Source organism: Leiobunum rupestre, chromosome 6, assembly GCF_980474605.1.
Source record: "Leiobunum rupestre chromosome 6, qqLeiRupe1.1.hap1, whole genome shotgun sequence".
NCBI classification, from domain to species: Eukaryota; Metazoa; Arthropoda; class Arachnida; order Opiliones; family Sclerosomatidae; genus Leiobunum; species Leiobunum rupestre.
In genome coordinates, this window is record NC_143389.1 from 32171920 (window position 1) to 32460277 (window position 288358).

At 35.6% G+C, this 288358-nt stretch overlaps 1 protein-coding gene and 1 long non-coding RNA gene across 2 annotated transcripts; both read left to right on the top strand.

The window, feature by feature from the left end:
- The first annotated feature begins 21397 nt into the window (after positions 1-21397).
- On the top strand, positions 21398-234037 carry LOC149940631 (lachesin-like). The gene is made up of 9 exons (XM_090177388.1): positions 21398-21543; positions 147145-147260; positions 178427-178634; positions 192493-192648; positions 226982-227110; positions 227809-228096; positions 228846-228923; positions 228989-229096; positions 232731-234037. Exons 1-9 carry the CDS (start codon positions 21474-21476, stop codon positions 232820-232822), a joined length of 1245 nt encoding a protein of 414 aa, XP_090033514.1. The 5' UTR covers positions 21398-21473; the 3' UTR covers positions 232823-234037.
- Positions 234038-234942: 905 nt separating this feature from the next.
- LOC149940632 (uncharacterized) lies at positions 234943-235406 on the top strand. The gene is made up of 3 exons (XR_016481352.1): positions 234943-234967; positions 235041-235082; positions 235159-235406. It is a non-coding gene; the product is annotated as an uncharacterized LOC149940632 (long non-coding RNA).
- Positions 235407-288358: the final 52952 nt, after the last annotated feature.

Below are 288358 nucleotides of genomic sequence, written 5' to 3' on the forward strand. Positions count from 1 at the left end.
TTGCAATTTTTCGCGACCGAAAACTATCGCTACAAGGTTCTCAGGGACCTAAAAACGTTCTTCGTATAACGTTATTTTCCAAATTAAAACGATTGTTTGTCCCAATGTTATCGTGGGACTAAAACCAAATTAAATTGAATTTTTTTGAAAGTTGAAAGTGTATTTTGATGCGATATTTACATTCGCTAAGCCTTAAGTTAACTTCTTTGGATTCGTACTTTAATTCTAATATTCAAAAATATACGTATAATTTAAATTTTAATGCCGTAATTGCAATGAGGCAATACGACCCATGTACATACAAAATTCTTTGCGTGGTGCTTCACACTATTCGGTTCGAATTGACCTTACGTACTTTTTAAATGTACTGACTGAAAATTATACATACATACATTTGGCCACGATGATTACCATAGAATTTTAGTAGTAGTAAGTTAACTCTTCACCGATTTGAGATTAAGCATTGATTCGAATACAATATTTAATTAATTTCAATCATATATATACGTGAATTTATACATATATAGAACCATTTCTAAAAGAACACAGAAATATTTTAAAGTTTTGTTACTATTACGTTTTTTTCCGTGTGAACGTCGTCCATTTCTTAGCGACAGCCTCTTGTCAGTCAATTTCAAAATCCGTGTTAAATCTTATATTTAATGTCCATCCTCTTCCCTAGGTGGCAATGAAACCTTAGACTTTCCTAGTGTAGATATTTAAAATTTCCTGGTTTTAACGTATTAAAGTGAACCCCCAGGGACATAAAAGATTATGAAGTTAAAATTTATGGTAAATTGCCTAATTTCACAGTTCTTCCGTTATATTTATTTAGAACTAGGGTTGCTAGTTACGTTACATACAAGTCTTAGCTCGAGTTAGCTGACAATTTTTCAAATTATAAAGGGAGTCTGAAAAAGTGCTCTACGAATTGTATTTAACGTAACTAGCGCCAATCACCTATAGCTTCTGCTAAACCTGGTGGCATAAATGTGAAATTGATCTACTATAAATATAATAAATAAATAATCAGCTAGGCTAACACCTAAAGGGCCACCTTAAGTCAAATTCAGCCAGCGAATTTTAATGCCTTTAATTCAGATGGCCAGGTTATTTTGCGTGGGAGGGAGGTGGCAAGTCCATTATGCCACGCCAATCAAAAACTATTACAGTGAACTTGAAGTTTTTATATTTCCTTTAAGAAAATGAATTTGTGCGAAACTAGCAAAAACCAATACTCGTTAATTAAAATTATCTTAAATTCTTTGAAGGATTTGAGGATTGTTCGATTTATACCATGAAAATGTTATAAATTTTTATTCTAAAATTATCTCCCTTCGCAATTCCGTGGAAATAATTCGAACTCATTTCATCGGAATAATTCTACAGCAGATTTAATGACAGCTCTTTTACGATTAACTATAGTTCCCGCTTCTCACATTTTAGGGGGTAGACAACGGGGAAGTGAACCGGATAAGCCAGTTCCCGAGCTAATCCGGATGTTCGTTCCCCACCCACATTTATTATTCGATCAAAAATAATTACGGTATTTTGTTTTTTACTTTTCCATTTTAGTTTGCGCGTCGGATTCCTAAGTAGAAGGGAAATCGAAACTGTAGCTTCCATGAACTCTTTAAAACAAACTCGAGGTTTGAAAGCTATTGCGATAGAATTATTGTACGATTTTCTATGTACTCTGATAACCAGAAAATGAAAATATTTATTTAACTAATTAAATAAATTTCTAATTATAATTATTTGATTAAACGACATGAAACTGAAATACATTCAAAACCGTTAAATAATTACCGCTTTTAAAATGGAAAATAATATTGAGCGTAGATAAATTAATTAGAAAAGAGTTCATACAACCGCTGAGTAAACGATGTGCAGCGTCAAGTCCAATTTCAGGCTGATGAAAACGAATTAAACGAAAACAAATAATTAATTAAAAATAACCTTTACATACATCCTTTCGATTGAAAGAAAATAAGTTTAAATATTAATATCACTGGAAGAAGAAAGCTATGTTTACTTTTGTGGGTTGACGGAAAATCCGCATGCATTGAATCTAGTTTAGAAGCTGCGTAAGTACATTTCACTTTTATGGATACTCCGTAAGAGCTTAAGAAATTATATAGTACTTGAAAAACGGATGTTTATACATTACTTTTGAAAATTAACGCTACATTACTCCAAATAGGTTGAAATTTTAGCAATGAGACGATGGATATACCTTGATTTTGTTGTTAATATTTTTGTGTAATTTTGTCACATTCATTTTGAGAAACTGAAATAAAATGCTTATGCGTAGATTGGCACCTCAAAAATACTTTGTTTTGTACGAAATAGATGACGTCTTATTAAACATTAGTTTTGAAATGGAATTATTAGCCTTTTGGATAAGATCAAAATGTAATTATGAAACGTATCTTATCATACCATTCTACCATTAATATTTGATCGATTTATACAATTCGCAGTTCATTTCAGTCCACCTTTTTCATTTTATATAGAGAAAGAGATAGGTAAAGGTTGGCTAATTTAATGGTGGAAAACTGTTTCGCGGGTGGAATGTGTTGTAATTCAATTTTTGGTGTTTCGCTTTTCGAGAGGGCAGTAGCCGGTAATTTAGTTTATTTCTCTTGAGAAACCAAAAAAGCAACCGAAAAACTTCAGTCTCGCAACGCCGTCAACAGCAAATCTAATATCTTGAGGTTCGAAGAAATATTTTCACCTATACTGTATATTCTACTTTTACAGAGCGCGAACAGAAATATACTTAAAGGAAAGATCATCTATAAGGTTGGAATTTTGTTATAAAGATAGAGTTAGAACCCATTTCGAAATGTTTTACTTCCAATTCCATCCATACATTTAGTGCAAATTACTAGCACTAATATAGGGCTAATCTACGCTCCTCTCGTGTTACACCTCGCTCCTCTACTCCTACACCACGCTCCTCTCGTGTTACACCTCGCTCCTCTACTGCTACACCTCACTCCTCTACTGCTACATCTCGCTCCTCTCGCGTTACACTTCGCTCCTCTACTGCTATACCACACTCCTCTCGTGTTGCACCTCACTCCTCTACTGCTAAACTTCGCTCCTCTTGTTATACACCTCGCTCCTCTACTGCTACACCTCGCTCCTCTCGTGTTACACCTCGCTTTTCTACTGCTATACCACGCTCCACTCGTGTTACACCTAACTCCTCTACTGCTACATCTCGCTCCTCTACTGCTATGCCACGCTCCTCTCGTTATACACCTCGCTCCTCTACTGCTACACCTTGCTCCTCTCGTGTTACACCGCACTCCTCTACTGCTAAACGTCGCTCCTCTAGTGTTAGACCTCGCTCCTCTACTGCTACACCTCGCTCCTCTCGTTATACATCTCACTCCTCTACTGCTACACCTTGCTCCTCTCGTGTTACACCGCACTCCTCTACTGCTAAACGTCGCTCCTCTAGTGTTAGACATCGCTCCTTTACTGCTACATCTTGCTCCTCTAGTGTTAGACCTCGCTCCTTTACTGCTACATCTTGCTCCTATCGTGTTACATCTCACTCCTCTACTGCTAAACGTCGCTCCTCTAGTGTTAGACCTCGCTCCTTTACTGCTACATCTCGCTCCTCTCGTGTTACACCTCGCTCCTCTACTGCTACACCACGCTCCTCTCGTGGTACACCTCACTCCTCTTTTGCTAAACCTCGCTCCTCTTGTTATACACCTCGTTCCTCTAGTGTTAGACCTCGCTCCTCTCGTTATACACCTCGCTCCTCTATTGCTACAACTAGCTCTTCTACTGCTAAACCTCACTCCTCTAGTGTTAGACCTCGCTCCTCTACTGCTACACCTCGCTCCTCTCGTTACACACCTCGCTCCTCTACTGCTACACCTCGCTCCTCTCGTGTTACACCGCACTCCTCTACTGCTAAACGTCGCTCCTCTAGTGTTAGACCTCGCTCCTTTACTGCTACATCTTGATCCTCTCGTGTTACATCTCACTCCTCTACTGCTAAACGTCGCTCCTCTAGTGTTAGACCTCGCTCCTCTACTGCTACACCTCGCTCCTCTCGTGTTACACCTCGCTCCTCTATTGCTACAACTAGCTCCTCTACTGCTAAACCTCGCTCCTCTAGTGTTAGACCTCGCTCCTCTACTGCTACACCTCGCTCCTCTCGTTATACACCTCGCTCCTCTACTGCTACACCTTGCTCCTCTCGTGTTACACCGCACTCCTCTACTGCTAAACGTCGCTCCTCTAGTGTTAGACCTCGCTCCTCTACTGCTACACCTCGCTCCTCTCGTTATACATCTCACTCCTCTACTGCTACACCTTGCTCCTCTCGTGTTACACCGCACTCCTCTACTGCTAAACGTCGCTCCTCTAGTGTTAGACATCGCTCCTTTACTGCTACATCTTGCTCCTCTAGTGTTAGACCTCGCTCCTTTACTGCTACATCTTGCTCCTATCGTGTTACATCTCACTCCTCTACTGCTAAACGTCGCTCCTCTAGTGTTAGACCTCGCTCCTTTACTGCTACATCTCGCTCCTCTCGTGTTACACCTCGCTCCTCTACTGCTACACCACGCTCCTCTCGTGGTACACCTCACTCCTCTTTTGCTAAACCTCGCTCCTCTTGTTATACACCTCGTTCCTCTAGTGTTAGACCTCGCTCCTCTCGTTATACACCTCGCTCCTCTAGTGTTAGACCTTGCTTCTCTAGTGTTACACTGCTCTCCTCAAGTACTACGCCTCGCTCCTCTAGTGCTACGCCTGACTCCTTTAGTGTAGCGATTGACTCCTCTAGTGTTACGCCTAGCTCCTCTATTGCTACACTGCTCTCCTCCAGTAGTACGCCTCTCTTCTCTAGTGCTACGCCTCACTCCTCTAGTGTTACGCTTGGCCCATCTAGTGCTACGCCTGGCTCGTTTAGAGTTACGCCAGGCTCCTTTAGTGTTACCCTTGGCTCATCTAGTGCTACACTTGGCTACTTAAGAGTTACGCCTGACTCCTCTAGTGTTACGCTTGGCACCTTTAGCGTTACGCATCACTCCTTTAGTGCTAAACCGCACTCCTCTAGTGTTATACTTCACTTATCTAGTGCAACACTTTCAGTTAGTGGTGTCATAAGGAAAACCAGCTTTAACGGAGAATCAACGCTTAACTGGATGGCGCTTTTGCCCTGGTGAAAATCCGCCATTACAGGCGATTTTTCAAAATAATGGTCGCAATAACTTGCGCCCAGCTTTAACGTGCTAAGCTACACTCGGGGCGTAGTCGACATTACGCCTGGTCTCGAATACGTTATTGTACGCGGAACTAGACTATTTTCATGCAGAATGTGACAAATTCTCCAAGATCTTTATTGTGAAAACTAATCGGGTTATATTCATTTTTAGATGAGTCTATTTTCAGAGAGAGTGTTCTTCATTTTCTTCCCGTGGCGTGGGTTTCTTAGTGACGCCAACAAGCCAATGAATTAAAAAAAAACGTACTACGTACGTCTTCCTTCGACGTAGTTTAATCCCTGCCTGTTTCTCGAGCCGCTTTCGCAGCATGGTGCAAATGGATCTGCAGACATTCCAAGTGTACACTGATATAGTTTCGTTATTATACTTGTTATTTCACCATAGACAGTTTATATTTCTAAGGATAGGAAGAAACCAGATCTTCCATCACAGAAACTTTGCGGGACAACACCCATACTCTGGGAACTCTCAAGGTCATTGAAAGGTCCCACCCTTTCAAGTTCAATGCTTAATAAAACCTACAATCACCTTAGTTACCGAAACGTTTCAATGAGCACTACTTTTTAAACTAGCTATGTTAGTTAATGCCGTGGGGCAGGTCACTAAACCCTAGGGTGTCCCAATAAACATGATTAAATGACTAAAAATTTAATCACGATTTAATCTTTTCAATCACGATTTAATCATTTCAATCACGATTTAATCATTTCAATCACGATTTAATCATTTCAATCACGATTTAATCATTTTAATCACGATTTAATCATTTCAATCACGATTTAATCATTTCAATCACGATTTAATCATTTTAATCACGATTTAATCATTTCAATCACGATTTAATCATTTCAATCACATTTAATCATTTCAATCCCGATTTAATCATTTCAATCCCGATTTAATCTTTTCAATCTCGATTTAATCATTTCAATCACGATTTAATCATTTCAATCACAATTTAATCTTTTCAATCTCGATTAATCATTTCAATCACCATTTAATCATTTCAATCACCATTTAATCATTTCAATCACCATTTAATCAACGCAACTTCTATCGTTGCCAAATCTTTTCATCATCGCTTAGTTCCTCCACATTAGACTTACCCGACTGCTTTCTCTTTCCCCTTCCATTTCTCGAGTTAATGCTGAGATCATTTTGCAAAGGATTTGACATTCCTTTCATATTATTTCGGAATCGAACCGTTCGGAATATGATACATACAAGAAGCAGCCGAAGAATCCGCACGGAAAACTCCAAACATAGAAAAGTAAAATTTTTACATACTTGTTAGTCAGATTATATTCAGATAGTTTACTTTTTTTCCGATAAACAAGAGTACAAGACGAATCCAAAAGTGGCTTGGCTGTACTGCAACAACTGTAATTAAGGAAGACTCGATCGGTGGAAATCTTTGCTGCAGGCAAAAGAATCTATAAAGCATTTCTGTGATCAGCCTCCCACTTCGTTTTGGGTGAAAATTTTTAGAGTAGAGGATGGAAACGGGACTTAAAATTGGGAATATTCATGTGTGGGATTTTGGTTTTACCATATTCATCCGCCTGTGTGGAACGAGTTTTCCGTCAAGTCAATCAAGTGAAGGGCTCACAAACAAACAAATTACACACTGAAGCAGTCACTAGTCGACTATTGGCAAAATAGGCCATTTCAGTAACCGGAAAACAAGGTCATTCTTGGGACCCGTCAAAGAACCTGATTAAGATTGAATTTCAGGTGACTGACCAAACCACAATAACGCTTCAAAGTTTAAATGAAGAATACGATGCTGTTTATTACAAAAAAAACCTTTTTTGGAAATCTAAGTCCGCGCATTGCCGCGATACCTGCCACTTGCAACGAAAAATAAAATATATGAATATATTTTTAATAAATAATTGTTACTGAATTTGAGCCCATTGCTTTCTATCTAATACACGGCGACCTTTTTAAACAACATTTCCGCGCTTAATTTTGGCCTCTGCTATAAAATTTCGCGCTTTGCATTTTCCTGGCCAATTTGGGTCTTCCTTGGAATTTTTTCGAGCTCGATCTTGGCATTTTGTAAATCACAGAGTGCCAAAACTGATCTTTAGAAAAACAAGTTGTTTTTAAGGCTCGTGTGAACTACTCTGGGAAAACTAGCGTCGAAACCATTTTTAAAGTGGAACACCAACGTTTGCAGCTCTGGCCACTCTTGCCTTTGTCTTTAGAAATGTTTGGCGCCACAGTGCAGGGTAATTTGAAAAATTGAAGGGGTCTTCCGTAAAGGTTGCTTTGCGAGTTATTTTCCCTTTAATAGCTAGTTTTAAACACAGAATTAAATCGATTTAGTCGATCGTGTGACCGTGGTTTTACACTGGCGGACGGACCATACCTCTATTTGGAATGCTTATCGCGGCAGATTTTCGTCTCGATGTGGCTGAGGGGTTTTTTGACGTCACTTTGATAACTTAACAAACAACTACGTGAGAGGGGAGCGCGTGCAAATGGGACCAAAGCCAGAGTGATCTTACTATACGGGATACGGCAGGATAAGCATTCCAAGTAGAGGTATGGATTCAGTGGCGTAACTAGGAACTCCGGGGGCCCCCCGCGAAAAACAACTCGGGGCCCTTTTAAATAGCACCGATTTTAATCATAAACGTTTGGGGGCCCCTAGTTCTCTGCCCCCCCCCGCGCCGCAGAGTCTGCGGGGGCGCTATTTACGCCACTGTATAATGGATTCCTGTCACGGTTTACTGCTTGGGGAAACTAATCAAGGCAAAAGTGACATACGGGACACGGTGAGGGGAAATCAAGTAAGCTATTTGCATTTATTCATAAAAGAAATACTAGAAATTTTCGTATTTCAGATGAAAATAATAACGCCCCCCCCTCCCTCAACTTCTCTTGTGCTTCTATATTGGATGTTATATTTAGATATTATATTAAGATATTTTAATAAGATTAGAATTCTCATTTTAATAAAAGTGAAAATAATAATTTACACTAATTTTTATAGTGGGGTGGCGGAGTGGTTAGCACTTTCGCCTCGCAGCAAGAAGAGCCGGGTTCGATCCCAGCTTGTGGCCCTGGGTGAAAACTCGGAACAACTCCTTCTGCGTTGAGTTTGCAAGTTCTCTCCCCACTGGTTTAAGGGATTTTCCCCCGAGATCTTCGGTTTCCCCTTCCATAAAAACTTGTTGAGGTTAACGGTAATAGTTAGTGTAGGGAGCTGTTAGCTCGTTCGTGTGGCACGCAGGGCTTGCCACCACCCTCCTACGCATTGTAACCCGGCCACCTGAATTAAAAAGGCTTTAAAAGTCGCTCGATGACTTAGGCCTAAGGTGGTGTCCTGGGTATTAGCCTAGCTTATTATTATTATTATTTAATCATTTCCATCACTATTCAATCATTTAAATCAGGATTTAATCATTTAAATCAGGATTTAATCATTTAAATCAGGATTTAATCATTTAAATCAGGATTTAATCATTTAAATCAGGATTTAATCATTTAAATCAGGATTTAATCATTTAAATCAGGATTTAATCATTTAAATCAGGATTTAATCATTTAAATCAGGATTTAATCATTTAAATCAGGATTTAATCATTTAAATCAGGATTTAATCATTTAAATCAGGATTTAATCATTTAAATCAGGATTTAATCATTTAAATCAGGATTTAATCATTTAAATCAGGATTTAATCATTTAAATCAGGATTTAATCATTTAAATCAGGATTTAATCATTTAAATCAGGATTTAATCATTTAAATCAGGATTTAATCATTTAAATCAGGATTTAATCATTTAAATCAGGATTTAATCATTTAAATCAGGATTTAATCATTTAAATCAGGATTTAATCATTTAAATCAGGATTTAATCATTTAAATCAGGATTTAATCATTTAAATCAGGATTTAATCATTTAAATCAGGATTTAATCATTTAAATCAGGATTTAATCATTTAAATCAGGATTTAATCATTTAAATCAGGATTTAATCATTTAAATCAGGATTTAATCATTTAAATCAGGATTTAATCATTTAAATCAGGATTTAATCATTTAAATCAGGATTTAATCATTTAAATCAGGATTTAATCATTTAAATCAGGATTTAATCATTTAAATCAGGATTTAATCATTTAAATCAGGATTTAATCATTTAAATCAGGATTTAATCATTTAAATCAGGATTTAATCATTTAAATCAGGATTTAATCATTTAAATCAGGATTTAATCATTTAAATCAGGATTTAATCATTTAAATCAGGATTTAATCATTTAAATCAGGATTTAATCATTTAAATCAGGATTTAATCATTTAAATCAGGATTTAATCATTTAAATCAGGATTTAATCATTTAAATCAGGATTTAATCATTTAAATCAGGATTTAATCATTTAAATCAGGATTTAATCATTTAAATCAGGATTTAATCATTTAAATCAGGATTTAATCATTTAAATCAGGATTTAATCATTTAAATCAGGATTTAATCATTTAAATCAGGATTTAATCATTTAAATCAGGATTTAATCATTTAAATCAGGATTTAATCATTTAAATCAGGATTTAATCATTTAAATCAGGATTTAATCATTTAAATCAGGATTTAATCATTTAAATCAGGATTTAATCATTTAAATCAGGATTTAATCATTTAAATCAGGATTTAATCATTTAAATCAGGATTTAATCATTTAAATCAGGATTTAATCATTTAAATCAGGATTTAATCATTTAAATCAGGATTTAATCATTTAAATCAGGATTTAATCATTTAAATCAGGATTTAATCATTTAAATCAGGATTTAATCATTTAAATCAGGATTTAATCATTTAAATCAGGATTTAATCATTTAAATCAGGATTTAATCATTTAAATCAGGATTTAATCATTTAAATCAGGATTTAATCATTTAAATCAGGATTTAATCATTTAAATCAGGATTTAATCATTTAAATCAGGATTTAATCATTTAAATCAGGATTTAATCATTTAATCTATTTAATCTTGATTGAACCATTTTAACCATGATGTAATCTATTTAATCTTGATTGAACCATTTTATCATGATTTAATCTATTTAACCTTGATTGAATCATTTTATTCATGATTTAATCTATTTAACCTTGATTTAATCACTTTGATCACGATTTAGTCTATTTAATCGGGATTTTGTCATTTTAATCATGATTTAACCTATTTAATCTTGATTTAATCATTTTAATCATGATTTAATCGGATTAAATTTTTTGAGGGTGTCATATTAATCATGATAGTGACCCTCCCCTCGGTTAATGCCAAAGTGGGTAACAAGCACCTTAATGATATGATCTTTGACCCCCAAAATAGGTATAATTTAAACGCGATTCTTTAGCTTCTATTTAATTTATCAGCTCACGTTTTATTATAACTTCAAAAAGGTAAAATGTTTACCTCCCGCGAAACACTTTTTTTTGTAAAACTCCCCTAGCTGAAATATTGCCTGGTTGTTGAACCACAAAACCTATTTGTCGGAAACTAAATATTTAAATGAATGATAACGGATCAAACCGGAAGGGCCGCGAATAACAGTTTCTTTTAAATTATATATTATTAAACTTATTATTTAATATAAAAGGTTCTATGCAATATTTTTTATGATTTTAAATAGATAAACAAAATAATGAAAAGGTTTTAGCAAAAGAGAAGTTTAGATTGAATCTGGTAAAAATATATTATGGAGAAAAATGTAATTATGCACATTTTTTAAAATAAATATAAGGTATTTTAGAAAAGTGTTATCCAAAAGAAAAATATCTGAGATTATAGCTTGGGTAATTCAATAAAAATTAAATATATCATCATTTTATATAATATAATATAATATAATATAATATAATATAATATAATATAATATAATATAATATAATATAATATAATATAATATAATATAATATAATATAATATAATATAATATAATATAATATAATATAATATAATATAATATAATATAATATAATATAATATAATATAATATAATATAATATAATATAATATAATATAATATAATATAATATAATATAATATAATATAATATAATATAATATAATATATTATTATATTTTTATATTACTATTATTATTTATTTATTTATTTATTATCATTAATTTAAAAATATATAACGTTTTTGTTGACATTTAATGTTTAATCATAAAATCATGAATCTATTTAACCAATGAATATTCCACTCTATCATTAGCCACAGTACACTCCGAGAGAGTGTGAGACGAAGCCTATTTTCCCGCCTCACGAGTGATTAACTTCATTATGCCAATAAAAACGAATTCGGAAATTATGTCATTTTAGGGCACGATAAATTACGAAGGTTTACAGTTATATATATATCTAGAATAAAAATTCAAATATCACTCGGATCTTTTGAAAGCGATTCTATAGAGTGGTCTCGATGAGGTTTTTAGAGGCCTAGGTTTTCTTCTGCCTGTCCCCCTTTAAATTAGGCCAACATGTTCAGCGGTTGGCCTACCACCAGGGTATTTGTGCTCCACTAAGTTAATTTAAAGGGGGACAGGCAGAAGAAAACCTAGGCCTTTAACAATTTAAACATCAAAACTATCTCTGAAAGGCTAATCCTCGGTTATACTTTGGAAGAAAACCGGAGTCAGTGTTGGCCATATTATTATTACTAAATGATAAATGTTCTGTTATAATTTTATTATAATAATAACTATTCTAACCATAATTTTAAATACTGCAAAAAGGAAACCTAACCATATTTTAGGAACTAACGCTTCGACTGCTTATAAAAAACAGCTGAGTTCTACTTTCACTACGTCACTATAAATTAGCTCCGCCCCACGTCTAAACAGATTAATGATAAAATGTATTAATTATTTTGACGGAAAACTCTGGATAATTAATGTTTTAACTGCAAAATGAAAAATTCCGTCTAAAACTTCTCGACTGGGAATAATGTAAAATATTGTATTAAAAATAATATAAACGTAAAAATATTTATATCTGACCGACCAGCGTTTAAGATACCACTATACTTTCGTATCCAAGTAAATATATTTGGTGAGCATTTCTATAAACCTCGCTATTCAATCGATAGCCCCAATTACATAATTTGAATGTAAATGCGCTCTCTAAAATAAGAGAGAGCTTCTTGCGCGATTATTATTTTGGGCGCGTATCAACCGCGGCCAGCGTCATAAATCATTTGCCTCTCAGAACACCGAAAAAAATATTGGCCCAATTTTTAGATTTTTAAGATTTTCATTGTACCGCTGAGAGACTTTTGGTCCAAAAACGTGAGGTAGTCAGAGAGATAAATGAAGAACAAAAATAAATAATTTAAATTTTCGATAACACCAGAAGTTTGATATAAGGATCTATCTTTTCCATAAAAATTGTACCTGTACCTTTAGAGCCTTGAAGCACTTTTTCAAGGAAGGGGAATTTACGGTTAAACCGCGGAAGAATACAACTGCATTATGGCTGAAAATGTATCACGTATTACTCCGCCCAATGATTAAACCTGTAAAAATTCCATTGATTAAGGATATTTACTTTATATTTATGAATCATATTTTCCTCTGTAATAGTTTCAGTAAATAAGTGATTATTTGGCCAAGCACTAATTTGAAAAATGCTTGTTTCAAGCGAATAACAATTGCAAATCGAAACTTTATGTAATGGACCACTAATCGATTTTGTATTTAATCGAACCTAAAAATAATCGAACCTCAAATTATCGAGCCAACAAATAATCGAACCAACAAATAATCTAATTAACCAATAATTGAACCTTCAGATAGTAAAATCTACATCTAATCGAACGTGCAACTAATCGACCCTTCAGTTAACGAACCTTTCAGCTAATCAACTTACCGTTAGTCGAACCTGCAGCTAATCAACTTACAGTTAGTCGAACCTGCAGCTAATCAACTTACAGTTAGTCGAACCTGCAGCTAATCAACTTACAGTTAGTCGAACCTGCAGCTAATCAACTTACAGTTAGTCGAACCTGAAGCTAATCAACTTACAGTTAGTTGAACCTGAAGCTAATCAACTTACAGTTAGTTGAACCTGAAGCTAATCAACTTACACTTAGTTGAACCTGAAGCTAATCAACTTACACTTAGTTGAACCTTCAGCTAACCGAACTTTTATCTTATTGAACTCTGCAGCTAATCGAACTTTTAGCTTATTGAACTCTGCATTTAATTGAACTTACAAATAATTCAGATTACAAAACTCGAACCCTGCATTTAATTGAACTAACAAATAATTGAGCTTACAAACAATCGAACATACATATAACTGAATTTACAAATAATCGAACATGCAAATAAATGAATTAACAAATAATCGAACATCCAAATAATTGTATTTAAAAATAATTGAACCTTCGGCTAATGAAATCTAGCACTAATCGAACGTGCAGTGAATTGATTCTTCAACTAATCGAACCCGCATTTAATCGAACCTACACATATTTGAACCGTCAGCTATTAAAATCGAACATGCAGCTAGTCGGACCTTTAGCTTATCGAATGTGCAGCATGTCGAAACTTTAGTTTATCGAATGAGTATCTAATCGAACCTTAAACCAATTGGACCTTCAGCTAAGCTAATGCTTAGCTATACTTAACATACTGGCCTTCAATGGGTTAGAGTGTGCAATAACTGGTGGCTTTACCGGGGAGTCTGAGTCCAGCTCTTGTAACCCATAAGGGCGGTGGCGCACTGGTAGATGTTAGCTCTGATCAAATGGTCCTATCTCCACCTCCGACTTTGGTCAGGTTTGGGCTGGATACTGAGCTTCGGCTCAGGTTAACAGAGAGGGTCCGTGCAAACTGACCGCCTCGGCGGATTGGGTAGCCTGCTGTGGGACGGTGGGCCTCCGTATGAGGGCACGGCGGTCCTGTTTTCCGGCCTCTTAGTGTCACACCGGGATCTCCGGTGCCAGCTGTGCCGGGTTACTTGGACTGCTGTGTGCTCGTCGTTCCCCTTTCGGAGCTCTCTCCAAAGGGTTTGACTCTTTACCTACGTAGGTAGGGTGTCGGCTGGAGTTGCTACAGCATCCACTCTTACTCCCACTGCTGTGTGCGAAGTGGGGATTGGTCCACCCATTGCTGCACCTTTTGCTGTGTTGAGTGGCTTGCGTCAAAGGTGCGACCGTCAGTAGTAGGGTACTACTACCCATGCTGGATTTTTCACCTGTCCGGGCTAGGTGGACGCAGGCGTAGAGCACTATGATGATAGGCCTCCGGTGGTATGATCTCTGTTACTAGGTACACTGGGCTATAAATTCTGACGCACTACCTTAACATACTTGTAATCTCAAAAACAGATCGAAACAACTGATAACATAAAAACAGGTGTCTTTTCGTTTTCGTATTCGTTTTTATAATTTTGTGGGCTGGGCTTAATGGATAAAAAGGTCTGTGGGTCAATAATACTACTACATTTACAGTCGTAAGAATTATATTTATAATAATTAAATATATTAAACATTTTAACTATGAAATTATTTAATATAAATAATTAAATATATCAATATTTTAAATTATAAAAGTACAGCCCAATGTTAAATAGGCGTGGTTTGAGTAAAAAGTAGTATAACACGTCACCACTCACCAATGCTTAGTTTTTTATTATCTGTGGTTTCGATCCGTTGTTGTCGTAATACTCTTGAAAATAAAAAGTATTTTCCTCTCTTAGTTGACATTACGGTAAAGGTGGTAAATAATCGGTTACGTATTGGAATAAAAATGTCAGCTAGATAAGAGTACAGGACTTGCAGCGTAGCGTGTTTATAAACAATTTTTTTCGTTCGTCATATTAAGCAATTTCTCACTGCCTATTTGACGAGACTAGGGCAACCTCGACTGTTGCGCTACGTAATCCATAGCAGACGGTCAGTCGACGACGGCAAAATGCGAGGTCTTTAAAATCGTTCTCTCTTTCAATCAGCCCCGGACTCAATCTGAAGCTTCTCTCTGACGCTGCCAAGGTCTTTGTTTTCGTTCAGAATCCAGGCTCTGCCTCGAAAGTGCCGGATCAATGGGTTCTCTTTGATTTAGAATGGCCTTTGAAAAACTCCACGCGGGGCTTTTCCATGACTGTTTCGCCGAGTCCTCCTTAGGTAGAGGACAATTCGGAAAAATGTAGGTTGCTGATCACTTACGATTGTTAGCGTAATCGGTGTACACGATTCTCGTAATAAGAACGCAAGCAAAATAAACGTAACCTTGACGTAATCCGTGTACTTTTTTTTACTACATGTTTTCTCTATATACTCTGGGTACTCCTCGCTAAATCTCGTCGTATTCTGCGTACTCCTCGTATTATTCACGTAATCCTCCTCGTATTATTCACGTAATCCTCCTTGTATTATTCACGTAATCTTGACGAACTCGTCGTAATCGTCGGCTAATTTGGGAGTACTCCGCGTACTCTTCGCGTATTCCGCGTAACCTCAGTGTACTCTGAATATTCGTCACGTAACCTCAGTGTACTCTGAATACTCGTCATGTAACCTCAGTGTTCTCTGAATACTCGTCATGTAACCTCAGTGTTCTCTGAATACTCGTCACGTAATCTCAGTGTACTCTTCGTACTCATCACGTAATATCGGCGTACTCTGCGTACTCCGTGTAATGGTCGCGTAGTTCAAGTAGTCCCTGCGTACTCCGCGTAATGGTTGCGTAGTCCAAGTAGTCCCTGCGTACTCCGCGTAATGGTCGCGTAGTCCAAGCAGTCCCGGTGTACTCCGCGTAATGGTCGCGTAGTCCAAGTAGTCCCTGCGTACTCCACGTAATCTTCGTGTAATCTCTGCTCGTCATACTCTTCGGGTAATTTTGGCGTAATCCTCGTAATCCTAGAGTACTCCGCGTATCCCTAGAGTATTCTTGGTGCGTATTGTTTTGATAATCGGAGGTCAATGACCCTATGTATTTTGATTTATACCAAGAGAATATCCCGACGGAAGTGTTACCATACTTACCCAAGTGTTTTCCGTAATTATTTAAGTATAAGCGGTAGAGACAGATGATATCTCTAAGTGGTTTGAGAGGATCCAATCCATTTGTCTAGACGGCCTATATTACGAATTTGTAGAGCTAGCCGACATGTTATATTTCATAAGGGATTTAAAACCTTTGATATTCGAATACTATGGACCTATATTTTAACCTAAATTTGTTGGTAGCCGTCTTATAAACATTTCATAAAAAAGCCACTCTTCATAGCTTCAAAATATGGACAAAAAATTGTTAGTGTGGCCAACGAATCAAAACAGGAAGGCCAATGTTACTTTATAAAAAGGTCTATTCGGAGCAAGCGTTAGCAAACGATTTTTCGATTTAGTTTCTACTTAGACCACTTACATCCAACGGGACTCGTTATAGCATAAATAATTTATCTTCATAAAAACGCGGGTAGTTTTTTTCAGTTTTTATAACCTTTGAAACAAATTAATATTTTGTTAAAATATTGAATATTTTACAAATGATTAAAAATAAGAGCTTTGAAGGTTCTTATTTAATTGGAGCTGTTCATTTTTCGGTAAAATGAAATGTGGGAAAATTTCCTGAAAATTTTACGGAAATCGGAAAATAAAAATTAAACGTATATTAGTTTTAAGGTTTTTTATTCTTGGTTTAGTTTTACTTTTGGATTCGACAAAAGTTTAAATTTGCGAACAATATTAGTCTAATCATGGAATGAAAACCTTTATCGTCTTTTTTTCGGAATAATACGGAACATTTTCTGACTAATTAATATTTAGTTCAGACAAATAGCTATTTAAATAAATTTACAAAATTGATACGAACATTTAGAGGGTATGTTATAAGCTTACAACCAAACTTTAACCACGGTCTAATGGTGACAAATAAATTTAGTGTTACGAGTCCCGTTACAGATTAGTGGTCTGAGTTTTCTACTCCCTTTAAAGTACAACTATGACGTCATAGCTTGGAATCCAACTATTAAGGCTCCATGCGAGTTTAAACTTTAACTACAACGTCGATGGATCGAAAAATTGTAGAGGGTTTTTCCGAGAATCAACTCGCGTTGGTTACCCGCAAACAAACCGCCTATTGGATTAATTTTCCTAAGAACGTATTAAGGTCACTAAGAACCTCGTACCAAAATTCCTGAAAAATAATAATTTTTTTCGTGTTTCTTTTATGCTGAAGTTGAACATTTGCTTAAAATTTTTACATAAACGTCGCTTTATTTCAATAAATAAATAAATAAATAAATAAAATTAATTAGTAGTGTGCATTTATTTCCTTCCGGCAAAAAGTTTAAAATTGGCGCCATCTATATAACTAAAATCATTAAAATCAAACCTAAACAAGTATTTTGTGGATAAATCTATTATTTTAATTGACCCATTAACCGTGGTTTTGAATTGCAATGTAAAGATTTTGTTCAATAACACCTTTTAAAACATATTAAATTTATTGTAAAATGTGAATAAATTCATTTCAAAACATAAAATATTTTTAAAAGAGTTATATTAAAGTTTTGGGTTAAAAGAACGTTATTTAGCGTTCATTACTGAAAACATAACGCTTTTAAAAAATATTTAAATTAAATTAAAAAAAATTTGAACCGGGGTAAATTAATAACCTAAAATACCAGTTTTTAAACATACGGCTTTTATGCAGATTATGAAACGTATAAGCGTATATGTCAGCTGAAAAGAATATTAGCGTTCAAGGTTCTTAGAGACTTAAGAGCGTTCTTGATATTCCTGTATCCCTTTATCAAGAGCCTATATCTTATCAACAAACTGTTGGAATCATGTTTTTTCGATTCGTATAATTTCTTCATACGCTAGAAGAACGTTTTCTGAATGAACTAAATCCATATTTTTTTGCAAACCTCTTTGCAGCTCTATTATATGTGCTATTCAATAATCATAAAAATGGTCGTTTTTCTCCTAACCTAAAGGTTGATAATCTTTATTCCCAACGTGAGAAATACGCAATGTGTCACTGCGCGCGAATCGCTCACTCATGTTTTTATCTTCGCCCCATATGGATGTACAAGACAAAGATACTGCTATTTTCGATGCTGCTGTTGGCGCTGTTGTTACTCCGAATGGATGCCGAGAAACGTCGATTTATCCTCAATGACTCTGAATACGAATTTAATTGAGACGTCATTCGATCGGTACTAGTTGTCTCTATCTAATCATGCCAGCAGGGCCTCCAAATGTGGACCCGGGCCCCAGTAAAATATAGGTTTCCGGGCCCCAAGAGATATCTATACATTTTTGGAGTGAAACCCGAGAGAAGTATACCTGGTTTGCTCAAACACGGGCCCCTAGGCTGCACAAGCCCCTAAGCTGCACGGGCCCCTAGGCTGCACGGGCCCCTAAGCTGCACGGGCCCTGGTAAATTGTACCAGCTTCCCCATCTTTGGTCGAGCCGGATAATTTGGAAAAACGACTTTTTTTCGACGTAACTAGCGCCAATAACCGCAAGTTTCTGTTAAACCTGGTGCAAAAAATTTTAAATTGGGTGATCCATATAAATAAATAAGTTCATACCTTCATTACGTTTTTCGTGACAATTGACTCTACAACCGGGGGTTTCAAATTTAACGATGGATCCAATAGGTACTGAGTAAACTATTATGGTATGAGTCATCTTGTTTATATTATATTCATTCCTTTTTTGGGCGTTCATTTATATGTCGGAGTCCAAAGAAGACGTCTCAATACAGGCTTGTAATCAAAACAGACTAACGCGCGGAAATCGTATCGAAGGAAAGTAATACCCTATACCTTTAAACTACGAAACCTTCATTATATTGAATGAAGATTTCAAGGTATATCTAATATTTATCAATAGAAAAAATTATTTAAATGGACTTATATTAATAACGCGTTAATACCATTAAAAGTAGCGTAACTTATATAAACAATAAGTAGTTATCTTTTTACTTTATAATTTCCTCACAGTGTAGAGAGAAAATATCAATAAAGCCTCTGCTCACTTGTTTTGCATTTGAGGCCAAGGCTTAGCGAAATTAAGATCGCCTTTAAAAATGAAAACTAAATTTTACTTAACCAAAAAAATGTTGATTTATTGAATTGGAATATAAAGTTGAATATTAAAAAGGCGCGATATTTTAAGAATTTGAGGAGCAAACCCGTTTTTAGGTATGAATATTTTTTGATTATTATTGGATTGGTTGAATTTGAATTTAGGTCTTTAAAAAGAAAAAAAATCGCTTATTATGTATTTTCAAATCCGAACTAATTTATCATGCAGTGAATTATGATGAAAGTTAGTATTTTAAAAAGCACGAATAAGTGTCATTTACAAGACTCGAAATATTTGGTTTGTGTTTGGTTTGGATTGGATAACGAACGCTAGCTTTTCTCAAAAAAGGTTGAAATGTTGCCATTAAATAAAACCAATATTTCGTGTTGTACAAAATAAATGACTTCTTAAAAAATTTAATTCTTGTAATTGCACAAGAAGCTTCGTCATCAAAATCAAAGTGTGGCATCAGGGTTCGTTCAAAATTTCCGGAATTAAATTCCCTGATATTTCCTGGTTTTCCTTGACCAAATTGTCAAATATTCCCTGACCATTTTTGTAGAATAAATTAATGTTTTGAGTTAAAAATCTTGAAAAATACTTTCTTTCAAAAATTTATTTGCCTGAATGTTTTGGGATCATTTTGAAATTCCTTTACTTTATGGGACCATATTCAAATTCCTTGACTTTTCCCTGACACTTGGGGATCATTTTCAAATTCCCTGACTTTTCCCTGACATTTTGGAATCATTTTCAAATTCCCTGATTTTTCCCTGACATTTTGGAATCATTTTCAAATTCCCTGACTTTTCCCTGGCATTTAGGGAACATTTTCAAATTCCTTGACTTTTCCCTGACATTTTGGGATCATTTTCAAATTCCTTGACTTTTCCCTGACATTTTGGGATTATTTTCAAATTCCCTGACCTTTTACATATATTTTCAAATTCCCTGACTTTTTCCAAGTTTTCCAGGTTTTCTAGGTCGTGTACGAACCCGGAGTATCTTTTCGCATCAGTAGCATTGCTGGATGAACTAAATACTAATCGTAAATAAGGCGTTTACAGATGGAGCTACTGAAGTACACGATTAGCTATAGATTGAGCGGCGAAGAAAGGAAGCTAATAGGATTAACTAAATGAATTTAAACTCTTTTGGAAATGGAATAAAGGGTGAATGAAGAGATACGGTAAGAAAGGAAGTATTATTGTATCGGCTGGAAAGAGGCGAATAAAATAGGGGGGAGGGGGATGAAGGAGGGGGGGGGGCGGACTCTTTTTCCCGCAATGACTCCGAAGCGGCCACATGTACGTTAGCCAACACACGGCGATCGGGGAGCGCGCGCGCGAGGAAAAATAAATGGAAAGCTCGGAAGAGAGGGGGGGGGGGATCGCGCGGTATAAAGAGGGGGGAAGAGAAGAGGCTCTTTGTAGGTTTTAGCTCGCGCCCGGAGGTGGAGTAGGGGTAGGGAAAGAGGGGGCTCGGCAATTGTCTACCCCCGCTTTCTCCTACAAGTCTGAACTGGCTCGTATCGGGCGCGCGGTCTTTGGATCTTTGGAAGCGTGAGTCGTAGGAGCCAGAGATAGGCTCGCGCGGAACGAACGCGGAGACTACCTCCCCATGAAACCCGGAGAAGAAAAGTCTAGTGTGGTTCGGCGAGTGTTGGCAATCGGCGTGTATGGCTCGGACGGGTTGCCAGCAGCTTTTGACGGGCTCCGAGCTCCGACGCGACGCCAGTTACAACGCTACGCCGACACGGGGATCCGAGCGCTACTACTTACGCTACTTTTTAGAATCGTCTATTTAATATAAAGACTATCTCTCTACAGTCGTAAATTAATAAAATAGAGAGGGAAAAAACATTGAATATCGACGGATAAATATTAAATTTATGTACGATTGTAATAGAAATTTGATTGCCAGCGGTGATACAAACTTTTCAAACAATCTTCGTCATTTTTCGTAATCTTTATTTCGTTAACGTGGCTATAACATTTAGTAGCTTTTCTTAATAATATTTATTTTGCCTCGGTATATTTGGAACTAATCGGGCGAGTGTTATAAGCTTCGAATCGTATTTAAATATAAACGAAATTTGTTTCCCAGTTTCGTGGAACTTTTGTCGACAAAACTGAATCTTAGGATGAAGTGGTCTTTTAGACTTAGTCGAGTTGTCTGGAAGATTTTGAGTCTGCTATCTTGGATGTTTCAAGGTTTGTACCATTTTTATTTTCCCGCTTATTTCACAATCGAAGTGCCCAATTTGAATTTTTACTCATCCCAGTCGACGTGTACCTAAAGTATATAATATATCTCTTACGAGAAGTTAAAATGAAACGTTAATTTCGCAGGCAGTGTTCAATAGGCGGTAATTTCCCGCCCAATTTCATCACGGTTCGTAATTTACGATGTAAAATGTAGAAATTATAACGCTTATTTTTTTATTTTAAAATCATATTTTTCTAATTAAATGGTTAAGAAAATATACAGGGTGGAAGCTTCAGCCATGGTCCAGGCTCGGTACTTCTCCTAGTACACCAGAGTGCTGCGGGTCGAACACTTCTACAGGCACTGGTATTCCACAAATAGACCAATGGCATAATTAGAAGCGCATCTTTGTCCAATTGCCCGAAAAAGCATTTGGAGAATGCGTTTCTAATTATAGTTTTAGACTAGGAAAAGTACCGAGCCTGGACCACGACTGAGGCATCCAATTCTCCCATTGGTCTATTTTTGGTCTACCAGCGCCTGTAGAAGAGTTCCACCCGCAGCACTCTGGTGTACTAGGAGAAGTACCGAGGCGGGACCACGGCTGAGGCTTCCATCCTGTAGATATATAAATGAATACATCTCTCGTAAAAGAGTTATTATTTACTTCTGGTAAATCCTTCTCTTAGAGTAATTATAATCGGCTATACATAATGCGTCGGAATGCGAGAGGGGAAAAACTGTAATAGTTAATAGAAGGTTGAGGGGGCAAGGTTCGTTATTTTACTATTCAGATTCTATTTGCGTAAAAGTTGCGCCTAATATAACTGTTGTGGTTGTTAGTGTCCACGTTCCGCGCTCCTTATACACTCGTAAGTGACTTTTACCCTAATGAATCTATCTTGAATTACGTAGTCGGATCACCCTCTCGTATACTCTACGGGCTTGATTACTGGACCGCGTCTTTAAAAGCTTCAACTAGGGTGCAGTCGACGCCGCTGTTAATGGCGCGAGCTGCGACTTAACAGTTGGTTTAGTCCACGCGACTGGATATAACTAGGTGTGCGTAGGTTCATATTTTTTTCCTTTGACGTAACCCCCCTTTAGCGGCGCGACCCCCCTATTCGGTAGCGCGCGCTCTCTCCAACTCGCTCCTCAACGTATAACCTTTATCGGACAAACGCCGTTCGCATACGAAGTTCTCTTCCAGGGTTGATTTCGATAATTCTTAGCTTCTCTCATTACGCCTATGTCCCCTCCCTTTCGGATGATCGCAGTGACGTGACCACCACCTCAAAACGAAGTCGCCGCTGACCGCAGTAACCAGCACCACCAACGGGACCTTTTTCTGGTCCCGCTGGAAATAACTTTTCGTGGAAACGGAGATATTTTTTTCTCCGCTTTCTTCGCCCGTTCTGTTTCGATTGAATTTGTCACTCTTTCTGATATTTGAGGTGGGTTGGCTTTTTCACCGACTATTACACCTTAATAGTACCTCGCTATAATTCCGTAATTTAGTCCCGTTTTGGACGCCGACGCGCCAGTTTGATAAGCTAGCCGGGATGATTAGCCTTCGGCCTAGGAATGGATATACCATTATTTACGTTTTATTAAAGTCGCCGCTAGGATTATGGGGGTTTAGCCGCATTACGTATAATTAGAACGCCTATACAATAGTCCCTTCTAATAGTCGTTAAAGAGTCCATATTTTTTGGAATCTTTAACGTCGAAGATCACGTATTTTCTAGCGAGAACTCCGCCAATGCACGCCGCCGTGTGTAGATTCCTTTGATGGAGAAATTGCTCGTATTTTGTTTGGCAATTAGAACGGAACCGAATTGTTCGAAATTGGGGATAGGTTTCTCTTACGCGATTTTGATAGAAATGGAATAGCAACTAGGTAAATTCCTTTTTTAAATATTTATGGTACCCTGCGCTAAAGCTAGATTTTTTATTTCTTTTTTGTATTTTCTACCAGGGTTGGAAAAAAAGCCGAATTTTTAATTGGATATAAACGTTTTTTTTCGGTTAAAGCCGGCTAAAATGTAAACAGCCTGTTTAACTTATGTCACTCGTTTTCTAAGTAGGAAATTGTCTGCTGTTATGGTTTTAAATTAGAAACTAAACAAAGTAAGCAAAATTATTAAATAATTAGATTATTTTGATTTCCCCCTAGTTTTTGTCACCGAAGCGAGGCAGCGAGCTTTTGAACTTTAAAACTACCCTGTCCCCCTCAATTAGAGGAGAATTTGATCTCACCCCAATTTATACAAATATGAAACAAAAGCTAAACTAAATAAAAGCTATTATTTTAGTAAAATATTGTAATTTTTTTGTATTTAAAAAAAATAATAAACATTCAGAGTGCCCTAATGTTTATTAGTTTTACTGATATCGGCAGATTTCCGAGGATATCCAAGTTCCTACACAGTACTGATGACCCCCAAAAGGGCGGAACCGGTCTACTGTTGGAATCTCTGGCCTAAATTTTGACTTTTGATATTTAAAAAAAGGCAAAATATCCTATAACCGGTTTTAACCAAGTGGTTTCATCGAGTTGGTTTTGACCCCGATTATTGACCTTAATGCGGTTCAATATTTCAAAAATTGCTTTAAGTACAATGGTACTTAATCAAATTGAAAATTTTAAATGCGTGTAGGCCAAGATAATCTATACCTACTTACCCTAGATTGGATATTTGGATATCTCCCGAATTTCCAAGGGGGGGGGGGGGGCAATGAAATGGGGTGGAGTTAAAAAGTCCGAAAAATTCAGTTCAGTTCAGCTTATAAAACTCGTTTTCGAAACTAATCTTCTTAGAATTGTGAGAAAAAAAACCGTCTGAACTGGAAGACAACGATTTGGAAAGGCCATCTCAAATATAATCTAAATCTTTAACTGGAACGGTGAATTTACATTACTTTCCAAGTCAGCATTTTGCTTTCCAAAAATATTTCTCTAAAGACAAATGTTACGTTATACATTTACCTGAAATAATATTAAATTAAGGTTGTTGTAAGTCGGAAAATGTAAATTCCATGATTAGTCTAATATTGTTTAAATAAAGCGGCATTTTCGCATAATTTTTTCGAATCTAAAAGTAAAACTAAATCTCTATACTACCTTTAAACTGATTAACAATGTAACGCTATTAATGTTTTGTAGTATGTTTCCTGATATTAGACATTTTATTTCGACAAAAAGTTAAAAAAATTAAAAACCCTTTAAAAGTAATATATGCTTAAATTTTGTAATTTTCCGATTTGCGGAAAAATTTCAATGCTTCCTCCTCCAGCCTCCCACCAATTTTCTACACCGTGGTGTAGCGTAATCAGTCTGTTACCATTAAAGCTAAGCCTGCCAATTTTACCCGTTCTTGTTACTCGTTTTCTAGTGCATGGGGCTATTGTAGGAGCTTTATCGAGGAACCCTTTTTACACTAATTTTAACCTTTACAGTACATTCTCCTGTGATATTAAAATAGTATAGTTCATTTGAAATTCAGTAATTAAAGCAATTCTAGTGTAGAACGTGGATGTCGTTTCCGGCAGTACTTCCAACCTATCGAATTAGGTTCGGTTGGTTGAGATTTCCAAAGCTTACGAACTGAGACTTAATAATTGCAGTATATTTGCAACGGGGCACGCGGCGTAGCTATTCAAGTCCTAGTCTCCCGAATTTAACACGTTCACCGTCTTATGACCGATGCTTAGATACAAATGCGATGCAACAAGAATAAGTTTATGTTTATCATCAGAAATTGCAGAAGATTAAGAAATCACCTTGTGAAGAAAGTGTTTTCCCGCCATGTAGCTACGATAGGGGGCGATCGTTTTGGTGTAATACGGAAAAGCATACAAAGGGTTTTCTTCAGGGCCGTTGCTTGGTTAAACTATAATTATGAAGTATTACCGTAGAATCCAAGGTTTAGCAAAAAAATATCATTAGGATCTTATAATTTTAACCAAAAATATATTAATATATCCTTAGAGAAATATTAATCTACCTAAATACGGTTGATTTTTAAAATACTTTGTGGACGAAAAAATAGTTTCGGGGCTAACTACGTTGTTTTCGTAAATTTTTAAAACTATTTATTCGGAAAACTATGATTTATAAGTCAATATCCGTAGGCAATGTAATGTTTACATCTCACACCGTTAGGTCTAAGCCGGCGGTCAAATAGCGCCCTTTGAAACGTACCTCTATTGCCTGCTAAGGAACATGTTTAATTTTAACGTGCTTGATGAATATTTATTTCATAAGATTTGATATACTTCTGTTATAACTAATTAATTGAGAATCTGAAATACAAGAGTATTGTTATTTGACGTGTATATAGGAAAATTTTTTTGGATGTACAATTTTCATGACTAAATTAAGTACTTTCGAACACATAATTAAGAGCTTATGTTGAAAAAGTAGTCCCTATTGATCCTAGACTAAATTCTATTTCACAAAATAAAAAAACCCCAACCTTCTATCTCAGACCGGTCTCTCACAAAGTTGTCCATCAAATTGACAAATATGCCCTTTTTGAGTACTTCGGCCATTTCTTGAGATTTTTAAACACAATCTTCACAACACAATAAATAAAACAAAAGTTAACGAAAAATCATCTGCTTTGAAATCTAAAGTGCCTATTGTAGATCGCTTTCCAAAAAACGAAGTTATAATCCATTCTATAAAATACTACTTATGTGGTTATTTACTTTTGTTTATAGAGAGACAGAAGGTTTGTCCCGATTTTTCATGAACCTGGGATGCTCAAAATAGGATTATCCGGCAAACCTGCCAACTAAGTTCTCTGGATAAATATTGGATTTTTGATCAAAATCCTACTCATTTAACGGTTATAGTTTTATACAAACCATTATAAATAGTTGATTAACTTTATATCATTGGTGTTGTAAATAGTTACGTTATGGACTTACTATATTTTGAAATACACGATCTTCACTTAGGCTACTATAGCTACATTTTGAAAATCGACTTTATGGGTGACGCTTCAGAAAATAGCAATCAAATAGGAATGAGCAATAGCAGAAATTCTATATAAAACCAAAGAATAAATAAGTTTGCAAGTCCTACTGAAGTAGGGCTATGTTGTCTTTGTTAAAGTGTTTGGCATGTTTATAGCTAGGAATTTATAGACAGGTCTATTCTATTTAAACAATGATATTAATTTTTTCATTAATATATATGTAAATATACATTTAAAGCGCAGGAATTAATACAAATATAGACGTTTCTAAAACTAAGAAATACTAAGTGAGTTAGAAAAATCATTGGGTTCGCTTGTTTGACGGGTTACATTTGATCCCGTTGTTGACCATGTCGTAGCATTTCAAAGTCAACTCTAATTATAACAGGTCCTTTATAGCCTGTAGTCGTAACAATGAGATTCAAAAGCCTATATAATGGATTGTAAAATATCATAAAACGCCATTTTCACAGCTTCTAACCTTAAAAACTTCAATCCAGCGAGAATAATATTTAGTGTTAACTGAAATTAGCGTATTCGTTATATCATAAGTAACATAATAACAATAAGTATGACACTTCCTATTGCTTTAATGCTAATTTTCTAACCGAACTTTTTTCGGCACTGATACTCTCTTCAAGCTGTGACTTGGACTCGCGACTTACCGGTTTTGGATGACTACCTTTTGATAAAAATTTAAGCCTAATATCGGAGAGCACGTTCTGGAGTCGCGAGCGGCTTTGGCTTTGTTTTGAAGCCCGCGTGCGAATCACGCGTGATAAAAAACATGAGCTCTTGCCGCCGAGAAAAACTTTTTTAATTTTTATCATTTTAGCCTAATATTCCACCTATCTATCGGAAACCAGATATTTCGACTTAGCGGAAATCTCGCGTATTTTAGACACTAGAGGGCTCTGTGCTGAGAAAACATCTTGATTACGCATTAGCTATTGAAATCAGTTTTTTTTGGAAATCTCGTTAATTGTCATACTTATTGTTATTATGTTACTTATCGTTATATATATTTGGAATAGAGTACGAGCGATTGATGCGCAGCGCCTCTAGGGGCGAGCTCGCGCGTAACTTGGTTAAAAATAAACTACAATTCCCGTTGACGCTAATGTAAATGTAGCGATGATCTAAAGTAAATTAACAATCTGTTTTTAGAATAAATATTTGATTAAAATTTTTCCATAATAAATGAATTTAAAAGAAACCCAAAAAAAGCCTTTAAGATATATTTTATCGTTTTATTTTATAAATAGGCGGGCTCAAAGTTTATGCTTATGCCTAGATATACATCTAGGGGAAGAGCGGTGATTCCAGATGAATTTTAAATACTTCTATCGTTTACAAACTAGAGTAATATTTTATAGAAATTATATGACGATTAAAATTAAATTACTTTAATTAATTGTTATATCGAAGACCTTTTTAGTCACCGACGTCTCTCGTATGCATTGGCCTTGAACTACTGAGCTGTCTTCGTTCACTGTTTCCCTAACGTTCAATATACGATTGCCTACCAAACGAGCTTGACCTTTTCTATTCGTAGATTCTCTCAAATATTTTCTAAGTCCATTTAACGGCAAAAATCCCACGTATTTCGTTATTTGTTTCGTATTACATTTAGCGTTCACCATCATTTAACGATAGTACATGTACTCGGGTTTTTCCGTTTCAAAATACACGGTAGATTAAACCGAGACTTAAATTTTCGTCTACTTAAAAAATACATTGTGAACGAACCAATGGATACAAAGTTATGAAACTAGCTTTAAATAAACCTTAAAATTTATTTCAAGTCATATTTATAATTCACTGATGACAAAATTCGTGAAAAGTATTAATATTGTTCCGAATTATAACCTACTTTCTGAAATCTCATTTTGCTTTCTAATACGCGCGTTGACAACGCAAACTTTACCCCGACGAGGAGCTGTTCGATAATCTACATAGCGCTTTAAAAATATTATTTTTGAATGTTTTAAAGCTATAAACGATTTTTCAAGACGAGTTTATATTACATTTAAGTTCATGTAAACGGGAAAAATTGTCAGTGGAATAGTTCTTATATAATTTGGTAGGTTAATTAACGTTTAACTATCGCCATCTTAACATTAATTTCAATGGGGGCTGGGAAAAATCTTTAATCCAAATTACGCGTGATCTCGCCACGAGAGGCGCTGCGTGTCATTTTAGTTAGAAACCGACAAAGCCTATAGAAGCGTAGTGCGACCTTCCAACGCTGTATTCGCAAATAGGCGCATTGATCTGCCTGTGAAGCTAGCGCGGGTCTGGAAACATTCCCCGATTTCCCCCATCTCCCCCCCCCTAATTACAACGCTCGCCTATATTGGTAATGCGCATCGCTTCGATGTTGTATCGTGTCTTGATTAGGTTTGCTTTTCAATACAGCCAATCTGCGAGCGTGTATTACAATTCCGTTGCAAAACCAGCTCAAATACGAACGTTTAATTTCGTAATTTCGTAATTTACGATAAACAAGCTTTCAATAAGCGAGTTTCAATCTCGCAGCTCGTCTTTGCGTTGCCTCCAGTTCAGGAGATAGTTTTCTTGTTTTAATAAAATAATGCGTTGGCTCGGGAAATTATATGTAAATACACTTCGAATGTCACAGTGCCACGGAGAAAGGGGCTCGGCTGAAGCTACGTCAAATGCGAGACGTAAAATCATTGACTGGGTGCTTACCTGTCACAATGGACTTACTAGAAAAATGAAGGTCTTTGAGAGGGGTTTCACTTAAAATCATGTACAGGGTTCGTACTCGACCTGGAAAACCTGGAAAAGTCAGGGAATTTGAAAATGATTATAAGAGGTCAGGAAAAAGCCAGGGAATTTTAAAATTATTCCAAATGGTCGGGGAATAGTCAGGGAATTTGAAAATGTGTCTAAAAGGTCAGGGAAAAGCCAGGGAATTTGAAAATGTTTCTAAAAGGTCAGGGAAAATCCAAAGAATTTGATAATGATTCCAAATGGTCGGAGAATAGTCAGGGAATTTGAAAATGTTTCTAAAAGATCCGGGAAAATCCAGGGAATTTGAAAATGTTTCTAAAAGGTCAGGGAAAAGTCAGGGAAAAGCCAGGGAATGTTAAATGGTCCATAAAATAAGATAATTTTAAAATGGTCCATAAAAATAAGAGAATTTTAAAATGGTCCATAAAATAAGATAATTTTAAAATGGTCCATTAAAATAAGAGAATTTTAAAATGGTCCATAAAATAAGAGAATTTTAAAATGGTCCATAAAAATAAGATAATTTTAAAATGGTCCATAAAAATAAGAGAATTTTAAAATGGTCCATAAAAATAAGATAATTTTAAAATGGTCCATAAAAATAGGAGAATTTTAAAATGGTCCATAAAAATAATAATTTTAAAATGTATTAATAAATATTTTTAAAACATTTTCCTCCAAACATTCATTTATTCTGCAAAAATGGTCAGGGAAAATTTGGCAATTTGGTCAGGGAAAACCGGGAAATGTCAGGGAATTTAATTCCTGAAATTTTGTAATTTACTAATATGTTCATCAAAAGAGAAAATGAGCTTTTGGGCACTGTATATATCGCTCATTTTAACATAACACGGCGCGAGGGAAAATATCGGATATTACAGTAATTAAGTAGCATTCCTATATAATGGTAATCAAAGATACTTTATTGGACTTCATAAATTTAACTATATATAAATTTAGCTATACAAATTTAAGCGCTTTATTTTCGTCTGCTAAAGTAGTGTTAGCGACCTTAGCAGTCGACGATTTATCAACTTCGAGCTTCTCACGAGGGACACTAGCCGGTTGTATGGTCTCTGTTTTTATATCTAATCATTTTTTTAACAGAAAAAGGTTTTTTTATAGAAAAGTTGAAAAAGGTGAAATGTTCTCGAATCGAAAACTGTATCATCGCAAATATGTTTTCTTCCCCGTCAGCCTCACTCCTTCCTCAAATTTGTTTTTCAGTATAAAATATTGCGGTTTTTCTCGATTGAAAAGCTTCGAGGTCAACTGGGGAATATCGCGAAATTTTCACGTATTTATTTCGGATCCCTTTTAGGGGGGAAATTTATATATTCTGGGAAACTAAGCTAGCAAACGCGCAAAAATGGAAACCCTCTTATACCTTTTTTTTTGGCCGGGGTTTATTTAAATGTGGGCGAATTGCTCGTAAAGACGAAAGGAAGGTCGAGTAGAAGGAATTGAAATTGTTTCTATTTTTTATCGCATCTTCTTCAGAGTCGATTTTTATTCCAAATCTCGTACGGTTTGAAAAAATATATATATTCCACCTTTTACCAGACGTTCTTTGCGAGTATGTAACGCGTATTCGTGGCTGCAGTTTTTAACCGAGTTCAGTATGCGTTTTTGGGAATTTTTCCATTTTATTTCTTGCCATATTTTTTTGTTTGCATAGTCTAAATCTTTCCATTTTTCGTCGAAATAATACCTGGTTTATATTTTATGCAAATGATACGTGTAGAGTAAATTAATAATAATACATTCGTAATAATATCATAAGTATATAATGTGGCTTACATGATAAGTATCTATCTAAAGCTTAAGAAATTAAATATTGTTTTTACACTTTGAAAATTATTTTTCTTAAGGGCAGTTGTAGAGTTTGATGATATCAAGTGTAACCAGAAGTGAATAATTTATCTCTTAAGAGATAAGTACCCATCTATAGTATGAAACGTGTAAATTCGCCATTTGTTCCGCCAAATCGCTAAACGATGTAAAATATAAATAAATACAACAGATTTTTTCTTCGTCAAAATGATGTTTTTAAAAAGCAGCGGGATCTGCGAAGGTAGTTACTTCGAACGAATAACATTATCAGTTTAGGGAACGATATCTTATAAGCTTCTGAGATTATTTAAATTCAGCTACTCCACCTTCTTCAGGTTAGTTTTCTCAAACGTTGATTGTTAAATAAATATTGAGCTTTTTACCGTTATTTCTTCGATTCTTTATTAAATTTCGACATCACACTGGGCTTCACTGATGGTTACAATTGCTTGAAACCTTATAATTTAACTGGAGCTCAAGGTATAGTTTATCGACTGCGACAAAAAAGGGGTAAAACAACTTTTTGAAGCGATAAAAATATACGCAACAAATACAATTTGCTCTTAGTAATTTTTTTAAAAGTGGAAGATAGTGTAAACTTCTTATTTACGGGAAACTTAATTATTCTGATACGCATAGTAAAAATTGGTCCAAAATTTGAACTAGCTAAGTAATACCTAGGTTGTGAAGAAACCGGAATTTTGAAATTCGATTTGTGACCTTAAATATCTGAGGTCAATCGATTTGATTGATATTTAAGCGTATGAAATTAAGAAACCAACAGATACTAGAACTAACCAAAAATGTTAGGTTTAAAATTTAATCAGTGACTACAGACTTGAGATAGAAGTTCGTCATATTAAATTCATGTTAAAACTACCACAGGATGCGTTTGAAGTCATAGACGTACTAAAAAAACCCGATAAACCACTTCGTGAAAGTGTTACCGCTCGCGTGTCAAAGGTACCTTATTCCAACCCTTTCATTGGTCAGTTTGTAAAAACCGGAGATGGTATAGTTTCTAATTGGCTGAGCCGTAAATGTTTTATTTTTACCTAAAAGTTAAAAAGTTTCGGGAAAACTTTAATTTGGGAAAAGTTTCCAGCGTTAAGCCAAATGGCTTAAGTCCGAAGGCGTAAATTCAAGCTTCCTTTAATCTAAGCCGCGAAAAATGGGCCAATGATGAAAGGGAATTTTTAAATGGGGTACGTAGCTTTCAGTTTATAGAAGGGAATTAGAGATGGTAGTCTTAAAAGCCTACTCTCTTTATTTTTTCAAACCTCTATATTCTCTTTAATCTCGCGGGCTTTGGAACTACTTTTTTTGGCGGAAGGAGATTTCGGGAAAAAAATCAGTCCGCAGCCCCGTGAGCCATCCACGCCTGTCGCCGACCTTGCCAGCTTGGACTAATGAATATTTATTCGTCTTAGATTGAGCCTCCGCTTCCGGAACGTGTTTCGTCTACTTGTTTTTACAGCGATGCGACATCCGCCGGGTATCAAGAGGCTAATTTCACTTTATTTGATTAAATTTCGCAATTAGAACTTTAATTTTATCTCGTCTTATTAGGTCTGGACCTATCCCCCTCCCCTTAACTTCAGTCCGAAAAACCGAAACTAATGTCCTCTCACTGGCCCATTACCCACGAATTAAAAACGAAAAAACTTTTCCTATTTTAGCTGTTTTGCCCCAGGTGGGTTTCTTCAAACAGAACACCTCTGTGCTGTAAGCTGAACACTTCTACAGGCGTTTGTAGATCAAGAATAGGCATATTGTCTTAGTTTGAATAGAATTTCAGTTACCTAATTTCCTCTTTATTAAACCACCTTAATACGTTAATAAATGCGTAATTTGGAATCGGCGGTTTCGTCAATACATTTTCTAGTAAGTCTATTTTCGGGGTCTATTTAACTTAAAATCAATTTCGCGTTTTACACCTGGTGGATTGCTTGTAAGCGGAACACTTTTACAGGCGCTAGTTGATTAAAAATATACATATAGTTTTATCACCGATATATATTATTTATTGGCGTCTACAAATGTTTTTGTTCCTTAGGAGACGTTACGCATTATCCCCATCTTAAATACCAGCTCCTGGAGCTGTTAAAATAATTCCAAGTTGGAAGAAACTCGTCAAAGTCAATAACTTACTAGGTAGAGTAAGAGCTTCCAATAAGGCTCTTCGAAAAGGTTTTAGAAAAAAGGGGCCTTTATACGACGCTGTAGAACCAAATTGGAATTTACTGTTACATTCGAGGTAGCTTAAGCCACATCAATTCTGATAAAATTAATGCTTTTTTAGTTTAACTAGGGTAAATTAAATTTGTTACCAACTTCTGTCACTGGGTGAAAACTATGAACAGCTCCTTCCGCTGAAAGTTCTCTCCCAACGGGTTAAAGCGTTGTGAAGTTTCGCGCACGGCATGAAGGGCTTACCACTAACCTCCTACGCTATATCACCCGGCCACCTGGAATAATCGCTAGTGGTTGTGCCTTGGGTATTATTAATAACTAAAGTTCATTAATTAGTTAACTACGTTAGGACCATTGAGTGGTGAATATAGTACGCCACAATTTGTATCCGCTGTGGCTGGAGTCTTGATGAACACTTCACACAGAAAATTATTATTGTAAATTTTACAGTAAGCTGCGGTAAGCATAGATGCCAGCAGAATGCTGTTAATTTCACAACCAACTCTGACTGTTTTTTTTATTGTCATGCTTCCTGTTAAATTTACTGGACACTCTGCTGTTTAAAAATACAGCAAGATAAGGTTATATTTAATAATTAGTTGTTTTATATACTAGCGCTTGCCGTTTATAACAGAAAAAACAGCAACGTGTGGTAAATTTTACGCACTTTTGAAGAAAACGTCAACCACGGTTTCATATTGTTAATTTTAATATAACTGTCATTTTAAAAACAGTACGAATATGAACTTTTACAGTCACTACTGTTTTCTTCAAAATACAGCAGAAAGTTGTAAATTTTACGACAAACTGCTGTTAACCCACTTCAACTGCACCTTGATGTAAATTATAAACCGTATTTGCTGTTTTTTCAACAGTACGTTTTGAGTGTGTTTCTTAAAATCATGTAAGAACCGAAACCGTTATCATTAGTCGGTGGCGGCATCTATCTTTCAAAGAAAAAATACTTGATTTAAATGTCGTCTGCTTATACTCGTTTCACGCTAGTGGTAGATAGCGCCACTGGTTTAAATTATTATCAGCGCTAGCTTACGGTAGATGACGCCACCGACTAATGATAACTGTTTTAGTGCATGGTTTAAAAAAGTGCCGCCAAGTCTATGGTTAGGACGAGACTGGAGACGAACATTGACCTATGAACTGGAGAAGCATTAAAAAAGCCTTTTTCTATCCAGAACCCAAATTGAAACCCAGCCAACGTTTACGTTACGTCTGTTACGAATTTTGTCTCAGATGTTGAGAGCAAGAAAATTTAAATGCCAAAGGAACGCGTTAAAAATGTATATATTCAATTTTTAAGTTATTTTTTAACGTTTAATATTTTGTCGAACTATCAATTATTTTCCTTTTAATAGAGAAGTAAGGATTGCGCGTAGTTCCTTCGAATTTAAAATGTCTTCTGCATAATATTATCCTTGACTAGAGCGCGAAACGAAAAATTTCTCGCTTCACGGATGAGCTCTGAAAACGTGTTTTAAAATTAAATGAACTTTCGGAGTTTTCGATTTTGGGAGGCGCCACCATTCAAAATTCATTCAGTCTCGGAATCTTTTATGCGGAATGAATTTTCTATGGGTATTCTTTTCCTTATTAACATGTCGTATCTGATTAATTTAGCGATATTGATTTCCTTAATTTTTACTGTTTCTACCGTCTCTGTTGATAAAATATATTATATAAAGTAATATAAAATTAAGTAATATAAAGAAATATAAAATAATATAAAGAAATGTAAAGAAATATAAAGAAATATAAAGAAATATAAAGTAATATAAAGTAATATAAAGAAATAAAAAGAAATATAAAGTAATATAAAGAAGTATAATGTAATGTAATGTAATTTAATCAGGGTTGGCAAGAACTAGCCAGACCGGCTTTAACCACCTTATTTTACGCGGACTTATTTTATGATCTTTTATTTCGAATGGAATATGAATAACAATGCGAACCCTAAATGTAATGCGAATTACGCGATGCAATGTTTATTTCAACACGGCCATGTAGAGATGAAGAAATGTACAAAGGGACATGCTACGGTACAAATTCAAGTTTGAAGTTTATTGTTATTTCATGGTAAATTTTCAATATGTGGTTACGGGCCAAGTCATGAGTGACTTATAAATTCCAAGGTAGTTTGTCAATGACTGGGCTTATTTCCGACAAAGACAACTTCTATACCATATAGTCCAAATATAATCAGCTAAGCTAATAATACCCAAGGCACCACCTTACGCCTAAGTCATCAAGCGACTTTCAAAGCCATTAGTTTGGGGGGCCAGGTTACAATGCGTAGGAGTGTGGTGACAAGCCCTTAATTTACGCCACGCGAGCCAACAGCTCCCTACACTAACTATTACCGTTCACCTCCACAAGTTTCTATCAAAGAGGAAACCGAAGATCTTGGTTGAAAACCCCTTAAACTAGTGTGGAGAGAACTTGCAAACTCAACGCAGAAGGAGTTGTTCCGAGTTTTCACCCAGTGCTACAAGCCGGGATCGAACCCGGCTCTTCTTGTTCCGAGGCGAAAGTGCTAACCACTCCGCCAGCCCACATGTTAAGGCTCCGTGGCACCTTTTTAACCGCGGCTTAACATGGAAACCTAGAAGGATTTCTTATAATTATAATTACTTGATTAACTTATTCTATTTCTAAGAAGTAGTTACTTTCCGAGTGATCAAATTAATTTCGATGATAAAATTTTTTATTTAATTTTTGGCCTATATTTTCAGCCCGAAATTTAAAAATAAAACTTTATAACAAAACATTTTCCAATATGTCGACTAAATTGGGCACTCTTCACCTGGAAAAGAAATTGTAACGACGCCTTAAGTTATTATATTCGAAAATTGATTTATTTATTTAGCTTTATATATATTATTTAATTATATTTTATCCGCTCTGTTGATGAAGTACATTCGTTAAAAACTAGACGTAGCGCCAGTTAGCAGACGATCTTTCGATTTAAGTCCCACTTCCTTTAAGGAAAACACTTGCTTTTATAAAAATAAATGTCGTACTTACATTACGAAAATGGTGGATCAAATTTGATTCCAAAATAATATCAAAATTAGATCCAAATTCGAAATGTGTCATATTTTATCCAATTAAAATGTATGAAATTCAACTTTTATTCCGATTTGATCGAGACTATTTGGTTCGAACAGAATTGAATTCAAACTGTATGTGTTCTGATTCAAATTGATCAAAAGTTAAACATTGGATCAAGTCATTATCGTAAGGGTATGGCTTGAGAATGGATGAAAGTTATCTTCTTTAGCAAGCTCTAATCCGGTAACCGACCAACGCGTCGTGAAATGTTTTAACCAATTTGCCAACAAAGGAGCCAAGCTAAAAGAGAGTTGGTGTTATCGAAGCTTCTATTGATACTTCGAGGTATAACTTTATGAGCTGTAACGTCTAAAGTAACTTGAAAGCGCCCACGAAGCCTTGTACTCTTAACATCTTAAATGAGTCTCGGTGCGTTTCCTCTTCCAACGATACAGAGCGCCTCGATGTGAGTAAAACGGTCCCTTCGGAAAAATTTTCTCTAAGGCGTTCGTTTCTTCGAGAGATCTATGTAGAGATTGGCGTCTAGGAAACCTAGTCGGGCCCAACCAATAATAAGAACAATAATACAGAGACAGGTGGCGCCGTCTCGTTTCGGGGGGCGGCTTCGATAAATATCGTAGCGGCAAATAGCTCCAATCATCATTAATAATATCCGACGCGTTATCTTGGCGCGTCTGCCTTAGGGCAGCGCAAGCGACGGACAGATCGAGTATAGAGAGCGTGAGGGGAAGAATTTATTGCTTTTCAATTGTTGAAGATGTCCGCCATTATGTCACTATGTACTCTACCACCTTCCTCCAATCGACACCCCGCAGGCTTAAGCAAAAAAGAGAAATAGAGAAAAAAATGCCCTCGCTGTACGGAAAAGACAGTTACTTGTACCGGAAAGGAAATTGGTACTATCATAAGTAATGTAATATACCCGTAAGTGTGACCATAGAGCTTTTCTCTTTAAAGGATTATTACGTTAAGTAAGTCACTTATAACTTCGAGACGAAAAACTCGTCATCAATTTTATGGATAATAATAATCAATAATAATAATCAGCTAGGCTAATACCCAATGCACCACCTTAGACCTAAGTCATCAAGCGACTTTTAAAGCCATTAATTCCGGTGGCCGGGTAATAATGCGTAGGAGGGTGGTGGCAAGCCCTGCATGCCACGCTAGCCAACAGCTCCCTACACTAACTATTATCGTTATACTCAACAAGTTTTTATGGATAGAAAAATGAAGTTAGGGAAAATGCGCGGAATTCTGGAATGACTTTGGCTCGCGCATCGTGATCGCCAGATTTGGTTTCCATGATAACCTTTTCAATAGCAGAAGGAATATCAGAATTTTTCGTTAACTAATTGTTTCTTCCGTGTGATCATTGAATTATTCTTCATGTTATACAAAGGCATATTTATAAATGGTTATTTTTACTGTTTAAAGCAGGAATCCATACCTCTACTTGGAATGCTTATCGCGGCAGATTTTCGTCTCGATGTGGCTGACGGTTTTTTATAACGTAACCAGGTTAATTTAACAAACAACAACGTGACAGGGGAGCGCGCGCAGAGGGGATTTTTTTCTCTCGTAGGCGGGGCCAAAGCCGTCAGAGGAATCTTACCATACGCGAAACGGCAGGATAAGCATTCCAAGTAGAGGTATGGATTCTTGTTTAAAGTGATTCAGTTTATGATAAACTTTGACTGATCCTTCAAATAGTATGTAATAAAATTTCATTACAAAATTATAATGTATGTAATTCAACTTTTATAACGATTTGATCAAAACTATGTAATCCAAACAGAATTCAATTCAAACTGTGTATATCTTGATTTTAGTTGGTTCCAAATTTGGACTATGATTAAAAATTTATCGTCGGCTGAATAAAAAGTGTCATACTTATTTTTATTATGTTACTTATAACACTATACTTTCCCGATTTTCTGATGGCGAATCAAATGGTCGTCGCTTGCCGATAAAGCGCCAGTTCTCGGTCGCCTCCATTTGCTTTCTCTTTTTATCATTTTTTCTTCTCTCTCTTTTGGGTCCGCCGCGTCATAGATGCCGCCGGAATTATACTCCGATTAAGCGACAAATTTCATTTCGGATATCTGTAAACACGCTGGATGCTTTTCACTTCGTTTCGTCGTTGTCTGTTCTAGGAATATCTAGGTCTATATCTAGTGGAGCTGGATGTTATTCTAAAATTAGTATTAAGAATTAAATTATTATTAAATTAAATAAAAATTAAATTAAATTAAAAATAATAATATAAAAAATAAAGTAATATTAATAATTATTTAATTTTAAGAATTATTTAATTTTAAGAATTATTTAATATTAAGAGTTATTTAATATTAAGAATTATTTAATATTAAGAATTATTTAATATTAAGAATTGTTTAATTTTAAGAATTATTTATTATAAAGAATTAAATAATTGGTAAGATCTTATTATTAATAAGAACTAAATTATTAAATTATTATTAAGAACTAAATTATTAAATTATTATTAAGAACTAAATTATTAAATTATTATTATAACTAAATTATTAAATTATTATTAAGAACTAAATTATTAAATTATTATTAAGAACTAAATTATTAAATTATTATTAAGAACTAAATTATTATTAAGAACTAAATTATTATTAAGAACTAAATTATTATTAAGAACTAAATTATTATTAAGAACTAAATTATTATTAAGAACTAAATAATTATTAAGAACTAAATTATTATTAAGAACTAAATTATTAAATTATTATTAAGAACTAAATTATTAAATTATTATTAAGAACTAAATTATTACATTATTATTAAGAACTAAATTATTAAATTATTATTAAGAACTAAATTATTACATTATTATTAAGAACTAAATTATTACATTATTATTATTAAGAACTAAATTATTAAATTATTATTAAGAACTAAATTATTAAATTATTATTAAGAACTAAATTATTAAATTATTATTAAGAACTAAATTATTAAATTATTATTAAGAACTAAATTATTAAATTATTATTAAGAACTAAATTATTAAATTATTATTAAGAACTAAATTATTAAATTATTATTAAGAACTAAATTATTAAATTATTATTAAGAACTAAATTATTAAATTATTATTAAGAACTAAATTATTAAATTATTATTAAGAACTAAATTATTAAATTATTATTAAGAACTAAATTATTAAATTATTATTAAGAACTAAATTATTAAATTATTATTAAGAACTAAATTATTAAATTATTATTAAGAACTAAATAATTATTAAGAACTAAATTATTATTAAGAACTAAATTATTATTAAGAACTATATTATTATTAAGAACTAAATTATTATTAAGAACTAAATTATTATTAAGAACTAAATTATTATTAAGAACTAAATTATTATTAAGAACTAAATTATTATTAAGAACTAAATTATTATTAAGAACTAAATTATTATTAAGAACTAAATTATTATTAAGAACTAAATTATTATTAAGAACTAAATTATTATTAAGAACTAAATTATTATTAAGAACTAAATTATTATTAAGAACTAAATTATTATTAAGAACTAAATTATTATTAAGAACTAAATTATTATTAAGAAGTAAATTATTATTAAGATATAAATTATTATTAAGAACTAAATTATTATTAAGAACTAAATTATTATTAAGATCTAAATTATTATTAAGAACTAAATTATTATTCAGAACTAAATTATTATTAAGAACTAAATTATTATTAAGAACTAAATTATTATTAAGAACTAAATTATTATTAAGAACTAAATTATTATTAAGAACTAAATTATTATTAAGAACTAAATTATTATTAAGAACTAAATTATTATTAATTTAATATTTATATTATAATATTATAACTGCACTTTTCTCGCGAAATGTAGATGGCAACTTTATCTCCGGACTACATTCTGGGTTTTGTCAACTTGTTAGGATCGTTCCAAAGACTTAGCAAACCTTTTCCGCTTCCTCCGAGGAGCGATACTTTATTCGGCGCTCCTCCTTTCAACTCCTTCTCGCTGTTGTGTGTGTTTATAGTCTCGGGCTGCTGTGTCGTGGATACCCCTGTCACGCTTAATTTCATATGGATTTGCTACGTTGTTTTTTTCTCTCTCTTTCGGGGATAACTGTAACAGGCGGTGATTTTGGTACCGTCAATAAAACCACAAGTTTATAAGATATCTTTCGACCGAAGTATCCATCTTTAAGTTAAATTACGCGAAAAGGTAGAAAAGTCCGTAATGAATAGGAGAAAAAATGCTAAACACTATCAAATTTATAAATTTGTTAGTGTTTAGCTTTTTGACATTTTTGGCCGTGCTTAGTGGCTTGTTGCGAATGTCACGCTTAAAATTGTTAATATCTTCTGTTAAGAAATTCATGGATTTTATATTACCTTTAAAAACGGCTTTTTATTTTATATATATTCTATAGAAAATATTTCTATATTTCATGGGAAAATACAGAAAAGATTTATATAGATTTCATAGAAATTTTATTACTTTATTATAGAGTTACGATAACATTTCTGTGGAAAGTTCATGGAATATTTTATATATTTGTTTAATGAGAATGTGACTGATCGTAACCCTAATTCCCACGCTCAAATGGGGTACCTGGATAGCCTTGAAATAAAACGTTAACATTCAATACTAGTCAATAATAAGATCGTATAAATTTCGATTGAACGTGTGTTTCTGCCCTGCTGGCCCGCTAACATGATCTACTGCCTAAGTACTACTTTGCTTTCTGCAAACGGTTTTGGTTTTCCACAAACGGTAGTATTTCTTTAATTTCAACAAATGGTTCTTGTTTTCTACAAACGGTAGTATACGTTTTTGGTTTCTACAAAACGGTAGTACTTCTTTGGTTTCTATAAACGGCAGTATAGCTTTGTTTTCTACAAACGGTTTTTGTTTTCTACAAACGGTAGTGGTTTTGTACAGAGGGTAGTGGTTTTGTACAGACGGTAGTGATTCTTTGTTTTCTACAAACGGTAGTGATTCTTTGTTTTCTACAAACGGTTTTTGTTTTCTACAAATGGTTTTTGTTTTCTACAAACGGTTTTGTTTTCTACAAACGGTAGTGGTTTTGTACAAATGGTAGTACTTCTTTGGTTTCTACAAACGGTAGTGGTTCTTTGTTTTCTACAAACGGTTTTGGTTTTCTACAAATGGTTTTTTTACAAACGGTTTTTGTTTTCTACAAACGGTAGTGGTTTTGTACAAATGGTAGTACTTCTTTATTTTCCACAAATGGTTTTGGTTTTCTACAAATGGTAGTATACTTCTTTGGTTTTTACAAACGGTAGTACTTCTTTGGTTTCTACAAACGGTAGTATTGCGTTGCTTACCACAAATGGTTCTTGTTTTCTACAAACGGTAGTACTTATTTGGTTTCTATAAAAGGTAATATTCTTTGGTTTCCTTAAACGGTAGTACTTTTTTGGTTTCTACAAATGGTTCAACTCAAACGTTCTCAGATAACTTAATACGTTCCGGATAATAATTATCGAATTCCTATTGCGCGAGTAAATAGAAGACAAATAAGCCTGCCTCACGAAATGCACTCAATTGTCCCGGTTTATTTAACCTTACCAATTGGTGGAAACCTCGACTTTGCTCGATTACTGTTTAAGATAAATAGAAACGATGATCAACTATCATTTTTTTATTCGCGTTATTTCTCTGGCGAAATGAAAGCGGAGCAGCTTTTGGCGCACGCCGGCCAACTGAACGCGCAACGTCGAATAACTTAGAAGGATTATCGGGTGCGGTTCTGCCCGCAATTCTTTTATTGATTATCGTATTTTCCACTTTGTTTTGCCGCTTCTAACGCCGGGTGGATCGCAACTCTACCAGTTGACTTTCAATATTTCGTTACCTGAGTTTAAAAAAGTCGTAACTCTGTTCAGAACATTTTCTTGTGTCAGAATAAGTGATCTTTCTCGTAATTCGCTATATTTTATCTATTTCGCGATAATAAGTAATTAAGAATATAGCAACTTGTTTTCAGAAACTATTTCGATTTAAAAATAACGTAACTCTAAATAGTTTTGAGAAAATCCACATTGCAGGTTCCAAGAGAAAATCATAATTGGAATTTTGGGAAAATCAACCTTGAATTTTTGTGTAATTTTTGTTTTCGAAAAAGTAGTTTTACCTTCAAGATTCGATATTTTTAATAAGAATTTCCAAGCTTTAGCTTGATTTTTAGATTTTTCAAGTAAATTATCTTTTTAAAAATGTAAAACGTTTATGCTATAAATTTATTGGGTATTACTCATTTGAAAAAACTTCAAAGTTTATTTTCTGAAATCTTCAAGGTCTATTTTCTGAAACTTTCAACGTTTATTTTTTTCAAAACTAAGGTTTATTTTCTGAAACCTTCTAGGTTTATTTTCTGAAATATTCAAGCTTAATTTTCTGAAACTTTCAAGGTTTATTTTCTGAAACCCTCAAGGTTAACTCTCTGAAATCTTCAAGGTCTATTTTCTGAAATCTTCAAGGTTTATTTTCTGAAATCTTCAAGGTTTATTTTCTGAAACCTTCAAGCTTTGTTTTCGGAAACCTTCGTTGTTTATTTTCTGAAACCTTCAAGCTTTATTTTCTGAAACCTTCAATGTTTATTTTCTGAAATATTCAAGGTTTATTTTCTGAAACCTTCAATGTTTATTTTCTGAAACCTTCAATGTTTATTTTCTGAAACCTTCAAGGTTTATTTTCTGAAATCTTCAAGCTTTGTTTTCGTAAACCTTCGTTGTTTATTTTCTGAAACCTTCAAGCTTTGTTTTTGGAAACCTTCGTGGTTTATTTTCTGAAACCTCCAAGCTTTATTTTCGGAAACCTTCGTTGTTTATTTTCTGAAACTTTCAAGCTTTATTTTCGGAAACCTTTGTGGTTTATTTTCTGAAATCGTCAAGTTTTATTTTCCCAAAACTTGATTGTTCAAGTTACGACGTTTTTAAACTCAGACAACGAGATCCTGAAACTGAATGACGCGTGAGTGAGTGCTCGGCCTGTTGAAAATTTATCGTCCGAAACCCGCTTATCGAATTTATATAGTATATAGCGTTGTTGGTCTTTTATTGTCGGTGGTCGTTCTCGCTAATTTATGCAACTATGTCACGACGTTTAGCGGACTTTAACCAATGGTTATTTGCCCTCACGTACGTAATTGCCTCTGTAATGGAAAAACTGGCTACTTGGCCTTACATTTCCCAGAACGGAAGAGAGTCTGGTTGGTCGTTGTGAATGGGAAATTGACCGAACAGTTTACGCGGATGATGGTAGTTGGGCTAACTTTTGTCTTCTAGTCGTTGTGTACGTACTTCATTGGACCTTTTTATAAGTGCTTGGCGAAATTACTGTTGATTGGAAATTATTTTATTTATATGGTGGGTCATTGACATTCACATTTCTGACGCTAGATTTGACGGAAGTTATAAATAATTGGGGTTAATTTTAATTTTAAAAACAGGTTGATTTTGAGATTTAAGAATTTAAAAAATTTTAGAATTAGGATGAAGAACTGTCCGACCTAATTGAATCCGAAAAATTGGAATGAAAGTTTCTAAAGAATAAATGTAATAGAAAAGTAGATATATAACACGTTGTTCTTACGACACAAGATAGCTTTTTTAGAATATTTAGTCTAACACACGCGCTGAAAAATATAAAAATTCTATGGTGGCTTGTACATTCCATTGTTGGTATATTAACTCTGACATCTATTAGCAAAAATAGTCATTAAATGCTTCCTGACCCGGGTAACATGATCTACTACCTAAGCTCCTCCTCTACGAAACGGAAACCTTCCATATTTTCCCAATTATACAACGCCATCTGGTATTGCTCGTAAGGACTTTAACTTATCCTTTGATAAAACGAGTAAAATTAGTTTCGGGAAAGATCGATTTCACTTTAATAACAGCTGAATTTACCAATTGAATTTAATTAATAAAAATATATTTAGCCAAATAGTTGGTAGATTATCAATTTATTGCGTGAAAATAAAATTTGATAAATCCAGTCCCCAACAAATAAATTACGTTATTTTTATTTCCAACCTAAAAATTCTTCTTTATAATTCTTTATTTAATTTCCGAAATCATTTTTGGTAAAAATGACCGAGGTTTTGCAATTGTACTTATATATTAAAATCCTAATAATTGAAACATAATATGGAAAATGACCAGCGGATAGTACGCCTTTGAGAAAATGATCAAACCCGAGTAATAATTCGAATGTTTTCTGTACGGGAGTGTTGGCAAATTCTTAACCCCCTAAATTCGTTATATCTTCCGAGTACCCAGCACCTAACCCATCATCACGTATTTATCACGTTTTCTACAACACCCCGGCATATAAAAAACATCGGCAAGGGAAAAAAATCTACATACGAGATACTTTTTACAACTCAAACTCGCTGCGATGGAATGAAGAGAAGTAAAAAGAAACTTTTTTTCGCCGCAGCATCGCATCTATTTTGCAGTTTCTAGTACGGGGCTAGGACCTCCCCTCGTAAAGATTTGGAATTCTTACCGACGAGCAGTCTAGGCTGGGGCAGGCTCCGCTGTCGTGACCCCCGGCATCCGGCCCCTTTCAATTGTTATGTTCAATTTCACCGAATTTCCTTTCCCTTACTACGTCTTCCTCCATCTCATCCTCCTCCTAGAATAAACATTCCGCTCCAGAGATTCGAAAAAATATGTTTTGCTATTCTGGCCCCCTCTTTCGGATCATCTTCTCTCTTTCTGTAATCTATTACGTCTCCGAATAAAGGGGGAAAGACGGAGGAGGTCGGCGCCGAACCGGATCATCCTCGGAGAAGCTGAAGAGAGATGCTACTGAAAATTTTATAACGTGGGGAATGGATGGAAGCGGAGGAGCACAGAGAGAGTCTGCAAGAAATAGCTTTTCCACTCTCTCCTCTCTCAGGCTATCTTCTGTTATTTCGTCCGCGCGGGGGATATAGTTGGTAGCTCGTTTAAAGTGGCCGATGAGGTAAGGTGTACGTTGACTTTGACCTCGTCTCGCTTCTTGACTAAATTGACTTCTCTCCCTCCCTCTCGATACGCTAGTGGAATGGATGGGGAGTTCTCTTGTTCTCCGGTTGTAGAACCAAAAACAAACGGGCGTTGTGTATTTGTATATGCGTGGGTATGTTCCCATCACGCTCTGTTTAATAAGTTTTTTTATCCTTTTACCCATTCTTGAAATAGTCTACCTCCGGTCTTATCGATATTGACAAGAACCTATTAAGGTTTACTGAGAACCTTAGCATTGCTTAAGCTCCTCCTCTCTCAGACGTAACCCCGCCTTTTTTCCCAAATTGTAATTCCTCATTTTCTTTTGACCAAACGTCTATAATTAGTTAAGGTAAGGTGATTGACCAGAACGTATTTAGGTTTAATAAGAACGTTCATAATACTTAAGCTCCTCCTCTCTCAGACGTAAGCCCGCCTTTTCCCCAAAATTGTAATCCCACAACTAGTATCGGTCGTAAGAACATTTTCTTTTGACAAAACGTCTATAATTAGTTAAGGAAAGATGTTTGACAAGAACGTATTCATGTTTACTGAGAACGTACGCTACTTACTTCCAGGCCCGCTTACATGATCTACTACGTAAGCTCCTCCTCTCTCAAAAGGAAAACCGTAAATTTTCATAGTTGTATAGCACTATCTTGTAACATAACAACGTTTTCTTTCATCTTTCGACAAAATGTCTGTATTTATCTTCGAATAGGTGAAATTTTAGCTCTTAACTTAGTTCGTGCAACTTATATTTAAAACTGAATTTAACTATTTTATTAATTTACTTTATTATAAATAGCAAACCAGTTGGTAGAATCTCTTTTATTGTACCAAGAAAACTATTTTAAAATTCTGAATTTAGTTTAGTGCATTTTTAATAAAAACTTAATTTAACGATTTATTTAACTTAAATTAATCATAAATATAAAAATTGCTAGTAGATTTTAGACTACTGTGTTAAAGAAGAGTAATTTTAAGACTATGTCCCCGGCAGATGTCGTTGAATTGCGATTTTTCGTCTGACTTAGGTAGTGCTTTCGTCAACGGATCCACTGGTAGGTTCTCAGTAACTTAAATAGGTTCTTGATTTCGATAAGCATGGGTAACAGAAAAAAGAGTAGACTGTCTGGTTTTTTGTTTGATTTTTTAATATTTTTTCTATTCTCGAAAAAGTGTTTTACTGATCTTGCCTTCTTAATGGGTTGCGTTACAAAGCGTTGTATATTTAATGTATATTTTAATCGAACTAGGTTTATATTAAATTTAAATCTATATTTTATTAAAAACAAACAACTATTTCACGAAGTCAGTTATATTGAGCGTTTGTTATTTTGTACTTACGGGCCTAGTTACGAATTCAGTTTGTTCAATAAAATTGTATAGATTTGTACAACAGCTGCGTGTTAAGCTTTAACACAAATAATGAAAATTCAAGGAGTCGTCTGAAATTTCTTCCCCCATATTTATATAAAAAATATTTTAACAGATGGCATTATATTTACCACCGTCGAAGCCTGTTCGCGATTTTCGAGCTAACCAAAAGTTTTTTTTTACATATCACTAACTTACCCGAGGTGTTACACACCGATTTTGTTCAAACTCGGGGGATTGGTAGACCTTCATGTAAATTGAAAAATCCTAAAGGGATTTTACTCAATGGGCAACGGGTTTGCCATGGAAACGGAAAATGTTTTTGACAACATAAAATAACATGGGATTTTGACCGATTTTCCTGTGAAAAATGTGACCAATTTTGATTTTTTTCGTCAATTTTTATCAATTTTATTATAATTTTGGCATTTTATTTTTTTTCAATTTTGTAAAATATTGGAATCGGTCAAAATCCCATGTTATTTTCAATGAGAAAATTTCTATTTTAAGTTGTCAAAAACATTTTTCGTTGCCATGGCAAAATCGTTGCCTATTGAATAAAATCCCTTTAGGATTTTTCAAGTTACATGAAGGTCTACCAATCCCCCGATTTTGAACAAAATCGGTGTGTAACACCTCGGGTAGTCTCCTTGTTAGTGTAGGGAGCTGTTGGCTCGCGTGGCATGAAGGGCTTACCACCACCCTGTGGCACCCTCCTACGCATTGTAACCCGGCCACCTGAATTAATGGCTTTAAAATTCGCTGGATGACTTAGGATTAAGGTGGTGTCCTGGGAGTTAGCCTAGCTGATTATTATGATTAGAACATCCTCATATATTTAAATCTTGTAACGTTAATTAATATTTGGCATCTCCCCTAAAATATGGCTACCTTTTAAATTTATGAACGTCCCCTTTTCAATTTGGCGACATGGCTCTACCCCTCTGGTTTTACCCAATATCCGTTTTCGGCTCTCTGGAATTGCGCAACTCGTGCCGATAGCTACCGCAGTGCGCGAAGTAATTTCCCTCCATGGAAGCACGTTTTAAAACCCCGTAGACAGTTCCTCTCGACCATTGTCCAGAAGGATTAAAAAGCCGGAGTAGAGACTCCGTATCCTGATGAGAGCACCCGTTCCAGCGATGAAGCTGAAACCTGCGACGACAAAGTAAACCGGGGGTTCCGACGACCCTCTTTCTTTGAACCGGTCAAGAACCTTGTTTTAACCGCGAACTAAAATTATGTTCCGCGCAGTACGTGGTGTCACCCTGTGCACAAACTTATTCGGCCAAGTCGTCGCGCGAAGCAAGACTTCTTCAAATCTTCGTTGAACCCCGGACAGTATCCAGATCTTCAGGAAGCTTAAGTATAAAAACTTTATTACGTTGGGTAACCAGAGAGCCAAATCAAACCCCTTGTTTTATTATATAATGTTTTTGTGCGCCATAAACCTTGTTCTTAAAATAAACTTATTTGATCGATTTTAATCCGCTGTGATTATTTTATTAAATATTATTAATTCTAATGTTGACACTTTTAATCTTAATTACTAAATAATCCCCTAGACATAACGAACCAAGTACCTTAATTAACCATCTCATTTAAAAAGTGTCACAATCTGATTAAAATAAAATGTTGCTTTTGCTGTATAAAAATTAAAATAACGATTAAATTTTTAATCTCGATTATTAGCACACCCTGCGATCTCACACTTATTATAATCGTTTAAATCAGCACGTTTATTATGGAAAAAGGAAACGGATGAACTTACTTCCAATGCGAACAGTCCTCGACGGGTAATGTTTATTTGAGCCGGCAAAAGAGCTTCGAAATTGGGTGGAGGGGACTGTATGTAGCTCGTGTTATCCAAATGTATCGAAACCGCGGAATTATTTTGTGTTTAACGATCCATTAATTCTTGGCATTCTTCACATTCCGGCCAAGCGAGATGGAAAGGGAGAGAGATGGAGAGTACCAGGAGCAGGAAACGAAAGCGCCCCTCTCTCTTTCATTCCGAATCTCTTTCTCGGAGAGAACCAAGAGTTTGGTTCCTTCCTCACTCCTACCGTCGAAAAGAAAGAATTCTCCTCCTACAGCGATTCCGTCTCTATCTCCGGTTCGTGGTGCCGTCCCGTGATCAGAGATTTCTCTGGTTGGCAGTAAGCCCCCTCCCCATCTTGTCTTAATAGTTCCGCTTCCAGGGATGGAGGGGGACGGAGGGGCGGGCGCCTAATGCGTGCCTAGACACCGAAGACTCTCGTGTCGTCTCTAATTGGTCCTCTTCTTTTCGTATCGCCAGACTGATTCCGACTCTCGTTCTCAAGCTGCTCCTCCAATTAAGCCTATTAAAGAGATAAAGAAGCGGATGGTATATTTAACTCTCCTTTTCTCGGCCTTAATTTCATACCCGTCTCGTTTCTCCGCGGGGTTTGATATTGTGGCCTTCTGCGGGTGAAAGGGTCAAACCCTTTCTCAGCTCTTCAGCTACATACGCGCCCTTGCCGGAAACACGCCGAAATACCATTTTAATCCGATTTGATAAATTTATTTACGTTTTTCTTAAGAGTATGCGGAAGATTTTAAAACTGCGGAGTAGGTAATTTTATTGGTTGGGCCAATTTTCATATTAAAATATTCGATAGGAACTCTACGACACGCAAGTTCAATAGAAATGACACGCAAGCTCTATCGAAATGACACGCAAGTTCTATAGAAATGACACGCAAGTTCTATAGAAATGACACGCAAGTTCTATAGAAAAGACACGCAAGTTCTATAGAAAAGACACGCAAGTTCTATAGAAAAGACACGCAAGTTCTATAGAAATGACACGCAAGATCTATAGAAATGACTCGAAATGGCTATAGAAATGACACGCAAGTTCTATAGAAATGACACGCAAGATCTATAGAAATGACACGCAAGGTCTATAGAAATGACCCAAATGATAGACCCAAATGTCTATAGAAATTCTTTAGAAAAGATTCAAATGTCTATAGAAATTCTTTAGAAAAGACAAATGTCTACAGAATTTCTTTAGAAAAGACCCATATGTCTATAGAAATTCATTATAAATGACCCAAATGTCTATAGAAATACTTCTAAACATTTATAAATATCTAACCCTAAAAAAATCTATAGAAATGTACACCCATAGAAAAATTACCCAAAATTCGTATAGAATCTATAGATATGTGGTTAATTTTTTTACATCGATATATTCAATAGACATATTTATAAAGTACTCTACAGGATATAGAAAACTTCAAACTTTCGGTAGACGTCTATAAGATTCTATAGAAAGTATCCTTATACTGATATTTGTTATTTGCAGGTTCCGGTCGCTACCTGTCTACTCAAACTAAACTAAGAGATAAATCCCCAACAAAAATGCAAATTAAAACATTATATCCAAAATAAAGCAGCTCCAAATTAGACTTTGATCGAAATTTAAATCCAGAAATGTGTGATATTTGATCAAATTATAAAAATATAAAATTTTAAAATTCAACTTTATCAAAATTATTTGATCACAACAGAATTGGATGTGTCTTGATTCTTTTGGATCAAAATTTGGACGTTGGACCATGTTTTTTTCGTAAGGGATTTGCAAGTGATCAGAGCCGATCACTGACGCGAGAGTAGATATATTTCAAACCTCTGGCACCAATGGGTGCTCGACGCCTTACCATTTAGAAACGCGTCTTTCAAATAGGCGAAACTATTAGGTAAATTTGGTCTTAACCAACTTGTTAAAATGGGAAAACAAAATCACGTGACTACCTTTTCACAGCCATCTTCGATTCGGTAACTCGTGTTCATAGTTGGCTGTGCGATGGTAATGAAAAAAAATATTCCTTCCAGATACTGCAGACAGCTAATTAACTTACACCTTTCTATTACAAAATGTTTCAATGAATAATAATAATTAGATAATTTATATGAATCGATCAAAATTTAAACCGCCATTAGCAAAATAAAATAAATAATAGATCTTATTTCTTAGAATAGATGGCGCTGCAGTCCTCCACAAAGTCACGTGACTACCATCTTTTCAGCCCCCTGGACTTTATAGTTTCGCCTATTAGGTGTGCCGTCCCTTATTTGTCGATGTAAGATGTCGGTAGCTGTTGTTTCGTCTGTATGCCAAGATGGGTTTTCCACCACCCTGCAACGCATTATAATCCGGCCACCTGAATATCTGGCATTTCAAGTTGACCTGTTGATATGGTATTAGATTACCTAATTATAATTATAATTATTATAATTTATCAGAGACTTGTGTTGGAAAAGTTTTTATGATTCTAATATTAAAATAATTTTCATACACAATTAAATGATAATATCACGATAATGTTAATAACAAAAGAAATATTAATGTAAATTAACATATTTGACGAATTAAGAGTAATTTCCTTTATCGATTCAAGTGAAAAATCTCGACAACCGCGTTTTCCAAACTAGACTAGGAAACAGAGCTCACAACCAAAGTTGAGTAAAAAATTTTTCTCTTGTGAATAGACCTTTTTCTGTGTTTATTTTTTACTTTCTGTTCATCGCTACTTCGTAACTTTAAGAAGTCTGCCTTTGTGAGACTGTCGCACTTGTTAATAAGTTTCTTCGGGATAGTTGTTTCTCAGCGTACTGGAAACGGATAGAGAAAAAAATCGACATAAAAGCGTGAGGTAGGCAAACTGCTCCTTGGGGATCTGCGTGTGCGGTGTCTGTGTGTATTCGCATATTCCACCAACTTATAAAAATAAAAAAATGCGTATAAATGACATAAGGCGGCTAGCCTTTGCTATTTTTACTAGAGGGTAAATTTACAAATTCTAGACGAGATATTTTAGACGCTTTCATTCCAACGTCTTGGCTTTTAGCAAAAATAACACCATTCTTATGTATGTCTCGAAATTCCCTTTAAGTATTTAAATTATGCATTTCATTATAGAGATTTTTATTGGAATTCATTAATATCTAAATAATTTAGTGTAAGCATAAGTAACGTAACAAGATGAAGTATGTAGATCCTTTCTCCGGTATTTTACCAAATAATTACAAGTATTAGAAAATTAACAAGTTTGCTGATACGTGAGGTTTATTTTTTCGATTTGGGTACATTTGTTCGAATTTCATTCGTCCGAACGGTGGTACAAATGTCCGAATGATCATTTGTCCGAATGCCGGAAAACAGTATCGTATGTCCGAAAAATTTATCACAACTTTTGTTGGTGATTTAGACGTTCAATTTATGTTAACTTTACTGGCGAATTTTATTTGTTCGAATAATCGTTTGTCCGTTTTTTCGAACATTAGGAATTGGTTGTTTTTTTTTTAATATTGTTAATATAAGAAAATAGTAACATTAAAGGGAATATAACCTCAGGTATTTGGTGTGGAACACCAACGTTTGCAAATCTGTCCGCTCTTGCCTTTGGCTTTAAAAATGTTTGGCGCCAGTGTACAGGGTAATTTGAAAAATTGAAGGGATCTTCCATAAAGATTGCTTTGTAGGTTATATTCCCTTTAACGTGAACCTAACCTAACGTAACCTAACCTAACCTAAAATATCCACAACATTCAACGCAATTCCCACAAAAAACAGCAATAAGAAATACTAATTTAGCGACAGAATTCGGACAAGTGATGCTACCGATTCGGACGAATGAAACAAACAAGTTGTCCAATTCGAACAATTGAAACATTTGTTATTTCGGCAGTTCGGACGAATGAAATTCGAACATTTGTTCCACCGTTCGGACAATTGAAATTCGAACAAATGTGCCTACCCAATTTTTTCCTATAGGTTTAGAAAGATAAGGTTGATATTATTAAATTGAACACAAACCGTTGTAAATTTCTAATTCGAAACATATAACATAGACCCGAAGCTATTTTTTTTTATAAATTTTACCTTCAGATTCAATAATGCACCTTTATTTTGTCAAAGCGTCATTTTGTCAAGCTTTTTAATATTTCGTAAGCCGTTGCTGAAATATAAACAAAAAATAAACCTATTTGGTATTTTTTGGCGTCAATGTCCAGAAATAATGTGGTAAATAATGAACCTAAAGTGTGGACAAGAACGTATCTATGTTACTGTGAACGTACGAGTCTACCGGCTATCGTCATTAATCGCGAACATGTTTTAAATTATGTTTCTTGACACTATACCAACTAATTTGCTTGGTGATTAATTAAATCCTTAAATTCAGCTTCAATTAACGTTTCCCATAGCAAAATATTAATAAAATAGATTCCAAGCGATACAAGATGGCGCTTTATAATTAAGCGTTTCCGTTAGCGGGCCTGAAAGGTACACTCGCGCGTTCTCAATAAGCTTAAATACGTTCTCGTTTTTTTTTTACTTTCCATATGTCGTAACGCATTATTTATTCAAACAATGATCAACTGTCTTGTAAGAATGTTAAGTCGAGTTATCTCGCTATAGATAATACTTGGCTCATTTTTCCCGTTGCCTTAATATATGTAAATATCGCCACGAATGCACGCGCTGCAAACGCTGTTTTTAATAGTCGATAATCGTGAAAGGAAAATCGATTCCCACCCACCCCGCTGTTAATGTATAATTTTCAATGTCCTTTTTAACACGCGCCGCTTCTGTCGCCATTGTTGCCCGTTAAGCCTAGGCCGTTTTTGCTCGTTATCCTCCTTTATAAATGAAGACGACGCTACGTGGGTGTAATTTTTCTACTTCGTCTTCCGTTGTGTTTTCGCCGCTATTAGGAAGTCACAAAAGGTCATTTGCTTAAGCTTCGTCTTGAGACTCATTACCGTGACTTTATTCGTCCCGGGATAAGCCTTATCAGCCCCACCAATCTTGCCCCTCGCTGTCTTTATTTGCCACCCCCTTTTTGTTAATATTATGGTCTCTAAACACGTTTTTTATTTTAGACTTTTATATTTAGGGTCAGCTTTTATACCCTTTTCCTTAGGATATATCGACTTTCATATTTTTAACGTTATAGCCGACAACTTACATTGCCGAGTTTATATTGCTAAATAAACCCTTCACTGTTATGGCAGTTTGACGATAAATCATTTCATTTATTGCAAGATTGGGCTATTTTTTGGTAAACTCTTCCGACGAGTTAGTCGATTTAAAAATGTGTGCGCGCCAGATTACTTATTGCTCAGTATTTTCATACGATGGTTACTATTTGACATCTACTGATTACGATGATTATCAATTGACATCTACTGATTACGATGATTATCAATTGACATCTACTGATTACGATGATTATCAATTGACATCTACTGATTACGATGATTATCATTTGACATCTACTGATTACGATGATTATCATTTGACATCTACTGATTACGATGATTATCATTTGACATCTACTGATTACGATGATTATCATTTGATCTACTGATTACGATGATTATCATTTGACATCTACTGATTACGATGATTACCATTATTTCTGATTTATCATTTATTAAAAGATTTTCCATAGTAATCTTAAAATTTATCTCTACTACCGAGAAATAATTTATCTAAATGACTAAATTTATATTTAATTATCTGTTATTCCTCTACAATACGTATATGATTATCTTTGGTTCCATGTGATTTCTTTAGAATACCGATGATAATCTTTGATTCTATGTGATTTCTTTAGAATACCGATGATAATCTAGGATTCCATGTGATTTCTCTAGAATGACTATGATAATATTTGATTCCATGTGTTTTCTTTAGAATACCTATGATAATATTTGATTCCATTTTATTTCTCTAGAATACCTATGATAATCTTTGATGCCATGTTTTTTCTCTAGAATTCCGATGATTATATTTTTATTATCTGTAATTTCTCTTGAATACAGATAATTCCCTTTTGATTATCTATAGTTTCTCTTGAATACTGATGTTTACCTTGCGACAGATGGCGCTGCGAATTTCATTTCGAAAAGCTATTTAGAAGCTCTCCAAGGCTTCCGTCTATATTCAATAGAGTGATTAAGAGTGATAACTGTGTTGTTTTCCGCGTTTATACTTATATTTATAACTTTAAGACGATGCCATATTTAAGTTCAGCTTATGCTAAACGTTGTCTAATATTTATAGTGATTAAATTAAAATACTGAATAAACAAATCAAGCATGCATGATTAAATATCGTAAACACAGCTTTAAATTGAAACGGGCCTACGTTTTGCATAATTAAGGCGAATTCGGTATACGAGGAGATACATTTTCGGTAAATCAGGCTACGCTTTTGAGTATTGTTCAAACGGTTTTTTAGCCATCGTCGTGAACCCTGCTTTTCGGTTAATCAGGTTAAGCGTAGACAAAAAATTGGGTTAAGACAATACTCACAGCCGCATATAAGTCAGGTTTTAGCAATGTTCAAACTTTTTTTACCATCGTCGTGTGCCCTGCTTTTCGGTTAATCAGGTTACGCGAAGACACAAAATTGGGCTTAGACAATACTCACAGCCGTATATAAATCGTGTTTTAACAATGTTCAAAAATGGTATTTACCATCGTCGTGTACCCTGCTTTTCAGTTAATCAGGTTACGCGAAGACACAAAATTGGGTTCAGACAATACTCACAGTCACGTTTTAGTAATCTCCAAACATGTTTTTTACCATCGTCATGTACCCTGCTTTTCGGAAAACCAGGTTACGCGAAGACACAAAATTGGGTTTAGACAATACTCACAGCCGTGCATAAGTCGCGTTTTAGCAATGTTCAAACTGTTTTTCATCATCGTCCTGTATCGTCCTGTAGAGAAAAAGTCCAAAATGTGTTAAGCTGCTATTAAAATCGTTCAAACCTTTATTTAATCTCTAAAATAGTGTTGATTGGGCTTCGTTTCTAGAAACGGTGATAAGTGGGATCGACGTATTAAAGAAGCGAGGTCAAAATGGCGATATAGGCTCGACCTTTCATCCTATAAAACCGCGAACGGCCGTGCAGAAAATCCCCTTCAGATTTATAAAAAGATCCGCCGTGTCCGAGAAAGTACTTAAAGAGATATTCCTTCTTACAGTCAGCTCTCTCTGGGCGGAGCGCGGCTAGAAGCTATCAATAGGAGGTGTATCACGCGAGAGTGAAAAGAAGTAATGTTAAACGCCACTTCTTAACTCGGGTAAAATCTCCGCCGTTCGCCACCATTTCGTAAACGTGGGGAACTCGTAACCGCGGGGAGACGGGAGACTGGGGAAGAGCGCGATTCGGAGTTGCGCGAATCGAGAAAGACTTTAAATCCGTCCATCAGACGAAGAAGGGATACTTGGAAGCTCTCATCCGTCTTTCAGAAGGTCCTTTCTACGCTCTCGTCGGTCTGATCGTTCCGTAAGAGCCCTTTGATTTTTGCCCGTGCCTCCTGTATCAGTTCTATCGAATTTTCCATTAGACCGTTGCTCACTGCTTTGTATACCAGAAGCTTTAATGAAATTTAAATATTTAAACATTTTCCTATTTACCCTAGATTATCCGTTAGACGCACCCCGATTTAAACGTATAACGTTATCCTTGGATTTCGATTTCTAGCGTTTCCCGTTAAAGCTATTATTCTTTTATGAAAAATGTAGTCGTTATATTAGTTGGGCGTACTGTGTTAAGCGCAAAATAATATCATTTGCTAATTAGACCTATACTCTAATCAAAATTTATACGTTGTTTCTAAACTTATTCTCTATTTTAAAATGAATATATAGATAAGGAGATTTTCTCGTGTAAGGGAAAATAAAACTTAATTTAGTATGGTAAATAATTGAGGAGTAACCCATTTGTAGCTCGGTCTTTTGATGTAGCAGAAAGAAAAACTTTCTTACGAAGATTGGCGGGATTTATAATTTGCGGAAGGAAGATAATTTTACGTTATTTATAATTTAAATTAAATAGCCTGAGACGAAACGAACTTAGCACGCTTTACGGGAAGAAAATGGCATTTAGGTTCGTTCTTTGTATATTGGTTCGCCATTTTAGGGGAAGGGAAACGGGATTTCGGTGTCTGTTTTATGGGCAGAATGGGATCTAAGCTCGCCGTTTTATGAGGAAGAAAACGGGATTTCAATTCACCGTTTTATAGGGAAGAAAACGGGATTTCGGTTCACCGTTTTATAAGAAGTTAATGGGATTTCGGTTAGCCGTTTTATGGGGAAGAAAACGGGATCTTATTTCGCTGTTTTATTGGAAAGTAAATGGGATTTCGGTTCGCCGTTTCATGGGAAGTTAACGGGATTTCAGTTGGCCGTTTTATGAGAAGTTAATGGGATTTCGGTTGGCCGTTTTATGAGAAGTTAATGGGATTTTGGTTGGCCGTTTTATGGGGAAGAAAACGGGATTTTGGTTCGCCGTTTTATGGGGAAGAAATGAGATTTCGGTTGGCCGTTTTATGGGGAAGAAAACGGGATTCTGGTTCGCCGTTTCATGAGGAAGAAAACAGGATCTAATTGGTTCGTGGATTTACGTGATGCAAAATATATCTTTGTTGTGTTAAAACTGAATAAACGTTTATTGTTACAAGATTTCAGTAAGGTGAAATCCCACTTTTTAAGCAACTTTTCGTTTCCGCCCTTGGAAGTCCAGGTCACTTCCCCGTTCTAGGCCCCTATATATATTTTACGGGTGGGGAATTCTCACCTTTCGCGAATATCTTTGTGTGTGTCGCTCCATTATTCATGAATATGATTAAAACGCGGTTTGCGCCGTAAGGGCTAAGCGGTAAATTATACGCGGGGACGCTAGATGGCGCCAAAACGAAAGAGAGAAGATGAGGAAGAAAAAAATTGTCAACTTTTAGGGAGGCGGGGAAGTGAACTAAATTTAATAGCACTGCCATTTGCCACCTTTTATTCCCTGCCCCTGTTGTTCGCCCGACATTATGTATGCCGGCTCGGTGCATTTTTCACCAGGGAATTTCTATATAAACAGGAATATAAAATGATAATGTCTTTGCTCCTCTTTTAACCCACATTTGGAACATTGGCGTCACCGTGTTCTATAATGGTCAGACGAAATCCGTATATGCCAATAGGTCTTTCAAAATCCCGCCATTTTATTACACGCGGCCTGTCATGGCCGTTGAAAATGTACGGCCGGTCCGTAATGGCAACGTCTAGAAGGCGGCCGATGGAAAGGTCTATTATCCGAAGTGTCCACGGTTTTCTTTTTCGGAAGAGCCCTTATATTGGAAATCTGAACAGGGTCTCTGCACTGGTTTTGTTCCGTCTGTTTTCCTATATTACGACTGGGGCCTATAGGCAAAGGCCTCTCATCTTTTCCGCTCCATTTTCATGATACGTGTCTAGGGGGCGCCACCGTCGCTTTTCGTGATACCTATAACTGAGCTAAGAGACCCTTTCTTCCCCCCTTCCACTCGGCCCAAAAGAGATTAGGTTTTGTTTTTTATTCTATATACTCCTGTATACAATCTTGTATCCGTTACGCATGCATATACTCCAAATTCATGTAGTATTTTATTTGTAAGAAAAATACTTTCAGTTAAATCACAAACGTAGAAATTTTAAAGATTTTGGTTCTTGAATATATTTTTTTTATGTCTTAAAATAATTTAACTTAAAATCGGCGTATGTAATAATTCAATTGGTCGAATTGTTTAGAAGTTTAAAAATATCTCTTTTATCTGGAAATTTATTTTATATGATATAATGTTGATAATTAATTTACGCGAATAAGTAGAAAAGTCCATAATGAAAAAGGATAAAAAAGCTAAACCCTAAACAAATTTGAAGAAATTTAAAAACTTACAAAGAGCTCGTACCAATAGGTCTTCGAGAGAACATAAAATCGCGAATCTCGGACCAAATAGATCTTCGAGTGAAAAACTAAATAAAATAAAATAAAATGAAATAAAATAAAAGAATGACTTAATTTAGCTGAGTAATTATGAAAAAATGTATAGTTATATTTTCGGTATCTCTAGCATTTTCGACGGTTTGTTGGAAATTATATTTAACTTAACGTATTCTGTAAGTTAAGTTGTATATTTATATTTTTTTAATAAAATTGAACTGCTCCTTACGTATTTGGTAATAGATATAAACTATAAAAAAACTACTTTAGTTACTTGATAAAATAACTTTATTTAAAAAATTAAAATGAACGTAAAACTAATCGTCATTTTAATTTTCTTAATTAAAGTCATTTTATTACGTAACTGAAGTGGCTATTAATTGTTTTTATTTATTATTTCTATTTTTATGAACTTTTCCGATCTGCGTAGTTTCAATAATTTTTTATAACTTTTAATAATAGTTTTAAAACATTCGCGCCTGAAAATTTAAAAAAAATTTGAACATGATAGTTTTAAAATATTTCTGCTCTAATAGCTTAAAGGGAATATAACCTCAGGTTTTTCTGGTAAGGAACACCAACACTTCGACCATTTCCCGCTTCCTCCTATGGCTTCAGATATTTTTAACGCTGGTTAGTGATTTCCCGCCTAAATTGTTAACATAAAAAACATAAAAAACCTTAAAAAAGACTTGAGGTTATATTCCCTTTAAGACTGATGGGTGTAAAATGCTGGAGCCTGTTAAATTTAGATTGATAGTTTTAAGCTTTTTAGTCTGACAATTTAAGTATATTTTGAGCATGTAGTTATAAAGGTTTTCGAGCCTGACAATTTTTAAACATTTTATGAGCCTGTTAGTTTAACAATTTTCAAGCGCTAGTAAAACTATTTAATTGAAATGGTACAGAGAAATGTATTCGGATGCTTATAGAAAAAAGGTTAAAATCGCTATAGAATCTATAGGAATTTGGATAATGTTTCTATAAATATTGAGAAAATTTAGAAATGTCGAGGTATTTTCGATAGGAATATTTAGAAGCATGATAGAGAAAAATTCAGACATTCTATAAATATCTTTAAGGTTATATAGAAAATTTATAGAAATGTTTTGTAAATGTCGAAATGATGCCCTAAGTTGTCCTTAGATATTTTAAAAACCTAAAAAGATCGAGATATTTCCTATTATATAAAAGCCTTGCACATTCTATAGAGCTCTATATAATTCTATAGAAACGTTAAATGATGCCGTAAAATATCCTTAGATATTGGAGAATAAACAGGAAATATTGGTATATTTTCCATGGACCCATCTACAGAATATAGTAAATCTTACCCTTTCTATAAGAATATTTAGAAAGTCTATAGAAGCGTTTTGCAAGTACGAAATGATGCCGTAAAATTTCCTTAGATATTTAAAAAAAACAATAAGTATTTAAATAGTTTCTATAGACTTATCTACAGTATATAGATTACCTTACCATTTCTATATACGCGTATAAGATTATATGGAAAGTCTACAGAAAAAAGTAGTGAAGGTTAAATGATGCCGAAAGTGCGGCTATGGCTGGTTTCCCGTTCTCTTTAATTTTTGACTCGTGAGACTCGCTGATTTATTTGTGCCAATAAACGGAAAATGACGCGGTAAAAACAAAAAGCTGTTAAGCGGTATCAAATGGTTCGGCGTTAACCATTCTTAATCGTGAATTATGTATCGTTTCTTATTTTCCGCTAGTTGCTCCTGGTGTTCCATTTTTAATTCATAGAAACCACGCGTGCAGTTTCGACGTTCTTTAAAATAATTTATAGCCAATATTTTATTTTATCACGGCTCCGTCGTTCGGCAGAAATAAGAAACGTCGATAACGCCGCGTAGCGTGATATACAGGATTAGCTACAAAGCGCCTTCGAGCGACAACTTAACTTGGAAGCCGTTTATTTATTAAGTTAATTGGCTAACCTTCTTCTGAAAAGAACTTTCAATTTAAGCTGTTTTCGTTTTTAACCCCTTTGTTTAGGGCTGAGAATGAATTAAAATGTCGATTGGCGTTAGTAACTTTTGTACGTTAATTTTTTATTAGATTTTAAGTGGACGCGATTCGAACTTGCTGTTAAATTAGTTTTCGGTCAACGTTGCATTTAGAACACCGGGAGGGTAACAAAAATTTAGGGTGGGTATTTCGGGTGCGTAAGGGTGAGTACCCATCATAACCCGATATTCTATTTTTCTGTGCTATACGAAGTTAGATGAGGTCAAGAAATCAGTTTCATCCATATATATATTTTATATATACTCTGCTCAAAAAAACAAAAAATTATAAATAACTGAAAAAATTTTCTTTTAAATTTAAAATTTCTATGGAACATTCCTCGTGTTAACTAGTGTAACATTGAATGACCTTGAACCATGTCTTCAAGGTCATTCAAAACCTATCTCGAGAACCGTTGGGTTTATGGATTTGTTTTCAATTAGAAAGTTTTTGCTCGCCATATTATTAGTTCAAATAACTTTGATTGGACCAAATTTGACCAATTAAAAGACGAGAAATAAGTAAAATTACAGAAATATCATTTTAAAAAAAAAAGGTTTAAAAGTTTTAAAAACACTTACCAAAAATCTCGTCAAATTCGAAACATTAAATGTCTGTTAACAACATCAAAATTTTAAATTTGTAAAACTTTTAAATAAACTTTTAACGTCTTGAGATTTCTATAATTTAACTTATTTATTTTTAATATTATTTTTATCACGACAGAAATTACTCTCTCATTTCGTCTCATTAAAAGATATATTGTTTATTGTCTGTAAAAGACGAATTCATGACGAAAGTATGTGGTTAAGAAACCTGAGTAACTTTTTAGTATGAGGGCTCCCAACTCTAGTTATAGAGCCAAGAACGTATTTAGGTTACTGAGCACGAATATAGCTTCCAGAACCGCTAGCACGATCTACTACTAAAACTCCACTCTCAAACTGAAATTTTTTCCAGAAAATGTTTTAAAAACAATTCACCGATATATGTCGTTGCTATTTCAAATTTGAAATGCGATTTTCAAACATCAGTATTACTGTTTTCTAGAAAAGGGGAGACTCGTACGTTCTTAGTATCTTAAATACGTTCTTGATTGAACAGTAGGGGGCGCTGTATACCGGTATACAGAGTCCTATTAAAGAGTGACCTTCGTTTTATAATTGGCCATCGCCTTCCAATGTCGTATTCGACTTCGCTACTGGGGGTTCGATACGGGAAAAAAGTCTTTAGTAACTTCTGCAACTTTTTTTTTAGACACCCCCCATTTTTACCGGCGGGAGTAGATACTTTATGTATTGTAGAAGCTGTTGGTGTTACTCTAGGGTTTGCGCCTTATACTATCAACGTCCGGAGAGTTACCATTTTTGGCAGTGGTCGCCATTGTGGTTTTTCTCTTTGAGAAAAAGTGACGTTACCTTCGACGCACTGTATATCTTAAAGATAAAAATACTCTAAAACCTGAAATATTTTAAATAATTTAGGGCTGTTGAAAAGAATTTGATGAAAAATACTCGTATAAAACAACTATAGTATACATTTAATAGGGTTATTTTTCTAAAGGTATTTGAAATTTTACACGATTTACATTCTGAAACTTTTTACGGCGTACTCTGTGAAGTTTTCTACAGGGTACACTGTGAAGCTTTGTACGGAATATACTGTTAAGCTTTGTACGGCGTACACTGTTAAGCTTTGTACGGCGTACACTGTGAAGCTTTGTACGGAATATACTGTTAAGCTTTGTATGGAATATACTGTTAAGCTTTGTACGGCGTACACTGTTAAGCTTTGTACGGCGTACACTGTGAAGCTTTGTACGGAATATACTGTTAAGCTTTGTACGGCGTACACTGTTAAGCTTTGTACGGCGTACACTGTGAAGCTTTGTACGGAATACACTGTGAATCTCTGTGCGGCGTACACTGTTAAGCTTTGCTGCACGGCGTACACTTTTAAACTTTGTACGGCGTAAACGTTTAAACTTTGTACGGGGTATACAAAGAAATTTTGTATGGCGTACACTGTAAAACTTTTTATGGCGAACACTTTTAAACTTTCTACGGCGTACACTGTGAATCTTCGTACGGGGTATACTATGAAGTTGTGTACGATGTACTCTGTGAATCTTTGTACGGGGTATACTATGAAATTTTGTAAGGTGTACGCTGTAAATCTTTGTACGGGTTATACTATGAAATTTTGTACGGTGTACTCTGTGAATCTTTGTACGGGGTATACTATGAAATTTTGTAAGGTGTACACTGTAAATCTTTGTACGGGTTATACTATGAAATTTTGTAAGGCGTACACTGTAAAACTTTGTACGTGATACACTGACAAACCCTCAGGGCCCTTGGCCGTCTTGTTTGTTGTTAAAGATCGGAATAAAAATGAAGGGCTCCGGAAGAAATATTTTTCAGCAGTTGTTACGTGTATGGAAACTCTGAAAGTATAGTAAGCAGGAGCGGCTTTACCCCGGGCCAACAGTTTTTTCGTTCCGCTTATACACTCCACTTCAAAAGATAACCCTCTGTGTGCTACCGCTCGCCTCCAAACTCTTCTATGGATAACGTGTGATTCGGATGGGCCTACGCCGCCCAGAATTGGACGAATGAGGGGGAATCTACATTTTAGATGAGTCGCTTGCTTTCCTCGCGTGCTACTCTCACATAGAAGCCACGCTTATATGCTCTTTTTTCCGCTCTCTTCTTCGGCGTACGTAGAGACTAAGTCTTAAAAAACTCCAAGTTTGGTTCGAAGCGGAGGTATTTATATAGACGTGCTTTATCATAGAATCCGACGCCGCCGACTTTACACGTCGGCGCGCCGCTAATGCGGATTATTTTTTTTCCGGTGGCGTCGGCGTTCAAAAATAGTCGGCCTTATAGCATAGTTTATGGAGATTGGAGATGACGTCGTTTTTTCAGAAAAGGCGGTGAATTTTTTTTAAATTGGAAACAGTTTTAAACAAATATCAAAAATGAAAAAAAAATATACAAATATTTCTACATATCACCAAAAAGTCCAAGACATTATCAAAACAATTTGGAAATTATCAAAAAGTCGAAGACATTATCAAAAAGTCGGAGACATTGTAAAAAATTTTAGGAAATTATAAAAAAATTATACAATTATAAAATAAATTAGGTAATTATCAAAAATTTTAGGAAATTATAAAATTTTTAGGAATTTATAAAACAAATTAGATAATTATAAAAATAAATTAGGAATTTATCGCAAATTTTAGGAAATTATAAAAGTTTTATGATTTTATCAAAAGTTTTAGGAAATTATACAAGTGTTTAGAAATTTATTGAAAATTTTTAGAAATTTGAAAAACAATTAGGAAATTAGCAAACATTTTAAGATATTCTTCTTAAAACAAGGGTAATTATTTTTCACAATATTTAAAACATAAAATCAACGTTTATAGTTTTATTTTATTTAGGCCATCATCAAGGTAAAGATTTTTATTCGTTATCATAATTATGCAAGTTGCCAAATATTACTTAGATATTTAATAAAAATTAGAAATGTTTCAGTATTATTTCACTCAAAGCTCTTTATTTCCAAAACATTTTTGATTTTTGGACATTTTAGAGTCTCCTACTTATTTTTCCGTAATTAAATTTAGCTGTTTAGACATTTTAAAATACAGTTTTCATTAACGCTCAATTTGAAATTGGGGAGAAAAACAACTTTATCGGCGTCGTGCAATTTTGGCTATGTAGTGTTTTCACACAAGCCCAAAGTGTTTACGTCCAATAGTTTCTGGCCAACGGAATATATCTCTATTTACTTCTACGAGTTCATGCCTTCAGCAGCAGCTTTCTATACATTTATTTATCCACTTAAGTCGATTTCCAGCTTTTTATCTTCCTCGTCTATTTCGTTTTTCTTACGCGGAAGTTGTATATTGTTCGAATAGTCTATTTTCAGTCTGGCACTTCATAGATGGCGCCAGAATTATACTCTGAAAATGTGACCAAATTTATAAATTACATTTTGTTTTCCACCATTACCAAAGGTAGGGCGGCCCGTTGGATATCTGCCAACTAGCTCCCTGGGTATAGATGTATGTGGAGAGCTACGTAGCTGCGTGTTCTAAGAATAGGGCACCCTCTATCTAGTGTGGATGGAGGTTAGTTTTAAAGTTGAATTTTAGAATTAAGTTAGTAATTACTTTAATATTAACATTAATTTAATTTTAATTCTAAAATTAAACTTTAAACTTTATGTAATAAATATTTAAGTATTATTATTGTACTTTTCGGTTCGCTTTCATGAAGCACCGGAATAATTTGGCCTTTGGCTACCTTGTTCTAATGCGGAAGTTCTGTATCGTTTGAAATATAATTTTTTGTATTTTATAACGCTGTTTTATTTAAGATCACCGCTTAGGCACAAGTTATTAAGAATACAGAGCACTGTAGTCTGATATTTTAAATCCAACTGATTTAACCATCATTTAAAGCTTATTTTGTTTAAATTAAAACGTTGTAATTAACGTTGGTAATCCAGGTTCACTAGCATGATCCGAGATCCTCTTCTTTTAAACGGGGACCCTCCTTTTGAATATCGCCATCTAGTATCCTTCGTAAGAAAGTTAATTTCATTATTCGAGAAAACCTCTATAATTATTGTTACGGATAATTTCAATTTAACTGATAATTTAGTTGGTGCTACTTTAATTTAAACTTAATTGAAATGTTTTATTTATAAAAAAAACCCGAATAGTTAATAAATTATCAGTAGGGCTGTGCAAGTAGTGGTTTTAGGAAATCGAGTCGGGTATCGAGTACGAACTTTTTTTCATCGAGTATTAGAGGTCGAGTCGAATAATTTAGGGAAAATATTATCTAATTCGAGTCAAATAATTCAGAAAAAACCTCGAGTAATATTTTTAACTAGTCGTGTTATCCAGTACTTGATTTTATTGAAGTACTTAGGAAATTAAATTTAAAATGAGTATAAACTAACTTTCAATGCTGAAAAATATTCCTTTAATTTAAATGAACTACAGTTTCCATAACTTTAGTAACCTTATAGTGACTAGTGGGATATAAAAGACTAGTATACTAGCCTACTAGCCTAATTATAGTAATTAATAGTAAAATAACAATACAATACACATTTTTTTAAATTATGAATGTACGGTCCCGGATATTTCTTCGTAGTTTTTTCGGTAATTTAGGATCTTAAAACACTGACAAAGCTATAAGATATGATATAAAGATCCTAAATTACCGAAAAAACTACGAAGAAATATCATAAAACACCGTCAACAACTCAAAATAGTCGAATACCAGGACGTCGGCCAATTCCTCGCGGCCAACTAAAACTGACTTAAATTTGAAATGAAATTCGATTCGGCTTAAAAAGCTCGATTTTTGGTTTTGGTTTTTCCTCAATATTATCGGAACCACTTGTCCGATTTTGAAACCGGAACGGTTTTGGAAAGGAAAAAATTCCGTGCGTCGATCGTTGTTTGTCACGTGCAAGAGTTTCACGAATTTATATTGGTTGAAAAGGCGATGTTTCGGTTTATTAGGTCTCGGTCGAATACTTATTGAATATTTAAAAATTTAAAATAGCGGAATGTTTATCCGTTTTTTAAACTTTCCAAAAAGGTATTAATCGACTTACTACTGTGAACGGTTTTTGAAATATATCAAAAACAAAGTGTCCAGAAACTTTCGTCCGGGACTGTACCATCTGTCCGTATGTTGCTCAGGAAGTAAGACTCCTTAGTCCTAACGCCGGCCGACATCCAAACTCGTGAAGTGACATCAAATGACGCCCCAAGCAAAAACCAAAACTTAATTATATTGTTTAAAGAAAAACTGCGCAGGAGCACTACTTATTAAAAACCATGATCCATCCCCAAGGTCATTCAAAGCATTTGTTGTTTGTACCACTTGTAGGTACCGTTTATTATTGCCACCCCAAAAAGTTGCAAATACGCCCTCCTTGAACTTACATTGTTAGATCAGCTTATTCGAGTAATCGAGTACCCGACTATGCAATTTTTTGGTATACTCGATAATCGAAGAGTATTTTCCTATTACTTATTCGAGGTCGAGTTCGAGTACTCGACCTCAAAAAATGCCAAGTAATCGATGATGTTCGAGTACTCGCACATCGTAATTACCAGTTATTAAAACTAGCCTCCAACAGATAACGTTACTGTTTCAATTTTAATTTCAAATTTTAGTTTGACGGGTAACTATTTTCCTTATTTCCATAAATGGATTGACTCTCAGTCAAACTGATTACGTTCTTGATATAAAATAATACTGCACCTCAAATAAATTACATATTTAACATCCCCAGGCGGAGTAATACTGGTGGCAGTGCCGTAGCCAGGATTTTGTTTCGGAGGGGGGGGGCACACCATTGAAAAAAGTAAAGAAATAAAAACATTTGTACGTACAACAATACATTCCTGTGCCCACCCCTGGCTACGCCACTGACTGGTGGTAAATATTTTGCGAAGATACATATTTCGTTTATATGTAATAGATATAACAGATATAATATTCAGGGTGGAAGCCTCAGCCGTGGTCCAGCCTCGATACTTCTCCTAGTACACCAGAGTGCTGTGGGTGGAACACTTCTACAGGCGCTGCCTCGGCTATTTAACCCGTTATTTAATTATCGGTTAACTAATTTTGGTAAGAGCAAAGTTACGCAATTGGTTTCCGCGATAGCAGACTGCGATTTAAAACTGAAAATGAAAATAAAGACATAGTAATATCCAGCTAGAAGTTGTAGAAATTCTAGATGGGTAATTAAATAACGGATTAAATAGGCGAGGCAGCGCCTGTAGAAGTGTTCCACCCGCAGCACTCTGGTGTACTAGGAGAAGTACCGAGGCTGGACCACGGCTGAGGCTTCCACCCTGTATATATTTTGAATGTTCTTCATATCAGAATCTATTCCGTTACGTTTTGCAAACCCAAATATAGTCTCTTTCAGAAATAATATTTGCGACGTAAATTTAGAATAACACTTATTTAAAAATTCAAAGTTTCTCCTTCTTCGTCCATATTTATTCGTCTCAATGTAAACAATGTGTAAATATTGTTTAAAATTTGTATTTGAGCGTTTCCAACGCGGCGTTGCTGTTAGATCATTTCGCTCGTTATCGCTAGCTTCGCTTCAAATAGGATACGTCAATTTGTTTTCTTGCTGTAACGAAATACTAAGGAAAACTAAAATAGGTTGAAGTTCGCACTATTTACGATTGCGTGAAAGCCATTCACGCTCCTTAAGCCTGAAAGACGCTAATCCGGAACCCCCGGAGAAAATCACGTCGGCTTTTGGATATTACGGAGAGTCCCGGAATTATTCAAGATCTTTTCCTAGAGAAGCTTTCCGCATTTAAGAGTCTTGGCGCGCATTGTCAATTATTCACGCGTGAAATCTCGGATAAAATCACGCCTTTAATTCTTGATTAAGAAGCTGAGGTCTTTAGCTCAAATGGAATTCCCACTTTACGATACGTAGTTTACAAGGATTGACATTAAATGCTAGTGTTGTAAGTCAGAAAATTTTCCGCGGAATATTTCCGGATCGGAAAATGACCGAGTCCTTTTTTCGGAATATTTTCCGTATTTTTCCGAAAAAAATATAAAAAGTTTTTATTCCATGATTAGTCTAATATATTGTTTGCAAATTTAAATAAAGCGGAATTTTCGCCTCATTTTTTCGAATCTAAAAGTAAAACTAAACGTCTAGACTAGTTCAAACTGATTAACAATTTAACACTATTAAAGTTTTGTAGTATGTTTACTGATAAAAGACATTTTATATCGATAAAAGATAAAAACATTAAAATGCCTTAAAAAGTCATTTATGTTGCAATTTTTTATTTTCCGATTTGCGGAAAATTTTCCGGAAAATGTTTTAAAAAAATAGAAATTTTTCCGCATTTTATTTTCCGGAAATTTAACAACACTATTAAATATTCGTAATGGTAAATAATAACTAGAATTAGAACCGAATTAGCTCGTAGAAATAAACGGGACTTGATCCAATGTCCAAATTTGGATCTAATTGGTATCAAGACACATGCAATTTGAATCCAATTCTGTTTGGATCAAATAACTTGGATGAAATCGGGGTGGCGGTAGTGGTTAGAATTTTCACCTCGCAGCAAGTGGAGCCGGTTTCGATCCTAGCTTGTGGCTTTTTTTGAAAACTCGGAGCTAGTCTTTCAGCGCTGAGTTTGTTAAAAGGGATTTCCCCACGGACATCTTCGGTTTCCCCTTTCCTTATAAACTTGTAGAGGTTAATGGTAATAGTAATTGTAGGGAGCGTTGGCTCGCGTGGCATGAAGGGCTTGCCACCACCCTCCTACGCAGTATAACACGGCCACCAAATGAAAGGCATTAAAAGTTGCTAGAACGCTTAGACCTAAGACGTTGCCTTGGGTATTAGCCTAGCTGATTATTATTATTCAAGTTAGATTTCACACATTTTATCTAATACACATTCTGGATTGTAATTTTCGATGAAAGTCAATTTTGAATCTGCCCAATTTTGTAATCCACCATTTTCATAAGGGATATTTCTAAGCAAAATAAAATAATTGTGACTTGTCAAAAAAAGTAAAGGAAGTGGCTGAAGGCTTTTTGTAAACAATTTGTGGACGCTACTATTCTCAATGGTCTATTCGCTTTGAGTAAACTCGTTAGACCGGCGAATTGTCAAGGGCTAAAATCAATTATTCAACTTCCGTTTTGGATACGTCATAAACAAATAACCAAGCTGTTCATTTAATCTGTTTCTATTATACTGATGGTAAATATTAGGCGAATTAACAATTTTTCACCCAAAGTCGGGGTAAACTTACCCAGATTATTTACTACCGAATATTGGGGATAAGTAGACAATGCACCGTTAAAAGAGTTTTGAAAAGCGAGGAGCATTTAACTTCGATTATTAAGTTTGCACCCTTGATCGATTAAATCCAATTAAATTGGGAATAAGATGATTAAATGGATTAAGTAACGATTAAATCGAGTTAGTAATTAAGCATGTTAAATCACGATTAAGCTGATTACATAGTGATTATAAAAATATATTCAAAAAATTAGATTGAGATTAAATCGATTTAATCGCGATTAAGTTGACTATATCGTGATTTAAAGATAAGATTTTGGATAAAAGATTAGATCTTGATTTAATAGATTAAATTGTGATTAAACCAAGGCTAAAATATTAAATCATGTTAATGGTGATTAAAACCGATTAAAAATTTAATCGCGATTAATATTATTTAATACATATAATCGTATTAAATCCGATTATGTATGCACTTGAAAGAAGAGAGATCTGTCGCTCGTTGAAAAGTAATAGTATTTTTGGGTGCTGGAATTTAATTTCACACAGTCAAATCTCACTATGGTATATTACGATAGAAATTTTCGCCCACGTTTTATCAGTGATTTTGTTTATCAGAATCATCCTAGCCACAAAGCTAATATGAACGCCTACGGAACTGGCGTAGGCGGCCGAAATTAAAACAAGGCGGTAGAAATAGAAAATCATACAGACTTTTCAGTCTAAAAGTACGTTCGAAGGCTCGAAGCAGTTTTCCGTCTGACCTACTATCCCGCCAAACCGCGTAAACAAACACCGCATTAAGATTCTTGTGTTACTCCGCCCGACGATATAAAGTGTAAAAATTATCATCCGTAAGGATATGTACTTATTTATTAACCATATTTTCCTATCGATGAAATGGTTTTAGAAAAAACAATGAATAATTTTACGTATTTTCGAAAATTAGTGGGGCCCTGCGAAGTTTTAGAGTGATTAACATTAGCAGTAAAAAGAAACGAACACACCCAAGGCACCACCCACAGCACCACCCACGTCATCTAGCGACTTATAATGCCTATAAACAAGTGGCCGAGTTACAATGCGTAGGAGGGTGGTGGCAAGCCCTTCATGCCGCGCGAGCCAACAGTGCCCTACACTCACTAGTACCGCTACAAGTTTGAATGGATAGGGGAAACCGAAGAACTATGAGGAAAACCCCTTTAACCAGTTTGGAGAGAACTTGCAAACTCAACGCGGAAGGAGTAGTTCCGAGTTCTCATTCAGTGCCACAAGCTGGGACCGAACCCGGCTCCTCTTGTTGCGAGGCGAAAGCGCTACCAACTCCGCCACCCCATCTTATATACTTGTGATTATATTAAATATTTTGAAGATAAAATCGGTATAACGATATCAATGATATCATCCGCGGGACAAATTCTCCTAAATAGATTAAAATGCCGATACTATCCGAGTCGCTTTCGAAGGCTTTTCGACTTTGTACAATGTCGATCGGGGGTCCCACTTTAATGAAGCAGCAAATTGAACAATGGCGCGTTTATATAGAAAGTGGGTCTATTATTATTCAAAATATCTAGAAACGTTCTCCGGTCTGGTGACCGTGGCCGAAGCGATAGAATGTACGATATAAAGGCGAGGCTGGCGTAAAATCTCCAATGATTTAACAGTCGGGCTCGAATTTGTATTCGAGACGAGCGTCGATTTCGGATCGGAAAATTTCCGATTAAATTGGGGCCCATTCAGCTAGTTCGGACAGCGGCGGAAAGGAGATAGAGCTCGAGGAATGAAACGAGGACGTGTTTCGCGGAGAAGACCGCGACCAGTTCCTCCTCAATCGATTTAAACTACCCTTAATATCTTTAATTATCTTTAATTCAATTGATTATTGTATAATTCCGCTCGTTTGCCTCGTGCCAATCGATCTATGCTCCATTTCCGGACGCGTGTGCTCGCGAAATTGCTCGTCGGTCTCTTTTGAAATTGTCAAATGAGCGAGCGAAGGCTACTAGCCGTAGCATAGACTAGAAATATATTTTGCGTGTTTATTTTTACCCAATAACTTAGAACTAACCTTATTTTTCTACAAAAACTAAAATTTAAGAAATAGAACGATTTACAAGGAAACAAAACGTTTAAAGCATTCGTAGCTCTAACGTCGTTAGAGGTTTAATTTTATTGCTTTTATTTACCCTATATGGCGCCAATTTTTAACGTGATGTTGGGAAAGTAAAAAATACCGATTTATTAATAAGAAAAACCACTTTTAACTATAGACCGATCCAAAAAAAATCTTACAAGGAAACAAAACATTTATAGCGCTCGAAGTCCTTCTAGGTTCGATATTAATGCTTTTATTTACCTTAGATGGCGCCAATCTGAACGTTTTTCTGGGAAGGTAATACTGATTTATTACAAAAAACCACTTTAGACAATTGATCGAATAAAAACAATTCTTACAAGGAAACCAAACATTTAGAGTGAAGCCTTTCTAGGTTCGATTTTAATGCTTTTATTTACCCTAGATGGCGCCAATCTAAACGTTTAGTTGGGAAAGTAATAAATACCGATTTATTACAAAAAATCGATTAAGAAAATTCTTACAAGGAAACAAAACATTTAGAGTGAAGCCCTTAGAGGTTTTATTTTAATGCTCGTATTTAAACTAGATGGCGCCTTTTTAAACTTTCTTCAAATTGAAGAAGGGAAGGGAATACATTCTGATTCATAACAAAATAAATTGCAGAATAGGCAGACTACGAAGAGTCTATCGATATGACACGGAGTTCGCTGATATGCATGGAGAGTAAATGGGAACGTAAAGATTATTCGGAATACGCTAAGATTACACGAATTACGCTAAGATTAGGCAGATTTATTGCGTCCACCGAAGACTACGTGTAGTACGTATAGAGTACGCAAACACGCCCACCCAAGATTTGATGAAGAGTACATTACTTGGAGTACACTAAGATCACGTGGAATACGCCGATATTACTTGGAGTACACTAAGATCACGCGGAATACGCCGATATTACTTGGAGTACACTAATATCACGCGGACTACGCCGATATTACTTGGAGTACACTAAGATCACGCGGAATACGCCAATATTACTTGGAGTACACTAAGATCACCCACAATACGCCGATATTACTTTTAGTACTCTAAGACCACGCGGAATACGCCGATATTACTTGGAGTATTCTAAGATTACTCGAAATACAGTGTGTCAGAATTTATAGCCCGGTGTACCTAGTAACAGAAACCATACCATCGGAGGCCTATTATCGAAATACACCGAGATTACTTGTATAGAATCTCTTGTATATTCGATTGAGATAATTATTTCATTCTTTGTCGATCTAAGGACTTTACATAAAATGACAACCTCGACGGTGACCAGGCGACGGGTCGAGCGGGAGTGTGTCCCCCCCCCCCGCGTTACGTAATGGGATTAGAGTTTCGAGGTAGGGGTAGGTGGCTTACGTTGGAGTGGGAAAGGGTGGGTCTTTCTTTTAAAGGCCCCAAACCGGGGTGGGGGTCTATAAATAATAAATGGGACTGCAGGGGGGGGGGGGGTCGCGAAGTCATGATTAAATTGATGGGCGAAAGAGGCGATCAAGTAGAACTTTTTCGGAAGCCAAACACGCTCCGTTCGCCGAGCTCAAGGTCTGAACTCGGCTATTCCTCCCCCCGCTGCCCCCCTCGCGCTGCCTTTCGCCGCGCTAAGAGGAGAGTAATCTCGACAGCCCCGAGTTATTTACGTACCTAGCGGCTAGCGCCTCTAACCTATCGTCTATCGTGGCTATTAAGCAAATGCGATTGTAAAGGTTTCGAGAGCCTTCGTCAGGGCCACTTAATGGTTGTATCGACGATACCTTTCGCCTTTCCTTCCTGACCATCTCGGACGCTGTCGCCCTTACCCGAGTATTATGAGTAATAAATGCCCCCTCCTACCTATAGCCGTCCATTCACGGCCAAATTCCCTGACCCCTTTAGGCGTCGTGTTTTACTTCCTCTACCACGCTGGACAGCGAGCTCGGTGTATTTTTAAATTCGTATTTTTTGACCTCAAAATCCCGCGTACCTACCTTGTTCTAACGACTGTTGTCTTTCGAATAAGTGGGAGGCGAAAACATGGTCGGATATTTTGGGAAATCTTTTGAAATATTTGTGGAATTTAGCCCGACTTTAAAAGTTACTCTCTACTCAATTTATTTTAACATTTCGCCCACTTTATTTTCAATTTTAAAAATTAACCCTAAATGAATAATTATTATCAATTTATTTTACTATAGCTAAGCAAGTGGTCTTAAATCTTTGGCCTACCTTGAGGTTCTGTTTTTAGACATATTCGCTAATGTGCTTTATTGTGTCTATGGAAAAACAAGCAAATTTTTAAATAACTTGAAAGGGGAATGGGAAATCTATACGTATTTTCAATTAACAAAAGATTTCGAAATTATTAAGTTGAAATACTGAATGTGGTCGTTTTTACACACAATTCCTAAAGGATTTGTGTGAATTTGGTCCACATAACTGATCAAGAACAAGGCTTAGAAGGGCTTGGGGTATCGTGATCTAAAGGAAATATCAAGCCCTCGGTAGCCCGCTATAAAATTTGGAGATCGTGGGCCCACAAGTTGGTCATTTGTCCATTTTAGTGCTATATGGCGATATTTGACTTTAAATCTACATTTAAATTAAGACCGACTTGGTTGAAAATAATATTTTTATTTAGTACTGATCATTTCTGAACTACAATTTCGGTTTAACTAAGAAATTTGAGTTTTAAGTGAGATTTCTTACCAATTCGCGGGACCCCTCAGCCCGCGTACGCATTATTGTGATATTTGAATTTCGTACCAATTGATACTCGTTCGCGTTTTGCTACCTTCTTTCCAAAACCAGGTAACTCGAAAAATTCGATTTATCTAAACATACAAATAAATTAATGTATTCGAGTTTCGCTACCTTATTTCGACGCGTATATCGCCTGAAAACATGTTTTTATATTGCCCAAATTTTTTTTACTACTTTCAAACACGTTCCAATTATTTTATTTTAGTTTGATTAAATCATGGCCGAATTTTCTCCCGTCACAAAAAGGGGGAAAGATTCATGTTATTCACGTGTGTTTCAATCGCGTGATGATTAAGGGCAGCAGGATACTGTTAGTGTGCGAGGTCGATCGGGTGAAGCTCTAAAAATATTATCAACCGAAAATATATATATTAATACAATTAATACGTTTGGCTGTCAGTGGTATACTAGTCAAATAACACGCAAAGAAAACAATTTGACGTGTATAGACGTGTCCGTAATTGTCACGGTAACTAATGATAATAGAGCTTTAACGATCGTTGTAAAAGGCGCCAGGAACTCGTGTCTTCCTATAGTCAATTCTTTGGTTAAATATTTTCCTAGGGCGCTGTTAATATGTTTACCCAAAAAATCGGGGGTTCTATACTCCAATCGAAATGTTGACTCTGCGTGTTTTAGGTCCCCTCCTTTACTCTTCTATTCCTCGATCCGTTCTTGTTAATATTAATGGCGTAATCATTTTTGTATGCAAAGTGTTTGCCAGTGAAAACAACCCTCTTTCTAGGAAACGGATTTAAATAAAGCTTTTTATTTTTTTTTCTTCCAAGACACCTCATTCGATCGATGTAACTTACAATTTTCTCATAATTTATTTTATCTATTTTATTATAATACTTGGATGACTGAAGCTAAATTTTGTTCATTAATAGAACTAAATTTTCTTTAAAACTACATAAAAGGAGCTGGCTTCCATTGCTACTTTCTACAAAGATACTTTTATTTTATTGACATTTTAATCGAGTTTTTTTCCGTAAATATAAACCTTAGCTATATGTTTTATCAGGCGTAACATAATACTATAAGTATGACACGCGGTAAAACTAGGATCTCACCGCCAAATCGCATTATAGTTCCACCATCCAGGGTTGGCTGATTTACATCAATTTTATTAATTAAAATCAAGATTTAAATCAACTGATTTTTTTTGAAAATATCATTGATTTAAATCAATTAATCATTTTAATGTAGAAATAAAAAATGTCAAAAATTGTTTCTGAGCAAACTAAAATACTAAATCGAAATTAAATTAAGATTTCATTTAATTCAAGATTATAGTTAACTCATAAAAGTAAAATATCCGTTAATTATACAGGAAAATAGCCATTAATTGTATTAAAATCAATAAATTCAACAAAATAAAAAAAATAAACAAAGTACTAACTCGGCCGCAATAGGAATTAGTTCAACAAATAGTACCATATAATCTACCCGAAATTACGGTAATAGTCTTTCGCCAAAGTCCATTTAAAACGTGGGTTTTGTTAAAAGTATTTAAAAAATCCAGGTAATGACGTTTGAGGAATCTAATTGTCTTATTTATTGAACGGTCAAGGCTTATCAAAAATTGAAATGCTTCAAAAATGTAAACTAAGGCTAATTTCTGTAAAATAACGATGACTAATAATATCACTATGGATCCGGCTCCAAATCGATTCGTTTAATTTTGAAAAATAGTGCTATTAAAATGCTATTCAATTTAGGTTGATCTACAAAACCAATACAATAAAATAATTTTTTTGGAAACCAAAGCTAAAAATTAGATTAAATAAATTAAGACTCATCAAGAATTTAAGAAAAGTTTGTGCAACAATGTAACTCTAAAAGTTTAGTGGAAGGTTGACTGGCTAGCATTTTCAAATAAACTTGGCAACCTTAGAATAATATTTAGTTGACTTTATTCAAACGGATTAAAATAAACAGAATTTACCTGGTTGAGTGCGAAATTCTCCATATTCTATTAACCAAAGTGATAAATAACTAGAAAGTACTGTTTCCTGTTTTAAAACTTCCGCTTACGTAATCGCTCTCCGGCAAGTTGACATTTTTTGACATATAAATTGGTTTTTTTTTTGTTTCTTTTTTTTAAATAGAGATAATATCCAAGGCACCACCTTCGACCACATAAGCAATGTTGCTTGTGCGTGATCAAGTAACAGGTGGCCGGGTTACAATGCGTAGGAGGGTGGTGGCAAGCCCTTCATGCCACGCGAGCCAACAGCTCCCTACACTAACTATTACCGTTAACCTCAGCAAGTTTTTATGGGAAGGGGAAACCGAAGATCTCGGTGGAAAACCCCTTTAACCAGTGGGGAGAGAACTTACAAACTCTACGCAGAAGGAGTGGTTCCGGATTTTCACCCAGTGCCACTAGCTGGGATCGAACCCGGCTCCTCTTGCTGCGAGGCTAAAGTGCTAACCACTCAGCCACCCCACCTTATGTTACTTATGATTCTACGAATATAACAATGCTTTATTGACATTTCAATCATGCCTTTTAAACCATCATTTTTTATTTATATAATAACCAACAACGTACACGTCTACCTTCCAGATCTAAGCTCGCTTCTCAAATGGAAACCAATTTCCTCGATTGTATAGCGCCATCTTGTATCTGTTTCTTTTATCTTTCAATAAAACGCTTAAAATTAGTAACTACTAATTTAGTTCCTACAACTTTAATTTAATTGAGTTTAACCATTTAATAACCTATGAATAGCAAAAAATAGTTGATTTATTAGTAATTATTGTATCTTTAAAATTATTTTAAAACATGCTCTAGACTTGAATTGTATTAATGTGCCAACTCATATACTTTCATACCGAAATAATTGCAATGCGTTAACGATTGCCTATATCAGCCTGCAGCATCGTATTGAAATAAGCTATTTAAGTTACGTAGAATGTACCTACCTAAGCTCCTCTCACAAACCAAAAATTTCCTATCTTTACTTATATGGCGCCATCTAGTATGGGACGTAAACACATTTTCTTTAAAATTTCCATAATTAATTCAGTATAATTACTAATTAATTTCGTTCAACTTTAAATAAATTGAATATAACTGTTTAATTTATTATAAATAGTAAGAAAGTTAAATAACCAAACATTTTAAACATTTTGAATTCACAAAATTTTAGTCAGATCTAGGTAGTACTTTTTAGCTGAACACGTTCTTGCGTATATGTAGAGTGAAGCGATTCGAACTTAAAAAGACAAAGTACTTGGCATTTGGTCCGTTATGAACCATAACTCAGACTCTGTCCTCTTTTTCGATTTTTGTTTCGGTCCGCGACGGAGAGCTTTTTACCTATTTTTAACACGTTTCTGAGCGCGGCTTATAGTTATGCCAAATTACGATCTTCTCTGTACAATACTTCGGCGTGGGTATGTCCCACCCCGAAAACGTTTTAGGTAAACAAAGAGGTAAATGATCGCTTATCCTCTACCGTTTTTTTCTCTTTTTTGCCCCGTCTCCGACTTACGATGACCTCTGCATGCGTGTTCAGGTAGACTATTTATTTCTATTTTTTAAGTTATTTTTAAACTTGGAAATTTCCATCGTGATTTTATTCAGCTTACTAAAACAGTTTCCAAAGCGAGCTATGGCTATACTAGTAGCCTTTTTATTGTATATTTGGTGACGCCATTAATAATTAACGCTTGATTTAAATTAATGATTTCAAATGAAATAATTTGTTTCGCATTAAATATTAAGCTTCTTAGTTTTTTGACTAAAATCAAAGTGTTTTATCTTTGCGTATCAGCTGTTAAATTTATCTAACCATTTACAATATTAAAATTGAATCGATCAATAGTACTGTTGTATCGTAGTTTTCGTTGATTTAACTAAATCCTAGTTATATTAAACATATTAAGGATTCTGAGGACAACTAACTAAACAACTCATTCAGTACAATAGTTGTATCATACATATACCTAATTCAAGTTAATTATTTAATTAGTATAATTATTATAATAGTACAAAAATCAAATTACAATTTTAGAGGGTGTGAATTTACCTAGTCTGGCCTAGGGCACAAAATGGTCTAGTGCTTAAAACAGTTAATTATTTATATTAGGAAGTTCATTCTAAGTGTATATTCGTATAATTTCCTGATTATAAAGTATGAGATGGATTCGCGCAAAACTATAGCCGCCAGTCATAGATCTAATTTTCATTGATCAAGAAAAAATAACCAAAACAATTTTAAGAACTAAAGGAATGTCCGAATTTTACAAAGAAAAAACGTTTTGGGGTGTCAAAAGACAATCCAAAAGGTGAACACTTTTAGTTTGCCCTATTGCACACCGGAATTATACCTCTACGAACGTTTTGTATCAGTGCCTGCCAAAATGCAACCTGAAGTTGACTGTGCACTGAGGAGGGCAGTCCAAAATTATTAGCCTAAAGTTTTCCTACTGTTATTAGAAAGCTCTTTTTGGAGGGTAACCTTTTTAAAGGAAATGAAGCCATCCATCATCTGGCTCTCTTTTAAAGAGAAGACACTAAAATTGCAAAGATTAAAATAAATTTAATCAGAAATTAATATGCTTCACTTTTGGTAATATTCAAATAAGTATATACACAACTGGAAGTATTTAGAAATTAAAACCGTTGTTGCGTGTGTAAATATCTAATGAAATATATATTTTGTGGAACAAATATTTAATTAAATATGTATTCCGTGGAACAAATATTTAATGAAATATGTATTCCGTGGAACAAATATTTAATGAAATATGTATTTCGTGGAACAAATATCTAATGAAATGTATATTTCGTGGATTAAATATCTAATGAAATATATATTTCGTGGAACAATTATTTAATGAAATATATATTTCGGGAACAATTATTTAATGAAATATATATTTCGTGGAACAAATATTTAATGAAATATATATTTCGTGGGACAAATATCTAATGAAACATATATTTCGCGGAACAAATATTTAATAAAATATTTTTTATGGAACAAATATTTAATAAAATATTTTATTTCATGGAAAAATATTTAATAAAATATTTTAGTTCATGGAAAAATATTTATTAAAATATTTTATCTCATGGAAAAAATATTTAATAAAATTGAATAATATACGTGCGTTTTTGCTTTGTGCATATTATACGTGGAAAAATTAGAAAATAAATTCGACTTTTACACAATAAAATCGTTTACTTTGACACATGTTTCGACGTGCCCCCACGTCGTCGTCAGGTGTTAGACTAAATCGATCGAGTTACAAATTTTTTTTAATTATTGTCCATGGTATCATGTGATAGGTTTTTTTGGTCCTATACATTTTAAACAGTATTTACAAAAAACAAGTTCGGCCCCTCTTCTTTGTTTGTTACTAGGTTGTGGTTTTAAATTTTTTCTATTTCTAGGGATTCTCGTATGTATAATAAGCCTTTCTATAAAGTCATAAGGCTTGTCGAACTTGTTTTAATGTATCGCTTTCGTCACGAGATACGTAGGAGCTCAGTTCAGTTTTGAAGGTTAGATCTTTATAAAAAGAGCGACTCGTCAAATTTTAATTCGTGTCTTGTTCAACTTGTTAAAATGTTCCACGTGGACTTTAATATTTTAGCGTTAAAGGCTCGCGCATTTTTTTTATTTCAGGGAGCACGCGCGAAATCGCTTTAGTCCCATTCGACCGAAATCCCATTCGACCGAAGGCGGTTTTTGAGGTGTCCCATTCGACCGAATTCCGCCGAAACGTGCGGTTTTTATGTGTCCCATTCGACCGAACGCTGCTATATAAATTGGCTTTTGCTATGTTTTCAATTTAGTTACTGAAGTCGTTTGCAATGGAGCGGATAGCTAATAAAGGAGGGTATACATCAATAATAATTATTTATTCCGTCTTAATAAAAAGAAAGATACAAATTGCTATTTTTCTTGCCGAAACGCGATGTGTAAAGTCAAGAAAAGTAACTGAACCAAAACTGAAATAGTAAACTTAACCAACTCTAACCTAACCTAACCTAACCTAACCTAACCTAACCTAACCTAAACATGGATCTTCGATAGTACATACCTTATAAATAAAATACCAAATCACCCCGCCAATTGGGCTACATTTTAAAATTCTTTCGGTCGAATGGGAATAAACGGCGAAATCGCTCAAGCCCATTTACGCTAACATATCAAGACGCGCGTGGAACTTTTTAACAAGTTGAATAAGACATAAATAGAGTTTATGCTAGCGTCTAATCGTAATTCCCCGGCCATGTTTGTGTATTCGAATAAATAGCCTTATGGCTTCTTTTTATAAGGCTCTGTGTTCTTTTACCATAAATTTCAAACTTATCTTTGTTTGTCCGACTTTAGACATTGACCAAGAATTACAGTTAATTTCATTCAAATTATTCAAAATTTATAAAACCAAAAAAAAAAACATATCACATGCATGATACCGTGGACACTAATTAATTTTTTTTGTGTAACTCGATCGAGATAAATTTAGTATATCACCTGACGACGACGTAAGGGCACGTCGAAACATGTTGCGTCAAAATAAAACATTTTACTGTGTAAAAGTCGAATAGTTGTTTTTATAAAATGTCTTTACGCTTGCCCAACTTGTTGAAATGTTGCCCTGGAATAGTTCAGCCAATGCCTAAGAATGAGTTCATAAGCTCTTTAGTGGGAGGGAAAACGGATCCACAGCTGAAGTGGGGAGGCAACATTTCAACAAGATGGCCAAGGTTATTTTATAAAAAGAACTATTGAGTTTCGAATTTTTCCACGTATTTAATAAAATATTTTATTTCGTGGAACAAATATTTAATAAATTATTAAAAAAAATTCCTATTTAACAATGGATTTTTATTTCTAATTACTTTAAATGTTAACTATGGAACCATGGATTATTATTATTATTATTATTATTAAATGTTTACCATGGAAAAATGGATTTTTATTTCTAATTACTTGAAATTTTCTTTAGTTCTAAAAGATTTATTTATTTATACTTTAACTCATGGTCCATACTTATCCAGGGTTGACAAAATCCAGACCGGTGGTTTTAATTGGCTATATCCGTTTTTTTTTCTGTTATAACCGGCTATAATATAAACAGTACCTTTTACTTATGTAAGTAGAAATTGTCTGCAGTTATTGTCGTAAATAAGAAACTAAACAAATAAAGCGAAATAACTATATAAAATAACTGAATTCGTTTGATTTCCTCGGGAAATTCCCCCTAGTTTTTGTGTATGACGCACCGACAGAAGCGAGGCAGGGAACTTTGGAACTTTAAACCTACCGAAAAACTGGTAAAAGTAAACCGGTTTAATATGAAACCAAAAATAAACTAAATTTCTAAATAAAAACTATTAATTTACTAAAATATTCATATTGTAATTTTTTTTTTTAAAAGCCACAAAAATCTGGATTTTTTCAAGTGGCTATAACCGGATTTAACCAGGTGGCTATAGCCGGTATGGCTGGTTCTATGCCAACCCTGTACTTATCAATACGCACATGGTGATAGCTATGTACTATCATCGACTAAAATATATTATAAAAATATTTGTAAGGCAAAAGGTAAAACCTTTTATTGCGTAACTATATTTGAACATCACAAATGACATCTTAGACTAAAACGCAAGCGGACCGAGTTTCCTGAAAAGTGAAAAGAAAGTGACAAAACAATCTGAAAGGTTCAGTAGAGCGCTCTAGAGTCCAAATGTTTGAATGACAACGTCGAGAATCACGTGATTATTTTTGATGGTTTTCTTGTCGCTTTTAAACGTTGGAGAGGAATATTTTAAGACGTTGTCATATTTATATCAAGCTAGCTTCTATCTCAGTTCGTATAAAATTAAGTGAATAAATTAAATTACAGAATATTACAGAAGGCTTTACAATCGAGCGATAATTAATTTAAGTTGTTGTTTATTTAGCTTTATCGTAAGTATGTAAATTGGCAAAAATTATCAACGAACGCATTTTTTGCGTAATTACAGAGACCTCTAGTATCTAATATTCCCAAGGACCACCAGGGCCTTCCTGACTAGACGCTAATTTCTTGACCGAACCAGTTTTCGACACTGTCATTCTCGTCAAACTCCTTGATTTAGCCTTAGGGATATTTAGACACTAGGGGGCTCAGTTCGGTGATAATTTTTCCTAAATGACATACTTATTGTTATTATGTTACTTATGCTATTACTTATATTGATATCTTAAAATATATATTACACACTTCTTTTCCCATCAAAAATCACTTTCTATGTACGATATTATCACTGTATTCCATATCTACATGTACTTATGATATTTGTGCCTATGAACCAAAATCACTGAGGGGGCAAAGGATAATTTTGGGAGAACTGAATTTTTATGTTTGGGTAGTTAGAGTCCGTTTAAGTTAATGTATTGTTTCGAGTTAAAACTGTCTTAACTTTTCTCCATGAACGTAGATGCAACTAAATGCTATAACATAGAGGTAAACTAGTAATAATTGCCCTATTCAGAAAAAATAATTAAATTATGTTATCTATGTAAAACATCGATACGATTTTGAATTGAAAAATTTAGCTCGTCAAATAAAACTAGATATAATTTCATCTAACACGGTGAAAAAATTCCGCAAGAGTCAACGGTGCTGCTATAAAATAAAATCCCTTCTTAAGGTCCACCCTACTTCGTTAATCGTCGGCGAATCTTTGCCGAAGCATACGCACACACGCGTACATAACGCTCACGGTGGCTGTAATGACGTCATTTATCACTTTGGCGTTTAACGGCTTTATGGGCTCATTAATAAAGCATCGAGACATTTTACGCGCGCCGCAGCCGCTAAAGAACTCAGCCGTTTCCGCCGTCATTTTTTGGAAGGGGTACTTCACGGCCCAGCCACCCCTTCCGTCCGGTAATAAGGAACTAGCTTAGGAACCGAAACGCCCCCCGTTGCGTCAGCCCTTACCCGAAATTCTCGCCTCTTTAATAAGAATTTAATGAAGAACTATTTTCTATAATTAACCTCCCTTTTTGGGGGTCCGAAATCGACGTCCTGGAGGCGGATACCCCTGGCCCCTCCCCGGACCCCTTTCCATTTTTATTACCCCGCTTATCGCCACACACTTTGTCTTATTTTATTTATTTATATTGTTAGAAAGGCTAAATGTGGACCTTATTGTTAACGTCGTTTTTTTAACATATCCAGTTATTTCGAAGTGGAGAGACGCTTCGAAAACAAAATGTCCACCAAATCTCTGATTTATAAATATTCGTTTTTCTCTATTTTTGGGATTTTCCGATATTTCCTGAGGTTTCTTCCATTATTTATCCACATTTCCCATATTTTAGATATTTCCCTTATCTATCAAATACTTTCTTATTATTTCAAATGTTTTCGATATTTCTCAAATGTTTTCGATATTTCTCAAATATTTCCGATGTTTCTCAAATATTTTCGATATTGCTCAAATGTTTCCGATATTTCTCAAATATTTTCGATATTTCTCAAATATTTTCGATATTTCTCAAATATTTTCGATATTTCTCAAATATTTTCGATATTTCTCAAATATTTTCGATATTTCTCAAATATTTTCGATATTTCTCAAATATTTTCGATATTTCTAAAAAATTTCAGATATTTTTGAAATATGTTCGAGTTTGGGTGCGCTAGATGGAACGGTGCGAACGCCTATAGCGAGAGAGACAAACAGACAAATAGACAGACAGACCGACATATAGAAATATATAGTAGATATGAGAAATATATAGTAGATATGAGAAATATATAGTAGATATGAGAAATATATAGTAGATATGAGAAATATATAGTAGATATGAGAAATATATAGTAAATATGAGAAATATATAGTAGATATGAGAAATATATAGTAGATATGAGAAATATCGAACATAATTAAGAAATATCGAACACATTTCAGAAATATCGAACACATTTCAGAGATATCGAACACATTTCAGAAATATGTTCGATATTTCTCATATCTACTATATTTTTCTGAATGTCGGTCTGTCTGTCTGTCTATTTGTCTGTCTATTTGTCTGTTTGTCTGTTTGTCTGTCTTGCTATAGGCGTCCGCACCGTTCCATCTAGCGCACCCAAACTTCACACCGTTTCAAAGGAAACGAATCGCACCATTTGCGCATGGGCATTCGTGGGGGTTCACCCCAGTCAACCTAGCACACCCAAACTTTTCGCATGTTTTATCATTGCGCACCCTGCTAATAGAATCCCCCTCCAGAACTTTGTTCTTATGAGCCGTATATGCTTTTGGTCCGCGGTCCGCCTAAGGCTATAGAGTAATGGCACTGTGACGTACGTAACCAATATACATAAAAAATTTGCGACCAAAATGGCGGCCATGGTTACTTTTTCAAAGGAAATGTTATCCACGTGATCAAAGCTCTTCTGCTGAGCGCAGTAGCATGGGCGCGTCAAAATTCTAAGAAGGAATTCTTCTATGGAGAAGAGTTCTTCGTGAGAATTTTTCTAAAAAGCGTCAAATGTAAAAATGTTCTTCTATAGATAGCGGCTTACGAGAATGCCACGAACGTTGTAAACTAAGCCTTTGACAATAAATATTATTTGTACACGATTTCACGGCAATATATGAGGGAATAAATTTTTTTATTTGTAATTGAAAAGGAAATATTTCATCGGAAATTAACTTAACATTCGGTTTTCTCTTAAATTCATTTTCGTCCACAAAAATATCATATTTTTTATTTTCTTCAGCATCAAGTAAACTGATTAGAATATTTACTTCCAGAATTTCGGTCACATTTCTACAGAATTCCGATTGCATTTCTATAGAATTACGGTGGCATTTCTATAGAATTTTGGTCACATTTCTACAGAATTCCGACTGCATTTCTATAGAATTACGGTGGCATTTCTATAGAATTTCGGTCACATTTCTACAGATTTTCGTTGGCCTTTCTATAGAATTTCAGTTACATTTCTATAGATTTTTTATCAAAGTAGAAATTGAAACATATCCTGTTTTGAAACTTCCGATGACGCAACCGCCGCTCCGTGACAGATCATCTATAACCGTGATCGTTCGGTGTGATACTTACAACTGTTACGTTACGTATGACAGAACCAATATATAAAGTTTGTTTAAAAAAGTGAACTATCGGGCCGTCTAGAGCTCACGGTTAAAAAACGAATCAGTCGTTTGCTTAGCCCAAGGTTTTATATCTACCGCCAAAAGGAATCGTATTACAAATCAATATCGCTGAGTGCGCTGGAAGACTAGCTAGTTTAAAGACGACAAAACAGCCACATATACCATCTCTTCGGATGGTAACCTTTTCGGGAATTGCATTGTGGAGCCGGGCTCCCTTCTCTTTCCCATTACGTTATTCCAATTTGTGTCGAAAATGAATCTCGATAAGATATTAATAGGTCTTTCACCGGCATTGAAAGAAAGCGACCTCGCTCGTTTTACTGCGGGATCGAATTGGACCTTTTTTTTGTCCTTTTCCTACGTTTCAATTCGACGAACGTTATGCAATCGACCACGCAGTTTTCCGTCTGCGAATAATAAATATAAATAGTGAGTGTAGGGAGCTGTTGTCTCACGTGGCACCCTATTATGCATTGTAACCCGGACACCTGATTTAATACCATTAGAAGTCGCTAGCTAGTTTGCGTATTAGCCTAGCTGATTATTATTATTATTATTATATAATCAGAAGTTTATTTTTTGACTTCATTTTAATTCAATTCCGTACTCGTGAAAAGTTCAGGTTGTTGTAACGTAGCCTCGGTGAACAGATTAAAATTACTAAAAACCACCTATCAGCACTATAATGCAGTTAAATTACACGAAAAGGTAGAAAAGTCCATAATAAAAAGGGGGCAAAAAATGCTAATCCCTAACAAATTTAAAGTAATGATAAAACTCACGAGTTAGTACTGCGCGGAGAATCTGGCTTGCGACTAACTGAACCGAAAAGAGAAGCTAACCCTAAACATTAAAAAAATCAAAATGCGGTACTGATGAGCTCCTAAAAGGGAGCTGGGAATTCTGGCTTTTCTAATTCTGTTTTAATTTGTTTTTGACTCGAAGATCTATTTAACAGGATTTAAGGTAAACAGTCTAAACTTTTAGATCCAGACCAAGCTATATCCAACGTATTCGAAATAATTTTGGAAATCCGAATAAATGTTAGATATCTCGGGATATCCACAATAAATATACGAAATTTGAGAAATCCAAAATATAGGAAATGTTTTACAAACACTGGAAGTATTGAAAATATTTGTGAAACACTGGAAATATCGGAAATATTTGAAAAACACTGGAAATATCAGAAATATTTTAGATTCATTATAAATATCGTAAATATTTTAAAATCGTAGGAAATATCGGAAATATTTGAAAATCATAGGAAATATCGAAAATATTTTAAAATCATAGGAAATATCCGAAATATTTTAAAATCGTAGGAAATATCGGAGATATTTTAAAAATCATAGGAAATATCGGAAATATGTTAAAATCTTAGGAAATATCGAAAATATTTGAAAATCATAGGAAATATCGGAAATATTTTAAAATCATAGGAAATATCGAAAATATTTGAAAATCATAGGAAATATCGGAAATAGTTTAAAATCATAGGAAATATCGGAAATAGTTTAAAATCATAGGAAATATCGGAATTATTTTAGAAGTGTTAGTTCATTAGTATTGAGAAATATCCTGTGTAATCTCAAGGAATATCTGTAAATCTAAAAATTCTGAAATACAATGAAAATATTAAAAATATTTAGAAATCAGAAATATGATGTGCATTTCTCCCGGTGCTTAGCCCGCCTTGTTGGCTTAAAAACGATCGTATATATCTGTGGTATTATATATGTATTTAAAAAGTAGTATTTTCGATCCTCGTAGGTGGCGCTTTTTATCGTTGGGAGAGGCTTATTTTCTTTTGGCCGCTTGGTCGGACGGAAACAGGATAAATGTTGAGGCAGCACAGAGGCGCGATAACAAATTGTTTTTCTCTTTTCGGTCGACTGTGACCGCTATTAGTCAACTGACGATAAGCTCGTTGGCCAAGAAATCCGGCACGAAGTCGAGGGCGCCTCTCTCCGGGTTAAGACCCGGCTATAATCATCACCATTCCGGATTTCAAGTCATATAGCGAGAACGTATTTATAGGTGATGAACTGACTCAGCTACAGTGGGGTGTCGTTTGGGTTTGAGATATTTATTTATATTTTATACTCCACAACTCCTTATAATAAATTTAGAAATTATTGGGAATAGAATGGGAATGGTAAAATCGGGAATGAAATGGTAAATGGAAAATCGGGAATGGAACGGGAGTAGAACGGTATTAGGAAAATCGGGAATGGTAAGTTCGGGGATGGAACGGGAATGGGAAAATCTGGAATGAAACGGTAATAGGAAAATCGGGAATGGTAAGTTCGGGGATGGAACGGGAATGAAACGGTAATAGGAAAATCGGGAATGGAACGGTAATAGGAAAATCGGGAATGGTAAGTTCGGGGATGGAACGGGAATGGGAAAATCGTGAATGAAACGGTAATAGGAAAATCGGGAATGGAACGGTAATAGGAAAATCGTTAAGGGAACGGTAATAGGAAAATCGGGAAGGGAACGGTAATAGGAAAATCGGGAATGGAATGGTAATAGGGAAATTGGGAATGGTAAGTTCGGGGATGGAACGGGAATGGGAAAATCGGGAATGGAATGGTAATAGGAAAATCGGGAAGGGAACGGTAATAGGAAAATTGGGAATGGAATGGTAATAGGAAAATCGGGAATGGAACGGTAATCGGAAAATCGGGAATGGAATGGTCATAGGAAAATCGGGAATGGTAAAAGCGGGAATCGAACGTTAATAGGAAAATCGGGAATGGAACAGTAATAGGAAAAACGAGAATGGAATGGTAATAGGGAAATCTGGAATGGTAAGTTCGGGGATGGAACGGGAATGGTAAGTTCGGGGATGGAACGGGAATGGGAAAATCGGTAATGGAATGGTAATAGGAAAATCGGGAAGGGAACGGTAATAGGAAAATTGGGAATGGAATGGTAATAGGAAAATCGGGAATGGAATGGTAATAGGGAAATCTGGAATGGTAAGTTCGGGGATGGAACGGGAATGGGAAAATCGGGAATGGAATGGTAATAGGAAAATCGGGAAGGGAACGGTAATAGGAAAATTGGGAATGGAATGGTAATAGGAAAATCGGGAATGGAACGGTAATAGGAAAATCGGGAATGGAATGGTCATAGGAAAATCGGGAATGGTAAAAGCGGGAATCGAACGTTAATAGGAAAATCGGGAATGGAACAGTAATAGGAAAAACGAGAATGATAAAATCGGGAATCGAACGCTAATAGGAAAATCGAGAGTGGAACGGTTATAGATAAATTGAGAATGGGAAAATAAGGAATTGAACGGGAATTTGAAAATCGGAATTGGAACTGGAATGTGGAAATTGGGAATGGTACGGTAATGGGCAAGAATGGGTTAACGTAAGCCAAATGGAATGGTAACTTGGTGGGTAACAAATTTTTTAACGGAAATGGAATAGGAATGGTTTTTTTTTCAAAGGCTGAATGTGGTTTTTAAAGCAGATTGAGCCGGTAGAATTTCTTTCCAATCTTACAGGAAACGCAAGATGTTTGACCAAATCGGCTGGCCTCATGTAGTACTTTCATATGGGGCAACTTAAACAGGTTCTTGGATATAGTCATTCGATACCAGTACGCTTTGGAACACTCCCCCCCAATTGGTTACCAACGAAAGTTAATTAATTTTTATACTGGAGAGGAAAGATTTTATGGTTTTTTGGGAAGGGTTTTTGTCTGATCTGTTGTGGTGTCGTATTTCGTCCTGGAATTCTCGTTACGATATTTTTATAATTAGGATTAGTTAAGAAATTGGAAAAATTTCTTAAGGTTACCATTATTAATACTTTCGATTTCGCTACTTTGTTAAATATTGGTAAATATCGTGGCGTTTGGGAGAGTTTCACGTTAGTTAAAGGGCAGGGAATTTTTTATTTTAAAATTTGTAAAACGTCCATAAGAAGTCAGAAAATTTTAATTTATCGTGAAATTTTAGGAATCAATTTTTAGGCACCAGCTTAGGCTTAAGTCATCTAGCGACTCTCGAAGCCATTAATTCAGGTGGCCTGGTTACAATGCGTAGGAGGGTGGTGGTAAGCCGTGCATGCCACGCGAGCCAACAGCTCCCTACACTAACTATTACCGTTAACCTCAACAAGATTTTTTGGAAGGGGAAACCGAAGAGCTCGGGGGAAAACGCCTTAAACCAGTCGGGAGAGAACTTGCAAACTCAACGTAGAAGGAGTTGTTCCGACTTTTCACCCAGTGCCACAGGCTGGGATCGAACGCGGCTACTCTTGCTGCGAGGCCACCCCACTTATAACGTTTGTCTAAACGTTTGTCAAATATAACCGGGAGAGTCACTTTTATATTAATAAACGGTGTTTAAAAAATTCATTTACTTCTGTTAGAAGTTAAATGTATAATTTTACTATATTTGGCGTTAAAATAGTCAGATAAATTTTAAAAAATGGTCAGGAAAAACAGGGAAATATCAAAAAATATATAGGCCTATATATATATCTGAAAATATTGTGGCAACTCTGAATAGGAAAGAAATACATATGACTGAGTGATAGTAAACATTTATTTGCCGCTTATATTATACGGTTTTTTACCTAATGTAACAGAATAACACTTTCGCGAACCATCGGCAGAGCATTTACGCTACACTCCGTACCCTCTTTGCGCTACACTAACACGGAGACATCCCGAGGTGTTTCTCCCCGAATTTTTTCAAACTCGGGGGTTAAGTAGACCTTCATGTACCTTGAAAGGTTCTAAAGGGAAAAGTTTCAATGGCCATTCGTTTTGCCATTGCATCCAAAAACGTTATTCACAACTCAAATTTAAACTTTATCAACGTAAAATAGCATGGGAAAATCACAGATTGTATTTAATTAATTTAACCCAATTTTATATATTTTATCGATTTTATCCTATCTTATCAATTTTATACAATTTTATCGATTTTACCCAATTGTTTTGTCTGATTTGTAAGTATATTTTCGGTGTAAAGACAGAACTGAACGACTGATCTCACTAACATTTTCGGAAGGCGGAAAACGTTCTACTCGCAACGCTCAGTTCCTAAATTTACCTCTATTACGGGAGAGAGTGGGTTCCAAGGCACCCTCCGAAATATCGTCAAGCGGATGAATAATTTAAGTCATTAATTTGGGCCACATATTTTGAGGGGGCTCGGTCGGGTCAGTTAATTAAATATACATGAATTATTTAGTCCTAACGATTTCGCCCCGGGCTCCTTACTATAGAAAAGAGACTAGACGGAGGAGGACGAGGGGGCATGGAAGGGATTTGGAAGTCCCCCCCCCCCGCCTTTTAATAACGAGAGGAACGCCCCCTGCTGGTTTGGTGCGTGCCTTGACACTAATCGGTCGGTCCTTACATTTGCTTGATTTCTTACGTTTTCCTTAATATAAATGGTGGGGTTATCTGATTTTGATCCCACCCCCAATGAGCCTAGGCTGGTAAAAAATTTAAAGGTTCAACCTATTGTAAATGCTTGTCATAGCAGACGAAAATTCGTATTTACAAGTCTCCAGATTCGTTGTTGGAGCACATTTTAGCAGACGACTGATTCAGATCGAAATTTTAGCAATACAGCAATTGTAATACCGTTCTTTGCTCTTTTAATATTTGTGTAATTTTTTATCTTACCCATAGAAATGCTTAAATAAAACATTTATGTGTAGATAGGCAACAAATAAATATTTTTTATCGATTATTAAAATTTAATCATCCCCTTTTTCGTTGTTTGATTAAGATCAAAGTTTAGTATCGGTTTAAAACTATCTCGGCACATTCATCATTAAATTTGGATGTAACTATGCCTATAGTACCGTAAACCTAACTAAATTTAATTTGAAATAACGTTGCACTAAATATTGAACACTTTTCTCTGTTTGACTAAAATCAAAGTGTAGTGTCATCTGGCATCAGCTGTTAAACACGTCCATCATTTAAATTAGATAACCACTCAGTCCAATCTTATGGTAGACCCGATTAAAGTCAATTTATAAGATATACGCCTAAGTTTAAAATCCCTTATATTTCAATAAATATAAGAGATTTTTGTCGTGTTTCTACGCGTTATTTTTCGATATGATATATTACTAACGACAGCTCTTAGAAAATAACTACAACTAACTCATTTTATAATCTCTTATAAGGTCGTTGTAAATAAATTTTCATCTCCAACGCGTAGCCTCCAAATAAAATTTCGTCGTGGTTCATTCATTTCGAAAGACCTTTTGAAATTTTAATTTATTAAAAGGTATTTGTCGACGGCGTTCAGCGTCTGAAATTTGAGCCCAGCGAGCGTTAATCCAAATTTTTACTTGTATAGGAGAACGGATTCGTTTGTTCGCACGCGTCGATGTTCCGAAAGAGACACGAGGCGCTGGCTTGCTACTTTTCAAAATTGATTAATACTTAAGGTAAAAGGGCATAAACTTTGAACAATCTCCGCACGCGAAAATATATCTTTTCCAGGTTTAAATTTTGGCGCTCCTCCACGTCGTAGCTAGCGATAAAATAATAAGGACGGACAAAATCCTCGACTATATCTAGTCCAATAAATTGAACGTCCCTTTCGCCGCTACCAATAACAATAATTAGCTCGGAAGCCCCGGGCGTCTTCGGGTTTCTTTTTAAAAATTTTCCTCTTTTATTTTTGATGGTAATCCCCGCTGCCGCCATTTTCTTCAGTCCTTACGAAAAGAAGTGCGCGAAGAGATCGTTGTTTTCACGCTATCCCTGTTTCACACCCCCCCTCTATCTTATCCCTTTTAGACCTACGCGTCATAGATAACGCCGAAATTATACTCTGATAAAGTGACCAAATTTCAATATTTAATTTTGGTTGACAGCATTGCGAAAGGTAGAGTGGCCCTTGAGTATCTGTAAAATTACTCACTGGTATTATAGAGGGCAGAGTATATGGAGAGCTTTTCGCTTCGCTTCGTCGCTGTCTGTTGTAGGAATATGAAGCAACTATTCTTAAAGGGCCATACCGGCGTTGGTATTTGAGCGGTTTAAGTTAAGTGCTCGAATTTCGATTAATTTTTATCCAGGAATAAAATAAGCTCGGCGATATTTAAATTATATTTATTTAAATAACCAATAGTTGAATAAAAATTGTAAAATGTTTATATAATCGAAGCCTATTATTTAAATAAATGCCACTTTTATTCAAATAAATGCTTGGTTGCGTAAAAAACGTAATTAAATAAGTTAAAATGATATTCTTTTTACCAACGTTTTTTAAATAAATCGGAAGATTTGTGGATAATGAATAAACAATTCCGAGCACTAGGTTTAACGCGCTAGTTTACAGAATAGGATTGGTCGTATTTGCTACCACGCCGGTGTGGCCCTTTAAAAGCGTAAATTTGAATGAAATTAGTATTAATTTCCAACTAGGAATGAAATTAGTATTAATATAAAATTAAGAATGGAAGTAGTATTAATTGAAAATTAAGAAATGAATGAGGATTAAATTCAATTTATGAATGGAATTAGTATGAATTAGAAATTAAATTAGTAATAATTATAAATTAAATTAGTATTAATTGAAAATTAAGAAATTAATTAGGATTAAAATGAAATTAAAAAATAAATTAGTATTAATTGAAAATTAAGAAATTAATTAGGATTAAATTCAAATTAAAAATTAAGTTATTATTGAATTAAAATTAAGAATTAAATTAGGATTAAATTCAAATTAAGAATTAAATTAGGATTAAATTCAAATTAAGAATTAAATTAGGATTAAATTCAAATTAAGAATTAAATTAGGATTAAATTCAAATTAAGAATTAAATTAGGATTAAATTCAAATTAAGAATTGAAATTAATAGTTAAAATTAGGATTAAATTCAAATTAAGAAATGAAATTAATAGTTAAAATTAGGATTAAATTCAAATTAAGAATTGAAATTAATAGTTAAAATTAGGATTAAATTCAAATTAAGAATTGAAATTAATAGTGAAAATTAGGATTAAATTAAAATTTAGAAATAAATTTTTGATAATTTAAAATTAAGAACTAAAATTAGGAACTAAAATTAGGATTAGATTAAAGTTAAGAATGAAAATTAGAATTAAATGAAAATTTTAATTAAATTAAAACAAATTCAAATTAAGAATAAAAATATTATGAAAAACCAATAAAAATAAAAATTTAGAAACTAAATTTCATTAATATTATTATTGTGCTTTACTCGACGTCGTTGAAACGCCGGACTATCTTTGACTTTGGGTAGCTTGTTCTCAATTGCCCCCTCTCTCCTCGACGTTCAGTTTGGAAAAGGGGGCATCCCCGGAGAACCCTATGGCCGTTATTCATCGCGAGAGAGGGGCGATTGTAGCTGCGCCGCCTGACTGTGAGGGGAAGGAAAAAGCTAACGCCGCCAAAGTAAAAGAAAGAGGGCGCGCTAGGCGTATTAATATTTGGTCCGCGCGTTACCCGCCATGCCCTAGGGTCGCATTTGTAAATTGAATAAGCTTGGATGATTTGATACCGAGTAAAGAAAAAAGGTGAGGGGGGGGGGGTGAGCGGGGATGTATGTTGGAAAAACCTAATTACCAAAATTTTTGTATATTGACACTGGTGATACGAGAGAGGGGGTACAATAGTATTTCTAGAGCAATTCTTTCGGAGGCCTCACGGGAAAATATCGTGTATATTTTTAGTCTTCGTTTCTAGTTTTTTCCTCAACCCATTTTTTTGTGTTTTTGTATTCCACACTTTCTTATTGGAAAAAAATCATTTTTTTTTGGTTTGAGCTCGTCCTTGCCTCGAAAATTGCCACTTATTTTTTGTTCATTCTTCTTCAATTGTTTGGGTGGAGAAAAATAAGAAACCCAATTAGGTTGTGGTAATTTTTGCGGCGTCTATAATTAACATGTGCTGCTCCATAAATCGTTAAAAGACTATATTGACGCCAAAGAATTATCTCCCAAATGCTGACTGTACTTTTCTTCTTAAATTCTAAAGGGTCTCCTGTTTTCTAATACCTCTCTATTCCGAAAGCCTCTTTATTTATTGTTTATTACTAAAGTCTCTAGATCTATGGTTTATTCTAAAAGTATCTTGATTGACGGTTTATTATGAAAGTCACTTGATTGACGGTTTATTATGAAAGTCTCTTGATTGACGGTTTATTATGAAAGTTTCTTGATTGACGGTTTATTAAGTTTCTTGATTGACGGTTGATTAAGAAAATCTCTTGATTGACGGTTTATTATGAAAGTCTCTTGATTGACGGTTTATTAAGTCTCTTGATTGACTGTTTATTATGTTTCTTGATTGACGGTTTATTAAGAAAATCTCTTAATTGACGGTTTATTATGAAATTATCTTGATTGACGGTTTATTAAGTTTCTTGATTGACGGTTTATTAAGTTTCTTGATTGACGGTTTATTAAGAAAATCTCTTGATTGACGGTTTATTATGAATGTTTCTTGATTGACGGTTTATTATGAATGTCTCTTGATTGACGCTTTATGAAGAAAGTCTCTTGACTTACACTTTATTAAGAAAGTCTCTTGATTAACGGTTTATTATAGTGTTGTTAATTTTCCGGAAAAATGAAATGCGGAAAAAGTTGCAGAAAATATTCGAAACCAGAAAAAAAATAAAATTGAAACATATATTACTTTTTAAGGGTTTTTAATATTTTAAATTTGTTATCAATATAAAATGTCTAATATCAGTAAAACTAGTCTAGATGTTTAGTTTTACTTTCAGATTCGAAAAAATTAGGTGAAAATGCCGCTTTATTTAAATTTGCAAACAATATATTAGACTGATCATGGAATTAAACGTTTTTTTATTTTTTTCGGAAGAATACGGAAAATTTTCCGACTTACAACACTAGCTTATTATGAAAGTCACTTGATTGATGGTTTATTATTAAAGTCTCCTGATTTATGGTTTATTCCAAAAGTTTCAAATTATGGCTTATTACAAAGATGATTCTTTGATTCTGGAAAAATATAAGATTCCCGTCCTGATTCCTTTGATTCGGAATAAGTGAATCAGGGCCTGTACATGATGCCTTGAAGTGACTCCTCAATTTGCAAGCTATCTGGAATTTTCACCCGAGTTTGACGTTTTTTTTCATTAACACATGTTAAGTGATAACTGTAACTGTAATAAGTGTATCGAGCTGTTGGCATTGAAGAACTCACCACCACCATCCTACGCAGCATAATCTGACCACTTGATAGTAAGTGTATGGAGCTGTTGGCATTGAAGAACTCACCACCACCATACTACGCAGTATAATTCGACCACTTGATAGTAAGTGTATGGAGCTGTTGGAATTGAAGAACTCACCACCACCATCCTACGCAGTATAATCCGACCACTTGATAGTAAGTGTATGGAGCTGTTGGCATTGAAGAACTCACCACCACCATACTACGCAGTATAATTCGACCACTTGATAGTAAGTGTATGGAGCTGTTGGCATTGAAGAACTCACCACCACCATACTACGCAGTATAATTCGACCACTTGATAGTAAGTGTATGGAGCTGTTGGCATTGAAGAACTCACCACCACCATCCTACGCAGTATAATCCGACCACTTGATGGTAAGTGTATCGAGCTGTTGGCATTGAAGAACTCACAACCACCATCCTACGCAGCATAATCTGACCACTTGATAGTAAGTGTATGGAGCTGTTGGCATTGGAGAACTCACCACCACCATCCTACGCAGCATAATCTGACCACTTGATAGTAAGTGTATGGAGCTGTTGGCATTGAAGAACTCACCACCACCATACTACGCAGTATAATTCGACCACTTGATAGTAAGTGTATGGAGCTGTTGGCATTGAAGAACTCACCACCACCATACTACGCAGTATAATTCGACCACTTGATAGTAAGTGTATGGAGCTGTTGGAATTGAAGAACTCACCACCACCATCCTACGCAGTATAATCCGACCACTTGATAGTAAGTGTATGGAGCTGTTGGCATTGAAGAACTCACCACCACCATACTACGCAGTATAATTCGACCACTTGATAGTAAGTGTATGGAGCTGTTGGAATTGAAGAACTCACCACCACCATCCTACGCAGTATAATCTGACCACTTGATAGTAAGTGTATGGAGCTGTTGGCATTGAAGAACTCACCACCACCATACTACGCAGTATAATTCGACCACTTGATAGTAAGTGTATGGAGCTGTTGGAATTGAAGAACTCACCACCACCATCCTACGCAGTATAATCTGACCACTTGATAGTAAGTGTATGGAGCTGTTGGCATTGAAGAACTCACCACCACCATCCTACGCAGTGTAATCTCACCACTTGATAGTAAGTGTATGGAGCTGTTGGCATTGAAGAACTCACCACCACCATCCTACGCAGCATAATCTGACCACTTGATAGTAAGTGTATGGAGCTGTTGGCATTGAAGAACTCACCACCACCATACTACGCAGTATAATTCGACCACTTGATAGTAAGTGTATGGAGCTGTTGGAATTGAAGAACTCACCACCACCATCCTACGCAGTATAATCCGACCACTTGATAGTAAGTGTATGGAGCTGTTGGCATTGAAGAACTCACCACCACCATACTACGCAGTATAATTCGACCACTTGATAGTAAGTGTATGGAGCTGTTGGAATTGAAGAACTCACCACCACCATCCTACGCAGTATAATCCGACCACTTGATGGTAAGTGTATCGAGCTGTTGGCATTGAAGAACTCGCCACCACCATCCTACGCAGCATAATCTGACCACTTGATAGTAAGTGTATGGAGCTGTTGGCATTGGAGAACTCACCACCACCATACTACGCAGTATAATCCGACCACTTGATAGTAAGTGTATGGAGCTGTTGGCATTGAAGAACTCACCACCACCATCCTACGCAGTATAATATGACCACTTGATAGTAAGTGTATGGAGCTGTTGGAATTGAAGAACTCACCACCACCATCCTACGCAGCATAATCCGACCACTTGAATTAATGGCATTCATAGTCGCTCGATGATGTAATAAGGTGGTATCTTAGAAATTAGACTAGCTGATTATTATTACAACTTTGGTTATGGTCGCCATTTTAGGCACTCTTCGCGAATACATTTTTATAGAATTTCTATTAGAAAATTTTAGAACGGAAAAAGTAAAAAGAGTAACTCTATAATAATCCAGAATGATGTCATTTAAGCTCTAAGCATAGTCTATACAAAGCAGTAGCAGGGCGCCACGAGAAGATTTCGTAAGAGTGAAAACTGTGTATAGAAGGGAGCAGCATTTAAAAGGCCGTAGACGGGCAGATGTCGCGAGGGTAATTACGGCGTGTAGACACTGTACGGAAGATGGCGCGCGATAAAAAACCATTAGGGAAAATTAGACAACTATAAAGAAAATGTACACACAGCGCGTGCCGCGTGTTTATCGCCGAAGAAAAGTGTCAGTGCGTGTAAAGTCCTCCTTTCGGAATTTAATTGAGTTTTAGTAACCAACGAAAGCCATAAAGATATAACATCGCGCGTTGCGGAACCTTCGCATCGTGGAAACGCGGCTTGCAGCTCGTCGTATAGTCGTAAATCGCTACCGCGCGCAATTCTTCGTTCTTTTTCGGGGCAAGTTTCTCACTACTGGCAGCTAACGCGCGCAACTAGTAGCAGTCGAGAAAATAATAACCACGTCGGAAGAGACCTCTACGCGTGGACAGAGATATAGAGAAAGAAAGGAAATTTTATAGTCGATGCACTTTCTAGGATATATAAATTTGGCCCACTTGATTTACTCCCTGTTTGGAAGGCTATGGCCGCGCGACCATAAAAAGAAGTTACGACCCTCCTCGTCGTCCTTGGCTAGGGTTGTAGCGCCACCATTTTCTGGTGGCTTCGCGACTGCCAACAGCCCAACAAGTTAGTCCTTTTTTCCTTCCACGCGATATTGCCCGTAAAAACTAGCCGACAAACTTGCCTTTATGGCTTCATGGATATTTCTTTTAACGGTTTTCGAGCAGTCGCCCGGCCATACGCGATGCCGCTTTTCCATCCTTCGTTGTTGTTGATTTGTTGTTGGTGTTTTTTTTTCAATGAAATCTCTTATCACACGGTCTCTCGCCTCTTTCAATCCTCGCTAAGTGAGATGTCTCGCCGGTATACCAACAGGCTGTAGGGAAAACAAAACCAAAACACGGACGCTTTACGCTTCAAAAGATTTTGGATAAAGCGTAGTTTAGACCAATAGCGGCGCTAGGGGCTACCGAGGTTGAAAACAACACCGGGTGTCATAATCAGAAGGGGTGACACTCATCGTAATAAATAATTTTTTTCTTTTTCATTTTATTAATGTTGCTTTATGGTCTTGAAACCAATTACTTGCAGGAGTGCCCAAACTTGAAATTTTGAAGGTCGATAACACCAATTTCAAGGGTGAGATCTCCATTTCGTAAAGATTTCCATTTAGTATAGATCTCCATTTCATAAATATTTCCATTTAGTATAGATCTCCATTTCATAAATATTTCCATTTAGTATAGATCTCCATTTAGTAAAGATTTCATTTAGCAAAGATTGCCACTTAGCTAAGATCACCATTTAGTACAGATTTCCATGTAGTAAAGATCACCATTTAGTAACGATTTCCATTTAGTAAAGATCTCCATTTAGTAAAGTTTTCATTTAGTAATGATCACCATTTAATCAAGATCTCCATTTAATAAAGATCACCATTTAGTACAGATCTCCATTTAGTAAAGTTTTCATTTAGTAATGATCACCATTTAATCAAGATCTCCATTTAATAAAGATCACCATTTAGTAAAGATCACCATTTAGTCAAGATCTCCATTTAGTCAAGATTGTACATTTAGCTGATGCCAAACGATGAAGAATCTAACTATGCAATGGCAATATTTTATTCGAAATTATCTATTTTGTACAAAACTAAATATTTTAGAGGTGCCAATCTACATATTGTTTTATTTAAGTACATAACAGAATTAAACCAAAACATACACAGCAGTGAATGGTATAAAATTTGATGTATCGCTTCGATTTCAATCTTTTCGGAGTAATCTAGAGTGGATTATCGTTTAGAACAAAACACACAATAGAAATCAGTTTCAATTCAATAAGTAAACATTATCAATAATGTATTTATTTAAACTTAGTTATAAATATTATGTCAAGTCGATCCGCGGGCATAATGGTGTAGTTTAGCACCCGCACGAGAGGGGGGAATGAAAAACATCACCGGCGTGAACTTCATTCGCGTTGGAAGCAGGGTGGGACATAAAGCACTAGTCACTAGTGAAAAATTTACCTAATTAAAAAAATGTGATCGACCAAAGTCATGTAACTCAAGTGATAATAAATTCCTATTTTAATTCTGACGGGTAAAGTAAAATGTTGGCTGTCCTTATGGTTTTTATACCCCCATTTTTACCCCCACTAGTCAGTGACTACTAAAATAAATTAAGATAGGAGGCTCACTAGTGAGGCTGGCTACAAAAAAAAATATCCTTATGTCCAACCCTGGTTGGAAGGTGTCGGTTTTAGTTATTATTCTATTGATTAATAAGACTTTACTTAAGGATAAATTATAGAATAATATAAAAACACCAATGTGACGTGGTATATAAATAACGGATAACGAAAAACAATTGAAAAAAAATCCTCTTTCTTAATTTACTTTCGCCTTTTACAATAATAATCTCATTTTCAGTTTTGACCTTGGGACGCCACCGTTGGAACAAATTGCGTAACATTCTCCCGGATTCCCGCTCTTCCGCGAAACAATCTATTCTTTTCACCCGTTAGTTTTTCTGGCCTTACCTATTACGGGCGGAAAGCAGTGGCGTGTAGTATGCATAGCCGCGAGTGCATCACGCGCCAGATAATTACATTTGTCCAAATTACGTTGTTTCTTAGCTGCAGGCGAGCGCGCGCCGGTACGCTGCCTCGCGGAGGATTTTGAAGCGAGGAGAAGATGGAACGGATCACTCCTAAAGCTTTCTCTCTGGCTTGAATATTGCATGGGATTTCGCTTCTTCATAATTGAACAGAGCGAGCCGTATCCGCCCCGTCATTCTCATGTTGAGGCTACGGTTTGCCGTTTGATGACTGCAAACAGCTAAAATCCGCGAATAGCATAGTGCCGTCGATGAAAGAATTTCCAACCGTACCAACCGCGATTTCTTCACTTATATCAGAAGTGTATAATATGTATGTAATATTATAAACAACGTTGCGTTAAAAAAGAAAATACAACATAAACTGAATTCCTTAGCTTTTTATAGAAGGAAATCAAAATATTTATGTTTATATTAAAAATATTTATAACTGGTTAAAAAATGAAAGGACCACGATAATTAAAAGTGCACCGCTGATGACTAGTTGGGTCTAATATTTATATTTTTAAAATAAACTTTTTGGTGCATTTTTAATGTTTGTTGTCCTTTCATTTCTTAACCAGTATGTTTATATTTCTAAAGAAACAAAATATATAAGCAAGTTAATAAGTAAATTACAGCTAGCGTAATGCATACATTATATTTTCCGCCTTGCCGTGGTGTACATTGTACAATTGACAGAAAATTAGTTTCATGACATCGACGTCGAGCTTGCTAAGGTAAATGTTTCATTTAAAGGACCTAGGTGGTTAAGAGATGTTAGTAATCACTCTTATTCTGTAGCCAAGGAGTAATTATCTGCATGATAAACATGGGCCCTCTTTGAACTCTTCCCCTCCCCCTGTAAACATTAAATCAATGGTTTGAACAGCACAACTGCCGAAATAGAAAATAAGCTAATTTTTAGGTAAAGTTTGTTGAGACTAGTTTAAATTTTAGGTTAAGATATTTGCTCAAGCTAGCTTTAGATTAGTTATTTCTTTAGATAACGTTACTTTTGATGTTAGTTTATTACTATTACTATCAGCACGGAATGGTGGGGTGTCGGAGTGGTTAACGGTAATAGTTAGTGTAGGGCGCTGTTGACTCGCGTGGCATGAAGGGCTTGCCACCACCCTCCTACGCATTGTAACCGGGCCACCTGTTAAAGGAGTTATAAGTCGCCTAGCTGATTATCATAAAAAAGATTGAGTGGTTCGTTGGGCAGGTGTGATTTACATAGAAGCCCAAAAAGGAAACTATCTGTACAAAAACCTGATAATATCAAGAAATAATAACAATAATAATATTTATTATTATTAATATCAAGAAATAACAATTAAAAACAATGTAAAACCTGAAAATATCAAAGAAAAAGCAAATTGAAACCAGAAAATATCAGGTAAAATATATCAAAGGAAAAACTATTTAAAATCTTAATATATGAGGGGTAAAACAATTTAAAAACAGAAAATACCAGAAAAACCAATTATAACCGTTAAAATATTAGCGAATATCTATTTAAAACCTGAAAACTTAACAAAAAACCATATAAATTGAAACATCGGGGAAAACAGTTTAAGCCCTGAATATATTGGGAAAAATATTTTAATCCTGAAAATATCATCGTAAAAACTAATTAGAACCTGAAAAAATCAGAGAAAACAATTTGCAACCTGGAATTATCAGGGGAAATAAACCAAATTAAAACCTGGAAATATCAGGGAAAAACAAATTAAAAACTGAAAATATCAGGGAAAAACAAATTAGAACCTGAAAATATCAGAGGGAAAAAATTAGAACCTGAAAATGTCACGGTAAAAAACTAATTAGAACCTGAAAATTCCAGGGAAAAAACAATTAGAACCTGAAAATGTCACGGGAAAACCAATTAGAATCTGAAAATGTCAAGGGGAAAACAATTAGAATCTGAAAATGTCAAGGGAAAACCAATTAGAATCTGAAAAATCAAGGGAAAACCAATTAGAATCTGATAACGTAAAGGGAAAACCAATTAGAATCTGAAAATATTCGGGGGAAACAAATTAGAATCTGAAAGTTTTAAGGGAAAACCAATTAGAATCTGAAAATGTCAAGGGAAAACCAATTAGAATCTGATAATGTCAAGGGAAAACCAATTAGAATCTGAAAATATCAGGGGAAAAAACAAATTAGAACCTGAAAATTCCAGGGAAAAACAATTAGAACCTGAAAATGTCACGGGAAAACCAATTAGAATCTGAAAATGTCAAGGGGAAAACAATTAGAATCTGAAAATGTCAATGGAAAACCAATTAGAATTTGGAAATTGTCAAGGGAAAACCAATTAGAATCTGAAAATGTCAAGTGAAAACCAATTATAATCTGACAATGTCAAGGGAAAACCAATTAGAATCTGAAAATTGCAAGGGAAAACCAATTAGAATCTGACAATGTCAAGGGAAAACCAATTAGAATATGAAAATTGCAAGGGAACACCAATTAGAATCTGAAAATGTCAAGAGACAACCAATTAGAATCTGAAAATGTCAAGGGGAAACCAATTAGAATCTGAAATTTTTAAGGGAAAACCAATTAGAATCTGAAAATGTCAAGGGAAAACCAATTAGAATCTGAAAAATCAAGGGAAAACCAATTAGAATCTGATAACGTAAAGGGAAAACCAATTAGAATCTGAAAATATTCGGGGGAAACAAATTAGAATCTGAACGTTTTAAGGGAAAACCAATTAGAATCTGAAAATGTCAAGGGAAAACCAATTAGAATCTGATAATGTCAAGGGAAAACCAATTAGAATCTGAAAATATTAGGGGGAAACCAATTAGAATCTAAAAATGTCAGGGTAAAAACCAATTGGAACCTTAAAATATCAGGGGAAAAACAAATTAGAACCTGAAAATGTCCGGGTAAAAAAAACAAAATAGAACCTGAAAATATCAGAAAAAAAATTAGAACTTGAAATAAAAAGAGAAATAGGTTTGGCGCGTGTGAAAATGAACCCTTATAACCGTTCTCCCGTTCGTTGTCTTAGACACTGGTGCGCGCGGTGGAGTCCGGTTAGCCGAGGAGAATACAGAGCCTATTCCCTGGTGATTTCCTCCGAAGGTATCTTTGTTTCTCCCAGAAGAAGAAGATTCTTTTTCGGCCATTGCAGCGGAATAAACCTGCCTTTCTCTATTTTCCTCGGCTGGAATATCCCGGTAGAGGTCACCCATGCTGTAACCTGGAGGAAATTGATTGTCTCGGTTTCGCGGCAGGGAAGTTACGAAACGGAGTCAATGTTTTCTTCCTCGAACGTTTACAAACGCGCTTTAGGTTAGAATCGCTGACTTAGGCATTGATAGAGATTAATTTATTTCGAAAAATATCTTATTTCTTCTCACCTTATACTATTCGCTTTGGAAAAGTTCTACCGTTTTTGATTTCAATACCGCTCGTATTTTTATACCAACTGCTTATATCAAAATCGTAATTACCAACTATCTATTGATGTCCTATATAGGGTGCTTTCAAAATATTTCTATAGAAAATTGCTCGATTTTCCTAGGTTTTTTCAATGGTTTTAGAAAAAATTACAAAGATTTCTGCAGATTTCATAGAATTTGGTTTAAAGGATTCCGTTTACATTTCGACAGAATTTCTATAGAATAATTTGGGGTACGGGTAAAGGAACTAGTTAAAAAAAAAGGAAATCTATATTAGTACAAAAGTCATCTATAGAAAATCTATAGAAATATAGTCAGATGCCTATAGATAAAATGACACAAATTTTATAAAATCTATTCAAATTTTACTACCTTTTTGTAAACATATTTATAATTATTTCTATAGAAATATTTAGAAAGCATTCTATAAGATATAGAAAACCTTGGTACGCTCTGTAGACACCGATAAGAAATTAATCTGTTCTATACATTTTATTGTATAAGAATTAGACCATCATTTTTATTCGACAGAAATGTAATCGGAATCCTATAGAAAAATTACACGAAATGGAAATTTGTAATTTTTTTGTAAGTTACTTGTGGGTGCTATATATTTTCATTGCCATGATAACGAGTTTGTGCCTATGGTGGTCAAGTGACTATTTTCCAAATAGGGACGTTGAATATTATCACGTCGTCTGCTTTAAGGCGGGGCATAGCTTGTCGTCTGCTTTAAGGCGGGTCATAGCTTGTCGTCTGCTTTAAGGCGGCTCATAGCTTGACATCTGCTTTAAGTCGGGGCATAGCTTGTCGTCTACTTTAAGGCGGGTCATAGGTTGTCGTCTGCCTTAAGGAGGGGCATAGCTTGCCATCTGCTTTAATGCGGGGCGTGGCTTGTCGTCTGCTTTAAGGCGGGGCATAGCTTGTCGTCTGCTTTAATGCGGGGCGTGGCTTGTCGTCTGCTTTAAGGCGGGGCATAGCTTGTCATCTGCTTTAAGGCGGGGCGTAGCTTGTCGTCTGCTTTAATGTGGGGCGTAGCTTGTCGTCTGCTTTAAGGCGGGGCATAGCTTGTCGTCTGCTTTAAGGAGGGGGGCGTAGCTTGTCGTCTGCTTTAAGGTGGGGCGTAGCTTGTCGTCTGCTTTAATGCGGGGCGTGGCTTGTCGTCTGTTTTAAGGCGGGGCGTAGCTTGTCATCTGCTTTAAGGGGGGGGGCGTAGCTTGTCGTCTGCTTTAAGGCGGGGCATCGCTTGTCGTCTGCTTTAAGGGGGGGGCGTAGCTTGTCGTCTGCTTTAAGGCGGGGCGTAGCTTGTCGTCTGCTTTAAGGAGGGGCATAGTTTGTCGTCAGCTTTAAGTCGGGGCATAGCTTACCGTCTGCTTTAAGGGATAGCTACGACATCTGATTAAAACACACCAAGCAAGCACCAAATAAACATAAAAAAACAAGGAAATTGAGAAATTTTCTATAGAAATTTTTAGAGAGCACTATATAGAGAGAATTGGAGAAAACAGTATTTTAAAAACTGTGTCGATACGTTGAAATAAAAGTAAGAGTTGATAAAGAAGCGGCATATATAAAATCTTCGCGTGCTAATTTTTTTACAGGAAAAGAAGCCTACAAAAAATAGCTCTTAACTTATTCCAAGCGGAAGAGAGTATCTAGAGTGACCGAGATAAAAAAAGGCTGAGAACCTGGAAAAAACAAAAGTGGCGCTAGAAAGTTGCGGTGAAAGAACGTAAGAGGGCGCTATTTGGTGTATATATTTCGGAAGAAAGGGGAAAGATGAAGGGGGATTGTTTAGTATTGCGGGAGTTAAACCAGTTTAGTTCGTCTCTTGTTCATTCTCATTTCTCAACTCGCGCGTTGTTCGAGGGGGTATAAACACCTGAAGACCTTTAGCAGTGGCGGCCCCGAGTGTAATTTTAGAAGCTTTCGGCTCGTGGGGGGGATGAGAAGGGAGGACGTGGTTGGCCCAAGCGGGGGGGGGGGGGGGGGCTTCCTAATAACGGGCAGCCTGAGAGAAGGAACTCGAGATGGAGTAAAAAAGAGTAGGCTCATCTCTTATTTCGCTTCTTTCCGTATGCATGTATGTATGGGGGCCAGCCACCGGAGGTCACCCTGTTGGGAAATGAAAAGATATGATGTATGAGCGGACCCCAACCCGCCGATTTTTTCCACCCTTCATGTTTTTAAAAAAAATGCAATCTAGCTTCTGGGTTTTGGCTCCCGTAACTTCGGCGGTGTCTTCTTTGGCTAAATATCTTCCTTCTTTTGCCAAAACCGCACCAAAATTGTTTTAAGCTGTTTCTTTTTCAGTACGTCAAGATTCATAAAATATTTATATATATATATATATAAATTATATATTATGTATTAGATATTAAATATTATGTATTATATATTATATATGATATATGATATATGATGTATTATTTATTATGTATTAGATATTAAATATTATATATTATATATTAGATAAAATATATTATGTATTATATATTATATATTATATATAATATATTAGATATTAGGTATTAGATATTAGACATTACATGTTATATGTTATATATTATTATTGTATATTAGATATTAAACATTATGTATTATATATTAATTATAATATGTTATTGATTATATATTAGATATTATATATTATGTATTATATATTATATGTTATATATTATATACTATATATTACATATTAGATATTATCAGAAGCCTTTAATAAGAGAAGCCTTTATTTCCCTATACCACCAGGGTGAAAATTTTGAAACGTCTTGTTTTCGACACGGAGAAAAGAAGAAATGAACGCGGTCTAGGACTAGCGAATCTAGTGAGCGTTATATTTAGTCTTTGTAGCGAAAAAAGTAGTTTGCTCTCCAAAACGTCGGTTTTCAAACTTGATTCGTAGGTATCGATCATCCTTGGTTTAAAACTTTAAGCCCGAAAGGCGGACAATGCTTAAGGTTTTTCAAAGCGTATTGAGAAAATTATACGAAGATAATGTCTTCAGAATCACGATTATTGTTCATTAGTATGTATATTTATGATATTAAATATTATATATCATATATTATATATTATATATTTTATATCATATATTATATATTAAATATTATATATCATATATTATATATTAAATATTATATATCATATATTATATATTATATATTTTATATCATATATTATATATTAAATATTATATATCATATATTATATATTAAATATTATATATCATATATTATATATCATTTACCATATATTATGTATCATATATTATATATCATGTATCGTATATTATATAACATGTATTATACATTATATATCATATTATATATATATTATGAATTATATATTACATATTATTTATTATAGATTTATGACTTCATTTCGCGAGGGCACCCAAAACGTATTTTAAATAAAATTAGGAAAAAATATATACTTTGAAAATTGGGTGTGATAGTTGGTGGGCAATGCCTGAATTTAAAATTTTCATTTCTGAAGAAACGGTTGGCGTTTTTCCGACGTTTTCGCAGGGAATTATTTACCAGAATATTCTTCACAACGAGGAATGTCCACGCTCCCAGAGGAAAAAACCCGAATTTCGTAAATCGACCATCGAACTCGATACTTTATACTCTCTGTAATTGACAGCGCGGTTTCCACGGTTTTTCTAGTAAATATCAGAGACGTCTCTTTGAATCGCTTAACGGTAATTTTAAAGGCTTACAATTATTCCCCAAGGCACAATTATTCCCCAAGGCACCTTTATTTCGAAACGAAATAACGGTACTGTTAAAATGTATAAGAGTGACTTTTCGTGTAATTTCTTTGAATACTCTGTTCCAAATTTTCCACAATAAGCGTTTCTACATACGTGAAGTAAATACGAATACAAAGCCCATTGATTGTTGAAAATTGATATTTTTAATATTCCCAAAGTGATCCAACGCCTGTAAATTAAGACGTAGAAATGTCATGTTTTTCCTTTACCGAGTTCATTGATGCGATCTACGATTTAAAAGATATTTTTGTCAAATGCATGCCGGGATTATATTATTACTATAGTATTAGCATTCTCCAAACCATGCTGACAAATAATTTTAATGGAATATCTTTTTTAGCTTGAGGTTAACGGTAATAGTTAGTGTAGGGAGCTGTTGGCTCGATCGCGTGTTATGTAGGGCTTGCCACCACCACCCTCCTACACATTATAACCCGGCCACCAGAATTAATGGCTTCAAAAGTCGCTTGATGACTTAGGCCTAAGGTGGTGCCTTGGGTATTAGCATAGCTGATTATTATTATTATTAATATTATTATATCAAGATCATTCGATTTCTGATTGATTGGTTTAACGAGATCATTGTTTGCTTCCCATAGAATAATATAATGAGGAATAAAAATACTAAAACGATTGAATGTGGGACACTTATATGGCTGGTTTGTGAGTAGTGCCCAAGTAAAATATATTGGTACTTCAATCACGTCAAGAACCAACAAATTTCGTTTCCCGAATAAAATCAACCCTAATCTTTAATAGTGCAAGTGCCAACATTACCTGGATTCCATGTATTCATTAGTCCTCATAATTTCAAGTGCCATCAATTGTTTTCAATAGTATAATTACCATCACATATCCTCAATAGTAGAAGTATCAACACATGTCGTCAATAGCTCAAGTACCATCGCATGACCCCAACATTACCAGTACCAAAAAGTTTGACGTGTTTTTAAACTATACAATTATGTTTTAAGCTGGTTTCACACTCGACGGAAAATTAGCAGCGTAAAGTTGAACGTTAGCGGTATATCGAATGGGAATCAATTTTCAGCTCGGCGTTTATTATAGTCTTTCCGGCATATTTTCCGTCGAGTGTGAAACCAGCATACAGCCACACGTATTTTCCAACGTCTTCAACATTAACCGATATACGAATAGATCATTTTCCTAATTAAATTCCACCCGTGATTTCAAACGCTTCGTAATCACAATGTTCTTATTCTCTATTTCGTTTTCGAGTGTCGTTATAGCTTTAAAAATAAAAATATATTTAAATTGCACACTTATATTCCAAAATGTCTAGTACACCTAGGAGCAACAAACACAAGGAGAACGCAGCTAGCCTTTAAACACGCTAACGAAGGGATGTGTACGAATTTCATTGGACGAGCGTCACGAGCCTTTACGATGAACGTTTTACGGGCGGGGGGAATACAATTTCCGAATTTTCCCCTTCCGACTGCAGCAGGCGCTAAAGCGTCTAGCCAATGAAAAACGTACATAAGAAAATCCACGACTTTTGACGGGTTGCGTTCTCCTTGTGTGGGGTGTTGTGTTTGTTTCTCCTAGAGTACACTATCTCAGAATTATTTGTCATTCAATCATCGCCACACTACTCCAAATGGGACTTGTTACCAGATATTTGTATTACCCCTTACAAAACATATCGATAGGCTTGCTATGAAATCTTAGAAAACTCTACAGAAAGCTTTTAATTAACATGATTATTTTTCGTCTACATTGTAAAGGAAATAGAACCGCGTGTATTTGGTGCGGAGCAACCACACTTTCATTCATATCTCTTTAGATATTTCTGCAGCTAGCTAGTGAATTCTTGCTCGAATTGTGACGGGGTCTTCCATAAAGAATCTTTTCTCAATAAATTATATGCAATTTGTTAACTTTTCGACACACAATAATTTAATAACACCCGCCAAAATATTTGCTACCCCATTTTCCATGAGCAACCTACTCCTAGCGCCAGATATTGATAGCGGACGCCTTTGGAATTATAGTACGCTGCGAGAGGTGGAGAGGAGGAAAAATACAATCTAGCACGCGCATAGAGAGGAGAGGCATTTGCGTTTCTCGCAACTAGCGCTAAGTATCGTAATTGCTTTACCGCAGCGGGAAATCACAAATTTCTAAATTTAAATGTAAATTAAATAACTGTTAATTTTAATTGTATTTTTCTTTTTAATATAAGTTAAGAAATTAAATACGATTGACGTTGGTCCTTTAAATTTTAGTTCAGTATTACTGAAATTGTCGCAAAAAAATAAAGATAAACTACTAGCTTGTCCTTAGTTGCTAAGGTATAATGGGATCTGCTACGGTAACAAGTCCTATTTGTAGTAGTTTGTCCATGATTCGTATTTAAAGACTAGCAGGGCATTTTTTGATTTTATTATCGCCATTCTGTGGATAATAAAAAAAAAGATAAACTACCAGCTTTTCCTTAGATGCTAAAATCTAATGGGATCTGCTACGGTAATAAGTCCTATTTGGTGTAGTTTGTCTATGATTCCTATTTGAATGGGATATTATGATTGTTTGCTACAGTATCGCTGTAACCTAATCTAGGAATAAAGTGGATTTGAATAGCAATTATTGGAGAACTCTGCTATCCAAACACGGCAACTAGATTCCTCTCGTCAATTTCCCATTTCTAAACAAGAGCTTTGGGATAATACAGCTATAGCGTTCATTGCCGTAATAAAAACCACGTGAGCGTATTGATTAGCATTTTACGATAAAGTAGTTTTTCGGATATTATCCCACCGCTAATTAAAATATAATTAGATCTACATATTTATGATTCCATGATTAGCTCCGTTGTCTGTTTGTTTAGTCTCAGTCATAAAAGCTCTCGTTTGAGTTTGATGGCCCCGAAAGGCCGAAAAAAGTTGGCGATTATGCATTTCTGCATATACCATTTGATTATATTTTGTCTAATATCTGGATTCTACTCTATTGTTTAGTCATATACGTTTTTATTGAAGTGTAGAGGTTCCCTTACTAAACTTCCTATAGAATCATTTAGAGATCTATAGAGAGTCTTAAGGATTTTATATCCCATAGAATACTTTTTCCACTTTTTTCGATGACTATTGCAAAAATGGATCAAAATCGAAATTTCTAAAGATTCCATATATTTTTTCTTTTTCTATTGGATTCCCATTGTATTTTGGTTGAATACTTTTTTATCCGCAACATTACGCATAGAACCTAACTACAGATGTATATAGAAAGTTCAAACGTTTTCTATATCATTTAGAATTCCAAATAAACATTTATATCGAAAGATTCTTGGTTTTTAGGTTTGTTTTGAATGTCTATAGACAAATTTCCCAATTTTCTACAGAATCTACAAAAATGTGTTCAATTTTTCTACAGGATTTCAATTACACTTCTGTAGAAGCACTATACAACATTATTAAGGGAAAACGTTTAGAATCTATAAATTTCCTAATGCGAATTGTTTTATTACACCCATTAAGATTTATTTTAAATAAATAATATAAGAACGTTCTATGGTAAAATTATGATAAAAAAGCATAGCTTATATGGTTTCATTTTTATGACGTTTTGCGTAAGTTTCATAAGTTTATAATTAGTGTTGTAAGTTGGAAAATTTTCCGCTCGGAAAATTACCGATGCTTTTTTTCCGGAAAATTTTCCTTTTTTTTCCGAAAAAATTAAAAAAGTTTTCATTTCATGATTAGTCTAATATATTGTTTGTAAATTTAAATAAAGCGGAATTTTCGCCTAATTTTTTCGAATCTGAAAGTAAAACTAAACCTCTAAACTAGTTTAAACTGATTAACAATGTAACTCTATTAATGTATTGTAGTATGTTTACTGATATTAGACATTTTATATCGATAAAAAGTTAAAAATATTAAAAACCCTTAAAAAGTAATTTATGTTTAAATTTTTATTTTTTCGATATTTTCCGCAATTCGGAAACTTTTCTGGAAATTTTTCCGCATTTTATTTTTCAGGAAAATTAACAACACTATTTATAAATATTTTTCATATAATTTCCGCGTCTTAAATGTTTACTGAAAGTCATTTCTAGAATCCAACGACAATTACACGTCACTCCACACGCAGCTATCAGTAATTACTTCGACAAAGCGACACACTTATGTAATAAATATAAACTCATGCCAAGTCGTAACGAAATAATATTTGTATATTCACTCGGCATGGATGGAAAACGAGTGTTCATTTTAAAATTGCTTATGGCAAAATCGTACGCGTCGCGTGATCCGTGAACTCATAAGGAACGTTTTGTTATAGCTCGATAAATAAATATATCTGTATGCGTCCCAATATATATATATATATATATATATATATATAATCGAGAAAGGTCAAAACAATTTGAAAACCAGGCTATAGAAGCGTTGCCTTATGACAGCTCTTCGTATTATTCGCGGGGGGAACTCGTTTTCCACTACACAAAAAAGGACTGTTGTCGCCTCATTCTCGTATAGTCTTTGAGTTTCGCTGGAAAAGGCCTTAAAAGCATTAAAGTTTTATATATATGGTTTCGGGCCGTTAATGCTACGACGACTCGCGAATTTCTCGGAAAAATCGAAATCGACTAAAACAACCAATCCTACCATTACCTATACTTACCTTCAATTTTTGCGAAAGTGCGTATTTTTTGTTGTAAAGGTAATAGTAAAGTTTTTTAAAAACTAATTGATCTGTTAGGTATAAGGCGCTAGTCCCTTAGCTTACGTAAACTTGACATTGATTTAATTGTCGATATAAAAAAGCACTTTCGAAGCGATTCTTTTCAATGGGTTATGCAAATAGTAATAAAAAGAGAAGCCAATCGAAGTTGTCAGTCGTATTTTAATGGAGAGGGAAATGGATCTTCGAAAGCTATCTTTAGACAGGTGCCTCTGGTGTCCTCGGGCAACTACCGAACGAGTTTGTAGAACGCGCGGAGGCTGTCGCGTGACGTTACTAAGTTTCGGAGAACGCGAGCTGGTACGAGAACAAAGCTAGCCGCGGTTAAGTTTATGGAGAATTCGAACGGCGTATAGGGATCGAGAGAGTCTTCCTTTTGGACCTGTTGTCAGACATTTTTCCCTTTTTCTGATTAGGAGAGGAGTTTGCTAATGTAATTTGTATTTTTCGTTCCCCAACGCGCCGTGGGAATATTCACGAGCAACAATTTTCTTTTCCGAATTTCCTCTTGTTTCCTCTTAACTGGCTAAAAGTCCTTTTCGCTTTTATGAGTCCGACGACAACCCGGACGTCGATCCCCCGAGACACGGCATCCCGCTCCTCTCCTCTTTCGGCTGCTCCTCTCATCCGCATCGGTGATATTTTGTTCTCCGTCTCTTCGCTTCTCCGGCGCTCTGTTCCGAGCATCCTCTTCGGGATCAATCCCGCTAAACTCGCCCGACAACGAAGTTTTCTAGCACTTTCTCTTTCCCTCTGTCTCTCCATTTAATCCGTGTCAAGATAATTTTACGGATATTTTCTGCGCGTTTTAATTTGGCCTTACTTTTTCTTTATCTGTATAAAGTCAACATTTTTACGCTCTCCGAGGTCGGGGTAGGTCGACGAAACAATTCTGAAGTATTGATATGAAAGATCTTTAGGAGAAAGGATGATATGGGTTTTATCTTCTTCATTTCTAATTTTAAAATTTTATTATTGTACTTTGTAAAGCCCGCATTTGCATGAAGGGCTTGCCACCACCCTCCTACGCATTGTAACCCGGCTAGATGACTTAGGCCTAGGGTGGTGCCTCGGGTATTAGCCTAGCTTATTTTTATTATTATTATTATTCGCCAATTTAGACTTCGTCCCTAACACCCTTTCCCTTTACTTCAGAGAGTTATCTCGTGGTTTTTGGCCAACGCACTGTTAAAAATAAAGCTTTATAAAACGACCAAAATTGAACTTTTAATTTATTTCAACCATTTGGTTACTGAAAATGGTTTAATAAATTATTTTAGACCCATTTTACTCTTTCATGTTTAATACAATACCTTTTGGGGTATTGAAAGGGAACGAGCCCTAAGAATAAACCTTTTCCAGTCCTGGTGGTAAAGGTATAAAAAAGTTATGTTCTAACATTTAGTCCTTTTGAATATCCATTTAATTCCCTTAAATGAAGAAAAAAATTATATGGATCAATTTCGAGACTAGTATTTGAATACTACGTTATTTCTTTTTTTAATATTTTCTTTAAAATAACATAATGTGAAGAAATTCCAATCACCAAGAATATTTAACTAAGGTAAAGTCTTTAAAAATTTTATAACAGATTTATATATAGGGGATATTGATTATGGCGTCAAACTATTATAACCCAAATATCGGCACCAAAAATTCTTGCTATGTATATATTAAAAACTGAAAGTATTAAATGATACTTTACGTGATCAACTCCCTTCGTTCAACGACTATTTCCAAATAGCGAAAACCAGCCTAACTTGCCCATGTTAATGGTTAATCTATTGAGTCGTATTGAATAATAATAAAAAATTATATATATATATCAATTCTTACAAGGCATGGCAAGCAACTAATAAATATCTCTAGAAGAGAGAATAGAAAAGATTTCACTGGTTATGTCGCACTCCGTAACCCATGTATATATTTATAAATAAAAGATAATTTTACAGTTGACTCTCGTACATGGCTTAAACATAAGCCGACAATTTCCGGGCTTCACAACTTACACTAGCAAAAATAACTAGCGTCTGTTTCTCCTCACTACGTCCGCTATTCTGTAACAATGATTGTAGTAAAATTCCTAATATGCTCAATTGATCATACATATATCCTAGAGATATCTAATAGAGTACCTTATCCCTGTTACGTACGAGAGCGCGAAGGTTTGGCCAGATTTTAAAATATGCAGATGCGAAAGTGAAACCTCAGTTATTTATAGGTTACATTTTTAATAAAAAGCATTTTGTACAATGAAATAACGATATCGCATTAAGTCCATTTATCATATTGCTAGATATAGTGACGTCAAAAAAACCGTCAGTCACATAGAGACGAAACTGCCGCGATAAGCATTACAAGTAGAGGTATGGATTCCGGATAATTGTCTTTCTGGATGGCGATATTAAAAGTACCGAATTTTATGGTACTTTTCTCGCTGTACCTAGGTGGAAGGAAATATTCTGCTTAAAACAACAATGAATACCTTATTGGTTGTCCTAATTTGAAAAAAAAATGCCATCTGGTTTTACTTAAACACCTGTAAACCATTCTAAGCACCCGAAGAATATTTTATTTGTTGCCAGAAAAATATTTTTTGGGAGTTTATAAATAATAATAATAATAATCAGCTATGTCAATACCCAAATAGTTTCAATATTAAATGATTAGATAATAATTTCATAATTCAAGAATCGCAATCTATAAAATTTATATTAATATATAAAATTTATTAAAAAGTACTGTAATATTTTTTTGCATTGAAGTTATACGATTTTAATTTGAATATTTTGGGAAAAAATAGCCTCATACCATAGACGAAGAACGGGTAAACCCTGGACACGCGACGTACGCCTTCCACAGCAGTGCTTCCACTATTTGAAATTTGAAATTCCCTTTTTCTATATTAGGTAACCAAAAAAAATCCCTTTTTTTCCCTTTTGATGTTAGAAATTCCCTAAAAATGTCCCTATTGATTATCACCTAATATCTAAGTCAAGGAATATTTTCAAATAAATGTATTTTATTATTTAAGACCACGTGGCTTGAAAAGGGGCTACGGCTTCAGCTCGCCAAAATAATTTTAAATTTCTTTTAATAAAAGAAAAAAAATAGTCATGAAGTATCGTATCGTATCTCTTTGAGTTATTTTTAATGTTATACAAAACCATGACTTTTAAAACTATAAATGTTAAAGATAACACTTTGTTAGGTTACATCCGAATTCCGAAAAACTAAAATGAAACCAAGGATGGAACCGAAATGAATTACAGACGAAAATCTGACGAACATTTCAAAGCGTCTATTTTAGTAACAAGAGTCCAAAAAGCATTTCTGAAATTTCTTCTATAGTCAATGTGACCGACATTAGGTTCAGGTTAATTAATCACAACGTGTTTAGTAACTAAAGGAACTGTGCAGCTGAACCCTTACTAGTCAAGATGGAGAAAAGACTAGACTATATTTATTGTCAATGAACTATATTCTACTCATAATAGTGGTAACTTACATTGTTTTCCAGAAAAATAGGAAAATCCCTTTTTTTCCCTTTTTCCCTTTTTTTCAAATAAAAATCCCTTTTATAATTTTTAAAGTTTAAAATTCCCTACAAAGGGATAAATTCCCAACAAGTGAAAGCACTGTTCCACAGTAGAGAGAGAGATTTTGAAAATTGTTAGGAATTTGCTGGTGCGCGACGCTGGCGCCTCTAGTGGCCGTCATCAAAATAACGGCTACTTTTGTTCCTCTCTAATTTCCGGTCTCGGGGTCATAATCGAGGTGAGGTGAGTCGCGCCGTTTAGTAAGCCTTATCCTGCCAGTTTAAATCAGCCTTTCATTTAGTGTGTTATTTGTAAATAGATTATTAGACATAAATAAATAAAACATCGTGGATTTATAATTTTAAGTATGATTTTATATTTATCCTGTGTTGATTGTAGAAAGTGCTTATTTTTAAAATCGAATGATTTTCTATTAATAGTCCTTTGTAACCTAACATCTTAATAATGCCTAAAGCCATCACAGTCTAAATTACAAAAAAAAATATATAATATTGAAGCAGTTAGGAAGAGTGAAATACAGAAATGTTAATAGTACTAACCATTAAACATTTCATCCATAAATTCATCGTGATCGTTTGAATTCATCGTTTATTCAAGTCCAATTGCTAAGCCTTAGCTTAAACATGTGGGATCTCCACGACCCACGTGATTCGAAAACGGAAATTGATAAGAGAGGAGGAGGAGGAGGGGGAAGCGCGAGCGCACCAGCAAACAAACAAGCAGCGCCTCTAACGGTACTAACATTTTTTCGCGGAGAGAGTCGTACGTCGCGTGTCCAGGGTTTACCGATTCTTCGTCTATGCTCATACTAAATATTTATATAAAATAATACCGACTGAAAGGTAACAGACAACTTTTGAACACGTATTTATCTATTCTATAAAAGTACACAGTTTTAAAATAGGTCACTAGGTTTCAAACCGGAAACACTTAGTTCGATTTATGTACATCTTACATTAATGATATCTCAATCAGTAATCCATTAATGCATCGTATTTGCATTGAGGAGAGTTGCCTTACTTATTTATAAAACGATATTGGATTGGAACCGCGCTTACACTTTTAAAAAAATTCTTGGCCCAAAAGTAAATACGTCCCATTTTCTTGTTAACCGTAAAACGATATATTTAACCCAAAATTCAAAATCCCAAATAGGGTGAAAGGATAAAAGAAGTCTTACAAAATATTCGTTACTAGCGCATCCGAGCAAAATCCCTTCGAGGCAAAAAATGAAAACAACCGGGACAAAGATAATATCGAAGCCATTTCTTCATATTTTCTCAATATAGCCTCGGATATCGTCTTAATATATAAACCTTCGCGGCAACTGAGGAGAGGAGAGTACCCAAAGATGACCAGCCAACTGAGAGAGAGAGGTAATAGTCGGGGAGTACGCTGAATATAGATATATCGCCATGGTCCATCCGCGGTCTATCAGCGGACACCGTACTAAAAGGCGACGAACGGGTAAAATCTATTATACAAATCTCATCCGCCATTTAAACGGCGCATTCGGGTGACGTCGACATCGTACGTAGCTATTTGGGTCCTCGCTTTTATTCTTTGCGCGCGCGTCTTCGGAATAAATATTTTCTCGGGGCACCCCCGAACACCTCTTCCTTCTTTCCTTTTTCATTATTCCCCGCCCGAATGGTAATACGGAGGGAAGGGGTTAAAGTTGAGGAAATCAAGCCAGGCCGCGCAATATCATTTCGAAAAGTATACCAAGGCGGAGACAGACCCGAGGCGCGATGTCGAGTGGAATGATGATAAATAGAAAGGCCCAGATGATGAAGGCTATTTACTAGAGCCTTTTGGCGACGTTTTACGCATATTGAACAGTACCGCGGGCTCCGACCCATCCAATCCTAGTGTACGAAGAGAAGAGAAAATAAGAACGCGAGAGAGGGAAAAAATGTCTGGTCGTGTCAAACGACCGACAGTCGTCCACTATAGTTTCTTTTTTTATATTTCGCGGCCGCGATGGCCGCGACATCTTCCGGAATCTATAATCCGCCGTAAATGATGTTGGTCCGTGCCTCAGCGGTGGGTTTTCAAGGCCTCTCGGTGCTATGGCCTTTATTTAAATCTCGACGTTGCGGGGGTTCTCGCTTATATCCACGCGCGGAAGCAAATATTGAAATATTCAGATTTTTATCCATCTCGGTTTTTATTATGTCTCACTTTCTCTCTCTCTCGGTTGAGGAGGAAGCATTGACACTTATAACGTATGGTCTCTGACGCGTTATTTTTGTAAAAGCTTTTTTTTTCTTTTCATAATGTCAGCGAGTCGCGTTTGTTTGAAATGTAATGGGATGCCAAAAAACCTCTATATAGTCTCATAGTGACACTGTCTTCGTCTTTGGTTCAAACCACTCTATGCAAATTCTACTTTGTTTCATAAAAGAAAGGTGAAATTCTAATCGATAAATTGTTTTTGAATAATGACGTACGTATCATAAATATCATAAGTATGACAATGGACGATATCTGTTGCCCGGTGATTACGTAATTGAAAATTTCAGATGAGGAAAAAATGCTGAAAAATTACTTCCATGTTAATGTTATGACGATAAATATAAACAAAAACGCGTTTAAGTCTGAAATTCAAAAATAAAGATCTTCAGAAACGCATAAATTTTATAATAGTAAATTTTACCTTCTTTTTCAATAATTTATAATTATTTTTGCCAAAGAAATCATTATTGATACTGTAGCAAACCTTTCAATTTTCAGTTAAGCATTGGCTGATAAGTCAAATAGGTGATTTGTCGAGCACCGTTACTAAACATTTCCAGAGACTAGTAACAGCTCACGGAGAGTTCTTCAGTCCTAAACCGAGTAATGATTTATAGGATCATTTTCTAAATAGACTATCATTAAAGAGTCGGGAGAATAGCAAGTGCCATATTATTATGTTACTAATAATTGAATCCAGTTGATTTTATTCACCTAATTGCGATAACACGAGCAGAATCCTTAACCAATCAAATTCGAAATTCCTCAAATAATTTTTGATATTTCTACCCAATTATTCTAGAATATACCCTTTCGAAGTTTTCGACGGGGTATACATTCAATATGAAACGCTTACGTCATTCAAAATATAGTTGTCATTGTAAATATATAGGATACGTTCAGCAGAGCTCATCGGACTCACCGATTACTAATCGGTGACATCGGTTTCCTACTGTACGCTTTTTCGCGTTTCCGGTTTTGACGTCACGATAGTCATCGGTTACTCACCGAAGCCATCGGCTGGAAGAGTCGGTTTTTCCGATGACTGACGTCATTACTGACGTAAAACTACTATAAAAGCTACGCCATTTTAAAAAACACCGATGACTGAATAAAAGCGTCCAGCAACTTACCACGTAATTATGACGAAAAAGCTCATCGGTGGAAAATATCAAATCCATCGGGTTTTTTTTTCGTTGACTGCTGCTGAACGTAGCCCATAATCTTTATAAATATGCTGGCATGACAAATATGACATTATTTAATGAGATTTAATTAATTTATAATTCTGATTTATCAAAACGTAAATTGTATATCGGGTTCATTTCATGTTAAAATATTTGGCCTATTTTTGACCTACTAACGCCTGTAGAAGTGTTCGAATAACAGTACTTTGGTGCTCGGCATAAAGAGTCCCACCAGGCGCAATTTATCTTGCTAAGAAAATATTTAGGCTACCGAGAACGTACCAGTCTATTTCTTTAACTTGCCACTATTTTTGGTTCTATCTAGTAACGGGTGCAATAACTTTTACTTTTGAACTTTAATAGTGCAACTTTAATAAAACCTGAATTTAGGAATTTAAATCATTTATTTTACCATAAATAGCAAGCTGGAAAAAGCAGAAATATTGTGTCTAGTAAAAATATTTTACAATAAGGCAACGACTGGTGGCGTTACTATTTTAATATGATTTGTGATGTTCCGTATGATATTCCTAGTTCTCTTATGGTTTTCGATCGTCCCAAAAAATTATTAATTATAATCACGAGTTAAAAAGTAAATTTTGGTACTTTATTATAATATCAATAAAAAACAAATCGTTTATAAAAATGTTGTATTATTGAGTTAAGCAACACTTTTTGTATTTAGGATAAATGACTATTTTCCGTCGAATTTTAGAGTTTCTTGAAATTCTATTTATTTTAATTGTAAGCCTAGGAGTCAATCAAATAGTCATCATTAGTAATTACACAAGTAACATAATAACAATAAGTATGACACTTCATATTGCTTTAATGCTAATTTTCCGAACCTTTTTTCGGCACTGATACTCTCTTCAAGCTGCGACTTGGACTCGCGACTTACCGTTTTGGATGACTACTTTTTGATAAAAATTTAAGCCTAATATCGGAGAGTACGTTCTGTAGTCGCGAGGGGCTTTGGCTTTGTTTTGAAGCCCGCGTGCGAATCACGCGTGTTAAAAAAAACATGAGCTCGTGGCGCCGAGAAAAACGTTTTAATTTTTATAATTTTAGCCTAATATTCCGCCTATCTATCGGAAACCAGATATTTCGGCTTACCGGAAGTCTCGCGTATTTTAGACACTAGAGGGCTCTGTGCTGAGAAAACATCTTGATTACGCAATAACTATGAAAATCAGTTTGGTTGTAAATCTCGTTAATTGTCATACTTATTGTTATTTTTTTACTTATGGTAATTATAAATATAATACAAAATTACTTTTTTATGCTTACGGAGATGATTTTTTTGGTGTTGTTCGCAGTATACGTCATGTTTGAAGAGTAAGCCCCCCAGATAAATAAAATCTCATTGGTTCCTAGTATTTCAACGCGACTGAAGCACACGCCGATGACGTTGTTCCTCCTCGCGCCGGGGAAAATTCGACCATGATTAGTGTTCGTACGGGGTCAAAATTAAGTCGGGGTCGGGGGAAAATGTCGAGGGTTTTCGGGGTCGGGGTTAAGCTATTCCCGAAAAAAAACTTTGGATCAGGTAAGGCCACCGCCGAAAAAAATAATAATGTTGATTTATATATAACTTAAAGAACCAAATCATTTCGTGGAACAAGATTTATAGTTAAAAAAAATGACCAAATAAATAAGCTCCAATTAAAAAGCTCAAACTTCAAACATACATTCGGGGTGGGGTCGGGGTCGGGGTCGGGGTCCCCGTACGAACACTAACCATTATGCGGCTCGTCTCAACATAGCCATTCTCTCTAAGTATGCTTAAATGCATTCTTGTAAGATTTTAATTTAATTTTTTTTAAGAATCTGGCAAGAAAACTCTCCATTTCTATCTAAATCGCCTCGACACATGTATGTACTTTTTTCTTATCCCCGGGAGCTCATATTTGGCAACAAAGGGCTATTCTTGTTTCTCACCAAACTGATTTATCGCGCAATTGTTGATTTAAAGCCCGAAGGCCTTACCGTGTCGGGGGGGGGGGGGGATGACGAGGTGTTGCGACCCGCAACCTGTAATATTCCGCCTTCGTAATAATGCACAACAAGCTCTGAAGCCAGCGTGGGAGGCGGGGGGGGGGGTTAATCCTTAGAACTCGCCTTGCCCCTCCCCTTTTGAACCTTATTCCTCTCGTCGAGCTAAACAGCGCGGCGTCTCTGACAAAATCCATTAAAATCAGACATCTTTGGAGGTCCTATATATTATACATATATATATTTCACCAGAGTGTCGGATTCCTTGATGTAAATAAACCTATGCCGTTGCATCTCGTTCATGCATTATGTACCGGTTTTTCGCGCGTTGTTGGTAATACGACCAATTTAACATTACATCTCTAAACTACGGTTCCGCTCTAGCGTATTAGCGAGGACGTAATCAGGTTTCTAAGAACCTTGACTGAACATTAGCCACGTCTTAAAATCTTGCGCATCTGGATGTTTAAAAAGTAGGTTTTTAGGCTATTGAATTAGAATATTCATACTACCGTACCCCGCTATAGAAATAGCAAGAACCCATTTAGGTCCATAAGGACATTGAACACTAATCCTGGTAATGCCTTAGAAGCTGCTTGTAGTGCCATCTGGACGTTTAAAAAGTAGGTTTTAGGCTATTGAATTAGAATATTCATACTACCGTACCCCGCTATAGAAATAGCAAGAACCCATTTAGGTCCATAAGGACATTGAACACTAATCCTGGTAATGCCTTAGAAGCTGCTTGTAGTGCCATCTGGACGTTTAAAAAGTAGGTTTTAGGCTATTGAATTAGAATATTCATACTACCGTACCCCGCTATAGAAATAGCAAGAACCCATTTAGGTCCATAAGGACATTGAACACTAATCCTGGTAATGCCTTAGAAGCTGCTTGTAGTGCCATCTGGACGTTTAAAAAGTAGGTTTTAGGCTATTGAATTAGAATATTCATACTACCGTACCCCGCTATAGAAATAGCAAGAACCCATTTAGGTCCATAAGGACATTGAACACTAATCCTGGTAATGCCTTAGAAGCTGCTTGTAGTGCCATCTGGACGTTTAAAAAGTAGGTTTTAGGCTATTGAATTAGAATATTCATACTACCGTACCCCGCTATAGAAATAGCAAGAACCCACTTAGATCCATAAGGACAATGAACGCTAATCCTGCTAACGCCTTAGAAGCCGCTTGTAGCGCCATCTGGATGTTTAAAAAGTAGGTTTTTTGGCTATTGAATTAGAATCTTCATACTACCGTACCCCGCTATAGGAATAGTAAGAACCCATTTAGGTCCATAAGGACAATGAACGCTAATCCTGGTAACGCCTTAGAAGTCGCTTGTAGCGCCATCTGGATATTTCAAAACAAGGACATTTTTAGTTTCACATCGAATATATATTCGAAGTGACACTATTGCTATGGACGGAATGTCGTTAAGTGTTGTTGTTTGTTTGTCGTGGAAAAGCGACTACACGGTAAGAATTTCTAATTTCGACGCCACCGGGTTTCAAACCCAGATTTCTGACCACGTAGTCTCCAAAACCGACGATTTATCCAAGTGAGCCACGCTGTTCTCTTTGATATCCTTGCTTGAACACTTTTACAGTTTGTATAGATGGTCCAGAGATGTCGCTCTTGCCCGAAAGTTTCGGCGCGTTTTTTTGTTTGAATATTTCATCGATAAGTTTGCCTGAGGGTTGGCGGGTTGGTCTCATTCGATAGAACTCTTTTTTCCACGTCCTCACGCGTGCCGTTAAATTCCGCCCCCTCCGACCAACCCCCTTAAAGGGAGAGTGACCGAAAAAAACAAGTTGGTCTCATTCGATAGAACTCTTTGACGCGCACGCAGTGCCGTTCATTTCCTACCCCTCCGACCATCCCTCTTAAAGGGAGAGTGATCGAAAAAAAACAGTTGGTCTCATTCGATAGAACTCTTTGACGCGCACGCAGTGCCATTAATTTCCGCCCCCTCCGCCTAACCCCCTTAAAGGGAGAGTCAACGAATGGTACGATATCGTACGCCACGACAATTGTAATACGCCCTAAAAATTGCGATGAAATCATCGCACTGACGCGTCTTCAACTGATTTCCCATTTTCCGCAAAATGAATTCATAGGTATTTTTTTATGAATTTTCGAATTTACATGACTTTTGGTGCCTAAAATACCGAAATGTTTAATATAAATTTCGTAAAATAAACCCATTTGAATCCCAGTTTAGGAATTTCTTTAAATCATATTTCCACTAATTTCAATAATTTAAAAGAATTATGTTCGTCGTGTTTTGCTTACTTATTTCACCTTTGATACTTTCTGTTTATCTAACCATAGGAAATCACATGGCCTCAACAGCTTTTGTATTGGTTAATTAGGATTGAACACCCGGGGATCCTGAGGGTGGGCGGTAGCCACTCTTTAACATATGATGGTAAATTATATATCCAACAATAGGAAATCACATGGGCTCAACAGCTTTTATATTAGTTTGCCCACCCGGGTCTCCTGAGGGTGGGCGGCATCCACTCTTTAACTAAGGGTGGCAATTTATATATCAAACGATAATAAATCACGTAGCCTCAACAGCTTTTGTATTAGTTAGCCTACCTGTGTCTACTAAGGGTGTATGGGTTAGCCCAGCCAAATATACCGATGTGGAACTAATATTACGGCCTGGGCCGACTTGTTGTTATTGAATTTAACGGCCAGCCAGTTTTTGTGGTGCTTTAAACATTCCAAGTGTATGCGTATATAATTTCCTTTTTTTGCGTGGGCTTGAGCAATCTAATATTATTATGTTTTTACTCAAAAACAATATGTAAAATCTAATATTATTATGTTTTTACTCAAAAACAATATGTAAAATCTAATATTATTATGTTTTTACTCAAAAACAATAGGTATAATTTAATATTATTATGTTTTTACTCAAAAACAATATGTATAATTTGATATTATTATGTTTTTACTCAAAAACAATATGTAAAATTTAATATTATTATGTTTTTACTCAAAAACAATATGTATAATTTGATATTATTATGTTTTTACTCAAAAACAATATGTATAATTTGATATTATTATGTTTTTACTCAAAAACAATATGTATAATTTGATATGATTATGTTTTTACTCAAAAACAATAGGTATAATTTAATATTATTATATTTTTACTCAAAAACAATATGTATAATTTGATATTATTATGTTTTTACTCAAAAACAATATGTAAAATTTAATATTATTATGTTTTTCCTCAAAAACAATATGCATAATTTAATATTATTATGTTTTAACTCAAAAACAATAGGTATAATTTAATATTATTGTTTTTACTCAAAAACAATAGGTATAATCAAAAGTAACATAAGTCTTATGCTACTTTTGGTATAATTTATTGTTATTATGTTTTTACTCAAAAAAAATAGGTATAATTTAATATTATTATGATTTTACTTAAAGAATAATAAGTACCATAAGTTTACAATTATATTTCATATAAGTGTGACAGTTCGTTTTTCTTCCGAATAATAAAATTCTATTGAGAGCAGTTTCTAGTATGACCACACATTTTTGGAAGTACTAAAGACTAAGTCATTCTTCTTAATGTCTCGAATGTCTCTCGATAGATACGCCTATCTTTATGCATATGACGTCAATTCTACGTCACTGCTATCAGACTTGCTAATTATTTCCAATATCTGCCACGTTTAAAAAAAAAAAAAAAAAATATTTTCAACGCTGGTTGAAAAAATCTTTCCGTAAAAATCTGCTTACCGCGAAAACTGTCGAAGTTTTACACACAAGGCTTTGCAATTTTCAACATTATTTCCGAACAATACGTAGACGCGACTCTTGAATTTCGGTAGATATCGGTGCATTTCCTGTGAGGTTTTGGTGTAAACCAAAGGTATTGGTTATTGGGGCAATAACTGGCGCAATTTTCAACTGAATGCCCTTTCCTGACCTCTATCGACGAATACTAATTATAGACTATATATATTTCCCCAAATCGATCACTCATTTTTTTGCAATTGGCCTTTTCAGCCTGTCAGTTTTACTCGCTTAAGTCTGACGCGGTTAGGTGCTCTATGTGTGTGTATATTTGATGAGAAAACGTCGAAAAAAACATTAATAAAGCTCACCGATCACACGCATACGCCACTGAGGTGGGCTTCATTCTGCCGGTTCACTTCACCAGGTTTTATTTCTCTTATTTAGAACTATACTACATTGATTCTTACGCTTGGTTGTTAATTAACTTGAAAGCAATATCCCGTATGAGGTTTGGGAATTAGCACGTTAATCGAATGTTCATTCGGGGTGGTTGCCCAGGAGTTCACCCGTATACTTTATTCGTGCTCGTAAAATATGAGTCAATGTCAACGTTATTTATTGGAGGACGATTGGTTGTGTTGATTTTACAATTCTTGAAATATAGATTCCCCCCCCCCCCCCGCCAGTGGATTTTTTAGGATGAGAATTCAGTCGAAACTTTTATTCCTACTGATTTGTGCGAAATTTGAACACGTGGTCCTTTTCAGAAAGGGTTTCTCTTAGCTTAGTAGCATGAAAGGCTTTCCTACGCATTGTAACCCGACCACCTGATTTAAAGGCATTAAAAGTCGCTAAATGACTTGGGCCTTGGGTATTAGCCTAGCTGATTATTATTCCTATCGTAAGGCTAATTGTGAAATTGGATTTGAAATTAAATTATTTCCATCAATTTTTTACAAAACACTTTATACTTGATCCAATACTTGTCAAAAACATACACATCCTTTTGAACTGATTATTGTAATTAAAATATTTATACGAAATACCTTTATCGACATGTTAGTTTTTTTAAAAAAAATATATTAAATTTCCTTCGCAGGTTAACGGGCGACGTTTTGACTAACTCAAGATATTTACCAAAAAATGGTTTCCATGTTAAAGTTTTAAGTTTTCTATTTTGGTTGCGGTACTGTGTTGAAAATCAAATAATTAGCGCCCTAAACGTAGTCGAACCAGTTCCAAGAGCCGTTTTTGACAAAGAAATTTCAGTTCTGACTTAAATCAGTTACGAAAGTATTTTCTAAATTAGCGAACAACATTTCAATGAAATTATACCGATAGAGATAATTTTAATACCAGATTCCCGAAATACTTCAATAATGTTTTCTAATTAGTGGGAAATTTTAATTCACGCGTATGGAAGCGGAAGATCGTGGCGTCTGATTTAATAAAAGGAATGGGTATTCGCGAGGTCTGTCCTAGCAGCAGCGCCCATTCCAGATCTTCCGAATAGCTCAATTACGGAATTTTGTTTTTAACGGAGCTGTATCGCGCGTCTGACCCACTAGGTCCGAGGAACGAAGGATACCCGTGGCTTTATAAACACAAATATAATATGAATAATAGCTCCGTGGTGGCGGACGAGGGTGATGGTCGCGGGCGCTGAACGTTACCTAACGAGCCACTCTGGATCAGTAATTTCGTCAAAACAGCAAAGTCCCATTAGATCCGAGCGAGAGCGCGCTTTTCCCTCGGCGCTGCCGGATTTTAATGATAGCAGGGTCCCCGCTTCGTTATGCCTTGATTATTAGTATCGCGCCAATATGATCCGAACTCTCAACCCTCTCGTCATCCGCTTCTCTTTTAATTTCACTAAAAGCTTCGATTTTCCGCTAAATTATTTAGGATAATGTTCCGCCGCGTTCGTAGTTTGCGGGGAACATTTACAGGCGTATTTTATAACCTATCCCAATTATCGATTATAGGCCTTATAATTGATCCGCCTTTAACTTCTTCAATGGATTGACGATTATGTCAATTTTGGAGGTCATGTCGCTAGCTTTAGCTTTTCGTCTAGTCTCACGTCTTGACCTATAAACCTTTTTCCTAAGTATAGATTACGCTTTCAAATAGTACGTAACCAATAGTTTGGAGATTTTTACTTCATTAATTAATGAATGGTAGTGTCACGACTCGAGGCTATAGTTTTGAGCGAATCCAGATTCTTTAGCTCCGGGGGATTAGCTTCAATATGTTATAACCAGGAATTTATATATGTGTACACTAGGAGGGTGACGAGGGTCTAAGGCATCTGGAGAACCGGCCGTTAATCCACGTCGATTGCAAAACGTAACACCGATTTTCAAATTTAATTTGCTGGACGATGTCGCTACCAAGACATCGCCGCTGAAAAAAATTCATGACGTTCACTTGGAAAATAAACTTTATTGATAATTAATTATTTGAAACATTTATCATGTTTTTAAATCCGTTGAACTAATCAGGCATAATAACCAACCTCCTTAAACCTGATTTAGCAACTCAACGGCAATTTATTTACCATTCTATTTACCAAACTATCCGATGTAATAATAATAATAGAAAATAATCAGCTAGGCTAATACCCGAAGAGGAGCCGGGTTCGACCCCAGCTTGTGGCACTGAGATAAAAATCCGAACCACTCCAGCTTTGTTCGTAAGTACCCTCCGTGAAGGTTAGAGGGTATTACTACCGAGCTTTTAACATTGTTGAGGATAACGGTAATAGTAAGTACAGATAGCTGTTGGCTCGCGTTGCTTAAAGGGCTTGCCACCACCCTACTATGCAATTTAACCCGCGTTACTAGTTGACTTAGGCGTGTGTGGTTCCTTAGGTATTAGCTTATCTGATTAATTGTCCATCAATAGTAGGACTATAACTTCAAATTTGCAATAGTCGAAGCTTTATATTTAAGATCGATGCTTTGACGTAAAATAAGTTTAAATATTTCTTGACAATGAGATAGCGTTTGTTTCCCGATGATACGTAATCAGGGTTGCCACACGTCAGGGAAAACAGGGAAAAGTCAGGGAATTTAAGAATGGACCTAAAAAGTCAGGGAAATGTCAGGGAATTTTTAGAATTTGTAAAAAGTCAGGGAAAAGTCAGGGAATTCAATTTTATCTTGGCACTTTTTTTAAGGTTATTTTTTAGACCAGATCTATGACAAATTCTATGATTATCATTTATTTCCTTGAAAGTTTGGCTAATTTTTTCAACATTGCAATAACCTTTTTACTGAAAGATAAGTTCATTAAAATTTATTAACTTCTGATAAAAGTCAAATATAAAATAAAAATTTGACCTTAAAAAGTCAGGGAAAATCTCTTAAAATGGTCAGGGAAAACAGGGAATAGTCAGGGAATTTGAATCTCAAACTTTTGTGGCAACCCTGGTAATTTACGTATTTTGAAATTATTTATCGTTTATTTTTACTAGATTCTTACGGTATTTTGAGTGTTGGAATTTATTATGAAAAGACAGATATATACATCGTACCACTTCTGTTTCGACTACCGTTCTTGATTAACCGTAATATTCTATAAAATATTTGTACAAAGGTCTAAGAGATTCAACCATTTTCTGAACCATTTATCCTCGTAAAACTTTTCCGATGGACTAAGAATTCGCGTAAAGGTCGAAATGATCCCCCAGATATTGGTATACCTTCTCGGTAAGAGAAACCCTTAAATAATGGCAACAGTTTTCCCCCATTCCGGTATCCTCTGGCAAGTATTTTCCTATCTTTCTCTCTTAGGTCTAATTATGGTAATATTATCCCCCAAACTACTCCGGGTAGCGCGGTTGCTTTAATGAAACGAAGACGCTATGAACTCGCGCTTTCACCTTTATTGGGGAGTGTCCTAATCAAGTTAGAGAACCCGAGCCTCCATTCCAACATTCTCGCTCATTCTCTCGAACTCTTCTATCCGAAACGAGAAAACTATCATACTTGGCAAAAGCTCATCCGCCGCTTACCTTTAAAATGATTACAATATTCGAAACTCTGGAAATACGTACAGGGTGCTGGCTTACCCCTTTGGACCAGCCGGCGCTTCCCCGCTATACGAGGCTGTATCGTAAGTAAGCCCGTACGAACGAAACGAGAAACGAGCCACAGACTCCGCGTTCCTCGACGCGTTTTAATTCTACCGTACAGAGAGCCAGCGGCTCGTTTTTCGACTGAAAGTTACATTACACCAGCGTGCTGCGGGAAATAAAATAAATTCGTGCCGGTGGAATTGTTAACTTTTAAACTTTTCCGAGGCTCGCTTTCTTCCCGAAATTTAATCTTCTATCTCCTTATCTTTTTCCACGGCGTGTGCGCGTCCCCGGCTCGTTTTACCTGGGAAAAATTTATAGACCATTTGAATATATTTATTTCTACGGTATGGGTATCTCAAAATTCTCTAAACTGCCAACTTCGGGAAAGATACACTTCGGTCTACGTGTTACGAGCCTTCCTTTCCAAATTCGAAAGCTGGTCGAGAAATTTGCAAGGGAAGGGAAGGGGTGGGCAATCTTACAGGAAGACCGATGAAACACGCTTCTTTAATGATGTAACGAAATAGACAGGCCATGCCTAGCGTGTAATCCAATATATCCGACTAAATGGTGGGATCTTAATCATTTAAAACGAACGGGGTGGTTCTCGTTTTGTACAACTCCGCGGCGCCCACGTATATATTCCGGGCGTTCGGAAACCTTCCGGCGGAGGGGGGGTTACGATATTTAACCCACGGTTTGGTTTGGGGATATTAGGGGCGTATAGTAGGAATAGGTCGCGGCTAATTTTCTCCCGTAAATTACGACGTTTCCAGCATCGCGTTTGCCAAGATATTTGGCCCGTGGATAAGTATTAGTTTGGCCCGCGAATTAGTGTTGTTTCTGCCGTTGTATTTGATGGTAGTTTCTGGCTTGGCGTCTCATTCGACGTTGTATACACATTGGATAGTACAAGGAATCACGGCAATAAAGGAGGCAGCGTTCCTTCGGCAACCGGGCCGGCCAATCCTTCTCCGGGGGAAACTCTCCGGCCAGTAAATTACAGTTAGAGGCTTTATGGCATCAGGCGGTTTCGCTTCTCTAATATCAGTGGCCTTTTCTAGTATAACTCCAGTCCATAGCTGTCTATCCGCTATACTGACTTTCTTGGCGAGGTTAATTCCCTACTTACCTTATAACCCCTATCTTACCCGCGTCGACTTTACCGTCCACCAGACTTCCTCGGTACGGTCTGGTATACCCGGGAGTACCTTCGTTTCTCCGTCAGCTAGCTCTCGGGGTCTGGAGAGGGTACTTGAACCCATCGACGGGCCGAGTCCGCGCTTACGACTCTCCGGGATGGGTTTTTCTAAATTAATATTATCGCTCCTCTTTGGCCATTTTCTTCGGTATGCGTGGCGCCTGGCTGTTGTTTTACTTCGCCACCACGGAGAACCATCATTTCGTTTTGTTGGACTAGTTTAATACAATGTTGCGCGAAGATATAGTTCCAGTTTAATCCTCCCCTCTCAATGGATACAATGCACCTTGATTAAACGAAATGAAAAGTGTAGTGCATTTTCGTTGCTTCAGATACGAAGTATTGCTCCCAAGAGTCGATGCGTTAAGGTGCTTTACGTCTAAAGTTAATTTTTCTAAGGCGTTAAATTGAAATTGGTGGTTTATTAGCTTTTATTTAGAAGTCGGAAATATTAGTTAAGCGAGGACTGCCAGTAGATTCGAAATATTTCTCGTCTTTGTCTATTTGGTGCTGAAATTTAAGAAAAACAACCTTTGATTGTAATATTAATTGAAAAAAGTGCAATTTTACTTTATTTAAAAACTAATTAACTACAACGTGAGGGTACGTTTCAACCTAGGAATATCTTCTTCGGATCTAAATACAAATTTTTAATTCAATGTGTACTTTCTTTCAATAAATATTACAATTCTTTAATTAAACCATGGAAAATATTTTAACAAACTTCAACCTCACATCATTTGATAATGGAATAAAAACTTTTATTACACTCCAAAATATTTTGTTTTGCACTTCGAATAAAATATTATTTTTGAAATGTAACCATAAGCGTTTTCATAGTTTGGTTTAGATTCGTATTAGCAAAATAAATGACTTCGGAAAGAATTTGTAGATACATTTTAAAGGATTTCTGTAAAAGAGCCCATTCCCGAAACATTTATTCTACAGTCTCTCAGGTATTATAAAGTTAACTTCGCGTAATTAATTTTCCTCGTCTTAAAATGTATTCATTCAATTTGCTGAAACGCGATTACCGATATAGCTGCAGTTCTCCCAATTGTGAATGCCTGACCAATCCCTCGTTGCTATACGAATTTGCTAGCTTTGAATCTTGTTCTCTTAGCTTCCGTGAGGTTCATGCTATTTCTCTTTAACCTACGCATTTCCTCTTCGTTATATTCAAATATTCGTCTTATTTCGGAGACTTTCGTGACCTCCAGTCGAACTTTAACTTCAAGTCGAATCTGTATAACTCATTGTTGTCTTAAAGTGAAACGTTCATTAACTCTTAACCATTTTGTTCCGGAGCTACTAACTTATAAACTTTCAAAATTATTGTATTACGCTAGTTCCCTAACTTGGTATTATTATTAAAAATATAATAAAATGAATTAATTTACTTAAGACACTGATCAAAGTAAACGTTATTTTTACTTTTGAAAGCGTTTCAATTTTCGTTTCGTGACCGCTCCAAAAACTTGTAGGTTAAGTTAGAAGAAACCACCTATGGACTGTGAGAAGGATGATAAAATACGCGAAAAAGTAGATTAGTCCATAAATAAAAGGGATAATATAGCTAAATCCTAAACAAATTTGAAGAAATTAAAAAACTTACTAATAACTCGTACCAATAGGTTTTCGAGCAAACAAAAAACGCGAAACTCGGATCAAATAGATCTTCGAGTAATAAACTAAATTAAAAATAAATAAAATAGCCAGAAATTCCAACGGTAGACCGGTTTCGTTCTATTTGGAACTCATCAGTACCGTGCGGGAAATCTGGCTCAAGGAAAAAATGAAGAGTCATACTTATTACTTATTATGTTACTTATAATTGAAGAAAGGAAGTTGAAACATCAACTATCAAAATAGAAACAATGCTTATATTTCAATTGACGCTGATCGAGAATTTGTTTTATGTATGCAAATATTAGTAACTTCATAACATTACCAACACGATATTTTGAAACGTTAAGCAAGTTTTAAGAAAGTTAAAATATTTATTCTAACTTTCCGAAATATAATTCTAAACAAATGATTAATTAAATTAAAGATTTAACTGTTGATACCGTAAACGAAACATGATGGCGTGTTCTGCAGCTAGTTTAAGGGATACGTTTTCATTCATAAAGAACGTAAATTGAAATAAAATTATTTGAACTTGCTTAGATGTGTTGTAAACGTTATAACTAACATATTAATATACCCGAAAATAATTGTTGAATAAGCTTATATAAGATTAGGTTGGATGTTATTTTTTTAATTTTAAAAACGAACTTATTTTAGACACATATTATTCTTTAAAGGGTAACGGTCAAGCTTTAACCAGTTAGATAGCCCTATAGCCCATTAAAAACTAAAATTTATGGCGAAAACCGCATCAAAAAATATTGAGTGGTTAATTTTTAATAAAATAAAGAAATTTCGGGAAATCGAAAAGCGCGCGTCCGCCGCGACACCTGATGAGAAGTCGGTGAGACAGAAAAACAACGTAAAAGCGCAAAAAAAATGTTTTGCACGCGCGGCGCGTTCTAGTTTTAAGAGATCTAAGCCTAAATTGCGCGATTTTAAAAGTTAGGATAGTTCGGAAATCGCTCATACGATGTTAGGGGCGCATGCGGCAGCCCCTAAGATGGCGGCGAAAATTCAAACCCAAACACCTGGCGTTATTTTACGTTTCAACCTTTTGGGCCAAAAGCTATTTTTTTAAGACAAAAATAGGTACGTGTTAGTATATTGAAAGTCCTGTTAATCTTTTGATACGGAAATAAGGCCATATTTGGAAAAGCTTGGCCGTTCCCCTTTAATTTTAATTTTTATCTAATTATTGGGATTACGGTATATCAAGTAGGCGTACTTAGAGATTAAACCGATTATTTGAACAATGTCGCTATTAACGTATCTCGAAAGAGCAATAGCGTATCAAGGCGATCATTTCAGTAGCCAGCACGTGGCTGACTTCCGATTGTTCCTACATTCCCGCATGATGACCGAGCTATTAAGTTGAAGGACGAACCTTTTGAGCGAAAATTTGTCGCGCAGCGGATCGTTTAAATGGCATGGGCCCAGTGTCAGATCGCGGAAACTCCCTCCCGAGCCCCGAATAAAGAAAGGGTACGTGAAAAGGGTAGCGGAGACCCTTCTTCAATTAGACTTACAAGCGCTAGCTTTTCCAATATCGATTACGGCGGAATTATGTAAATGGCAGTCGTTCAAGCCCTCCTTTGATAGCTCTCTCGCGAAAGAGGTAAAGTTGTAGAGAACGACGGAGAAGCGAACGTATAGAGGAAAGGATAAAGTGGTCCGGCCGTCCTCCTATTCAAATTCAATCAATCGGGAACGATTTTTATTGTCAAGTAGCACGAATCTTTGGCCTCCCTTTGATTTGGATCGACGTTGCGCTCTTCCCGACTGCTCACTCGCCGAGTACCTTTTACGGGCTACGCTAGTTTGTTTTCCTCCTTTTTTATCGGTGTATCCCCCTCCCCTCGTTCCGTTCGTGTCTTATCTCGGTCGTCGTCCCATTCTTTATACAGGGTGTCCACTAAAATATGGACCAGGGCGAATATCTCCAAAACAGTTTTAGGTACGAATTTGAAATTTTTAGGTCGCATAGAGTGTGTAGGGGAAACCTTCTTTCAATGAGAAAGTTAATGGTAATGTGATGAACATAGAGTGCGGTGGCGGAGTGGTTAGCACTTTCGCCTCGCAGCAAGAGGAGCGGGGTTCAATCCCAGCTTGTGGCCCTGGGTGAAAACTCGGAAAAACTCCTTCCGCGTTGAGTTTGCAAGTTCTTTCCCCACTGGTTTAAGGGGTTTTCCACCGAGCTCTTCGGTTTCCCCTTCCATAAAAACTTGTTGAGGTTAACGGTAATAGTTAGCGTAGGGAGCTGTTGGCTCGCGTGGCATGCAAGGCTTGCCACCACCCTCCTACTCATTGTAACCCGGCCACCTGAATTAAAGGCTTCAAAAGTCGCTTGATGACTTAGGCCTAAGTTGGTGCCTTGGGTATTAGCCTAGCTGATTATTATTATTTATTATTATTAACCCACTCACATAGAGGGGAAGGCCCTATGGAACCGCATGTAACATTAATCCTAACGGGTTAACTTGTTTTCGAGGCGTGAATAAATATAGTCTGAAGAGCGATGGTGTTGTTTTTACATTTTTTTCGTATAAACTTACTTTTAATCCAGAAATTTTACATTAACTTTAGGCCAACTTGTTAATTTCACGGCTCGAAAACAAGACGTATAAAAATTGTTAACAAGTTTCGCTTATAGCCTTCCACTTTATGCGAGTGGTTTACTCTATGGTGATGAAGAACAACTTTCTTATTGGAATTTTTACTCTAATCCTAATAGTTCTCGAGATAATTCTAGTATGACCTTAAAGACATGGCTCAAGGTCATACAGTTTTACGAATATTAAAATCTCCCAACATAATGAGATTGTCTAGCAAATTTTGACAATGTAACACGACTTGTTTTGGAGTTATTAGCGCTTTCTTGCAATTTTCCTTATTACGACCTTTGTGATTTTGGTAAATTTTTCTCGACTTCCTATTGGTCGAATCTGATTAAGTCTACGCTATTTAGACCTAAAACGTGACGAGGAACACTTTTCTAATTGGAACCAACCTTCTAACACTTACGGTTATCGAGATTGTTTTTGGATGACCTTGAAGACATGGTTCAAGGTCATAGAAATTTTCAAAGAAGGTTTCCCCCTACACACTCTATGCGACCTAAAAATTTAAAATTCTTAGTTAAAACTGTTTCGGGGATATTCGCTCTGGTCCATATTTTAGTGGACACCCTGTACAGGTACCTTTGGTTTGAAAAACGACTTTCTTGCGCCGTTTGAGCTGATAACTCTCCCTTTTCCTTGCAACCTGTCGCTTCTAAATAAGCTTAATTCTATAAAAAAAGAGAATGAAGAGAGAGAACAAAGAGACCCGTGTAATCCCTTTTAAAACGATTTCGTGGATGGGGTTTTCCTATCAATTTGGAATTCTTGTAGTTACCCTGTATTGATTAAGAATTTTATCTCGCTTAGTTGGAATATTTTATATTTCGTTTGTTTTTATGGGTACCTACATTTTAGAATATTAAATTCGGCCACTATATCATGATAATCCCATCTAATCTAATATAAATTTATCTAACAAGTATTTTCTGGTAAGGTTGGCTTATTGAAGGAATAAAATGTGTCTAAAATATGTTTGTTTTTAAAATTAAACAAATAATATCCAACCTAATCTAATATAAGCTTATTCAACAAGTATTTTTGGGAAAGGTTGATTTATTTAAAGGGGAACGGCCAAGCTTTTCCAAATATGGCCTTATTTCCGTATCAAAAGATTAACAGGACGTTCAATATACTAACACGTACCTTTTTGTCTTGAAAAAAAAAAAGATTTTGGCCCAAAAAATTTAAAAGAAAAATAACGCCAGGTGTTTGGGTTTGAATTTTCGCCGCCATCTTAGGGACTGCCGCCAGCGCCCCTAACCCCGTATGAGCGATTTGCGAACTATCCTAACTTTTAAAATCGCGCAATTTAGGCTTAAGTCTCTTATAACTGGAACGCGCCGCGCGTGCAAAACATATTTTTCGCGTCTTCAGCAGCTCGCGCTTTTACGTTGTTTTTCTGTCTCACCGACTTCTCACCAGATGTCGCGGCGGACGCGCGCTCTTCGATTTCCCGAAATTTCTTTATTTTATTAAACATTAACCACTCAATATTTTTTGATGTGATTTTCGCCATAAATTTTAGTTTTTAATGATCTATAGAGGTATCTAACTGGTTAAAGCTTGACCGTTCCCATTTAAAGAATAAAATGTGTCTAAAATAAGTTTGTTTTTAAAATTAAAAAAATAACATCCAACCTAATCTAATATAAGCTTATTCAACAATTATTTTCGGGTAAGGTTGGTTTATTTAAGGAATAAAATGTGCACAAAATATGTTCGTTTTTAAAATAAAAAATAAATATCCCAATTATCTAACTTAATTTAATAAGTATTTCATTTCTACTTGATTTATTTAGTTCATTAAATATGTCTAAAATGGTTTACTTAATGAAATTAACGCTCCTACACCTAAATTTACTAACTTGACATAATATAACCTTATAATACTTTGGTGAAAAGGGGGATTTTATTTTGATTTGTCAACAGTTCCCTCTATTGCAATTAAATAGAGGCTCGTGTGAAAATAAGAAACAATGTTGGGCTCGAATAGTTTGGAAAATAAATTATAAAAATGTATATGCTTTAAATACAAAGATATAAATAAATATTTTCAGTAAATTTTTATTTAAAAGTAAGGCTAACTTTTACTAAATATAAATAAACTATAATAATGATAGAAGAGTTTGGGAAAAACCAGTCTGACTTAAGAGCTTCATTTGAATCCTTACGTAATCCAACCTGCTAAGGTTGAATAACTACACTAATAAAATATTATCAAAAATGTATTATAAGATTATTAAAAAGAGATACGAATTAAAAACGGTTTTCTATTACATAATTAGTTTCGGCAGTGTTAGCGCCATTGTCAAGACTGAACCGGGATTTGTCACGTTAAATCATTTTATAGTTTTATCAAAAAAATTATTAGGTTGTTGTAATTTATCCTAGAACTAGTATTAAATTACTCTATATCCCCAAAATTTTTGATTTATAAACTATTGTCTCAGAGGAACAACCAATTTCAAACAATCTAGTCGAAGGTGAAATGTTGCGTATAGACATATTAAAAATGTTAAAATGAACTACTAAAGATTAATTTAACCTATCTTGAACGTACAGAAACTTAAAAAATAAAAAACATTATTATCAACCGCTCAGATAAAGGCGGCGTCATTGTGATTATAACCTCTGAACAATACAAGAATGGTGTAACTACTCAACGACGGAAGTTATGAAAGTCTAAAATATGATCAAACCAACAAATGCGTAGTAGAATTAAAAACACTTTTGAAAAAAACTAATTCAATTAAACCAAACGAAAAAGATTTTTGGATTTCTAGCGGCCACCTAGGAGCAACAAACACAAGGAGAACGCAGCTATATACTTTAAACACGCTAACGAAGGGTTGTGTACGAATTTCATTGGACGAGCGTCACGAGCCTTTACGCTGAACGTTTGGGAATTTATATTTCATTTGGAAGCATGTTTCTGGTATAATTTTGCTAATAGCACTAACGAGGAGTGTACCCGAGGTGTAAATCACCGATTTTGATGAAAATCGTGGGGTGTGTAGACCTTGGGGTAATATTAATTTTCACCAAGGGAAAGTCACGCTGGGCTTCCGTTTTGCTACGGCAACCGAAAATGTTTTTGACAACATAAAATAAAAAAATCTACATTTAAAAAAACATGGGAGTTTCTCGGTTTCACAGGGGGGTACCCTCTGAAATTTTTTGAAAACCAAAAAAAAATTAAAGTTTTAAATTTCAACTAAAATGCTAAATTTGAACAATTTTGGGTGAAATTCATCAAGTAGGTAAGTAAGTCCAATTCGAAATTGAAAGCGCAGTTATGTCATAGATTCCTCTGTTAAATAGGATATTTCTTAAATACGTTTAGTCTAATTTATCTTTTATACCATACATGTACTATGATGGTTTTTACTTACCAGTTGCTAAATATCTCAAAGTGAGTGCTAATCTTTCAGGAGCAGTGATAGCGTCTCTCATCACCGTATTTTGACTCGAAATTAGAGGCAAAACTTTATTAACTAGTGTTGAAAATGATTCAACGTCCATTCGAATCTCTTTATTATAGTTCTATCTGATATAGCTAATACTGCCATTAAAGTATGATAAACAAATTTTATCTTTTTTTCAATCCAGTCTCTTTCCCAAACTGATCGATTTTTTATTTTTCGATAAAAAAAAACAAACTTTTCTTCTATTTCAAAATAACCTAAAGTTAAAGCGAGGAGCTTTTTTTTTCCATCATACCCGTTCGAAATTTGCCGCTAAAATGAGGGCCCTATTCAAGGAGCAAATGGTTGAATGATGCGATGTATTCTCTATTTGGACGCTACGACTTGTTTCATTTATGGTCATTGCTTTCTCCTTTGTTATCGACGCGTTGTGTGAATTAAATTCTGGTGCGACCGCGTTCTGAATCACGTAAGAGAAGGAGTCGCGTACGATAAAATCGCATCGTGTGAGCCAAGCTTAAAGAAACAAAACACACAATTGATTTTGACAATTCTAAAATAATAGCCCAACCAAATAAAATTGTCCAACGAAACTCACGTGAAGGTATATAAATATCATAACGTGATAACCTAATAAATCGGGATGGAAAAATATCTTTAAAAAGCAATACATTTAAAATACCACAACGATAAATAAAAAAACCCAATCTATTGTAAACCCCCCCTAATAAAAAAATTGTTTTGACAAAACTGTAAAATGATGTAACGCGACACATCCTGGTTCAGTCTTGACAATGGAACCTAGGAGCAACAAACACAGCACCCGACACAAGGAGAATGCAACCCGTCAAAAGTCGTGCATTTTCTTATATGTAAATTTTTCTATGGTTAGACGCTGCTGTCGGAAGTGGAAATTTCTGAAATTGCCTTCCCCCTTTCCGTAAAACGTTCAGCGTAAAGGTTCGTCCAATGAAATTTGTACAAAACACTGCGTTAGCGTGTTTAAAGGCTAGCTGCGTTCTCCTTGTGTTTGTTGCTCCTAGATGGCACTAACACTGCCAAAACTAGTCGACTGCTTTTATTGTATGAATATCTTAAAAACGTTTTCTTTTAACTTACGCAATAATTCGTAACTCTTTTTAATAATCTTATAAAACTGTTTTATATCAAAAATGTATTTATTTTTTCTGCTTCAAGAAAATTATTAGGTTGAAGTTATTTGTAGCGTTGCTCACCATCCACCTCAAGCTCGAATAGCAAGCTCCTCCCTAAAAAAATAATCACCCTGGTTTCTCATTGGTTCCCTAAAACTAACGTCTCCCAACGCCACTGGAGTGCAAGCCGGTGACGTTTTCTCTCCCCCTTTTTTACAGGTTGAAAAATTCGACCGTGATCGTCTCAATATAGACATTCTTTCTAAGTATAAAGAAATACCTTCTTAATATTAATACTCTTCTGGTAGGAGGAAAACTTTCTTAGCTACTTCCTTTACCCTGAAACGTAAATAAGAAAGTGCGCGACTTAAATTAACCGCATGGTTTTCATTTGAAAAGGCTTAGAAACCTTTGCGGGGTTTCCAATGCATAGACTCTTTGAAAAGTCGGTAAAATACATTAAGCCTATGGCAAGGAATCCAAAGTTTAGTGGGTCGGGAACTAAAAACCTAAATTTAGTAGCAGCTAGGGGCGCGTGCCTCAAGGCGAGATAGATAATGTCGACCACCATGGCTGCGCCCAGCAAATTTTGAATGAAAGAATCTATATTACGACACCGTTTGAACCTTGGCCCGCGTCACGTATAAGGCTTCTTCGGGGCGCGCAATGTGATCGCCCCTACCGCGCGTAATTTACTATCGCTGATCCTAATAAAAACCTGTAGCTAGAACGCGTTTACCCCTGTAAAAGCGGCAACTCCGTATGACATATACTTTATATACCTCCCAATTCTCGCTCCGCTAAATTCGCCCCGATTAGGAAAATTAAAACCATAAAAAATGGACGGTGACTATAGCCACACCCCTGGCGTCACGTACCAAGAAACGCAACCCTATCAGCCCCCTTACCCCTCAACTAGAAATGAAAAAATAATAATTGTACTGGGGGGACATATCTGCTTATTATATCAAGAACATATTCAGGTTGTGGGGTGGCGGAGTGGTCAGCACTTTCGCCTCCCAATATGAGGAGCCGGGTCCGATCCCAGCTTGTAGCACTGGGTGAAAACTCGGAACAACTCCTTCTGCGTTGAGTTTGCATGTTCTTTCCCCGCTGGTTTAAGGGGTCTTCCTCCGAGCTCTTCCGTTTCTCCTTCCGTAAGAACTTGTAGAGGTTAACGGTAATAGTGAGTGTAGGGAGCTTTTTGGTTCGCGTGGCATGAAGGGCTTGCCACCACCCTCTTACGCATTGTAACCCGGCGCTTGATGACTTAGGCCTAAGGTGGTGCTTAAAAAGGTTTTTCCGAGTTGTTAGTTTTATTGCATTGTGGTACGCTTTAAGTAAATTACCAAAACTACTAGGGAAATTAATTCAACTATATTAATTTCCTGATTATATTCAAGTTATGAAGAAAAAAAATGTGTCTCAAGTCTATTTGTATAAGGGTCAGTGTAGGAACTGAATCGTCTACTAACAGTCTCTACCACATTTTTAACGTAACTAACGCTAACCACCCCCAGCTTCTGTCAAGCCTGTGAGAAGAATTGTGTTTATATTCCGCCACAGAATCAGAAATAATGTAATCTTTTTAATTTAGAATAAACTCCGTAACAATACCAAAAGTAAAAATTATTTCAGCTTTTACCTGGATAATATTCTAAAAATATTTTCTTTGTTGTTTGTTGACGAAAAATGCGTGAAATGCCTTTGGAATACGTCCATTCTTAAATCTAAAGGGCATTCATAAATTAAATTTTACCGTGGTAAATATTTTCCAAATAAAAACCGTTACGTCGGAACTATATTTTCTGGCCAACAGGGTCGTCTTTACGTATAGGCCAATAGTACAATGTCCAGGGGCCCTACGATTCCCACGCAGGGATGGAAAAGGATCCCTTGGGGTTAAAGGCTTTGAGGGCATTGCTCGCTTTGCCTATTTTCCTCTAAAGCTCCAAAAGCAACACTGCTTTCCAAAATAAAATAAAATTCAACACTCCTATGGTGAAACAAATTTTCTTTTCAAAAACCTACAAAAATATAAAATATTTCTTTGGTGAAACCAAATAAGTGAAGAACCATTTTGTTTGGCCAGAAACGAATCTTCAATGGGGAAACCTACGCTTTTAGAAGGTTTTAGCTCGGGAATTAAATAAATATTTTACACATATGTACTGGATTTTGACGGGAAAGAGGTGAAAATTCCCAAATATTTCTATACTTATATTTAATGAAGAATTTGTCTTGACTTGAAATTCTTACTAATGGCGTAAATCTATTTCCTAAATTAATTTAAAATTTTCCAAAATGACTTGTACTAGCTTTTGCCGAGAGACAACTGAGAAATCCTTTAAAATGACTCGCTCTGAAGTCTATTCTTTAGAAATATCTATAAAATACTCTTCAGAGCTCTAAAATATTCTTTAGAATGTCTACGGTAACGTTTTGTACCGGCGGAACGTTATAGTTTTGAGGTACGCGCTCCAATTTCTAATCTTTCTAAGACTAGCTCTAATCCGTCAAAACATCGTACAGGCTTAAGCTCGGTAAGTTAGGCGAGAGAGCTTCCGTCTAACTCGGTCCGTAAAAATAATATGATATTTGGAAGGGCTTTAAATAAGCGCGCCGTCGCTTAGGCCTAAAACTTTCCAATTTAGTCGAGCCGCTCGAGCAGGTTTGCTGAAGCTGTAAGTTCCAATCCTCTCTACGTTCACGAAAATTACACGCTTCGCTGGGAAGGATTTAGCGAGCCGCTCCTTCGACTACAAACTAGAGCGTGCTCGATTCGAAATAACCGGAAAAGCTCGTCGAATAATTAAGAGGAAATCATCTCGGACATTACCAGAAAGCGCTCGACTCCGCCGCCGGCTCCGATTCTACGCCACCCGTTCTTCGCAAATCCGCCACAATGACGCGTGCGGCGTTCGGGGCTGGGTTTAGGATTGGCAACGAGCGTCACTTTGGCTTTTCGACTCTTACCCCGTCGTCGACGCGAATCCCGTAAACACTCGCTGATTTCCGAGCCCCGTGTCCTTCCGCGTGAAGATACGTCCGCTCCTTCTCTCGTCTTCGGGCCCCGCGCACTCGTTCGGCTTATGGATGGGATTTGAAGTATATCGTAGGAGGGGAGGGCGAAACCACGCGTCAAATGGAGGATGACTGATGCCGCTAGGATTAACCGCCATCTAAAGCCTCAAACACGCGCTATTACCCGATTCCGTCCCCTCGCCGTACGAGCGACCACCTCGCCTCGCCTGCCAGCTAGCTACCGTCGCGCCAACGATGTCGAGGAATCTCGGGGCCCCCGATTGACTGATCACTTCGCTTCGCCAGTCCCCCTAATTGCTGACTATTAACGCCAAGAGCCTATCTCCGTCGCTTCGCTTTCTCTCGAGTATGTGCGCCTCATTGTCCGCACCCACGCCATCGACTGTAAGTGTCCTGATTTATGGACATTATTCGAATTCATTTAACCCAAATCTGTCCGACGACGCGATGAGTTTCGCGTGACGCTTAAAGGTGCGCAACCGAACGCCAATCATACGCTACTTTAGTATTTATTGTGGCGACATTTTAAGCAGTTTTTTTGTAAGCGCATACTATTAAATTGTTTGAAGAAACTTATAGAAAAAATGACGCACGCAATTTTCTGATGGTAAATGGCGCATTGCTGAAGTGGTGTATTATGTTTCGAGTAAATGTGCCCCTATACAGGTTGTTTCTGAAGAATATGCAAAAAATTAAGGAGTTGTAGGGGGTGAGTTGAGAAGTATGCCCATTTTCTCCTCATTTTAAAAGAGCGTCTGAGAGTTTCAAATTGACCTACTAACCCCTGGAAAAAGGCTGCAACAAGCGCAAAACCAAGCAGCAGGGACTTTGAATACTGTTTAAGTTACCATTTTACGCTTGTTACCTCGATTTGATTACAAAGTCCTTTTTTACCTATCACACGAACCCAAACCTTAATGTTCGCGTTTCCCTGCTTTTTGTTTGTGTGCTTGTTGCAGCCTACTTCCAGGGGCTAGTAGGACACACTTTGAAGCTCTCGGGCGCCCTTTTTCACTCATCGTAGGAAAATGGGAATAAAACAGCCATACTTCTCAACTCACCCCCTACAACTCCTTCAAATTTTTGCATAACCTTTTAAAACACCCTGTATTGTATGTGAGCTAAATTGTTAATTACGAATTAATAAATAGAGAAAAATATTTAAACCAAATCCCGTTTTAAATTCGCAAGAACAACTGACCGCCTGCTGGTCTCTTACGTACTCGTCTAACCTAAATACGTTCTTGGTATAAATAATTAGAAGAATCAGGCGTGCACGCGCCTATGAATAGAGTCGTTACGCGTGACAAAGACGTTAACTGGTTCACCTTTGACCCGCGAGGTGTCAGTATCCTCTCCCTTTCTGGGGGGAAATATATAGGCGTTCCACCTTCTTTCGGGAGATCTCCGAGAAAGGTCTAATTAACCCGTCTCGGAAGGCCATCACCTCCGGCCCTGTCCGCCGACGACCATCTTTATCCACCCACCGTTCAAGACAGTCTTTAAACGGAGCCACCCAACAATATCCGACTTAAGCTTGTCGGCAAGCGACGACTGCAGTCCGGGAACTTCTCCTTATATATATATATAAACTGGCTTATAGGGCGCGTTGAATCTCGTGTCCATAGCTGGCCTCTTTATACGACTCTCGGAGTTGCGGGCCTTTTCCGAGCGAGTCGCCACGGATTAAGAGGGATTTAACGTTATTGGGAAAAGAGGCGGCCTACTTAACTCTATTAAGCGAAGTCGTCCTCCGCCTCCATTATTCGCTTCTTCTTATTCTCGCCTCTATCATTCCAACTCCCAACCCTCCCCCCTACCATACTGAAGTTATATATACTACTATAGCTCTAGAAATGTAATATAAAAGCTACTACTGTAATACTGGCGGGAAGACCACCTCCCACTTTTTCATTTGGTCCTGCTGGTAGTTGTCGTCGCGAACTATTTATTCCCATCTCAGTTTTCCAAATGATAAACCATGGACAGTAAATTAAGAGGACAGGTTTTCGATACCCTTCGACAGTGCATTTTATTTATCCCCGCGTATCAATCAGCTCGAGAGACTCCGAGGGAGTCTTGCAAGGTCGTTTGTACCACGTGATCTTAAAATTTCAAAATGGCAATCTAATGCGGTTGATATTGTTACGTATTTTTTTGCGCTTTATATTTTAGTAATTTTTAATTTTGGTCTTTTAATTCAATAAAAACTATCAACTGATATTTAGTATATCATATTTAATCTATAAAAAACGTGAAAAAATACCTGTTGGAGTAAAAATGTACGTCGTGTTTATCTTTTTTCTTTTTTCGAACAGTATCGTCCACTCTTAGCGATACTTGTTTTTTTCAAATAACCTTGGACGACTCTCTTAGTGTGATTGGTTTACGGGGGCTAAAATCCAGGGTTTTTACCGATTCTCTAAAATCTACTATCCATGTATAAACATATATCTATAATGGTGGATTTGGCGATATATTTTTTAACAGATGACGCGAAAAATGCTATACTTTGATCTGAGACAATCGATCGGGAAACGTTTTTTAAATATAAAAGTGCATTATTTTAAACGAATTCATCTATTATTAACCAAACCAATATTTAAGAAACTTGTATCTATCAAGACTTAAATGTTTTAATATTCGGTTTCTCATTGGAAGTATTTTAAAATGTAATATTTACATTAGCACCGAAACAATTTCGTAATTGTATCTTCAAACAGCTTTACTGTAAAGTTAAATTTACACTCTTATTATTTTGATAGCGTTTTAGTAACTTATCTACCAGTTGCTTCAGATACCGCCAATCGTTGAATATTTTAGAAATTGCGTTTTCCGCGGGACGGAAAACAAAATCCGTTGTAATGAAAATTGGTTGTTGAAATTGACGGAAAAATCTTTAGTTCTGCACGAAATTATTTAAACAAACGCAGTCTTTTGTAGAAATTATTGCATGAAAAACCAAACATTTTGCTGGGGAAAAAAAACCCGCAACCGTTAGCAAATTAATTAATAAAATAGATTAATTAATACAGCTTTAGCAAATGCATATATTCAGCTTAATTTACATAATATGGTTAATTTGGTTTTATATTTCATGATAAAATACTAATCTCTTTTTGTTCCCATATTTCTCAGACAATATGCGTAAAAACGACCAAACCCATTTAAAATTTTATTGACATTTCTAAAGAATCATTTAAAACAATCAGCCAGAAATGTAGGTAGCTCCTGTCCTGTAAATATAGCACTGTATTGATTTCGATTGTTAGTAGATTTGATCAATCCTTATTTGGCCATTTTCTAATTAGTAATAATGTATAATCTAAATGTAAATCCTCTACTTTGACAAAATAATAATTAATTTCTTCCGAATTAGATAGCATTTCGGTTAAACTATTAACACCAAAAATACTACTTCGACCAAGTAGTACTGATTTCGCAATAAATTAGTTTTCATTGAAATTAATGAAATATACTATGATAGTATGATAAATACTAAATAATTATTATTTCCTTCAGGATTAGATTTGATTTCGGTTAAACTATTAACACCAAAAATACTACTTCGACCAAGTAGTACTGATTTCGCACTAAATTAGTTTTCATTTAAGTTAATAAAATATACTATGATAGTATGATAAATACTAAATAATTATTATTTCCTTCAGGATTAGATTTGATTTCGGTTAAACTATTAACACCAAAAATACTACTTCGACCAAGTAGTACTGATTTCGCACTAAATTAGTTTTCATTTAAATTAATGAAATATACTATGATAGTATGATAAATACTAAATAATAATTATTTCTAAATAAAATAGTGATAATTTAGGTTAAAGTTACGTAAATGTTGACGGTATCAAAGAATATATTTACTTTAAGACGAACGTCAATTCTAGTAGCGACCAACAATATGGTTCCTTAAGGCCCCGCTCCCCAATTTTATTCTTAATATAATGGAAGATCAAGTCTCGAAGCGGATTTCGGGGCTAAAAGTACAGGAAAGGAGTTAAACTAGACTTAAAGCCGCGCCTTCAGTATTTATGAAAATTTCGAAACGGCAGGTCTCTCATTCCACCATAGACATTCTTTAAATATACCGTGAATTCTCGGGGAAGGGTCGAAGCGAGTCCAGAGAATTGCTAGGAATGAAGATGAAAATTGCAAATATGTCTTAAAAATGCGTAATTGCTCGAAGGCACGTCTGCACGGGATTTCATAATACCCTCGTTCCATATTTTAAGACTTTGCGCGACTAGGAAGTAAAGAGGCTTCGAATGCTGCAAAGACGAGCTAGAGAGAAATTTCACTTCGAATTAACGGTTTAAGATTGTGAGTGACGTTTTCGTTGTAGCCACGCGGGAGGAGATTTTCGAAAAGGGGTCTTCTTGGATAAACAGAACGTCCGTTCGCGTGTGTTTGAAACGCAAAGCGCGTTGCCGAAGCCAGCTAAATTAGTTTCAATTTCTCGGTAATACCGTCCCCAGAATTCTCATAGGCGTGATAATAATGAAGGGGTCCCGGGAACGACAGACACTTGGCTCTGCTTGGCTCACGACCGTAGATTTATCCGGATTATCCGGGTCGTTTTGCGAAAATTAAAGGCCTTCTCCGATCGTAATCCAGTCACGTCTTCTCGCGGGATTAGCCATGGTCAACGCCGCCCACCGTCCCGTCGGACTCTAAAGCCCTCAATTTGAATTCGGGAGTTTAATAATAATTTTCATAATTAGTACCCTTGATCGCGATTCCTATCTGGTCCTTTACGAAGCAATTTATAGAATGTATTGGAGGTTTTACCATCTAAGCCGAAACTTAATTGAGAGGAATTGTAGGCCTCGCTTTGAATACATAAACTCTCCTTTTAAAGTGACTTTATTTGTTTTCTCCGAACAGTGTTGGAGTTGAGCCGATCCGAGCCCGCTTTTTTGGGAACCATCTCTAGTTTGACCGTTGCCGCCGGAAGAGACGCTATCCTCAAGTGTATTGTCGAGAATCTTGGCAGCAATCGAGTAAGTCATTCCATACTTTTATAATATTTATTCCACCTTAAGCCTTGGCTCGTATTTAATTTCAAATACCCCATTTTCTATTTTTTAACTATTCATACATATAAGCGTATTAGCTAGGCTAATACCCAAGGCACCACCTTAGGCCTAAGTCATCAAGCGAACTTTGAAGCCATTAATTCAGGTGGCTGGGTTACAATGCGTAGGAGGGTGGTGGCCAGCCCTTCATGCCATGCAAGCCAACAGCTCCCTACACTAATTATTACCGTTAACCTCTTCAAGAAGAATTCCGTGAAGATCGTATTAAACAATCCAAAAACTTCGCGGCGCCGGCAGTAAATTTTGAAATAAATTTCACGTTGTTAAAGTCGTACTGGTTTCGTCCAGGTGCAAACACAACACGGTGGAAATGGATTCTTAGATATTAAAAAAAAATTAAATGTATACGTATAACTTTATCCGTTATTGCAAATTTCAACAAATAGTTACAGGGTACGTACGACTCTGCTATCCAGTACCATCGTTAGTCACATCAGTGGCGACATCTGTATTTAACGACATCAATACCCGTTAGTTCTAATCATATATTCAACTGTACGGGTCTAATTACATTAATGTACGAGGGATATAAAGAGCGAGGATTTCTAAAGGGGTGGCCAGGGTGGTCGGCTTAAACGAAAGTAAAACAGGAAGCGGGGATCGAGGTTAAATACGGTGTAATACGGCCAATTAAACAAATAATTGTTGACGTTATTACCAACGGACATTCGCTTCGTATTAAGCGGTAGGGAGGGGTGTAACTAGCAATGTTTCGAAATTAAAACCGCGCGTTGCGAAAGAGATCATATATTACCTCCTTTAGAAAAGTTCTCCTTGAACCCGACGCGAGAGGGGGTAATTTACCGGTGGCTCACCACCCATCCCTCGATACCGAACTCAGCTGACAGTTTCGTCGAAGCTACGGGGTCTGGTTAAGTCTGTAAATGCAACGAAGGGCCTTCTTCCCGGGTGATAGTTCGGCTGTCTGGTCTGGGGTCGAGTAATAAACCGTTTTACTCCCATTTGCACGCTCGACGGCGCGTGGCCAAACTTTCCCAGCTATAAAGGAACCCGGGTATTTCATCATCCCAGTATAACTCGCCGCCCCCTTGCTCTATCCCCCTCGCATCTTTGTTTTGGCGACGGTAGCGATCCAGAGGACGGGCCTGAACGCGTCTAGGGTCCGCGTGATCACTCTCGCCAGTCCGCGCGCCAACCTAAATATGCAAATGATAAATTAATTTCGTCTAGAATACCTCTAGATGGTTCCCCCGAGGGCTTTGAGTCCCACTTCTTCCATCGGACGTATTGAAAGACATTCGCCCCCGAAACTCGGGGTTCTTTAAAATTGCTTTTGAATGATCACCCGCTAGTATTTGTAACACATTTCTCCGGACGAGGTATTTGAACCTTTGAAGTCTGTATCTTCATAGGGCCAGTACCATTGATGTCATATTGTTTTAATCGTTATATTAGGGTGGTTTGTCTCATCTATCGTATATTTTGGCTTGCCAACTTGTTTTCTGTTATAAACGGCAAGCGCTATTATATAAAACAACTTATTATTATTTAGTTGTCAAAACATTTTTTTAAATCGCGCAAGTTTCATTTAAGTTTTAAATCTAATAATATTCGATAAAAATATTTTTATCTACTCTTTTGTATAAGTAGCATCCCACGCAAAATGCTATATTAATTACAACCCTTGTTCATCGTGTGCTTAATAATTTGAAACTTAGTTAATAGTTTTCTTTCCTTCAATATGGTTTTCCCTATAACTCTAAACTTCAAAGACTCGAGTTCAACATGATCAACTAAAGTTGTAATCTTTATTGGTATTTACGTTCAAATTTTTCTAATGGGGTATGATAATATTTTATCAAAGTTTTTGTTATATTTTTGATAATTGGTAGAATGTTTTATATATTTCTATCATGAATTGATTAATAAAATATTTGAAATGTGATAATGGTTTGATTTGTAAAATTGTTGATGAAATTTTTAGTTTGATAACTAAAACTACGGCAAACACTGGAATTTTACGAACATTGGATTTTACTGTAAAAACTGCATGCATTTACCGTATTAAGTACGTCTGGAATGAAGGTTAAATAAACGGCCATACTCTGTAAATATAATTTTATCTTGCTGTATTTTTAAACAGCAGAGTGTCCAGTAAATTTAACAGAAAGCATGACAATAAAAAAAAACAGTCAGAGTTGGTTGTGAAATTAATAGCATTCTGCTTGGATCTATGCTGACCGCAGCTTACTGTAAAATTTACCATAATATTTTTCTCTGTGTTGTTTATATGAATATATAGGGCTCGTGTGTAAACTAAATTGCGCAATCTGCTCAATAGTTTTTGTGCCGCAATCGCCCTTCACTGTATTGTCGCTCACCTAGCACTGATTGTAGACCAGTGGTGATTTTGGAAACTTCCTCCCATTTTAGTTCATTCATCCTTCAGGCTTCTGCTAGACTGCGTTCTCCCTTTAGAGTATGGAAGGATTTCAAATAGTTATTTTTATAAACTAACGTGGCCTTCTTGTTGAAATGTTGCTCTTACGTCACAGTCTCTTACTTTGACAAGCCTACGAGCGCGCGCTACAGTCGCGAGGAATATAGCTTTTTCTAGAGCGCGTGCAAATCGCTCGTGCGAGGAATACACTAATAAAGCTGGGTCTTGTGACGTAAGAGCAACATTTTAACAAGTTGGGCAAGACCACTTTTTATTTTATAAAATCAACTATTGCCAGATATGAGTATTGAACTTTACTCATTAATCCGTGAACTTTTTAAACAAACGATTGTACTTAGTGAAATAATTATATATCTTTGATACTGTTAATATTGGATTTACACTATTTCTAGAAATTTCGCAAAAGGAGACATTGCGCTACGCATTCGATTTGCAACCGAAACGTTTATTGACTACTTAAAACAAAAAATCTCCATTTAAAAAGCATGGGTTTTTCTCGGTTTCACAGGGTATAAAATTAAAAAAAAAATTGAAACACGAAATGTGTAATTTGGAACACATTTAGGTATGCCGGGAGTAGTGGCTCACTCCTGTAATCCCAGGCGTCCGGGAGGCAGAGTTTGTGGATAGTCGTGTGAGGACGACTACCAATTCCCCAACGGGTGGTCGGAATACTTCCGCCACGGGTGTCCCCACCCCTGTCCCCACGTATCCCCCCGTTGGCGTATAAAATCTCGACTATCAGTACTGAAATATCTAAAGGTTTGTGGGACCGAAAAGAATTCGACTATCAGCAGGACAAAAAAACCAACAACCATCCGGTTTAAAACGAAAAAGACAACAACTTTATTTCAAAAACGTCTAACAGACTTTTTTTTTACCGTTAGACCCAGCGCGCGTCTCGAAAATCACACAGAAAAGATCCAACGTCAAATCGCGCGCTTAATAAACAAAAAAACCCGAATATTTTTTATACACGTACTTACAAAAAATTTAAAGGCTCGAAACATGTATTTGCAAATGAATTAAAAGGGTTATATACATTAATATACACTGATCAACAATATAGAATACATGAGAAATGTGTTTTAACATATTCCCCCCAGTTTAACTTGACAGTTCAATAGCAAGGTTAATTAAAGTTCTAATTTATGCAGTAGTTGGATTGGTCTACGGAGTCGTGTCCTATTCGCCAATCTCACCATACATGAACGACTGTGTCCATCTCTTCCCGCAAAGGTTTCGTCAACAACTCCCATTCTCCAACATAGCCTTGGTGTCTTGTCTTCGGCAATGATGACGACGTCCCCTTCCTTCAGTGGTTGCGTTGGTTTGTTCGGTGTGCGATGGTGCGCTGATCTCAGCTGAAGTAGATACTCCTTGTTCCATCTGCGCCAGAATCCGTCAATTATGGTCTGGCGATACTTCAATCTACGAGTTAAATCAGATCTGGTAACTGACGCCGCGATATCTCCAGAGAAGCTTCTCGATGGTAAACTCGTTGCTCGATCTCCCAATAAAAAATGCGCGGGGGTGAGTGGCCGTGGCTCACTGGGATCCTCTGATAGCGTTGTGATCGGCCTACTGTTGATAGCCGCTTCGGCTTCCGTGAGAATGGTTTCCAGTTCTTCGTGCGCCAGTTTCGCGCGTCCAAGCACTTTGCGTAGGGCTTTCTTCACCGATGATACGAGCTTTTCCCAAAAACCACCCCACCAGGCGGCTCTGTCTGCGATAAATACCCAACGTATTTGATGATTTGCAAAAAATTGTTCAACTTCGGGACTCGCGATGTTCTTAAATAATTCGCTTAATTCGTCTTTCGCGCGTTTGTATGTTTTCGCGTTATCAGACATAATGCGTTTCGGTAGTCCTCTACGCGCTACAAAACGTCTGAAGGCAAGTAGAAAGTTATCGGTAGTTTGGTTTGAAACCAGTTCCAAATGTACTGCTCGAGTTACTGCGCAAGTAAATAAAGCGATGTAAACTTTCTGGCCGTCGCGGCAGTATAACGGTCCAGCGAAATCCATTCCGCTAACCTCGAATGGCGGAGCTTGTGTAGTGCGTAGTTCCGGTAGGGGTCCCATGATAGCTTGCGACGGCTTTGCGCGAAAGAATTGGCAAATGGTACATGATTTCAGAACATACTGCACGAATCTCCGGTTTTTAATTATCCAAAATCTTTCCCGTATGGCGACTGTCGTACTGGTCATCCCGGCGTGCATTACTTTTTCGTGCGAGTGTTTCACTAAAAGCGTGGTGTAAGGGTGATTCGGTGCGAGAATCCACGGGTTCGTTTCTTCATAGGATAGACCACTTCCATAAATTCTGCTATTTACGCGGATTAGCCCATTTCTGTCCAGTTTAGGATTCAGCGTTCTAATTTTCGAATCTTTGTTGATTGGCAATTGTTTCGTTAGGCGATCCACTTCTTCGGGAAATTGTTCCTTTTGGGTATTTTTAATCCAGTAAGTTTCCGCTTGCTGAATTTCTTCGGCTGTTAGTTCTCCAGTTCGTTTAGCATTGTTTTTGTAGCGGCAGTTATGATTAAAGCGAAATATCCAGGCGGTTACGCGGTGTAAAGTTTTTAGTGTGCGATACATTTTAATATCGATAGGTAAATTGCGTTCTGGTTGATTTAAAACTGCGAGAACCTGAAAAGCGCCGCGTAACTCTTCTCGCGGTTCTTCGGTTACGTCATCATTGGTAGCGATAATTTCTCGGGACACAGGTTCTTCGTGAATAAATTTGGGACCATTCCACCAAAATTCATCTTCTGCTAGATCCTTCAACTTCCGACCTCTTGTTGGGAGATCAGCGGGGTTTTCCGCACTTCTACAATAACGCCAATTCATTGGATCCGACAGTGTTTGGATAGTGCGAACTCTATTTTCAACAAACGGTTTCCATCTTGAAGCCGTTCCTTTTATCCATCCAAGAACAATTTGCGAGTCTGTCCACATAAATATTTTAGTTGGTTTCCTTTCAAATATATTGGTGAGGTTGTTAGTTAGTTCCGCGCCTAATGCTGCTCCCATCAACTCGAGTCTTGGTAGGGAAAGTTTCTTCAACGGGGCTACTCTAGATTTCGACGTGATCAAAGTTGATTTATTTTCTCCATCTACGCTCTTATACCGAAGGTAAACTACGGTCGCGTAGGCTTTCTGGCTTGCGTCCGTAAAACAGTGTAGTTCGACGTTTGCGGTATCCAATTCTTCAACTCCATTGAAATAATACCTTTCGATTTTAATTTCTCTCAAATCTTTTAATTCGGAGCACCATGAATCAAATGTGTCCTTTAAGTCCTCAGGAAGGGTATCGTCCCAACCTATTCCTTTCTCCCAAAGCTGTTGAAAGAGAATTTTCGCTCGAACTACAAACGGTGACAAGAATCCGAGTGGGTCGAAGATCTTCGCGACTGATTTAACTACCCATCGCTTAGTACTAGACCGATTCTTTACAAAATCCAAGAGTTCTTTAATGTCGTAAATAAGTTTGTCTTTCGTACTGTCCCATGAAAGTCCAAGGACCTTTAATTGCGTAAAAATGGCTGGCTCTTCAATTTGCGTTTTTTCGCCGTTGGTTTCGTTTAAAAGTTGTTTTAATTCGGAAGAATTAGATTGCCACTTCCTGAGACACATTCCAGCTTCGCTCATTACTTCCCGCGATTCGACTATCAGCTGATGGGCTTTTTCAACGGTGTCTGCGCCAGACAGAAGGTCATCCACGTATAAGGAATCGTCTAAAATCTTACTGATTTCCAATTTTGTTTCTTTGTATTTTTTCGCGTGCGTTCTTATCGTTGCCGCTAGCAAATACGGACTAGATGTTACGCCAAATGGTACTCGCATAAATCTGTAGGTTCTTAGGCTCATAGTCGTTAGAGGGTTCTCGACATCAACCCACAAAAATCTCAACGCGTCGCGATCTTCCTCTTTCACTTCAATTTGAAGGAACGCTTTGGCAATGTCCCCGGTAAAGGCGACCCTCCGTTCACGAAATCGTATGAGAATGTCATATAAATTAGGGTTCAAATTCGTTCCAACTTCGAGACAGTCGTTCAACGATGCAACTTCGGACGCGTGAGATGAAGCGTCGTAAACAATGCGGGTTTTAGTGGTTGTACTAGTCTCTCTGATTACAGCCCGATGTGGCATGTAATAAATGCGCTTTCCTTTTTTCATCGTAGGTTTCACTTCTTCAATAATTCCATTTTCAAGTTGCTCCTTCATGATGGCGTTGTATTCTTTTAAAATGCGAGGTTCCTCGCGAAGTTTGTACAATAAATTCGACGTGCGTTTTGTGGCGACTGCGTGATTACTCGCGAGACGCGACGTATCTGGTATCCACGGTAATGCGACGGTATAGCGACCGTTTGTGTAGGTCGTAGTGTTTTCAAACGTTTCTAAAATATCCTTTTGAGAATAGGATTCGGCGTCAGTTTTCGAAAGTCCGAATGACTCCAACTCCCAGAATTTGCGAAGCTGAGTCGAAAGCTCTTCGTTTTGTTTATTTTCAGCGGTAACGGTCATAATTGCGACGGTATTAATCCCAATTGCGCGAGAGGCAACTTCTACCGGACCTTGTAACGTCCAACCAAATGTAGTTTCCATTGCGATTAAGAAACTTCCGAAGCGTTCGGATCGACCACTCGCCACTGCCCATAGAAAATCGCCTCCGATTAATACATCAATAGCGTGCGAATTACTAGCTTCGACATTCCCTGATATTTCGTCTGCCAGTAAAAATCCTCGACTTCTAAATTCTTCAGCTAGCTCAGTTCCTGGTACCGAGAAGACCGAACCACAGATTTCGGGGGCTTCGTAAGCTTCGATTTTCACGTTTTGTCTCGGATCGTGACGGTTTTTCAATTGCAAACGTACTCTCCTTCTCTTCACTGTCTCTGGTTTTGCGCTACCGAAACTGTTCAAATTCAGATATTCTTCTCTAACGACCTCAAGTCCAAGCTGTCTCGAAACACTCTCCTTTACAAAGGTAACGTGGCTTCCATTGTCGAGAAGGCAACGCACTACCACTTCCTTTTTATCTCCTGGTTTCTGCGCTAGGGCTAGAGCTGTCTGTAGTAAAACGACTTCGTTTCGACTACCCGTTATTCCAGCTGACATTTGGGCCACTTCTTTAGGTTTAGTTATATCTTGTTGCGACGGTGGTTTGGAATCACTTTGCGTCCGTGATTGTTCCGCGTTATACTCAGCTTGATCACAGAGGCTCGTGTGGTGACGACGGTTGCATTTCCCGCAACCTCTACTGTTTACTCTGCAATCTCTAGCTTGGTGGTTTTCTCTCAAGCATATAAAACAACGTTTCTTGCGAATTAGTACGTTCTTTTTTTCTCGAAGTGATATCTTCTCGCAGTCAGTTGTGGTGTGGTTCGTTTTTTCGCAATAGAGACAGGGTCTAGTTCTAATTCCCATAGTTAAGGCTGCAGCACTAGAAGGGTTGCAATTGTATTTGTTTTCTCGGCGAAAACTGCGATAATGCGAAGGTTGCGAATGTGAAGGTTGCGAATGCGTAGGTTGCGAATGCGTAGGTTGCGAATACATTAGTTTATCTGTTTCAGATGATTTTCCTAAAACTAGGGCTCGTTCTCTGCTTGCGATTTCCTTTTGAAGAAACTTCAGTAAATCTTCAATTTTCAACTGGTCATCCGAATGCTGTCGACTGAAGGCCAACGTAATGTCTTCAGGTAGTCGTTGTGTAATTATGGGGCATAAGAGATTTCCGTAAGACTGATCCATTACTCCAAGAGACTCGAGACTCCGTACTTGCACGCGGCAAGTATCGTACAGTTTTCTAAGGCCAGAAATGTCGTTAGCTCTTCTCACAACTGGGAGATTTAGAAGAGTGTTCATGTGTTCGCTAATAATAATGTCTTTCCGTCCAAATCTCTCTCGTAGTACCGCGATTGCGTTGTCGTAGTTGGCATCAGATAGTGATAAACCTTCGATTGCTCGTAGTGCGGGTCCCTCCAAATACGATAGTAAGTAACTATACTTGTCTGTCTTCGTTATAGCCTCGGAGTTGTGAATGATGTTCTCAAAGTGGGTCCAGAATGATTGCCATTGGCAGATTGTTCCGTTGAAATGACGAATTTCTAACTTGGGTAGTTTGACCGTTGGTGCGATTGGTGCGTTGTTTCTATTCCTACGTGCTCTGTTCCCGAGGATATCATCGTCCGATTCGCTACTATTGGGATCTTCCAAGCGACGTGCTGTACGGGCCTCCCTCCTACGTCTGTCTAGTAAACTTCTCGCTCGTATAGTCATGACTTCCAGTTCATCGATGTATTCTTGGGACGTGGCGAGATCTGCCTCTAACTCGTCTTGGGTTTCAAATAATTGCATTAGATCGGCTTCGTACCCTTTTAGCATTGCTGACTTTTGATCCAACACCCTGACGTATCCTTCGATTTTGTGAACATCGGGCTCATCTTTATCCAGTTCCGGTTCCAGGAAGTTCTTGATCTTTGTTGCGGCTCTCTTCGTAGCTGTCCTTCTGCTCTTAATGATTGCAAAATCATCCATTTCGTAACCGTTGCGTAGTTTCAGTGAAATGCGGTGTCTTCTCTACAATGCTGCCGATATTTAACCTTCTGTATGTACCAGAATTCAGGGGCTTTCCCGGGTTTCGGCACCAAAATAATATAAAATCTCGACTATCAGTACTGAAATATCTAAAGGTTTGTGGGACCGAAAAGAATTCGACTATCAGCAGGACAAAAAAAACCAACAACCATCCGGTTTAAAACGAAAAAGACAACAACTTTATTTCAAAAACGTCTAACAGACTTTTTTTTTACCGTTAGACCCAGCGCGCGTCTCGAAAATCACACAGAAAAAATCCAACGTCAAATCGCGCGCTTAATAAACAAAAAAACCCGAATATTTTTTATACACGTACTTACAAAAAATTTAAAGGCTCGAAACATGTATTTGCAAATGAATTAAAAGGGTTATATACATTAATATACACTGATCAACAATATAGAATACATGAGAAATGTGTTTTAACATGGCGTGGCCGTTACACATATCTCGCCCTGATTAATCAGATGGTGTTTCGCCGGGCTCGCGGTCTTCTCAGACTCAATCAGCCCTTTCTTCCTTGAATAAAAAAAAAACACACACACACATTTAGGTAAATTTTATCAAGTTTAAGTAAATCGGAAATTTTTGGGGTAAAATTATAACAATTTTTGAATAAAATAAGGAAAAAAATCTTATTTTTGTTTTAAGTGGTCAAAAACATTTTCGGTTGCCTTTGTAAATCGAATCGATAGTGCAACGTCTCCTTTTGGGAAATTTCATATCTCGTATAGGTCTACATTACGCCCAACTTTGAATAAAATCGGCATTAAACACCTCCGGTACCCTCTTTGTAAGTCTTGACTGTGTCGAAAATTCGAATTGATGAAATTAAGACATTAAACCGTGTTATTATAAATAACTACGATAGCTCTGGTTTGTTCAAAATGTACATTTGTTTTGGGCAGAAACTTACAACAGATACTATTTTGTTTAGCAGACGATATTCTGACAGTCAATTCAAAGCTCCTTCAGTAGGCAGTTCATTTTAGGGAGGAAGATAACATGAATATTTCAAATTTCGTGTCTGAGATGAAGACTATTTTTGTGTAAAATTTCATGTACTTTCAAAGAAAATCAATCAATAAATTTTATGGTTAACGCTGTTTTACCGAATTATCAATATACGCCCGGCTTACGTAACGCTTTAAGCTGGTTTCACACTCGACGGAAAATTAGCAGCGGAAAGTTGAACGTTAGCGGTAAATGTAATGGGAATCAATTTTCAGCTCTGCGTTTATTATCGTCTTTCCGTCATATTTTCGGTCGAGTGAGAAACCAGCTTTAGTCCCATTCGACCGAAGGCGGTTTTTGAGGTGTCCCATTCGACCGAATTCCGCCGAAACGTGCGGTTTTTATGTGTCCCATTCGACCGAACGCTGCTATATAAATTGGCTTTTGCTATGTTTTCAATTTAGTTACTGAAGTCGTTTGCAATGGAGCGGATAGCTAATAAAGGAGGGTATTTATACATCAATAATAATTATTTATTCCATCTTAATAAAAAGAAAGATACAAAAGTAACTGAACCAAAACTGAAATAGTAAACTTAACCAACTCTAACCTTACCTAACCTTACCTAACCTAACCTAACCTAACCTAACCTAAACATGGATCTTCGATAGTACATACCTTATAAATAAAATACCAAATCACCCCGCCAATTGGGCTACATTTTAAAATTGTTTCGGTCGAATGGGATTTCGGTCGAATGGGAATAAACGTACGTAACTACTCGAAAAAATTCGGGACAGCTATATCATAGTTTCACATATTTTATTTATTTAAAAACTTAACATCAGAGTTGTTTAATTTTTAAAACAAAGATATTGTTACGAGATAATATCCAATTAGAATTTAAAGAAACGGTAGCTTAATAGATGAAGGATAATAATCATCAGTCGTGTCATTTTACACTTATTGGCATTTTACTCATGGTTACAAATTTTAATTTATAAGACGACCTTAGCTTCTAGATCCTATTTAAAGTACCAAAAAAAAGGAAATTAAAATAATTAGTGATCCTGTAGGTGGCTTTGAAAAATTAATTACTCCCAGAAATGCACTCGCGCGTCCGGAGGAAAAATAACGAGTTGAATTTTAAGTTCGAAATCCATTAGAATAAAATATTAACACGGTGTAAAATAGCGCTTTCATTAAATATTAAAAACCCGATCTAGGTAACGACTTTTTATGAGCAAAACTTCGAAACTAACTCTGGTCTGGCGGAGTACGATATGAATTTCAAAACTTCAGGCTCAATTTCACTTCTTAACTTTTTCTTTTTAATTCGGGTATTTTTTTTGGCGTTGATTGGCTTTTTCTTATGATTTTCGTAGCCATGCACGACTGGTTTTGGAATAAAAATATTAAAATTTTTAATAGCGTATTAAATTTTTAAGAGCCAGATTTTATTTAATTTTGAAATTTGACCCTATTATTGCTGTCACCTAGAATTTATGATTTAAGCGATGAGGGTCGAAATAATTTAGGATTTCATCGATATGGGTTGAAATAATTTAGGATTTCATTGATGAGAGTGGAAATAGCCTAGGATCTCATAGATGAGGGTTGAAATAATTTAGGATTTCATCGATGGGGGTCCAAATAATTTAGGATTTCATCGATAATTAGGCTTGACAATTTAAAAGAATATTCATAGGTTCGAAAATATTTAGTATTTAATTGATTGTCTCGATATCATTTAGTACTTAATTAATTTTCTCGAAAACATTTAGAATTTTTTATCTAGGTAACCTTTTTTTTAATATCGTTGTTTTTATTCAATTTTTAAATAATTGTCCTGCACAAGTAGCTAGTATAATTTTAAACTAGAAAACATTAATAATTTTATCTAGAAAACATTAATAATTTTATCTAGAAAACATTTAGGATTTATCTCCAAAACATTTAGTATTTATCTCGAAAGCATTTAGTTTTTATATCGAAAAAATTTAGGATTCATCTCGAAAACATTTAGAGTGAATTTCGAAACTGTGTCAAAAACGTTTGATTTCATTATCGTTGTGGGTCGAAACCATCGATAATTTTATAGATAAGGGTAAAAACGTTTAAGGATTTTTTCAATATGTGTCAAAATATTTTTTTCATCGACATAGGTCGAAACTTCTGATAATTCTATCGTTAAGGTTCGAAGCTCTTATTAAATTTATCCGGATCCAAGACCAAGAGTAATTTTAATCGCAGAGCATCGTGTATCTTACCAATTATTATTTATTTAGAGCTTAGGTAGTTTCTCCTCACAACTTGAAACTTGTGAAAACTCAAATTACGATATTACCACTACGACAAATCTCAAACACCATAAGCAACCCCGTAAATTCTCTAATTTTCTTTCAGAAACTGCTACCACGTCAAAAAAAAACCTTAATTAGAGTGTCGTAAATCAGTTCTTCATTTACCGTCTTACAAATGGTTTTGGAAATATCCCAGGAAAAGTTGAAAATAGACAATTTTTGCGAATAAAGCGACGTTAAAAGAATGCAGACGTTGTCTTAATGTCACTGCCGGGGCTAAAAGGTTCTCGTTAATAGGGCGATATGACTAGAGTCGGCCGGGCTTAGGACCGGGCCAAACCCATTTAGCGAGAGCTCCCCCCGGTTCATAAGTCCAAAATGTAACACGCGGTACAAACGGGAGAATGTTTGAAGATGGAGCTCCCGAAGCACTTTCATTAAGACGCGACGTCAGTGGCACGAACCAGATAAAGTCGAGGGGGGGGGGATGGCGGGGGGCATAAAGAGTACTTCGAAGCGTTGAAGCCGAACCTTCCGTTCTCGGTAATGGGCCGGGATCATGCACGGGGGCTTAGCTCGGGTCATCCGTCGGCTTTAGGCACCCTCTCCCGTCCGCGATATAAATGCCCAGCTCGCCTCAGCAGTTCAGAAATAAATCGGTTGGGAACGTTTTTCTTCGATTGCTAAGCCTCGGTTTCGCCAAGGCCTGTCGTGTCTTTTTTTCACCCGTACTCTTCCTTATTCCGCTTTGTCCGCGGCGTCGAAAACACAAATCTCGACGCAATTACGGAGATCAGCACGGAAAGGGGGCTTCCTAGCTGCACCAAAATGACACCCCATTAAATACGTTTAGGGTACAGGAATCGGGAATGAGTTGGTAACGTCGTGGTGGATCAACTAGAGCGAGGGTTTTTCGGAGTCAGATTTTATTTAATTTTGAAATTTGGCCTTATTATTGCGGTCACCTAGAATTTATGATTTAAGCGATGAAGGTCGAAATAATTTAGTATTTAATTGATTGTCTCGAAAACATTTAGGATTTTTATCTAGAAAACATTTAGAATTTTATCTAGAAAACATTTAGGATTTTTATCTAGAAACTTTTTTGAATTTTATCTAGAAAACATTTAGAATTTTATCTAGAAAACATTTAGAATTTTATCTAGAAAACATTTAGAATTTTATCTAGAAAACATTTAGAATTTTATCTAGAAAACATTTAGAATTTTATCTAGAAAACATTTATAATTTTATCTAGAAAACATTTAGGATTTCATTTCCGAAACATTTATAATTTTATCTAGAAAACTTTTAGGATTTCATTTCCGAATCATTTAGAATTTTATCTAGAAAACATTTAGGATTTTATTTCCGAAACATTTATAATTTTATCTAGAAAACGTTTAGGATTTCATTTCCGAATCATTTATAATTTTATCTAGAAAACATTTAGGATTTCATTTCCGAAACATTTATAATTTTATCTAGAAAACTTTTAGGATTTCATTTCCGAATCATTTACAATTTTATCTAGAAAACATTTAGGATTTCATCTCCAAAACATTTAAGATTTTATCTAGAAAACGTTTAGGATTTCATTTCCGAAACATTTAGAATTTTATCTAGAAAACATTTAGGATTTCATCTCCAAAACATTTAAGATTTTACGTCGAAAGCCCTTAGAAAATACTCCGAAAACATATAGGTTTTATATCGCAAGCATTTATGATTTATCTCAAAAAATTTAGCTTTTATCTCGAAAACATTTAGGATTTCAACTTGAAAACATTTAGGATTTCAACTTGAAAACATTTAGGATTTCAACTTGAAAACATTTAGGATTTCAACTTGAAAACATTTAGGATTTCAACTTGAAAACATTTAGGATTTCAACTTGAAAACATTTAGGATTTCAACTTGAAAACATTTAGGATTTCAACTTGAAAACATTTAGGATTTCAACTTGAAAACATTTAGAGTGAAGTTCGAAACTGTGTCAAAAATATTTGATTTTATTATCGTTGTTGGTCGAAACGATCGATAATTTTATAGATAAGGGTAAAAATTTTTAGGTATTAAAATTCTTTCTTATTGCTATAAGAAGTATATAATCGAACTCTTACTACAGAAGTATTCATCTTCTTATACGGAAGTGTTTACCACTTTCGCCTCGCAGAAAAAGGAGCCGGGTTTGATCCCAGCTTGTGGAACTGGGTAAAAAACTGGGAACGACTGCTTCTTTGTAGAGTTTGCAAGTTCCATTTCCATAAAAACTTGTAGAGTGCAATTTTAGCATTATACATCTTTAGGCGGAGTAACACACGCGGTAAGGTAAGAACCGTGATTCGGCTAATATAGTTAGTTTATAATTTAACTATTACATTGAGAAATGGTGGGTGTAAATAAGTATATAATTATACGCAGTTTAATTTAGACATTTTAGGATGAAGTTGGGTGGGAATCTGGTTGTATCTCAAGGATGTGTAAGACTATTACACGATTTAAACATTTGGTACTAATTTTGGGTCAGTAAAAACCGGCGTTTTATAAAACTTTACTAACAAAATTGTTGTGTGGCCACTCGTGTTGATCAACAAACCTCCGTTAGAGTAGAAGTATTTACTGAGACTTGACTTTCCCTGCTAGGGCTATATCAAAGCAAAGCGATTTTACCAAAGCAGTTTAAAGGCAGATTTAAGGGATAGGGTCAAGTTTCGACCTATAACGGTTCAGATATTTTAAATTTGGTTATATTTTTTTGGGGAATAATATAAAAAATAATGTATATTTTAGTTTATTTCATAAATGTTTGAAAATAAGTGTAGTCAATTTTCGTCACCTTTTCGTAAATTAATGTACATATTGATGGAAATGCATATATTTTAAAAGCCTTTAAAACCGTAATAGTAATTTGATAACATATTAAGTTAAGCAGTACGTGTGTACGTTCAGGGTTTATATTTTGGAAAAACTTTTCATTGTAGCTAGCGCCCTTGTATATCATAAACTATCCGTACACCCTCTTTTGGTGGTCGTCGAAAACAAGATAGGTGGCGTTTAAGTAGACTCTAGATTTCTGTTATGGAAAGCTTATATTTGGCCTTGTAGCTGGTGCCATTCGGGAACTCGCCGTCTGCTAGACTATCGTAACCCAATTGAAGACTTTCCCGCAGTTTTGTGTAATAAGAATCTAACTCTCACTTTTCTCACTCCACTCCCTAAAAAAAAACTCCACTCTAAATTACGAAAATTTACTAAAATTATTTTGAAACATGTATTTATTTTTTAAATTATCCCACCAAAAATTTTTCTCTAAATCTAAATTATCTACATAGATGATAAAATTAGCGAATAAGTAGATTAGTCCATTAAGAAAAGGGATAATAAAGCTAAACCCTAAACAAATTTGAAGAAATTTAAAAACTTACTAATAGCTCGTACCGATAGGTCTTCGAGCAAACAAAAAGACGCGAAATTTGGACCAAATAGATCTTCGAGTGAAAAATTAAATAAAATAAAATAGCAAGAAATTCCAACGGTAGACCGGTTACGTCCTATTTGGGACTCGTCAGTACCACGCGGGAAATCTGGCTCGCGAGTATAACACCGAATAGAGAAACTAAGCCTAAATATTAAAAATTTCGGAAAGCCGAATAGGGGGAGAGTGGTAGAGATTAGTATATTCGCAATGTTAAGTTAACCTTTTAACTTAACATCATCTATATAATAAATAGATTCCAACTTAGCCCTTTCCCTTAAATCTGCCTTTTATCTGCTTTGGAAAAAGCATTTTTGCTTTTAATCTGACCCACGGGTCATATTTTTGCCTGCATTCGTTCAAACAAGGAATATGCTAAGGAAATTTTAAATGAAATAGAAAAAATTGTGATAGTTTAGAATGAAAGTTTATATTCATGGGAATGATGGAAGCGAACTTCGTATTAAACCACATAATCCACATTATATCTCTAGCTCTTATACTAAAAAAATATCAGTTCACTTGGAAACAGTGAAAAAACCTGAGAATCGAGGAAACTTGTGTTTACTACACTGTATTGACCTTGTTTGTCCGAATTTATTTTTAAGTAATCAAAAGATTAATTTAAAGAGAATTTATTTAAGTTCTCTTGGAAATAATAGAGTTGTCTCAAGTAATAATTAAGCGTACTTAATGGAAATAGTGAGCGAAGCAAGGAACTACTAGTAGACTTGAAATCTTGCGTATGAGTTTTTTAAGTAATGAGGTTTGTAGGTTTTGTCATTAATCCTTCATTAGGCTAAGTTTAAAGAGTAGTATCTTTTCACTCGCTTTGCCTAAATGCTGTGCAGTAGATTCAACTAAGTCCTTGTAAATAATTAAGAGTTAAAATCTTACAGGGTTACGATTGAATGTTAAAAAACTTTAATATCATGAAAATTTACTCTCAATTTACCATATTTTATCCCAGTAATTAATTTTTTTTAAATGATTTACATAGAATTACCTAAAACACATGGAAAATAAAAATGTAAAAATTTAACCACTAATTCATTTGATTTTGAAGCAAAATTCGCAACTGCGATGACAAGGTTATACAAAGAATGTAACTTCCAACAAACCTTCTGTCTAGAATATATTTTATGTCAATTTTAGAGAAAGTCTTTACTGGTAACAAACCCTAAAGATTTATAATTTTTGTGATATCTTACACAGTGATTCTTCAAAAGCTCTTCATTAATTTCCTTTCAAAAATATCACTTTTGACTCATTTAATAGCCACAACACAGCCACTGAATTATAGAAAATCAATCCTACATACATCTAAATAGTTATCAAATGCAGGTCTCACTCAACAGCTGAGCTTTTAAGTCTATGCAAAAATCAGTTGGTTATAAAAACTGTTTAAAAATCAGAGGTGGCATTACATTCTGCTCCATGAAGCGCCAATCTCAAACATACAAAAATAACCCTATAATCACCCTTAGATTAAATTTAACCAATTAACCTCCAGTAAGCTGTGTTATAGTACCAGGAATTATTAGTTTTCTAGAAAGTTTTAATATAATTTTATGGGCTATTGGTTTCTAGGAGAGCAGAGGCTTAAAGGTTAAGATGGATTACAATTAAATTAATAATGGTGATGATAATTTTGATCTAAATATTTAATTAGGTATAAATAAAGAAATTTCAACAAAAATTACCGATAACAAAAGGTTTACTACTTAAGACCCTTTGGGGCCCTGCGTTAAATTATTTCTTAAGACCTTTGCGTATGTCCGTTGTCTAAATTCATCTACACCATAATCAATCCAAAATATTAATTTCAAAAGTATAACATAGGCCTACGGAAAATAAGATTTCTACTGACAGTGTTAGGTTTTAGAAATTGTAGGTACCGTATGATACGTGATGTGGCGATGAGTAAAATTACTTTAGACGTAACTAAACGACACATATTATTAAATGAGCCTAAATAATATTTAACCAACTAAACCCTTATCCCTAGAGTAGAGGCAGTATGGCTGGCCTTTCCGGGCCCCAAAAACTGGCTGGGGGCCCTGGGCTGTAGCCCATTTAGCCCATGCCTTAAGACGGCCCTGTTTACTACTTCTGTAAAGCGCGAAAAACGAGGTGCACTATTTAAAGTGGATTCGGACCAAAATTTTAATTTTGCGTTTTGCGGCGGAGTTGGTAACGAACTGCGCAGGTGCGAGATTAATGCCTTCCAGTTATTGCAAATAACTTTCAATCCGTGATTTTTGAAATAATTTTTCTATTTAAAATTTTAATCGGAAAATTCCTTCGTTTTTGGCGTACGAACGCCTGTAAATGTATTACACTATTAAAGCGCCGGTGTTCGGCGATGAAGCCTACTTTTTTAGATCATGAAAAATTGACCCGATTTCATTTTTCAGTCGTTGATTTTTCTGGCGGCGCAGAGTCGCGTGTCACCGTCCAATTTAAAGTTTCATACAGTTTATCCTTCAGCATACTTAAAAAAGCTATATAGCTACAATCTAAAATAAACCACTTACGTTTAGGTCGGTGGCCATTCCAAGTATTCGCTTTTACAAGTTTTAAATAAACGACGTTAAGTGGTTTGTCTTTTGCGCGGAGCTTGTTGTGAAATAAGTACCAGCCAGAATGTGTTCAGTTTAAATGATAATATTTGGCCGCAACGTTAACCTTTCTTTTCATGACAGGTAAAAGCGGATGGGCGTGGTTTAACTTCTGGGTATCATGAGGCATATTCTCTATTCACCTCAATTAATTAATTCTTGGTACGGGTTTTTGAATTATTATAGATTTTATCTATCGCTAAGAGAGAGTTAAGTTTTGGTAACCATAGCGAATTCGTAATCCCTTTTATCCACCTACTTGGGTGTGTAGTAGATTTTGAAGGTGAGATAGCTAAAGCTAGATTTATCCAAGAACCTTGAAAAAGCAACTATACAGGGTGTTTCAAAAGGTTTTGCAAAAATTATAAGGAGATGTAGGGGGTGAGTTGAGAAGTGTCCTGTTTCCCCCCATTTTCCTACGATGAGTTAAAAGAGCGCCAGATAGCTTAAAAGTGTGGCCTACTAGCCTCTGGAAGTTGACTGTAACAAGCACGGGGATGCGCCGGTTCGGGTACCTTTCCTGGTAGAGACGTTGAGCAGCCAAAGCATTGTCATCCGCTAGTCCATACACGAAATGAATAGCCGGCAGTTCTTCCGAAGTGAACTCCATTGTTACAGTTTGAAAGTGATGAGAAATCGCGGTCCGTCACGATTTTAAATACTGTTTAAGTTTACCTTTTTACGCTGGTTACTTCGATTTGTTTACAAAGACCTTTTTTACCTGTCACACGAACTCAAACCTTAATGTTCGCATTTCCTTGCTGCTTGGTTTTGCGCTTGTTGCAGCCTACTTCCAGAGGCTAGTAGGCCACACTTTGAAGCTCTCTGGCGCTCTTTTAACTCATCGTAGGAAAATGGGGAAAAACAGGCCCCTCCTACAACTCCTTAAAATTGTTGCATAACCATTTGAAACACCCTGTAGATAAATTTATGTAGGAAACTTTGCAATAAAGTTGTTGGTGTTATGAGGGCAGCCGGAAGTCTTGAGGGAATGGACGAGCGGATGCCACGATAGAATCTGTAACGGTTTTTCTACGAGCTTAGGCGAACGATGTTATGGAATGCTATTAATGGATAATTAAAGTTAATTAATTTTATTAGGTTGAATAATATCGGATTCGCTGTGCCAAGCGCTGCTATTTCAAATATGGTTAAAAGGATAGAAATAAATACTCGGAGCTACCATGCCAAGGTTCATATTTATCATAATGATAATATTGGGCTATTAAATTAAAATCAATGAAAATGAAAATCAAACAACAATTAAATATCCAAACACTTCAAATTACAACTAAAAATTAATTAACTAATCGCCATTACGCAGTTAATTCAAAAACCACAATAATACTAAAAATTCCCCGACCATACAAATAATCAACCAACCCTACCAACCCCATAAAGCAAATCAATTAACGCCGACAAATATTCATAAAAACAACCTGCGCCCAAAACAAAACAACTACATTACACCACAACCCAATCAAATATCACATACTACTGACACTTTCAATAATGTTGAAGGTTTCTATCCGCAGTGGAGAAACGAAGTGGGTTACGTGACCCCTATGGTTGGAATCTTCTATTAGATAACACATTACACTTGACACATCTCTCATCTCCCTCTAATGAGAAGGGTAGGGAAATCGCGACAACAAAAATAATTTGACCTTAAAAATAAAACGAGCCCTTTCCCCGAAACTAAATTCAACGGAAAACGACAAAAGTTCAATTTGAAAATATACGACCCATGCCAAGTATTTTTGTATATAGAGAACGATATGGTTAAACTTGAAAAACTATTTACAACGACGAAGCAGGGCTGCAGAGAGCGGGCCCGGGCCCCGGTAAAATATAAATTCCGGGGCCCAAAGAGAGCGTTTACTATGAGAGATAGCTATACTCTTTCTGAGATAAACGAGGGTGAAGTATACCTCGATTGTTCAAACCCGGGTCCCCTAGCTCTGCACGGGCCCCGGTAATATGTACCGGCTTCCCCCTCTCTTGTCGGGCCTGCGACGAAGATGGAACATCATGGCACAGCGGTGGGGATCGTAAGATTGGAGTATTGGATTATAATCCCTTAGGCCATAACGCTTTATAATTGTTGAAAAAAAGTTAACGAAAAAATTCGTTGTAATTCAGAGTGTGATATCAAATAGGGCAGGGGTGGACGAACTTTGGGTCTTGGTGAAGACATTGTAGAGACAGATACGAAGCCATGGGGAATGGGATTCCATGGTAAAGATATAGGAACAAAGCCATATGGTTCAACTTAAGGATCAAAGCTATGACTTCTCTTTTTTAGAACGAGGTTTTTTTCTTAAAAATACAACATGAGTCAGTCCGGCTAGTTTTAAAGCCCAACCCGACCCCACCCGATTAAAAATACAAAATTGAAAACTGACCCAACCCGAACTGGCTTTCCAAAATTATTTCGCAAACCCAACCCGAACCGGCCCGCCAAAATTATTCTTTTCGAAAACCCGACCCCGTCCGGCCCGAGAAATTTTTAAAAATTTTAAACCCGACCCGAACCGGCCCGCCAAAATTATTTATTTTTGAACCCAACCCGGTCCGGCCCGAGAAATGTTTTAACCGAAAAACTTGCACTTTTTATGTTTATAGTATACGCTTGTACTAAATGCTAGAGTGGGCACCCAGATTAAAATTTTGTCAGTAGATGGCGCTTGGAGTTCTTTGAGAAACGGTTAAAAATTAGTGAACGTGCCAAGAGTATGATTAACACGTGATAATGATTCGCTTTCTATATGTAGAGATTTGCTGTTGCAAATAAAATAGATACTTGAAGACCCGATTGACATTATTTCATTGAACTCTTATGAACTACCAAAGCAAAAGGGCTTACAAGTCGAAATATTGACTTAGCCCATATAACCACTTGAAACGATGAATTCTTTTTTAACACGCACACACACACACACAAATAAAATTTGATTTTAATTTGATTTGATACATTAAAAGCCCGACCTGGTCAGTTTTATGTAAAAAACCTCCCCGACTCGTTTAAAAAAAGCCCGACCCGGCCCGAAAAACAAATTTTAAAATTAAACTACCCAACCCGAACCACCAAAAATTTCGATATTGAAGCCCACCTTTAACGGTCCAAGACTCATCTCTGCCCCGAACCTCTAAATGTAGAAAAACCTTATTCCTGGAGACCATAGGCGCTAATTACAAGTTTGACTTCGAAAAATATTAGTAGTGCCTCTGCTGGTTTTTCTGTGGACATTCGTCTATTGGGGTTCCGCGTTATTCGGCATTTGCTGTGGCCCTGATAACGTGTCGAAACAAAGTTGTTTCGGGGTTTCGCTCTCGCCTTCCGTATATCTCTGGGGTATTTTAGGTTTGGAAATCGGTAATTGTTCCTCGCAGTCTTTTCTCCGCAATACGAAATCGATTCCATCCTCCCCAATTCACCCTCTTTTATAGCTGACCTTTTGGCTTAGTTTTACGTCCCCGCCGCCGTGATTAGATTCCGCATCTTTGAAGAGTTTTCTCAATTAAAAATAAAACCACTTTCTCTCCCACGTATTTGCCGATTCCCGGAAAGGGTTTATACATATATATACTGTTCAGATTAAATTTTGTCATTATTTGGAGCTTTTAAATAGCCTCTTTTTCGTATATACCGGGGGATAAAGTAGATAGCTTTAAAAGTTAAATTGAATATTGACGTACAACCTTGGACTAAGTTGAAATGACTTTATATTAATTATATAATGTATATTATATGTATATATTATATTATATTACATTCCATTACATTACATTACGTTATATTACATTATATTACATTATATTAGATATAAGATCTTCTCGTCATTTTGTTTTACCTTTTCAGGCCCTTGTTCGCTCAAGAGCGATGTTTGGTTCCTTAGTTTGGGGTGGTTGTAGCGATTACCTTCTGTTGAAAATGGAATCAATTCAAAGAAAATTTATCGACAATCTTCATTTCTTCTTTTTAAAAAACACTCGTAAATACAATTATTTAAATATGCTCGAAGATTTTGGCTTAAACACATTGTCCAATTCTCGTAAGCAAGTGGAACTTGCATTTTTGTACAAATAAGTTAAAAATATTATTCCTTGTCCTAACCTATTGACACAATTAAATCTGTCCGTTCCAAATTACGCAATTCGAAACACAAGATTGTTTAAAACTAAAATTTGTTCATTGGACCCCGCAAACCGAATTCAAAAAACAGCTAATAAGTACGCTTCCATGATTGATATATTTTCCTGCAAAATTTCCGACCTTAAAAACTTAAATTTTTCAAAACTTTTATTTCATTTTTATGTTACTTCGATTTAACAGAATATCAGGGTTGGCACGGTGGTAACCAGTCCAGTCTTATCCACGTGGATTAAAACCGGATTAATCCGCGTTAAGAAATCCAGACTTTTCAAAAACTCATTGTTTTAAAAAAAATCACTAAGAAACGTTTCTATACTTAGACAAAAAAGAGCTTTTTATTGGTGGAAACATACAGTTTAGTCTATGAAACTATTCCAAATTTGCTGTAATTAAGTGTAATAACAGTAATTTACTGTTATTATAATTCATAAGCTAGGGGGTCACTGGTCATAAGGACAAGTTTAAAAAAAAACTTATTTCCAAAAGCGGGTGGGCATCATAGTGGTGGACGGAAAATAACACGATTTTATTTAAAAACAAGGCAAATGTATGATTTTTGAAAAATCCAGATAAATCTCCAAAAATCCATACCAGTGGACTTTTCAAGAAAAAACCTGTTATTTTGCCAACCCTGCAGAATATTCATTGGTTTTTTTTCTCTGTTTTCAAATGTTGTTAAAGATATTGAACGATAACCTTTTATATAATCCTTATATGTGTTCTATTTGAAACAAGCGTGTAATAACTTGCGGATACTCCATGTATTGTTATAATACACATTAAACACTATTTTCATTTCATTTCATTTCATTACATTTCATTACATTATATTACATTATATTACATTATATTACATTATATTACATCATATTACATCATATTACATGATATTACATGATATTACATGATATTACATGATATTACATGATATTACATCATATTACATCATATTATGTTATATTATATGATATTACATTGTATTATGTTATATTATTTTTATACATTCTTTTAAATCTTAAGTTTTACAATTAATTTATTATGTTTGTTATATCATTAAAAATTGCTGATTAAATCGTATAGCAAACTCTGATTTTAATTATAATCTGGGTTTCATAAATCTATTTCTTGGTAAGTTTATTTTTCGAGTGAACGTCGTTAATTTGTTTCCGCAGTGGCATTCCGACAGTGTATTTCAAAATACGTAATACGTTTTACATTTGAGTTCCACCTGTTTTCGTCCGGTTGATAGGCAGCCTGGTGGAAATTGAGGACCAGACAATCTTAATGTAAACACAGAAATATTTTTCATATTGTAATAATTATGTGACAAATAGTGGCATCTTGGGTTGCTATTGTTATTTGCCTTAAATATTTTTTCAATGATTTTTCAAAACACTTTTTAAAAACTAGGGCATAGGGAAAATAAGATTTATATATGATTAAATATCCTAACGTATAATGCTTTTCACGCGCTGTGAATGTTCAGACTGAAATTATGACTGTATGACTTTCAAGGAGACTACCCGAGGTGTTTCTCACCGATTTTGTAACATAATTAACCCATTTTTTATATTTATTTTTATAAATTTTAGTTTTTTCAATTTTCTAATATATTTTAATGTCTGAGCTTTTTCTTTGTTAAATCACATAAAGAAATAACATTTTCGGTTGCCATGGCAAAACTATAACCCATGAATTTTTTTTCTTTTGGGAATTTTTAAGATATTTTAAACCTAGGAGCAACAAACACAAGGAGAACGCAGCTAGCCTTTAAACACGCTAAGGCAGTGTTGTGTACAAATTTCATTGGACGAACCTTTACGCTGAACGTTTTGAAGACAATTTCCGAATTTTTCCCTTCCGACGGCAGCAGGTGCTAAAGTGTCTAACCAATGAAAAATGTACGCAAGAAAATGCACGACTTTTGACGGGTTGCGTTCTCTTTGTGTTGGGTGCTGTGTTTGTTGCTAATATAGCTTTAAGGTCTACTACATCCTGGATTTTAAACCAAATCGATGATAAACACTTCAGGTGGTCTCCTACTATGGTTAGCAGTCTTCTAAACCTTTTTTCCGCCAGCACACAACTGCAGTTTCAAAAGCGTCTGTCCTTTTAAACGTTGTCAGAATCAGGTTTTCCCTAGAAAACGACCTCTTCGTGACGCCCATTCTTAATTGCTTTCTCTTTTGCAACAGTTTTGGTTCCCCCATTCAAAACCTTAATACCAGTATTCCCTACACTGCGAGATATATAATATAAACATTGTATTAGATCCCAAATTATGATTGATGAAGAAGCAATTTAAACCGCGTCTACTAGGCGCGCGAAACCACCGGTTCCCCCAACAACGTATATACATTCGAATAAATTAAATTATAGATAAATATACCTATTCGGTCTCAAAACGGTGGCGTCCGCGAAGCGTAATTTTGAAACTTAGAAACGGAACGTACTGTGAAGAGAAAGTTTATACAATTTGATAGATTAGTTCCAAAACTTCCCGCGAAGTTGGTTGCTTGTTTTTTTTCGCTACGATTTCTCATACATCGATTAACGTAAAAGAGGTGAAAGAGGATCAAGAGGATGATAATAAGGAGGGGGGCAATTGTAAAGGATTCCCCCCCAAAAATGAGACACGAAAATAAATCATTTCGGCTCGTGGCTCTCTCTGTTGCTCTCCTCCAGAGTTCGCGAACGTAAAAAAGAGGGTAGATTATTTCCTCTCTTTCTGTTATTCAAAAGAAAACGGAAGGAATAAAAGAAATCTTGGCTACGAATCGGTAAAACCGAGATAAAATGAAGTAAGGTTGTGGCGCGGATTGTACGCTTTTTATAACCGGAATGTACACAAAAATAAAAAAGCTGGGGTTGCAGTTGAGAGAGTAATTCCTAGCTCTCTTAAAACCTTTTAGTCCGAGAAGTAAAAACCAAATTAGGGAGATTGAACGAATAGTCTTTTTGCCTTTTTTCGCGTGGTTTTTATTTGCAGGAATTCAACCCCGTTTTGAACGAAAATCTTTTGGCTAGAGTTCGTTAGCCGTTTCGTGAAATTTCATATTTTTTTTGTTCCAGAGGGGGGTCGTTCAACTATGAGCTCTGTTATTTGTTTATCGCGTTTTTGTTTAAGTTTTCCCGCCTCGCTCTAACAGGATAAAAAGTGCTCCATACGCTTAAGGTTTTGCTTCCAAACCTACTTAGATAACAGTTGCATTGTCTGACCCTATAGCTAAACTATGATTAATCAAATATCAGATAATAGATGGTTCCTTTTTCGTCTGTCCGAGGAAAAAGGTTTACACTTTTTACCCTAAAACGTTTTATTCGCTTGTTCTCGGGGTAAGATTTACCCTGTCCCGAATTTTGTTCGCTTGTTCCAGAGCTCTAAGGTCAAGACAGAATTTTAGTAAAATGACGTCATAGACTACACTTTTTTATCTGCTCAAAAAACCCAGAACAGGCGGAAAAAACCCACCTTATTTAGCATTCACGTTCAGATCTGATCAGATCACTTGATATTCGGTCAAAATGCAAACCCGATCATTTACACCAGAAACTAATAAAATAGTTCTTTTTATAAAGTAACGAAGCCTTCTTGTTTTAATGTGGCTCTTACGTTACAGTCTCGTATACTTTTACATGTCTACGATCGCGCGTTACAATCGCGAGGAAAATGGGTGTCTTCATTTGATCGGCCCAGGCATTTTTCTCAAAAACTATACTTTCTAGAAATGGGAAATTTTCTCGGGGAGATCGTTGTTATTCGTAAATTTCTGAAAAGTCGTGAAATTTGTCACGGTTTCAGAAGTGTTAGTTTTTGAACGCTACATGGTAGACGAAAACTTTCAATGGGCAAGTTGTAGAGCATACTCGAAAACCATTAATAGAATTGGTATGGTGGAAATCGGACATTTCGTCACTGAAATAATTGGTCGTAAAAAACAAACAAAATGAAACTTTTCGTCTACAACGTAGCGTTCAAAAACTAACACTTCTAAACCCGTGAAAAATGTCTTGATTTTTCAGAAATTTACAAATAACAACGATCTCCCCCACCAATATTTTTGGATGCGGTTTTCGCCATAAATTTTAGTTTTAACGGGCTATAGGGCTATCTAACTGGTTAAAGCTTGACCGTTCCTATTTAAGTGTTAATGCTTCTCAAACTAATTTTAGGGCGCTGATTCTAAATTTCAAGTCCGGTTTTTTTCTATCTGGTCTAGTTTCCAAGATGTATAAATGCAAAAACGCATTTAAATCGAGACGTTTTTAAAATACTCCGCAGAAATGCCTTCACGACCGTCGGTAATTTGCAGAAATGCATTATGTCGTTATTAACCAATAAGAGTCTTCATTTCGTATAATTTCGTCTGCTCTAATTTCTTCCGCCGCATTCCCAGGGTTACAGTCATAATTGCCGTTACTCAGTATTATTATAACACATAACGCGTGTCTGCCAAGAGTTTTAGCCAAATAGAAACGTACAAAACGCATTATGTCAAATTATTCTGAGATTTACGGACTAAAAGAAACTCCTAACAACTAGTTTTCAGTTACATAAATACTGTAGTGTTGTTATTTTTCGAAATGCCATTTTTGGAGATAATGCGATTCTGAAACGTAAGGCTAGTGCTGGCTGAGCTGAAAATAAAATATTAAACTGATTGGACTAATTATGAAATTAGGATACCGTTTTGCGGAATCTGATAACTGCATACTCAAGCCCAGTTCACACTATACAATTAATTGGGCCACTTAATTGAAACCAACTAATTGTAAGCAAGAAAATTGTACAGTGTGAACAGAAAAAGTTGGAACAATGGTTACAATTTTTCTGTTCACACTATTCAATTTTCTTGCTTACAATTAGTTGGTTTCAATTAAGTGGCCCAATTAATTGTATAGTGTGAACTGGGCTTCATTGAACTAGATTGACTACGTAAAGAAATATCAACTATATAGGCATTTAACGTATAAGGAATTAGTTGAATCTATGAAACAACTATTAACGTGTATATGTAGCATTTAGGCCATGGTAATTCTAAAAGTGGACGTTTCAACAGATAAAATGATACTAAACTTTGATCTTAGGAAAACTAATTTACATCTTACATAAAATGTATATAATTAGAAATATGCACAAGGAAGTTTAGAAAATGTTAGGTCTTAAGGCCCATTTTCATGCTCGCTGGCAGCGGATAAAAATCATCAAAATTCGCTTCCGCCACTCGCAAGCGTGAAAATAAAGCTAAAATATCTGTTTGAAATAGATCGACGCGGAAAGTGAACAAGTGTGTAGCGGAAGCGGATTTTGTCGATTTTTAACCGCTACCAGCGAGCATGAAAATGGGGCTTTAAACCGTAAGAGCGTATTATTATTATTATTATTACAATAGAATTGCTTTTATGGGCTGAGCCAAAGAAAATCAGAATTTACGTTGTTAATTTTTGTAATAAAACATTTTATTTTACCGAATCGAAATTTTATCTTCTTCAAATTACCCATTTCTAATTAATAGAGTGCTTTCAATTCGAAACTCAAGACGTCACCAATGTAATTTGCCTATTGATAAAAAACGGTAAATATCATGGCGTCCTCTAATAACACTAGAGCTGTGACGTTACAATTTTTCAAAATCGTATCAGACGAAAGCACTCTATAGGAAAATAGGTATAACTCGATTTTGTGATAGCTAATAACCTTTGAACTTTCCATGGTATTTTGCTATGGAAAGGTAATAATCCAAATCAGTTTAAATCTGAATAAATCGGTATCGAATATTAATCAAAAACGGTATCGGTTTTAGCTTAAAATCGCGATCGGTTTAACTTCTAAATTGGTATCGGTTATAACTCAAAATCGTTACAGGTTAAACCTCAAAATCCATATAGTTTAAACCTCAAAATCGCTTTCGATTTTAGCTACAAATCGGTATCAGTTAAACCCGAGGTTAAGCCTCTAAATCGATATAGCTTAAACTTAAAAATAGGTATCGGTTATAGCTTAAAACTCAAAATTTAACTAGTTTAAACCTCAAATCAATCTACCTTCAACCTCAAAATAAGTAGTGGTTATAGCTCAAAATAGCTATCGGTTTAACCTGATAATCTATTTAAGTTAAGCGTCAAAGTAGGTAAATGTCAAAATTGTTATCGGTAATACCTCAACATCGGTATCGATTATAGTCCAAAACGAGTATCGGTTAAACCTCATAAACGATGTATTTTAATCCTCAAAGTCGGTATCTGTTATAGCTCAAATTCGGTATCGGTAAAATCTCCAAATAAATCTAGCTTCAACCTCAAAATTGAAATTTGTTACAGCTCAAAATCGGTAGCGGTTATATCTCGAAATAGCTATCGGTTAAACCTCATAATATATTTAAGTTAAACCTCAAAGTTGGTATCGGCTGAACCTCATAATCGATCTAGCTTCAACCTCCAAATCGGAATTGGTTACAACTCAAAATCGGTAGCGTCTATAGCTATCGGTTAAGCCATATATTTAAGTTAAACCTCAAAGTCGGTATCGGCTGAACCTCAAAATCGGTGTCGCTCAACATTTAGGTAATCGGTGAAGGTCCCTGGGCTCTACCTATAGCTAGTAAGCAGGGGTGAGGGATATTGAGACGTTCAGAAATTTCGATGGCCGACTGGCTTAACGAGTTTCTTCGAAACAAAAGATGGGCTCTGAAATGAAACTAAGAATCGCGTATACCGCATTGGTATACGCATAAGTACGGTAAAAAAAAACGGTAGATAAAGGAAGAACGAGTTAGCCGTAATTTTTTTCTAACGTTTTTCCAACTTTCTCCATTCGGCCGAGCAAAAAATACACGCGAGAAACAATTTCGGTTTGATGCGCGCATTCTTTTTAAAACCCTATAGGAGGCGCCACCAGCGGATCGACCGGGGGATCTACGCTATACACTCTTATCTTTAAAAAAACGGTTTATTTTCTGAGATTTTTTTATCGCATCGGTTTCTTGTTAGGTTTAAGATTTATTCAAATAGTAGACTATCCTGATAAGGAATGTGGTTCGGTTTTTATTTTCGCCCATCACCCCCACCTGCCTTTAATTTGGGAAATATCGAGAGTTAATACTTGTTGGTTTTTGAAGGTCTTTTTATTTTCGTGTTTTAAGAACAATCTATGTTGGTCGTCTCTATGAGATTGGAAAAAATCGCGGTTGATTTTTGGCGGGGAAATTCAAGCTGCTGTATGGGATAATTACTTCTGATGGCATTGGTAGGGTATTACCAAGCTTTCACTATCTACACTTTTACTTCATAACGGTTAGAATTTAGGTATGATAGATGCAGGTTTTGACTACTCGTAAATTAAAATTAAAAATAATTTTGATTGAGCAAAGATAAGTAAAAAAAACACCTACATTATGTTTATCAACAGACCTTTTAGTAGATTCAGTATTTTCTGAAGGGATGAGTTAACCTGAGATATCGTCGGAGCTTCTAGTAGGGTGATAAATTTCAGGTATTTCATGCTGCGGTTACAATAGGGGTCGATACTTTACGGGGTCTTTTGGTATGTTACTGAAAAGCATTCAAAAGGATTTTTTTGAACCCACCAAGGATAAAGGAAATATAATCCTTACATGGTGTGAAACACCAACATTTCATATTTCTACAACTTGTGGCGCTGATGAGCACTTTTTAGGAGGATTATAGGACTATGGTAGTGAAGAATTTGGATGATTTTAAAAATATCCCCGATTATTTATCGTTTTTAAATCTAATATAAAATGAATCGCTTAGTCAAGTCTAAACCAAATTTTGTTCCGTTCGGTTCTGTAAGTGTGTAGGTGTGTAATTGCTTTTTAAGCGTTATATCAGTATTTTTGAACTCGCAAACTGAGACAGCTCAGCTAGCTTAAAACAATACATTGGACCCTTAGATTGAAATTACCTAGTGGTCTAGCGAAAATACTACTCATCGTAGAGAAATTTTAACCACCAACGGATTCCTGATAACTCAAATATTCGACTAGTTTAAATTTCAAGTTATTTCCGGTTATATTTAATTACTTAATCACTAAATTAAAAGAGATCAGACAATTTCTTCTTCTGCCTGTAAAAATAATAATAATAATAATAATAATCAGCTAGGCTAATACCCAAGGCACCACCTTAGTGTCATCAAGCTACTTTTAAAGCCACAAATTCAGGTGGCCGGGTTACAATGCGTAGGAGGGTGGTGGCAAGCCCTTCATGCCACACGAACCAACGTCATTAAATTTTTATGGAAAGGGGAAACCGAAGAACTCGAGGGAAAAACCCTTTAAAACTATCGGTATAGCCGATAAACTAGTTGTAACAAGGCCACGACGGGTAGCAGATAAGGAGAGAGACCGAGAAAGAGATAAATTAAATAATATCTGTTAAACTTTCAGAATAGCTGGAACCCTAGAATTTTTATACCCTTAAATTTATTTTCGGTCTTGTTAATTTGTAATATAAGCAAAAGAATTATTTTATATATTTATTATATATTTACGTTTCGTTCCATCCGTTTGTAGGTAGCTTGGATTTTTGTGGAGAAACAAACTTTATTGACAATCGACACTCACGTCATTACGAAAAACAATCGCATCGGGGTCTCGCACCGCGACAAGCGCATCTGGTTTCTGCACATCAAACAAGTACTTCCGGAGGACACCGGATATTACATGTGCCAGATTAACACGCAGCCTATGATCAGCCAGGTCGGCTATCTCAACGTTGTGGGTAAGTGCGACCATCCTTCCTACTACCAGAAGAGTACATGTATTTCTTAGAGATAAGTATTCATCGATACCACATAAATGAAACAAGTGTCTTCTCAGGCTCGAAGCGCTTTTCAATTGTCGAAAATTTGAATCTGTTCCATTGCGCCGAAACACATTCGACCGAAAAAGCCGTACTTCTCCGGGTTTAGGATTCGGTCTAATGGGATTGTCCCATTCGACCGAAAAAGCCGCACTTCTCCGGGTTTAGGATTCGGATTTATCCGTTTCAGCATCTGTCAGAACAGCATGCAGTGTTACCTAACCTAACCTTAATTAACCTAACCTAACCTCGCATCACCTAACCTAACCTCAATTAACCTAACCTCACCTAACCTAACAGACTTAAAAATATATTAAAACGCTTCCATAAAAAATCAAAAGGAGTAGAAAGAAAAACTATTTTTTGTTGCGGTCGCTCAATGGTGAATATTGCGTTAGAATATTAGAGGTTGTATTTTTGAAATTTGTACATCGTTCAGTAGAGTAATACCATAAGTGTATAATACTGGTACATAAGTGCGACACTTCCTATTCTTCACATGCAAAAGTTTTTCTGAGAGCTATTCACAAGACAGACTGCATTACGGGCTTCGTTGCCGTTTTGCGTCCGCTTGCGAACGCGTCACATGTAGCCTTTGACAGCGCCTCGCTAAGGGGATTATCTTCTTGTGATGACGTCACTCATTTACTAGCTCTCAGTAAAATACCAAGCTTAGGAAATATATTACCTTCTGCCGTAATATCCGTCGACTAAATATGTGAAGAAATAGCAGACGACTTTTGAATATCAATTTTTTTGGAAGACACTTTCAGCAGTTGTGGAGAGATAATTTTGAACGTTCAGATAGCTTTCATATATTTAATTTAAAACTCGGCCGTTAGACGGCGATACTTGTGACCTTGTGACCAAAATGTATACAACGCACGAAACCTATTAGTAGGGCTCGGCGTTCGGATAGAAAATTTTCCGTTAATTTCATTAATATCTATATCCAAAAATTATCGGAATAAAAACTTATTTGTTGCATATTAAATCGTATAATAGTCGCGAATAATATCCATAAATAAACAGTTCATCGAATTTTTAATGTTAGTTGAAATTTTGGTGGTTAATTTATCCGTTTCCCCGAGCTCTACCAATTAGTTACTAACCGTTGGAATTTCTGGATATTTTCTTTAGTTTTTTACTCGAAGATCTATTCGATCCGAGATTCGCGTCTTTTTTTTCGAAGACCTATTGGTACCCGTTATTTGTAAGTTTTTTAATTTCTTCAAATTTGGGTAGGGTTTAGCTATTTTATCCCTTTAAATTATGGACTAATCTACTTATTAGCGTATTTTACCATCCTTTGCACAGTTCATAGGTGGTTTCTTCTAACTTAACTAAATGAACTATTTCGTTTCGTCAGAAACGTATTTTAAAAAAAACATCGGGTACCTGTTTCGAGCGAAAACTTATCTCTTAAGAGACACATAATACACTCCTGTTACTAGACACATTTTTTTTAACTATACTTGAAACTATCAGCCACACGTCAGTCTTGACGCTGTTTGGACACGCCCCCATTTCGGGGTCATTACGTAAGCGTGTAAATAGTAATCCCCCCCCCCGTATTCCTAACCCCCCGGAGAGAACGCACGAGGGAGATTTTCCGATATCGTATGAGGTGGGACGAAGGTTACCCGCTCCTAACCTTGTTTACAAGATTGATTGACAAACATTGGGTTCGCCTTATAGCGCGTATACTTCTTTCTGCTTTGGCAGTCTTTGGCTATTGTATTCCCCCCCCCTTTCACCCGTGTAAAAACACTACGCGGTGATTGAAAACCACTTTCTCTACTTCCGCCATTTGGGACACGGTATCTGCCAGCCTATCTGGATTTTTAAAATGAAAGTCAAAGGACACGTTGAACCTAAACCGTGGGCGTAAATTAAAAGGTTGGGTCTAGGGTTTTAGTTGAACGTACGAGCGAGTATGTATCGTACAGATCGATGGTACAGATCAATCTTAATGGTGGGCGTGGCTAGATATGTGTCACAGCTGATACTACACTTTGAACTTACAAGGAGACTACCCGTGGTGTTACACACCGATTTTGTTCAAACTCGGGGGATTGGTAGACCTTCATGTACCTTGAAAAATCATAAAGGGATTTTATTCAATGGGCAACGGTTTTGCCATGGCAACGAAAAATGTTTTTGACAACATCAAATGGAAATTTTCCCATTGAAAATAACATGGGATTCTGACCGATTCCTAGGACCCTCCCTGTGAAATATTTCACAAAATTGAAAAACCAAAATGAAAATAACAAAATTATAAAAAAAAATTATAAAAATTGACGAAAAAAATCACAATTTGTCATATTTTGATCAATTTAAAAAAAAAAATTCACAGGGAAATCGGTCAAAATCCCATGTTATTTTATGTTGTCAAAAACATTTTTCGTTGCCATGGCAAACCCGTTGCCCATTGAATACAATCCCTTTAGGATTTTTCAAGATACATGAAGGTCTACCAATCCCCCGAGTTTGAACAAAGTCGGTGTGTAACACCTCGGGTCGTCTCCTTGTTAGTGAAATGATGAACAAGCGTATTGTTTAATTAAAAAAAACTAAAGATTTATACTATTTGGTTGATGTAAAAATAAACTACACTTTGATCTTAACGAAATGAAGTAGAAGATCATTATTACAGGGCTCCCACCAGGTCCCTAAAATACCTAAAAGCTCCTACCTTTTTTTCGAGGTTCCTAAACCACCTTATTTGTAGTACATTTTGTGAAAAGTACCATCGGCTTATAATATTGAACCAGAATTGTTTCGATTCACGTTTATAGCTATAATTTACTACATTAGGTGGCGCCATGAGCTCGGCTAATTTGAAAATATTCGGTAAAATTCATAATGAGCCTCCCTGTCGTAAAGTTGAAATATATAATTTAGAGTAAAGATAGGTCATTTTTGTGATAAAATATTTTTACCAATTAAAACTAAGTCAGTTTTACAAATATCCTATTTTAAAATAAAGATCTCATTTTTTATTAAAATGGTCCCTATTTGGTTCCTATTTCACCCTATTTCTAGCTTCAAAAATCCCCTATTTCCCTATTTTTTTTTCTTCAGATTTTGCACTGGTGGGTGCCCTGTTATTATATTTAAAAAATGTCATCTATTTGGTAGAATATTTAGTGGAATTTAACGAATTTTTAAATTGTATTTAATTGAGTCTATGATTTGTCCGAGCTAGTTTTCAAGTTTGATCTGAAAAGATACTACACTTGGATCTTATAGCTAAACGACCAAGAAGCTTATTATTAATTTTAAATAACGTGGTTCAAAGTGATAAAGGTATAGCAAAATCGATACAGGAAAGAAAGGAATATCAATTGACTTTTTTGGAGAATTCTAGCCTTAGTCATCTGGTCTGGACAAAACACAGAAACACCCAAAAAACCGAGTAATATGAGAGTCATTGCTCGCTCGTCCAATAAATATATATTTATCATCTTTAACGTTAATTAATTTCTATCTAAATCGTACAAATTGATTCGGTCGTATTCGCCAAGATAAGATCCAACATTGGAACGAATCAAATTAATTTCGATTAATTAGCGGTATATTTTTAACGACATTGCGTTTGTAATTCGAAAGGCAGATACGGTGGAACGATGGGTGTAGTTGGAAAGTTCCTTGTACGGGGGTATTTTTCGGGAGTGGCCCTTTAAGGCTGACTGACGCCACCGAATGAAGACGAAAAAAGAGGCCAACTTTAGCAGCGGCACTTTGAAGCCGGATACTAAATTAAATTGAACGGTACCACCCTCGTCCGAGGAGGGACTGAGTGCTTTGGGCCGCCCCTTGAATTTTACCTACCGAGCTTTTCAATTAGATCTGTCACTTTGATTAGATTCTCGGAATAGAACTAAGAGAGCCGTGAAGGTCCTATTTTTCCGTCCGTACAGGGAACCATTTTTACGCGTACATATAAAACGCTTCGTCTAGGAATTCTAGACTCGCATTACTAGAAATACACAAGTAAAAAATTATAATAAATGGTGGGAACCATTGGCTGACGAAAATGACTTATAATAATAATTTTATTTATCAGGAGAGAAAGTGTTATGCACTTATTGAGTCCCGAATACATACACAAGGATTATACTCTAGTAAATCCAAATAAAACTGGAAACCCAAAAACCAGAAATAAAAAAAACAAAAGAAAATGAAAACAAAAATAAAATAAAATAGTGTTGTTGTAAGTCGTAAAATTTTCCGGAAAATGTTCCGTATTTTTCCGAAAAAATAATATTTTTTAAATAAAGTGGCATTTTCGATCATTTTTTCGAATCTAAAAGTAAAACTAAACCTTTAGACTAGTTTATACTGATTAGCAATGTAACACTATTAATGTTCTGTAGTATGTTTACTGTTATTAGACATTTTATATCCATAAAATGTTAAAAAAATTAAAAACCTTTAAAAAGTAATTTGTTTCAATATAAAATTTTTCCGATTTGCGGAAAATTTTCTGTTAATTTTTCCGCATTTTATTTTTCCGGAAAATTATCAACACTAATCGATCCAACTGGAAACAAAACACATTCGGTTCTGTTTGGTTCAATCATTTTCATCAAATCAGAATAATGCTGAATTTTATGCATTGCAATTGCACAAATGTTTGGATTATAATCAAAGTCGAATTTGAATTTGCCCAATTTAGGATGTAATATTTTTATACAATTTGATCCAGCGTTACTACGGTAATTCAAATCACGTCAAAAGTACCATATTCCTTTATTTTCAGATTAAGCGTGAAACAATAGCTACGAGTGTACGTATATTTGATACTTATTTGCGCCAATAGAACCATTCCGGGAAACACTAATGGGTCATTCCATGTGAAATCGAGAGGTTGGGAGGCACTACCTCACCGATTTTTACATGCATTTTTTGTGTGAATGTAGGCTAGATATAATGACAACTCTTAAAATTTAAGCCCTCTAGCTGTAAAATTGGGCGTTTAATAATTTATTGGTATTTATACACAACGAAGGCTTTGCGGCCCCAAAAATTCAAATATTTGACCATAACTCGCAGTGAAATTACCCAATACTAATAAAAAATGAGTCAGTTCATCACACATTTGACATGAAATCCGAACCTGGCAATGAAATTTAAATCGGACAATTATTGTAGAAGATATTAAGGTATTAGGGGGGTTCATTTGACCCCCAAAAATCGAAAATGACGTCACCATCGATTTTTTAAATTTTTTTATATGTTAGTTCCTTTGACTTAAATAACTTATATTTAAAATATCAACAATGAGAAACTTTTATTTTAAGTATAACACTTAGTTTATTTTATTAAAAAAAAATTAATTTGTAATGTTGAATATAGAGGTTGCTTTTCCAATACAGAGCAATTTAAATGTTTGTATTTATCATGAATGCATTTATATATGTATCTATTATTTATTTCAATTATAATTGAACATTAAAAACCATTCAGTGTATCTTAATTTGGCATCGAAATTGGTTTTCGATCATTATTGTAGAAGACATTAGGGGGGTTCATTTGACCCCAAAAACGGAAATGACGCCACCTTCGATTTTTCAATTTTTGTATATGTTATTTCTCCTGACCCAAGTAGCTTAGATTTAAAAAGCAACAATGAGAAACATTTATTTTAAGTATAACACATAGTTTATTTTATTTTGAAAAAAATATTATTAATTTGTAATGTTGCATTTAAATGTCGCTTTTTCAATAAAGTGCAATTTAAATGTTTTGTATTTATCATAAATTAATTTGAATATCAATCTCTTAAGTATTTCAATTTTAATTTTAACATTAAAGCCATTCAGTGTATCTTAATTTGGACCCGAAATTTAATTTAGATCATTACTGTATAAATACAAAACATTTAAATTGCACTCTATTGGAAAAACGACCTCTATATTCAACATTACACATGAAAAATATTTTTTTCAAAATTAAATAAACAAACGGCGTAAGTGTTATACTTAAAACAAAAGTTTCTCATTGTTGATATTTTAAATATAAGTTATTTAAGTCAGAAGAACTAACAAAAAATTAAAAAAATCGAAGGTGGCGTCATTTTCGATTTTTGGGGGTCAAATGAACCCCCCTAATACCTTAATATCTTCTACAATAATAGTCCGATTCGGATTTCTTGTCGAAATTGTGATAAAGTGACTCATTATTATTAGTATTGGGTAATTTCACTGCGAGTTACGATCAAATATTTGAATTTTTGGGACAGCGAAGCCTTCGTTGTGTGTAAATTTCAATAAATCATAAAACGCCCAATTTTACAGCTAGAGGATTTAAATTTTGGGAATTGTCATTATTTCAAGCCTAAATTCACACAAAAAATTCATGTAAAAATCGGTGAGGTAGTTCCTCCCAACCTCTCGATTTCACATGGAATGACCCTAATGTAGCACTAGGTTAGCCAATAGCTTGCGCAAATAATGATCGCTTCTACAGTAGAAACGAATGTATTATTATTTAAGTTTAATAGATTGTTATTAGGTTATAATTCGTAGCGACATCTGTTTAACCGTAACTGAACCATGGTGTAAGTAGACAACGGTTTTTTTTAAGAGTCACTCTGGCCAATTCGCTAATGCACATCTACCGTCATATTGAGCTAATAATCGTTTTATTTGGAATTGAAAAATAAATTTTAATATTCAAGACACAACGATTTGGTAAATGGTGATTTTATACGAACCTTGGCAAATCTATAATAAGCTTAAGGCTCTTTCGTCGTACTAAATTAAATATTTATCATTTTGGAATGAAAAATTTAGCTATTAGATTTTAATATTTTTTCTATTGTCATCCAAACTTAACGCAAATTGAAGTGGACTCAAAATTGTTATTTGGTCCACTTGGTCCGCGACTAAAGGATATTCAGTCACAAATTAAAGTGACAAAAAAATGACATTAGCGGGCCAAGTCTTCTTGCGACTTATACACAGTTACATTTATAAATAAAACTATAACACAGAACATAAAAAAAACGAATAAAAATAACAAAATTTAACAAAATTATATAAACCCAGGTTAAGAAAAATTTCCCTAATCTTCTACTCTTTTTGTAAAGTTATTTTACGTTACTTATATTCAAACATTGATTTTTTAGAAACTTTTTTACTGCAGGGTATATGTGTATTTTAATTAAACAACTATAAAATTCGTTAAAAAGCTTAGCACCAACATAAAAAATTGAATTCAGTTTTTTAACTGTTTGACACTTCGGGGGTTTAATTATAATATTTGACCTTGTGAGTGCATTATTATTTTTAATTTCAAACATTGGCTTGGGTTCATTTAGGTTTTGGTAAGTAAAATCCAAACACTTAAATTTATATAATTGGTCTATATCTAAGAGCTTGCTTTTATCGAAAAGGGGTTTAGAAGGGGATCGCCAATGTACTTTACAAATATTTTTTAAAGTACGTTTTTGTAATATTTTAATTCTCTGTATATTGTTATTAGAAGTATTTCCCCAAGCTATGATCTATTTTTTAAATAAAATTAGTGGTTTTTAAATAGTGCGTCCTAACCGATTCTCAGTTGCGTTATCTAGCCTGACAAAAAAATAATTATAAATCAGATATCAGATTACGTTGAGATATTATCAGATCAGTTGGGTCAAAATGAAAACCAAATATAATCTGAATTCATTAACCGACTGACAAAACTTCAGATACCTCGATTGTTTTCGGATTGAATTACTTCAATTTTTATTACTGTTAAAAAGTATAATTCAGCTAACTAAATCTGGTAGGAATAGATAAATTTAGATTGTTTTCTGAATCAGATACAATTTGAGGTCGGAGTCAGGGTTGGCAAAAAAATGTGTACGATAATTATCCATTTATTTGGATAAATATCAGATTATTTGGTTTATTATCGGATTTTTGATAATTATGAATATTTGGAATTTAAGTTTTAAAATTTAACGATGATTCCGATGAATGATTATGAACCAATCAACATTGCCTTTTCAAGTTTCAAAACAATTTCAAATTTTAAAGTTTAAAATTTGATAAAATTCATTTTGGATAGTTGTAAACATTACATAAATGTCATAAATACTTAATACTGCTGTATATTGCTTTATTATTAAATTAAAATTTAAAAACTGTTTTCACAGATTTTAATTTAATTCGATAATTATCATGATTTTTTCATCGGAACAATATCGATAATTATCATGATTTTTTCATCGGAACAATATCGATAATTATCATGATTTTTTCATCGGAACAATATCAATAATTATCATGATTTTTTCATCGGAACAATATCGATAATAATCATGATTTTTTCATCGGAACAATATCGATAATTATCATGATTTTTTCATCGGAACAATATCGATAATTATCATGATTTTTTCATCGGATCAATATCGATAATTATCATGATTTTTTCATCGGAACAATATCGATAATTATCATGATTTTTTCATCGGAACAATATCGATAATTATCATGATTTTTTCATCGGAACAATATCGACAATAATCATGATTTTTTTCATCGGATCAATATCGATAATTATCATGATTTTTTCAACGGAATAATATCGATAATTATCATGATTTTTTCATCGGAACAATATCGATAATTATCATGATTTTTTCATCGGATCAATATCGATAATTATCATGATTTATTCATCGGAACAATATCGATAATTATCATGATTTTTTCATCGGAACAATATCGATAATTATCATGATTTTTTCATCGGAACAATATCGATAATTATCATGATTTATTCAACGGAATAATATCGATAATTATCATGATTTTTTCATCGGAACAATATCGATAATTATCATGATTTTTTCATCGGATCAATATCGATAATTATCATGATTTATTCATCGGAACAATATCGATAATTATCATGATTTTTTCATCGGAACAATATCGATAATTATCATGATTTTTTCATCGGAACAATATCGATAATTATCATGATTTATTCATCGGATCAATATCGATAATTATCATGATTTTTCATCGGATAAATATCGATAATTATCATGATTTTTTCATCGAATAAATATCGATAATTATCATGATTTTTTCATCGGATAAATATCGATAATTATCATGATTTTTTCATCGGATAAATATCGATAATTATCATGATTTTTTCATCGGAACAATATCGATAATTATCATGATTTATTCATCGGAACAATATCGATAATTATCATGATTTTTTCATCGGAACAATATCGATAATTATCATGATTTTTTCATCGGATCAATATCGATAATTATCATGATTTTTTCATCGGATAAATATCGATAATTATCATGATTTTTTCATCGAATAAATATCGATAATTATCATGATTTTTTCATCGGATAAATATCGATAATTATCATGATTTTTTCATCGGATAAATATCGATCATTATCATGATTTTTTCATCGGATAAATATCGATAATTATCGTGATAATTATCATTGATAATTATCCATCGATAATTACCGACCAACCCTAGTCGGAGTGCTGGGTGAGGTGAATATTTAACTTATCTGACTAATGATTATCTTCACATATCTTAAAATTACAAAGGCTGACCGTTGTAAGTATTAATTTTATATAATTATTTAGCAATTGAATTTAAAATTATCACACTTGAGCTGAGCGTGAATATAGAATGAAAGCGTGGTAATTCCAGGGTTGGCTCAATTTTGCCAAGGGTGGAAGAAACTAAATTTTTCCGCGATTTTTTCCACCTATAGATCGATTTACAATTTTTAACGGGCAAAGACTACTTTAAAGGGCTAAAATTCATCCGAGGTAACGTGGTGATGGCATTATTTGTTAGTAGATGGCGCTCTGATAGCAACATGACGTCATAATTTTGATTTTCAATGATTGGTTGAAAGTTTTCAGTTTTTAGTGGAGAACGGTTTTGTCGAGATTTAAAATACAAAATTATCTTCCCTGATTGGATAGTTTAAAATTGTATTATAGCGCCATCTATGGCGGAAAGTGTTAACTACTGTTAAAATTAATTGTTAACTTAAATTACAAAAATTATATATTTTTAATAAGAATTTAAAGTACTATAATTTAGTAATTAATTAATAACTTTTTAAAACAGTTTATTTTTCATAAACTTTATTAAATAGGAAGGTACTTCGGGTGGATTTCGCCCCCTTTTTGCATATTTTCCTGTAGGCAATATGTGAATGCGTCTATTGTTTTCCTGTTAAAAACCGTGTGGAAAATCGTACTTCCTTGGTTTTTCCACCTCTACTGGCAAAATTCAATAAAAAATAAATAATAAAAGCAGTATATTCTTCTATTCTATTCACTCTTCTTCTGGCCTTTTTTCGTCTCTCCTATTTGCAATGACGAAATTAGTCAGTTAATAGATATATCAATGATTAATTTAGCATGAAAAGAGTTTTTTCCATTTTTCCCGGTTTTTACCAGTTTTTCCCTGGGTAATTCTGATGGTAATGAAAGTAGAACTAAAACCGACAACCTTAAATCGTATCAAAATAAGTAGACGAAAGGAATAGTTGAAGGTTTTCAACCGTGATAAATGAGCGAATGATTTAGCATCAAGCTATCAGCCAGGAGAGTTACGAGTTGCTTAAACGCACTCATTTAATGGTTATTCAAGCTTCAGATATTTCTGCTTGACTAACTTAATAACGTAAGCGGCGTATATGGCTAATGAACTCGGCCGTAGAAACTAAAAATAAGAGTACAAAGATAACATTAGACAAATCGTTGTATTAGGGTGCATTTTCCACACGCGTATTTGCACTCGCGTACTCCAGGGTAAATTTTATCTCGCACCTGTCTGAATAAAAATAAGCCAGAGGCGGGGTATATACCATCGCTTTTACTTTTAAAAACCAACCAAAAATTTCCCTGGCGCGTATGATAAAAGTCGGTTGAACAAAGAAAATATATATATTTTTTTGGTTTCGTGTAAGTGTAATTGTTTTTCCTGGAGCTCTCTTCTATCGAAAGCGTTCTTTTTTGCGGATGGGGTTGGGGTGAGAGGCTGGTGCCTTTTCTAATGAGTTAGCGGCTAGGGAAATTCGGAGCCTTATCTAAAACCAGTCAAGAAGTAGTTCCCAGAAGCCCCGCGCGTTGCCCGGAAAACTACTCTATTCTATCACTGGGTATTTTTTTGGGCAAACCTTCCTTTTATAGGAGCAATTATCTAGATGCTAAACAGACTTCGGCTTTATTACTCGTACGCGCCTAGTTTATTTATTTTTCCCCGCATCGAACCAAAGCCTTATCCACGAAAAAGAGTCTACACGCGCTGTGTTATATTTATATTAACTCCTTCATAATTTAGACGCAATATTTTAAAACGAATGGTTTTTGGGCCTGGTCCGCTGTAAGCTACCGAGTTTGTTGGTCGTAACATCAGAAGTTTATTAGAATTCCTTTTTCTTTAAGTATCCCTTCGTAGGATCTTGGTCAATCTTTTTTATCATGACGAGGCGTGGGGTAACAGATAAAAATGGGAATAAAAACTATCATAGCGCAAAGAGGGCCAAATACGGAATATTCCCCCGTCAGAGCAGGATGTTATAAAAGTAATTCAAACTTCTTAGGGCTAAAATAATTTACTTCTAATATAACCTGAAGAAAATAATATATATCTTACGAGATACGTTTTTTTTAGCTTGTAACGAGAACAGATCGGACCAGTTTCTGATAATGTACCGCGTATTACCATAAGTTTATAATATTATTCTATAAGTTTGTCACTTTGGGGAATATTTTACTGAGAGCTAGTAACGGAGTGACGTCATCACAAGAAGAAAGTATCCCCCTAGCGAAGCGCTATTAAAGGATACGTGTGACGCGTTAGCAAGCGGACGCAAAATGGCAACGAAGCCCGTAATGCAGTCTGCCTTGTGAATAGCTCTCAATAACACTTTTGCATGTGAAGAATAGGAAGTGTCGCACTTATGTACCAGTATTATACCCTTATGGTATTACTCTACTGAACGATGTACAAATTTCAAAAATACAACCTCTAATAAAATTAGCGTTAGAAATATATATTATTAGTGCCAAATAACTTTCAATAAACGCTTAAATAAAGCCTAGCAATTGTTATACAGAGAGCCAGGAAATATTTGTAAAAGCGTGAAATTTTAAAGTGCATCTCCTGAAATTAAAAAAAAATGCGCACGCGCTATCAACTTTAGCCCATAGATATATGAAATAGTATAGATCCTCAATTCTACTGATACGGAAGTGACAACTAGCAGACAACGCTTATTTTCTGGATACGCTACGTTATAGCGCCATCTTTCCACCAAAAGAAAAAAAATGACCCGTGACTATCAACATTATTAGGCCTAATCTACCACGTTCTTTTTTACAAATTCTAATTTTGGTCACCGATAGATGGCACTATTACGTAGCGCATTCAGAAAATATGGGTCTTCTGCAAGCGGTCTCTTCCATGTTCTTCCCACGGGCCCTTATGCAGCGTAAAATATTTAGGCTATCTATGTTTTAGCCTTACATATAAAACTAACATAAACATTCAGTGACTCGCGCATGCGCGTAGGGGGGATAGAAAAAGAGAGCGGCATTTATTGAAGCACCCGTAGGCGTATCTTTTCTTTCAGGAGGCGCGTGTGAAATTGAAAGGGCTCTTCTATATTGAACTATTAATCAGCGCGCGCTTTAAAAATAACGCTTTTACAAGTATGTCCTGGCTCTCCGTATTACAACTTCTAGGCAAATCGCTGATCAGGTTTTATTTAAGCGTCTATTCGTGTACAAAATCACGTTTATTTAAAGTTCATTGATTTCCTCCGATGCTATTTGTAAGTGTGGGTATTTTTCTCGCCAGTGAAGCTTATTTTCTAGCATGACGACCTTTTCACGAACCTCGACACACATAGGCGTTATAATGTATTAATAGCTATCTATCATACCAAGAATTTATTGGGGTTAACAGAGAATATGTGGACGCTCCACCCAACTTTCCTCGTGTAATATTTCACCATTCCGATAGGATCATAGGTTATCTCTCTCTATGTAGGCGGAGCTGGATAATATTTTTCAGACATCAGGAATACAGAGGCTATATTTCCCTGTTAACCTAAATATTTCCTAATTCAACATAATCATATAGTTACGGTTTCACCTAAGCATTAGAACCATTTCGCAATTCTCCAATAACATTCTACATCGAATAAAATGTTCATATATTTCTCTGATAACTTTCGAACTTAATAATTAGTATGATAATATAATATTTCTTTAAAGACGTTATATATGTAAAGAAAATATGCAAACGAGAAATTAAGAGCGGTAGAATTGGTATGCGTGAAAAGTTAGCGCCGTAATTAATTGGGTTAATAAGAATCAAGTTACAAATTCTAACAACGTTTCCATTGTACCGGCGGGAAAAGTTTCTCACCATATTTTATTATCCCGGAGTTAAGCCTAGTTTTCTCTTAACTCTTCCTAGCAATTTTCTTTTTGGTAGTCAGGTCCATCTCTCGTACGAAGCCGCTATTATCAAGGGAGGGGAGAAAACGTGAAGAAAATCTACTTTGTAATATTTACCACGATATATTTTGTTTAGTATATAGCCAGCTAGTCATTTTTTTCTCTTATTTTCTTTAAAAAATATGAATATTTAAAAGTTAATATGTCAGAACATTTTCCCAGGGGTTTTAAAAAGGAGTGGGATCTGCTATGATATACGTAATTAATTTTTTGTGTATTTTTTTTCTCTTCGAAGAGCCTCCGTCTTTCGTGGAGGAGTTGGCTTTCAGGAATATCAGTGTCACTGAGAATTCCAACGTCACGTTGGCCTGTCGAGCCACGGGAAATCCACAACCCAAAATACTCTGGACTAGGGAGGACAGTCAACTGTTTTCGGTCGGCAAAGAAGAGAGTAAGTGTTTAATATATAATATAATATAATAAATAAATGTTAAGATTAAATATTAAGGCTACTGAGAACCTACCCGTTAGGTTAAACCAGAAGTAAATGAACCGAAGTTATTGAAATAGCTTTCAGAATCGGAGGGCGTTTTCCTTATGAAAATGATGAGAAAATCGAGGCAAATAAAACTAATTTCCATCCCGGTCTTTTGACGCGATAAATTGCACTTGGGAATTGTGGGTAAAGCTATTTCTATGTATAAAAATGGTTTCATAAAAACAAAAACGTTTTTTTTTTTCGGCCTAGGAGCGCGCAAAATTTCAAATTCGAGGTCAAAATGTAATTTCCTAAGGAAAACGTCTCCAACATGGGGAGTATAGCAGTCTGATAACTGCGGTTCATTTACTTCTGGTTAAACTGAATATCGAGTTTGAAATTGAAACCGTGACGACATCAGTCGGGGACAGGAATCCATACCTCTACTGGGAATGCTTCGAATGCTTAACCTGCCGTATCGCGTATGATTAGATCACTCTGGCGGCTTTGGCCACGCCTACGAGAGAAAAAATCCCCATTGCACGCGCTCCCCTCTCACGTTGTTGTTTGTTAAGTTAACATAGTGACGTCAAAAAAACCGTCAGCCACATCGAGACCAAAATCTGCCGGGATAAGCATTCCAAGTAGAGATATGGATTCCTGTCGGGGACTAATTTTAAAATATTTTTATTTTGGCACAATATTTGAGATTCTAAAAACGAATTGTTTTTTTATGATTAATTATTTTAATTGAATCTTTAAATTTAGCTTTTATTGAAGTTGCTATAATTTTTTTTAAAAACATCAAAGTTTGCCGTAACTACGGGTTTATAGAAACATTTGAAATCGTTTCTACGATTTATACTAGATGGCGCTTTTCAATTAGGAAATTGGACATTTTCCATTTGAGAGAGGAGTAAATCAGGTTATCGGGTTTGGAAGCTCTCAGTAACCTAAACACGCACTTGATAGTACACTTTGCATTACACTGCTTTTTATCCTACGAGCTGTAGGATAACTCCCTTAATTTCGGGAATATAGTCACAGATCACTAAACACTCTACAGGGACTCGTAACCAGAGACAAGAAATTTTCGTTAACGTTGCGTGCGCGTGTTCATGAAATCACGTGACAGAAATTGACGTTATAATTTGGATTCGGGAAGCTTACGTCCATATAGAATCGCATTAAAAATTCTATTAAAATTTTTGTTATTGATTTACGTTTTAGCTGTTACAAATATTGATCCGCTAAAAAGAATTTTGTAATCTTCGGTATGATTTCGATTGCTAGTAACCTCGTGCAATCCAAAGCGTACGAATTAAAACGCAATTACCGAGGGAAAATGGCTTCATTTTTAGATATATATTTTTTTAGTAACTGTTTCGCGTGAGTCGGGACAGTCTGGCTCTGAAACAAAAGCGGGCACTCTTCCACTTGGTTTAGCATAAATGACAAATCCCGCGAAAACTGACAATAGTTTATCTCGTTGAGCTTTTCCCAACGGATTCGGCCGTTGCTATAATTATGCTAATGTTATCTACCTGCACGAAACTCGACCTGAATTTCTACTCTCCCCCGTGTTGGGCTGTGTTTACATTTATAGAAGCCAGTGACCCACTTTTTTTGGCGGCGTTGAAAACGGAAAAAAATATCAATATTTGAAGTGTATATATATATATATAGTTCGGCGCTTAAGCCGCCATCTATATTTGCGGAACGACAGTGGCTTCTTATTTTAATTTAATATTAGTTTACTTGTTTAATTTTAATTTAATATCAGTTTACTTCTTAATTTTAATTTAATATCAGTTTACTTGTTTAATTTTAATTTAATATTAGTTTACTTCTTAATTTTAATTTAATATTAGTTTACTTGTTTAATTTTAATTTAATATCAGTTTACTTCTTAATTTTAATTTAATATCAGTTTACTTGTTTAATTTTAATTTAATATCAGTTTACTTCTTAATTTTAATTTAATATTAGTTTACTTCTTAATTTTAATTTAATATTAATGCAATTCTTAATTTAATGTTAATGTAATTCTTAATTTAATGTTAATGTTATTCTTAATTCAATGTTAATGTAATTCTTAATTTAATATCAGTTTACTTCTTAATTTTAATTTAATATTAGTTTACTTCTTAATTTAAATTTAATATTAGTTTACTTTTTAATTTAAATTTAATATTAGTTTACTTCTTAATTTAAATTTAATATTAGTTTACTTCTCAATTTTAATTTAATATTTATGTCATTCTTAATTTAATATTAATGCAATTCTCAATTTAATGTTAATGTAATTCTTAATTTAATGTTAATGTAATTCTTAATTTAATGTTAATGTAATTCTTAATTTAATGTTAATGTAATTCTTAATTTAATATTAATGTAATTCTTAATTTAATGTTAATGTAATTCTTAATTTAATGTTAATGTAATTCTTAATTTAATGTTAATGTAATTCTTAATTTAATGTTAATGTAATTCTTAATTTAATGTTAATTTAATTCTTAATTTAATGTTAATGTAATTCTACGGTTTACCCCCATTTCGCCCAAAATAGTTCTCCCAATTCCAATTTCTCCCAATCCCATTTCTCCCAATTCCCATTTCTCCCAAGCCCATTTCTCCCAATCCTATTTGTCCCAATCCCATTTGTCCCAAAATAGTTATCCCAAATCCATTTGTCCCTAAATAGTTATCCCAAATCCCATTTGTCCCAAAATAGTTATCCCAAATCCCATTTGTCCCAAAATTACACTTGGTATAAACATTAATCTAAGTTTTATTTTAATATGCAAGTACATCAAATTTTGCCCATTTCATTTTACATCGAATCCCCATTTTATCGTTCGAGGAATTCTTCTGGGGTTTTGGATCCTAACCTAATCTAACCTAACCTAACCTAACCTAACCTAACCTAACCTAACGCCAAGTCAATTCACATATTCACAAAACGGTAAACTTACTTTATTTACCGATTCCAAATAATGATTGGGAGAAAGGGGAATCCATATTTTTTGGGAATATTGATCGTTGGGAGAAATGGGAATCAATTTTTTTGGGAAACTTGATCGTTGGGAAAAATGGGAATACATATTTTTGGGTTAAATGAACTCCGGTTCGGAGAAATGGAATTGGGACAAATGGGATACCATGTTTTTGGGATAACTGATAAATTTGGGAGAAGGTAAAATTGGAACATACCAATTCTACAGCCTTACTAGATAGAAGAATCCATATTCCTAGAACATAAAGTGACTTAGCCAAGCGAAAAGCCTACTACGTACTCTCCCTCCATACCCAAGGGCCACTCTAATTTCGGGAATGCATGGTGTCAACCTAAACCAAAAGTGAGAAATTCGGTCTATTTATCAGAAGATATATCCTGCGCCATCTATGATGCGGCGGACTCAAAAGCGAATCGAAAAGTTAACGGATTGAGCTTTTGTAGAGTGCCAAAATCTTTTTCTTTTGATTGGAAAATATGTGGTGATAAATTCCGTAGATCCATAGAAATTATTTGATTTGAAGAGCTGGAAGGGACTCTGTTTTATTTGTAGTTTCTGTTGAAATAACCGCGGGTAATGGAACACCGCTAAAAGTGTTATAAAAATTAATTTGTTTCCAATCCAGTCCGTTGCTTCTGAATTATTTATTACCTGGAATGAAAGCGCTTCTGAAAGAGCAATGCTCCCCATTTTCTATAAATAGTCATGTAGTAGCTTCGAGTAAAGCTTCCCAAGTATAAACGCATTGAGTACATAAAGACCTTGTTAATTTTAAATTATTATTTCAATATTAAAATCGGTTTATTCATTTCGACGCTCAATATTTGTCGGCTAAAATACCTTTGAAATAATTGAAAGAGTTAAAATTAAAATGTTCTATAACTATCTTTTTCGTCTGCTAACACTCTTCAGTTTTTTAGTTCTACATGATATACAGGATGTTTTTTTTTGCTCGAAAAAGTGATTTTTTTTATGCTTTCTAGTTAGTTGAAATTTGTACTGTACATTATACGTTCCGGGGGACACTTTCTACCAAAATTTCATCTAAATCGAAAGATATTTTCACGTTTTTTGAAAATTTAAATTTTAACCGCTAGGTGCTGTAAGAAAATTGTTAATGATAAAATTGTAGAGCGCCACCTAAAACGTACAAATAGCGTTGGCGCGAAAAAATAGACGTCTTTTTCACTGACAAAATACGACTTGAAAAAGTGACAAGTTGCGCAAGCTAAAATAACTTTTTTTGAATTCCATTGGGAGAGTAGTGTAACTTTATGGAAGTCAGAAATTTGTTTTCGTTAGAATGTTGTGAAGTGTCGTCGTCGTTGTTGTTGTTGGCGTCCACATTTGCAACACCTTCCATATCTTTTTAACGGGGTGACATAAAAGGCCGTTTTTTCTAAGAATACTTAATAGGGTTGCCACTATCTACACAACCAAGTTCCGCTGGTTAAAAGTAGTTAGCGGCGATTTGCCAGCCCCTTCTATCCGACCCCCATAAACACTTTAAAAAAAAATACGCAGTCTTATAATTTTGGATACGGTTGACTTTTAAATGTCGATTCTTTTTCATCTATATTATTACTGCTTTACCTCTGCACTGTGTGCACGTTTCAGCTCTGTCAGGTAAACAGGGGGCGCAACAGCCCCCTTTTCCGATTTTGAGCGTTGTTTTACGCAGAGTACGAAAGTTCCCAAAAATCTCCAGGATAACGCGTTATTATTAATAGATTAGTTTCTATTGGATTTGAGATACGGGACCCAAACTTAGAATACAGATAAAGAAGCTGAAGTCTAACGCTATGCTTAACCCTTTTAACACGCGCCAAGGCTTATAGATCCTACACGAATTTTCTTCGTAGTTTGGATTGGATTTGAGATAATAATAATCAGCTAGGCTAATACCCAAGGCACCACCTTAGGCCTAAGTCATCATGTGACTTTTGAAGCCCTTAATTCAGGTGGCCGGGTTACAATGCGTAGGAGGGTGGTGGCAAGCCCTGCATGCGACGAGATCGAGCCAACAGCTCCCTACACTAACTATTACCGTTAACCTAGACAAGTTTTATGGAAGGAGAACCCGAAGAACTCGGGGGAAAACCTCTTAAACCAGTGGGGAGAGAACTTGCAAACTCAACGCAGAAGGAGTTGTTCCGAGTTTTCACCCAGTGCCACAAGCTGGGATCGAACCCGGCTCCGCTTGCTGCGAGGCGAAAGTGCTAACCACTCCGCCACCCCACGGGACTCAAACTTTTAATACAGTTAAAGAAGCTTAGGTATGACGCTATGCTTAACCCTTTTGACACGCGCCAATGCTTAGAGAAAAATTAATTTCACTTCATCGATGTGGAACTAATATTTCGGCCTGGCTGACTTGTTTCAAAACATATCGTCTGCTTAGAAAACGAATATTCTAGCGTTGAACGCTACGCGGCTCTGTAAACTGAAAATGCTAATTGAAATTACACCATGTTTTATTCATATATTTAAGCAATTTATATACTTTTACCAATGCCCATTAATAATTATATGATATCAACATTATCATTTCAATTAATTTGTTGTAATACCTTTACGCATGACGAAATTGATACCTTCCAGAGTTTTATTGGCCCATTAAATTGTATATATACAGTCCCCAGAATATCCTGTTACATATTGCATCATTTCCTTCGCGTACCTTTAATCCATTATTGAAAACCGTAATCTTTTTTTTTCACTTTCCGCTATATATCGTAGTGGTTTTTTCCCCGTCATGCGTCTTGCTTTATTTTTATTTTTTATAATATCGCCTTTTTTGAGAAATTACTTTTCGTTCAATTTCAATAGTGTTTATACAGTAAATGGAATATTTGTGTTCTTGAACAAAAAGAATACACTAAAATAGAGGTTTTATCCCAAAGGAGTTTAACAATTTTTTATCTTGATTTTCCTTTAGAATTTAAATTGAATAAAAAATATAAATTATAAAGAAATATCGTATTTTAATGTTGAGTATTTAATATTAAGGGATAATAGTAACATATTTCTCTATTCGCTTATCTGTCAGCTAATCACTGTCTGCGATAAAGATTTTTAGAAATATTTTAAAGTGATTGTTATTTAGAAATTAAATTGAGCTAAAAATATAAATGTAGTATTTAAATGTTTAAATCTAAGGAGAACTAGAGCATATAATTATTTTCGCTTATCTGCTAGTCTATCAATACAAATGAAACCTCTAAACATCCTCATTACATTATAAGACGCTAGCATCTACTAACCCCTGGAAGCTAGGAGCAACAAACACAACAACCCACACAAGGAGAACGCAACCCGTCAAAAAGCCGTGGATTTTCTTGTGTACGTTTTTCATTGGCTAGACGCTTTAGCGCCTGCTGCCGTCGGAAGGGGAAAATTCGGAAATTGTCTTCCCCCCCGCCCGTAAAACGTTCAGCGAAAAGGCTCGTGACGCTCGTCCAATGAAATTCGTACACAACTCTTCGTTAGCGTGTTTAAAGGCTAGCTGCGTTCTCCTTGTGTTTGTTGCTCCTAGCTAGCATAAACTCTACTTATGTCTTTTTAAAACGTTCCACGCTCGTCTTGATATTTTATCGGATGATAAAATACGCGAAAAAGTAGATTAGTCCATAATTAAAAGAGATAATATATCTAAATCCTAAACAAATTTGAAGAAATTAAAAAACTTACTAATAACTCGTACCGATAGGTCTTCGAGCGAATCTCGGATCAAATAGATCTTCGAGTAATAAACTACATAAAAAACTAAATAAAATAGCCAGAAATTCCAACGGTAGACCGGTTTCGTTCTATTTGGAACTCATCAGTACCGTGCGGGAAATCTGGCTGGCGACTGTTATATCGAAAAGAGAAACTAAGCCTAAACATTAAAAATTTCAAAACGCGTTGCATAGCAACGGAAAGCCGAAAACGGGCTCGAGCGATTTCGCGCGTGCTCCCCGAATTGAATAAAATGCGCGAGCCTTTTACGCTAAAATATTAAAGAGCGCGTGGAACATTTTAACAAGTCGAACAAGACATGAATTAAAATTCGACGAGTCGCCCTTTTTATAAAGATCTAACCTTCAAAACTGAACTGAACTTCTACACAAGTATCTCGTGACGAAAGCGATTCATTAAAACAAGTGTAATGACTTTATAGAAAGGCTTATCTTCTTCTCTAATATATAAAGATGAGTGTTTGTATATATCTCATATTTAAAGGTGAATGTTTTATTCTGTATATATATATATATACATTATATATATATGTATGTATGTATGTATGTATGTTTGTCCGCTATAGAAATCTACAGTTTTCAACTTAGGTCGACCACATTTGGTATACTATCTCATGGTACCCTGACTGTGGTTTTCGATGGTTACGGTCGGCAAAACAACTTTAATTAATTGAATTAATTTAATAATTAGATATATCCGCTATATACAAGATACTACACTTTGATCTTAGCCAACAGAGCGAGTTTCTTAGTTCATTAGGCATACACACGAAAAACTTTCTTCTATAGACACTAGGCCGTTTATCAGTCAGTTCATTAAGCCAAAATATAGATCATCTCATTATTTCATTCTTATCTGTCAGATTATCAAGCTCAGAAAAACCTTTTATTTTGTGCTCACTTCATTTTGTGGTATACGTTAGAAAACGACAAATGTTAATAATTACCCCTCATAATATGTCAAAATAATATAAACTTGTAGTAACGTAAAAAGCGTCGTCTGCTAGACCCGGCTCCGAAGTTACATATGTCATTGCCAATTTCCAAGCGTTTATACACTGACGTCTCGTTCGGGGTTTCGTCCAAACTCACATAGATGCTCTATCCAAACCTTCATTACGTTGTCTACAGAGCCTAATGTGTCAGGTTAGGCCAGTAGCGCCGCCATTACGAAGGCTTAGCGGGATTTATCCTCACTATATTCCGGTTGGACATCATCGCGGTTCCGAGATCTAAGACCGACCCGCTGTCCTCCGTAAGGACTGATGATATTGCCCCCCCCCCTCCCTCCATTACGACAGTTGTTATCAAGAACCTATTTAGTCTTCTGAGGACGTAAGAGGGTGCCCATTTATTTATTTTCCTATTATTAATTAAATAGTAACAGTTAATTCGACTTTTTCCATAACTGATTTATAAATTTCAAATAATTGATGACTAATTAAATTAATGAAATAATTAATTTGAAGTTGTAAGAAATAAATCAAGAGTTAAAAAGTACTTTCCCTTAATAATTTATTAACATTTTCTCGAAATATGAAAGGAAACAGACTTACGAGCGATACTAGATGGGAAAAACAGTTGGGAAAAATGGAGATTTTAGGGAGGAGCTTAGGTAGTAGATCGTGTTAGCGGGTCTAGTAGATAGACTGATACGTTCTCAGTAACCTTAATAAGTTATTCCTGTTTCTCTGATCCAAGAAGGGACGTTTGGAGATGGGGGTGGGGGTAAGTGACGGGGTTAAGGCAAGGGGCAAAAGGGGGTGTGAACGGGGGGGAATGAAGGGGGCTTTTCTTAATAATGATTTCGGTCGCGTTATAATGAGAGGGCGACCCTGGCCTTAATCTGCTTAAAGGAGGAATAATTCCCCAAGAGGATTGCGGATAATCCCCTAACGCGTCATTACTAGCTATGGCTGATTAGCTCCCTTCCTCCCCTCAGCTCCTTAAGCCCCCTTGCTCTTCCTTGGTTCTGTCCTTTTCGACGGCTGAATCAACGCCAAAGAAAGTCAGAAAAAAATCCCTGACTTTGGCGGCGAAATTAAAGATTTTTTTTCCCTCGTAACCGTCCCCACCCTCTCCCCCGCGGTACCTCAAAATATCGGAGGGTTTTTTTTTGGTTATTCAAAGACTTATGTTTTAAGCGAGGTTTTAAGAAAGGAAAATGTTGCCTTTCCTTTCTCGGCAGATTCTAAACTCAATAGAATCTAAAATTAAATTTGGCAAGCAATCATTTTCCGTTTTCTACCTTCACCTCGTCTCAGCCTTAGATTTTCTCCTTCGAATTAAGCTGACACCCGGCTGAAGTAACGCTTCCCTCTTGATTGCTCTGTTTTTACCAGTTTTTTTTTATTGGGTTTAAGAGGTTTGTTTTCTTTATATGAAGTTTTTTTAGGGTAGCCGTTTTGGAAAACTTACCCCTGTAGCATTTTAGAGTCGGGCCGACGTCGGCTAGTGTCTTAAAACAGAAAGGTCGGCCTACTGTAGGGCCACCCCACTCTGAAAGGTCGAAATGTCCTAGTAGAAAAGTAGTCGGCCGACCGTCGATCGACAAAAAAATTCGACTCACTTCCGATGTATGTCCTACTCAGAAAGGACTATGGACCGACTCAGAAAGGACTATGGACCGACTCAGAAAGGACTATGGACCGACTCAGAAAGGACTATGGACCGACTCAGAAATGACTATGGGCCGACTCAGAAAGGACTATGGGCCGACTCAGAAATGACTATGGGCCGACTCAGAAATGACTATGGGCCGACTCAGAAATGACTATGGGCCGACTCAGAAATGACTATGGGTCGACTCAGAAATGACTATGAGCCGACTCAGAAATGACTATGAGCCGACTCAGAAATGACTATGGGCCGACTCAGAAATGACTATCGGCCGACTTAGAAAGGACTATGGGCCGACTCAGAAATGACTATGGGCCGACTCAGAAATGACTATGGGCCGACTCAGAAAGGACTATGGGCCGACTCAGAAATGACTATGGGCCGACTCAAAATGACTATGGGCCGACTCAGAAATGACTATGGGCCGACTCAGAAATGACTATGGGCCGACTCAGAAATGACTATCGGCCGACTTAGAAAGGACTATGGGCCGACTCAGAAATGATTATGGGCCGACTCAGAAATGATTATGGGTCGACTCAGAAATGACTATGGGCCGACTCAGAAATGACTATGGGCCGACTCAGAAATGACTATGGGCCGACTCAGAAATGACTATGGGCCTACTCAGAAATGACTATGGGCCGACTCAGAAATGACTATGAGCCGACTCAGAAATGACTATGGGCCGACTCAGAAATGACTATGGGCCGACTCAGAAATGACTATGGGCCGACTCAGAAATGACTATGGGCCGACTTCACAAAGGCATATTTCCGACTCGGAAACGACGTTGGGCTAACTTCATATACATACAATTTCGACTGTGAAACGACGTTGTGCCGACGTCAAATTAAATCGCACTTCGGAACTTCCATTTAATACCAATTTGATGCCTTAACAGTAATTTAGCTGAGATTGAATCGATAATAATTTTCAATTATTTTGTAAACAAAAATGAGCTATTTATATAAATAGAACTAATCCAAACAATATACAAGACTGAAAATCTTTTGGTGAAGTACATAGAATTAATATAGTAGTGATATAGAAAAGAAACATTTTAATTAAGCTTCTAGATATTAATACGTAAAAACAATTACAATTCAAATACTTTTAACAAATATCATTATCTTTTAATGTTGTAGCAAGAATGTATTTATTTATACTCAGGGAGAATGAATATGACGAGACTATCGACGGACATGTTGAGGCCCTAACCCCGTCACGCTAAGGAGGGAGGGAGGAAAAAGGAGGCGGTCTCATTTTTTGCGTCCTCGCAGCAGCGTTAATCGCGTCGAAAAACGTAATTTTTAAGAACCAATGAGATTGCAGTATTATTTGATTTTATTAAAGCGGAGGAGCATACCGGGGGCCCCAACGGGTGGAATTGGAGAAACGCTAAAATTAATCTCAACATATTCATTCTCCCTGAGTATAAATAAATACATTCTTGGTTGTAGTCTATTTTATATGTTATTTATAAAACACATGACCTTGTAATTGCCAAGGCCTAACAGCTCATTCAAAACATTGTTCACAAAGCTATAATTAATTGATATAGATATTATTTATATTGATATATTATTGAAAAACTTACTTTGTTAGTTTCGATTTAATGTATTTCTCAAGATTTCAATGATTTTTCCATTAATTTTGAACAGAAAATTAAGCGCACAAGTCAACAATTACACCTCTCATCTCAAGCGAGTTCGCCAATAAACTTCTAACATGCTGTTAGTCCGGAGATGGCGCTGCGAAAGTATCAACTGGCGCGTGCTTTTGAATTTTTTAAACTATGAAGCGTTTGAAAAACGTTTGTGCTCGTATCAATAGGCCTATTTATTAATACATTTTAAATTTTTTACTCTATTTAGAGTATAATTAATCAATATCAATAAAAATCAGGAATTAATATTTTGAAATAATATCGTAAATCGCAAACCCCTGTAACACATGAAGTCGGTTTAGAGCAAAGACTATATACGCTTCGCTTACTAGACACGCGTCTCCATACAAAAAACCTGTTAACACTTTCGAAACACTGGAGAAGCCTTTGACCAGCCGTTAGAGGCGCCACTAGTAACGTCTGCTATCGTATGCAAGTTGAGCCATTGAACACGCCAGTCTATTTATATATAGTCTTTGGTTTAGAGTCGGGGTACGGTCGAAAAGTCGGTTTATAGCATTGAGTTGGGAATAAATAGAGGTACAACTAAATCTGGCTGGCGCGGGACCAATTTCGTTCAATAAGGAGACTTTATCAACTTTATCGTTCTACCATGGGGGCATCTGTTTCTATTGGTGGCAACTATTGCAATTGAATTTTTCGCGAATCTGATGCGAAATTGAAATGTATGATTTCTCGTAACAAACACACCTTTGAAGTTGTTTAAAAATAATTTTATTCGGTCAACACGATTCTTTTTAACTCAAGTTACGGTGAGTTAGCTAATAATTATTTATTGTTATTTATAGTAATAATTATTTATTTTTAGCCATATAACTTTACAAAATATAGATGGCGCTACCGCCTAATTATAAAGATGAATTTCGTTCAGTCTTATCAGATTAGGTATCGCGTAACCATGGCAACTGAAATCGTAATTTTAATTCTAGCAGTATTATTCCCAATTCAATGGTTTATAGTCGACGAGCAAATGCCGACCTAAAACGTCGAAACGTTTTTCGACACTAAAACCATAAATCCTTTTTTGGGACTATTTATGGTCGGTATAAAAGGCGATATTTTAATTATTTTCTGACTATTTGATGATGATGAATTTTTTATTCACTTTTATTTTTTCTTCAAACTTATTTGTATTCGAAAATCTAATAATGAGATCAGTTTTGGGTCGGAAATAAGCATTAATATAATTTCGGCCCGACGTCGTTTCGGAGTCGGTTCTTAGGTCTATTAATTGGCGGTAAAGAGTCGACGTTTTGTAGTCGGCCGACCATTTTACCCCGACTCTAATTTGCTACAAGGGAAGTAACCGCTTATGCAAATTAATTTCAAAAAATTAATTAATCATAATTAGTAAAAATTAAGTATAATTATACAATAAAATACAATTATTTTAAAAATATGAAAAAAATACATGTGTGGTCCTTATCAAGTCGGCATATCGACTGTACATTAAAGTCGACTTGCCGACTTTATATGGTCTCAAAATGGAAATTTGTAGTTTTTGGGGTTTGAAAAAATTGAACAATTTGAGTCGGCATACGGTCGTCGACCTGAAAACGACTTTTAGACCCATACCCGACTCTTGACCGACACCCTAATGCTACAGGGGTACCTATGTGATTGGAAATTCGAAATAAAATTCAAATTAATTTTCAAGTAAATTTCAAATAAATTTAAGATTAATTCTTTAGTTAGTTATTTAATTTTAATTAATTTAAAACTAGTTTAAAAGTACTCTGAATAAATAAAACGTATTTAAAATTATTTTAAATAATTAAAAGGCATTTAAAATGAGTTTTAATTAAAAAATATTTAAATTAGTTTTAATAATTAAAAATATTTAAATTAGTTTAATTAATTAAAAATATTTAAATAAGTTTAAATAATTAAAACTTATTTAAAATAGCTGAAACTTATTTAAAATTAAATAAAACTTATTTAAAGTTAACTAAAACTTATTTAAAATTAACTGAAACTTATTTAAAATTAACTAAAAATATTTAAAAATAACTAAAACCTATTTAATATTAACTAAAACCTATTTAATATTAACTAAAACTTATTTAAAATTAACTTAAACTTATTTTAAATTAATTTAAAATAAATTTAAACCAATAAAATGTAAAATTAAATGTATAATTAAATTGAAAATTAAATGTAAAATTAAATGTAAAATTAAATGTAAAATTAAATGTAAAATTAAATGTAAAATTAAATTGAAAATTAAATGTAAAATTAAATGTAAAATTAAATTTAAAACAAAATGTAAAATTAAATTTAAAATAACTTAAAAGTTTTGGAGTGCTCGAAACATAGAAACTCCAGTTAAGGCTTTCGACTATAATTACACTGACGTTTCGGGTCTTAATGATAAAGTGTTTAGCTTTCATTGAACGCCCATTTTCATTAGCTTAGTTTAGCTACAGTATTTCTCACAGTTTAAAATTATGGCTATAATGACATTGAAATTTTCGGAACTTAAAATATTATCATTAATAGGGTTGTATTACCCTAGCATTGCACAAAAAAACGGCCGGTTTTAGGGCATAAATGTTTTGGAAAAAACCCGGCGAGGGAATTTTCACAGGAGGAATACCTCAACATTTGTAGAAGTAGTTACCCATCTAATGACACCAGCAATTCGGTACCTTTTCTAATATTTTTCCCTGGACGTCGTTTCACGTTGCGGTATCATTTTTGCGGGTTGTTTAAAAGGTACGTAGAACCCAAATGGAATGGGAGGTTCTGGTGCTAGCCGAAATTGTAGTTCGTAAGAGAAATTAATCTAGTTTCATCCATTACACCGGCGGATTCAATGGCCCTAACGATGTCTGGCAATATTAGGAGAAAGTCTTAGAGAGAGCCGTCCATTTGATTTCAATTTGGACCGTTTGGACGCTTTTTCGCTATTATACTCCGGACTGACCAGTCCTATCAACGAGTGCCCGAGTATAAAAAATAAAATAAAAAGTGAGGCCTGGCCACCGGCTCGATTGTATGTACGTTCTGTTTTTTCCAGGTTCTTCGTTTCTACCTTATTCCCCTCTTCGCGAGTCCTACCGCATTTCTGTCGTTAGTAAATTAAAGCGAGAGCCTGTTAAACAAAAATGGTTGGTATTAAGGAAACGGAAGTGGGCGTGGCTTAGTCTTGTCGCCATGTTATTTTTATTACGAATATCATTTACATTTCGTAGTAAAATAAAGGTGGTTCTTTTGACAGTTATGAATGGGTGCCGTCACGCGGGCAAAGGAGAGCGTACGACGCCTAATTAATCAAATTCAAGTGACTAGAGCGTTGACGTAATAATCAGTTTTGTTCTAGTAATCGATTATGTAAGGCCTTAAAGTTCAGCGTTCGGATTAAGCGGATTAACGTGCTGGCCTTAAGCATACGCGCTTAACCATATTTAAACAGTTCGGGAGCTCCCTAATGCGATTTAATTAAAAATTAATCTTGAATCAGGAACGTTATTAGGTTGCTGAGAAAATACGGGTTGACTCGTTTACAGATGCGCATGAAGGACAGAATTAAAATCATAATTTAAAATTGAAACCGTAACGCCATCTGTCGGAAACTTGTTTTAAAATGTTTTCAATCTTGAATCAGTAACTTTATTAGGTTGCTAAGAAAATACGGGTTGATTCGTTTAGAGATGCGCATGAAGGACATAATTAAAAACGTAATTAAAAATTGAAACCGTAACGCCATCTGTCGGTATATTCCCATTCGATCGAAATCCCATTCGACCGAATTCAATATGTTTCCAAAATATAGCCCAAAAGGCGGATTCGGTTCATTGGGACCTTTTGTTTTGTTTTTTACTTCTGCCCCGAGATATAGTAGGGTACGCAAAAAACGTTATACCTAAACAAAATTGCTACAGGTGTACTAACGGTAAGGTTAGGTTAGGTTAGTCTCTCACTTCCCTAGGGTGGCGCGCTTTTATAAATATATTTAGGCTTTGAACTTTTTATTTATATCAAGAATACAATAATTCGAACAATTTCATTTTTTAATGTGAATGGTTAAGTTTGTAGCAATTGCGTCGAGTAAGGCTAACGCGACGAAATTTGATGTACTATAAAAAATAATATAAACGTGCAAAATTGGGCTGTAAACCGCACAATTGGGGTATTTTCGATCGATTGGGACTCAATGTTAAATCGTTTTCGAACGAATGGGATTTTGGTCGAATGGGACCAAAGCACATCTGTCAGAAACTCGTATTTAAATATTTTTCCTTAATTAAATTAATTGAATAGATGAAGTTGGCTTTTATTTAACTTGAACGAATTAAACTAACATTTAAATAGATTTTTTGGGTAGTAATTATTCCAGTTTTCTTCTACGACCGATACTAGGTGGTGCTACACGATTGAAAAAATGACGGGTTTTCACCTGCTCCTGCCAGATGGCCTGGAAGGCAAACTCCTACGTTCTCAGTAACCTAAATGGGTTCTAGTTTGTATATTGAGCATTTTGACTTTATACATTTATAAACTAGGAAACGGTCCATTTCAATTCCCATGCCAGTATTTTGGCCGCCGGGGATTTTCTAAAATAGGATATTTACTAATACCATCTCTCCAGCATTTCTGATCGCATTATTAAGTAATATCTTTCTCGTCTAATGGTTATTTATAACGTCCGCCTGATAATGAACTAACTTCGTAATAGTTTATATCCCTAATAATATACAAGGCTATTCTGGCTCGATTGAATTAAAACTACGCCGTTATTCATTAAGTTTCCCATTTCCTATGATTCTAAAAACAGCTCTTTTCCCGTATTGAATATGACGGCTATTTTCGTCTCACGATGAACTGTCGAAAGAGTACAAACACGCCCACATTCGTATAAAATTCAATTAATAGGTGGCGCTAGAGTCGTTCGAAATTTGAACCCACTCGCCCCATAAGGTTGTTAGTACTCGTTCGAAAGAGCTAATCGGGCCAAATTCGATAACGATACTCGTTTTAACATCCGTTAGACTAACACGAGTACTTCCATCGCTACACGAGTTTTAGCAATCATTCTAGTTTTCGAAACGCGTACTCTCCGAACTTTACACGCTTGGTCTTATGTTAGATAGATAGATAGATACGAGTTTTTGTTTTAGTATAAGAGAACTCCTGTAAGGTTTCATTAGAGAAATATCTCGCTCGCTATATTTCTGAGGATAACGAAAAATATAAAAAAAATGCGTCTAGTACTCGTGGGAGCTTATGGCAGAAAGGATTCCTGGGCGAGATATTATTATGCGTCTTTTTGGCCCTCCCCCGCGCTTCAGGAGTTCTATCTCTCTTTCGCTCTGTTCCGTTGATTTCGTTATAGGGAAGGTGGCGTTCGCTTTTAATATTCATTTCCCAACAGACACGAGCCTTTTTCAATCTAACTGGGCGAAAGAAGAAAGGCGGGATACTCTCGGCTCCTTTTTATAGAAGTTATTATTCCCCGCACCCAACCAACGGCGCCGAGGTCAGGGGTTAAAAGAGAACGGAAAAGAATTCCCACAAGTTTTTACCGCGTTCCTTTTTTCATTCTCGCATATTGCGGCGGCCCTGTTCTGTGCCGAAATCCATATATGAAATTCCCTGGCGGTATTAGCTACTTTTCTCTCGCGCTTTTGCGCCAACTCTCTCGAACTTTTCAAAAAGGATCTGGCGTTTTCTCTTCCCCGAATCTCCACTATATACCTTTGGCATTATGGATAAAACCCTCCTCAATTTCTGGCAAATTAAATCCTCTTCACACGGTTCGTTAATATTTGGAATTTTCACCCTTTCTCTCGTTGCCTGACGGTCTGTCTGTCTCGAGTTTAATTTTACGAAATTCAACGTCGTTATTTGAATCTCGCGTTGATGTATTTATTATAGGTTTTCTGTATAATTTCTTTAGTCGTAATTAAAAGGGCTCGTACGGTTCGATAGTATTTGGATTATTAACCCTTTCTCTCGCTGTCTGTCTGTCGAGTTTAATATTCAGATAACGACGTTGAGTTTTGTATCCATCCTTGATGTTTTAATTATAGGTTTTATATTTCTATGGTGGTGATTAAACCGGCATCTATTCGTGAGATGTAGTATACTTCTGAAATTACCACTTTACAAAAGTACATAAATGCAGTAATAGGCGTGTTCATTTTGGAGCCGATTGGAGTGTTTGTAGCTCAAATGAGCAGAAGATTTCAGGGAGTGTTTTTAGCAAAAGTGTAGTAACCTCTTTATTTAACTGTTAATAAAAGAATATTAATAAGATGATCTGAGCTCGGGGATGAATCTATTGTTTTGTAAAATATTAAGCAAGAAAAAAGAATTATTATTTGGACATTTTTTTATTTTTATAGTTAGTTTTATTACGTTAACTTTATTTTCTTAAAGGGAATATAACCACCGGTATTTTGTGTGGAACACCAACGTTTGCAGCTCTGGCCGCTCTGGCCTTTGGCTTTAGAAATGTTTGGCGCCACTGTACAAAGAAATTTGAAAAATTGAAGGGGTCTTTCATAAAGATTGCTTTGCAGGTTATATTCCCTTTAACTTAATTGCTTTTAATATAGTTATCGAAATATGATACGTTCTTAAAGGTTGGTGTGATGAGAACCGCCATTTTCACGCAATTGAAGGTGTCTCAGAGCCGAGCAAAATCTTAAGTTGGGCCAGCAGCTGCCGAGTCCAAGTGATCTCTAACTGTAATCAACTCAAAAATGAGCCCCCACAGTTCCGCTGGTAAATGAGCAAGATACGAGATTTTCTGGAATTCATCAGTCACATTTTTTGAGCGGAAAACCACCCAGTAGATCTAACATTATCATCCAAAATCTTTATAAAGATCTATAACATTTATCTAGGGGTTAAAATTGTTTAAGAGGTATTTAATAACGTGCGAGTGCGGAACATTTTTATCTTCGTTAATACATAATAGCTTAAAACTAATTAACTGTTGAAATTTAATTTGTCAAAACAATTTGAAGGAGTTTTACTATTGAAATTTTAATGTAGAAAACCATTTCCAAAGCCGACAATTTTAATTTATTTCGTATAACCAGAAGCTTATAATAAGAGAAGCCTCTATTTCCCTATACCGCCAACGTAAAATTTTTGGAGCGCTATATTTAGGTTTTATAGCGAAAAAGTAGTTTGCTCTCCAAAACAGCGCTTTGGCAAATCTGAAACGTACGTATTGATCATCCTTGGTTTAAAACTTTAAACGCGGAAGTCGGGCAAGGCTTAAGGTTTTTTAAAGCGTATTAATAAAATTATACGGAGATATCGCCTTCAGAATCACAATTATTGTTCATTAGTATGTATATTTATGATAGCAAATAATATTTTTAACATTTACTACCTTTAATATGTAGAAATTACAAAGTTCAATCAAAACGAGGCGAGTCTCTCAAAATTTAAAATCCCCAGCAAAATCCTATGGGAATTCTACGAGCTAAAATGTAAAGAATCGTCTGCATGTTTCAAATGTTTTATCCGCTACTACTCGCGTATGAATCGAGGGGCTATCCAATCATTTCAATGTTAGAAATTTTGAAGATATGATTTCAGATTTCAAGTGATTTCAAAATTTAATTGTTTTAAGTTGTTAAAGCTACTAAATTTATGTGATTTCAAGTGATTTCACTGCTGATTTGTACACCTGAAGTCCCTCGGTATGAATATAACGAGAGGACTACATTTTCTGGACACATATCACCTTAACAAATCGGTATCCCTCCGAATACCACTAGTTCGAAAATTAGAGTCTTCTCTTATTATAGGCTTCTGGTATAACTAAAAGCACAACTAAGTGGGGTGGCTATATGGTTAGTACTCTCGCCTCGCTTGGGGAACTGGGTGAAAACTCGGAATTACTCCTTCCGCGTTGAGTTTGCAAGTTTTCTCCTCAAGGGAGCTGTTTGCTAGCGTGTCATGAATGGCTTACCACCACCCTCCTACGAAATTCAACCCGGCCATTTGTTTTTCGGTTTACAAGTTGCTAATGGACATCTAGGAGCAACAAACACAAGGAGAACGCAGCTAGCCTTTAAACACGCTAACGAAGGGTTGTGTACGAATTTCATTGGACGAGCGTCACGAGCCTTTACGATGAACGTTTTACGGGCGGGGGGGGGGAGACAATTTCCGAATTTTCCCCTTCCGACGGCAGCAGGCGCTAAAGCGTCTAGCCAATGAAAAACGAACACAAAAAAATCCACGACTTTTGACGGGTTGCGTTCTCCTTGTGTGGGGTGCTGTGTTTGTTGCTCCTAGATGGACATAGGCCTATGGACCAGCCTTGCTGTAACATAAATTTTAGAGTGACGTATCTATCTCCATTAATAGCTAACGCTATTTGTACCCGTTGCTTTCTCGAAATATATGGTTCAAGTAAATATTCCCAGCAATCACAAATCTACCTCAAATATTTGAATCATAATATTGAAATTTTGAGCAAAATCTGGAGAATCCCTAATTATTAAAAATATATGTAATAATTTGTGCTAAGAATAAACTGTCCATATTTTAAATCCATAGGTGTACATAGATGTTCTACTATAATTTACATATTTTAAAGTTTCGTACTTATCAATTGACATATAGATTTTTCTATGGTTGACATGTTGTAGATTTCCGTGATCACATTAAAAGGGTACAAAGTTACACTCTGAACTGATAGAAACAACCTACACAAAAATAAGGTTTTATTTGGTCAAACCACGGCCAACTTTGATCACGCGCTGTTCGCGCTACTACGGCCAACACATTCGTCGAAATTCCGCGAGCAAGGATTTTCCCTATATAAACTGTACTATAATGTGTAGGAGGTCAGTGCCACGCTCGGTTGTTATATTGACTTCAATGTTAAAGCTATTCTAAAAATAATAATCCGCTAGGGGCGCTGACGTCATACACATCTTTTGCTCATAGGTTAACACAGAAACGTCAACGAATGAGATGGCCACTGTAGCGCGAGAAATGCGCGATAAATCAAAGTTGGCCGTGGCCAAACTAACCTTAAAAATAATGACGCAATATCAATAATAAATACCCAATGAACATAAAAAATGCGTAAATTAGAGATATCATGTAAATCCAAAGATAATATCACTTGGATATCCAAAGATAATATCATTTGGATATCCTGTAACGTAACTTTTACACGCACCCTTCTATTCGCAATAAAGGGTTGATCGCACCATGGCTAACTTACCTATTCTGCCGTTACAATTAAGTTCGTCCCGGGTGAAACGCGTATTGTTCACTATTGGAAATAGCGTAGCTGCTGCTCTAGAAAATGTTAAGCTTACAACTATCATTAAATTTAGATTTAAATGGCTTTACCAGGGTTTGATAGGGCGAAACAAACAGTAATTAAACACTCAAACATAAAATAAATAACGCAACATAAACAATTTCCCATACATCAATTCCCACAATATTTACATTAAAAGTCAACGGTTTTTACACCTAGTCATCAGTCCCCTTGCATTGGTTCACTGCGGCAGCGCACTCATTGGAGATCTTGTTGGTACAGTTGGATCACTCGCTCACGCACCAGCGTTACCTGCCCGCACAACAGCTCGGATCGACTGACTCAGCGAGTTAGGTTTTTAAGAGAGTCCGCGGCTAAGTTTAGCCGGAGACCGAGCACAACTGATATTAGACCACTTAGGACAAAAGTTATGTCATTTGGCGCGATCGTAGTAGGCAAGCTTTCAGCTCCGAGTAGAAGTCGAGTTCCAAGCATGACTTAGGAAAATTTTAGGGTTATCGGCGAGGGGCTGATCACTCCGCGTAATCGGTGTGTCTGTACTAATGAGACTACGCGTAATCTTTGAAGTCCCTGCCTTTGGCAGTGCTAATCTAAGCGTAATCCGGTGTACAGACTTTCTAAGAGTGGTTAGCCCCTCGGTTATCGGCTCTGCACACTCTTAAAAATGAGGAGTTAAAAAAATTGGGTTGTCTCACTGCAACCCAAATTTGGGTTAATAACAACCCAACATTAGTTAATTTTTAAAAATTGGGTAATTTTTCATGGGTTGTTTTATTAAACCAAAACTAGGTTAAAAATTTGGGTTGAAATCCATATAGAAACTTTTCCAACTCTCATTTGGTTACAAAATTTTCAACAATGGTTAGCTTATTCCTACCGATGCTCATATTTGCTGAAAAGTGCATATTTGGTTACTATAATAATTAAAAAAATATGTTGAAAATACAAAAAAATTGCATAAAAATATTACAACGAAACGGAAATAGAAATTTTCAGTATGTTATTTTTTGTAAATTTCAGAAAAATCGTGAAAGTTTTCACGGTTTTTGAAATGTTAGTTTTTGAACCCTCTTTGGGTTGTAGGAGTAAAAATTAAATGAAGGACACACGTACATTTATCAAGGTAAACATTCTTGAGTTTCCGACTCGCGGGTCTTTGTCTAACTAACTTGAACGAAAACAATTTTCTTATATATATCGTGTCGTAAAAAATCTACAAAGTTATCAATCGTTAAAAAAATGTATGTTTATTTTTATCAATTGATAACTTTGTAGGTTTTTTACGAATTGATATATATATATATATAAGAACATTGGTCTCGTTAAGATTAGTTTGACACAGACCTGTGGGTCGAAAGCTCAAAACAGTTATTACCTTGAGAAATATTAATCCACGTGTGTCCTCCGTTTAATTTTATTCCTGTAATTTCGCCACGGATCATTTAAATGATTCATATCTAAGAGGGACATTAATTTGGTTTTATATAGGCAGACAAAAATTAGCAGGTCTAAAATTTACCTACCTAGCTGCACGGCCAATCACGCGATTGAAATTCTACCCAAGAAAGGGTAGTTTTCAACCCGAGGCGGGGTAGTTTTCAACCCAAGTTCGGGTAATTTTCAACCCAAAATCAAGTTGAATTTTTAACCTTTAATGGGTTGAGTCTAAACAACCCAAAACCAAGTTGAATTTTTAACCTTTAATGGGTTGAGTCTAAACAACCCAAATTTTGGGCTGGGTAAATACGGACCTAAGTTTGGGCTGAATTTCAACCCATTTTGGGTTGAAAACAACCCAACCTTTTTAAGAGTGCAGCTTAGTTTTGTTCGAGCCTCCTGTCCATCAACGGTGCGTCATTGTTTTCATTACCAAATCGTCAGCAAGGGGCTGACTTTTTATTACCCAATTGGTGAAGGGGTCACACCCCTTACACCTGGGACACACACGTGGAAAATCTCTTAGCACAGTACCATCGGTACACCTTCAACATTTGGAAACATCGGTACACCTTCAACATTTGGGAAACATCGGTACACCTTCAACATTTGTGAAACATCGGTACACCTTCAACATTTGGGAAACATACGCGACACTTTTCAACATGTGGGATACATTTATAAATCCGCTGGCAAACCATATATAGAAAAGTTAAAGAAAGAACGAGTATTCGCGGGGTGAAGGAAAGATAAGGAGATGGCCACGTGTGACCTTCATTTTACGGTAGAAATACTTTAAAATGCAATGGCATTACTTTTTACGCAAGGGGGGAAGACAGGAGCAGCTATCGCTTTAAGCGGGCTATAGTGAACGACTTCGGTGCGAAGAAAGCGAGGAAGCGGGATCCCTAGGCCTACGGAGTCATCACTTCCCTACACACAATGGGAATCTTAGGGAATGGTCGAATATGAAGTCAATTACTGCTCTCGCGTCCCGCGCGAGTGCAGTAAACTACCCTAGATGCGGAAACACTCCCTGGAGAAAAATAAACTGAATTCCACGGAATAATAATTATTGTTTTTGAAATATAATTAACGAGAGCTAAGAACTTTTTAATGTAACGGCTTGATGCAATAAGTCCATTGTTTTATGTTACAACCCAAAGATAATATCATTTGAATATCCAAAGATAATATCATTTGGGTATCCAAAGATAATATCATTTGGATATCCAAAGATAATATCATTTGGATATCCAAAGATAATATAATTTGCATATCCAAAGATAATATCATTTGGATATCCAATTGACCTATTTGTAGTGATGTAAATTTACCGGTAAATTTGCCATTAACTTTTTATTTAATCAAAATAATGGTTTGATGTCACAATAATTATTAAAATAGTATTTGATTTTTACCATAGCCTTAGGTTACATTAAACTTAGAGAAACCACCTAGACAACCCCTTAGAAATACATTTAAATGTATGGAACGTAAAATCACAGTGCCGGGTATTCGGAGTCGTTAACGGGGCCGCTGAATAGTCTCGAAAATGATTGGTCTCGAATGGGAATAACACCGAAAGATTGTAAAAAGTGTCCTAGCCTCGAATCTGAATAGTCTCGAAAATGAATAACCATGAAACTGATTAGCGTCGAAACTGACTAGTATCGAAAGCTCAATGTGCGGTACTGGAATAGACTCGAAACTGAACAGATCGACTCTAATCTGAATAGTTTCGAAACTGATTTAACTCGAAACTGATTTAACTCGAAACTGATTTAACTCGAAACTGACTTCACTCGAAACTGAACAGACTCGAATCGGAATAGTTTCGAATCTGATTTCACTCGAAACGGAATAGTTTCGAAACTGATTTCACCGAAATATTGTACAAAGTGTACTAGTCTCGAATATGAATAAACATGAAACTGATTAACGTCGAAACTAAGTTCACTCGAATCTGACTTCCCTCGAATCGGAATAGTTTCAAAACTGATTTCTATTTTAAACAATAAATCCGCCACATGCACCTACATGTAAGGAACAGGGCTGGGGGGCGCCGGTTCACCCAAGTTAAAAGTATCACGCCCGACAATACTTGGTGCGTAAGGCTAGGATGCCTGGAATGTTTCCCTTCCAACAGATTCGGGTGAAATCAGTTTCGAAACTATTCCGATTCGAGGGAAGTCAGATTCGAGTGAAGTTAGTTTCGACGTTAATCAGTTTCATGTTTATTCATATTCGAGACTATTAAGGCGTCTCTCTTTAACAGGAAAATGATTTGGTTTTCTGGTCCAATGTAAAATGTAATTGTTTCTTCTTTTATTTTAAGTTTAACAAAATATATATATTTTTTGCTTTATTAAAATAATTGGTAAATTTACCGGTAAAACCACTCGGTAAATTTACCGTAATTTTACCATTACCGGTAAATTTACCGGCTCACATCTCTACCTATTTGTGCTTGCTGGGATACTCCGTAAAATCACTAGTTTTAATGAGCAACTTAGGACCTAACTAATATCGTGTGAATGTCCTTGTGTTATCTCGCGAAAACTGAAACCCACATCTTAGGGATATACGAATATGCTAAACTCGATATTTCTTGGATATCCGTGGGACTATTTTGTGTTTGCTGGGCTGCTACACAATGTAAATTTTATAAATTTACATTGTTTGGTTAAGTCATACAAGCTGTATATTAAGAACCAATCCACGGTTTTCATCATTGAAAACGACCTCTAGCCAAAATCGTTATTTTTATTATGTGATATAATAAATATTACATGGTTATGGTTTTACGAGTTTAAAGTCGAAATAAAAGATTTTACTTACAAGGAGACTACCCGAGGTGGTTTACACCAATTTGGTTGAAACGCGGGGGTTAGTTAAACCTTATGTTAGTATGAAAATTGCCAAAGGGAAAAGTTGCAATGGGCTTTAGTTTTCCAATGGCAACCAAAAATGTGTTTGATCTCTCAAAACTAAAAATCTCCATTTAAAAAAGCATTAGATTTTCTCGGTTTCACATGGTACTTACTTACTTAAAAAATTTGAAAAAATTATATTTTCAAAACTTACCCAAAAAGATGAATTTGACCTATTTTGGGAAAATTTGATCGAGGATTTTGGGTAAAATGGATCCATTTTGGTTAAATTTTAGCAAAATTTGGGTAACCGAGAAATTCCCGTGCTTTTTTAAGTGGAGAGGCCAAAAACATTTTCAGTTGCAAATTTTCCCTTTGGAGAGGTAAAAACAAAAGTGATAAGTTTCTTAAGCCTTTTCAAAGCTAGAGTTGCTATTCCTCTTCTATGTTTCCGGCAAATTTTGATTTTAGCGAATGGGATAATCGAGATTTTACGCTTGGCTCTGTTCTTACTAAAAAACCAAAGTAATAAGTTTCTTAAGCCTTTTCAAAGCTAGAGTTGTTATTCCTCTTCTATATTTTCTATGGCTCCGTCAAATTTGGATTTTAGCGTTTGTATTATTCTAGATTTTACGTTTGGCTCTGTTCTTACTATAAAACCAAAGTGAAAAGTTTCTTTAGCCTTTTCAAAGCTAGAGTTGCTATTCCTCTTCTATATTTTCTATGGTTCCGGAAAATTTAGATTTTAGCGTATGCATTATTCGAAATTTTACGGTTGGCTCTGTACTTACTATAAAACCAGAGTGATAAGTTTCTTAAGCCTTTTCAAAGCTAGAGTTGTTATTCCTCTTCTATATTTTCTATGGTTCCGTCAAATTTGGATTTTAGCGTAAGCACGGACATTCTATAAGCCTTTTCAAAGCTAGAGTTGTTATTCCTCTTCTATATTTTCTATGGCTCCGTCAAATTTGGATTTTAGCGTTTGTATTATTCGAGATTTTACGTTTGGCTCTGTTCTTACTATAAAACCAAAGTGAAAAGTTTCTTTAGCCTTTTCAAAGCTAGAGTTGCTATTCCTCTTCTATATTTTCTATGGTTCCGGCAAATTTTGATTTTAGCGTATGGGATAATCGAGATTTTACGTTTGGCTCTGTTCACAATAAAGTGGAAAATTTCCGAAATATTTGAACCGTGAAAGAGAAAGGCTAGTGCGAGAGGCGTTGTACGCTTAATTTGAACGCGATTACGGCTCTCCACGTAGTCATGTATCGGGGCGCATTTATTTGTCTAAGCCGTCTTCCTTTTTGATTCAGGATTGCGACGGAGTAAATGTAAAGAAGGAGGGGCAGCCAATTTAATTATTTCGCGAGTGGGCTCCCATATAAGTAAGGTTTCACGTAATTCGGCTAGTTCCCCCCGACACGCCCCGTATCGACCCGGCTCTTTATAAATAATATATCAGACAGTATTTTTTGTATACATGTATTTATAATACCCAAGATGGGTTTCTAAAACACGTGGAAAACCTATAGTTTCGTAAGGGGTTCACTACTAAGCTACCCGCATCCACCGTGGAAAAATGTTGTATCTCGCATTCCCGCAATATTGAAAATGGTGAATCTTCGGATAATATATAATAGAGCCCTTATTTTAGATAATGGATTCCTTACGCCAAAGGTTGGTCTCGGAGCAAAAGTGGCTCTTGGAGAGTGTCCAGGTTTTTCCTGGTTGGTTTCGTCATAAGTAACGTAATATGCATAAGTATGACACTGAACGATTAGCTGCGCCTAATTTTAGTTTGTTGCGGTGTGATTGGGTAATATTTTTTTTCATGCGAGTTATATAAAATCGGGTTTAGGTTCCGTTTAGTCTCTTCCTGGTTATTTTTGTCAAAAGTAATTTAGTAGTCATAAGTATGACACTGATTGATTGCGGGTAGTTGTAGTTTGTCACATTATGATTGCGTAATACAGTTTTCAGTCGAAGCTTATAAAACCGTTAAATAAACCACAGTTAAATAATTATGCATATGAAAAATACATATTTGGGTTGTTTTATATAGCAATTGGCAAAACAGACTATCTTTACAAAATTAACACTGGGATAATATTATTTATCATATTTATATATTTTGTTATTTGTGTTTTTATTAATATCAGTAAAATTTCAATCTTTAACAAGGTTTTGTATTTCCAACTTATACGTTTTTAAAGGATTTTATTTTTAAATGAATTCAAGTATAACAGTTAAATAAATTTAGCGAATAAGAAGATTAGTCCATTATGAAAAGGGATAAAAAAGCTAAACTCTAAACAAATTTGAAGAAAATTAAAAACTAACAAATTGCTCGTACCGATAGGTCTTCGAGGAAACAAAATGACGCGAAACTCGGACCAAATAGATCTTCGACTGAAAAACAGTTAAATAGTTTGCTTGATTAAGACAATATCGATGGGTTGGACATTCAGAATAATCCTGTAAACCCAGAAAACCCACAGAAGATTCCAAAATTTATTAAACAATCCAGCAATCATTATGTATTTTCTTTGAAAATTCAGGATTTTTAACAAATCCAAAAAACCCATCGAAAACCTAAAAAAACTCTTGACGAAAGCCACAATACCCCCATATTATCGGGAAAAAATCAATCAATTCACCCAAAATACCAAACCGTTGATTTCTATAAATAAAGATCAATTTTTGACCAATCCACAAATCAAGTAAATCTACAAATCTCTTTAAATATACAAATTAGTGGATTTAAAAAGCTGTATTTTTGAAAAATTAAAAAATTCGTGGATTTAAAAACTGTATTTTGGAAAAATTAACAAATCCGTGGATTTTAAAAACTGTTTTTAGAAAAACAACAAATATTGCTTATAATACAAATTCATAAAAAATTAAAAGATTCATCTATAATAAAAACAATACTTATAATTTATTCAAAAGTAAGCTTAGACGATGTTCGCCAATATATGATTAAAACTAATTTTAAATGATATTTCCCTAATTAAAATGAATTAAAAACTTTCTACCTTTTATATTTTTATTTAATTGTTTTATTTAGAGTTATGGAATAATTTTAATTCTATTAATTAAAAATTTCTTCGATTAAATTAAATATTTGCTTACTGGACCTTTAAATGTAATTTACCACATTTCAAAAAGCTATTTAGTTTAAGTGACAAATCTTGCTCATTTTGTCCGTCAAGTCAAAACGCTCGTATAAGTGAAAATGCCGAAATCACAAAACAAATAGCGCCTGAATGTTCTAGTAACGAATATTTTTGAATTACATTATTTTGGCACTAAAAAGAGGTAGAGCGTTTGATCGTATTATTGACTGTTGTATCTGAATTCAATTTGCAAGGCGCCGTTATTCCCATGTACGATTGCTGATAAACTTTGGCCTTCTAGCCATGTTCCTCATCACTTCGTACAGTGTTAAAAACTTCTTGGGTAAACTGGTCACGGGGCAGAGTGTGCCGTAATCGTAAAACATGAGCGAGTTTGTCGTTGCTTACGTAGATATTCTATGCTCCGGGCGGGAGGCGTTTAGGAAGGGATCGACTTTGCGTGAGACTTCGTTTTCGACGAAGGCCATTAAAAGTAAAATATGACTGACACGTTTTTCTCGTCAGAAGTTTTCGGAGAAAGGTATAGATGGCATGCCTGCTATAATGCCGTCGTTACGCTCGCTCGCTCGCTCTCTTTCAAATTGCGCCGCAGCCGAAGTTTCTCTAACGAAATAGAGTCGCTAGCGACATCTAACAAACTTTTTTGAAACTATTTTTTTCTTCTTTTGGAACTAACTTTAGTTTCTTTACAATCGAGATTTTGTAGGTAAAAAATATACGCTGACGGAATAATTGGTAGCTCTAGAGTTGCCAGACGTACGATAATTATAGAACATATCGATAATTTCGAGACAATTTTTGGAAGTAGTATTATCTAGCGCTGTTATCGAATTCGGTGGAAAACCCAGTGGCGTAGCCAGAAATTCGTCAAGGGGGGGTCGAAGTATGTGAATGTTAAGAGGTGGGTCGAGAAGGGGTTAGAAGTTTAGTACAGTCAAAGGTAGGCCCAAGGGGGAAGTCTGGACCCGGAAACCCCCCCCCCCCTTGTCTACGCCACTGGCAAAACCAGTTAGAACTTTAAATGTTAATATTATGTTTGTTTTACCATAGAATAAAATATTTGATTTCACTTCAATATAATTAAAATTTATCGTCAATTATCAAAAGTATGATAATATATTTTCTGAAATAGAGAAGGCTATTCTGTAAAAATCAAAAATGACAAAAAAAATCGTTCCGTCAAAAATAGCAATGCGCGTGTCGAGAACGGGCGTATATCGAAATATCAAACTATCGATTGTGTAAGTTCAATTTTAAGAAGTGGCAGTATGTTACGCTTTATCCGGGATTTTAGTCAAATCATAAACTATATAAATGCTTAAGTAGACTTAAAATAGGAATTATTTAAAAAACCACGACCATTATTGCGTAAGTAAAGTAGACTTAAATTGGCACCATCGACCAATCACTTACGTCGGCGTAACAGAGCGTCACGATTTGTAATTTGACCAATACTATCGATAGTTTGTTATTTCGATAGCAGCCTCTTCTGCACCTGTGTATTTTCATTTTTGACGGATCGTGATATTTTTGTCATTTTTCATTTTTACAAAATAGCCTCCCTGGGGTACTAGGATATTACGAACCTGGAAACGGTGGTTAGTTCCTAAATGTTGAACTTCTCTTCGCACACGCGTGTAATGCTAGTGGAACACTTCTACAGGCGTTTGTAGATCAAAATTAGTCCAAATCAAAAAGGCTTATAAGAATATATTTTTTTATGATTATAATAATATTGTAATTGTATCACTGTGACTAGTGTAAATATAATTAACTTGAAATAAAGTAATTTTCAAAGATTGACTGTACACTATAGAACACTCAAACGTTTCTACAAATCTAATTTCAAGTTAATTATAATAATAATAATTAAGGCTTAAATCATCAAGCGACTTTTAAAGCCATTAATACAGGTGGCCGGGTTACAATGCGTAGGAGGGTGGTGGCAAGCCCTTCATGCCACGCGAGCGAACAGCTCAAAACACTCACTATTACCGTTAATCTCAACAAGTTTTTATGGAAGGGGCAACCGAAGAGATCGGGGGGAAAACCCCTTAAACCAGTGGGAAAAGAACTTGTAAACTCAACCCAGAAGGATAGTTTGGCCTTTTTGTGGTAAAGACAACTAAACAGTATTTACTTTCCCATCGAAATACTAATTTTTCATTTTTTTTAAGCCAGGTAATAATTCTCCGAACGAAAGTGGTTATAATTCGTCACTTCGACGTTAGATGTCACCCTCGCTAATCGAGCTTTAAGAAATATCGTCGAACAAGATCATTAATACCGTTTAAAAACTTACAAGCTTCTCTTTTCCTTTTCTCTTTCGAGACGACACTCCCCTAGTTTGTATTTACCGAGCGCTATAACAAGCGAGTCCAGGGGATAGCTGAGTGGGAAGTTGAGAGAATGCTTCACTTCAGCGTGTACGTGGCAGCGCCACCTTTCGTTTGTTGCTCCAGTTAATGGGCGCGACTCCCTCGAGGTTCCTTCTTTTCTCGGCGTCGTCTTGGCCGCTCCGATCTCAGGATTCGCTCTCTGCCCGATAGTGATTTGCAGATTAATCACTTTAATTAAAGAAAAAAAGCTCGCATACAGAGACGTCACCGACTTCGGCTTATTTATTATACCTTTCAATGGTCGCTATTTTACGGACAAAGTGTTGAGAATAACACGCGCATCTTGGCGGGGGAAATCCACACTTTTATACTTGCAATAAATTTACCCCACGATTACTGAAATGAACGACATTTAACGTTAATGCACACCCATTGAACTTCATTAATTTAGCAATAGATGGCGTTATAGTCTTTGTTTAAGAGGCGCTATTTGCCTATTTTTAACTACGAACACTCACGCAGCAACAACTATCCTCAAAATTACGGACTTTGAACTCGATCTCGCGAAGAAAAATCAGTGTTAAGTTACATAGAAAAATCGCGGTGTTAAGTTACATAGAAAAATCACAGCGTTAAGTTACATAGAAAAATCGAGGCGTTAAGTTACATAGAAAAATCGTGGCGTTAAGTTACAAGTGAAAAATCACGGTGTTAAGTTACATGGAAAAATCGCGGTGTTAAATTACATAGAAAAATCACGGTGTTAAGTTACATAGAAAAATCACGGTGTTAAGTTACATAGAAAAATCACGGTGTTAAGTTACATGGAAAAATCGCGGTGTTAAATTACATAGAAAAATCACGGTGTTAAGTTACATAGAAAAATCACGGTGTTAAGGTACATGGAAAAATCGCGGTGTTAAATTACATAGAAAACTCACGGTGTTAAATTACATAGAAAAATCGCGGTGTTAAGTTACATAGAAAAATCACGGTGTTAAGTTACATAGAAAAATCGCGGTGTTAAATTACATAGAAAAATCACGGTGTTAAGTTACATAGAAAAATCACGGTGTTAAGTTACATGGAAAAATCGCGGTGTTAAATTACATAGAAAAATCGCGGTGTTAAGTTACATAGAAAAATCGCGGTGTTAAATTACTTAGAAAAATAGCGGTGTTAAGTTACATAGAAAAATCACGGTGTTAAGTTACATAGAAAAATCACGGTGTTAAGTTACATGGAAAAATCGCGGTGTTAAATTACATAGAAAAATCGCGGTGTTAAGTTACATAGAAAAATCACGGTGTTAAATTACATAGAAAAATCGCGGTGTTAAGTTACATAGAAAAATCACGGTGTTAAGTTACATGGAAAAATAACGTGTATTTTATCCAAACGCTAGCTACATATTCTTTAAAAGATGAAAATTTTATGCCTCTTTCAAAACCAACTTTTACGGCTCAGTAAGTATATAGGTTTTTTTTGACAAATTAAGTTAGCAGTAGCAACATGTTATGTTGAGACACATGAATGTTAAGACTTAAATGTTTCGGTAACTAAGAATAGAAGACGTTACTACAAATATAATAATAGATGGTGCTATACCATTAGGAAAAGGACGGTTTTCTGTTTGAGAGAGGAGGAGCTTAGGTAGTAGATCACGGTAGCGGGTCTGGAAGGTAGTCTCGTAAGTTCTCACTAAATCCTAAATACGTTCTTGGTTCCTGATATTAAGGAAAAGTGGCTTATTTGGTTTCTACAAATTAAGTAACCATTTGGGCTTTGAATGGGGAAATCTGGTAAGGAGGCCATCCGAATCGAAAGACAAGTCGCTCGTACCCGAGAGGTTGATATCGCGAGCCCCAGACGCTGAGATAATGAACACTAAACCTCGATTGGGCTCTCTTTTACTCGCTGTCTTAAAATCCGGAGTTATTCCTGTTTGCAATCCGTCTTCTCAGTCTTTTTATTGCTTAAAATTAATAGGATTTCTGGACGCCGAGAAAGCTTCAATTCCCTCAGACTAACTACGCGACTTAGCATTTTAACGCGACCTTTGCGCGAATTTCTGGCTGTTTTCTTCGGAGTTGTTAAATCTTTTAACGTCCTAAAGTAATTACTAAAGACGAACACTCCTGAGAGTTTTTAGTTTCGTAGTTTTCGCGATCTTTGCCAAGAGGATTTCCGCTGTTTGTTCGGCTTTTTATCGCTCACGAACCAAAGGTCTGAAAAGTAACGCTATAATCTATCATCGGTGAGTCCATCCATTTGGGAAAACTCACCACTGATCTTAGAATACATTTAAATTCGCGTCATTTAATTGAAGTAATGGTAAGATTTACCGTGGATAATACCAGAAATAAATAAACCGAAGTGATCAAATCGTTATATTTTCCATATTGGAGGTATTTTACAACTGTTCAAGTTATTCAAGTCGTAATTGTCAGATATCTTATGATAATCAGTTAGTCAGATCGGGTTAATTTATTATATAATTTTACCTTCGGCTAAAAGTCCATGTTGTACCTAGGCTACGCTCAGGAAGACTCAACGAAGTGGTTACTTATTTGGGAAAAATAAATTATGTATCAAAAAGGACAAGCTCCAGTTCTAACCCGTACTACATTTATAATTAAAAACGCCCTAAAATAAAATAGAACTGATATTTGGAGAAAGCTTGGCGCTTAAAATAGTGAAGCTTAGTGAAAGCATAAGTCTATAATATTGTTTCATAAGTTTGTCACTTTGGGGAATATTTTACTGAGAGTTAGTAACGGAGTAACATCATCACAAGAGGGAAATCTCCCCCTAGCGAAGCGGTGTCAAAGGCAGCGTGTGACACGGGAGTAAGCGGAAGCAAAACAGCCACTAAGCCCGTAATGCAGTCTGTCTTATTAATAGCTCTCAGTAAAACTTTTGCATGTGAAGAGTAGTAAGTGTCATACTTATGTAACTATGTTATACACTTATGGTGAGAGTTAATAAGGTTTTGTAACATTTCTTATTTATCAGTAATTCGCTAGAAACGTAAACACTAATCAATATTATAAACTTGGTTACGATAAACAATTGTTAAAAACCTAAGCGCCTCTACTGCTTGTTGAACGGTTATTTTGCCTGTTTCCAATTTCGTACAGTGAGAAAGATTGAGTAGTCAAACACGAACAGTTCGCAACTATTACTCAACGTTGAGTTCGTTGAGGGCATGTTACTGATCGTAGCGTTACCGACTTATTTTACTAAAAGATGGAAGTTGTGTAAATACTCACAATTCGAGAGTACATTTTTCGCGAGAAAGTTCTACTACACATATGCTCCAATAACTTATAAAATTATAAATATGCAAATTTAATAAAACCGGGTACCCGCGGCAAAGCATTTGGGTTTGGACAACACTATTGTCTCGATTTAACGAGGTTTCCGTTACGAAAATACCTCAAGTTTTAGGCCATTTACGGCATCGTGATTTATTTACTTCTGATAACGTCAAGTTTTAATTTCTACTCGAAAAAAGCTTAAAACGTAATTCGGATTATTTTATGTGAAATTATTAACTTTTTAGAATACTATGTTTTTTTTTAACTTTCTCATATACCCGGTTATATACTTTTATTTCTGAATTATTTCGAATATTAGTATAAAAGGTTACATTTGTTTTTTTACAATTGGGACTAGGACAAGTAAAATCGAGTCACTCTCGCCATCTTCCGGGATTCGTTCATGCCGTTAAATCATTTTCCAAAAAATGCATTTATGATCAACCGTTTTTCCTTAATAATTAAAAATAATAATGTTTGATTTGGAAAATTATGGGTGTTGTTATTTCAATAAATATTTAAATTAGTAAGGGATGAAAATGATAATTTTGGGACCTAGATGGCGGTTGTTTTTACAAAGAACTGAACGCGTTGTACTGGATCGATAGAGAACGTAGAGCGATGTTACTGTCTTGGATCGAAATCCAGTTGCGTGGACAGAACCCCAAGCGAATGCATTCGTTTTTCTTGGCATGATATCTTAATTCTGGTTTTCACGCGGACAAAATTTACTGACGGAAAGTGCCGATGTTAACAAAACTATTCCTTAGGGTGTGGTTCATATTTCAATCAATTTCATTTTTACACTTTGTCAATTACCTACTATTCGTTTATTTCCAATTTTGAAATTTGGTTTTTTTTAATTGTAGCGACGACGTACGAAGGGGAGGAACTTCACTTGAACGGAGTGTCTAGGCTGCACATGGGCGTGTACTTGTGCAAGGCCACGAACGGAGTTCCACCTGCTACTAGTCGAAGAATTAGACTCAATGTAAATTGTAAGACCAAACACGACCACGAAGCTCTGGCTAGATCCAGGACTTCATCAAGGTAGTAGTATTCAACTACCGTTTCGTCGTAGGCCATGCTTAAAGTTACGAGCTACGTTTGGTAAATTGTTGCGTCCGTGGCGCCATCCCTCGCAGTAACTATTAATATCTACCCTTTAACATGCCGCTAACGTGCACTGTCGAAACTAAAGCATGGGAGCCGATGTGAATTAAAATAAATATAAATTAAACTAAGTCAGTGCCGTTTTAGTTTAATCCCCCTTAATTTCCATATTTTTAATATTTTATTCACAGATAAACAAGCATTAAGGTGAAGTCATTAATGGTTCGATTTTCACACTTTTTATTATGTAATAGATTTCGCTAATTTAAATTTTTTGGGTGGGAAGAGATTAAATATTAACTTTTTAATAAACTTATTAATGCAATGTTTACTGCAAAATAATAAATGAAAAATCAACATAATTTAAAATTTCTACGTTTAAGATTGTTGGCGCCATCTTAAAGACTTTAAAAATCGTCCTCTAATGGCCTTAACCCCGTGAAAGGATCTTCTCTCTTGACAAATATGCATCGGTCTATTTTGATAGATGACTTCTCACGCATTTCAAAGTTGAATACTCCTAGCTTAATGATTTCCTGATAGATACTGATGTTCTCGAATAACGTATTTTCCTTTTCGTCAGTTCCCCCGATGATCTGGATTCCGAACCAAGTGGTTGGGGCTCCCTTGAAGGCCAACGTGACGTTGGAGTGCCACACGGAAGCCCACCCTCCATCCCTCAACCATTGGTCGTACCGGGACAACATCATCTCGACAAATCATCCGCGCTACGAAATCAACGAGTGGAGGAATCTCTACAAGGTGCACATGAAACTGAAAATCGCTCAGCTTCAGGGCTCGGACTATGGCCAGTACAAATGCATCGCGAGGAACATCCTCAGCGAAACCGCCGGCACTGTTGAACTTTACAGTTAGTCGGATTTATTTCCTTTACGGTACTTGGTTACAGTGGCGTCGCCCGGTTTTCAAGTTTGGGGGCGATAAGCTATATCCCCGCTATCCAAAAAGTGTAATAATTTCCTCAGATTTAGAGGAAACCCAGAATAAAAGAGTTTCAATAATATCTGACACACGCGCAGTTAGACGAAAAAGCAGACGATAATGGTATTTTGACGTAATAACTCAGCGTGGCCTCGGTGGCCTATGACGTCACTTTAGGCTTCCCTTTGTTGTTACAAGTACCATTTTGATAGTTAATTTTATAGCCAATAGATGGCGGCGCGGTTAATGAAACTTTCTTATAAAAGGTAGGTGTATTGTGAGATCCGGAATGTTGTTTTGGGGACAGTATGGGAACTTAACTATCCTTAGTTTATATAAAATTAAATCATTTTAATTTACACATTGTGATTTTTGGAATGTACGATTTTCTGTGGCGAATATAAGTCTTCAACGATGACTCAACTTTGAGTAATCAGTGTGGACAGTCCTCAACGGTGATTCAGCTTTGAGTAATTAGTGAGGAGCAGTCCTCAACGGTAATTCAGCTTTGAGTAATCAAATGATCAGGGGCTTCCCAGAAATGTTTTGAAGGGGCTTCAAAAATAGTTTAGGTGTCTCAGGGGGCCCCTAAATCCAGCTGGCGACGCCACTGCCTTGTTAATATTTCGACGTGACCGATTCTTTTTCGCCCTTTCCATTACGCTGGACACATTACAGAAATAAATGTTCCGTCTCAGAATACGGACCAGCCAGCCGACGCCACCGTTTCAGAGACATCCCCGCAGAGGAAAAACGGTAAGTACAGGAATGGGTGGTTGTTCGTGTTAAGGCCAAATGAGATAAAGCGTTTCGTGTTACAGCCCTGGAGAAAGTGCATCAGCACGAGGTCGTGAGGCCGGAGGAACTGGAGGACGTCAGATATTCGCCTACGGGACAAAACGCCAAGAAGAAAAAGGTCGTCGTCAAAGGTATGATGACATTAAAAAATGTCGTTGAGAAAATGTTTAGGGGTATTGAATTTATTTTTAAAAATGAACGATGGAACGCATTATCTCACGTAAAGCTTTTACTACCTGACTTGATATCTCGGATAAGAAATCCACTACGTTTTCATGGAGGTAGGAAACACGGAGAGCCTTGGCGGGAACACGTTTTTAGCCATTTTCATGACGTCCACTTTCAACCTACCAAAACAACCACTGCTTAGAATTTTTAAACTAACTTCGATCTCTGCAAAATCTGCTCTGACGTCCGGCTCTGCTAGTGCAGAAAGACCGAAAATGAATACGAGTATCTTGTTTAAAACGGCTCTAGCTCTATTTCTATCGCAATTTAGACGAAAGGTCGAAATAAATAATGTAACCGAAAAACCCTTTCTAGTGTATTCCCAGAATTATTTGGGAAATTCCGTGAAGGAATGGATCAAAACGAAACGTTTTCGTTTCGTCCCGTTCAATAAACAACCCCACATTTCCAACTAAAAAAACCCCAGCATATCAAACCCGTGTTCGTGCGTTTTCAAGTTTAGAAAAATTGGATTTTCTGAGAAAATACCGGTCCATTTTCCGTGTTAGAGAAAACACAAGGGTTTTCATGCAATGTAGCACGGATTTCGAAGTTCGGCTTACGCCAAACACGAATTTCCTACCTCCATGAAAAACGTAACAAATTATAAATTCGCTTATAGAAAACGGATGCATTTTCTTTTTTTGTATTACTGTAAACCAGCTAATTGCTACCTGCCGACAATTAGTTATTAAAATGGTTGTTGGAATCACTAGTTACATGTATGTTAGTAAAAAGTGATTAAGTATTTTAATTTAAAGTATGTCAAATATTATTGATCGATGACGTAGTACAAAACGTAATTGTCACTATGCACATTGTAATAAAAATCAGCTGAATGGTTCGGAATTGTCATACAGCTTTGAAAATTGATACACACGTTCTTTGTGCTATACTCTTTACTGGATACGTATCTTTCTAAAAATCTTAGTTGTTCAGATTTTATTTGCGATTTAAATACTTGGTATTGAAATGGTGTAAGTATTTGATTTTTAGCCATTTTAACAAGGCAAGCCAAAATATACCTCTCCTCGGAAGAGTTCTTAATTTTCAGTGTATCTGTGGTTCTGCGGTAGAACGCTCAACTGTCGTGCAAGAGGGCTCGGGTTCGAATCCCGGCCTATTAAAAAATTATACTACACCCAATGACAAAAAGAGGGCGCTTTTGGAAAAACCTTTTCCCTGATTCTAAGAAACTGGGTACGCAGTGATTACCCTTTGCCCCGAAAATGCGAACGCGTTCGCAGGCCTGACAGACAGACCCACCCACAGACAGACAGACAGACACGGTGGTTGTATAACCCCTCCTAGGGTACAAAGTCCCCTCGGAGAGTTAAAAATGTACACTAATATACACTAAGCTGGTTAAGTTATGATTTTTTTAAGAATAAAAATTAATATAGGAATTCTTAAAACTGAATATAGACCCACTTCCAATTTTGTCCTAAATTTTTTAAATAAATAATTTGGTTTTTGTGTACTGGCCTATATAAAAAGGCTTCGTTTCAGGAACTAACATACGGCTTGTTAGGGCTATAAATAAAACTAGATATAGGGCCCGAAAAAGTAACTTTAAACCCTTTACCACCGGAGTTAGAAGCGGTTTTTCATTTTTTTGGCGATGAGCTGTCGAGATGCGCTGTATCTTGAAGCGGTTTATTTTTAATCGCCATTAAATCTCATACAGTCTCGGTACCAATTGGTTAAATTGCTTATAAAAACCGAACCAATAAGAAATTTGTAAAAAATATTTTTATAGTATGGTTCAGGGTACGCGTGTATCAATTTTCAGAGCAGTATGACAATTTCGAACAATTATTACCACTAGTACTTCAAATTGCGAAAAGTTGAAAAGATTTGCCTGTTTCCCTTGAATGTTTTGCCACGCGATGGCGCCAGGAGCGCTTAACGCTACAAATTAAATCAATAGCTTAAATATTTGATACAAAATAAAACGACAGATTGGCATCGTCCTATCAATATTGTACACTTTTATGGTTGATGTGCTAAAGATGCAACACTCGATATTCCTTAATGTATTATCAGAAGTACGTAATAGAACTCTTAAAAATGACTTATCCATTTCATGCTTACATTATGGGCGTTGTCCAGTTGATTTTACATCACAGAGTAGTGTTGTTAATTTTCCAGAAAAATAAAATGCGGAAAAATTTTCAGGAAATTTTCCGCAAATCGGAAAAATAAAAAAATTTAAACATAAATTACTTTTTAATGGCTAAGGGTTTTTAATGTTTTTAACTTTTTATCGATATAAAATGTCTAATATCAGTAAACATACTAAAAAACATTAATAATGTTACATTGTTAATCAGTTTAAACTAGTCTAGAGGTTTACTTTCAGATTCGAAAAAAGTAGGCGAAAATGCCGCTTTATTTAAATTTGCAAACAATATATTAGACTAATCATGGAATGAAAGGACTCGTTCATTTCCGCGGAAAATTTTCCGACTTACAACACTATCACAGAGTAATACAGGTGGTTCATTTTGAGATTTAATACGGTGTACGCGCCCTCGGTTTGGCGAAAAAATGGCGCACATTTTGAAAAACTATTCGAGTCTGCGATGATACATTTTCCATTTTTATGGTTTAGATTAATACTTAGTAATAGCATAAGTAACATAATAACAATAAGTATGACAATTAACGGGATTTACAACCAAACTGATTTTCATAGTTATTGCGTAATCAAGATGTTTTCTCAGCACAGAGCCCTCTAGTGTCTAAGATACGCGAGACTTCCGCTAAGCCGAAATATCTGGTTTCCGATAGATAGGCGGAATATTAGGCTAAAATTATAAAAATTAAAAAAGTTTTTCTCGGCGTCACGAGCTCATGTTTTTTTTTAATCACGCGTGATTCGCACGCGGGCTTCTAAACAAAGCCAAAGCCCCTCGCGACTACAGAACGTGCTCTCCGATATTAGGCTTAAATTTTTATCAAAAAGTAGTCATCTAAAACGGTAAGTCGATAGTCCAAGTCACAGCTTGAAGAGAGTATCAGTGCCGAAAAAAAGTGTCATACTTATTTCTATTATGTTACTTATGGTAATAGATATATTATGTACCTCTGTTATTGTTATATTCTAGTTTAAAATAAATAAAGCACAGCTTTGAATAAAGCCCAGTTCACATGATACAATTATTTGGGCCACTTAACTGTATCCAACTAATTGTAAGCAAGAAAATTGTATAGTGTGAACAGACAAATTGTAACAAATGTTCCTACTTTTCGTGTTCACACTATACAGTTTTCTTGCGTACCATTAGTTGGATACAATTAAGTGGCGCAATTAATTGTATAGTGTGAACTGGGCTTTAGTCTTTTCAGTTTATATAGAGCCGCGGCCATCTCGACAAGCTCACAATCTGCTGAATTTTCGACTGCTAAGCAGACGAATTTTTGTAGATTATGCACTTCTCACATTAGCCGCTACGTGTCTCTGCGTAAACTGAAAAGGCTTTATAGAACACAATTTGTATTTTACGTTCCAACTTGTCTTCCAACCAATTGCAGGCTCCAAATCGAACGGGGCAACGGGAGTTCAGACGCAGCATCTGCTATCACTGTTCCTGATCGCGCTGCTACATTATAGTTGGACTAGTTAGTGTCAGCCAACATCATCGAGTCAAGATATATTTTCGATCAAGTGCAAAAACAGGTTTGGTTTTAATCAACGACTAAGTTAGAAAGAACACAGTTCGAAAAAAAATAAAAACAAAGAACCAAAAAAATCGCGCGGGCTCGCCCTTCACGCAACCGTTGGGGCTAAAAAATGTAAACCCCCCTCGAGAAATTAAGGGGTACCAACAAAATCAAGATGGATTTAAAAAAAATCGAACCGTACTATCAAATTGTGCCACATAAACCAAAGGTAAATAAAAACAATAAAAAACAATGACTAAATAAACTGAAACTCAGTGAAATACGAAACAAAACTCGCATAAACATTGAATCGGTGATTATGGAAAACAAAATTGAATTTTTGCCAAAAATATGAGGTTTTTAAATTGCTCAGGAAAACAAAATATCGCGCCATCTGTTTAAAAGAGAAAGAGTTAATGAAAATTAACAGTAATTGAAAAAATTCCCGAGTGGTGGAAAAGTTAAATGAATATAAAATATATACACGGAAAAAAGAATTAAAAAGATAATCATTAATAAAACTAATCAATCGAAGTTCGAACTCTGTCGTTTCCTATAAGAATTTTTTCGGATCATCTCTAAAGAATTCAACCAATTATTCAATCAATGAAAAGCATGATTCTATTCCTTCTAAACAAAAATATATTCAAGAAATAAGAAACGAAATGGTCGAATCCCGCCCAAAAGGACCTTTTCATCAATATTAAGCCCCGCCCACGAATAAAACGCCCTCTATTAAGTTAACGTATTAGCTCGCTAACTTATACCGAAAGTTCCTCCGCAAATTAAAAAGGGTTTAAAAGTATATTTTTTGGGCTTTTTTTAACGCCCGAAACAACCCGTATATTATTCTCAAAAAGTTAGTTTGGGAGTTGAAAAATAAAATAATTTTTATTATCGTAGACGTTATCCTCAATGTCAATATTCATGAAAAGGGCTTCATTTCTTGAACCCCAAGTCGCCCGTAAACAAAAAATTAAATTTTGAGGGCACAATCCAGAATCGAAATCACAGTAGATTGTAGAAGATATAAATTAAAAATTAAAGTATGAAAAACACTTCTTATTAACAAAAAAACCAATAATCTTCTTTCGAGATTAAAAATATATGGATATTATAAAATGAACTAGTCTTTTTTCGCAAGCATGTAATATTTCCATGTATAAAATAACTTGAAAAAAAAAAACATATCTTCGATGCCTATAAACATTCCTTGTAATATTTTATACAAAATGTAATTATATGTATATAAAATATATATTATTATCATTAAAAAAATACGAACGAAGTAATATTCTTAGTTTTAAGAGGGATGAAAAGGGTTTGCTAAATTTATTTCATTTGTTCTTTATCATCAGAACTTCATAATTAACATTAGTATGACAGGCTTCGTTTCTACTAATATATCCTATTTCAACTAATATTATTTTTCAAAACAAACTATTTAAATTAAAACGTGGCTGCGAGAGTTTTTAGAATAGTCTTTGAAACTCTTGGTGAACGTCACCTGATTTCGGCCAAGGCTTATCTTTTAGTTCTACTTAAGTCTTACGAATGTATTAAATTAAGGTTAAAATCCAGTGCCATTAGTTTCTTCAGAAATAAATGTAAGGTTTATATTATGGCGAAATATTTAAGGCCTTTTAATGGAAAATGTGAACTACAATCGTTTTTATTTTACTATTGAATTAAGAATAGATTCAATTTGAAAATTCCTTTAAGTAACTTAGGAGTAAAGTAGATTAAACTTTAATGTACCAAAAGGTATATTTTAAAAGGGTTGTATTGTTTTCTGCCTTAAATCCTTATTAATGTTATTATTCTAAGAATAGTGCTTTTAAGACATCGAATAGCGAAACGTAGAAATAAACAACATTTAACGTTTTATTATATATTAAAATTTATTTTTCACAAAATATCCGAAATTTGGAAAAATCAGAATAGCATCGGCTTACAGTTGTTTTTGTTTAAATAAAATGCTATTTCTAATAATTATATTTCATTTCTTTCTTAGTAGAGAAGGAATAACTACAATTTGTGGTCATAAATAAGGGTTTCTTGGAACCTTACAAAACCAGTGAAATTTTGAAAACGGTAATGAAACTTCTGTGAGTTTAAACTTTATTTTCTAATCTATCCAATTATTCTTATCAGAAAACTTTTAATTTTAATTTCTCATAGCTATTTTGACATTCAGCAAGTTGACGTGATGATCAGTGTGAAGTATCCTTCAAATTCCAATCTAAATAATGAATATTTTGTAATAGCGAATAACTCTAATATTGTTCCCTTTCTATAGGATATTTTGTAGTGGACTCCGGGACAGAGTAAAGGCCGGAACAAGAGATTTGGAACCTGTTATTCTAGCGAGATCAGACAACAAACACTATCATAACAGTAACCAAGATATGTTTTTGTAAAATATCGTATACGCGAAATTGTCCGTACAGGCAATATTTCCCAACTATCGAAATTCGAAGTATTCTAGAAGTTCTCGAAAAGTTAAGGTTTTCAATCAGTCAATTACAGTCCGACATTCTCCAGCGCAATGATATCATTGTACGTAGCTTGTCAAAGGCTGATTCTAGAAGCTCAATGATTTCTATTTAGGGCTTCTGCCATATAAATACACTCCAGAGGCGAATGATTATAGCCCAGCGTAACCGCTCACGACAGTTCCAACAAGCGTATCCTTCCTGCTAGCAACAATTCCGCCTCGAGACGTTCGTGTTCAAAGAGGAAACCGATGTGATTGACATCATGGTACAAGAGTAGTTCCGATCTTAAAGATGAGGACAGAGTATTAGTTGTAGAAGGTCGTCAAGAGCGCTGATCGGCCGCGGTACGTCTTTTAGTCATATCCAGGTTAAATCGAAATTGAGCTTTCACCTAGTGTCGATTCCAGAGCCACTTCCTGAACTCAAGTGGCCGGCTCCGAGCCAGTAACAAATATGTATTAAGGTCAGCAGCTCAGGGCGGTAAACGGTCAAATCGCATGTTCCTCCGCGGGAACTAATTAAGGCTCTAGCAACTCGTTCTTTGAACGGCTTTGAATCCAAGCACTATACGATCAACCACCGAAGAGGTTAAATTTGTGAATTAATATTGTATAAATTGAATTTGAAACCTAAAAATGTGTTTAACCACGCCAGTGACGATATAAAAAAAATAAGTTGATCTATATGTGATCTGGCAAAATTGTTGACCATGTATTTTTATACAAATATCTAAAGCATTCTGTTGTAAAACCAGTATTTATCACCTTATCGCTACAGTTCTGTTGATTCGGTTTAATTGCTATGTTATTAATGTTACATTAATAAAAGATCGTGTTTATCACTTTACCCTGATCATACCATTATAAATGTTTCATGAAAACCTTACATAACAAAGTGAAATTTCAATGACCATGAAGTCTGTTCCAACGGTGAACAACGTTAAGTTTCGTATTAATTCTTTAATATATCCAATTATCCTAATTTTACTACTGACCATTTCAAGTTCTCATTACCATTAGGAAATTAATTGTTTCAAAAACCTTCCGTACATGTTGAAAGAAAGGTGTTGGTCCATTTGATCGAAAAATATGTGATCGACAGTCGATCATTATACGTTGCAATTGATCGAAATTCCATTTGATCTAATCCCATTTGTCATTTGTTTCATAAGATCGAACCTTCAAATGATCGAATACTATTTGATCGAATTCAAAAGTATTTATAGTACCAGTTGGTATGTTTTTATTTTACCGAATGTCAATATGAAGTGCAGAAGGAATAATGATGGAATAATTCATTGCTTAAGTGCAGAAGGAATAATGATGGAATAATTCATTGCTTTAACTGTATTAAGCCACAAAGGTGAAGAGATTTTTACTTTATACACTATATGATGGATTTTTTTATGACATCGACGATAACGGCCCGTTGTTTTTGATATATATAAATAGGGTCAGGTTAGCTTAGGTTAGGTTAGGTTAGGTTGATGTACGCGCGCCGTAGGCGCGTATGCACCGCTGTATACGAGGGGTCTGACTACGTTCACGGCCCTTCTATTGCTAAAAATTAGGTACAGAGTTCGTTTTTTAATAGGTCTTTCTATTAATTAATTTATTAAATTTGAATATGCATATTTCTGTTGTTTGTTTTAGTTTCTTATTACGGAGAAGTACTATGGTTATTTTTCTTTAGTACAGTTTAAAGAAATAATTATTATTCATAGAGTCTACTGTATCTCATTCTGACTAGATGTTGCCTTTTCGATTTACTCCCAAAAACTAGAAGTTTTAGCCTCCAGTAGCTTTCGATCAAATTTCATTCGATCAAATACCATTCGATCAAATGCCATTCGATGAAATGCAATTCGATCAAATGGAAATTCGATCAAATGGGACCCGTTCGATCATTTGAGAATCGATCAAATAGACTCAAACCGAAAGAAAGTTAATTATCTCGAAATTCAATTCTAAAGCCAAATATCTCGTAATATTAAATTACTTTATTATCGTTCCGTTAATGTTAAATTTGTCACAGTGATCCTATTTTAGACAAGCGCACAGATTTTTTCACTTCACAGCCAGATGAATTGAGATGTTCAGTTATAGTTTATTTAATATATATTATATAATATAATGTAACGTAATGAATGTAATGTAATGTAGTATAAAATAAAATAAATTATTATTATTCTAGCGTTTGTAATACATGTACAACAAATGAAAAAATCCTTATATGGTCAATGGAGGTGATCAGCGGGTAAGTGTGATCACCCCCTGTTATTTCCCCAAATATTATTAAAATAAAATGTTTGATGAATGGATATTGAAATAAACTTAATTATACATATATATTTTGCATATTAATTTTAATGAAATTTATTTTTTTAAACTTTTAGTGTAAAAATGTTATACTCTTCTACTTGTGTTTAGAGATTTTATGCCCAAAAGAAAAGTTCTGTAACGTTTTTTTAACTGGCAAACCGGTTTCATTTTTTGGTATTTTGTAGTCTGCTTTTCATTTTACCTGCTGGGAAATTTTTGTATATATGCTAATACTTTGAGGTTTTAAAATTTTAATCTGGAAAACTCTTTCTAAATTTGCAGTGTGTTGTAATTGTGATCAGTTAATCAATGTTAAAATTTGGTAAAATAATTTATGGTTTATAAGACAACTTTTTATAATTTTCTTGATGTGTACTTACTTTAATTTAAAAATATATAATTTTAAGGGTACGAAAAAATATAGCTTTATTGGGACACCAAATTTAGCCTCTCTATGTAATTTCATGGCGATTGGTCAAGTATTTCACGTGATCACAATTACCTCACCCCCTATCACACTTGACCCGCATTTGGGGGGTAAATGTGATCAGTAACAGAGTAAAATTAAATAATTAATATTTAAAGAACTCTTTATTTGATATTTAATTTGATTGCGTAATTGTGTAGGATAAAGTGGCCATATTAATGGTACCAATTCTTAAGAGGGTGCTATTTTTAGGTTAGGAGTAATTTCAAGCAAACTCGCAAAAAATATTTAAATCACACTTATCTATATAAGAATTTATTTTCAATAACATTTTATACTAGCCATTAAGAGAGGACAAGATGTCACGGAAATTTAAGTACACACAATTCAACGATGTTATCAATCATCTTGAACATCAACTTAATAAACCCAAGAGGAATTTTATCAAAAATTAATTTTTCGGGTTACTTGGTTTTGGAATTAAGGTAGCGAAACGCGAACACGTTTATTGCAATTAATTTTTAGACGAACCGAAGTTTTCGAGTTACCTGGTTTTGGATATAAGGTAGCGAAACGCGAACGAGTTAGATGGCGCCTGTATCAATTGGCACGAAATTCAAATATGACAATTGTGCGTACGCGGGTTGTGGCGTCCCGCAAATTGACCAGAAATCTCACTTAAAATTAAAATATCTTAATGCAACCGAAAATGTAGTTCAGAAATGATCAGTACTAATATAATTTTCAACCAAGTTGCCCTTAATTTAAAAAAGTACGTACATTTTAAGGTGAAAATCGCCCAAAATCATTAAAATGGGCAAATGCCCCACTTCCGGGGCTCCGATCTCACAAATGTGCAAACAGTGGCGGCGGCGGACACCATACGTGAAACTATTACACACAAATTCCCAACAGATTGTGTGTAAAAACCATTATATACAGTAATATACAGGTGTCTCAAAGGTCCGGCCCTCAAGGGGTCGGAGTGTGCAATAACTGGTGGCTTTCCCGGGGAGTCGGGGTCCGGCTCTTGTAACCCGTAAGGGCGGTGGCGCACTGGGAGATGTTAGCTCCGTCCAAAGGGTCCTATCTCCGACCTCCGACTTCGGTCAGGTGTGGGCTGGATACTGGGCTTCGGCCCAGGCTAATGGAGAGGGGCCGGGCAAACTGGCCGCCTCGGCGGATTGAGTAGCCTGCTGTGGGGCTGCGGGCCTCCGTATGAGGGCACGGCGGACCCATCTCCCGGCCTTTTGGGCTCCCACCGGGATCTCCGGTGCCAGCTGTGCCGGGTTATGCGGGCTGCTGTGTGCCCGCCGTTCCCCTTTAGGAGCTCTCTCCAAAGGGCTTGGCTCCCTGCCTTTGTAGGTGGGGTGTCGGCCGGAGTTGCTAGAGCATCCGTTCTCTATCCCACTGCTGTGTGCGAAGTGGCGGGCTGGTCGTCCCATTGTTGCACCTTCTGCTGGGTTGAGCGGCTTGCGTCGAGGGTGCGACCATCAGTAGTGGGGTTCTGCTACCCATGCTGGTTTTGTCACCTGTCCGGGCTTGTGGACGCTGGCGTAGGGCATTCTGATGATAGGCCTCCGGTGGTGTGGTTCTCTTTACCGGTACACCGGGCTATAAATTCTGACAACATGTCTCAAAGGTCTGGCCCTAAATGGGTTAGAGTGTAAATTAACTGGTGGCTTTACCGTGGAGTCGGGTCCGGCTCTTGTAACCCTTAAGGGCGGTGGCGCACTGGGAGATGTTAGCTCTGATCAAATGGTCCTATCTCCACCTCCGGCTTCGGTCAGGTTTGGGCTGGAAACTGAGCTTCGGCTCAGGCTAACAAAGAGGGTCCAGGCAAACTGGCCGCCTCGGAGGATTGGGTAGCCTGCTGTGGGGCGGCGGGTCTCCGAATGAGGCGCAGTGGTCCTGTTTCCCGGCCGTTTGAAGGGATTTCCGGTGACAGCTGTGCCGGGTTATGTGGACCGCTGTGTGCCCGTCGTTCCCCTTTAGGAGCTCTTTCTGAAGGGTATGGCTCTCTACCTACGTAGGCAGGGTGTTGGCTGGAGTTGCTATAGCATCTGCTCTTATTCCCACTGCTGTGTGTGAAGCGAGGGGTTGGTCGTCCCATTGTTGCACCTTCTGCTGGGTTGCGTGGCTTGCGTCTAAGGTGAGACCATCAGTAGTAGGGTACTACTACCCATGCTGGATTTGTCACCTGTCCGGGCTGTGGACGCTGGCGTAGGGCACTATGATGATAGACCTCCGGTGGTGTGGTTTTAATCTTACCGGTACACCGGGCTATAAATTCTGACACACTGTCTCAAAGGTCCATCTAGAGATTTCAAAATCAATTTTTTAGATTAGATTAAATTATATTATTTTAGATCTATTAATTAATTATTAATAATAATACCAAAAGTAAATATTGAGATAAAGTCTAATAGTGCCTTCAGATTTTACCTTCCACCATGCTTGACATCCTTTTTAAAGAGCTATCGAACACCTGGTTTTTTCCACCGATAGAAAAGCACTTTATTCGACATATTTTCCCGCGAAAAGTAGTGCATTTCGGGGAATTTTGGGACACATTGTTTCGGTCCTCGCTTTCGACGTCTCGAATCGTCCGCTTCTGTTTCAGAAACGCTAGCCTAGTATTTTACTTCGCGAAGTTCACGCTCGGTTTTGTTTAGACCTCGTTTAAAGATTTTAATTAAGTGATTAGTTTAATACAGTGAATAAAAATGAATTTTAAGCATAGATTATCTAGTATTTGCTCACAACGACTCGCCAATAGCTATATAGGTTACATCCAGTTCGAAAAAATCATCTTCATAATACTTCAACAATGCTTCAATACTTAACCCTTGGCTAATCATTTTTTATGAAACCAATTAATATATTCCTTTTCTGGCTATAGAATTGAAAAAAGTCTTATTTTAATCTCATTTAAAATTCTTACCTTTTTATGTTTTAAATCCGTTTAAATATTAAATAAATTTAATAAATATTAAATAATCACTCGCATTGAATGTTGAAAAATTAATAAAAAAATAAATTATTTCTCAAAGAAATTACATAATTTTCTGATATTAAATAATTTGGAGGCCCATATATTAAATTTTGGAGGCCCCTTAAGACGACTTTTGGAGGCCCCTACCAAAATTTCAAGTAGGCCCAGGCCTACCCCGGCCTGTTGCTGGCGCCGCTACTTGTTAGGGTGGTGGAGTGGTTAGCACTTTCGCATCGCAGCATGATAAGCCAGGTTCGATTCCAGTTTGAGGCGCTGGGTGAAAACTCGGAACCACTTCTTCCGCGTTGAGTTTGCAAGTTCTCTCCCCACTGGTTAAAAGGGTTTTATCCCGAGCTCTTCGGTTTCCCCTTCCATGAAAACTTGTTGAGGTTAACGGTAATAGTAAGTGTAGGGAGCTGTTGACTCGCGTGGCATGAAGGGCTAGCCACCACCCTCCTACGCATTGTAACTCTGCCACCTGAATTAATGGCTTTAGAAGTCGCTTGATAACTTAGGCCTAAGGTGGTTGGTGCCTTGGTTATTAGCCTAGCTGATTATTTATTTTTATTTATCTCTTACTGGAGAAATGTAAATTTAGGATTGCAGCCTACGAAGCTTGAAGTTTCAAGTGAATATCATTACCAGTATATTAAGACGGATACTTATATCCTAAGAGACATATTAAATATTTCTGGTAAAACCACTAAAGAACCTTTGCCGATTTAGCTAGATTATAAACACTTTGAATTTATGCCGACATTAAATGAACAATAAATGAAATCTTATTTTTTGATTTTTTGAATTTATATTTTAAACAATTTATGGGTCTTTTTCATTCTAATTGTTTAATACTTTGCTTGTTATCGGTTAGGTTATGTTAATTACATTTAATTAGTATTTAATAATTTTGTTTGTTCAAATTTATTATTTGATTAGAATGGTTTTAAAACCTATTTCATGTTATTTTTATTTATTTTTCAACTCTGTAAATTAAATCGTTGTTTTTTATCATGATTGATAAAATTACAAAAATAAGCCAAATCTGTTTTAAAATCGATGCATTTTGGGTCGGCAATTGATCATGACCCTTAACCGACTTTCCAACCATTTACCGATCATGACCCTAGCCGACTTTCCAACCATTTACCGATCATGACCTATAACCAACTTTCCAACCATTTACCGATCATGACCATCAACCGACTTTCCAACCATTTACCGATCATGACCTATAACCGACTTTCCAACCATTTACCGATCATGACCCTAGCCGACTTTCCAACCATTTACCGATCATGACCCTTAACGAACTTTCCAACGATTTACCGATCATGACCCTTAACCAACTTTCCAACCATTTACCGATCATGACCCTTAACCAACTTTCCTATCATTTACCAACCATTACCTAGGCTTTAACCGACTTTTTTACCATTTGCCAACCACGACATGTAACGACTATCGTACCATTTGCCGACCACGACGTATAACAGACTTTCCAACCATTTACCGATCATGACCTATAACCGACTTTCCAACCATTTACCGATCATGACCCTAGCCGACTTTCCAACCATTTACCGATCATGACCATTAACGAACTTTCCGACGATTTACCGATCATGACCCTTAACCAACTTTCCAACCATTTACCGATCATGACCCTTAACCAACTTTCCAACCATTTACCGATCATGACCCTTAACTGACTTTCCTATCATTTACCAACCATTACCTAGGCTTTAACCGACTTTTTTACCATTTGCCAACCACGACATGTAACGACTATCGTACCATTTGCCGACCACGACGTATAACAGACTTTCCAACCATTTACCGATCATGACGTGTAAGAAACTTTCCTACCATTTCCGACCAATATTTAACTAGCCAGAGCTGCTCGGTAGAGGGTGTGTGCAAAGCATTTCTATTTGCGAACACGAGTTTAACAGTTGCGCGTGCCGCCCATTATTTGTGGATATACGGTTAAAGTTTAAAATGGCCCCCACAATGGTTTAAATAACGCACGGTTTTACGGTTTCGTATAATAAATTATCTCTTTAACACGAAAAGCTACCCCCGTCCTAGCTGCGTATAAACTGGCACGAGAGGAAGAAATGGGAAGTTGAACGTTGCACGATTTTTAGGTTGAGAAACTGTATCCCGAAGTCGCGATAGTCTATGGATTATGGATGGGAGGTCCGAACTCCCGGACGCGTTTAGGCCCCGAGCACGTCCCTTGTTTACGCGGCGTCCGTTCGCCGGTGTCCGGGAAGGGGGGCCCCGAAAATAAAGTTTGGTCGGAAGATATAGTTCCGAGGCAACTTCATTGCGTGGTCGGAAATCTGATTTTCGGCATCGAAAAGAGGACGCGATAACTAAGTTTTAGCATACGACAGTTCCGTCAATGCGCCGCAGCGACTCCTAATGGCGAAGAGCGCAACGAGGTTTTCCTTCGAAGCTCTAATCCGGTTCAAAGACGAGACACCAAAGCGAGAACCCCCTCGACACAAAACGTGCTACGGGGACTTCTTCTAGAAGAAGTTGTTTGGAAATTGATAAGAACGTACAACCTTCGCGATGTGTGGCGATTTTTGGAGGTCTTCTCGGGAACCAAGTATCGTTTACGAGTGTAAAATATTCTCGATTTTGAACTGCTACGAAATCAATGGAAGCCAACATTGATAGAAGACATTATAATTGAACCACGAATTTATTCATTTCAACCATTAATATCAAACTATACCATCTGGAGCTAGGATAGGCGGTACCTTTCTGTGTTTTACGTAATCACTTAAGCCAATCAGGAGACAGGCGTTTGTCTTTAACAAAACATTTTCGGAGATTGCACATTTTAATCGGGAATAACTGTACTACTACAGTTAATAATCATAAATAAAGGTATTGCTGTTAATATATTTTTATCTAATTTCGTTCAATGAAAAATTTACGAAGTAAATTTACCGTTAAGCCTTGGACGAGTTTCAAAACGTTGCCCATCGAAACAATTTTTGAGTGGTGACGTGTGACCAACGTCATAATGACGAATACAATCCCATCCAAACAAATTTGGCGAGACTAGCTAACTGTAGCTCATCGTTGAACGAATAAACTCATGTTTGAACTGAATAAGAAAATGCAAAAGTGTAGAATTTTGTTGTAATCATGTAGTTTCTTAAAGAGAGTCTGTTAAAAATCAATGTTTTGGTAATATTCCCTTTATAATAGCGTTTTATTTTCAAATACTACTCAATAATCGTTAGTCACTCTTAACGAAAAACCAACCTTCTAAGTAGTGTTGTTAATTTTCCGGAAAAATAAAATGCGGAAACATTTCCAAAAAATTTTCTGCGGGAATTTTCTGGAAATGTAGGATTTAACTCCTAAAACCTCAGTTTAAAACGGTTAAAACCGGAATGAAATCGCTATTAAAAATCGCTAATATGTATTTCTAACAGTGTTGATGGTTTTAGCAGACGATTCAAATTAGAAAGGTTTAGTTTGGTAAAGTTTTTGGTATTGAATGACTCTTGTTATTCATATTTTATTCGAAATAAATGATTATTTCGCTTGTTTTCCAGGTTTTGCGTTTTAATTTATACTTTAAAAAACTATGTAATCCATGGATTTTTCTAAGTGGTTAAATTAGGTTAAAATCAGGTGGTTAAAACCAGTCTGGCCTGTTCTTGCCAGCCCTGGCAGTAATATTAAGGGTAGGGAGCTGTTGGCTTGCGTGGCTTAATGAAGGTCTTGCCACCACCCTCCTACGAAATTTAAGCCTACCGCCTTTGTGGTTCCTTGGATATAAGTTGACAAAATCGATACTCTTAAAACTTTCCCGCACGGTAGTGACGAGTCCCAAATAGGACGAAATCGGTTTACCGTTGGAATTTCTGGCTATTTGGTCCGAGTTTCGCGTCTTTTTGTTCGCTCGAAGACCTATCGGTACGAGCTATTAGTAAGTTTTTAAATTTCTTCAAATTTGTTTAGGGTTTAGCTTTTTTATCACTTTTCATAATCTACTTATTCGCGAATTATATAAACTTTATTGATAGCTAATATAACCACAACTCGCTAAATTCACTAAACTACCTAACGTAATACGAGTCTTGGTTAACTCGTGGCTAATAAGCTTATACATATAAGGAGTTCTTTCGGTTTAGTTTTAACTAGACTCGATACTCTCTGGGGATCGTCAAGTTTGCATACATTATAACGCGGAGTTGGTATACGCTCTAAGTCATTGGAATCTCAGGAAGTCGCGGGGATAATGCGTCCTGGTCATGCAGATATTAAACGACAAAAGCTATCCTCCGTAAAAAAAGTCATTCTGGACTAGCTAAAAATTCATGCAAAATTCGCTTCACTCTTTCGTGCTAACACCGGCCCGTTTTTTTTTGTCACGGCCGCACAACAGGGATTTGAAAAATGTCCTTCTCGGCCTTGTCGACAACTTAATCTTCTAGCGGATCAAAAAGAGCGAGCCTAAGAATAAGCGCCTTCAACGGAAACTCTCCAGGTATATAAGAGAAGGTTTTTAGCTAAGAAACGCTCCGGTCCTCTTTCTGCCCTTTCGGAAGCGGCGTTCTTTGCCGGGCTAAGGTACAATCTCCCCCGGTATAATGTTAGCGGAAGCATCAAATATTCATACTTGATTATACCGTCTCAGAAACGCGAGATAAGAAATCCCCTTACTCTCTTTTCTCAGTGTGTACGCTCGTAAGACTTTGTTTAAAGAACCGTGTATACCCAACCATCTAGGAACTTTTACCTTGTTAAAGTTGATCACAAATACACCGTTACAGACTCCACTCTCCATTTAGGAATTTTTAATGATTGGACTCGAAATCCTTTGCGTTTTACTCTTGGCGTTATAGCTAACGCCAGATTTTTTAGTAAAGAATTAAAAATTTCATCGATACATCATTCTTTATTGTATATTTTTGGGTGTAATACTGTTAAAATATTTTTTGGAACATTTAAATAAAACATCTATGTGTTGAAAGGCACTTATAAATTATTTTGTTTCGTACGAAATACATAACTTAGTTAAAAATATTTTTTAATTTTAAAATAATCTTATTGGTAGTTTGTCTAGGACCAAAGTGTAGTATCTTTTATAATCAAAAAAATTGCTAAAAACGTTATATCTCTTTAAAGCGAGTGTAAACTCCACAGAAAACCCCTTGAATGCTTTTGCGTATATCACCAAAACGATCCTGCATAGTATCGCCACCTATCGTAGCTTAAAATTATTCTAAATACACCAAAAAATAGACCTTTGTAAACTACAGTAATGTAACGAGACTATTTTCAATTTAAGGTTTCAGATCGATTACAAATTTAAAAATAAAATATGCTAAGTTGAATACAATACGATGAATCAAAAAATTCCGATTTGTTTTAAAAATTGTTTCGTTATATCTCTAGAGTAACACCAAATACACATTTCGGGTAAGTTTAAAATAAATTAAACATGCTGTTGACGAGTTATACGTGAATTCGTGACAAAATTAGGACTTTTTAGTTTAATTATATTGATGAAACAACAATTTAAAATAAAAATCTAATTGCTTCATTTATAAGAATATATTTCAAAGTTAATGTGGTAAAAATACCAACGCAGACGATTTATATTTGATATTAAATAAAATTACTTGAAAATACGGAAAATCGAAATTTCTATGTATATCTTACCCTTAACAGGCTCAGGAAACGATGTTTACTATAATTTACCATTTGAAATTTGCCTCTAAGCCTCAGTCAAGCGACGGTGAACGTGTTAAATTCGAGAGACTAGGACATGAATTGCGAGTGAGCATGCTCCATTTCCAATAGACTGCAATTATTAAGTCCCCGACCGTAAGCCTTGGAAACCTCAACCTAATACCCTTGGTTGGAAGAGGTGCCGAAACGACATCTATCGTATCATCCAGGTACTATGATAGAATTTAGATTCCGATTTGATATAGCCAAATCAAATATTATATTTTGATTAGTTTAAATTACAATCTGATATAATTTTACAGCTAAAAATCTGCATGTGGAATGTAATATTGTAAACACTTAGGAACATTAGTTTTATCTTATCACAGACTGAAAAAGAAGCGAATTACATTTTACCGCAGAAAAGAACACGTTTTTGTAAAAAAAAACATATAATAGGTACATAGGTACGGGGGAGGGGTATAAAATAAAAACCCTGGAAAAATTGTTTGAGCCTCCAGTCGCGGCGCCAGGATTTTTGGGGAGATAGGCCAACCATTTGGAGACCCCACCAAAATTATGGAGGCCCCCCACCACAATTTTTTCAAATCCATCCACGTGGATTATTTAATTTTTTTGAAGCAAGTGGGGGAATTTTTGGGTAAAATGGGTCCACGACGAAAAATTAGAGTTAACTATGAATTTAAACATTACTAAGAACTGAGTGTGTGTTGATCCTTTTTTGTGTACCGATAACACTTAACAAATGAGTGGTTATTTACTTATTTCTACCACTGAATTCCAGTCTATCAATTTACATTCATTCCTTCGGTACTTCGCATGTACATCCCTTACATCAGAACTTACAACTTTACGAAAATGAATGTACGTAGGTACACTAACGTCGTAAGTTAAGTAAATTTAAGAACCATTAATTTGTAAAGATAAAATTAAAGATACAATTTCTTTATAGTAGCGCTATAGTTACTCGTACCTTTGAAAGGAATAAAAACAGAAGTGTCGTAAAGCCAATCACTCGCATTGAATATTGGAAAATTAATAAATTAATAAATTATTTCGCAAACAAATTACAGAATTTTTTTATATTAACAAATTTGGAGGCCCCTACCAAAATTCCAAGTAACCCCAGGCCTACCCCGGCCTATTGCTGGCGCCGCTACTGTGCGCCTCAAATAGCTCGTTCTAAACTTACTGCTCCTATTTACTTTTACGTATCACACTTTCAGTCTGGGAGTAGCCATAGGCAATTTAACAAAGAGATCTGGCTGTGCATTTCAACTTTAAAAGGGGTTAATTTAGGGCTCGTGTCTAAGAGACTAAAATCAGATGTCGCTACTGGTTCCGTAAATCTGTTTACAAACTGACGCGTGTATTGTAACAGTTAAATTACATTAACTTGTTCGTTTCTTTTAATAGAAACCCATATTTTTATCAAAGTAAAAGGAAATTTATTTATGACAATTAATATGAAATTTTTTTTGATTGTAAATTTAAAAAACTGGCAAGTTATATTTGTATGCACTTGGATTGACTAAGTAAATCTGTACTAAAAAAGGTGAAAAGGTAGAAAAGGCAGTATATAAGGGATAAAAAAACCCAGCAGCAGGGAAATGCGAACATTGAGGTTTGGGTTCGCGTGATAGGTAAAAAAGGACTTTGCAAACAAATCGAGGTAACGAGCGTAAAAAAGTTAACTTAAACACTATTTAAAGTCCCTGCTGCTTGGTTTTGCGCTTGTTGCAGCCTACTTCCAGGGGCTAGTAGGCCACACTTTGAAGCTCTCTGGCGCTCTTTTAACTCATCGTAGGAAAATGGGGAAAAAACCGGCATACTTCTCAACTCACCCCCTACAACTCCTTAAAAATTTTGCATAGCCTTTTGAAACACTCTTTATACCCTAACATGGCGGCGTATGTTCACGCACAAAATGAATTTCAAGACCCACCAATTTATGTACGTACCCGGCCACCTGTGATAAAGGCAATATAAGTAATTAGCCTAACGAATTGTTGATAGATCTTCCAAATTAAAACAAAACTCGAAACTATCGGACCTATTATGCCTTCAAGTCGAAAACGAAATGAAAATTATAGAAATTATCCAGAATTTCCAACAGTTGACCTGATTCTCAGTATTTGGGGTTCGTCAGTATTGTGTAGGGATTCTGGATCAAATCGAAACGAGAAGCTAAGCCTAACGATTAAATCATTTTGAAACTCGTTGCGTAGCAAAGGAAAACCGAACACGGGAATAGTGGTGAAGAATAAATAATATCAGTTATTACGTTAATACAAACACCGATGCACTAGAGTTCAATGAATACAGTAAATCTGTGATGGCTTTTATGATTCCTATAGAAATGGGCGTGGTTTACTGCTGAGATTTCCGCTCACTCCTTTATATTAAGGCAGTTTCACGAAGAATTTTATTTATTATGCAAAAACGTCACTTTTCTTAAATTTTCTGGTATGTTAATTTTCCTAGATAGCATCAGCCACTTAACCGCAGTGGGGGCCGGCAAATGAATTTGAAAATAAGCGGTATGTTTTAGGTAGATTAAGCTCGAGTGCATTTTAAACGGAGCCTTAGACATTCATAGTGTAAAAATGTATTAATTCCTGATTAATCTCAGCATTAAAATTTAAGCTTTTTTAACAGAGCCGTTGAGTAAAAGCCTCAGTATTATTTCCATAAGTAACCTAATAAGCAGAAGAACGACACTGAATTATTTATGTTAATGAGACTCTATCACAAGAGCGATTGCGTAATCCTAAGTTTGCGGAAGAGGAATATTGAATATAATATATTGAATATTATACATTATATATTATATATTGAATATTATATATTGAATATTGAATATTATATATTATATATTTTATATTATATATTATATATTATATATTATATATTATATACTATATATTATATATTATATATTATATATTATATATTATATATTATATATTATATATTATATATTATATAATATATATTATATATTCTATCTTATATCTTATATCTTATATATTATATATTATTTATATAATTGGAGGTGTTTTTCTATTAGTCTTAATTACAATTTGAAGAAAATTAAAAAAAAAAACCCGAAACATAACAGATGCCTTATCCTACCTTACGATTTATCAGGACAAAGAAATATGACATAATGACGGTTACTGGGAAGAAATGACGCGGGACTATAGAATCAAGGAACGCGAAACTCCGTTTAATTATTTTTTATTTCGACTTCGAGGCTGTAGGGGGCGTGTCTGTATCAATCGATAACGTATTGCGACTCTGGAAAATGTCTCGCTACCTTTAACAGTGCCAAATTAAATAAAAAAAGGAACCCAAAAATATTAGGGTACAGGGAGGGGGGGGGGGGGTTATCACCAAATATTAGAACGAGAGAGTCAGAGAAATAAAAATGTTTTCCGTGTCTTGGCTCCGCCTATCTACATCTTCATGGTTAATGGTCATTTCGCGTGATGATGGGGCGAAAAATGCGACATTTTGAGCGTAACTAACCCCATCTGACGGGCTTTAAGCGAAAGATTCTTTCATCTTCCTCCCAATACGCCTTTGCTCCCACACCCACCCCGAAAATGAGAGTGAAGTCCGGGTCATGCTACAAAGTCATCTTCTTCTACCAGAGCACGAAGACAAAAAGATGAACTTTTACTCGCGTTATAATCGCGGGTCTTTTGCTAAAGACCGTATAATGAGTTAATCCAGATTCAGCCGGCCTGATTAGGCGGGAGAGTTCCGTTTGAACGAAACACCGGGCACTTGTAGATTTCGATCATATTCAGTGTGATCAGAAGTATATAATGTAGGTCTTAAGAGATAAGTATTATTTTTGTATGTAAATGCAGGTGCCATTTTCCGGACAATAATCATCGAGCGACTTTTAAAGCCATTAATTTGGCCTGGTTACAATGCGCAGGAGGGTGGTGGCAAGTCCATCATGACACACGAACCAAGCGCGAATGAACGAGAGGAACCACAGGTTCGGACACTTGGTACATGTGCTTGCTCGAGTGGCCAGTGGTGCGAAGCTAGCATCCGTAGGATTATGACTGAACGCCTCTAAGTCAGAATCATGTCTAGTCCAGTACCGGATTTACTGAAGGTGGGGCCTTAGGCAGATTTTGGTGGGGCCTATGTAAGGAAAGCATAAAAAGTTCCGAAGAAAAATCCATTGATTTCATCAGTGGTGGGGGCCTTCTGATGGTGGGGGCCCAAAGGCCAGTGCCTAGTAGGCCTAGTCCTTAATCCGGCACTGGGACTATAGTCGTTGCAATGATATCGTTCGTGCCTTTTGCGTTTCTTGGTTACTGCGTACTTACGTCGTTAGTTCAAGAACTCTGATAAGTAACTAAGAGTTATGTTCAATAACATTGTATCCTGCTGCCATGATCTTATACTTCTCAGACACGCCCTAAACATCTCTCTGTAGCGCCATCTGGAAAATGCAAAAGTAGGATATTTTCCACGCTCTGATTGAAGATTAAAAAATGATAAGATAATTTATAAGATAAATTATAGTTCATAGACACCATTTTCTACGACTATATGAAAATATAGGCACTAGATGTCGCCAGTCAATTTCTCTAGTTTGAGAAGTATAAATTTATGGTATTTAATATTTTCATAGTTCTTAGTTACCTCTATATGTTCTTGCTAATTTATAAATCCTTTTTGATCATGCTACTTGATGTATATTATCCCGCACAAGTTTTAAAAATTAATAGATGTTTCTATAAAATAAAATGAATAAAAAGTAGAAAATATAATATGTTGCTCTTACGTCACAACACACGGCTTTATTAGTATTTTCTTCATACACGCGATTTGCACGCGTGCTAGAAAAAACTATATTCCTCGCGACTGTAGCACAACATATTATTTCTTTTTTACTTTTTATTAATTTTATTTTATAGAAACATCTATTGTGAAAAATCAGTGAGAGTTTGGTAAGGTACATTTTTCAAGCGTTTAACTGTATAGGATACTTCTTTCGTAAGAGGTATATTATACCCTTTTGGTATAATTTATGGTGGCTTACGTGAAAAATGTTCAATTTAGTTTTCATGAAATACTTATGCCAAGTTGAGGATAAGATTATTTAGTAGTGGCTCCGTTTTGTGAATGATAGAATATTTTACCAATTTCAAAACTATAAATGATAATTTTTTATCAAGTGCACTACACTAATTTCTTAAAATAAAAATAACTACAATATCGACTTTGCAAATGGTGATCGTTTAAATTAGAAATTTGCGCACCCCTAGCGCAAAGCTAACATTAAATTCTGATTCCTTATAGCAATTGTTTTTCATACACTACCTGACAAAAAAAAACAGATTAATAAGCGAGCGTCGGATATTAAAAAAAAGTCCAAAGTAATTAATTAGCAACAAATAAAAATGACAAAAATAATGCCATCTGGTGTAAATCTATACGATTAAGCTTAAATCTACAAGCTAAGCCTTTGCGAACGAAATTTTCCTTCTTTGGCGGGTGGGTTGAGAAGTGTGCCTGTTTTTTCCCCATTTTTTCTAAATATAACACGAACCCAACCTTAATGTTCGCATTTCACTGCTGCCTGGTTTTGCGCTTGTTGCAGCCTACTTCCAGGGGCTAGTAGGCCACACTTTCTGGCGCTCTTTTAACTCATCGTAGGAAAATGATGAAAAAAACACGCATACTTCTCAACTCACCCCCGACAACTCCTTAAATTTTTTTTGCATAACCTTTTGAAACACCCTGTACACAAAATAAATATACTACCTTCTAACAAACAACCACCATGATGCAGTGCTGCCAGTAGGGTTTTATTCCACGTTTTTGGCGCGAACCAAAATCCATGGCGTGGGATACATTTCTTAGACTAGTAGTAGAAAAATGCGAAAACGTAAGAATGAACGTTTTCTTTTTGATTTTCGATGAAATGAAAATGGATGGTCTATAAAAAAATGAAAGAAAAAATTTATGAAATTGGCATGCATAATAAAGGCTCGCGAAAAGGAACAGATACATTCATTTTTTACCCGGAAAAAGGCTGAGCTTCAATAGAGGGAGATGGAAACGAAAATTGTAATAAAAAAAATGACTACGTTGCAGCTATAGTCTACGATAATTCGAATCAAAATGAAGCCGGGACTTTCGCGAGGAGAAAACTATAGCCTTGTGCGCGATGTCGCTCGATGAGAGGGAAACGGTACTCTCGGAGAGCCCTACAATTGAGTTTCAGGAATAGGGCTGGACCATAACCCAATCTGAGAACTAGGAAGGAAATTTCTCAACAAGACGGTCGTGTTTTATCAATCACTGCTGCACTCATCTTTTGTTTTAGAATATATTAAATTTTAGTTTATAAATATATTAAATATTTGTTATTAAATAATGTATTTAATAATTGGTAATAAATAACTGGTATTAAATAATATTTTCAATAATGTTTTAAATAATTCGTATTAAATAATATTTTCAATAATGTTATAAATAATATTTTCAATAATGTTATAAATAATATTTTCAATAATGTTATAAATAATATTTTCAATAATGTTATAAATAATATTTTCAATAATGTTATAAATAATATTTTCAATAATGTTATAAATAATATTTTCAATAATGTTATAAATAATATTTTCAATAATGTTATAAATAATATTTTCAATAATGTTATAAATAATATTTTCAATAATGTTATAAATAATATTTTCAATAATGTTATAAATAATATTTTCAATAATGTTATAAATAATATTTTCAATAATGTTATAAATAATTGGAATTAAATAATATTTTCAATAATGTTTTAAATAACTGGTATTAAATAACATTTTAAATAATTGGTATTAAATAATATTTCAAATAATTGGTATTATATAAATAATATTTTAAATAATTGGTATTAAATAATATTTTAAATAATTGGTATTAAATAATATTTTCAATAATTGGTATTAAATAATATTTTCAATAATTGGTATTAAATAATATTTTCAATAAATGGTATTAAATAATATTTTCAATAATTGGTATTAAATAATATTTTCAATAATTGGTATTAAATAATATTTTCAATAATTGGTATTAAATAATATTTTCAATAATTGGCATTAAATAATGTTTTAGAAAATTGCCATTAAATAATATTTTCGATAATTGGTATTAAATAATGTTTTAGATAATTGCCATTAAATAATGTTTTAGATAATTGCTATTAAATAATATTTTCAATAATTGGTATTAAATAATATTTTCAATAATTGGTATTAAATGATGTTTCAGATAATTTCTATTAAATAATGTTTTAAAAAATTGGTATTTAATAATGTATTAAATAATTGGTATAATGTATTAAATAATTGGTATTAAATAATGTATTAAATAATTGGTATTAAATAATGTATTAAATAATTGGTATTAAATAATGTATTAAACAATTGCTATTAAATAATGTATTAAATAATTGGTATTAAATAATGTATTAAATAATTGGTATTAAATAATTGGTATTAAATAATTGGTATTAAATAATGTATTAAATAAGGTATTAAATAATGTATTAAATAGGTATTAAATAATGTATTAAATAAGGTTTTAAATAATGGGAATTAAATAATGTAGTAAATAATAGGTGTTAAATAATGTAGTAAATAATTGGTGTTAAATAATGTATAGTAAATTATTGGTGATAAATAATGTAGTAAATAATTGGTGTTAAATAATATATAGAATATTTGGTGTTAAATAATGTAGTAAAAAATTTGTGTTAAAATATTTGTCTATGTGGACAAGAACGTATTGACGTTACTGAGAACGTACCACTCCCCTTAGCGTGATAAAACTTGATTCTTCATTCTGTAAATTGATTGACACTCTCAGTAATCTAAATATGTTCTTGATATGGGATTATTAAATTTCTTAAAAGATACTATGCATTATGGCTTCGCGACTACATTTAACTTATAAAATTCGATTGTGTATTGTGAAAAATCAGCGGGAGCCTGCAAAGATACACGTTTCAGGTGTATAACTTGAAACGTGAAAACTCGGAACAACTCTTTCTGCGTTGAGTTTGCAAGTTCCCTCCCCACTGGTTAAAGGGGTTTTCCCCGAGCTCTTCGGTTTCCTCTTCCATAAAAACTTGTTAAGTTTAACGTTAATAGTTAGTGTAGGGAGCTGTTGACTGGCGTGGCATGAAGGGCTTGCCACCACCCTCCTACGTATTGTAACTCGGCCACCTAAATTAATGGCTTCAAAAGTAGCTCGATGACTTGGGCCTAAGGTGGTGTCTTGGGTATTAGCTGATTTTCATTATTATAATGATAAAAAAATATATTCTTACAAGTCTTTTTGATTTGGACTATTTATGATCTAAAAACGCCTGCAGAAGTGTTCCACCATCGATACACGCGTGTTCGAAGAGAAGTGCACATTTAGGAACTTACCACCGTTTTGTGGTATTGAATATATTATATACTTCTGGTTGTAGTATAATTTATTAAATATAAATTTGTTAGAACCATTTGTTATTAAAATCCATTTTTCCGGCAGAAATTCGATCCAGAATTAAAGATGGCCTCTTGAGCTTTTACAGTTACAATTGTATTAGCTTCGATGATAATTCCGACATGTAGAGGTCACGTAAAAGAATTGAAAATATTCCTGAGCCCTGGCCATGCTGCAGAACGCGCCAAAAATATATATTTCCCATTTCGCAATGAAATTCTCCGTCTTTTAGATGAGCCTATTGATTTCCTAGCTGGGCGCGGCAAGTTATCCGTTGGGACTTGGGCGGTAGAATACAATTTTGTAGCTCAGCAAGAGGTAAGGCCATACTGATCAGACGGATTTCAAAGCGTCGCGGGGAAAGCCTAACCTTCGGGGAATCTCAGAGTACACTTATTTTCATATTTTTCTAACCAAATTTATTATTTTGGTTCGAAACCCTTTAAATTAGCTATCTTGAATTATTCAAATTGAATGGGATTTTAAAACAACACGACAGAAAAACATTTTCGAGGTAGACGTATATTTATTTATAGAGGCTTCAGAATACAGCCTGAGAACGGTTTGGTATTGAATTCATAATAATCAACTAGGCCCAAGCGACTTTGAATGCCTTAAACAGGTAACCGGGTTATAATGCGTAGGAGGGTGGTGGCAAGCCCTGCATGCCACGCGAGCCAACAGCTCCCTACACTAACTATTATTGCTCACTATCGTTTTATTTTTATTCATACATAACTTTCTTGAGTATGTCTAGTCTGACTGAGCTTTCTGGAAAAAGGGGAGCCACCTTCTTACAAAGGGTTGTAATAACAGGTTATGAAATATATCTTGAATCTTGATCGTGACAATAGTAGGTGACGGTAGTAGTGATTAGAGGTGGTGATTTTACAAATATTATCCCGCAATCCAATTATCCTATATATCCTGACCACAATCCTATACGTACAAACCGCAGTCCTATATATCCCGAACGCAATCCTATACATCGTTACCGCAATCCTATTTATCCCGACCTTAGTCCTATATATCCCGACCGCAGTCATATATATCCCGATCGCATATCTATATATCCCACCCGCAATCCTATATATCCCAACCCTATATATCCCGACCGCAGTCATATATATCCCGATCGCAATCCTATATATCCCACCCGCAATCCTATATATCCCAACCCTATATATCCCGACCGCAGTCATATATATCCCGATCGCAATCTTATATATCCCAACCGTAGTCCTATACATGTATATCCCGATCGCAATCCTATATATCCCAACCACAATCCTATATATCACGATCGCAACCCTATATATCCCAACCCTATATATCCCAATCGCATTCCTATATATCGCGATCGCAATCCTATATCGCAACCGCAATCCTATATATTCCGACCGCAATTCTATACTTCCCGACCATCATCCTGCACTCTATTGGAATTTTCTAGTTGAGCCTTCTAGTAGAAATCTACACCAAAGATAATATAGAAGCCCTTACCCTAGATTCGAATTCAGAGAGCTTTCGAATTGCCGGTTTTGTAACGAAGCGTTTACGGACTTCCTGCACGTGACCTCCGAAAACTCGGCCTCGATCGGTTAGATATATTGCCCAATTACTGCCAAATTTGATGACGCGCAGGGTGGAAAAGATCAGACCAAAAATATCAAAACTCGGTATCTGAAAACCGCCGACGGAAAAAATCGGTAAACGAAACTACAGACTTATGTAACTGAGTGTAAAATTTGATATAAGCAAGACGCCTTTTGATTTCACTAATAGTCATTAAGTATCATCTATTTGTATAATGAGTAATTAGTGGTAAGATTAAAATATCAATAAGGGGTGAACGCTTTAATGTTACCAAATTCATGTCGCCTTATGTAAATAAACAACCTTTGGTTTGAGGAAAGCTCGATCTGTCTACCACTAGTTTTTTTATTGATTTTAATTAAGACATGTGTAAATTGAACATTGTCTTTTTTTTACTTTTAATCTACCATCTTTATGTAGGCACTGTTCAAGACGACTTTCAATTTCTTGGCGTACAGTTTGAAGCATTCGAGGAGTTATTCTTACCATGAGTCATTTAATTGAAAACTATATTTTATTTTTAAGCCAGGTCCTTTTTCCTGACGAAGCTACATTTCACAGGGATGGTAAGTACTGTTAACTGACCCAATTTACCATTGTCAGTGGTTAGAGACATGTGGTTTCAGAAGAACGGAGTAGCACCACATTGGGCAGTAAATGTTCGTGAATGGCTCAACCACCAATATCCTAACCGATGGATCGGTAGAGGTGGACTAGTGTTCGGAATTGTTTATTCTTTATCCACAAATTTTCCGATTTATTTAAAAAACGTCGGTAAAAAGAATATCATTTTAACTTATTTAATTACGTTTTTTACGCAACCAAGCATTTATTTGAATAAAAGTGGTATTTATTTAAATAATTGTTTGTTTTATTTAAATAATAGGCTTATTCACTTTCGATTATTTAAACATTTTACAATTTTTATTCAACTATTGGTTATTTAAATAAATATTATTTAAATATCGCCGAGCTTATTTTATTCATGGATAAAAATTAATCGAATGCCAAGCACTAGCACCGCGGAACAAACCCTGAGATTTCATTGGGCCTCTACTTATATATGGAGAAGATACAACAGTTAGGGTTTCGGGGGTTAATTCGTCTGAGAGTTGATCTGATCTCTTACACCCTGTATTCCCAAAAAATTGATGTTATAAGTGAAATATTTACTCTGCACCGCAGATTTCGATATTTAATTGATATACTTTGTTATTTTTTTAAACTATTCCGATAACAGTGTAGAAATAATTGCGACACTAAAAATTACAGTTTAATATGATTCGAGGTGGTATTTTTTGACGTAACTAGATGCAATTTAAAAATACTACGGACTAACGAACTATACCATACAGTGGAACGTGGTCTGCTCAGGCGTCATCTATAATCACGGAAGGGAAATGCTTAGTGTTAAATTTGATTTGTCAATTTGGTTTACGAAACTGAAATAGTATCTGCTTTCGATAAACTGCGTTAGATGGCGCCAGTGTAAAACCTGCAGTGGCATATTAAGAACAAACTAAAGTTCCATAAATTATAAATTTTATACCAAAAAATAAAAATGAAATTCCTTTAAAGCTTTTTTAGATTCTTGGACCAAACATAATTAGCTATCGATTGGCGAAAGAAAACATTTATTTTTTTTTCTTTTTGAAATTAACTCAGGTTGTGTAGCCTATAAATATACTATCATTTAAATTATTAACACTATGCTGGAATAAGTCTTTTCATAAATATAGAACCACGTTGGAGTAAGCCTTTGCAGTTTAAAAAATACTAGAATTTCGGTTTCTGAGCAAATCGTTTGTCTTTAAACCAGCACAGACAACTAATAGCTTTAGGCGACTCGTAACTAAAGCTATACGGTTTTTGTCATTACGTGCAAATATATCCGAAGGCCATCTAGTAAACAGTGTTTAAAATTATTACATAATATAATTGCAGCATTTTCCATACCATTCGTCTTTTCAAAAACTTTCTAATGGCCACTAGATAGCATATCGTCGTGTTCTATAAATGAATTTCAAGCCACATACCAAGGCTTAAAGAAAAGTAAACAGTGAAATAGTAAGTTTTGATATGAGAAGGATATTATTAAATATAATATTGTAAACATAAGCTACCGGATTAATATAATAGACTTTTAATAAACAACCATGTATCATGGACCAAAGATAATGATAGCTTTGATAAGTGACTGGTAGCACTGCTTTAATTATTGAATATTTTTCGCCTGTTCTCACAATTTGAAAATTTTCGCTAATATTTCCGTCACTAAAATATATGAAAAAGAAGGAGCTAGTGTCGCATTAAAATATTTCATACTTTAAACCATCGACCAAGTAAGTTACTTGATCCATGCTTAAACGTGGAGTTGATTATAATTATATTTCCTTCACTGCAATATCGCCATTATCTACCTCACTTTATCTCCAAAACCGCCATCAGATAGGGGCAAGGTAAAAAAAAAATTCAATTGAACTTAGCAATATCTTATGGGTACCCTAGAGTGTTATGAAGTGTGAAACACCGAAATGTATGCTTAGCTAAAAATAATTGAAATTCTCGTGTTGGCCTCAAGATGGCTCTATGGTAACTGATAACTTAAGATCCTGAAAAAATGAAATTATCTTTACTTAAAATCAGAAGCCCTGTGTTCAATTTTCGCTTTGTTAAAATATGTACAATTATTTAAATAGCTATACATTGCAATATCTATTTTACTTTACAAAATGGCATTTTTTATTAAGTTCAGCTGCATTCACCGAGATCAAACCCTTTATAGAATTACTATACAGGAGGTCTCAGAGCGATCGACCTGGGCATGTTTCTCAAAAACTGTTTAATTTAGAGCTCTGGGTATATAATGTGGCAAGATAACCTTTTAATTTGAAAATTTCAGAAAAATTGGATAAGATTTCGTAGTTTTCCCAAAATTATTTTTTCATCGTTAGGCGTTAATGAGAAAATTGTAGAGCTTAATCTTGAACCTAAAAATATAATTTGTTCTATCGAAAAAATTAAATTTTTCTTTAGATATTACGTCATGAACACAAACAAATTGGCACTACCTAAAATATATTTTGTGGAGCCATTTCTAAATTAGGTTATAAGCGTAACACTATTCAGTGTACCAAACTTTTTTTATTCTATAAAACAATTAGACATTTAAGACCTACTAGATACATCAGGACATGCTATTTGTGGATGAACAAAGCATAGTGATATTGTGTTTAACTGACATTAAACAAAAGATATTAAGGAAATAAAGTTCAAAAGAGTGAAAAGGCCAAAATAATTAATTACAGGAATGGTTCAATAGTTTCTCCTTCTGCTGCGATGCAGATCTCAACCCAAGTAACCATATTGCGAAATGATCTATGAATTATATGATGCAAGTCCCCAATTATTTTTGTACATGGAATAGAAGTTAATTCGCGGTTATGAAGTAAACTTTGGCCGTAAGCTTTAGCTATAAACATTACTTCAAAAAGTTACCAAACCAAATCCAGGGAAACGCGAACATTAAGGTTTGGGTTCGTGTGATGGGTAAAAAAGGACTTTGTAAACAAATCGTAATAACCAGCGTAAAAATGTAAACTTAAACAGTATTTAAAGTTCCCGCTGCTTGGTTTTGCGCTTGTTGCAGCCTACTTCCAGGGGCTAGTAGGCCACACTTTGAAGCTCTCTGGCGCTCTTTTAACTCATCGTAGGAAAATGGGAAAAAACAGGCATACTTCTCTACTCGCCCCCTACAACGCCTTAAAATTTTTGCATAACCATTTAAAACACCCTGTATAACAATGAAGACGCTTCCATAAGAAAAACGTTACCGGTGTGTTTCAATAACGTTGGTAGCGAACCGCGTCGAATTGATTAACTTTTAATACTGGCTAGACCATGGGGTGGCCAGGGGAGAACCTAGTCATACTCCCTAAAAGGAAGTAAATACATTTTTGATAATACTCTTTACGAAAATGAGTTCTAACTATGAAATAATTAGGATACAATAACTTAAATAACATGCCGAACTAAATTTCGCTTTCATTTTCTTGGAACAAAATGATGGCTTAAAAAACTGTGGCGCTGCAGTGAAAACGTAAGGTCTATTTCGTTTCGAGTAAAGTAACAGAAGGGGGCCCTAGGAAGAGTCTTACCTAGTTCTGGATGAAGGAATAAATCATTTTTCGAGGCCTGATATATGACGAAACGCGCGAGCAAAAAATAAAAAAATAAGAGGGAAGGCTGAAACTCGAAAAATACTTCGCAGAATCAAGAAATAGTATAGCGCGGTCGTATTAAAGATCATGGGCTCTCAGGTCTTCTTTTTGTTTCAACGCCCGATTGATGGCGCCACTCTCGAGGAAGCTAATGCTATTGGCAAGATTCGTCGCCGTCACATTTGTACTATGCTCACTATTTCTAAACAAGGGCAATAACTCAAAATTTATTTATTTTAGCTAGGAATTTGAAACTTTCAGGACACATAGTTTGAAAATTCTAAAGACTTCCTACTAGATGAGTATGTCTAGCAAATTTTGATACTCTAGCATGAGTACTTTTCCAGTTAATAGCCCTTTAACCTGGTCTCTGGTACATTACTTTCATCTCGACCTTCCTGTTTTTGTCAAAATTCCCTACACTTTTTATTGGTCAAATTAGGTAGTTTCTAAGTTATTTACACCTAAAATCTTTGTACCTCTATAATGGTCCTCGAGATAAATTTTAAATGACCTTGAAGACATGTTTCAAGGTCATGGACAATTCCGTTGTCAAGGGACGTTCTGCATGTTCTATGTATCCTGAAAGTTTAAAATTCCTAGCTGAAACACATTTTGAGTTATTTGCAATGTAACGTTTTCAGTTTACACCCTGTATATTCGTTGAGAGAAATAACGAGCTCTACTATACTTTATTGACAATTATTTTTTTCCCGCGTGTCGGAAATTGAGAGACTTAAGTTTTGCCAAAAATTTATTTATTAATTGTTAGGTAGAATGACTCTGTGGAGACGATACGATAAATTTCCCCGCCTGGAAAGGGGGGGGGGGGGTGGAAACGTTACTGATGTACTTTTCTATTGGGTCGGAAAACAAGTCAGGAAAATCTTCAAGTTTAGGAACTTACTGTTGATTATTGTAGGGAAATAAATAAGTCTAATCCAATTTAAATACTAATTTAAACGTAATCCAGTCTCTTATTATTTTAAATTTAGGTGGAATTAACTCTTAAATATTACGGGCCTATTTAAGGGAGGTTTGCGAGTTGGCAACCCGTAACAGTTCATTTAAGTCCCGAGGAGGATGGTGTCAAACGGAAGAGTTCTTTTAAGTCTCAATGAGAAGAGTGCAAAAAGTAACAGTTCTTTTGAGTCTCAAGCGGGAAGGGTGCAAAAAGTAACAGTTCTTTTGAGTCTCAAGCGGGAAGGGTGCAAAACGTAACAGTTCTTTTTAGTCTCAAGCGGGAAGGGTGCAAAACGTAACAGTTCTTTTGAGTCTTAAGAGGGAAGGTGCAAAACGTAACAATTCTTTTGAGTCTCAAGCGGGAAGGGTGCAAAAAGTAACAGTTCTTTTGAGTCTTAAGAGGGAAGGGTGCAAAACGTAACCGTTCTTTTGAGTCTCAAGGGAGAAGGAAGAAAAACGTAACAGTTCTTTTGAGTCTCCAGCGGGTAGGGTGCAAAACGTAACCGTTCTTTTAAGTCTCAAGAAGGCGGGGTGCAAAACGTAACCGTTCTTTTAAGTCTCAAGAAGGCGGGGCGCAAAACGTAACAGTTCTTTTGAGTCTCAAGCGGGAATGGTGCAAAACATAATAGTTCTTTTAAGTCTCAAGGGGGTCGGGCGCAAAAAGTAACAGTTCTTTTGAGTCTAAAGCGGGAAGGGTGCCAAACTTAACAGTTCTCAAGAGGGAAGGGTGCAAAAATTAACATTTCTTTTAAGTCTGAAGTGAGAAGGGTGCAAAACTTAACATTTCTTTTAAGTCTGAAGTGAGAAGGGTGCAAAACTTAACAGTTCTTTTAAGTATCAAGAGGAAAGAGTGAAAACGTTACAGTTCTTTTAAGTAAATTAAGTCTCAAGAGGGAAGGGTGCAAATCGTAACAGCTCTTTTAAGTGTCAAGAGGAAAGGGTGAAAACTTAACAGTTATTTTAAGCCTCAATAGAGAAAAGTGGAAAAAATAACAGTTCTTTTAAGTCTCAAGATGGAAGGGTGAAAAACGTAACAGTTCTTTTAAGTCTCAAGATGGAAGGGTGAAAAACGTAACAGTTCTTTTAAGTCTCAAGATGGAAGGGTGAAAAACGTAACAAATCTTTTAAGTCTCAAGATGGAAGGGTGAAAAACGTAACAGTTCTTTTAAGTCTCAAGATGGAAGGGTGAAAAAATAACAGTTCTTTTAAGTCTCAAGATGGAAGGGTGAAAAACGTAACAGTTCTTTTAAGTCTCAAGATGGAAGGGTGAAAAACGTAACAGTTCTTTTAAGTCTCAAGATGGAAGGGTGAAAAACGTAACAAATCTTTTAAGTCTCAAGATGGAAGGGTGAAAAACGTAACAGTTCTTTTAAGTCTCAAGATGGAAGGGTGAAAAAATAACAGTTCTTTTAAGTCTCAAGATGGAAGGGTGAAAAACGTAACAGTTCTTTTAAGTCTCAAGATGGAAGGGTGAAAAACGTAACAGTTCTTTTAAGTCTCAAGATGGAAGGGTGAAAAACGTAACAAATCTTTTAAGTCTCAAGATGGAAGGGTGAAAAACGTAACAGTTCTTTTAAGTCTCAAGATGGAAGGGTGAAAAAATAACAGTTCTTTTAAGTCTCAAGATGGAAGGGTGAAAAACGTAACAGTTCTTTTAAGTCTCAAGATGGAAGGGTGAAAAACGTAACAGTTCTTTTAAGTCTCAAGATGGAAGGGTGAAAAACGTAACAGTTCTTTTAAGTCTCAAGATGGAAGGGTGAAAAACGTAACAGTTCTTTAAAGTCTGAAGGGAGAAACGTGCAACAAGTAAATCTCTAGAAGGAAGGATGCTAAAAGTAACAACTCTTTTAGGTCTCAAGGAGGAGGGGTATAAAATTGATCATGTCTTTTAAAGACCTTTTCACACGAGCCAGCTTTTCAAATCAAAATGCTGAGTCAGCAAAAATGGATCAGTGATCCATTTTTTTCTCGCGTACTTTTTTGGTGGATCAACTCATCGAACTTTTATTCACACGAACCAACTAGTTGACTCAACTCAAGTTGACTCATCTAGTTGGACCAAAAAGTTGGCTCGTGTGAAAAGGCCTTAAGTTTCAAGTGGGAGCTAGGGGTGTAAATGGCTTAATGATCAAAAAGTTGTGCACAGTTTTAAATAAACCAGAAATGTAGTCCTAGATACACTCTTGTTAAAAATGGTATATTATTATTAAGTAATTGAGAAGGAGGTAAATTTGAATAGTCAAATTAAATTTAACTAAGAAACCCAAGTATAAAAATGCAGTTGGTTTCTCAACTATAAACCTATACTTTATATTTATAAATATTCACGGTTACGAAGTTGAATGTTGAAAATGAATTTTGCTCTATTGAGCTACTAGCTTGGCCGAATAGTACCATATAAAAAAATGGAGCCGTGGACCTCAGTCCCGGCGTTACGGTGTCTGGGGCCTTAGGCAGCAAGAGATGAGATAGGGGACCAACAATAGTAGACCTCAGGTTGATAGAGGGCGATTGGTTTACTTTGTACATGCTCTAACGCAACAGAGATATAAATATCTACACTCTTAGAAAAAAGGGTGTTTTGAGGGTTTTTCCTAGAACTCCCGGGTTCTTTGTAGAACTTTAATGAGTTTTTAGTCATCGAAGAGGTTGTTTATACAAACTTAGGGTTTTATTTTTATCCTTTGGGTTTAGCATATAACCTTCGGGTTTTATCTTGGCTACAAAGGGTTTTATTTGGACCAGGTAGGGTTTTTTTTTATAACACGTAGGGTTTTCATTTGACCACGTAGGGTGTTTGTTCACCGCGTACGGTGTTTGTTGACCGCGGAAGGGGGTGTTTGTTGACCAATTATGGGTTTATTCTAGATCTTCAAATATTTAATATTTGAACCTTTGGGGATCTCAACAACTTAATGCTATTTATTATTGAAGTTTAAAATAGATCTTAATCAAGTTTCCATTTGACCCTTAAAGGGGAATTATCACCACCCTAAAATTGGTTAAGAAACATTTAAATGGATAGAGGACTTCCGAAAATGGTTATACAAAAATGTCATGTTAATATTTCCAGTATTTGAACCAAATTTCGTGTTTTATCCCCCCTCCCCCCCCGACTCGAGAATCTCAGAACCGCTCGGTTAAACCTACCCGCAGCGCCATCTCGTGAACGAAATATTATCTTCCCCGGTTTTATCGTTTGTCGGTCGGAACTGTCGTCTGCTACGACATTCTCCTTGGCTATTTAACCGAGTTATATTCGTAGATTGTAGTTTATCGTGTTTTTAAAATGCCTTACACTCCGCACTTTCTCAAATTTTTTGCCGCTTCATTGGGTGGTAGATAAAACCTAGGAAAGATATGAGACCAACCTTTGAGGCTACTAGATGGAACCTTGAAGGGTTTTAACAAAAGCCCCACGCCTAGGTAGTTAAATTTGTGGATGTATTGAAATAGAACCCATGACGGGACTAGGTAAAACCTTAAAGGTGCTACGGAGGATTAACTAAGCACCTATAGTTCCAATATAACCTAAAAGGGTTGTTGATAAAACCGAAAGAAGATGTATGAAAAACTCCTGACGGTACAAGATAAAAACCTTAAATGGAAGATAATCAAACCCCTGGACGTGCCAAATGAAACCTCAAAACAAGGGCCATACATAACACCTTTACTGGTTGAAAATAAGGGACATCGGTACAAAACCCTTTTTCCGGTTACATAACACCAATTTTTCTAAGAGTGTAATACTGAAAATATAAAAAGAACTGCTTGCAAAAAATATAAAAATTGAGCAAGAAGTCAGCCTAATTTAGAAATCATTCAGGATTCTTATTTCAGTTTCTTTCAAAAGCTACTTTGGAATGCGAGACGAGAAAGTTCACCCCCCCCCCACCTCAGATTTCACATCGGTTTTGTAGTGAGCAATTGGTTTTAAAAAATATTATTAGCTCGAGACCTTTTGAGTGTAATAACTTTAAGATGGAACTATTTTTATAAAAATAACTTACTGGTTCAAAAACGTGATTTATAAATAGGACAATATCTTTTGGCCGAATAATACATGAGCTAAATTTTGTGTCCTAATTCGGTGTATATTCTTTTTGGATTTGGAAGGAAATTCATGCCCATTGTAAGTTTCATCGAACCGGCCAACTTACATATTTCATACTTATGTATAGATGCACACTAATAATAATAATCAGCTAGGCACCAGTTTAGGCCCAAGTCATCTACCGATTTCTATTGCCTTTAATTCGGGTGGCACTGTTCAGGCTTTGGAAAGCACGAGTTAGTACTGGGAATAGGAAAATCACGGTAATTTTAGTTCAATTTGGACAAACTTGGCCCCGCTGAAGTCGATTTCCGACGTAGTTTCATACAGAAGCTGGAGCGTTCATGTTCATTTTTAGCAAAATGGCACCGTTGTTGTCGGTTAAGTGATTAGGCTTAATACGTTTTAGACCTTTTATTTTTTAAATTGGTTCTTTAAAAGCTGAAGTAATGGTAATTAACCATTGTGTTAAGTAAAAATAACCAGTAAGCCGCGTATGGCTAGGGTTGGTTTTTATAAAATTCACTGTAATCCATATCATTTCTAAACTTTAAATTTAATGAACTAAGCCTATTAAAGAATTTATTGTCCACATTGAATACCGGGGGAGTCACTTTCTCGCACGTACTGCCGCCTAAGCCCCGACTAAGCCTCTTGTAGTGATAGTTGTACAGAATTCTTGAGGTGCTTCAAAGCGGCTTATGTACCTCAGTAAGCCTTCCAATTTAGGTCACGCCTACCGGGTCAAAATAATTGGGAACAGTGAGTCCCCTTATATTCTTGGTCCATGGTGGCAAGCCCTTCATGCCACCATACACTTAATAATACAAATTTCTGGGGTATATTCCCATTCGATCGAAATCCCATTTGACCGAATTCAATATGTTTCCGAAATATAGCCCAAAAGGCGGATTCGGTTCATTGGGCCGTTTTGTTTTGTTTTTTACTTCTGCCCCGAGATATAGCAGGGTACGCAAAAAACGTTATACCTAAACAAAATTGCTACAGGTGTACTAACGGTAAGGTTAGGTTAGGTTAGGTTAGTCTCTCACTTCCCTAGGGTGGCGCACTTTTATAAATATATTTATGCTTTGAACTTTTTATTTATATCAAGAATACAATAATAACTAGATTTATTTACCGTTTTGTTTAAGCGAAACAAATAATCATTCTTAATGTACAAAAACCCTCCTTTGTGAGCTATTTTCTCCATTTTAGCTAACTGGCTCAAATAAGACTATCAACACTTATTTATATAAGAAGTAAACCTATTTAAAAAACGTCTCATAAAAACGAAATTTGATGTACTATAAAAAATAATATAAACGTGCAAAATTGGGCTGTAAACCGCACAATTGGGGTATTTTCGATCGATTGGGACTCAATGTTAAATCGTTTTCGAACGAATGGGATTTCGGTCGAATGGGACCAAAGCATTTTCTGGACTTGATGTTATCGAATTCTACAAATGTCTCTGTGAAAATTAATTTTAAGAGCGTATGAGTTTATATAAATTGTTTAAAAGTATTAGAAGGGTACAGATTCTAACTCGCCTAGCAACGGTTAGAAATAATAGATGTTTCCTTAAATTCCACCGTCAAAGTCTAATATCGAGTTTTTGCTACTTAAAACCGGTTATTCAATATACTACCAAAGCTATTGTCAAATTTATGGGAGCAACGTTTGGTAAGGCGGCAAGACACTCGTGGTTTATTTAATGGAATTCTACCTGACAAGTCAATACAGCGCGAAGCTGGGGAAGTTCTTACTCCATCTAGTGTCAGAGTCCAGTACTAAACATTCGCAGGGTTTCACTTTAAGGCAAGGTGTATCAATATATAGAAAGGCGCTCACGTAAGAGGGACACCATTTTATATTACTCTAGACCTTTAACCTTATTTAAGACTTAATAAAGATTAATTTCTTCAGGTGTGAAATAACGAAAACGCAACAGCGCCATCTTGTTTCGATTCTCTTGTTGTTTTCCCCATTTTAGTCGTAAGCCCGGAGTCAGGAAGAACAGCGAAAAAGGATATCTGTTATGTAAGTTACGTAATAGGCAAAGAGAGCCATCTTTCGGTGGCGCGCGAGCGGAGGAAAGCTCATTTTTCGTTCCCACCTCTTATAACCGTCACCCTTCTCTCTTTGTTTATAAAAAAACAAAGATAAAAAAGTGAAAGAAAAACACGTACAACAACGGAATAATAAATCCAAAGATATATAATAAAAGAGACGGCAGAAATGTTTTATCGCGGCCGGCTTTGAAAATTCAGATAAATGCGAGGGTTAGCACGAAAAATGCGTTTCGTTGGTCGAGTCGTACATGATACGGGAGCCGCTGATAAAAATAGGATGGGGGCTTTCCGAGATGGCAAATAATAGGCGCTAGACCCCCATAGCTACTCAATTTTAGCCGCTGGCAGCGGAGCGATCAGCGTGCTCCGATTTTTCCTCTGCGGCTACGTCTTAGCGTTGGGTATATGGAAAATATATCATAAAATGTGCGCAAAACCTTTTAATAAAGCGAAATTTTGCTGAAAAAACGTTTCGTAGCAAAAGTTCAACATTCCAAAAATAAAAATCGAGCAAATTTACACATAATTTTCGAAAAATAAAAGTTGTGAAAATTTATACATCATTTTCGAAAAATGAAAATTGGTCATATTTTCACATAATTTTTTAAAAACAAAAAAATGGGCTAATTTACACATAAATTTCTAAAAATATAAATTGGAAAATTTATAGAACATTTTGGAAAAATACTGTCATATTTGTAATGTAGCTTTATCATTTTTTTTTCATCGGAGTCATCAGCGCGCCGATCGAAGATTTTTGGTGGCGGTACCATAAAATTGTCAGCATCTATATATGAGATTTGGTAAATACAAGTAAATCTCATCGTAAACCCACGCAAGGACTGAACTAGATTTTAGATGTTGTTTTCGGTCCTGCAAAGATACAAATTTTGTTTTATTTTTTCGCGTTTCGTTAGATCAAATTGTTTACTAGATCAAAATTGAATTAAATATTTGCGTGTGAAGTCGAGTTGAGTTCGTTAGTATTCTTCACTTTGGTAACGTGGAAACGGTCGAAATATTTATTCAATGTGGCGAAAATTTTGTTTGCTGCTTTTCTAGTTAAATCCGACGCCATCTTGGAAAATGGCGGATCAATATAAATTTTTGAAGCTATAATTAGCAAAATGAATTTTTGAATCAGAATTGATTGACATATTGTAGGTTAGTAATATTAATAATATACAATATTATATGTATTATTATTTATATCTTATATAATATATTTATAAGATTTAAATGCCAAAAATTATATTCGTTTTGATTGAAGTATCGCGGGTCATAATATCAATTTCGGTAAATCTTATCAATTATTTTGGTTTAAATTCGAAGCCATCTTGGAAAATGGCTCATAATAAATGGGACGTTCTTTATCAATTTGATTTCGCGTCAATAAAATAAACATACATCATTTGTAATTAATATATTAGCTTTATCGCTCGGATTAAATATATTGTCCACGAATTGCCTTTTCCGGAGTCTACTTTTTCATCTTCTCTGTTTTATCCAATATATTGGGGACATAAAGATCAGAATCGAACAAACAGGGAAGCCTTAAAAATCTATGGGGATATTTTATTGAAAAAACCGAATAAAACACGATTCGTAAAATGCAGACAGACGGTTGTTCCTGGATGGCGCCACAGTTAAGACCACCCAATAGAAAAAAATTAATAATACAATTTATCAGGAAACCTAATAACTCGCCTTTATATCGTATTTAATTTATGTTTTTCCTTTTTTCGTTTTTACATGTACTTACTACCATGTAGGTTGCGTCAGAATTTATCATTTCATTAATGGACATTTAGGTAACGTTCAGACCATGCAATTTTATTGGTGTCAATTAGTTGTTCCTGTCCGATGTACTAACGCTATGCTATTCGTACCTTTCCACCAATTTTTGTGGGTCGCGGCTGTTTCAATAGTACAAAAATTGTCCACACGAGGGCAGATGTTTTGGGCTCTTTTAATGGGCCTATTTTTAATTATCTTCTGCTATTCTCTCTGCTCTGCTCTGAAATTTATAAATTAGGTTTTGTCTGTCAAAAAGTATTTGTAATTTAGTTACAAAGGGCATTAAATGATATATATCAATGTTAATATTATATATTTAGCAGACAATGGGTCAAAGGTTTCAAAGCTTACGTGCCCGTGACGTCATGGAAAAATGGAATTTCATTGGTTGAATTTCAAAAAGTTGTAAATAGTAAAAAAATTGGAAACCTGAAAATCGATCTCCTATAGTTGTGTGTTGGTGTACCATATTGCCCTATTCACACTGCTTATTAGTTTCACTTTGGTGGGCAACATCATTGACCTATAGAAATTGTATAGTATGAACGCGTCTTTATTTTTGATAAGCCAACCAACAACCAGAAAATTTAAAGGGAGGTTTTAGAAAAAAGGAACGACTAATTTTTAAAATGACATTCAGACGCTACAAAATTGTAAAATATATTGGTTCTATCTAATGGCATTTTCTCCGAAATTACTTAAAATTTCAAGAATAATTTAAAATGATTTAAGTGGCTACTTCCTACGCAAATAGCGCTGGAGAGAAACGGGCACTAGAGTTCGCTAACGAGTTCAGAATCAACCAATCGGGGCTATATCTAAATATCATATATTTGTCAGAATTAAGAAATTCTGCTAAGGCGATTCGATTGACCTTGGCATGCCATCGATGATTTAAAAAAAAAATATTTTTCTAGAAAAAATAATTTATGCGTTTCTAAAATTATTATGTCCGGAATATATGGTTTTTAAATTGGGTGCTTGCTCGTAACATAAGTCTATAAGTTTGTCACTTTGGGGAATATTTTATTGAGAGCTATAGGGAAAGACGTCATCAAAAGAAGAAAATCTCCCCCTAGCGAGGTGCTATAAAAGGCTTCGTGTGACGTGGGAGTGGGTTGCGGACCCAACACGCAACGAAGCCGTGAACAGTGGCGTAGCCAGGATTTTGTTTCTGAGGGGGCACACCATTGAAAAAAAAGTAAAAAAATAAAAATATTAGTACATAAGACCATACGTTTAGGGGGGGGGGGCATGTGCCCCCTGTGCCCCCCCTGGCTACGCCACTGCTTGTGAATAGCTATCACTAAAACGTTTGCATGTGAAGAATCGGAAGTGTCACACTTATGTGACAATATTATATACTTATGGTCGTAACTAAGTCCCACCTTGAAACGGTCACCATGACATTAATTTGACGTCACAGATCACGAGGCAAAACTAGAGCCTAGCACCGATTTGATTTGGCTTGGCGGCGGCGTTAGGCGAAAATCACCCGGCGGCGGCAGAGGGTCAATTTTTCAAAAATCCTCGGCGGCGTTGATTTGATTTCGTCGGCAGCGGCGCGAAATAGGCTCTATGCAAAACGCCACACGATCCTTCGAAATAATCGCGTGACCTCCATGGGCATCTTCATGCCATGGCCGACCTATACGCGTGGCCATGGTAGCTATAGGAGCAACAAACACAGCACCCCACACAAGGTTAACGCAACCCGTCAAAAGTCGTACATTTTCTCGCGTACATTTTTCATTGGTTAGACGCTTTAGCGCCTGCTGCCGTCGGAAGGGGAAAATTCGGAAATTGTCTTCCCCCTTTCCGTAAAATTTTGAGCGTAAAGGTTCGGCCAATGAAATTTGTACACAACACTGCATTAGCGTGTTTAAAGGATAGCGGCTCCTAAATGACAGCAAACAAAAGCCACACCCACCAGTAAACTACGAATAGGTCACTTTTATATTTGACACAGATATTTGTCTTATAGATCTGAGAGACACTTTTATCGTAAAAGTGTATTAAATACTTCCGAGGGGTCGGGCATTTACCAAAATCCCGTACACTTTGTCTATTAACATTGAAATCCCAAAATCACTTCAAAAAGTAATGATAAAATCGCCAAAATCTCTACGAAATCCCGAAATCCCGTACAAAATAATGGCAAGTGTCCAACCCCTCGAATACTTCTGGCCAATTTACCAAAATCCCGTACACTTTGTCTATTAACATTGAAATCCCAAAATAACTTCAAAAAGTAATGATAAAATCGCCAAAATCTCTACGCAATCCCGAAATCCCGTACAAAACAATGGCAAGTGTCCAACCCCTCTAATACTTCTGGCCAATTCAAATCGACTTATATGCGTTTTAAACTTTAACTAGATTCAAATTAATATAAAAACCAATTTAAATGCTACAAATTTGATATTTCCGTTTCGGTTTCAATCTGAATAACTGTAAAATAAACGCTATTTTATTTAAATACGCGCGCTGCCGATAGAAGCTACTTCACGTGGCGTCCGTGTCGTTATGGAGGGTATCTGTCGTTGCTCGACAAAGCTTCAGAAGAGACCGCTTCTGTCGCTCAAAGGTGAAAGAAGGGGACCTTTAAAAATTAATTACAAAACTAAAATTAGGTGTTTCATCGTTTGAAGGCTCATGCACAATTTTTTCTTAATTTAACACAATGCACTTATCACTGTATAAAAATTTAGATTTATGTCGCAAAAAACATACAAACGTAATGTATGTTTGGATTGTATTTGGCGTTGCTGATATGTCAAGGGTTCTGAAAGTACAAGTTCACGAGAACTCCATTTTAAACTCCGTGGGGTACATTATCGCGTTATGATTTCTGAGAAATATACGGAATCAGGGACTACCAAATAAAAAAAGAAAGGCCAAAAATGGCGCGAAAATCGTTCGAAGACGAAAGAAAAATTCTCACTTTACAACGAGAGCCAAAGAGAAACTTTTAAAACGATATGAGAGGCGAAAGAGGCGTCCTATTTACTCTTGGGCCGACCCTACACGACCATTAGCGAAAGCTTTCCCGATATTTGTATTAGAGTCGTCTTCCTTCTTGCGGATTTCCAAGTCTCGGTTCCCTTTCAACGCCTAGGTGTAGCAACCCAATTACGATCCGAATCGCGGAATACTACCGCTATTTAAAAGCAAATTTCAAGCAAGTCGGGATACGTGACTTTTGGAAATATCCGATACAGGAATCGTTCAATGTTTTTACATTATACAGACTCATTAGTTAAAGCAAGTGGTGACTCGGAAGAAACACCTCGGATGCTTTTCCATATAACAGCGTTTAGAATCGCCCCCTGCTGGCGTTGAGGCGCGAAATATTATAATTTAATTATCAGACTAGAAGCTCCGGCGATTTGTCAGTTTAACCGGCTAAGAAAATTACTCGTAATTCTTTAAATTAATCCTTAATCTACTACAATCTCAGTTGATAAACATAATGTAGGTGTGTACATTTTTATATTTGAATTTATGTTCGTTAATTCGATAAGATGTTTATTATAATTTTCGAAATAAACTTCGGAGCTAAGCCTCGGTTCTAAGACGGCGTACGTGTTAAATCCGAGAGATAGACTGTAGAGCAGGGGCTTACGACCTCGTTGCCAATATACGGCTGTAATTTACTCCCCGTACGTAGGATCTAATACACTAGCTTGGACACAATGCCGACATCTATTGGGCCATCGTCGTCCCTTTAAAATTGAGTCTTAACCTATTTTAAGTGTTCTTAGTTTTACTTTTAGTCGGTAATAATGCTTTACTATAATTCAAATATACCTGACACTTTAAACTTCTAGCCTTTGATTGTAGTTGCAATTAAGGTTTCTTCTTACGTGGATCATAATATAAAGTTGCTGGCAATTCAACTGTTTTCGGCACTTATTATGAGTAAAACTAAACCCACAAAAGTACTAAGCCGGTCTACTGTAGATTTCAAGGTTAATAACTATGTATTTTGGTATTTACTACAAAAGTCATGTTATGACGGAAAACCTAACAAAAAACATTCGAAAAAATCAGTTACGCCGTAATTAGTGACATAAAATCCATCAAACTGTACTAGTCATTAACTTAGAGCACTTTATCTTGCTTAAAAATGTTCCAATGTTTTTTGAATAGTCAGACTCTACCCTAAATTAGGGCACTTTATCTCGCTTGTAGAGCACGAGATAGCTGAATTGTGATTATACTCGATTTTTGTTTTCCCCAAGTGGGGTTTTAGACTTACTGGACTTTTGCTTTGAGGCAGCGACAAGGAAATTTTCCAAACTGAAACTTTCTCAGTGGATCGAGCTTTTAGATGCTAGGCGAGTGAGAGAGAGAGAGAGAGAGAGAGAGAGAGATAGGATGGAGAAACATAATCACCTACAGAAGAGGGACGTTTGCTTCTCTTTCCGCATCTTATTAAACCTCTCGCTCTGCTTTTAAAATTCAGAACCTGAAGATTTTTGCCTCCCATTTCGTATTTCCCTTTTACATTAATTCTTGGCCTACATTCGCGTCTCTCGGGGCTTTTGGACTCTCTTCGATTCGAAGCTAAAATATATTGGACAAGTATACTAGATCCCTTTTCTACAAAAATAATTTAGATTTTATTATTAATGGCTGTCTGTCGTGACCAAAAAATAAGTTGGATAATTTCGAAATTGGAAAAAGTATTTAACCTTTTTAAATTTTCGTACATTTACACGAATTTTCAATTTTGTGATAAAGAACCGTAACGAGTGTATTACAACATGCAGAATTGTCTATAAAAAATATAATATCGTGAACAAATCTAAGCAATTGAGTATTCTTTTGGTTTTAAAATAGTGGGCGGCCTTTATCTGAGCAATATATGTCACTGTGTCTCAATAATACTATGACAGTCATATGAAATATATTACAAATTACTATTAGATTATGACTTGTTAATAATATATAATGTTCTTATAATATTTATAATTAAAAAGTATAAAAGTAATATAATTTAAATTAAATTTAATATTTAAAATGTTATTAATATGTTAATCTTAATATTTAACAATTAATTATCAATAATTGTTATTTGTATTCAAAATTTTAGCATTGAATCTTTGTAATAACATATTGACATAAATGACATTTAAAATTTATTTTCAGTAAACAAATGTCGGCATCGAATGTTTAGTAGGAAGGTCACCGACACATACTGTGTTTGTTTGTTCTCAGTAGCCTCGATCTGTTCGGGTAATATGTAAGTATCCATCTAGCTATACTATTATCAAGATATTATCAAGAACGCATAGAAGTAACTAAGAACTATGTACAATAACATTGCTGCCATCTAGGGTGCTGTGTGTGTTGCCCTAAAAATCTGACTGTAGTCCAATCTGGAAAGTGAAAAGTAAAATATTTCGCCCGCACTGTTTGAAGATTGAAAAATGAAAAAAAAATATTTTAACCTGCATTAAATACTAAATAGTATTTAAACCACGTATGTACCAACTTTCTAAGCCTTTCTCTCAATTTTATCTTCGACAAACAGATATTTCAAATATTTCGTTCTTTTCGAAAAATAGTGAAATGATAACTCTGATCATTATTTACCGCAATTATATTCTTGTAAGTATGCTATTATTTTAAAACGGTACCACAATATTTTTCCCACACGTTTCTCAGCCGTTTGCCTCATGGGACCTTAAGGAGGGTCAAAAATCCTTCCCCATACTCCCCAATTGTCGGCGAACGAGATTTTGAAAATTAAACTTTAAAGGCGCGACATTCCAGATATTGAAATAAGATTAGTTTTGTTTGGGACCACCCCCGCGACCCCTATCGTAACGTTCGCGTATTATAACTAGTGGGAGGGCTGGACAACTACGGAGAAGGCGAGGTGAGGGGGAGTTCTCATTTAATTAAAGAGGAGGGTGGCTAGGGATCGGTTTCCCGAATTCAAATATAGAGGGCGCTTGAGAGGGGGCGGGGCTTATATCGACGGCGACGGACTAAATTAACAAACTTAGTCGATAAACGGCCGACGCTAATTTCCTTTTAACACGTTTACTTCGTTCGGGCCATATTTGGAAAATTTTCGGTCCTTTTCCCTTCCCCCATTCATTCCCCCTTCCTTGTTTAGAAGATTTAATGTAATCAAGGGGGTGGGGGCAGAGGGTCCCCAAATGTCCAATAATCCTAACAATCCATTTCTGTAATAAAGGCGTTGAAAGAGATAGGAGCGTTTTCTTTTATAGCGCTATTGTTACACCCGCTAATATAGCCCGTAATTCAATATTTCCTATCTTTAAATTGGGTTGATTAACGCCTATTTGGAACGTAATATTGAAATAAACGAGTATACGGCCACTCACACCCATTGTTATAACAACGGATTTAATTTTACCCCGTATCTCTTGTGAAACGCTTAACTAATTCCGACTCGATGATATATTAAAATTTTCCCGATGACCAATTGTGGTAGAAACATGTACGAAGGAATCATTTAAATCACACGGTAAATTTATTCTATAAATATCGAAAGTATGTACTACCGTAAGAACTTAAAACGGTGACTACAATTGTACATTTATGTTCTGTGAAATTGTACATAATACTCCAATGTAATGTGCATAATAGTTTAGAAAAATGTCCATCATAGTTTAGATAATGTGCATAATAGTTTGGAAAGATGTGCATAATAGTTTGGAAAGATGTGCATAATAGTTTGGAAATATGTGCATAATAGTTAAGAGAAATGTCCATCATAGTTTAGAAAAATGTCCATCATAGTTTAGAAAATGTGCATAATAGTTTAGAAAAATGTGCATAATAGTTTGGAAAGATGTGCATAATAATTAATAAAAATGTCCATCATAGTTTAGAAAAATGTGCATAATAGTTTAGAAAAATGTGCATAATAGTTTGGAAAGATGTGCATAATAGTTAAGAGAATTGTCCATAAAAGTTTGGAAAGATGCGCATTATAGTTTCGAACAAGTCGGTCCAGCCGTAATATTAGTTCCACATCAGCCAAATGTATGGACCCCAAAGGCCCCAATAGGCAATACTAATCGAGATAAAATTTTATGCCTCAAGAAATATCGTTTTCATATGTGGTCTAAGCGGTTTCCAAGAAAATAATTTCCCAAATTTAATAGCCACAATGGGTATTGCCCATTAATGGACGTATCGTTTATATTTGTGGCCACAGCGGTTGCCGAGAAATCAAGGGCCCAAATCTATGGGACCCCAAGGGCTCAAACGGGTATTACGCCTCTCAGAGTTTTTCATACCCCAATAATGGACGTATCGTTCATATTTGTCGTTTAGTGGTCACTGATAAATAAAGGGCCCAAAGTTACGGGCCCCCGTGGGCCCAAACGGGTATCACGCCTCTGAGAGTTTTTATACCCCTTTAATGGACGTATCATTCATATTTGTCACCTCAGGGGTCGCTGATTATCCAAGGGCCCAAAGTTACCCTTCCGTAAACTGTGAGCGGGCGGGAAAGAAACTAATTATTGGCTGTGATGCGAACGCTCATCATCTGGGGCAGCAGTGATCGTCGAGATAATCTAATACGGAATATACAATGAAACAACAAGTGAGGTGATTGCTCTTACGCTGTGTACAGAAAATGTCACTGCAATTAAAGACTGGCATGTGTCTTCGTAACCCCAGTCTTACGAATTGGTCTGGTTAACGGGAAGATTTAAATCTTCACCTGAAGGATGATAATCCAAGGATTTCATTGGTGCTGGATTTTTATCTGGCTTTTGATCGCATGCGACACGGAATTTCAACTCTTACCACCGCAATTGCCCGGTGAAGTTTACCAACCAGCCAAGGTTAGTTCCTTGGTGGAATAATGAGATTGGTAGACTTCACAAAGAAACTAGGAGTCTCTTTAACAGAGCTAAGAGGATGGGCGATTGGGATTTCTACAAAGAAACCCTTACTGGCTATCATGAGGCCATCCGCGACGCCAGAAATAATTCGTGGAGGAACTTCTGTGGGAATATCTCCATACAGCCAAATTAACGAAAATTATGGCACATGATAACACCAAATATCTTGATACTATTCAGTTGAGTGATGGTAGTTATTCTACCTCTGGTAAAGATACGCTAACACCCATGTTACACTGAGAGAAAAAACCGTAGTTTTAACAGAACATTTTTACATGAAAATATGATGCAACACGTTGACAGAATAGTCCTGTAAATATTACCGGGTTCTGGTATTTTTTAAAGAGAATATTTACAGGAATAACGTGTATTCTTTAAGAAAGGTATTTACCGCAAAAAGTACCGAAGAGGTACGTAAAAACCTTTAGCACACTTTAAATCTGTATAAATTACAGGGAAAATGTCTGTGAAACAGGGTTGTTTGATTAAAATCAAGTTGTTTTAAATCAGCGATTTAAAACGCGATTTTAATCAAATGATTTTTTTTTAAAAATCGTTGATTTAAATCTGTTCCTATAAAAGATTGTTTAAAAGGTATTAACTTTCCATAAATGAGAGATTTACTATTGAATTATTATATGTTAGACCTGTTTTGTCATTATATTACACTATTACCAAAAGTGGATGTTAATCCATCCACTTTTGCTATTACCTATCACTACCACGATCCCTTCCCCACCTCATTTTTGGTGTTTTGAAAATAATGGACTCTCGGAGGCTGAGAAATAAGGAATTGTTTTAAACTGGACCTGTGGCCAGTAGAGCCTAGGTAGTTTAATTAAAAAACTGGCCACTGGCCATTTACCATTTTTAACCTTCAAAATCAGGCTTTCATAATTTATGGTCAAATTATCTACTCTTGACAATATGTGCTAGGGTATAGGATTAATAGGTTAGTTATTATGGGTATTTAAAAATTTTGGAGTGTTAAATAAAGAACTATAAATCTTGAAGGGAAAAACTTTGAATTAATTAAGTTTTCACCAGGGCCACTAACACCCCAGGCATTTAATTTTTAAACAGGCGATTGGCCTGTGATAGTGTTTTATTTCTCACACTGTTTAGTTTTACTTCAAGGTTACTCCTGTGATACAAATATACTTATTTCTTGGAATAAATATTTTTTGACATGATAAAACTGTCTACTATTGAATATTATTTATACAAAAATAATAATTATATCAATAAGCTTATATATTGCTTTTAATAAGTGACAAAAACCTAAAAATTAATAAAAAATAAAAAAAAATCGATTGAAATCAAAAAAATCTGATTAAAATCCAAAAAATCGATGTTTTTGATTTTTTTAAAAAAATCAAAAAAATCAACAACCCTGCTGTGAAATGGTCAGTGCGCATTGCAAAATTAACATAAATATAATGCTTTCGCTAAGTAAGTTAGCTTACGTTAAAAGTACAGTTTGATGTCGTAAATACGTTTTATGTAATTGAAAACTGTATGTTTTACATATATGGGAAGCTAAAATAAACATGTTTGAAGGGAAAAATTCATTAGAACTTTAAATGAAAAATAAATTTTAAATATTTTAGACCACATTTATTACATAACACCATAAGTTTATTTTCGCAACGCTATTTTTTATTGACAGTATGTTTTTCTAATAAAAATATATTTTAAAGGTAAAAGTATACTCTTACTTTTACCAAATAATAATAAACTATTCAATTGGAACCAGTGGCGTAGTTAGGGGGGCACAGGTGGCACGTGTATATACAATTTATGTATTTTATGTGTTTCCATTGCGTTCCCTCTCCGAAATTAAATCCCGGCTACGCTACTGGTTGGAACGTTACATTTATTATTATAAGCGCTCACTTAAATCCCAAAATCGTCTGCTAAAACTCGTTCTTAGGTAACTAGCACCAAACACTCCTAGCTTTGTTAAACCTGGTGGTAGAAATGCGAAACTGGTTGATCCACCATAAACATGGAACTACGTACTTCCTTTAAGGTACTAATTTTTATCTCTCCCAGGGTACATTCCTGTTACGCAGTATAAAAAAATCTCTAATATTTTATTTAATGACGTTTTTGTCACTCTTTAATCATCAATATTTGAATTATTGCTGTGATACGCTAATGTTTTAAGTTGCAGCAGTGTATGTAAAATGTATAGAGTTACCTACTGTTATGTTTACATATTGTCCTGTAACAACCAAAACCTCTACCGTAAACTTTTAAATGTAAAATCTACATTTTGTTTATGTACATAAATTTCACGAAAAGATCCAGTTCAATCTACAGTAACGACATGGACACCCGTGGGTCCAAAATATACCTGTAAATTCGACAGCATATTTTTATCTCAGTGTAGGTGTACATTTCTCAGTTTCCAGAGCCACGAATAGTGTTGACTCTGATCCTCTTCCCTTAAGAATCTTACGTGCCAAAAGTGAAGATTGGATTGTGGCAAATAAGGTTATCATGCATTCCAAGCTTATGTGGGCTATTAAATCTTGTAAGCCCTATTAGTCTTCAGGTCTGGATTCGATATTTCCCATTCTTCTGCAGGAGGGCATCGATATTCTCTTCCCCATGCGCTGTAGAATTTACAGGGTTTTTATTGCCCTTTGGTACATGTGGTCAGAAATTTATATACCGGTGCTCCAAGCGAATCAAAAAGCCTACTACACCGGTGGTCTCATCAGAATACCCTACGCCAGCGTCCACAAGCCCAGACAGGTGACAAAACCAGCATGGGTAGTAATATCCCACTACTGATGGTCGCACCCTCGACGCAAGCCGCTCAACCCAGCAGACGGTGCAGCAATGGGACGACCAACCCGCCACTTCGCACACAGCAGGGGGATCGAGAGCGGATGCTCTAGCAACTCCGGCCGACACCCTACCTACGGAGGTAGAGAGTCAAACCCTTTGGAGAGAGCTCCTAAAGGGAAACGATGGGCACACAGCAGTCCAAGTTACCCGGCACAGCTGGCACCGGAGATCCCGGTGGGACTCCAAAAGGCCGGGAAACAGGACCGCCGTGCCCTCATACGGAGGCCCGCCGCCCCACAGCAGGCTACCCAATCCACCGAGGCCTGGAACCTCTCCGTTAGCTTGAGCTGAAGCCCCGTATCCAGCCCCTACCTGACCGAAGTCGGAGGTGGAGATAGGACCATTTGATCAGAGCTAACATCTCCCAGTGCGCCACCGCCCTTATGGGTTATAAGAGCCGGACCCCGACTCCCCGGTAAAGCCACCAGTTATTGCACACCCGGACCCATTAAGGGCCTGCCCTTTGGTACAGTAAGAGATTCCGTTTTCAGATGAAGATTTTAAACTGCGGCCTGTCGAGTTTGATGGAGAAGAAAGCTGTATGGCTAATTACACGAATATCCGTCCGTCTCAATTGCCCATACATGCACTAAAATTCGAGGAAAACTCGCAGCGAGACACGTCGCATAATTACTCCTATATAGTCGTTTGTCAATTGTTGTAAGGTACAGGATTTCTATCTATTTATTTGGATTAATAGTTGATAATAATTTGTTTAAATCTAATAACGAGTCTAAGAACTACCTAGAGACCTACAAAAGGTTGTATTTTTTGCAACTGGTAAGTCATTTAAGAACTTTATCGCATATATTTTGGTACTAACCAAGTTGACTGTGCAAAGTTAAAACTAACTCGCTCGAACGAACTTTTGCGAAATTTCTTAGTTTTGAGAAAACAAAGGTTAACGTTTTAAATCAATTTTCGGGAGGAAACCTTTTATCACACTTTTATAATGTATCCAATAGTAAAATGGTACTGGGAATTCATTATTTATTATTATTAGTTTATTTTTTGTTGCAGATTACTGCAATAAATAACTAATAAACTAATAATAATAAATTTTAAAATTTTAATGTTAAATGAGTAGTGAAGAAAATAAATATAAATATGGATACCTTTGTGGGCAAAATTTTACCAAAGATTTTGTGTTAAAAATTGGAGGAGCAGTGGACTGTGATTTGAAAGCAGAATGACGTTATTCTGTTTTCACAGGAGTATTTTTTAATACTATTTCAATTAATTTGACAAATTAATCAACAATAAAAAATAATATATGTCCCTTTAAGGCTGCACCTCTAACGAGCTCTAAACGGTTTTTTCAGTTCGAAGAACTGTTTTTGTTATAATTTATTTTATATTCAAGTTTGTTCAATCCATTCGTAATAGCTTTAAACGTAACCTAAACGTTGTAATCACTGTACTCACTGTAATCTATCTAACACTGCTGTACTCGCTTGTTCGCTGTAATAATAACTCTATATTCGATTGTACTCGCTGTAATCGCTCTGTATTAGATTGTACTCGCTGTAATAATAACTCTGTATTCGATTGTACTCGCTGTAATCGCTCTGTGTTCGCTGTAATCGCATTGTAATCACACTGTAATAGCTCTGTACTCGCTGTGATAACGTAGGTTCCCAGCCCCTTTAATCATTATAAATCTCATTTATTTTATATTCAAGTTTGTTCAAACAATTCGTTATTGCTTTAAACTTAACCTAAACGTTGTAATCACTGTACTCACTGTAATCTATCTCAAACTGCGGTAATCGCTCTGTATTCGCTTGTACTCGCTGTAATCGCTCTGTATTCGCTTGTACTCGCTGTAATCGCTCTGTATTCGATTGTACTCGCTGTAATCGCTCTGTATTCGCTTGTACTCGCTGTAATCACTCTGTGTTCGCTGTAATCGCTGTAATCGCTCTGTATCGCTTGTACTCGCTGCAATCACTCTGTGTTCACTGTAATCGCTGTACTCGCTCTGTATTCACTTGTACTCGCTGTATTAGCTTGTACTCTCTGTAATCGCTCTGTATTCGCTTGTACTCGCTGAAATCACTTTGTGTTCGCTGTAATCGCTGTACTCGCTCTGTATTCACTTGTACTCGCTGTATTCGCTTGTACTCGCTGTAATCGCTCTGTATTAGCTTGTACTCGCTGTAATCACTTTGTGTTCGCTGTAATCGCTGTAATCGCTCTGTATTCGCTTGTACTCGCTGTAATCACTCTGTGTTCGCTTTAATCGCTGTACTCGCTCTGTATTCGCTTGTACTCGCTGTAATCGCTCTGTATTCGCTTGTACTCGCTGTAATCGCTCTGTACTCGCTTGTACTCGCTTGTACTCGCTGTAATCGCTCTGTATTCGCTTGTACTCGCTGTAATCGCTATGTACTCGCTTGTACTCGCTGTAATCACTCTGTGTTCGCTGTAATCGCTGTAATAGCTCTGTATTCACTTGTTTTCGCTGTAATCACTCTGTGTTCGCTGTAATCGCTCTGTATTCGCTTGTACTCGCTGTAATCACTTTGTGTTCGCTGTAATCGCTGTACTCGCTCTGTATTCGCTTGTACTCGCTGTATTCGCTCTGTACTCGCTTGTACTCGCTGTATTCGCTCTGTATTCGCTTGTACTCGCTGTAATCGCTCTGTACTCGCTTGTACTCGCTGTAATCACTCTGTATTCGATTGTACTCGCTGTAATCACTCTGTATTCGATTGTACTCGCTGTAACCACCGAAATCGACCCCATTGCCGTAATCACTCTCGTAATTATCGTAATCACTATGATGCTCTATGTCATCCCTGATTACGTAATCGGTGTACAGAAAAATTAGAAGTGGTTAGCCTCTCGGAGATAGCGGATATGAGACGAGGACCACGTTACTGCGTTGGCCCCGGCTACCATACGGCTACCACACCCGAGTACGTTCGGCAGTAGTGTCGAGTAAGAATTACTTCTCACGTAGGGAAACGAGCCGTCCAGACAAACTAACAAAGTGTTGGAATTTTTGATCGCCATCGGCGTTTCGTGTGTTTATTTTAATCTGCCTTTGCTACGCCATTTTAATATCTTTCAGCTATTACATAATGGGTATGAATTAATGTTCTAAGTTTCGATTAAGTTTGATGCGTTACAGCGTGGATGAAAGTATAATATGGGCTAGCCCGTCTTGTTAAAAATAAACTGAAGGGTTTTACATACATGTTTTAAGAAATAAGGTTAGCGAAACGCGCAGGCGTTAATTGTCATTATTTTTTACTCGAACTGAAATTTTTTAGACACCTGGTTTCGGAAATAAGGTAGCAACGGTGACCTATACCACCGCAACTAACTCGCAAGCCACCACCAGCGCCTTCAAACCGGAAAAGAGGTACAGTCATTCATATTTAAAAGAAAAAAGTTGAATTTTATTACGGCAACGTCAAGGTTAAGAGTTATACAACCGCATGGGATTTATCTGGACCCAAAACCGTCATCGAAAAAAATTATTTAAGTTCACAATTTTCCGGACAATTTCGCGGATTCACTTACGCAGACTGCGTAAAACGAGCGTAAAATCTGAAGGAGGGGTTAGATTAAAAGCTCTGTCACATTGTAATTAAATGGTTTAAGCTGGCAAATCTTGGCTCCGCAAGTAGCGAGTAGCCTTATAACAATTTTGAAAAAAGAAAGATGTTGATATGGAGCCCTAAAAAAATGTTATGAAAGGTGTTGCAAACTTCCCACCAATTATAATCGTATTCTAGCATATCGAAAGAAATTGTCTAATTCAAACTTCCCACCAATTATAATCCTATTCTAGCATATCGAAAGAAATTGTCTAATTCAAACTTCCCACCAATTATAATCCTATTCTAGCATATCGAAAGAAATTGTCTAATTCAAACTTTCCACCAATTATAATCCTATTCTAGCATATCGAAAGAAATTGTCTAATTCAAACTTCCCACCAATTATAATCGTATTCTAGCATATCGAAAGAAATTGTCTAATTCAAACTTCCCACCAATTATAATCCTATTCTAGCATATCGAAAGAAATTGTCTAATTCAAACTTCCCACCAATTATAATCCTATTCTAGCATATCGAAAGAAATTGTCTAATTCAAACTTTCCACCAATTATAATCCTATTCTAGCATATCGAAAGAAATTGTCTAATTCAAACTTCCCGCCAAATAAATTGTCTAATTCAAATATCCCGCCAATTATAATCCTATTCTAGCATATCGAAAGAAATTGTCTAATTAAAAATTTCCGCCAAACTAACAAATTCAAACTTCCAAACTAACTGGTCGGTGTATAGCTCCATCTACCATATCGTCGCTTTCCACGACGCCGACGCCGACGACAAACAAACATACAACACTTAACGACATTCCGTCCATAGCAATAGTGTCACTTCGAATATATATTGGATGCGAAACTAAAAAGCAGCACCACCATATGTGTCAAGCGAATAACTTTTGCAGTATAAGGTGATGAATACTTCTTTGTAAGAGATACTTTATATACTTCTGGTAATACGTAATGGAAATTAATAACGCTTTACTCGTACATCGGGAAAGGTAGCTAGTTTAGGGCCACAACTCGAGAACTACAAAATGAGAAACGTCGGATTTCTGTCACTTATTAAACTTGCCGTTGATATTAATAATGTTCCGAGACCATTTCGAAAATTACAACTTTAAGAGACTAAACTCTATACGTGGAATAAAGCGTGGAAAGTGGCTTTGACGAAACTCCGAAAATATACGCCTCCCGAAACTTGTAAATAAACAAACAGGTGGCGCTATCTTTCCGTCGCAACGCCCGCCAGAGGGCGAACAATAGACGAAAACGAGTTATAAGTCGGCCATCGCCCAAGGTTCGATTGTTTGGCGAAACGGAAAGAGCATCTACGGTCCAATCATAGACAAATAATAGATTGCGATCGGGATAGATATTCACCCTAAAAACATGTCTCCTTAACACAGTAGCGCCACATTGAGGTAAAATGTTGCAAACGTTGAAATACGGAATTTTGGGCAGGGTTTTTCATCTCTAGGAGGTTGAATTGAGGAAGCTTTCGGATTTTGTTCATAAGTCAGACTTTGCCTTTTCCCAAATTAAGACTTTTTTATCGTTATTAAATGAAAGCGCCATCTATGTAAATTATTTATTAACAGTAATAATTACTTTGTGTGAATGTATTTTCTAAGTTATAAAAATGGCGAAAGTTGATTAAATTACTTTTATAATTAATCGACGCCACCATTGTTTATTTATTTTTACGAGCTTCTATTTATCTACAATAGAGGACTCTGACAAATCAACATAAAATCGTTTTCCTTCATTCCGGAACGGAGGAGTCTGACTTATTCGGGGATATCTAACCTCCTAAAGGTCAAATAACCATGACTAAGGCTGCTTTCAGTAACACTCAACGAATTCACAGTAGAGTCGGGTTTCTTACTGAACGGTTTTACAAATTTGCGGTTTCGATTTCACGTGGCTCATCGGTTACGCAAAGAATTCACCGGCTGGAAGTGTTGGTTTTCCAATAAATGACGTCAGTTTGAATTACCACAACGATTTTTTTTTAATAATTGACCAAGGCTTAGAATTATTTTACAATTTAATGCCCGTAATTATTTTATATAACAAATGTTAAATTGCTTTTATGTCTAATACTCTTTATTAACATAATATTATCAAAGGCATTTAAAATTTGTAAGTAAAAATAAATATTTTAATTTTGTGACCAGAAGGTCTAGCAGACGACACAATAATAAGAAGCTGGACTTCGAATCAATTCGTACAATAGCTACGTCACGTCCAGATCTGCTTTTCCACTAAATTCAAATTAGGGATCTTGGCCTTGAATATCCTATTATCTTGGTAGAGGTACTTGATATTTTCCCGGGATAAAACCAATTATTTTTTGGGCTATTTTGTCCCTATCCCTACCAAAACTAAAATGGTTATTCAAAATATGTTGCAAGAAAATATGATTTTATCGGATTTGGAAAATCAGGGTCTAATCCTGGGATTTCGTCCATTAGATCATAGATGATAGAAATGGATTTTAATTAAATTTTATTCAAAGATTTGCATCTTTGTGGATTTAACATGTTTAATTTTTGATTTGATTATTAAATTTTCAATATATACAGTTATTTTTAGCTGCTGTTTTTTTGGTATACTGATTAAGTTAAGTTTCCTTACGGCACTGGCGAGATTGACATAATTACGGGATTTGGTAGCATTTTTCGGAATACTCATTTGTCCGAACTGTAAAAATATGGCTCAGATGGCCGAATTACGCTTTCATTTGTCCGAAAATTATTTTGTATAATTTGTTGGCAATTTAACCGTTCTATCCGTTTGTCAAATGTCCGAAATGTCATTTGTCTCAACGTTATACATTGGCTTTAGTCAAATTCAAAAGAATCATATTTGACCGGATCCGTAAAAAATAGAGTCCCAAACGTACGGATTTTTTTATCTTAACATGAATAATTGCGGAACTTCAATCTAACCTAAATTCCAATGAAAACAGACACCTAACCTAACCTAACCTAACCTATTTAACCTAACCTAACCTAACGGAATCAAAGCCAACTCTGAATTAACACCAAACCCAGCCAATTTTTGGTTAACGAAAAATTCGGACATAATGCATATACAAAACACTATTTTTGCGATGGAAATTCGAACACTCAAGGTCATTAAATTCGTACAAATCGAACAATTTCGGTTTTCGAGTTCGGACAAATGAGTATTCGGACAAACGCAACAATATTCGGACGAATGAAATTCGGACAAATGCTACTACCCCAATTACGGAGACCAGACACCAAATATTATTGGTAAAACTAAATAGATAACTACCAAGTAAATGAAGATAATTTCTAAATTGCTTTTAAATGTTCTTTTAATTAATAAATCTGCGATGCAACTAAAAGGTCGTAGAAGGTCAATGGGGGAATTTTGATGAAAACTACGCTATAGTTAGTACCACAAAAACCATTATGTAGCATTTACACCAAACTTCACCGGAAATTCGTCGATTGATACCACATTCCAAGCATCTCGTCTACGTCTTGTTCAGAAACTATGTGGCAAATTTCAAACAATTCTGTTAAAATGTACGACAGTTATCGTGGTCAGACCAAAATGTTTTCGACACAAATAGTAAGCCACGCTTTCTTCGCTCGGATGATTCGTTAGCCCCTTGAACTAGCCTGCGCTTCCCGGAACACACGAGTGTATTGTAAGTTGAAAAAATTAAACTCGGCACATACAAACGAAGTGAAACATTGGGTAAATTCCGGTTAATTTAGGTAAATACGTGTAAATTTCGGGAAAATAAGCAATTTGGGTAAATACGTGTAAATTTAGGGAACAATAAGCAATTTGGTTAAAATACAAGTAAATTTGTGTTATATTTTTTAAAATGGGTAAAAATGGGTAAATGCATGTACATTTCGTTAAATATTAGTAAAATGTGTAAATTATGTAAATGCATGTACATTTCGGTAAATATTAGTAAAATG

Excerpts from the sequence above, each read along its gene's own strand:
- LOC149940631 (XM_090177388.1), top strand. The coding sequence starts at position 21,474 with ATGAAGTGGTCTTTTAGACTTAGTCGAGTTGTCTGGAAGATTTTGAGT. Across the intron at positions 21,544-147,144 it reads GCTATCTTGGATGTTTCAAG|TGTTGGAGTTGAGCCGATCC; the intron begins GTTTGTACCATT and ends TTCTCCGAACAG. Across the intron at positions 229,097-232,730 it reads GAAAAAGGTCGTCGTCAAAG|GCTCCAAATCGAACGGGGCA; the intron begins GTATGATGACAT and ends AACCAATTGCAG.